General features: G+C 40.4%; 17 protein-coding genes across 34 annotated transcripts; 6 read left to right on the top strand and 11 right to left on the bottom strand.

Annotated features, from left to right (window-relative positions):
- Positions 1-93,796: 93,796 nt before the first annotated feature.
- brd1a (bromodomain containing 1a) lies at positions 93,797-110,338 on the bottom strand. 3 transcript variants are annotated; one of them, XM_086058614.1, is made up of 13 exons: positions 109,373-110,338; positions 106,878-108,285; positions 105,646-105,802; positions 105,373-105,504; positions 105,154-105,282; positions 102,068-102,377; positions 101,641-101,988; positions 100,178-100,726; positions 99,300-99,432; positions 99,079-99,212; positions 98,121-98,230; positions 97,416-97,570; positions 93,797-95,127 (listed from the first exon to the last, which is right to left on the bottom strand). In XM_086058614.1, the coding sequence occupies exons 2-13, from the start codon at positions 108,266-108,268 to the stop codon at positions 94,944-94,946; spliced, it is 3,732 nt and encodes a 1,243-aa protein (XP_085914740.1). In that variant the 5' UTR covers positions 108,269-108,285; positions 109,373-110,338; the 3' UTR covers positions 93,797-94,943. The 3 variants fall into 3 exon arrangements, with proteins under 3 accessions (XP_085914740.1, XP_085914741.1, XP_085914742.1); XM_086058615.1 differs by having other exon boundaries at positions 100,178-100,723; positions 109,373-110,337; XM_086058616.1 differs by lacking the exon at positions 98,121-98,230 and having other exon boundaries at positions 94,965-95,127.
- zbed4 (zinc finger, BED-type containing 4) lies at positions 109,704-116,990 on the top strand. 2 transcript variants are annotated; one of them, XM_086058613.1, is made up of 3 exons: positions 109,704-109,860; positions 110,279-110,439; positions 112,273-116,990. In XM_086058613.1, the coding sequence occupies exon 3, from the start codon at positions 112,454-112,456 to the stop codon at positions 116,195-116,197; it is 3,744 nt and encodes a 1,247-aa protein (XP_085914739.1). In that variant the 5' UTR covers positions 109,704-109,860; positions 110,279-110,439; positions 112,273-112,453; the 3' UTR covers positions 116,198-116,990. The 2 variants fall into 2 exon arrangements, with proteins under 2 accessions (XP_085914739.1, XP_085914738.1); XM_086058612.1 differs by lacking the exon at positions 109,704-109,860 and having other exon boundaries at positions 110,137-110,439.
- A 101-nt stretch (positions 116,991-117,091) lies between these two features.
- On the bottom strand, positions 117,092-120,909 carry alg12 (ALG12 alpha-1,6-mannosyltransferase). 4 transcript variants are annotated; one of them, XM_086058619.1, is made up of 9 exons: positions 120,738-120,909; positions 119,978-120,110; positions 119,738-119,911; positions 118,847-119,041; positions 118,670-118,772; positions 118,367-118,591; positions 118,119-118,288; positions 117,531-117,606; positions 117,092-117,447 (listed from the first exon to the last, which is right to left on the bottom strand). In XM_086058619.1, the coding sequence occupies exons 1-9, from the start codon at positions 120,894-120,896 to the stop codon at positions 117,210-117,212; spliced, it is 1,473 nt and encodes a 490-aa protein (XP_085914745.1). In that variant the 5' UTR covers positions 120,897-120,909; the 3' UTR covers positions 117,092-117,209. The 4 variants fall into 4 exon arrangements, with proteins under 4 accessions (XP_085914745.1, XP_085914746.1, XP_085914747.1 ...); XM_086058620.1 differs by having other exon boundaries at positions 118,119-118,591; positions 119,738-119,775; positions 119,856-119,911; positions 120,738-120,888; XM_086058621.1 differs by having other exon boundaries at positions 118,119-118,591; positions 119,738-119,775; positions 119,856-119,911; positions 120,716-120,858.
- Positions 120,910-121,178: 269 nt separating this feature from the next.
- Positions 121,179-123,796, top strand: creld2 (CRELD disulfide isomerase 2). Its single transcript, XM_086058344.1, has 10 exons — positions 121,179-121,534; positions 121,636-121,718; positions 122,021-122,131; positions 122,201-122,292; positions 122,396-122,572; positions 122,651-122,752; positions 122,833-122,916; positions 122,988-123,083; positions 123,438-123,578; positions 123,656-123,796. Exons 1-10 carry the CDS (start codon positions 121,397-121,399, stop codon positions 123,712-123,714), a joined length of 1,083 nt encoding a protein of 360 aa, XP_085914470.1. The 5' UTR covers positions 121,179-121,396; the 3' UTR covers positions 123,715-123,796.
- Positions 123,797-124,059: 263 nt separating this feature from the next.
- LOC147160220 (dynamin-1-like protein) lies at positions 124,060-131,746 on the bottom strand. Of its 2 annotated transcripts, XM_086058342.1 has the most exons (19): positions 131,530-131,746; positions 130,787-130,928; positions 130,337-130,383; positions 130,192-130,263; positions 129,732-129,818; positions 129,494-129,656; positions 129,286-129,406; positions 128,943-129,074; positions 127,251-127,457; positions 127,039-127,159; positions 126,809-126,964; positions 126,647-126,736; positions 126,454-126,546; positions 125,824-125,877; positions 125,540-125,611; positions 125,098-125,229; positions 124,907-125,016; positions 124,641-124,800; positions 124,060-124,530 (listed from the first exon to the last, which is right to left on the bottom strand). In XM_086058342.1, the coding sequence occupies exons 1-19, from the start codon at positions 131,629-131,631 to the stop codon at positions 124,474-124,476; spliced, it is 2,118 nt and encodes a 705-aa protein (XP_085914468.1). In that variant the 5' UTR covers positions 131,632-131,746; the 3' UTR covers positions 124,060-124,473. The 2 variants fall into 2 exon arrangements, with proteins under 2 accessions (XP_085914468.1, XP_085914469.1); XM_086058343.1 differs by lacking the exon at positions 125,540-125,611.
- A 103-nt stretch (positions 131,747-131,849) lies between these two features.
- stmp1 (short transmembrane mitochondrial protein 1) lies at positions 131,850-132,729 on the top strand. The gene is made up of 3 exons (XM_086059775.1): positions 131,850-132,014; positions 132,214-132,267; positions 132,362-132,729. Exons 1-3 carry the CDS (start codon positions 132,000-132,002, stop codon positions 132,431-132,433), a joined length of 141 nt encoding a protein of 46 aa, XP_085915901.1. The 5' UTR covers positions 131,850-131,999; the 3' UTR covers positions 132,434-132,729.
- Positions 132,634-133,345, bottom strand: smkr1 (small lysine rich protein 1). Its single transcript, XM_086059115.1, has 2 exons — positions 133,265-133,345; positions 132,634-133,068 (listed from the first exon to the last, which is right to left on the bottom strand). The coding sequence occupies exons 1-2, from the start codon at positions 133,343-133,345 to the stop codon at positions 132,817-132,819; spliced, it is 333 nt and encodes a 110-aa protein (XP_085915241.1). The 3' UTR covers positions 132,634-132,816.
- Positions 133,346-133,458: 113 nt separating this feature from the next.
- On the bottom strand, positions 133,459-148,521 carry dhx57 (DEAH (Asp-Glu-Ala-Asp/His) box polypeptide 57). Its single transcript, XM_086058341.1, has 23 exons — positions 147,900-148,521; positions 146,253-146,441; positions 145,917-146,192; positions 145,653-145,847; positions 143,923-144,755; positions 143,004-143,158; positions 142,803-142,924; positions 142,459-142,654; positions 142,211-142,335; positions 141,845-141,978; positions 141,722-141,776; positions 141,435-141,649; positions 141,244-141,360; positions 140,930-141,026; positions 140,355-140,528; positions 140,083-140,283; positions 136,752-137,028; positions 136,513-136,608; positions 136,214-136,435; positions 136,052-136,126; positions 134,488-134,622; positions 134,219-134,419; positions 133,459-134,115 (listed from the first exon to the last, which is right to left on the bottom strand). The coding sequence occupies exons 2-23, from the start codon at positions 146,435-146,437 to the stop codon at positions 133,972-133,974; spliced, it is 4,230 nt and encodes a 1,409-aa protein (XP_085914467.1). The 5' UTR covers positions 146,438-146,441; positions 147,900-148,521; the 3' UTR covers positions 133,459-133,971.
- Positions 148,522-148,923: 402 nt separating this feature from the next.
- strip2 (striatin interacting protein 2) lies at positions 148,924-172,846 on the bottom strand. 6 transcript variants are annotated; one of them, XM_086058466.1, is made up of 22 exons: positions 172,475-172,846; positions 168,901-168,970; positions 168,145-168,219; positions 167,641-167,775; positions 167,337-167,457; positions 167,056-167,124; positions 165,584-165,690; positions 165,372-165,499; positions 164,921-165,109; positions 163,018-163,068; positions 159,151-159,383; positions 157,738-157,803; positions 157,596-157,659; positions 156,285-156,356; positions 156,113-156,226; positions 155,860-155,957; positions 154,510-154,636; positions 153,922-154,022; positions 152,740-152,806; positions 152,529-152,633; positions 151,961-152,125; positions 148,924-151,114 (listed from the first exon to the last, which is right to left on the bottom strand). In XM_086058466.1, the coding sequence occupies exons 1-22, from the start codon at positions 172,814-172,816 to the stop codon at positions 150,782-150,784; spliced, it is 2,832 nt and encodes a 943-aa protein (XP_085914592.1). In that variant the 5' UTR covers positions 172,817-172,846; the 3' UTR covers positions 148,924-150,781. The 6 variants fall into 6 exon arrangements, with proteins under 6 accessions (XP_085914592.1, XP_085914593.1, XP_085914594.1 ...); XM_086058467.1 differs by having other exon boundaries at positions 156,113-156,187; positions 172,475-172,844; XM_086058468.1 differs by having other exon boundaries at positions 151,921-152,125; positions 172,475-172,842.
- Positions 172,847-173,810: 964 nt separating this feature from the next.
- Positions 173,811-199,610, bottom strand: ahcyl2b (adenosylhomocysteinase like 2b). The gene is made up of 17 exons (XM_086058472.1): positions 199,228-199,610; positions 188,049-188,157; positions 185,698-185,841; positions 185,005-185,105; positions 183,025-183,127; positions 182,840-182,934; positions 182,547-182,653; positions 182,232-182,348; positions 182,085-182,148; positions 181,922-182,010; positions 181,768-181,838; positions 178,803-178,897; positions 178,410-178,508; positions 177,606-177,674; positions 177,454-177,532; positions 176,247-176,367; positions 173,811-175,462 (listed from the first exon to the last, which is right to left on the bottom strand). The coding sequence occupies exons 1-17, from the start codon at positions 199,552-199,554 to the stop codon at positions 175,456-175,458; spliced, it is 1,797 nt and encodes a 598-aa protein (XP_085914598.1). The 5' UTR covers positions 199,555-199,610; the 3' UTR covers positions 173,811-175,455.
- Positions 199,611-200,180: 570 nt separating this feature from the next.
- On the bottom strand, positions 200,181-206,071 carry tmem209 (transmembrane protein 209). The gene is made up of 15 exons (XM_086058140.1): positions 205,982-206,071; positions 205,601-205,740; positions 205,407-205,465; positions 205,001-205,132; positions 204,687-204,910; positions 204,406-204,610; positions 204,016-204,191; positions 203,875-203,946; positions 203,691-203,787; positions 202,767-202,892; positions 202,602-202,699; positions 201,473-201,587; positions 201,297-201,394; positions 200,987-201,060; positions 200,181-200,849 (listed from the first exon to the last, which is right to left on the bottom strand). The coding sequence occupies exons 1-15, from the start codon at positions 206,003-206,005 to the stop codon at positions 200,795-200,797; spliced, it is 1,695 nt and encodes a 564-aa protein (XP_085914266.1). The 5' UTR covers positions 206,006-206,071; the 3' UTR covers positions 200,181-200,794.
- A 512-nt stretch (positions 206,072-206,583) lies between these two features.
- On the bottom strand, positions 206,584-212,131 carry prdm4 (PR domain containing 4). The gene is made up of 12 exons (XM_086060346.1): positions 212,088-212,131; positions 211,743-211,803; positions 211,563-211,678; positions 211,307-211,495; positions 210,084-210,812; positions 209,864-210,013; positions 209,664-209,782; positions 209,461-209,546; positions 209,203-209,330; positions 207,573-208,064; positions 207,224-207,392; positions 206,584-207,144 (listed from the first exon to the last, which is right to left on the bottom strand). The coding sequence occupies exons 3-12, from the start codon at positions 211,675-211,677 to the stop codon at positions 206,790-206,792; spliced, it is 2,532 nt and encodes an 843-aa protein (XP_085916472.1). The 5' UTR covers position 211,678; positions 211,743-211,803; positions 212,088-212,131; the 3' UTR covers positions 206,584-206,789.
- LOC147160211 (suppressor APC domain-containing protein 2) lies at positions 211,754-218,503 on the bottom strand. Its single transcript, XM_086060347.1, has 6 exons — positions 218,355-218,503; positions 218,020-218,156; positions 216,131-216,298; positions 215,815-215,958; positions 215,600-215,688; positions 211,754-211,803 (listed from the first exon to the last, which is right to left on the bottom strand). The coding sequence occupies exons 2-5, from the start codon at positions 218,116-218,118 to the stop codon at positions 215,608-215,610; spliced, it is 492 nt and encodes a 163-aa protein (XP_085916473.1). The 5' UTR covers positions 218,119-218,156; positions 218,355-218,503; the 3' UTR covers positions 211,754-211,803; positions 215,600-215,607.
- Positions 212,754-213,936, top strand: LOC147160212 (achaete-scute homolog 4-like). Its single transcript, XM_086059989.1, has 2 exons — positions 212,754-212,840; positions 212,913-213,936. The coding sequence occupies exon 2, from the start codon at positions 212,923-212,925 to the stop codon at positions 213,382-213,384; it is 462 nt and encodes a 153-aa protein (XP_085916115.1). The 5' UTR covers positions 212,754-212,840; positions 212,913-212,922; the 3' UTR covers positions 213,385-213,936.
- Positions 218,504-226,031: 7,528 nt separating the features above from the next.
- On the top strand, positions 226,032-230,731 carry cdkn1d (cyclin-dependent kinase inhibitor 1D). Of its 2 annotated transcripts, none has more exons than XM_086059887.1 (3): positions 226,032-226,202; positions 228,543-229,009; positions 229,090-230,731. In XM_086059887.1, exons 1-3 carry the CDS (start codon positions 226,192-226,194, stop codon positions 229,146-229,148), a joined length of 537 nt encoding a protein of 178 aa, XP_085916013.1. In that variant the 5' UTR covers positions 226,032-226,191; the 3' UTR covers positions 229,149-230,731. The 2 variants fall into 2 exon arrangements, with proteins under 2 accessions (XP_085916013.1, XP_085916014.1); XM_086059888.1 differs by lacking the exon at positions 226,032-226,202 and adding an exon at positions 226,411-226,676.
- A 536-nt stretch (positions 230,732-231,267) lies between these two features.
- slc37a3 (solute carrier family 37 member 3) lies at positions 231,268-240,674 on the bottom strand. Its single transcript, XM_086059886.1, has 14 exons — positions 240,579-240,674; positions 239,387-239,606; positions 237,329-237,443; positions 237,174-237,266; positions 237,007-237,090; positions 235,774-235,919; positions 235,439-235,535; positions 234,561-234,645; positions 234,274-234,467; positions 234,059-234,200; positions 233,872-233,973; positions 232,183-232,382; positions 232,040-232,105; positions 231,268-231,903 (listed from the first exon to the last, which is right to left on the bottom strand). The coding sequence occupies exons 2-14, from the start codon at positions 239,461-239,463 to the stop codon at positions 231,811-231,813; spliced, it is 1,494 nt and encodes a 497-aa protein (XP_085916012.1). The 5' UTR covers positions 239,464-239,606; positions 240,579-240,674; the 3' UTR covers positions 231,268-231,810.
- Positions 240,675-241,667: 993 nt separating this feature from the next.
- LOC147160208 (DENN domain-containing protein 2A-like) lies at positions 241,668-253,102 on the top strand. 5 transcript variants are annotated; one of them, XM_086060087.1, is made up of 21 exons: positions 241,668-241,893; positions 243,780-244,017; positions 244,102-244,561; positions 244,811-244,887; positions 245,008-245,099; positions 245,315-245,512; positions 245,582-245,675; positions 245,956-246,006; positions 246,074-246,279; positions 246,347-246,456; positions 247,543-247,612; positions 248,820-248,897; positions 248,966-249,106; positions 249,288-249,436; positions 249,594-249,771; positions 249,843-249,884; positions 249,946-250,033; positions 250,101-250,358; positions 250,507-250,593; positions 252,117-252,188; positions 252,948-253,102. In XM_086060087.1, the coding sequence occupies exons 2-21, from the start codon at positions 243,852-243,854 to the stop codon at positions 253,001-253,003; spliced, it is 2,673 nt and encodes an 890-aa protein (XP_085916213.1). In that variant the 5' UTR covers positions 241,668-241,893; positions 243,780-243,851; the 3' UTR covers positions 253,004-253,102. The 5 variants fall into 5 exon arrangements, 4 of the variants coding, with proteins under 4 accessions (XP_085916213.1, XP_085916211.1, XP_085916212.1 ...); XR_015090574.1 differs by having other exon boundaries at positions 243,780-244,561; positions 252,117-252,260; positions 252,948-253,068; XM_086060085.1 differs by having other exon boundaries at positions 243,780-244,561.
- The last annotated feature ends 33,478 nt before the right edge of the window (positions 253,103-286,580 follow it).

The following is a 286,580-nucleotide window of genomic DNA, read 5'->3' as shown; positions in this document are numbered from 1 at the left end:
CCACAGAAGGGACTTCGAAAAAACTTTAGGTTTATCCAGGTACTCTCTGGCAAAATTGAGATGGGCATCTTTAATCTTTTTTTGTGAGCAGAGGCTTCTACCGAGCAAGCCTTCTATGAAAGCCTTGTCGATTGACTTTTCTTCTGATTGTTGAAGCATGCACGTGTGTCCCAGATGCAGCAACAGAGGTCTGTAAATCCCTCGATTTGATGCACAGGTTGGCTTTCACCTGAATTATCATTTGTCTTGTGGGTCTTGCTGATATTTTAGAAGGTCGTCCACTTCTATGCAGGATTGTAGTAATTTTCAGTGTTCTCTAGTTGCAGATGATCTCCTTCACAGTGGAATAATGAAGCTCAATTTCTTTTTAGATGACTTTATAGCTTTCCCCAGACAGATGTGCTGTCACTACCCATTTCCCTGAGGTCCCCTGAGATTTCTCTTTCTCTCAGCATGACTGACCTGTATGGGTTCACCTGGGTAAGACTAAAGTGACGTGGTTTTGTCTCTGTTTAAGTCAGTGATGCACAATTTCTTCGCTAAACCTCTCATTTCATTGGTCGATTTCAGTGTTTAGTTTAGCTACCAATTTGTCCTACCTGATCCTACTTGAATGCTTGTTTTAAGCAATGCAGCTCAGGGTTCACTTACTTTTGCACCTATATGAATTGACCAAAAACTCTTTTTAATTTAGTTTTGACTACACAATTGATTAAAAAAAAAAAGAAAAAAAGAGCAATGCATTGAAATGCTAAACCTACACCTGTTATTTCATATAAAATGTAATGGTTCAGACTGAACAACAAAATCAGGTTGAAACAATTGAAAAATCCAAATAGCTTAAGAGGTTTAAAAACTCTGTGTTTTCAGTTCAAAAGGACTTTTTGAGTTTCCCTCCAGCAGGAACTGGATTTCGTTTTTACAACCCCCAGGAAACACATACCACAACTCCTACAGACTGTGAAAACCTGAAGCAAGCAAACTAGAGATAACTCTGATAAGCAGTCCCCAGACCATCTTTTATGGTCTGGTCTATCCACAGGAATTAGCCATGTGTTTTTTTGGAAACAATGCCCCTTGGAAGTGTCCTCCAGCGGTCACTATCGGTTATCCTCAAGAATCCTGCCACTCCTAATTAATCTGCAGTCTAAATAATTCGGGACATACACGGACTCTATGTACTGGACTGACATCAAGTGACTCCTGTTGTTTATTTTTGTACACAACCTGTATGTCTATCTCAAATGAATGATGTGTGTAATTTCTTTAGCCACCTAAGTTTAGCTAATTAGTAAGCTTAGCGGATTCAATAACTTTATGATCGCGGGAATGTTTGAAATGTGTTCAGAATGATAAATGAAGCATCTGGCTTGTCAACTCTGATAAAAAAAAATTATCAAATACTATCCCAAAAGCTTGGTCTCAGTCAACCAAGTCTGCTTCAAGTTGCACGGAAGGGGCTGGACTACACAGTTTTAAAAACCAGCGCGCGAAGGAACTTCTTTTTTTTCCTGCAACTCTTCCCCTCTCCTTCGCCCTATGAACTGCTCAAGGACTCTCTCTTCCCTGCAACTCTTCCGCCCTCTCTCCACCTCCTCAAGGCGAGAGTGTCTGTTCCAGCCGTGGGTCCGAGGCGCCCCGCAGCACTCACACAAGGACCTGCCGCGATATCCACGCCGCATGCGTGCATCACCGACCAGCAGCCAGAGACTCCCGGGCAGCATTCCAGCTGGACGTGCGCCAGCCAAGGACCGGCCGCGGCCTCCACGCCGCGCGTGCACCTCCTCACCAACTGGAGACCTGGTGCAGCATTCCAGCATTCAACCGAGGATCGACGCTCGAGTCTCTCTCTCTCTCTCTCTCTCTCTCTCTCTCTCTCTCTCTCTCTCTCTCTCTCTCTCTCTCTCTCTTTCTCTCTCTCTCCCTTGCGACTGAACCAGTCCGTAAATTGCGCCTGCATTGCAATCTGACCATATACTACTGGTGCAACGCTTTTATTCAAACATAAAGAATTGATAGGTCAAACGCTTCCATCTTTATCCCCCATCTACGTTTTTCATCTAGCTTTTTTTATCTTAGTTAGTTAGGTTGCAAGTTTTCTTTTTATCTTTGATTCACATCTTTATTCTGTTTCATTAATAGGTTAGGCTGTGACTGATATATGTGTGTTTACTAAATACATTTGTTGTCTAGAAATTCCATTTCTTGTTTACTGAGTGGATTAGTAATTCTCTTATGAAAGCAAATAACTCCATGATTAACTAAAGTAGCAACTTCAGATTATGAATACTTGATAATAGGATTTTTATTGTTTATTTTGCTCCTACAAACAAGCCAAGTCAACGTGGTGCCCCAGAGGTTGCTGAAGAAATTACAACTCCCCTCAGTACCATCTAAATTTCTCATAACCTATTACGGCAACCCAAATAATCGCTACATATATATATATATATATATATATATATATATATATATATATATATATATATATAAGTAATAAAACCCTTACATCAGCTTTTTTTTATGCACACTTGCTCCTACAGTGCTAATTAAAATAGAGCTATTTTAAATCTAGTCATGATCATGGTGGCAGGAGTACTAAATATTTATGGGATGATATTTAGTGCAACTTCAGATTGACAAGACTTGGTTCTGTGGCAAAGTTGTGTGACGAAGGTCCGTCAACCGGCCAATTGTCTCATCATGGAGCTAAATTGATGCTCCAAGATCTTTCATCAAGACCCTGCAGGATGTGCCATCAGGAAAACAGTATGACATTCTCATTCCTGCCCCAATTAAAAGGCGAGGATGTGGGATAAATTGCCTGCTAATCAGGCAGGTGGGCTGCGAGGACCCGGGGTGTCAGAAGGCTTCAGATCATTCCATTTATTACCAAGTTGATTTAATCAGCACTGCCCACTGATTTGATGAATTGCTCTAATAAGCCGCTTGGTGAAATGTTAATCTTAGGGGTGAGTGAGGCACAGTGTTGAAATAGTCTTGTTGGGAAGCAACTAAGAAAAATAAAGCCGTGATTTCAATACGAACTCAAGCAGATATTACGCTGATAAAAGGCGAGCTTGAGGAATAAATCTTGGAGAGAAGAGAAACTTCATTCATTCCATTTGCAACGCCATGCGTCACAAGTCAAGGTAAGATCCAACCAAATATTAAAGAACATAGGAGGAAAAATAGCCAAAGCCAACTTACATTGACAACTAATGAAATAATACTAAAATTGAAATAATATAAAACATAAAACATTTTTTTTAAATGGAAGACTACATTTTACATTTAAAAAAAATTATTACAACTAATTAGTTATAGTGAAAATGCCCCTTTTTTTGTCAATTTCATTAATGGGCTTTAGGGGTTATAAATAAAAACTAAACCAAAGCATTTCCAAAAGATAAAAACAAATAAAACAAACAAACAAATAAAAACTAAATCTTAAGGACCGTTGGTCATATTTCTGGCCTTATTACTATTATAGGCCTTATTACTATTTAAATGATCTCTGTTTTTTTTTGTTTTTTGTTTTTTTTGGGGGGGGGGCATTTTACTTATCAAAAGTATTAGTGGTAGCGGTACTTGGTATCGGTGACTACTCAAGGGTTGAGTACTCATATTGGTATTGCTCTCGAACAACCCTATTAAAAACCTGCTCTAAAAATGAATAAATAACATCAAAATGAAATTTAAAAAACTAAGTAAAATAAAAAATCCAGTAACGGATTGAAGTTGGTTTGAAACAATTTTCTTACAAGCTACAAAACTGCTACGTCAAAACTGCGAATGATGGCAATTAATTCTGATCAATAGCAAACATGTAACCTCAGCGTTGAGTGAGCGCTGGTGACATTTAAATTTGAGTGGGGCTCTTCTGTCCAGAAGCAGACAGAAGCTCGTTAACTTCCCTCCATCATCCAATTTATGACCACAGGACGCACTTAGGACCACTTTTTATGCTCCAAATACTCTCTTTTCATGCCTAATTTACACATGCAGATGATTAATGAAAGAGTAGTTGTTTGGCGCTGTGTGGACGTGAGACGCTCTGGCATTAAAACATGCCGCAGATTGTGGCGAGAAGTCATGCAGAGAGAAAGCAGTGTAGGTTGGTGGAGGTCCGTCCCATCTGTCTCCCTCAAGCACGCCGCCGCCATACACACACTTGAATTTCATTCAAAACCAAAAGCGGCCCAAAAATTTTATTTGATCATGTTTTTTGAAGCGTATTTAATTGGAGTCACAGCCTCTATTTACGGCCATCATTTTGTAAGCGTCCTCCGTCCCTTTGATAACAATCCATTTATATCTATGTTGGACTTGTCTCCGTTTGGTCCTCGCATGTGGGACTTTGCAGGGTTGTTGCTTTCAACTAAAGCCACACTGCGCTCACGCTTATTTTGGTTTGGACACCATTACTTCATTCCACTTAGTGACACATGCGGGGAAAACATCTTTAAAATAATCCTTTTTAAGTTGCATCCTGACATACAAAACAAAAAACGGAGGAAAAAAAATTATGCTGTGACTATCGCGAGACCTGCAGCGAGACCAAGAATACCCAACATGGCGGCGCCCTGCTGCTAAGATAGAACTAGCTCATATTAATCGGTTGGGCCCTTGTATGTTATTCATACAAAAACAGTTCTCGCTATTTTATCTTTTAACGTACTCAGCTCATCAGCTAAACAGCTGCACCCTAGCATGCTGTCACGCAAACATAAAAGCACAAGATCATGACTACCCCCTAGTGGAGGCTACTGGTTACATGAAGGAAATCATCGATCAAAAGTACACACAAATAAAAAATATTCCAAAATGCAGCTTGAATGCACATTAGACTGTTATTTTGCAGTGTGTGTGACAAAGCTGCAAAGGCTCTTGACCCGCACTAACAGGAGAGCTCATATCACGCCGATCTTGAAGTCACTGCATTGGCTCTCTGTTGCTTTCAGAATACGTTTTAAAATCCTGGTCTTGACTTTCAGAGCTCTGCATGAACAGGCTCCATGTTACATTACTGGCCTAATCCAGCCATACACATCTGTACGGAGCCTGAGGTCTGCAAACCAGAACCTCCCCCTCTGCGTTCCCTGGATTGTGTAGAGACTTAAAAAAACAAACATTTAAACACTTTCTTTTTTAATCAGGTTTTCTAGAACTAATATATTTTTATTGCATTTTACTAAATTGTATTTTATTTTATTGTGTTGGGGGGGGGGGGGGCTCACTGCTCTTATTATATTTACATCATTACAATGTTTACCCTCAGTGCTTTCAAATAATTACAACCTCCCAAATTGTCTGTTAGTTCTTTATTTTTGTTACAACAGACTGCTGTTTGATTCTTAATTAAAACTTACACAATGTCATATTTCAGGGAAAATAAACACAGGGCGTTATCATTTTATTTCATCAATAAAAGAGGTCAGTATTTTTTTTGGTGTGTCCATTAACTGGAAAAGCAGGGCTTACATTTCTTTTTTTAATTGGCCTCCTACATCAACACTGCCGCCTCGCTATTCATAAAAAGCCGGCAAATTCACAGTGGAGTCACTCGTCATTTTACAGTACGCTGCACACAGTCCTTTACTCAAGCCATCGCTGCTGGCTTGTTCTTGCATCTTTGCCGCGGCCTAATTTCATCACCGCCCAGAAAAAGAACAAAACAAACACACAAACAAATGTCATGAACATCAACTGTGCTCAAAATTGACTTTATTTCCAAATGCCACGTGGAGATAAGTAATGTAAACACTGTCAGTGTGTGCACATTTGTTGGGGAGACGACGACCCGAGCTAACGGTCCTAATGACTGCGGCAGGCGCTTGAGTGAGCACGCCGACGACAACACTCGCTCTGTTACAGATTTTGCTTTTGTTCTTTAAACAGAAGGGGGGAAACGTGTGGATTAGCATATTAAATGTTAATCTTTTGCTGCTCAAAATATTCAGGAAAGTGATAAAAGTGGCTTTTCTGTCAATTGTGACTTACATTTAAAATGAACTAGTTTTAACTGAAAATTGACTGATAAAAACAACAAAAAAGATGCTATTGATGATATTTAAATAGAGTTGTTTACGTGTGTAGTTACAGTGCCAACTAGTGGCAACAATAACAGTGGTTCTTTGTAGTTTTTCATGTCAAGAGAAAATAGCTAGCTCGCTGGGCTGGGTGAATTGTATTGATCAATTTTGATTTATTTTCCAAGAGTCGTTTTCATGTATATATTTTTAGCACCTTCTGTAGCTCAAATTAAAGTCAGTGTTGCTAATTTACCAATTTGGTCGCTATATTTAGCAACTTTTCCAACCACTTGCACGACTCTTTTAAAAAAGTGACTAGTGACTAATTCTGTTGTATCATTTAGTGCCTTCTAGTGGTGATCTAATAGAATGCAACAATTTTGAAACGCTCACCAATTATTATTAGGAGCTAGCATGAGCGGCGAGCAAGAGCAGCTAGCAAGAACTCGCTGTGGCAGCTAACAAGAGTGGCTAACAGGAGAAGCTAGAAAACGAGAGTAAAGGTGCAAGCAGCGGTTTGTGAAGTTCTTCTCCTTCGTGTTTCTTTAGGAAAAAGATGGCAGCGAAAATGTCAGCCGCCCGAATGCGTGATGTAACCTATTTAATAATTAGCGATTACTAGACCTACAATTATATAAAGAAATATGTACGTAGATATGATCGAACATATTTTTGGGGATATTATTGAAATGGTGGGTTTTTATAATGAATTAATTATTAGTTCACTACTAGATGGTGTTTAGAAAAAACAAACAGCAGTAGCTCTTTTTCAATGTGATTGATAGGAGCAGGGTAGGGCGCTACATACCAGCACCCCACAAGTAAACTCATGAGAAATGTGGCCATGATGCATCACACAACACCAGCTCACATTTTCTTGTACACGAGCGCACCCCCGCCGTGTGAGGTGAAGGGGGAGGGTCATGTTCTCACCATCAGCCTCTTGTTTAACCTCCCGCAATGCACACAAGCAAAGACGCTTCTTTGCTTTCTTGAGGGTGTTTGAAAAGCAATTAGTCCACCGCCGCCACCCGGGTCTGACTGGACCGCAGACCCAGAGGGAGGGCACATTCGCAGGTATAATGATGCAGAGCGAAGGGAGGGGAAGGGTCAGCCTGTGACTTTGGTCAAGTCTCGCTTAACACATTCTCCGTTTATTCAAATGCAGGCCGACGCTTTCTATTCATGTCTAATTGACTCAACACTTCCTGCTGGCTGTGTCCACTCCACTGGCCCGTATTATTTGGCCACAATCGAGCCTTGAGCTTGCACATACGCGTCTGCTCGTGTCTATTACATTAAAACACTACAAGTTGGCGCTTTTACGGAACTAATTGGATGGTATGAAATGACCTTGAAATTAATGCTCCTACATTTAGTCAGATTTATTTAGTAGCTGATTGCTAAACAAAGCCCTGAATGCACAAATGTGAGGGGCAGTTGTTTGCCACTTTTTACTAGCTATTAAACATTTACTTAATAATTTATCCATGGAAAATAATGAGGTTGGCTTTAGGCACAAAACACACTATTTGTTTTTATTTTATTTTTGGGGGGTCTGTATGGCTCCCTCAGCACTTATGAAGCGTAATAGTCTTATTTTGCGAATGCTGGGAAGCATCACAAACTTTTATTTTTATTCACCTTGTTTATTGCCCTTACTTTGCAAGTTATTAAAAAAAATAAGTGCAGCTGTTTTGTGTTGCATTAACTGCAGACAAGAACCAGAGAGCTCAAAATGGAGAATGACAGTGTGATGTTATTCTCTTGAGTATACAGTCCGAATCCTGTGCTGCTCAACTGCACTGTAATGTTCTTGAGCACAAAACTGACTGTACTCAATGTATTGTCGTTCTTTGAGGAATGCTTTTTTTTTTTTTTTAACAGGTTTGTTCAGTCAACACAGTTTGTCACTACAGCAACAAATGCAAGTTAAAACTCTCCCTTGCAAGACAAAAGTCAACATCACCGAAAAACGGTGCCGGCTTCTCTGAACCTGAGGACTGCTGTGGTCTGATGAGTCCACATTGTATTCTGTTTTGATGTTTTACAGTACACAACATGGCAACTTCATAGGAATGTAATTAGATAGAATAACAATTCATTATTTAATACTACATTAAGTGAATAATTTTCCATTAAGCTTGTTGTAAAGTTTAATGTGTGCCACAGTGCCAGTGAGCCAGAGTATTTCCCAACTGGCATTGGGCAAGAGGTGAGACCGTGGGGTACACCCTGGACTTGTCACCAGGCAATCGCAGATGTTCTACTTATTAAAATGTTGAACAACAAATCCAAAGAAGCCAAGCTGATAAAGATTTTTGTTTTTTAATTTTTAGAATGGCGGAGGAGTCCACCACGCCCTCGCTATCTCACTTTACGCGTCCATAAACCTGAACAACACATATTTCAAATTGATTCATTATCACTAATTAATGAGCTGAGGCTGAATTATCGAATCGATTAAACAAAACATCAATCACACATCTAACGAGATTGAGGCTTTAATTATATCTTAATATGATTGATGCGACAACGGAGACCGGTGGGTTTGCTCACGGGAGCCCCCAAAGAATTGTAAAAAAAAATGATACACTTTTCATGACAGTTTATTTGCTCTCGCGCCACCTGAGGAAAGCCGTTGAGCTTCAAATGTTTTTTAGAGAACAATTTACATCCTAATTGAAGCAGTGTTTGAAATTTGGTTCAGACGCAGTATGCGACAGCCGCATCGCAGCGTTACAGGAAGTTGGAGGCAAGCGGATCAGCGGTCTTCCCCCTAGTGGCAGATTACATACAATACACATAACCGCAGACAGAAAGATGGCAGCGGCTCACTTTTGCCTCCCCTAATTATCAGACACCATATTGGCCCTCATCGGGATGAGGCGAGATAATTTTGTTGCCGAGTCCTTTTGGGAAATTAATTCATTTTACTGATGTGACTCAGTAATTACAGTGACATCAAGGTTAATTGGCAAATCTGTATTGCTTGGGCGCCGTCAAGGAAATATGTTCTCTAAACACTCATCGCTAGACAACATAGGTAAACACGCATGGATCACGCGAACACTGCGGTGTTTAACGAGCTCATTCAACAAAGCATAAGAAGAATGCAAAAATATTTTACATTACGAGTGACATTATGAGTGATTTTCCTCAGCAGAGAAAGGCCATAAATTCGAGTGGAAAAGTTTATTACAAAGCGAGGCAAAGTCATCTGGGCCAAACCTCAGAAATCATTATTACAAAATTGAACTCATTTGTTCTCGGAGGACCAAATCAACAAGCGAATCCTCATTAACGGACCGCGACCAGGGTGCCAAAAGCGGCCAGTCGTTAAGAGGAATTGAAAGTTGCGTGTGTTCTCTTCCACAAATATAAGTGCTGATTTGCAATCTTCCATCCTTTTATCCTCAAATAATTTGACTTGAATTATTTTAGCTAATGTTGGTGCATCCTCATCAACGTTCACTTTGATGTCTTCTTTAATTTGAGTTTTTTTTTGTTGTTGTTATCCTCGTTTAGGATGAGCTGGCCGAGCAGATTCCTCCAGACAATAATTGCTTTTTCTGTCGTCAGTGCATTTATCGCCACTGCAAGAAAAACACACACTTTTTTTGCTAATATGTGATCTGTCATAGTGCATTCTGAGAAAGTGCCGACAGCGTCAAACGCAATTAAAGCTAATCAAACAAAGCCTGGCAACTTAACAAGCCTGCTGAGGCATCCTGACATTTCATTGCACTTTAATCACCTTGATTTTGGATTATTTTGTTTGCGCTCTTCTGGTCTGAATGGACAGCGAGACACCAAGAAAATATGTCACAAAGACAATGCTGTACAAACATCACTTTCGGATTAAACTCAATAAGCCGGTGTCAACTCATAAAAACCATAATGCATAATTACATTATACAATACAGTGTTCCCTCACTTTCCATTGGTGATCTGTTCCAAGCCCCCCAGCATCAAGTGAATTTCGGCAAAGTGGAGGTTGACTTTTTTCATTTATTTCTTTTTCATTTTTATTTTATTTGGGGGGGGGGGGGTTAAGCCCCTCCACACTGCTCCCACCCTTCTAAACACTTAAAATGAAATTGAACTTTTAGCATGCAAAATGTACAATAAATACAGATCTGCTGATGACGTTTTTTTTTGTTTTGTTTTTATCTTTAAATGGCTTTCTTTAACCACACACCGGGTTACAAATGTCACAAGATGGTCACAAATGAAAATCCGCGATATAGGGGATCCGCAATAACTGGACCATGAAATAGCGAGGGATCACTGTAGTCAAATTCCAGCTAACTGCACCATTTTTTAAATATTCCAAAAATAAATTGTGGATAAATAAAAATTTAATCGAAGTATTTTATACAAGAGCGCATCTTTCATTTAGCAATCTCTGACAGCGTCCGAGTCCCAAAGTCTATTCCGCCTGTTCATATGACAATGCAATCCAGTCCAATTTAACTTCCTATTTATTATCTCGTTAGTCTCTCCCACCTGAGCAATCTTGGTGGCAGCTTTTGGGAAGTGTTTTTAATTCTCCATTTTGATTCTCATCAAGGAGTGAGCCCCATTTTGTAATCAACAGAGCAATTACATTGCCCTAGTGGGGGGTTAATGAAAGAATATTTTAATCAGTTAATATTGCGACGTCAAAACATTCTTAATTATACTACGAATATGGTTATTCCATGTTGAGTAAAAATTGGATGACAAGAATATGTATATAAATGCATTTATGAATGTCATTTTACCCCATATATATATATATATATATATATATATATATATACACACAGATTTTAAATCTACTTGGGTGGGTGGACTCCAGCGGGCTGGGTGGAAGAGGGGGTGGATGGGGGGTGGGTCTCAGTCCTGTTACTACATCTTCTCTAGCCTCACAATCCACAAAGTGACGGCAAACTAGCATTACATGCGGTATATCTGGCTGTTTTTTTTTCTTTTCTTTTTTAAATATATTTTTAACAAATTTTCTTGAAAACTGAAAAATGTTTTTTTTTTACTTCGAGCGGGGATCGTACCCATCACCTCCGGTGCGGCAGCTCATTACTCAGCTAAAGTTAAGCCACCGACAGCCAGTCGGCGGTCTGCCAGCCACTGTCAACTTTGCAGTGCACTCTGCCTCCCATTTGCCGCACAACGAAAAACTGACAATTTCAAACCCGCCCGGACGCCCGGAAAAAATGTAATAAAGTGAATATCTCCCTGTAAAACAGCCTAATTCCTCACAAAATCAAGCTAGCAATAGCAATGCCAAACAGCATGTAAAGTGAAACAGCCAGTTAATCGAAGCACATCCACAAAGCCAATCTTTCCTTTTGCACCATTCTTTGTGAAAAGAACAAAAAATGAACTGTTCCTTACTTTGCTGAAGATCCGGTAGCTAAGGCGTTGGTCTCCCATCTTTCAAAAGATGGTGTTTTTCCTCAAAAGAAAGGCGTGAAATATAGTTTTATATTCTCCAGAGTGGCGTCATCTTACCACTTTGCTGTGCAGTGTGCACTAAGTGTATTTTGAATTCACAAATGCACTGTGCGAACGTACGTTCGCATAGGAATAATACAGCGACGTAAAAAGGTTGCATAGCGATCTGCCTATTTGCGTAAAGGACTTTTTTACTGGGTAACTGACTACGCATGCGCGAACACACATCGCTACGCGGACAGGGCGGGGAAAAGCACAGTAGCGGTGTGCCTTCAGGAGGATAATTTTTGCTGCATTTTTGCCTGCAGGCCAGACGAAGTAATGTCATTTTTAATTGAGGTATGAAAATCACCAAATGTTTTCACTTTTAAACCTATAGGTAGTGTAGGCTTTCTGAAATGAAAGAAATAATTCAAATAAATAGAAAAAGCCAAACGGTTTCAACTTTCATTTCAGCCTGGGGCAGGCAGTGCCTACCTTGCCTATACTGGCCGCACGTCACTATACATGAATATGTGTATATGTTAATCAATGGAGAAGTGTCTATGCTCAGCCTCCAATGGTCAGGTGCTGGTGGGCAGCAGGAGCTCGGAGCTTGGGTATGACAACCAGAAAAAAGAATCCGCCGCACACTGACAGAATTTCACTCAATGAGTTTATTTGAGGGAAACAACAAAAATTTGAGGGGAACCTGATGACGCTTTACACGAAACGCGTTGTTTCCGTCAAATAAACTCATTGAGTGAAGTTCTGTCAGTGTGCAGGGGATACTTTTTTTCTGGTCATGTGTATATGTTATTTTAGCTTGATGTGAAGGCTGCCACGTTACGTTTCAACTGGCTCCCGATTTAGGATGTGGCCTGTAGGGCGGTACTCCAGTAGCTAATGTGTTTCGTGTCTGCAGATTCATCACAAGCTACATTCATCACAAGTTTCTTTTTGTGTTTGTTTTTTTAACCAGTAACGCAAAAGAAAAATGCCTTAGAAATACCCTATTTAATTTGCCTTGTTAGGCCTACTGGTCAACTGCTCCAAATTCATAAATGCACAATCACTACCCTGGCGTATAATGTAAGTGTACAATATGAAAAAATAAACTGTTGATTAAAAAATTTAATTTTAAGTACTTTAGTTACTCTGTATCCAAGCAAAAATATATTTAATCCGAGTACTTCAGTACTCTGTAGAATTTTCAGTCGAGTATTCAAATACTAAAATAATAATAGTTGCAGCCTTACTGAATTCCTTAAAAGTAAGTTGTACAACCACATATTTTGATTGGGACTTTTTTTTCCTGTCCACTGGATTATTTGTTTTATTTTATTTATCTATTTTTTTTAATCCATACACAAAATGACTTTTATGAGCAAATTGAAAGAATATAATTGCCATAATTGCCATTGTAAAGCAATTTTAAGGAAATTTGCTATAAATGGGATATATGGGTCTTTTTTTTATCTGTCAGTTTTTTTGTGTGTGGAAATTGTATGTATCAAAAGTACTAATTGTATCGGCACTTGGTATCGGTATCAATGAGTACTGAAGATTTGAGTATCAGTATCGGTCTAAAAAATGGTGGTACATCCCTAATATATATATATATAGATAGATAGATAGATAGATAGATAGATAGATAGATAGATAGATAGATAGATAGATAGATAGATAGATAGATAGATAGATAGATAGATAGATAGATAGGGGTGTGTGTGTGTGGGTGGGGGTGTGTATGTGCGTGCGTGCGTGTGAGTGTATGCGTGTCAGATATTTTTTTTTATATTGGGTTGTGATATGTTTACAGTTCAAATTAATTAGAAATATAGGAAATTATAAACATTTTGGGGTGTTGATTACTTTCAGCTTTTCCATATTTGCAGCATTTGCATCACTGGATTGTCTTCTCTCTTTTTTGCCTCAATACAACATTATTGTGTTGCTTTGCCAAAATGGGCTTCTGCCAACCCTAAAAAGAAAAGATGGACATTATTATTGTAAAGATAATGTGACCCCATCTCTTCATTTCTCTTCATTGCATCCAAATTCCCAATGTGCCAAGTTAGCGTTTAGCACTAATAAACTGATTCATGTGAGTTTTCTCAATGAGTAATTAGTTGCTCCTAGCCGTGTAAGCAAGCAGCCCATGTGAATCCTCCCAACCAATCAGAGAGCAGCTCAAGGCCAGTTGATCCTTGATCAATAATGGGTGTTGATTTGCTCATCAGGGCCCAGATGTGAGTTGTAATTAGGCTCACCAGTCACAATTGGTGTTTCCAACACACACACACACACCCCTACACACACACAGCCCCAACCCGCCCCCTCCCAACCCGGCCACCACCAGACAACACTTGCTTCCCGAATGATCAATGTCTCTGTCATCCTGGGCCGTGTCCGGGGCGCCAGGCAGGGCCGGTGAGCCGCCACGGCCAGGCTCGGGGCTGACATTAGCGGACGCCGGCTGAGTGATGTCAGCCTCTTACTCCCATGGGGGGGAGGGGCACGCGGGAGGAAGCAAGGGATACGGCTGAGCCCCAAGCAGTGGGCTCGGGGAAAGGTCACTGCTCAGCCTGGTGTGATTAATAAGACAAGAAGCTGAGCGTCCCCAATGCCATTATCAATATCCGCGGCCACCAGCTGTCCCAACTGCATATGCATCAGGAATCAGACACGCACAGCCAAGGCAGTTTACATGCAAGGAGGGCGAAAAGGATGATGCGGATGCATACACAAACAGTTAAGTCGCGTCTCCGCCCGTGTTTGGGTCCCAATTACTAGTTAATGTGAGAGGTCAGCTATCAATTAGATCATATTTATTCACAACTGCGGTTCTGACTCGAGCGGTTTCCGCTAAATGAGTCACGGCGAAACAAATCCGAGAGGTGAAAGTCTGGGACGGAAATGTCAGTGCAGCCTCGGCGACAAACATGACATTTAAACAGACATCTGTTCCCCCCATCACCAACTAAAAATATTTATCCTTGCCACTGCTATCACATGTAAATCAGGAGAAGATAGACACCCAAAATGCATCCCTCTTGCATTAAGACCGCAAGCCATTAAAAAAATAAAATAAAAAATAAAAAAAAGCCAGCTCATTTCCATGCAGCACACTTCTACCCGAGCTAGGCAAAGTCGATAAACTGATTTGAACTTGTGACAAAAAAGTTTAGTGGAAGTCACGTTTTGCAGCTTCCTGCTACAGGGGCTTTCGCTTGAGCAAGAACTTGAAATCATGTGGAGTGGAACAATAAATAGAAGCAGTCACAAAAAATAAATCGTGTAAGTAGATTTTTCAGGTACCTGCAATCTACTTGAGTATTTATTTTTCTGACAGCTTTTCACTTTTATGCCCTAGATGTGAAAACAAATATCTGTAATATTAGTCAGGCACAACATTAGCAAAATACATTTTCTCTTATTACTAAATTAGATTGTGTTTTACTTTCATAAGGAATTACCACCAACGTTTTAAAGTGTACATGTGGTGCTCAGAAATAGAAATAGAAATGGGTTATCAAGAAAAACTGCACCCAGACGTATTTTTTGTCACACTGGTTGTATTCAAGCAAGCTTGTAATAGCTTCCTGGAACGTATTTGCTTTTAGCTTGAAATCAGCACTATCGCACGACCTGTCCAAGGTAAGCACGCATTAAGTCAAAGTAAAGTTATTTTAACGCCTTGACCTCTGTCTAGCTTCGCTTTTGCATGCAGATGTCCTGTGATGAGCAACTCATATCGGAAACTACAATAAAAAAATGCTACCTATCTAGCTAAACCACAAAAAGTTGTGTAGCGTCCCTGTACATACAAATTTGGTGAACACAATAAAATTGTATGTGTCTTTTGTTTTGGCTTGTTATGTACAAGTCAAACAAGCAACAGTAAATGAGGAAAACCAAAACATCACAGACATCAGTCGTCATCTCAATAAACATGTCCTTTCAAATTCACATAGCAGCATGTGTAGTCATTATTCATCTGGATTTTTATTGGATGATGATGCCTCAAGTCGAATCACACGACAGTTGGACACAACGTGACGAGCGAGCGGTGCTTTTGCCAGCGGTCCAATAAAAACATCGGGAGCTCTCCATCACTGCGAGGGATGCTTTATGTTTTCCTTCGTCATCAGCGACAGTAGCAGGCCTCAGATTTAGAGTGGGCTACACAACAATGACTTTTATTGCTGATGTAAATATAAATGATGCTGCGAGAGGAGGAGCAAGATTCACAGCTAAAGAAGACACGTGATGTTGACTAATGATGACGTCGCTGTGCTTTTGGCAAAGCCACCTTTAGCTTTGCTTTATGCTTTCGGAAAAATGGCTGCTATGTCTATGTATGATGGTGGTACAAAAAAAAGATGAGGGTCTGGCTCGTAATTGGCAGGAAATAAACATCTGGTAACGGCTAGATGTTCAACTTAAGGTATTTTAAGTTGTCAAAATGCAGAGTTAAAGACACAGACACAGCAGTTTGGAATCAATAACTCAGCGATTTGGATTAAATTATATACAGTTATTTTCTGAAAAACATATTCACTGCTTTAGTGCTCACGCCAAAGCCATGTCTAATATAAATATATATATATATATATATATATATATATATATATATATATATATATATATATATATATATATATATATATATATGTGTGTGGGTGTGGGTGGGTGTGTGTGTGTGAGCCTTTGTCTTTGCTACATTGTGGCCCATTTTGATGGTCCCCACAAGTTCAGACCTCTTTTTGAGGGTCAAGATTTTAGATTTTAGGTTTGAATTGGATTACGGTTGAGGTTAGGGGAAGGAATTTGGGTAGGCAATCATTTTTTATGGTTGGGGTTAGGGGAAGCTGCTAGGAAATGCATTATGTCAATGAGATGCCCACACGATGATACAAAGACAAGTGTGTGTCTGTGTGTGTATATATATATATATATATATATAATTGCATAACAATTTTAATGAAGTACTATATTTATAACTGCATATAAAGTATTGCAAGACCTGTTGACTTCCACTGCCTATTAGCACTCACCAAAACACAAATTTAACTTTAAGACTGGTCTGATCTAGTTTGTAAGCTTGTTAAACAAGCCACAGGAGAATCCTTCACCTGAGGACAAAGTTAACTGCACTTTACTGAGGGCTATGTAGATTGCTAATTAGCTAATGAGCTGCAGCATGCAAATTTATCAGCAAATGTCACTTCGGTCCCGCAAGATAGCGTGTGTGTGGGCAGCTGGCCAATGGAGGCCACCCTACCGTCAAGCAAAAAATAAATAATACATTTAATTTTGCCGATAAATATGGATGCAAAAATACAAGTTCATTACATTTTAATAAAGCAGGAATTTCTCATGGTTAGTGGTCACTAACTACCTAGCATCTACGCTTCAAGAATTCCTGGCCATGGAGGTCAAGAAGAATGTCCCAAATGACATCCTTAAGAGGGTCCCAGCCGCTCATTGCCTGTCCAACCTCCACAGTTGCAACTAATAAAGTGCCACCATTCAGCAGTCTGACTACATGGCTCATTGGCATGGAAGATGATGGTTATTGCATGTTGTAGGCGAAGAGGAGGAATCCAATGAGGGAAATTGGGAGGAACAAAGGCGACAGATGGATAATAGTGGTAGAACAGATGTTTTTTTGTTTTTTTCCCCCCCAACCTCCCAGTGATGCAAATTTTGAATAAAAGAATGGGGGAAATTACCTCTGAAATTATAACAAAGGACAAAGGTGAACTGTGTTAACATTTCCAACGTCCCCTTATTAGGGTAAAGACATGTTTGGAGATAATGTCCTGTAATGCTTCGGAATGATGATTCTTGACTATGGTGTAACATTTATGAGAAATATTTCTGCAAGCCTACAATTTTCCTTGACTGTAAATTTCCTCTTGAGGAAATGTCTGTTGCTTCAGTCAATGACTGCTAGTGTAAATGTTGAAGCTAAAAATGTACAATATGTTGGTCGCTATCAATTCAGGACAACCAAGTGTCAGCACATGGGCAGGCGTCGTATGGATTCCCTGGTAAATCACTTTTATTGACAGGGTATAAAAACAGCGCTTGTATCTGTCAAGTGTGCACGGAGAGGTAACTTATCAACCGGCACTGCGCTGATGGACACGACAAGATGTTATTGCGCACGTTCAGCACAGTCGCGGTGGCTGCAGGCACTTTGAGACGCCAGGAGAGCTTGGCTGTGTTTCAGCATACTGATGGTTTATATGGTGCAATGTTTAGAAATTGAACAAAGTATTACAATGTCTGAGATCAAATGTAGAAAGAAAACAAAAACCGGGAACGACGTATTTTCAATGTGCGATGAACAACTAATGCCTGATCATAGATGACCACAACAAATCTCAATATGCATCAATATGAATCTAGATCCAAATGCTCCTAATTTGCAACAAAATGCACAAAGCCAGGACAGTGGTTGGTAATGTCACATTATAAACGAAAATATGACTTTTGCCCATGAATTGTTTTTCCATAAAACTAAATGATTATGAACTGGTTTAATTTTTGTCTGCAGATAAGAACCATGCAGACTTATGTGATATTTCCATGCTCCAATACTTGTCATGATGAAATGTCCTCCAGTGTCAGGTCAAAACAAATGCGATCACAGAAGTAGGTCACTGCGACAGCTCAATGAAGAAAACGGAAAGGCCACACCAGCTGAGAGAAGGACTTCAAGTGTCACAGACCTTTTGAACACGTTTTCTTCTTGTTCAACTTTGCCCTAGTTCACCTTGAGTGCGAGCAGGGCTCGGTCCCTCGATTAGTTTCACATTTTATGCAGTTTGAAAGAGATCTGTACGTGTGTTTACATTTTCATCTTGACCTTGATATATCAGCTCCGACAGCCACCCACCCCAAGTGTATTAATTAAGACAAATAATCCCATTCCAGTAAAAGTTCCATGAAAGACGTTGGAGCAGGGCAGCGGTTTACTCTCCATTTCCAAGCTTATTCTGAAATGTAATTGGGGATAATGAGCTGTAATCTAATTAAAGCCTGAGTGCACTTCTTTAAAAAAAAATAAAAAATATTATGTTTGCAGAGATTGGACCCTGACTGGTGCTGAACAGGTTTGAAAGTGTGTAACAAAGGATTCAAAGTGATTCTGCTGAAAAGGGAGGATTATCAACCAGGGAAGGTGCTGGGATTAAGAGTGACAACAGAGTCCTTTTGTTCATAGATATGCAATTGCAAAAGACAGTACCGGGGTCTCCTGCTAGACTGTAGTTCACTTTCTTTTTTGGTTCGACATGGTTAGTATGACAGATTATAATAATAAAGAAATCCCCACAAGTCGACTACTGAGCACACCAAATTCCCTGCAGCACAGATAGGCCAAGGGTGTGTGTGTCTTGACCTCCGCCAAATCCTTGCGACTGACTCACCGAACCCTGGGATTCAATCAATCCCAGTTTAAGAACCACTGGTTTTGAGATTGCCCCATGACCCTACAATGGGAACCTGTGGTGGTAACACAAATTACAGACAGTTTGAAGCTCCCATAAACCACTTGGATTAAAAAAAAAAAAAAAAAAAAACTATCACCAGCAATTAAGAAAGGGTTCACTGTAGTCCTACATGTATGGCGTATATACCAAAGTGCTTCAATGCTGTATGTGAATTGGCTTAATGCAAGGCTGCAATGACCTTAATGTTGACAACAAGGACAGCAGCAATGGATTACTTGTCAATTGGACTGCATAACAGAATCACGGAGTTGGGAGATGAATGACTCCGCAAAGCAAGCGAGACAAGTGGGGTGTGTGTTCATTTAAACCCGATTTATGTATTTAACGGCTTACGGCGCGGCGTACGTGACAGAGTGCCAGCGGTCGCCTTAATGCAGATGTATTACAGCCAACGTGCCGTAGTCGTGACTGACAGCCAAAGCATAACGCTTAGAAACAATTATTCAAAAGTCGGCGCGAGGTGCCCGCTCGGTTTTGATGATAAACGCTTTGGTTTTGGTTCAGATTGATTCACCCCATCAGCATCCGGCGACATCTACTTGGAAATGTGCGCGGCGCGGCGGGGAGATTGGCGGCGACGTTGATAAGTGCCCGCAGCGTTATCATCATTGTTGTCAACAACATGGCCGCCGCTCTTGATTTAATCACGTGTCTGTCAATGCGTCTGCGCTGTTGGAAGCTTTGTATTCCATGTTGGTCGTTATGAGTTGTCCGCAAAACTCACGATCAATATGTCAGCAACAATGAGACACTTGCAGCGACGAAGAACACAAAGTTCGTTGAGAATTATGTGTATTCAACCACACAACTTTGTCTTACAAAAATCCACTAGTTTAACACTAATACATGAGGCTAAACCCATAGACAAGCTAAATAAACTAGCATTGATGTTTTAGTGCTTATAACATTTAACTATTATAACTATGCTAACAGACCTATATTCTTTATTCTATGACAAACAACTACAAAGTAATATTGTTTATTTTTGATAACACAATTTTTCAGACCGATACCAGTATAAGTACTGATACGCTTTTTTGATACGTTTTTTCCAAGAAACAATAACAGATCTATTTAAAGGTCCATGTCGCAAGATACAGAGTTTTTGCAGATTTGCGACCCCTACTTTGTGGGGGGGGGGGGGGGGGTTCAGTTGTGATGAATTGGGACTTTCGATTTTTTACTTTTACTCATGAACAGAAGCTGAATCAGTAGTCTTTTTTATTTTTATTTTTTATCTGTACTTGTACTACAGTGAGTACTTTTGCCATCTCTGCAGACTTGTCCCTCTGAAAAATCGGCAAACGTTTAGGCGAGTCTGTCAGTAAGGAATGTTGCTCCTATTTGGAGTTTTGGGATAATTCCACGCATGGTTTTGCATCACGCATTTTCCACATGGCTTCTTATCCGTTTGATATGCTCCACTCCCCTACGCCCCAGCCTCCGTCGTGCTGCAGCACGGCCCGTCGCTTCGTTCCCCGAGCATGCGCCGCCGCCTTGTTATCTGATATCCTCTTCACACCCCATCTTCTGGAAGCTTCATCAAGTGAGCGAGGACAAGAAAGGCGCAAACAAAAACAACATTATTAAACGCAGAAATTCTCTCGGATTCATTCGAGCATTCAGGCGCCGCGTATCGCATCCATTTAGAGGCGGCAAATTGATTCAATTTGCCGTGTTTGCATCACTTAATTTGAGCGGCTGTCGGTGAGCTGTAAAACATGCATTGTCAGGGAGATGCTTTTGTTTTCGATTCCCTCCCCCCCCTTACTTTAATCGTAGATATGCCTTCTGATGAATTCTCATTTATTAATCTAACTTTGCAAAGGAAGGCGACAAACAACAATGTAGATTAGATTGTCAAGACAATGAATCAGATATGCAAATAGTTTGGGGCGTTTCATATCAGAAATTCTGAAAGTTCCATTAAATAAGCAGGACATGGATCTGGTGATTAAAGTGTGGCATCTGGACAATCCGCTTATAATGAAGACGATATCCATTCTGTGTGGTGCTAATGTGCTTTTTCCCATAGTAGCTGTAGGGGAAGCCTGGCAGCAAAAGGACAATTATTCTTTGCTCGCACTTTGAAGACTTTGCACAGAAAGATGAAAGAAATCCCCAGGCTTGACCCCAGCGTGCAGACCCATGCACTCATTAATAACATTAACAATGGCTTGCTGTAAAACCAGAACCAGCACTGCTCATGCAGTTCCAGTCAACCATTTTGTTCAACAGACTATGGACACATATTGTATTAGTAGTGCCTTTGGAAAATAAAGTGAAAACGTTGGTAAAAAATGCAATTTCCAAAAATTGATCAGGAATATTTTGATATTTTTGGTTACGAGCATTGCGAGCCAGAATTATGCAAATAGCACACAAACACAAAGTGGGAGCATTTGTAAGGCGAAAGCAAGAATATCATGTAATTGCACATCCACTGCAGTAGGTGGCAGTGTTGCTCTTTATTTTTACATTTCAGGCAAATTGATGCACTTCAAATCTTGTTAACAAAGTTATTCTTTGTTCTTTCTTTTCTGTCTCCTTTAATGCTAATAAGGATGCAATGTTCTGCAGAGATGTACAATAAACAATTTCATAGGCAAATGATATTACTCTTCCGTGAGCTGGCACTTTACCGTGGTGGAGGAGTTTGTGTGTCCCAATGATCCTAGGAGCTATGTTGTCTGGGGCTTTATGCCCCTGGCAGGGTCACCCATGGCAAACAGGTCCTAGGTAAGGGGCCAGACAAAGCATGGCTCAAAGACCCCTAATGATGAATACAATAAATGGTCTTACGTTTACCTTGCCTGGATGCAGGTCACTGGGGCCCCCCTCTGGAGCCAGGCCCGGAGGTGGGGCTCGTTGGCGAGCGCCTGGTTGCACCCAGCCCAAAGAGGCAACGTGGGTCCCCCTTCCCATGGGCTCAGCACCGGTGGGAGGGGCCAAAGGGATCGGGTGCATAGTGGGCTGGGCGGCAGCCAAGGGCGGGGACCTTGGGGGTCCAATCACTTTTATTTTTTTATTTTTTTCGGGATATTTTTTTTTTCTTGTTTTTATTTCCATTTATATAATTTTTTTGTATTTAATTTTTGAATGATATTTTTGATATTCGTTTTTATTTTCACTTTTAGTCATTTATTTATTTATTTAGTCATTTATTTTTATTTTGGCAGTTTTGGTCCTCCAGACCTAAGGAGCATTCTTGTACATACTTGTCAACGACAAAAATGTGTCCTCCATGAAGCATCAAACAAGGGAACGTGTATTAGTATTCACAGTCTAACACAGGCAGTCAGAATGGTCTTGTGGTGTGCAACAACACGACTGCAGCTTTTCAAGGCCTGTACACAGTTTGAGAGCAAATTATTCACAGCACTGATAAAAACTCAATGCTAATTTTAGCACCAACCACGGATTGAAGAACAGAATCTGGGAGACTGCAAGAACCCGTTTTACATTCACGAGTATAACTGATGTTTCTTCAGTGGTTCTTGTCTCAAAAAAACATTCTCAGACATACTGTTTTATTGGCAATAAATTGTTTTCACTCTGCAATTCAGCTTGATATGACGAGCCAAAGCTGAGCAAAACAGCGGATATTAAAATTCTAATTCAAGTCTTTATGATACTCGCAATAGAAGAGACGGGCTTCATGTGAGAAACGGATTGGTATTATTAATTGGAATTTCAATTGTGGAACTTGAATCTTGGCACGAACTGATGAAAACAAAACAAAAGTATACGTGCGATGACTCAACATAGGAAGCAAAAGACAAAAAAAAAGCCTCCCTCTCCAAGAGTCCAAGCCCAGATAAACAGGCCAATCACAAAGAGCAAAGATGAAAAGAGGACACGTGTCAAAACAAAATCATGTTTCCCGCTTTGGATGTGCAATGCGCAGTGTAAAAACGGATTAGGGACCCCTCGGAAGCAATTACTGCCACAAGTCCCACTGTGAAAAACACGTGTCAAAAGATACAAACCCCAGGGGTCACATCCATCTTATCCTATTGTTAAAGGCAGCTGTCAGCCAAGTATGAAAGAGAAAAATGTTTAAAAATGTCATTTGTATTTGTTGGGTGGAAGTACTGACAGTGACAGGAAAAACACAACAGATTGCTTGAGCAGTATCAAATAGTTATAAATTGCTTTACTGATCACCTTCAGACATCATTTCCATTATGTCTGATGCTTTTTTCCCCAGCAGTTTCCACACTATCTTAATTCAATATTATGAAATGAAAACTGATTCTGAACTGCTCCAGGTGATAAACAGAAGACACTTTGCATTTGGCACGGTTGAGCATTGGCATATTTGCCTATTGCTGAGTTATTAGCAGAAACAAATTTATCAATCCACTATGTCTAATATAAAAAATATTGTTTTGGTGCCATTTTGTTGACAAGGAACTCATATGTTAAAGTGTGGAGATCAACATCATTTAGTCAGGCCATAGGCTTGTCTAAGAGGGAAAAAAAGGCTTTGCTGCCCTTTTGTGGTATCGAGAGGTAAATTACAAACCTTGGTGGGTACGTTTTTTTTTGCCATTAGGCCTATTATTATTACTATTATTTTGTATATATAGTTTTATAAATAGCCTACTCACAGATTGCCCCCCCCCCCCCCATACGTTATTAAACATTCAAAAAAGTGTATTTTTTCCTCATTCTTCAAAAAACAAATGCTGACGAACATTTAATACACAGTACATTTTTCATGAAAAAAATGGGGTGGGAGGTTCCAGAGAAACTGGGGTGCGGTGGAAAACAAAAAATCGTCACTTTTATCCATGGGTGCTGAAATGCCAGTATGTGGGGGTCAACTGTAGTTCTCAGTTGTAACATCACCATTTACCACTAGATGGCAGACATGGTTTAAGTAGCTAACACTAGTTCTTATACCGTCCTACTAAAACATGAGTCGGCCTAATAGTGTTTTGCAAATTTGGAATAATATTTAAATTAGTGAAAGTGAGTTACAATGTGTTCTTGCACTAAATGTAGGTTTGCTGTTGTTGTTCCTCTTCGTTGTACTTTTATAAATGCATTGAAAATTTTAATATATAAAGAGCACCGTTGTATGCACGTATTTCATCCATATTTAAAATAGCATTTTTGTCATATAAGAAAGTTAGAAAGTTTGTGCTCACAAGTAGAACTGATGGATAATTGTGGGCCCTTCCAACATTTCAGAGGCCCATCCATGCAGTGTTTATTATTGAGATGACAGTTGTGGCATTAGGAGATGGATTAAGTCCAGTCCTTCTCACATAGAGATGTGGGATTATTATTTTTTTGCCATACTAGAATAAAGTGTAATTGCACATTTATTACAGTAAGTGGCAGTAGCACTCGTGTTTGAGTACAGAAGGAGTGTTAGCTCCTCTACAAAGGTGTACTTACACCAAAGACAAATAATACTATTTATATTGCTGTATAGTCATGGTGCAGAGATGGGGAGGGTACAAAAGATTTTTGTCTTTTTGGGGGGAGGGGAGTCTAACAAAAAATAATTGAGAAGCACTGACTAAGTCCCAAGGTGAGGCCGAAGTACAAAAAAAAAGGAGTACGCACAAGCATCCAAGTTAGGGCAATGCAGCCTTTGGAAAAGGTCATTACTAATGCAAGCTGATCCATCAAGATGCTGTACATACAATGCACAACAAGGCAGTTTGTCATTAGACAGTGCGGATGGGCTTGCAGCACTAATGAATGCATAGGACGGCTTTTCATTTCACCGTTTGATTGCTTGGTGCCACATATGTTGGTGTTTCATGCGCTGGATGTGGTATCAAGGTCATTTCACATCAAACAAGTAAGTTCAATCCATCCCTATACTGATGGCAAAGACATAAATACGCTTGGCTGACGAGCGCATGTAACCAAGGAGGAAAAATTGTTGCACCTCTTAATGGAGCCGTCAACAATCATTTTCCAGCAGAAAAGATGGAGTCACGAGGCAGCTTTGTGGTCCAAAGGCATCATTACCATAGAACAACATTACAGGCGACCACGGACGTCCGAGCCATCAAAAACCATCATGGCATAAATCCCATACAGCGCATAATAGGCCTGTCACTCTTCAAGTCTGAAGGGAAAAGAACGCCTGCGGCCGGCCGATCGTTATCTTTCCACAAGTGCTTCTGTTGATTACCACAAAATAGGATTCAAGCGTGTTTAGCTAATAGACAGCGCTGATGCACACCAACATTGTGGCGGCTTCTATTTTCGCCACCGCTGTCTGATTCCATATGTCCCGTTCAATCTCTCGTGTGTTGAAATAAAAAGGCATCATTTGATGAGCAATTACAGCAAGTTGCCACGTTTTGACCAACGTGGAACTGCAGCCGAAAAGTCATCACTGGACAGCACGCACGGGCAGCGAATAACACACTTGAATTTAGAGTGGCTAAATAAAACCCACATGCCTTAGGTAGACAAAACTCTCCTTGAATTAGAGATCAAATCAAGTGGAGACTTTGGTTTTGTTTGCGCAGGAAGGTGGCAACAGACAAGCAGTTCCCCAACCCCCCGTCTTGTTAATGACATGCTTAAGCTCTGCTAAGGTTTAACACATTCAAAGGCCTGCATGGCTAATTGGGACACGAGTGATGCTGCAGACTGGACTTCATCTCCTCGGTGAACTCCCCCGAACACACAAGCGCGCCGGCACATTTAATTTGCAAGTCGTTGTTCATTTGCATTTTCAAAGGGACACCCTGTTGCAGCCATTTAGCCAGAAATAAGCATTTCCAATTGTGCGCTTACATGCAGGCAATAACCCTTTCAAAACCCAAATATTGGCAATATTCGGGTTTTGTAAGGCCATGTGAACAAGCGCAATTGAAAAAACTCCTTTCATAACCGGAATAACGCGTTCGGAATACCACGATTGAATGGCGCATTGTTTTTTGCTGTGCGCATGCTCGCTATTTTCTTCTTCGTCTTCCTTTCTTTTTCTTCGCTTATTTGATTCGCAAGGAATCTTGATCTATTTAGTCACGACTTGTAAGCGCAGCACCGTGCTACTTGCTTAAGGAGCGTCCCTGGAATACATTGATGTCTCCACTGTGTTTTCACATTATTTTGTGTCTCTCCGGCGAAAACGCCAGTTTGTGCCTATATACACATACAGTATATACAAGTGTATAAGTTCGTTCTTCTGGCATGTAACCCACCGGAATTACTCAAGCCGTTGTCAACAAACATGACGCTTGCAGCAAAGAAGCACACTTCTGGAGCGAGAAGGAAACCCGACTACTTTATTTAGCAAGGTGATGACATTATAATGTATTTTATTGAACGTATAGTAAGTTGAAAGCAGGAATTACGTTATTTACGTAATTACGTTGTCCGTGTATCGCAGTCCGAAGGGTTTATTCCAATCGAACACAAATGAGCATGTAAACAGGAGTAACTCTTTCCGCCACGGATGTAAACGTGTTACCTCGATTGTTTCAGAAATCGGAATTCTGACCTTAACCCGAATATTGACTGCATGTAAACGTAGTCTGTGAGTAAAACAGTTTCAACACAAAGCTAGATGTTCACATATTTAGGATACTACTGTATTTACGTTCCATGACTATACATGTTCCACATGATCAAATTTCCTTCAAAAGGGAATGTTGAATGTTTAGCGACATTAAATGATTTTAATGGGAAAAATAGTACTCTACAGTATTGTAGTGTACATAAAACTATATGGAAAAAATTAAACTTTCTTGGAAGCCTTTTTAGTTATTTTGCCTCATTTTCACCAAACTTAAAGGTAGTCAGTCTTAAAATATTAAATTTATTCTTAAAATGTTAAAACAATTTGTATAACCTGAAAATAAAACATTATGTTTTCTTGGTGGGATTATTGAAGTCCAGTTAGCAACAAAAGTGAAAGATAATGGATAGCCCTCCAGGTGATTTTCTATGCTAACAGCTGCATCACTGGTCCTGGAAAACCAGCGCCAAAGTTTTCGTCTGGTAAATTGATCATCTCTCATGTAGATTTTTAATTGATCATACATTCCACACAGAACACAAACCGGTAACATTTCATGTTTGGCATTGTTTTGTTGAAGAAGAAGTGAGGCTAGATTCAACTCTTGCCAGCAGCTTGAAGATCGTGTGCGGCATCTTTTTCCTTAAATCTTCACTATTTTTTACCTTTTATTTTTGCCACGCTTTCTGCAATTTCATCGAAAGAAAGTTTCAATAAAAACCTGCCCAGGTAGGTCAGTTTGTTCTTCCCTTCCAGAAGGTTCTGCAAATTAGATTAGGCTACCCAAAAAAATATATAATAATAATAATAAGTCAAAACACCTGTAGGAAAACAAAATGGGAAAAGCAAGCACAAGGCTGTGAAATAAATAACCAACGTGAAATAAACCATTATTACAATTGTGTGAATGTGCACTTTGGTGCACTTTGGTGGTCTGTTGAAATATTAAGACCAGGAAGGCAGCAACGGGTGGCTTCGAACCTGCTCCAGTATGTAGACTCGAACACTAGACTAACGAGCAACAAAGTAGCTTTTGTGGATCATTTAAGTGTTACATTAGAAATGTGCCGTGAGTTACTTTAAGCGAGCTTTTAAAACTTGCGTTTCTTCATTTCTTGTTCTTCACTTGAAGTCCAAGACAGAGACGAATGCACTTTGCTCGTGTAAATGGAGCAGAAAGCATTCCGTGAAGGAAGACAAATCCGGCACAGTTGGGAACCCACTTTTACCCGACAGTCCATAGAAATAGCTCCTTCTCGTCCCTCTCTCGGGCCGGCTGAGAGATGGTGATGTTTTCAAAGGTCATTTCAACCATTTGTCTTATCTGGGACTTTCTTCAACGAGACGGCCAGCGCAACACAGAAACTTTGCCTCAGGCTTCCACTTTGTGCACTTCAAAATCAAGCCCGGCAAGAGGAATCTCCCTGGAATGATGATATTACTTTTACTGTTTGCTAATGATGACACATTTAATATGGCATCACATCCGTTTCCCTTAACGAGCAAAGCAGTACATGTAGCGTCGTGTGAATAATAACCAGAGCCCCCCTGGTGGTTGATTTATGCCGCGTGTGCTTTGCTGCCTCGACTTGCCCTTTTCTTTTCCACTTAATAAAAATTAGTGAAAGATTATCGGGGGGCACTGCCGCCGCCAGAGTCCCGCTGACAAGACAACCCAGTCACACTGGAGTATTTACCCGCTATTGCCACAAATGAGCACTGATGATTACCTAGAGTGCAGTGGGATAAGTCGTTGCGGCAAACTTTATCTTTGTGGCGTCATATTTGAAATGCGTTATCAGTCAGTTGAAGTAAAACATTCTGTACAAGATTCAAATCAGCAGCACACATCTTTAAATGAAAAAGTGAGCTTTTATTATCAGGTTTGGTTAAAATTTCATTAATCATCATTAAAATGCAGCAGCATAGCAAGCCAAAGTGTTCATAAAAGTGGAATGAAAATGTACCGAAAATTAAACCGTTTTTTAAGATTAAATGCAAATATAATGTTTAATAAAACTGAACTGTACTGACAGTGACTCTTTTGCACACCATTAGAGAACGTTTGCATCTCGCTCATGGTACGCATAGCAGAACTTGACAAACACTGTGCCGATGTGTTTCCGACTCCCGCACTCACTGTGCTGCACTGCAATCATTTTGGCATGAAGCGACATTTTTAGCACGTGCATATGTTTGAAAATGAAAATGCGATCAGATTTCAAGACAGGTCAATCCCTTTTTCCGCCAACTATCTGGGTGGAACAGGCCACCGTGGCGAGCGCTGCCTTTAATTAACCTGCTGCACTCGGGCCAATGACATTTAGGCGGAGACATGACCTGAATCACAAAGTAGCTTCCCCTCTGAGCTCCGAATGGCTTTCGCTCTTAATTGCTCCACCAACAAAAAGAAAACCGAGGGAGGGGGAAAGGTAAAGGGAGCTCAGGCACAAAAAGAGACTTTTATTAGATGTGAACGATGTACAGTACATAATGGCCACAACATTAGGTACACCTGAACAATTTCTTGTATACCGGAATATTGTCCATCGCAAAGTCCTATTCTGCACAATCCAATGGAACATCAATTTAACTGATAATTGAGGAAAAGGGGTCATCTGTTCCAGCATTGTAGGAATCTTCAATTTAACATTCACATCTGAAGAAGTGACATCATTGTTTTCAGCGCAATGAGACTGGCGTGTCCGGATTTAAGAGACTTGGACCTTGAACCTCACAGCTGTATGGCAGACATGCTAGACTCTTGAATTCGCGAGGCCGCCATATTGCTCCTCCTAAGAAACATTTCTCAGCATACGATCCTATAAATTTACAGTATCGAAATTGGAGAACATTTGAGACAGTACTTCGTAAAAGCAGCATGATTTATGATGTTTTTAATTTATTAAACATAGACAAGAGGACTTAAGACATTTTACAACTTGCCTTAAATACATGTATAAATTATATGCTTAATGATGTCTACAGGAGGAAACTTGCATTTTTTTTTTTATTAAAGATTTATAACTGTAATTCAACAAAAGATGCCTTTGCCAAATCTAATATTGGGGTCTAAGGAACTGAGCGATAAAAGAAAATTCAAAGCAGCACATACCGTCCACTTGTTATTTTATTTTATTTTTACTTGTTAAAAACAGTGACCACCCTGCCACAAACCCCCGGCCCTATACTAACCGCTATATCGTATAATTTATGGAGTAGTCTGCTCGCGAGATGGGAGGAGCAAGATGGCCACCCTGTGGCTTCAACGACTTGCACGTACGTGTATGGGCTATCGGCTATCCAGTCATATATTTAGATCAGTGCCACTAATTCACTATGCTGCCTTGCTATATATATATTTTTTGATAATACGATAATAGAATACAGACTTAGCAATGGCTGTCTTGTAAGACATTAACTCGTGTAGATTATACTTCAATGCTTAAGAATGCTCTAAGAGCTATTTCTAATATTTTTAATGATTAATTTAGCCACCTAACAAAATTCAGATCCTACACTAGTGATTGTTGTGCACGTGTACTTGATAGTGTTTCAGGCGGCCCTCATCCAAAGTCGCTCCAAAGCTGGAATTTCCATTCTCTTAATTAAATTAATGCAGCAAATGATTCATTTTGATTCCATTCCACGGTTGTGTGGCGTTGTAGAAGCGTGATATGCACACAGCTCACATTGCAAACTGAGTTGGCCCTCATTGATTTTGGCTGCTAGTGCCACCAAGTGGTTGATTCCCAGAGAGGAACACCACATTTCTCAAACCTGCATCCTGGTCAGCTTGATCATAGACTGAGAAGAGCCTTTTTTATTTTTTTATTTTTTTTTATTTTTAAAGTCCCATCACTTTAGTCTGCTAAAATTTGTATCACAAGAAGTGAACTATACGTGTATCAATTGGTGCAGAACAGCTTTTAGGTGTAGGGGGGTGATAGACATGTTGATTGTGGAGTGGATTGAGGCGCACTCTTTCAGGGACGACAAAGCGGGCGAGAGGCGTGAGTGATGTACGAGCATGAGAAGGCGCTGCCACCTCCTGTCAAGAGCGGGGTGAGAGGTTACATACATTGAAATGTCATTTCCTTCACTCCGCCACTTTCTCACCAGCGCCGATAAGGAATGTGCCTAATGAAAAATGGCTCCCGTTACGGCTTGACCTCAGACCGCCTTTGCTGCTGAACTCTGCGCTGCAGTGTTGCAACTTTTTCACCCTGTGTGCGCGCTCACAAACTTGCATGCACATGCGTAGTCTAGCAGAGACCATCCGGCAAACCGCCAATAGAAGCACATCTGTAGTACCAGGATTGCCAAGCAGAATGGGTGAGAATATAAAAATAGATATGTAGACTAAATTAAACATATTACACTCTAAAAACAGTTGAGAGGGTGATATGGCCTAAAAATTATATCACAATATTTCAAATATTTTTGACTATATTGGTAAGAGTTACTGAACAATAGATTTGTGATTGGTGCTTTGGAATACTAGCACTTTTATTGCAGCACAATATTTAATTTAATGTTTAAGCCACCTTTTTTGTATGTAAATGTAAACAAATATCAAATATAGCAACCGTAATGGAATGCCCCTGCGAGGTCTAATTGTAACATAACTGCTTAAAGCACATAAAGCACATTTACTTAGCAAATACAAAGAAAACACAAACCTTCAGAAGTTAATGGCAAATAATACGGTAGGGACCAGTTTGTGGCGTCATGCTTTGTACATAGCAGGCAAGTGTATTGTTGAAAAATGTTTTTCCGCTGCAATTGTTTAGGTAGTGATTATTTTTGCCATAACCGTCAACCCTCCTGCGAGCGTTATTTTGCCGTGAATGTCTATGATTGATCAATCAGAGACGCAAGAAATTGCCACGATTGCTTGTAGACATGACTTGCGGGTATGAATAACACAAATGTGCACGTTTAGGCCACTGAGCGATAGCAACGTCCACGCCGTCTTGTCAAGAGCATGTTAGCTTCGCGGCCGGTTAGCATCACAAAGTCACGTCGACTAGGTGGCGTGTTACCAATCACGGTAAAATAACCACCGCCGATTTTTTATCTTGGCCAAACAATATGCAACTGCTTCAGTAGTATCCAGTCACCGTCTGCTTTTTTATTTTTTTCATAAGGAGTGTGTCTAATGAAGAGCACTCCAGCAATGATTTTTGTTCACTTTTACGCCGAACAACACGAGCTGTTTCCACGTCCTCCTTGCATCTCGTCCTCGCCTTCAGCCTGCGCATCCTTTTAACTTTAACGGCAACAGCTTTCTTGCACCATTTGCAAACAATTGTATTTTTTGCATCATATCATCATCATGTCCAAATGAACACAAAGACGTATGATGTTACAGATTACGTCATCGCGTCAATTTCGCAAAATATTAAAAAAATTTAGCACCCAAAGAAATACACCGGTAATATTGTAGAAGGTATGATATGGAAAAGTAGTAGTAAAAAGTAACCCAATTATGGATCAAAAATGGACCGATCCACTTTATGGGTCAATTTGACCCAACTTTCTGGGTTGATTTGTACAAAATTATCAATTTTTTTTAACTCAAGTAAAGGATTTGACCAATATTTATGAGTTGCTTTACACTAAAAGACCCATTTCTTGAATTAAAGTTGTGTCAAACTGACCCAAGTAGAGGATCGGTTCATTTTTGGCCCATAGTTGGGTTATTTTTGACCCAACTGTTTTTAGAGTGTACAATCGCACAAAATTTTGCCACAATTCTTCCCTAACAATATATATTGGCACTGAGTTAAATTGTCAGACGATAAAGGAAGCAAACAAGGGGAGTTGAAATGTTTGTTTGCTATCAATGTGTGTGTTATATGAGAGGCTGTTTGGGAATGCCACAGGATGTTGTGCTGGCACCACACGAGTTTTCTTTCGATCTGCACTGATATTCAAATGAGTTTGACGCAGCGCTAGAAGCATATCGCTAGCCAGGATGTCTGTATCCAGAGGCTAGGTGATTGTTCCTGTCTTTTGTTATGGTATAGAGGTGTACCGAATACAAATATGTGCACCAAGACACCAGAATAATCTTTCATTTTTCTTTTTTTTTAACAACAACAAAACGCAAGTCTGGCATTGAATTTATACATAAGCTAGCATCACTAATGTATGCTATGGGCAGTCATAATGTCATAGATAGCTAAACTAAATATGTATATGAAAAAATACTTTTAGCACATAAATATAAAACAATGAAAAACAGTAAATATGTTGGAAAGTTTTTTTGTTTTGTTTTTACAAACACTAAGATACACGTTTGAGCATTTGAGCATTATCCATTACACATAAGAACTTCTAACAACAATCACGACCATAAAGTGCAATTACACCTTCAGCATGAACCTCCAAAGCTCATTTGTAACATTACATTAAATTGCCAATTGGAATCCAGCAACTAATATACACCATTTGACAAATTTATTAGCAACATTTTTGCCATCCAACCTGACCCGCTGGCTTCCACAGTGTGTAGCCGCGCACACTTTGCATGGGGATTTTTAACTTTCAACTCCCAGATGAGACGAGCTTGCAAAATCTGGCATGAGCTCTTAATATCATCATCATCATCATCGTCCGCCCACTGACAGCTAGGAAAAGCTTTTCTTTCTTGCTCACATTACAGAAAACCAGAAGAGAAGTGACAGTACTGAAAAACGCATGATACAAAAACAACAAAAATGTTTACTGTCAATAACTAAAGCAGACATAATGATTAGCTTTAGCGGAAATGTTCTTAGCATGCAGTTTAGAGAATGGACCCTTTATTATTTTAGTGATGATTATGGTTGAAAACAACAATAAGGAATCATTTTGTTACAAGTTGCTTAAAAAGTGTGACTGATTTTACGATGGGTGGTTAACACAAACCAACACAACAGAATTAAAGAAATGATAATAATTCAATGCTACATGTTGTTGCTCCAACACTCCATCATCGTATAGTAGCCCTGAGGGGCCAAAAATGTAAGAAAACGACTCCAATCACATCTGTTTTAGTCACAAGCATTGGGGGGTCTGAGACCTACAAAATAAAGGGCGATTTTTATTCAGCCTTTCAACTGTTAAAGCTGCCGTTGTGTCATTGAATTCACATACAGGCCCACGTTTTAATGTTCGAGCACCAAGCTAAGTATCACATTCACATGAATGACTTGAGTTTTAATCAAATCATCATCAGACTCACTTATACGTCTGTAAAATGACTACAAAATGAATCCTCAAGCAAACGCAAGAATAACACATCTGAGGGATCATTATAGTGCCTTCTATAAATATGTTAGGTTAACATAAGGCTGGCACTAGAATTGAACAATCTCCTCTGCAAAGCCAGCATCTGTTTTCTTCTCTCCAAGCGCCACAACCTGCATCTTGCCTTTCTTTGTACACAAGTCCATTAAATCCCCAGCCCCCAAGCAAGTTGACCTGCGACTAACACCCCTCTTGTCTCGTGCTGTTCCTTGTTATCGCGGACGTCTTCGTCCGTCCCAAACGCCCTTCCCACCGCCCGTCCTTTTATGGGCTTTTTAATACGCCACCTGCTTTCAAATGCCCACCTGGAATCTCATTAGAGTTTTAGCAAGCGCCAGCAGGCTTGCGCTCCTCTGTGGGTATACTGCCGCATAATCATTCAACAATTCAGTTGATTCTTGTTTGGAATGCTTGCCAAAGAATGTGCTTGAAGTGACACAAGTTGACCGAACGGAATAATGAAGGCTTGTGCAGGGATTCCCAACAAAAGTGTCACAAAATTAGCCACTTCCGATTAATTAGTCTGAAAAGATTATTTCACAGGACTGAATCGAACCAAATCATTCAAATGAATCAATCATATGGCACCCCGTGGATGAGGATTCAGCGCTTCGGAAAATGGATGGATGTTTTAGTAAAACTCCTAATGGTTGCAGTTTGGCATACACAAATTCACCTCGTCACAGGTTTTTTTCGGTTATGGGAATCCGATATTTGTTAAAACACCTCGCCATTTGACTGTTTTTGTGCCCAAGCCAAAGACATGTCTAACATGAAATAAATAACATGCTTTGGCGCCATCTGGTGGCATTTCACTGCCATTGAATTGAGGGGAGGGGCTTAATTCATTTAGGCCAGAAATAAATAAATTATGGTGTGTCAGGCAATAAAAATCATAATTAATCACATGACTTCAATAGTTAACTCACAATTAATGATAAATGTTATATCTGTTCTAAATCTACAATAAAACGTACAGTAAAATATTAGTTCTGAGTTTTCATACTCTTGTTAACATAAAACTGGAGAGAAAAATAGTTAAACTACTAGAAATATGGCTGCATCTTATAGTCATTGATACAGTAAATTAATAATAATTCATAGAATTGAGTTAAAATTACTGTATAGTGTTCCCTCGTTTTGTGCTGGGGTTAGGTTCCGAAAAGTACCCGCAATAATTGAAATCCGCAAAGTAGTTAGCTTAATGTTTTACATTTATTATAAATGTTTTAAGGCACTAAAACCCCTCACCACACAGTTTATAACACTTTTCTCATTGAATCATTTACATTTTCCCACATTTCTCTCTTAAACATTCTCAATGTTCAAACCTTCAAAAATTTTATAAGATAGGTACATTATTTATTAATTTTTTAAATACTTGCAAAAAATGCACTAAAACAAATCCACGAAACAGCGAGGCCACAAAGAGTGAACCACATTATAGCGGGGGAACACTGTACTGTAAAAAAAAACAAAAAAACAAGTGTGATATTGATTTATGTTGGTCATTCTTCTGCCACCAGATAGCATAATTGCATTTGTAAGACGTTGATGACAGCTCAGTGCATTTTGTTTCCTATTTACTCATTTGCTCCCAAAACGTATACATGCGTTCTATTTTAAATGTTTTAAGTGTCCCAAAGACGTACTGGCTGCAAAGAGTAGTTAAAGAAATGGTAGTTATTACACAAACGGCCAGCTGGTGGCAAAAGAGCAAAATAGATCAACCAGGGCAATGTTGAAAAAAGCTCTTTTACTCACATTTCTAAATAGATTAGTGAATAATTATGAAACTTAGCTATACTCTAATACTAATTGCTGCAAAACTGAAACTTTTTGTTTCCCTGATTAGAGAAGAGACTCTAATCTTTCTTTTGGTAGGTTCCATGTTTTTATATGAATAAAACACAATATTCTGTGGGCCTTGCAAAATCAGTCAAAATCCAGTAAAACAAAGGGGATTGCTTCAGTGAAAATGGCTGTGAGTCAATGAGTTAAGCGCTATCTAATCTTTAACATGAAGTAACTTGTGAAATTCTGCACATTTTTTAAATTGTAAAATATAACTTGACCCCATTCTCCACAAATGTATGCATTATTATTACATTTATTACTGCTAAATTTTGACGTGGATGTGTCTGCTGCGTTGCAACTGGAGTTCCCCCAGTACGGGCTTTGCAAGTAAGGGGCGGTCATTAATTGTGCATTAAAAAGTTAGTGGCAATTAACTCAAAATTAACACACTAATTTTGACACCCCTAAAATAAATAAATAAAAAGTGCATTGCCGCCATCTTGTGCCATCTGACAGCAATCACAGATTGTTGGTGGGCGTCAATTACTGATGTATTTTCACTAGTCGCGGCAGGGGTTGGTCCCTATCCCCTTATCATGTTATCTGTTTACTGCCTCAAAGATAAGGCACAAGTGTGTCAAAGAGAGGAAGGAATCTCAAGATCGCTTCTTCAGAGCGGAAAAGGTATAAATATTCAAATTTCACGCTGCTCATTAGAGATGACAGCTTCTTCCTTTGGGGTGGGAAGCTGTGCTTGTGTTTATTTCTTGTCAGAATTATTTGTATGATGGTGGGGGGAAAGATGGCGAGATGACAGTCAGGCCTGAGGGCTGTTGAGGTGGGCACACTCGGCTTTATTCCATGCAACCATCAAAAGTGCATGCCATCACGTCATGGGTGCTAAAACCTCTATCCATTTATAATGTTGTTGTGTGCGTGCGTGCGTGCGTGCGTGCGTTCGTGTTTCCATCACATCATTGAATTGGGTTTCGGTCGGGTTTAGGGTAAGGGTTAGGGTAAGGCAGTCAGTTGTGATGGTTAAGATTCGGGTAAGGGTAGCACACAAATAATTTATTCATAACAACACTGCAGCGACTAAGACATTTCAACGCTCATTTCACATTCTAGAGGTGGGTATTAAAGATGAGCTGGGGCCAGTCGGGTCAATGGCTGGTTGACGACGACATGTTGGAGACGGCGACACCTCGATTTTAGCGGGTTCAACAGAGCGAGGCGGCGGACGACATGCTTAAACACCCCTCCGAGTTAGATCTGAGAAACCCCATAACTCTCACGGTATCAAATCCAAAATTGAATTTTCTGCTCTGCCAGCCGATGCTTGTTGAGATGGAAACGGGGCAAGCGAGGGAAGGAAAGGAGGTGGGGGCGTGGGGGGGCGTTGTTCTTTGAATCTCTTAACCTTTACGGCTTGTTGCGGTATCAAGCCCGGCGGACAAGATCGGACTCTGACACGTTTGTCGAGGGATGACAAATTAGCTGTCCTTCTCGATGCCTGATTGCCTGACCTTTATTCACTAAGTGGTGTTGCTGATGAGGGCTGCTGGGTGACAGCGCTAAATGGTGCCTATATCAATGAAGGTCTGCATGGGGATGCACATTTTACTAATCAGTCAATACATGATATTGTACAGTAATGACTTTGGAGAGAAATGGAAACTTCTCTTTCATCAATCTTGTATAATACTAACTTTCCATTATACTTTGTTTCACAAGTTTGGCGTAAAATCCGCAGAGTCACGCTAGATTCGGCTTTAAAAGTAAGCAAAACCGCTAACCTTGACATTTGATTATTCTTCGATGCAAGTTGCATCGCCACATTAGCTCTTTATTGCATGTTAAGCAGTTCTACGCAGAGTAAACTTTATCCAAGAGCATCTTCTGCTAACTAATTGAGTTAGAGGATGCCATCTCCTCAGAGTGCAGGACATTTAAGCACCTCTCCCTCGCAGGGATGGTGTGGAAAGTAAATCACTTTTAATTAGAATAAACCTTAAGATTAGATCTGGCCTCTCTCTCTCGGTCATTTGCATAGCTCCTTTCGATACCATCCTGCAGGGATAAGTGAGATTTGGGAGATGTGAGAAACGGAAAGTTGAAACCGCTCAACAGGTGATTTGAAAAGGCTCAGGCCCAACTGCTTTTATGCTACCAACGGACAAAACAAGGTTTATTACTTTTTAATCCACCAAACACTTGATATGTTCAATGGCTTTTGGACTGTTGTCCAAATTTAGAGTGTCAGTTAATCCAATAATCCAAGTATGCTTGCTTCAAAAGGAAATTCATTTCAAGTTTGAGACGAGAAAAGACGATATTCCTCCTTCCAACACTAAAACCCACACATGCCACACAGACACGGTCAAATGGATCTGCTGGGGATAAGAATCGGTTCAAGAGGTGATTTAAAAGACTTTTAGTGTGGCGTACTTGTTGTTGCCAGACCAGCTGAGTGTGATGCTTCTCAGGGCGCAAAGTCCTACACTGACAGTTAAGGTCAAGGAAAAATAATTACAACTGTTTCCATGATTTTTCAAAAACCCAAATTGTAGGCTTCAAGATCTGCATCAAGATCTCATCATAGTACCAGACACAGTGCAATCTGCATATTTATTGTTACTATGCAATATGATTGAACAGCTCAAAAAGGCGTTCTTCTTCACCTCTGCACAAACATTTTGTGAAACTTGTCAATGTTTTTTATGCACACCAGCTATCTAACAAACCATCCAACAAAGAACCCCGTTTCCAAGCCAGTCATGCAAAATCCTGTTTAGCTCTCCCAAGAACACACTTGTCACGCTGATAGAAACGACCCCCCCTTGCCTCATTTCATTAATTACAAGAGTAAAGATCGACAAGTTACTGTCAGTGCTGACACCAAAAATGACAGATGGCAGGTGCAGGGATTCAAGCTGTAACCTTTTGAGTATGCGGGAGACCCTCCAACCAGGCTGAGGGGGAGAGAGAACAGGAAAAGGGAAGCAAGTACGGCGAGGGAACATAAAGGGAACCCATTCTGAGCCAAACGCAGTGGAGTGCAGTGACTGAGGAAGATGTGAAGGGACGTATCCCAATCTCCTCTCATTCAGAGGTGACAGTCCATCTGTCACCTCCTTGGAAGTCCGCATGGGGATCAATGTCTGCTGAGACGGCCAAAGCCAAAGCTATCTGCATCCCTATTAGTATTCCTCCCTGCTAGAGCACCGGCGTCTCCTACACCACCGCAACCACCAGCAGCGTAGGTGCCACGTCAATAGATTGATAAGACAAGCTTGACGTGACCCTGGAAATCCCGTGACGCCACAAGTGATTTAACACCCTCGGGTATCGACTTTAGCCATGCATAACACATTGGGCGAATGCATCCTCCAAGTGGCTTTTGCTGATGGTTGCAATATTTCAGTAGGACACTCAGTGAGATGGTTTTGGTGTGACGTGAGATGTAACGAGACGCAGGCAGGACACGGAAAATAGGAAACAATATACAAAAATGTATGGATTCAGATGGCCAGAAGAAATTTAACGGAGAAAACGGACTAAGAACCGGCTGGATGCATGAAAGCAACCTCGAACACATGGAAGAACATTTTAAATGGAAAGAGAGCTTGCGTGGAAGAGTAGAGATAAGAAACCTCGACATACTGACTGTGACAGTATCACTCAGTAAGTCCTGCTAGGGCAAAACACAATTATATATGACAGATTAAAGGCCTATATGACAAAATAAGAGTGACTATACAAAATAAAACTGACTAATACAGGACCATAGCAACTGCATAGCAACTGACATCATCATCATTATCAGGGGCATAGCAACTACAAATAAGTGTGAGACTATAAGAAGACCACTCATTTTACAACTCAGATTGTGAGGTCTACCTTGACTGCATAGAGCACATGACTTACTCGTCATTGTTAATTCATTTAGCACAGTCAGGGATTTGTGAACTAAAGTGCACATCGTATCAACAGAACCTTGCCCAACACACTCATAATCAAGCAGGACCAAGATCCATCTGCACCACGGAATCACACGCATGAAAATCTTCAGCAGCAGCACCACGTAGCTCTGCCCCTGCTTGGAATGTTGTTTTTATCCAGCAAAACACTGAAGCTTGGAGGTACAGTGAACCCCATTTGTAGTATGTATGGAAATCTATGATCTGGACCTCCACCAAGGCCAAACGATCCATGTTTGGATCACATGTACTTTTTTCTCAGTACTGTTATGCATTGGATTTTCTGGAGCAACTCTGTCACACCTGTTCATAAAATGTTTTTTTTAAAGCAAGCACTCCATTTTATTTGTGCCGATAACCTATACAGTACTGCAGGGATTAAAAGCCACCAATTAGCACTAAAGAGGTGGCATGCCACGGAGAGAGAACCATCCCATCAGCAACACCAATCAACAGAGGTCGTGTTAGTATGAAGACGAAAATGTTGCGCCGAGGACACAGCCTCGTTTATAGAAACTCAATAAATATGCACAAAATGCAGACTTTCTTATAACTAATTTTCTGGCAGCCATTTTCACCGAAGCAACCCCCTTCGCTCCCGGCTGTTTTACTGGATTTTGACTGATTTTGCAAGGCCCACAGAATATTGTGTTCTATTGTGGACAACATGGAACAGACCAAAAGAAAGTTTAGAGTCTCTTCTGTCATCAGGGAAAAAAAGTATATTTATATCTGTTTCTGTTTAGCAGCAATTAGCATTAGAAAATAGCTAAGTTTCATCATTATTCACAAACCTGTTGAAAACACTGGGGAAAAGAGCTTGTTGGAACATGGTCCTGACTGATCTCTTATACTCTGCTGCCACCTGCTGGTCGTTTTTTGTCATAACTACCATTGTTTTAAGCGATTTCTTCAGGTCAGAGGCTGCATCAAAGCCGTCTGTATGCTCGAGCATTTTTTATTTTTTTTTAAACAACGTATAAATACATTTTTGGGAGCATGGTAATATTTAAAATAGAACATATTTATACGTTTTTGTGAGCAAAAAAGTTGAACAGGCTAAAACTACTACAAAAACACATACGCACAAAAATATGTTTTTCAAGATGCTTGAGATATACTGTCAAGTGCAGCATGTTTTAAAAATGAAAAGTGCCAGCAAGCACTCTATAAGGATTATGCCCCAGTAAGCACACTAACAATGTGGCCAAGGGCAGGCATAATAATGAATTGATTGTCCTCTGAGAGTGTCATAATGAATGTGAATCAGACTGTGCGCCGTGTTTTGAGCAATCAATATGGGTATGAATTACCACCAGCATGCAAGTGATTGATTATATCCATTCCTATTTAGGCATAATTCAGGCTTTGATCAATTATGAATATCTTTTATAGTCTCTTTAGTAGTCATAAAAAAGGCCCAATGTGAAGTCAACGCCTAAAAACAGCCATTAAGCCTTCACTGCTTGTAAATGAGAAGAAGAGGCGAATAAAAACAGAAATGAATTCTTAGACATTTGTCAATAGTCCTGAAGTGCGGCACATGCAGCGCCATCCTATGGCGCTGCATTAAGCTTTCATGAAAGGGAAAGTTAATTAGATATGATGACTGAACTCCCGGGATTGTAATTAGCCAAACTGCGTGACTGCTCTCCTGTAATTAAATGTCATTTTCCCTCAGTTCACTGAGCCTGAAAAAAGGGGGAAAGATGAGCAAGAGCAAGGAGGAGTGTGGTGTGGCCACATCCAGATTGCTTCAGAGGACAAGTGCTGCTGGTCTCTTTTAACAGCTCCGTGTGACATTTCCAGATAGTGTTTGGGCATAGCAAGTTCACAGAGGAGTGTAAAACACTCAAGGTGAAGGTGGGATGATGGCAGAGATTGTGCCTGCAGACCAGCGAGAAAATGTCAGATTACACTCTGGCATATGTGGATAACCCCGGGAAGAGAGAGAAGCGGGCCTGTCCGACAGGGAGCGCATGGCATGCTGTCGTGCCAGAGAGTCAAACCTGCAGGAGACAAACTATTGACTGACATCAGAGGACGCACGGGAGGACGCACGGGAGGACGCACGGGAGGACGCACGGGAGGACGCACGGGAGGACGCACGGGAGGACGCACGGGAGGACAAAGTGACGACAACTATTACAGCTTCTGCTGTGTAGGATTTCATTGCAATGATTTGATAAATATACGGGATAAATCTCAACTGTATACTATATGGGTTGTTCAATTAAGCCATAACAAAGTCATTCAACAATTCAGTTGATTCTTGTTTGGAATGCTTGCCAAAGAATGTGCACTTGTATGGTTGAGTGTAATTGACGTCACGGGCAATTGTTTTGTTGAAAACACTACTTCACTTTTATATTTTTATGTAGGATCGTGAGTGATCGGCGGCAACAATGACTACACAGAGATTGATATACTGTGCTAGAATAATTGTGCCTTTTATTCCCCGCAAACAGCAATCAACACACTTTACTGTGCTAGAATAATTATGCCTTTTATTCCCCGCAAACAGCAATCAACACACTTCAACGCTAAGCAGTATAATATAATCCAATCAGCGCTTACCTTGATACTAGACCGGAGAGCCGGCGGTCCGAGTAGAACGAGCTGCTTAACGGCTGGGCGATCGTACGTATCCCTCAGCTGACTCTACCCAAACCGTGTGCCGCTCCGTCTTTTATTCGTTAACAAAAAGGGGTGAGCATGAGAAACAAGGCATACAACCTGAGAATTCCCAGGCACCCTCGAAAACATGTTTAGGACTATAGTATAAACAAGGCATACAACCTGAGAATTCCCAGGCACCCTCGAAAACATGTTTAGGATAAACAAGGCATACAACCTGGGAACTCCAAGGCACCCTCGAAAACATGTTTAGGACTATAGTATAAAAAAGGCATACAACCTGAGAGTTCCCAGATTGTTGGGCACCTTGACTGTACAACAGTTCAGAACAACAACATATGCTTATATAAGAGGTTACATGAGGACATATCAAACCATGGTTATTTTCCATTCAACAATATACAGAAGGCCAAATCCAGGCACAAGAATGCACTCAAACAGAACAAACAATGTGCCAATAAACAACATGGAAGTCAGTGGACAATTCAGCCCGCAACTCAAAGTAGCTAGAAAACCCATATAGCATAGGTGTCACACTGCGGTCCTCGAGGGCCGCAGTCCTGCAGGTTTTGGAGGTTTTCCCTCTTCCAACTGATTCCAATCAGCAGGATCGTTATCAGGCTTATGCAGAGCTTGCTGATGAGCTGATCATATATCAGCTGTGTTGGAGAAGGGAAACATCCAAAACCTGCAGGACTACGGCCCTCCAGGACCGCAGTTTGACACCTATGCCATATAGGCACTTACATAGTGTAGTGTTTACCTTGAACCATTCGTTAACCTGACTGCATCTTCAATCTCCACACTTGCGTTCCAATAATTTAATTCTGCGGTATATTTTTAAGTGAGATGAATCTCGGTGGACGCATTGAACTAATGTATGAACGCACACATGGTGGGTGTCACTGATAGGAACACCCACAAGCTGCGTAATCACTCATTTTACCGTGGTTATATTGCACGTCGTCACCTAGGAGGCGGCAAGAGAGATGAGCTAATTACCTCTGCCCAATGGACAGAAAATGATCATTGTTAATGGAATAAGGCTATAACTTGCTTGCTCGACAAAACGACTGCGGGATGCCCCGCTGTGTTTTGGGATTAGGATAACGACAGGCTCAAAACCCACCTGTGTCTCTGACTCAATCGCTAAGGCGGAGGCAGCGCCACCGAAGGCCAATCCGAAATGATTCCTTTCATTTGATTGCGTTCATTATCCTTACGAGAAAGGTTACGATGGACATTTGAAATGAAATGATAAAACACGTTTAGGAGTTTTGACTTCTTAAAACTTTTAATCTCTTAATTTCTGCTAAAACTATGACCACGCAGCATCCATGCTAATCTCACCAGGGGCCAACATCGTTTTAAATCTTGTAGTACCACTTTTACGACTACAGCTGCCGCCTTTATCTCCTCAACGAACAATCAATCAATATTTGTGATTGTATTTCCCAAGCAAAGAAAGTTAGGAAATTGAAAACACTAAAAATAAAAAATAAACAACAACAACAAATAGAAGCCCCAGCAGAGCGAAGGAGAAGGCACTAAAAAATCCATCATGCGAAAATGATCCCCGAGGGAGCGTTTTATGTTTGCTTTAAATCGGCTGATTTTACGACTGCAGCAGGCTATGTAATGTAATCACATCAAACTGCCCAAAAGAGCCTCTTCAATTCTCCTTATGTTCGCCCGATCGCTTATCAGCACAGACCTGTAATGGGAAACAAACCGCTATGATTTTTCTGGGCGAATCCTTGTCGACGGCAAAGTCATGGCGCTCGCATTTCACCGACCGTCACCCAACACACTCCAAATTGAATTGCCATTGTACAACGGCCGTCCGAGTTGACCTCTGCTTTCAAACAAACGTCCGTCTCTGGAACGTTACATCCTGCTGCGCCTATCTTACATCCTGAGGGCACTTAAGGTGTCTACGTCTAATTCCACCTGAGCCCTTAATTACCTCATTAATTTGGGCTGACAGGGGAGGTTAAAACCCCTCTGTGATCCCCACACTCTGGTATTAGCCACTGAACGGGAGGCCGTAACCCGCTCGCTTCCCTTTTATGGAGACCACGAGGTGTTTATTTAACAAATTTACATCTAATCTGCAGCTTTATCTTCATGGATCTAGGCATATTTATTTTTAAAAAGAAGCTTAATTACCGGTTTAGAGTTGAACCAACAGCATATTTGTGTTGAAAAGTCTGGCCTAAAAGAGGCTTAAGGGACATTTCACAGTGCCAAGTATGAAAGCGAAGCCCCGTTTATGAAACCATCTGGTGAGGATTTCCACTTTTGGCTTTCCTTTAAGGTATGTCTTATCCAGACACACTTTCTAAAAGACGCCCACTGAGGGACAGAGAGTGCGAGAAACACAATGAAGATTCTTGAAGATGCTATCTCGACAGAGGAGTAATAAAGCGCTGGCCGAGACGAGACGAGGGTTATATTGGTCTAGCCGGACAGCCGTCACATGTCCAACCTTGACTGAAGTCAGGATTAGAAAGGGTGGTGGGCGGACGAGACGGACGGACAGAGGGAGATAGAGCACAGACGGAGGAAATGATAGTGAAGGGGAGCAGGAGAGGGCAAATAAGGGAATGACAGCAAGGAAGATTGATGGCTGACTCCTCCTGGCTGTCTGATTTTTGCCCATCTCGCCAGTCAAAACTCGCCGAGCGAAGGTGCACCCGCGCCTCTGCTCTGGAGGAGAGTTGGTAAAAGATAAAATCACATAGAAAAGAAATAGAAACAGTGAGATGGTCGGTGATAATGACGATGATTCTAAGAGTCAATTGTGTGGGAAACGTTGAACAAACAGAAATTTCCTGGTCCAATATTGGGTAAACAAAAAATGATTACCAAGGGGGAGAAAAATGGAAAAGTTTTCTTTTACTTAAACCTTAAAACTTAAACTGTTTGTTTCCCATTCACAAATAAGATATTCTCAGTTAATTTTGACCTGAGCGAGAATATTATAATTAAATGTCAAATTATATATTATATAAACAACTTATCTTGTGAAAATGTATGAACAGCCTTTTAATGGAGATTGCATATTTTAAAGTAAGATTTACACCGCTCTTTTTGTTTGGATTAAAACATCTCTACCATCAATCGTTTTATCATTCTTATGTTTTAATGTAAGTGTGTCAATTTGTCCATGACCCTTCAAAGACCAACAGGTCTTTAGGAACCACTTCAAATGTAATGGAAGGGAACACAAACAGTTCTCTGATCTATTTCAAGATCTCCCTCACAGGTTCAAGGTTATTTAAAACACACTAGTTAATCTCAAATAAATTTTAGTAGACACGGGTCTAATTTGACTTAATGCAGCATCAGTGTACACAAGAATTTTCTTTCTTTTTTTTTTTCTGTATTTTCGATCAATTTAGGAAAGGTGAATGACATTTAGTTGTTGTTGTTTTTTTAACCTGGATAGTATGTAACAGCTAAAGTAAATTAATTATAAAGTTACTATGCCAATGAATGCAAGTGAGGTTTGCACTTTGAAAACATACAAATGCTCCACAATTTATGGACTGACATGAATGTTCCTGCACCAAATGGCATTGAAGCTTCTCAAGGCTGTTAAAAGGCACTTGTTAGACGGATGCGCCGTATGGAACGCTCATAACGACACTGCTGAATGCCTTTTTGAGCTTTGGAAAGCAGCGATTGTGATCATGCATAAGTGCGGCCTCAGGCTGGAAGTGTAGCATTATAGATTAGCATGGCCAACGTACCGTAAACCATGTATGACGAATGACGTGAGCTTGATTTTGCTCAGCTCTGGTGTGCAATTCTGTAAATTACACGGTACATACCATCATGTCAGATCGTGCAAAATGTGAAAGGTCTTTCTCTTTCAATGTTGAACTGAAAATAAAACACAGTGGGGCCCATAAAAAACAACTCGCAAAAAGGCAACTTAGTGAAAGGTAACTGTGTACCTTCATACCTGATACCTTTAATTGATCTTGAATAAACAATACTCCATTTACAGGTGAAAGGAGTCAAGAAGGTTAGCGCAATAGAGTGGATCGCAGAGCCATTACATTTGTGCTACTACTAAAATGTGGCAGGCCTGTGAAAAAAACAAGTTCATCATATTCAGCAAAGGCAAGGAGGCCGAGAAGACGCGACGTGTTGAGGCTATGTCCTTCCTGATAAGTGAGATTTCGCTTGGCTTCGACCCCCCCTCCCCACCGTAATAAGAGTTGACACCTATTTGTGACATATGACTGTATCTGGGATTGCCTGGGGCGTGATAGCATCCCGACACGCGCTCAGCCGCCAATAGAGGGATGGTGAAAGTGAGCGATGAAGAAATCGAGGGCGTTTGTGGCTCAAACGTGTCGGCTGCCGCGATATTCTCTATCGGCCGGCAGATACGGAGGATGCGTGTGTGTCTGCCGTCAGGCCTAATGGTGAGATTGGGGATGCGGGGTGGCAGGGGAAAAATTGGAATGTGTGCAGCTTATGTGCTGCTTGCTTTAAGATGTGTTGCTTGGCGTGAGGGAATAGATGGATGATATTATTGGACACCCCGGGGAATCCATTTATTCACATCTGTATTCGCTGTTGGCCTGTATCACAGGGCAGAGTAGACATGGTTCCGCGGGGCAACTTCCGTCCACTGTGGGTCACAAAACAATTCAGTTCAGCTAAAGGTTGGCACACCCATTATATATCAGCAGAACTTTCCCTTGTAAAAGCATTCAAAGATACTTGATATCTTGGTATGATTAACAGAAAAATCTGTGATTTAGCGAGAACACAATAGGGGAAGCGCAATATAGCGGGGGATGACTGTCCAGTCAGTAAAGGTTTTATTATGGCAACAGTTTGACTTGACTACCTGTCTACTGTTTTCCATTTTCACTGATCCAGACCAGAGAGGTTACAAAGGAAAAAAGTGTCTCTCTCTAATGCAATGAACAAACTTCCAACAAGTCTTGATTAAACGTTCTGGACACAATTGCATTATTTTCGATTTCACATCCAATGAAGTGCACATTGTTGTGACCTACCGTTCCCTCAAAACGCAATACAGATGAACATTATACAATGTCGCGTGAGCATTACACTGGAAAAAGCATCCCTGCACTTTGTGGTGGGAATTCAATGATGACAACTTTACTGTCTTGACAATTGCATGCACCTCTAAAGTACGTAGAAGAATAGAATTATTAAATTGTCAATCCAAGTAACATGTCAAGTAGCACCTTAATAAATTACTTTCCAAAAGTACCACCATCATGACCGACATTAGAATTCAGTAATACTATATTAATTGTTATCTTGTACTAAATACATGTTTAAAAACAGTTCAGTTTTCAAGATTGAAGTGTGACGTCTAGAAATGTACATTTTAGAGTTGTACTTAGTTAATATTTTTACTAGCTATCCTCTAACTAAATTCAAAGCTATTGCTGATCTTTGTAAACATTCTTTGAATAACAGGCCTATCAGTAGACTTGTGCCAGCAAATACGCTACTAGGATTGTCTCAATTTGAGCTCAGGCAATGGTAAACATGTATAGAGGCTACTATAGGTTGCTGATACTCAGATAATTAAATCTCTGTGTTTCTTGGTCTTGCAAAGCTTCAGAGAGCAGGATTGATGGTCAGAGTGTCTGGTGTGTAAGTGGGTACTTTTGCAGATTTGTTAAGAAGTAACATTATCTATCCTTAAGTCTTTAAGTTGGCAGGCAAGCAGAAAAAAAAAAACAGGTTTGGCTTTGGCTTTCCTGACAACATCCGGAATTGTCATCTCAAAGAAATTCACTTCAGTTTACAAATAAATTGTAATTGTTTGTCTTATCCACAAATTCCTGTCATGCATTTTCAAGGCAGACTATCTCTAAAAGTTTCATGTTGGAAAAAAGCCCAATTGTGGCCTTGCTGTGCTTTACCGCCAAAAGCAACATCTTGAGGTGGAGGAAATGCACTTCAGTCCACCTTGAGTCACCGTTAATAGCAAGTTAGCGACTGCTTGCCTGCCAGCGTCACAACCTCTGTAGTGGTTTAAAATTAAAGGTTGCGATAATAAATCTCCAGACTGTTGAAATTGTAATGGTCCTTATCGAGATTCATCTAAGGACTCTCAATTAAGAGACATCGCTGACACCACGAGAGCTTTTTGGTCTAATGAAGTACTTCCCATTATTGTCGTGCTGGTAAATTATTCAAGGAGACTCCTGATGGGAGGGTTGGGTGACGCCAACCAGGGAGAGAAAATAAAAATGAGAGAAGTCTTCTCATCATTTCCAATTCATCACCTTTCTCCCATATTGCCCTCCAGATCACAGAGAATATTCACCTAATCAGATTTATGATTTATCCCATTTAAATTCAGTAGACTTTCTCAAACGCTGCAGGGAGGTGGGCGGAAGAAGAGGTGCCAGGCAAGACAGACAGAGAGAAGCAATTTATAATCCAGAACACACAAAAAAGACACCTAGTGTGGGTGACCTCTATTTGAATGAATAATGATTGGCTCCTCATATATTCCAATAGTGTGCCATTTCTAATGAGCTACAATGATTATTTGCTGGTGTCTAAGGGCAGATTCTCCTGATCTGACTTATTATAGTCTGAAAATATGCATTTCCCAGCTGCCAAGCTATTATGAGAACGTTCTTTTTTTCATTTACCGCTTATAAGCATCCCATCAAAGTCTAGCAATTAGGATGTATGCATTTGGACAGCACTGGATAGAGGCAAGATCGCATATGATTTACTCATTTTCTCATGAATATAGAATTAGCGCGTGACTGTCAGAGTCAATGCATCCCGTCAAATCACCAAAGGAATTTCAATTAATTCATTCCCACGTAGTCCAATATCGCCTTTCGAGTGTCTTAACAAGCGCTTGCACTCCATAGAAATGTGCTTTTGTTCATTTTTGAAAATTTTACTCATTAATCATTATTAGTTCGACCTGACCGGCGTGATTGATATGGTTTAATTAGCTATTAATTGCAGCTTTTGTAATTCATTATCAGCCCCCGGCTTTGTGTTGGCTGTGGCGGCGCTTGCTGCTTTGCAAAGATCATTTAACTCATGAAATTAACATTAAAACACTTGAAGAAACGGCATGCAAGATTTACATGCTACTATCGAAGTTATCAATTGACATTGTTTTTAGAGAAGCAAATAAAATACATTAGTCGGTTGACACGTGGGCAAGGAAAGAAAACTTCAACCATGCATGGTTTTTTTTTCATCATTAATGACATTTATGACATAGAAAAAAAAAAGTAAGATAGGCTATTAAATACTAAATAAATGAAAACCTTTCACATTTTACACTTCAGAATTTTGAGTCCAATGCTGGCATTCATTTATCACAATAAAGTGATACCTTGAGATACAACTATGCAAAATCACCTTTCTCTGTTGAAATAAATAGAAATTGTCACGTGAGGTGCAGAATTTGGACCCAAACGCAGGCAAAACGGTAGATTGGGGCAAACTGAATACAGGGAGTCCTCAAGTTACGGCAGAGTTCCGTTCCTACGCTGGCGGTGTAATCCTAACTTTGACGTAAATCGGATTTCCCCATTAAAGTAAATTTTTACATCAAAATACTTTGTACAGTAATTTAAAAAAACATGTTTGCGCGACCCGGAATAGCCGTTACTAATATTCCGTGTTTATTTACGGACATTCATTGCTGACGGACGGCATGTGGACTTCACGGACAGTCAAAAAACATAGTTTCCTGAGACCGTTACACCCAATACGTAATGCCTTCAGCAGCCTCACATGAAGTCAAATCAATAAATCCGCCACCATTAATGTACAGCAAGCATATTTATTTTGTTTTTATTGCATTGTACCGTGTAAAAAATTTATGTACTGTGAGGATAAATGGTTCAGATAATGGATGATGTCATTTAATGTGTTTTCTAAATGTTATTTATGTACAGTATAGAAAGTATATATAATATATACTTCGCCTTCGTTATATATATATATAGTTTCATTTGTAAAAAAAATTTAAACACTTTTTTGTGATAAAATGTAATTTTGAAACAAAAAATTTTGTGATTTGATTTACAAACAAGTTCGACTTACAACAAACCTCTCAGAACCCATTGTGTTTGTAAGTTGAGGACTACCTGTATTATTATTATTTGACTAACATGTATTTTCCTTTATCACCAGATTTAATTATGCTTTGTCATTTAACAGCAAAAATTGGCACAAAATCTCACCTTTCTGCCATCTGATTTCTTTGCTATCGACCCGCTAGTCTCCGATGTCAACAGGATAGACTGTCATTGATTCATCTATTCACTTGGCAAACACATTCAAAGGTCTGAGCAGCTCAAGCAGGCCAGAAGTGATGATAATTTGACCCGCCAGCGGGTTATTTCTGTAAATCTCTTAACGGCTCGACGTAACCTCTCGCCCCACTTTGCCTTTCATCAGGAAGCACAATCGAAGATGATTGAATAGTCCTCCAATCTTTACTGAGTGGGATCTTGAGTACACAAATGCACTCAACACTTAAGTAGGGATTACAAGGAAAGATTTCAAGCTTTCAAATTAACGTACATTTTCCCAGTTAGCGCAGAGAGAGTTTGTTTTTCAAACATGACATAAATCTATTTCGCAGTTCCAAATTGGATTAGCGAAACATTCTCCCTACTGAGTGTGGGCGAGTGGAAAATATTCTCACTCAGACAAATCATCCAGGCAACTGGAATGCCGCTCAGATGGCTTAATGTCGGCTTTCGCGGAAATATGAGAAGTTCCAAGAATTGCGACTGCAACACATGCAGAGCATAAACAACATGTTCACAAAGTCACACACAAAGAGAATCATTCTGCAGCGAAATGAGTCCATGCTTGTTGCACTGCGGGAAAGCTTTTAACGAAAATGCAGTGCCTGGACACAGAGCACCTGCTGCCATTACTTACAGTAAATGCATATTTGAATCTATATATGCAGGGAGCCAGGATGTTCTTGCTATGCGCACGGTTGTATGAAGACACTGAAACATCATAAAGTATTTGGCGATAAACTCAAGCAGTGGACAAAAGGAGATCTTGACCTGATGGTATAGAGCGTTTGATGAAATGTAAGGGGAGGGAGGGACGAAATTATTCGGAGACACGCTGCGGGGAACGTGACTGTCTAATGTAATGGCAAGTCCATTCAACAGCTGTCACAACAGTTTACTGGAGAAATGACGACCTCAGAGCAGGAGCGCTTGAGGAAAAGGCAAATGGTCACCAAAGTCATTAAGTCCACTGCAAACTGTGACTATGCTCCTATTTGGCTTGAAAAAGAATGATATGAAAGAATACTTCGCGTTTGATATACTGCATCAGTGCATGATAAATTGCATTTATGATCAATTTGCTGGTGGGCAAAATAATAGGAGATGTCTGATTTTATTGGTAGGGACCAACGTAATTCCACCATTTCAAATTGTTGCTGAAATGTTACATCTGTACCCCCAAAACTGCCACAGCCACACATAGCAATTCTGTTCAGACCCACAAAACTCTCAAGAACTCATATGGTTTGGTTTGAAGCAGCCATTTTAGCCTCATTTTGGACATTTGTATCTCAAAACTTGTTGTACAGACTTGGTCCAATCCAACATTTACCTTATTTTATATATTACCTATATACTATACAACCAATAAATAATAATAATAAATATAATACATATATAAATACTGTATATAAAACCATTGATTTGTTTTAATGTTGTAATTAATTAATTATACTTTTATTTTTTTACGTTTTAATTTAAAGTATTTTATTGTTATTTTTATTTGGCACTGATTGTGTATATACAACCAGTAAAGCCTACAGACCGACTGAAATGAAGCAGAGTTTGCTTGCTTGATGTATCCCAATTGCAGCCTTTGCAATTTGAAAATTGCGTATTCCTACATCACAATGTCAATTTGAAATCGATTCATTGTTCAGCTCTAGCGATAGCCCTATTGTGATGTCACAATTTAACGTTGAAGAGGTTCAGTGTTGGCAATAGACTTGAACTATTGTATTTCTGCCTCTGTCCATTACTTGACTGTAACAGCATTCTAATAAATATACCACAAAAAGCCCTGAAGATCACACATTTTTATTCAATTAGCCAAGCTTGTGCTGCAATATCTTTAGACACCATCCAAACGCTCTGCCTGCCTCACTCTATTAAAGTGCAGACTTCGCAGTGTATGTGTGGCTCACCTCCAGTGATGGCTTTGAGGTTGGAGGTTAATCTAAGGTTGGTACAGTTCATCAGATTGGTGAGTGATGCGAGGAGCTGGCAGGAGAAAAAACACACAGAAGCATGGATAAAAAAATAATAATTTTAAAGCACAGAAAGCTGTCCTCACTTTGTTGACGGAAGAAAAGGTCAACATATAGTTAACATGGTGTAATTTTGATGATCAAACTTTTGTACGGATTCATGTACAGTTTATGTGACCCAAAGTGGGGAAATCAGATTGCATAGTCATCAACAGAAATATATATATATATAAATATATATATATATATACTGGATGAGAACATGTCCTGGGTTTAACGAAAGAGGAAGTGTGATTTAATGGTGACTCTCCTTTGAGTGCAATGTCAAATGTCAACGATGTGCCAGTATTTAAACCACTCAGGAGACTTGACGCCATATATTTGAAAGTGACGGCCATTGCTGTCACTATAAGAAATGATGCCTAGGAAATGGATCAGGCCCGTACCAAGGAGAAAGCAATCAGGATTATTAGTCCAACAATAAAGTGCAAGGATACGGTTTGCAAAATGTTCCGCACGCAAAAGAGGAGAGCGACGCTCGTCTCCCTCCACCTCCTCATACTTAATAAAAGCACTTCAATAGAAAGTCCGTTTGCATTTTCTTTTTCAATTTTCTGATAAGTCTGTTCAAATTTGGGCTGCACTAGAATGGAAACTCAATATTTGGCCAAGTCTCAGGCATGAGAAAGCATCAGAAATGTACTTTTACTTTTTGCTGGGTATTACAAGGTAAAGCAGTAAAACTCAGCTTTGTGTTGCATCGGTGGGGTCAATGTGACGGTGGCAAGTGATTCACATCCACATCTTCCAAAATAACAGAAATGGGATTACAGAGGGGAAATGCTATCCCTCAAAATGAAAACATGCAGTACACCTCTTAACAAGTCGCATTTGTGAGCTAAATGAAAGAATAATTAGGAACAGGTAGACATGTCGCGCTGTTGTCATGGCAATTCATACGATAAACCAATTTCAAAGGAATGTCAAACTCCTTCCTATACTGGAACTGCAACTACTTCCTGCTTCCATGTCTAAGAATCATGGGTAACCAAACCATGTGACACCAAACGTGAGCTGAACATTCATGGCGTCGCATTTCTGTGTTGTTTCCATCTGCGTTGGCTTCTTTGGTGCGATTGCATTGTCAACCAAGATAGCATTTAGCATGAGCTAAATTGATAACACAACCATTGGTCTACATTTGTTCAAAATAGTGAGAATTTATTGAAGATGGGATTTTCAGCGATTAGTGTAGTGTCCCGGTTTTAATTCAGAAAATGTAGTCATCCTATCAAAAATGCTTGGAGGATATCCAAAACAAACAAACGATGAGCAGCTGCTATAGCTGTTATCATACAGTTGGAACATGACATCGGCCCATGCAGACATTTTGCTCTAAAATACCTTGATCATCTGGATATTTCCTATACACCCTGCACAAAATCAGGAAAATATGTGTTACATCAACAGATAATTGCAATCATTTGTTAAACAAGGATGATTTTTCTTCATTTTTTTCTAAGCCTTGGGTGGAATTCACACAGTTTGGTTCAATTTAGGTGTGTTGAACAAGACAACTCAATCATATTGAGTACACAGCGAGTTTAAAGAAGAAAAAGAAAAAGAAAACGTGAAATAATGTGTTGGGTTGGTGCTGTGTGGCAGACATTTTTGGGATTTACAGCACTGAAAAATGGGTTTATACTTTGTTTACCATTTGCACCTTGAAAAGCACATTTACAAGTACATTTTCCATCACAAATTGTGATTGTAAATGGGAGGTACATGAAATTGAAAAGTGTAATACAACTGAATAAAACTGAGTGGAAATAAAGTGTGGACTTGACTCCTATGCATAATAAAAAAAAGCTTTATAAAATCAACTAACAGGAAAATGTTTGAGAATGTACCGGTAATTAATTGCTCCAAATATAAATTCATGCCCGTTGAATAGAAGTCTTGTACATTGCCTGGCTGTGTAATTGTTAAAGAACATAAGTGCATTTGACCCAATATGAATACCACTTACAGTATTTTTTCTGCTTCAAAGCAAAGAGCCTCTGAAAAGAACAGGAAGTGCACTTCAAGACTGCTGCACTTACATGATGAGCAACACGCACGACTCCCGACTCGTGACAAATCTGATTCCGAATGCAAAGTGAATCGGCACAAAAGTGGAGGAGTTTACGTCGGCGAGTAGAGCAAATGCGGCATAAGCACAATTCTAGTAATAATGACACTATCCTTGGCAAAACAATCAGCTTGTAATCCTAAAGCTGAATTAGAAGGTCAATCGTGGCATGATTCTCAAAACAAACAGAAGTGTAACGAACTACATTTACTCCATTACATTTACTTGAGTAACTTTTTGAAAAAAAAACTTCTATGTGTAGTTTTACCATACTATACTTTTTACTTTGACTTGAGTAGATGTGTGAAAAATAAATGCTACTCTGACTCAGCTATATTGGGCTACACTAGAGTCATTACCCCCACTTCATACATTAGATTTACTGTATTTTTATGGCCATAAGGCGCACTTAAAAGTCTTACATTTTCTCAAAAAAGGGATGTGCTTTTGTGTGCACCGAATTCTAAAATCTGTAAATGTTGTGCAACTTCAATAAGCGCTCCGCTTGATTTACTATGTGGTATCTTTTCCGCGGAAACATTGCTTTGATACAAGAAATGCGGCCCTGGTTGAAGACTGGCAGGCATGATGAGAACCAGAAAGAGTCAACTGAAAGATAACGTCTTGCTTTCGCTCAAGAAACTGCCTCCTGTGGTGATTAGACTGGAAGGCATCGCCGAGCAAGTTACGCCACAATTTGTGAATGAATTGTGCATGCTTGGGCTAACGTGTTTGCTTGCACTGTTGTTCAAGCTCAAAAAGTAATTTATTTTTTAATTTTATGATTTGAAGATGCCAGAATTTGCACATCATTTCATGTTTTTAAAAATAAATCAGACTTCATGTTCAAGCAGTTACTCAGTACTTGAGTATTCTTTTCAGTGAATACTTTTTTACTAGTACTTGAGTGACTTTTTTTTATGACTACTTTGTACTTTTACTTAAGTAATATTTTGAAGTAACGTTACTCTTATGTTTGGCTAATCTACCTAATGAATGAAAATGAATGAATAAAACATTTGAAAATATATTCGATTTGACTTAAAATCATACTTGGCAGAACCACGATACAGAAAATCTGACTTTAGCAACCTTTTAAGACCAGGGTTATAATATTTTGGGATTTTTCATAAAGTTTTTTATTTCGTTTGACTTCAGTTTTTTTTTTATTATGTTAGTTTTAATTAGTTGGTTATTATTTTTTGAATATGCTTCGGCATTTAGTTTCTATTTAGTTTTAGTTTTTTTTATATATATGGAGTAGTTGTTGATTTTAAAATAAAAACAAATGTCGCTAAGTGTAAAAAAAATTAAATAAAGTCTACAATTTAAAAAAAAATAGTTTGACCTTCCTTCTTCTATATTGACACACAGCAACAGTCAAATAAAATACTTTTTAAATGAACACTGAAAGTATGATATTAATTGACAAAGATAAAAACAAGGACATGTAATTATAGTTATTTTTGTAGATGTAAGATGCCATTTTTTTTATGAACAAAAATGTTAGTTTGTTACTATAATAACCAAATCAGATATTTATAACATCACAGGTGTTCTTTTTTTCAATGATCATAAAATGTGTGATAGTTTAGAGGGTGAGCCATATTTTGTGTCAGTTTCAACACTAAATGGAAATAAACATCAATTCTGTCTAAGACTTAAGATAAACATCAAGGGTGACTTTGTCTCTCTATGTTATCAAAAAAATATCCCTCAATGTTTGAAATATGTCTTAAAGATATCGTCTGAACATGAACAAGGACCAAGAACCTAACGTGCTGACTTATTTTTTATTTATTTATTTAGTCGGGACAATGCATGTTAACAAACATAGGCTAATCCATCCATTTAAATCAACAGGTTTCTTGCTTTAGCATGAAGCTAATTCAAATTGTGTCAGACAGAGTTGCAAAAATGAGCATGTCCTGTTTGTTTGTTGTTGTTTTGGAGGGGTGGGGGGGTTCTTCTTTTTCCGAGAGCATGTCTTGTTTTGACGTCTGGCCTCAACTTGATGCCGAGCATATAAAAAAAAAAAGCTCTGGCTTTAACACAGGAAAATAGGTTACAATTATCACAGAAACTTGGAGATATCTGACATTCTCAGCATCACAAGTCAACAAAATGAAAGGCACAAGAGGTACGAGCATGAGCGCACACTGCAAAATACATCTCCACCTCCGCAATCTGCCCCTTTTCCCTTTTCTCACGTCCGGCCTCTTCCACACGTACGGTTGTTCCTTTTATATTCCTCTCACACTGCCACACTGCCTCCATCTGTTTCGCCTTTCCCCTGCTTGCCGGAGTGCTTTGCTCCTACCTTTCCCCTCCCGGTAGGCCTTGTGTGACTGCTGTAATGAATTGTACTTAATTGCCGACTGGGACTCACGGCCTTAAATATAATTCTCAGGACACTTAACCGAGGTCACTGTGAATGATAAACACACCTTAATAAATGGTCTTGAGCTGAGAGCAAAGCGGGAAACCATTTCTCTATTTAGAGCCCGATACGGCAAAAACACAGAATAGAATGAAAATGATCAGGCCAATGATTAGCATCATTGGCTTGAATTACAACTTCCGCTCGTGTACATTAGAACAGAAAAAGAAAAAGATGTGGATACAATAAAATATAACTTACTTTGATATTCAATTCAAAGCAATAATTGTAATTTGTTGCTAACTGGCCTATATCATCATCTGGATATTTTGTTTTTATTTCGCAATATTCCTTTTTTATGTTGTTGGGGGGCTGACGCGAGTCCAAGACAAGATCGTTAAATAAGTTCTGGAGGGAAGGTACGACAGCGGACACTCTGCAGTAGCATAAGGAGTAATGAAAGGCATATTTAATTTTTAAAAAACCATGAAAACATGACAATTTTATTTCGAATGCGGTGAATAATTTGTTTACTGCTGTATTACGCAATTTTACACAAGGCGTGTAACACTGATTTAGTGATGACAAACACTTTGTGCTTGTCTAAAATGACAGGAATCCAAAAGCAATATACTTGCAGCTCTGTAAACAAAACCATTTGTTCTTCTCGCTGTTACGGCAAATGGCGCTCCCACAGATAAACACCATTAACAGACTTTCGTTCCCTGGGGTATTACCTCGAGCGAGCAAGGCACGGAAATCCTCATGCCTGCGCGTGATGTGCCGTGCGCGGACGCGTTTACAGTGCGTTATTAATCACGGGAAGATCATTTGCTCCTCACAGCCATCCAGGAGCTTAATTTCATTTGTTGGCATCGATTTAACGGCCGTTTCAGAAACGGGGCAGGCAGTGCGGCGAGCGCGGGCTCGATACAAGCTATTGATCAGGAACTAAATGACCTTGTGTACACCGTGACCAAAAAAAACACAGATGAGAATACATCATCTAAACGCTTTTGGTCATTTTTCATATCTGGAGGATACGCGCGCAGACCAATGGAACAACATCCAGCAACTGCCCACACATTATCCTGAGTGCAATTTATCTTGCTGTACATATTTATGCAACACTTTTGGCCACTGTCATGACAACCAATCGTACTTTATGTTCCAGGCACTTGCACTTGACAAAGCAAGTCAATTAGCGACACCTTTGGTCCTTCACCACATGAGCAAGTATTCCCAGGTAGTGCCTCACGTTACAGCCATAGTGGGCCTGGGGCTGGGGGTGGTGGACCCCACGCTCTCTCGGCCCACAAACAAATACGCTTTACGTGTATTACATTATACAGGAGATGATGGAGTAGCCAGGCCCTGCATTTGGATGTTTGGCGCATTTGTGTGCGGGCCAGGTTAATAGAGTTATAAGAATTCATTCTGTGAAGCCACCAGGATGATTAACAGGGCGGCAGGTCATTTCAACGTGTTCGCACAACAATTTAGTATGAAATTGTATTCAAAATCCGGTTGGTGCTTACAGTATTTATTTTTGCATCAAATCCTACAAAATTCACATAACAGTCGATTTCTTTCTTTCTTTCTTTCTTTCTTTCTTTCTTTCCGCCTCTGATCGGAACACGCTTCATCAGTTCATGCTCTAAGCTTAGGCGCTGGTGAGGAAATACATAGGCACACCCCAAACCATGAACGCTATCACTCTTTTGGCATGTAAAACAAGTAGTGCTGTGTACGAATTGGGTGATAATTCGGGCATTTGTTCAAGTGGGCGTGGCAAATTAATAATCAAATAATAATTTGTGGAAACGGATCGCATAGTGCGATGTCACTGGGACCGCTCTTGTGGCCTTTTTTCGGTCAGAAACTAAAGGCTGAAATGGTTATTTTGCATTAATTGACCGCCGCAGGGGTTTCAGTAAGAGAGCACATGAGTCTTCAGTTGTACTTAACAATTTAATTCGCTCTGAAGTGCAGACAGATCTTTCTATATTATATAGTATATCGTCATTGACTACTGCACTGCTATGAGATGAAAGACAAACAGAGAATGTTAAACAGGAAACAGAAATACAGAGCAGCCTTCCGGATTAAAAGCATGGATTTCAAAACAAGATATAATTAAACATCACACAATAAACATTGAGGAATTCTTAACATGGTAGATATTACTAAATTACTTGAAGCCCTATTGTTTTGAATTGAGCTCTTTGCACTTCACTGTATTCCTTAAAACAAACATTTAAATTCATTTTATTGTGTGGTTTATGCAAAATGACTTTTATGAGCAAATTGAAAAAATATATAATTGTCATTAAATTCAAGCAATTTTAAGAAAAAATGCTATAATTGGGATATATAGGTCTTTTAAAAAATATATATCTGTCATTGTTTTTGTTTTGTTTTTATTTTATGTATCATAAGTACCAATGATGTCGGTACTTGGTATCGGTGAGTACTGAAGATTTGAGTATTGGTCTAAAAATCGAATATTCCTACTTTTTATGACAGTTACAGATTTAAATTCCAATTATTCCAATCTTAAAAGAGAATGTGTATGGGGTCCATACACATGAAATCGTACCTCATGTTCTTTTGACAATGCTCTGCAAACCTTCTCCGTTAATTTGACGTAAAGGAAACCCGCATGTGCGCAAATTTTCATCAGGACAGCCTGTAGCATTGCGCCTGCAGTACATCAAGTTCCGCACACATACACAGGTAAGTGTACGTGTGTGCTAAGTAGGGGAATGATGGATACATCTGGTTGGCCGCCTTAGCTTATCAGGAGGAGGGCCAGCATGGGTTTCATCAGGAGCTTGATGAAGTTGGAGATACCAGTAAGCCAGGCGAGCTTTGGAGGAAGGCAACAGCTGCACAAAACAAGATTGGCTTGTCCAGCCGGCCAAATAAATGGTGACGCTGGGGCTGAGATAGCCAAAGAAAGGAAAGAGGAGGCTGCTTTTATGTGGGTGCCTGTTTGATAAGGCCCTCGTGGTGTGATTATATAAAGCTTAATGCAACTGATGGAAAACATCGCAAACTTTCTCAAGTTGCATGCCTGGTCATTGGAAGGATCTTCAAAGATCAATGTTGAGTGGAGTTTAAACTGATGGAACAATGATTACAAGAAGAACGTCACCTATAAAGGAACCTGCCACATTCATTTCCTTCATAGACGCAATAAGCCATCTGATATTGTTCCCGTATTATTTATAACAAACCAATCTGCGACAAACGCTGCACTTCCAAACTACATTTTAACCGAATACATGGAGGGAAGAAAGCTACTTTTGCATCGTCAGCTCACTGTAGACTGGATTTATCATCTAGCACAGAGTTCATTTTATTTTTCTTTATCCCCTGAGTGTTTGAACCCCCATAGCGATGGCAGAATTGGGGAACGAATCCAGTGATTTACGACAGACCTTTACATAGCTCTTGACCAGGTGTGGAACTAAGGTTCCAGGTCCCTGTGCATATTTTTAATGCTTAACACAACATATTCTGTCATTTCCATACGCACAATTTAGTGTAGAAGCACAATGGAGGTGATGGAGATTAGCGAGGCAAGGCAAATTGTTTTTTTAGCCTGGTTGTAAGGGACAAAATGTGCTATATAAATGAAGTAGAATTTACCATATTATTATTTGTTATTATGAGTCATGCCTTGAAGTACGAATTGTTCAAAAGAAGAAAAAAAAGCACTCCAGCAATCACAATAAAAGAGACGAGGCAGCAAGTTCATTCGCTGAGACAATGACGGTCTCAGTGCGGCTTACACAACTTGTCCTCATCTTGTCACAGGGATCGAGAGGCCAGGCCTTGGGAATTGGGAAGAGCGGGGGCTGCGAGGGGATCCTCCACCCACAGTGGCTATCACTGTCACTCATGTCTGTCACTTCATCGTATTCTGGTGACATGTAGTGATCCCTTGAGTATGAAATGGTGAAATGGGACTATAGAGACTTTTTTTTTAATTTCTTGGGGGGAAGTTAGCGTCAAGATACTCGTCTATTCCCAAGCGTCTGTTCCTGACTCTGCATGGCCAAACATCTAACTCGCAACTAGAGGTATTCATGGCATCAGATGGATTAGCTCAAAATCTAGCTCATTTTCTACCCCATCAACCACATTCAACAGAGTAACACAGATTTGTTGTGCGCTTACTGATTAATAAGAGATTATGAGAGGAGTCCTTAAACCTTTGTTAACGGTACTCCGCAGCTTTCCAAAAAAAGGAGCAATGTCAACAACCTTCATTCAAGCTCTCCAGTACGTAAAGCACGTGTCAGTTTCCAGCATTTTCATGGACAGCAGGGAGACATTTTCTGCTCTTGCACTCATGAAATCAAGTGGAGGTATTTTCAGATTGGAAGTCACTTTCACAAATTGGAGTCATTTGGGAGACACACAGTGCCTGTGATGTCCGCTTCTATTTTCTTCCGAGAGTCAATTTAGCAATTTTATGGACATTATTCTATAGTAAGTGCCGTTTATAGGGTCTGCAGGCGTTCATGTTCTTTCTAAATAACACTGACCGTGAATGCTTATGAAATCTGCTGTTCAGTAAGAAAATGTCGAAACTGTCTTTAGGACGGCAAACTGTGCTCTTACTTTGGAGGGTCGAGCCGCCATTGCGCTTTGGCTGCAGGCTCCTGTGCACCGTAATTACCTTTGTTCTTTCCTGTCAGCCTGATAGCTTTCCTGTCGGTCTGCTATTAGCACATCTGCAAGCCATGTTGCTGGGTTCCGCTTGGTCAATCAAACACATCCTGGTCGGTACCTTCAGTAGCAACAAGAAAGTCTCTTGCCGTTTTCACCACACAAGCCAAAACAATTTCAAAGGAAATGTTCTTGTCATACAATGTTGTGGTCTGTTCTGTTGTGTCACTGCACATTTTCAAGCTCTATCCCACTAAAATCTTGTGCGGATCAGACAATTAGGCTGAAGCAGCACCCTTGTACTAATGTGCACAATCCTTGGAGCGACTGTGATGTTCATTTGAGTCAACCAGTGGCCCTCAGCCTATTAGAGACCCCCTAGACTAAAGAAAAGCACACCTCAGAGGAAGCGACGCAGTAAGATCACCGAGTGCCCACATACGTAGTCACATTTCCTGCCCCCATTTTCCAATTAACTCGCCATCGATCAGCTCTCCAGCCCGGACGCAGTGTGCCTCTCTCAGACGAGGCTCAAAGACGCATTCTGTCCACGTTCTGTCAAGATTTCACCACGCTGAGGAGGAGGACGAGTATGCTTGCCTGCAAAGCAGTCCAGGAAACCTCTAATGAGATGATTTCATGTTTGTTTTGCCTCTGGACAGTGCCAGGAAAGGGATAAATAAACTTTTTTTTTAAGTCTATGTACAAAATTAGGGCAAAAAATCCTGCTGAATCACTGAAAGTGTGTGCTTGGTGACTAAGGCTGTGCAAAATCCCAAATTTCTCTATTCAATTCAATGCAATGGATGAATTGGAATTTGAACTGACCACCACAGGAAATTTAACTGAATTTGTATTGCAGTAAGTGTAATTGAATTCACTTTAATTCAGAGAAACTCATTCTTATCACATATCACTAGTGTGCTCCAAACTAAATTTCCAAAATGTTTAAAGACTTAGCTGTAAAAACAGTTGGGTCAAAAAACAAAAACAAAAATTGGGTCAATAAGGCACCAACCCCAAATTTTGGGTTATTCATTATTCATTAATTGGGTTAAATGAACCTACAAAACATCCACCAAAATTGTGTTTGTTTATACAAAACAACCCCGAAAAAGTTGGGTTGTTTTGTGATCAATTAATTTGGCCCAACCTTTTGAGCCAATTGTTTTTTAGAGTGAGGAATTCTGGGAAAGGGGGTGCGGTTCTACCTTCATAACGATTTCAAAACTTTTGCAATTTTAATCTGTTTTTTTTCTGAGTCGGCCTTTAATTAACTCTTTGACCGCCATAAACGTTATAAAACGTTTAGTAAAAACCTACGGAGGGGCGTCGAGGACGATAAAAGACGTTCACTATGTTTTAAAGCCTTGGGCAGCTGTGTATCAAGTATCAAGCAGATCTAGTTAGTTTAATGACTCGTTTTGGCCCCTAGATGGCAGCGATGACTCTCTTTGCACAAGGTTGGGTGGGCCGCCCACCGTGGGCGTCAGTAGAAGACATGAGGCGGAGCTAGAGTGTTGAGGAGACAATGGCTGATGATGCAACAATGGCTGATGAAGCAACAATGGTGACCGGTTGCAAGCAGCTCACGCTTGAGCATTTTTTTCAAAGACGGAAAGCATCGATCAACACTAAAAAGCGCATTGATGTCGACGATGATGATGACTCCGAGCTTGACGCCAAAGTTGGAAGCCTTGACGTGACCGTTATGATCACGTAGTAAGGCTCACCGGCTAGCGCTGCTAACGCCGGAAAACGCGCAGCACAACCGACCGGGTACTTCTGCACAAGCGGAGATTCGATCGGGCGATGGAGAGTTGTCGAAAAGCATCGACCAATGCACATTGATGGTGATGATGATGGTGAATCCCGAGGTTGATGCCACAGTTGGACGCGGCCTTTATTCTCACGCCATAAAGCCTCACCGGCTAGCGCTGCTAACGCCGGAGCTGCACAAGCGGACATTCGATCGGACAATGAAGAGTACCCCGAGTCCAATGCATATTCATCGGAGGAGCGGGTACAGTCTGATCACGGAGAAGACACTGGTTCTGGACTACGATGCCACCATGAATGGAGTGGATAAGATGGATCAGAACATCTCTTACCACCCGGTATAGCAACTGAAGGACATGAAGAAGCCAGACGTAACACCACCGTAACGTAACCGTAACATGATCCTGATATTAGACTTTATGGCAACACACACTGCAGTATATACTTGCTATTCCCCGGAAAAAAACTGCCTGCAAGAAAGTGTAGCTTCTGCACGCGAAGAGGCAATCGCAGTGAAACTAATCTGTTGTGCAAATCATGTTGCGTCTCCTTGCATGCAGGGGAGTGTTTCACAAAAAGAAAAACTGTCGTTGAAACATCCACATAATTGTAAATAGCACCACAGTTGCACACATTTGTAAATAGTTTGCCAAATTGTTGTCAAATTGTTACACTGTTGAATGTAAATAAACGTATTTTGCTATCAAAAAACACTTTCTCATTCTTGGTGGTAGTGGAAGTAAAGCACTATTTAGGTGTTTGTGGCATCATTCATGGACAAAAAGAAGTGTAAAATTCACTAGAGTGCATGAAATAATATCGTTTCACTAAAAGCTTGATTTCTCCGTATTTTGGTCCAAAACAAGCGCATTCGGAAAGACTAACCATTTTCTATTGTTGATTACTAAAGAACGGAATAAGGTAGAAACAAACTTTTTTTTTCTAATGAAAGATGAAAGTTCAATCTTTCATTTGGTAGTATGTGTGTTTCCATAGTACAAACAGATAATTTTCTGTGGACCTTGAAAGATCAGTCAAAATGCTTAAATCGGCTGGCACTGACAGCATCCCTTTTCTGAAAACGTTTGGCAGTCTAAGAGTTAATGTTAATTCAAAAAACAAATTCAAAATCAAGCATTGAATTGGAAATTAGTTGTCATTTTCAATTCAATTCAGAATTTTGTACAGCCCTGGTGGGGACATTGACACATATCACACCAACTAATCACACTTGAGCAGTCGGTTTATGATCCAAAGTATTTTGAAGTTGTTGGACAATAACAACCTTGGTCTATGAATACCAAAGACTAGAAATAAGTACTTAACTTTGACCTTAAGCAAGCTGAACTTTAGCTTTATAGCTTTACTTAAGCTTTATAGTGAGCCTGAAGGCAACTACTCCCGTGACACATTCTGGTTGTATATTGAGGTTCAATAGGCTGCCCTAATGAGGGCACCACAGGGGTTTTAGGTCTGATTTATTCGTGGGCTGGACTGGAAATTTTCCCTGCGCAGGCAAACATGCATTTGGAAGTGGTAAATTGAAAGACAACAGCAAACATGCAGTTGGCGCCGTTGTTGTCAGTACATTGAATCAATAGTCTTCACCATTAGTGTGTGTGATGGTCAGACAAACAAAACAGCGTCAAGTCCAATCGATGGTTCCGCTGATACACATATAAGGGAAACATTTATCACACTACATTACATTATGTGTTTTGTGGAAGACGTGATTTGGAGAGAAGAAGTGCAAAGCAAAAGAAGGATCATTGCAGCAACCAAAAGCTAGCGTCAGCTAAAGCGATTGAGCATCCCGAGCAGGCGCTTATCTGAACTCAGCAAAAGTTCCCATCGATTGGCCCACTGATTGTACGTCTGTCAGCCTACCTGTCCAGCCCGCTACCACCGTGACTACCCCCCCCCCCCCCCTTCCCCTCCTACCAAGGCCCCATCGATCAGCCCAGGTCTGGCTCCTATGCGAAGATCGGTCAGCTTGATGCCTTTTGTGTGTGAGTGAAGTGAATAAACTATTGGGCCCATCACGCAGCAAGTGCAGGGCCAAGAAAGGTGATTCTTGGTCAAGATAAAAGATGGCAGGACAACATGAACATACCCAAGAAATGTCCTTGATTGCTGACTTACTTTTAGATGGCCTATTTTTTTAATTGCTCCACAGGGAAAAATCTAAGGAAATCAGATTTTTTTCCATTCACCTAATTAACATTTATTCAGTCCATTTTTTTATATGCGACAGGTTGAAGCACAAAGCAGAAAAAGTGTGCTTGTAATAGTCTTCATCAGTCTCTATTTAAAAAATAAGAGCAATTTTAATGTTACCTTTAAAAAAAAAAAAAAAAAGACTGTTGATTTATTTAATATATAAAACAGCTCAAAACAAAGCTTTATTACAAAATGTATTACGCCTTGATGAAAGCTGAAATGATTCCACATGGTTGCCAACATTCCTAATGAGCAGCAATCAATAAACCTCTTTATCATGTTTATCATGTATCATGAAGAGTACTAAGATGAGTGGGCCTCAGCCACCAAGACCAAAAGAGAGTAACCATCTGCAATCCAAAAAAACTGACGACAAGCTCCTGGCATAAACACTTGGAGCAACATCCAATCCATCATCAGACTGTCAACATTCCCGTTGCTCCTTGACGACCGTGGACATGGAACGATTGCATGCACGAGGCTGCATAAATTAACCCACGCTTGTAGCAAATCCATACGCGAGTGGACGAGGCCTGAGCACGGAGGATCAGCGCCTCTTCAATTTCAGACAAAAAATAAAAGCCTCTAAATCTCACAATTGGCCGGATTGCTTGGAAAAGGTGGAGAAGAGCGATTTTTGTATAACATAAAGGAAGATCAACATTGGTGGTTATCCAAATAGCTTCCAGCCGAAAGCAACTCTGCGTGAATGCAACAATGAGACAATCCGATAGCAAAGCAAGACAATGCAAGTGGACCCACTAAAAATAAAGATCGCTACAGTTTAGAAGTTCAAGTCATGCCTCAAGACAAAGTATTACTGGCTCACACACATGAAAGGTGAAGACATTCACCAACATTCACTGGCTTACTCGCCTTCCCTTCCTCTCCTCCATGTTTTCAGCTTCGCTTCTTAGATTTAAAAAAAGAAGAAGAAAAAAGAGCTTAGACAGATTAGCCCCTTGGCTTGCATGCCATTATCATTAATCAGTGTGTTATTGACTGTTCTGTCCTTTCTTGTTTCAAGTTCAGGCCTCCCTTAATCCACACATTGTGCCCAGAAGACACACAGTCCGCTCGGGCAAGCTGAGGCGCCGCTCGAACCGTGCCCACCCTCGCAGGCGGCCATCGATCGCGAGCCCGCCGCTCCACGAGATGGACAAACATCAGCACGTGCAGGATATGCATCAAAAATGACACGCGCAAAAACGGTAATTCAAAGTCAACGACGGCCAAATGTCACGCAATCCAAACAGGAAGAGATTATTGGAACCATTCTCCACTAACGGCTGATGTTTGTTCCACGTTGATAGTGATGAGACCAAAGAATCGGGATCTGGCTGTTGATTACAGATTTGTACCCAAGATAATGAATTCCATCTACACTAATGAATTCGAATGTGGCCTTCAAGGTGCTCAAATGGCAAAAACATGTTAAAAGTTGTTGAGTGCCAGCCTTACAAAAGCAGAACTTTTGAGGGTACCAACCAATCAAACTGTTGCTCCGGGCCAGGCTTTGCATTTCCAAGTTAAATAAAAACCTGAAAGAAATAGCAGATCAAAAAGTTGAGCTCATCTTTTCATGAGAAAGACGTTTTTTTTTTTTTTTGGTAGATTTCACTTTTCCCCCATCCCACAAAAATGAGAATACATAAATAATCAGCCTTCATTTACAAAACTTTCTACAGTTTCTGTTTTTGCACTTACCTCTCACTTGTCCACTGAATGGCCATACATGAGTGGGACAAGTGCTCCTGCCCTGCAGGGGTCCAAATTTGGGTTCTGCCAAGCGTGGTCAATCTGCCCCTTTAATAATACAAGTACCAGGAGCCCATCTGACTCTTGAAGAAGATGAAAATGACATCTCACTTGACAGAAAAATACTTTTTGGAGTGCGTTGCTGAACTTGTCGCCGTTCACCTGCCGTGAGCTGCTCTGTGGTTCAACCTTTAAAACAAAAACAAAAAATGTAAAACACACAATGGAATTCCAAGATATTTTACGAGGCTGCCGTCCAGTGGGAATTGATGTTGTTTGCGCTGGAGTACAAATCATGCTGTCAGTTTCAATGTGCCTGTCAGAGCGGCGAGACGTCAACATGGGCGCACGGGGACGACAGCGAGCGTAGCGACATCACATCAAGTCTGCGGGGATGCCAAGTAGCCTTGAGCTGGGTTACAAAAAAGGTATGCGTGCATACGTTTGCGGCCCCCCCGCTGAACTGAGAGGGAGCTCAGAGATTGTGTCGGGCCGCGCGCACAGTGAATGTTCAATAACAAAGCCTATATGGAAACGACACATTTTGGTGTATTTACCTCCATCTTCTGTGAACAGCTCTCCAAAATCAACAACTTGTGGGCATTTATTGACTCTTTGTCCACTAAAACAGTCACGCTTGCATCATCATGCTGAAGTTCCACAACATCATTTGCTTTAAACTCTTAGAGAGAACTTTAAAATTACACGTAGCCATAAAAGAGTCGCTAAGATTCAGCAAGTCTCCAGATTTTCGAGGCCGGCTATCACGATTCTAGAAGAGATCTGGATGAAAGCCCAGCACTCAGCTTGACTGCCCACTCTAAAAATGTAAGCGCGCGTTCAAAATGGGAGAACGCTGTCAAGCATGACAGACTGTTTTGCGCCGGTATCCCGCAGGATAGTGATCGGAATTGGCGTTTCACCGTCAAGAGAAACAGAGTCTTCCTTGTGGAACAAATGGTTTCAACTCGTCTACCCTGAAAACGATTGAAGACAGTCTTTTGACATGTGGAACACACGGCATCAAACGAGATGACCCTGCTTGTGGAAATAGAAACACGTAGGTTTCTCACAATCGTGCTTATGTGTGAGCAAAAACGAATTTGCAAGTGACGGCAGCAGCGACGGAAGTTCATTTTTGCTCATTTCGGTATGGCCATTTTTTTCAGGAAGTCCACAATTACTTGTCAAATTTTAGGTCAATCAAAGCAGGGATTTGGGAGCTACAGGCCTACCAAGTTTTGACATTTTCGGCAAAAAAAAATAAACATGTGGTATGGCCACTTTCCTTTGAATCTTCACAAAATAACTATTGTTGGACAGAGAAATCAACTAGGATTCCAAATCTGCAATCAAGTTGTGACCTTTTTCGACTTGAAATAATGCTGTCAAAATTAAAGCGTTAACTAATTAATTAATTACACAAAAATATTGCATTCATCATGTATAGTAAAGTAAAGCGTTTAATAAATGTTTGCGTATGCCATTTAGAATATTTGTTCATGTCAAACTATTGGGGTAATATTTTTTACATTTTAAATTGTAAAAGTAATTAACTGATTAGAAAAAAAGGAGGATGAGAGTGTGCAGTGGATCAAAAAATGTCAAAAGACATTCTCAAAACATTAAATGTCGAAAGAATCAACACATAACAGGTGCTCTTTAAATTTGGCAGGCAAAAAAAAGTTGATGAAAAGCCTTTTTGGTAAAGCGATTTATCGTGATTAATCAAAATTCTAAAATGTGATTCATCTGATTTAAAAAATGTCATCGTTTGACAGCTCTACTTGAAATTGACCTTTTGGATCACATGATCTCAACAAAAATTTTATGGAACGAAATCTCACATTTTCTAAAACATAAATGTTTCAGAGATGTAAAATTTTGTTTTTTTAGCAGCACAAAGGAGTTTAAGTATACATACCCTCAGGTGTTCATTGAAAGTTTTCAATGGACACTATGACTCCTCATTGGAAATGTCCAAATTTGTCGGGCTGAAGCTCCCAAAAGCTCCCAATGACCTTTGAGATTTATTGTTGAGTCATCACTATCAAAAAGTACAGCAAGCTTCTCTGCTTGGTTAAAATGTTCCGATTATTTTTTGGGTGATTTAGCAAAAAAGGACCCAAAACCGAACTTAAACTGGAGCAAAAAGAACCACATCAGCATTTTTACACTTTTCAAATACTTCTATCGTTGCATTTACAAAAAGAAAAATCTGCAACATGAAGTCAATTTAACACAATGTTTGCCCCAGCACAAAAGAACACCTGCCAGACAGGTAGAAACAAAGAAATCAAATTATTCACACTGTGACAAAAAAAAGAAAGCGCGAACAAGCCCCTGTTGTTATTGTTATGACCAACTCAGAAGAACCCATTACAATTTTGCAGTCCAAACAAAAGATTATTTGTTTAACACTTAATGTATAGAGTTCAAGGTAGACATAAAACAAGGCCATAAACTGTCAAGCTAACAATGAAAATCTACTTTCCAATGTTGGCAACATTTTCCAACATTATGTGGACAACATAAATTGATGACAACACAGGATCAATTTGCATTTTTGGTATTAAATCTGCCTGCCTTGTTTTGATAAATGCCTCCTGGACACATTACAGCGTTGAGTGTCTGTCTGCTAAATATGAGCTAAGCCCGATCAATAATCTCAAGCAAAAACAAGCTTAAGATGGTCCCAAATTGACTGTCACCGTCAGAATATATTTCGTCTCCGGCGCCTTGCCGTGCTCGCCCGCTTTATGTGCTTTCGTGTCAGCGTGCACACGCGTGATGAAGGGTTTGCTGGAGGCGTATTAGCGTAACCATGTGTGTGTTTGCTGAGGTTGTGTGTAATGGAGGCTCGCGCTCGCATCCCTTGCCTATTGACTGTAACTTGTTTACCGTGCGCGCTTTACTGGCACATGCAGCCTGGTCAAATAGACAAAGATAATCCATGCAAATGAAACAGGGGGCTCTCGCCGTCAGAAGCCAGTTCGTTGACACTGCTCCCCGCCCAGGAGGGGATGGCATGGCGATACGAGGCTGATTCAAAACATTAGCAAGTAGTTTGTTTAGCAGCGTGCGATTTAACTCATTCACTCCCAGTCATTTTCACAGAAGCAATTCCCTTCACTGCAAGGCCCACAGAATGTTGTGTTCTATTGCTATTAAAAACATGGAACCTACCAAAAGAAAGATTAGAATCTCTTCTTTCATCAGGAAAATAAGTAAATTTCTGTTTCCGTTTTGCAGCAATTAGCATTAGAATATATTTAGAATTGTAAGTAATTGAGGGGTTTTTTTTCAACATGGTCCTGATTAATTTCCTTTGCTCTGCTTCCACCTACTGGCCGTTTGTGTAATAACTACCATTTTTTTAAACTGTTCTTTGCAGTTGAGAAGCTGCAACAAAGCCTTCTGTGTGCTCTAGCATTAAAAAACATTTAAAAAAAAATTATAAATACGTCTTTGGGACACTTAAACCATTTCAAATAGAACTTAATTAAACGTTATTGGGAGCAAATGAGTTAATGTACCCTCTTGTATGTGTTACGAGGAAATTGATTCTTCAACTTTCATTTAAGTGAAATTGGCCACAAAGTTAAGTATACTTGCACATTCTGATCACATCCAATTTAAGCACCGTACATTCTGCATTTACACACCCAGCTAGTATCGGTACTCGTGATAGAAGTCGATCTTGTGGCTATTTTTTGATCAAGAGCTAAAAATTAGAAATTAGAAGAATAGAAGATTGCTGTTAATATCATGCAATTTTATGGGAAAATGCTACATTGGGATGTAAAATACTTTCTTTAAAATGATCTGTCCTTGTTTAGTTTTTCTAAAGTTTAGGGTGTTTGTATAATCTCCAACTCCAAAATGATTGGATGTAAATGGAACAAGCTCCTCTAATGCGCAGTAATATGCAAGTCAGTGGACTATGGTAGATTTTACCCCAAAGACCAATTTGACTCTGTTCATTAAATGCCTATGGCAGCTTTTAAGTCTTTTACAGCGCAAAATCATTTGGCACACATTTTAGGATTGTTTTAAAGACCCCAGAATTCATCTGCAGCAGGGCTGGACTGGCACAAAAAAATCGGCCCTAGCATTTTGACTTAGGCCACGGCTGAGCCTGACTCCTGCTTAACATGTAGTTCTGCCACTGATGTTTACTGATGATGTTTCAGTTTGCTATCTATATTCAAACTGGATTAACTGGTACCTCTAAATTGTAGGCCAGTCTTTTGGGGTAAAATAAAAAGAATCATTAAAAAATACTGTATCTGCCCCAAAAGAGGCCGGCCCACTGGGCATCTGCCCTGAATGCCAGATGGCCAGTCCAGCCCTGATCTGCAGTTACAGTAACGGTCATGACAGTAATACTACAAAATGGATATGTGTAAAATACACACTTTGTGGCTAATTTAAAACGGTACGGTGGCATCACCCGTACTCCATAATGCCCCCCGGCCCCCCTGCCCCACCCCCACCAACTCTGAAATTCCTTGCCCTTCTCGCCTCTTCATCATTGTCATCAGCGCCGCAACAAACTCCAAAGTCTCCTAATTTCAGTCATGCTAATTGGAGCTGACAGACACAGCTAATTACGCGCAGATAATCTGCTGCATCTGACTAATTATAATTCCCATTAGCTGCCGATAATGCTCATTAGATTAACTTTCTCCTGGAGAAATTGGAAATAATAGGCCGGGGCCAAGCATTTTTTTGGTTCTTTTCTTGGTAATGACGAATAGCAGCAGAGCTTGTGTTTGATAAGAATTTGGCATTCCTCGCGGAAATGAATGCACTACCTGATCCAAACACTACGTGGATTGAATGGACAACGACAGGAAGCGGAGGATGGGAAGGTGACTTACAACTGAAAGTGTGTTTTTTGAATAATAAAAAAAAAAAACTTGATGGAAAAACTTTTAGTATTAGTGCTCAAGGTTTGCAGTGCGAGAGAATGCAATATTAGCTAGCACATTCCATAATTCCAAATTGAACAAAACAATCAGGTTCCAGTAATAAGGTCAATGAAAGTGTATTTTAAATGCTATTAATTGTAAAGATAAAATATGTGAATAATGCAAGTAACTGTGTTTCTGTTGGCGATGGGTCCAAAGCCAAGTTCGCACAAGGCCTTAAGAGCAAAAAATGTGATATTGACTGGTCCAAAGGTGGGGCTTGTATAAAGTGGCTCATTTACTCTACAGAGTGTGCTTAACATTTGATTCCCCCCATCCTCTCTCTCACATGCACAAACACACTGCTCAACAGTTTTCCGATGACGACTCATCAAATTGCCTATTGGGAGAAGAAGTGACAGCACATCGGGGTGTTGAAATGAAAAGCCTGTGATGAGATGATATCGCAGAGTGGATGTGCTCTACCTTTCACTGTGACGGGACAAAGAGGGAAGCTCACTTGTATGTATTCATCTTCTTACTGCTTCCCCTGGGGCTGCCGCTTATCCACAGGGTGATGATGACTGTTATGCATGTTGCTGCGTATACGTGTGTGTGTGTATGCCGGCGTCTTGAACAGTCCTGCGTTTTGTCCACCAGCACTTCTGACACACGGCATTTACAGGAATAAAAAAAAAAAAAACATCCACTCTGTTCATAATGGATCATCACTCCAAACAAGACATGTGGGCCAATCGTGAGCTAAAGTACTCTGCTGCGAGTCACTGCCGTGTATTTGAAAAAGGCAAGGCTGAAACCATAGCAACAATGTTTTAGCCATGGGAGAACAGTGGTTTTTAAAGCCTGCCTCTTAAGTTGTCTGACAGATATTATAAATCGAGGCTTTGATGTGTGATTCAAAGAGTTTTATTTTGTATTTTTTTAACTGACCATTTCAGAGCCAAAATTGCCAATGTCAGAACAGAGCAGAATAATTCTGCCAGTTCGCAGAGCTGATTTGAATCAACAGCACCTCTGATGGTCATAGCACTGTATTGCGCTTATCTTAATTCTGCCCCATTTGCTTGATTAATTTCAAGCACACAGTGAAATCAATTCTTAGCAACTAATTCATTGATTATCGTGGCCATCCCTGCAAATCAGTACCGTGACCAACCTGAAAACTTAGTTTACCGACAGAAAAGTTACAATTTGAAATATTTATTTGATGACGTTAGTCCTGGAACGTCTCTGATACACCTTCAATATCAAATGGTTTTTCTCCATTGAAATGAATTGAAAAGACATTACCGGTAATCTGGTCAAGCCCTCAGAAAACTGACACAATGTACATTTCAAATAAAGAAAAACACTGTGTTGTATAAAAAAGAGATTTTAAAGAAATAAGACAGTTTTATCAAATGTAATTACCCTATATACTGCACTGTTCAGGTGCTTGACCTGTGCCTTAAAGGGGTGTGGCCTAGTGAGTCGTCATCTAAGGAGGACATTTTCTAAGTACTAAATTTCACTGACTGTAAATGTGCTGATCACAATAATGGCTGAACAAATGGCACCATGATCAATTTCACCTTTGACCTTTTACATGTAATTAAATCCTAGTGGGTTTTTTATCGATCGCATGGTATCATTTTTGGCTGAAATGTGTATTGATTTCCCTTCAAGTTGGCCCAAATTCACAGAGTTGGAAAATCAAAAATGCTTTGTAAAATATAAATGCAATATTGATGTTAACTGAGATCAAAGTTTCTGCATGCATATCAAAATCAAAAGCGAGCGCGTAATTCGCCAAATGGCTCCAAAAAGTTCTGAAACCAAGTCCAAAGCAGAAATATATTTGATGTTGAAATCTTTGGGTCTACTACCCAGGCCTGAAGTGACACTCTACTCCGGCCACTTTTAATACTTGACTAGGAACACCAAAACTAACTATATTAAACTCTATAGAAAATAACACGTTAAAGAGACTTAACACCACCACAACTATTAGTCATAACGGCAACAAAGCATGCTGGGAAAATCTCCGTAGTCCGTACCGTCAAAAAGCTAGCGTCAGTGTACCAGAAGTAGTGTAAATCGGTTCTAAATAGAGTGCTAACAGAAATGTTGACAACTTAACAGCGTTTAAAAATCTACCTTATTAAATGAAAAATGTCTTCTCCCATTTGTATCTGCACTTGCCTTTTTATCAATTGCAACTAATGTTCTGACGCTTGTTCAAATAAACACTAAATATGGTTCGAGGGAATGATAAGCTATTTTAGGTTGATGCACTAAGGGTATGTGTTCATTAAAATATTGTGAACTCAAGTGGGCGGGTCTCAGCCATAAAAACTCCAGGGCTGAAAACAAGTCCCACTCTGCAACCAGCTGAACTTGAATGGAAAATCTCTCAAGTTATCTGATGACAATAAAGCTACAGCATCCCCTTGTGTGCTAACTGCAACAAAATGCCACATTTACAATACATATTTACAAATAATACAAATACGCACTGGAATCAAAATAATGGAGCTGTCGGAATTTGTTTTGCGGACGCAGATGGATAACGGAGTTGTTTTTAGTTATTATGCAAAAATAAGGTCAGATGAAATTGTTGATCACTTAATACATTTTACTATCATTCAAAAGCCCAACAGACATTTAACACATTTGACAGAAAAACAGCCACATAAGGCCTTTGCCAATTTTTGGGGGGAAAGAAATACCAATCCAGTGTAAATGCAGCATATTAAATATTGAAAGATAAATGAATTGCTCCATGTGTGGCCAGATAGATGGGAATGACATTTGGTTGGAGGATCATCAGGCCCATTTATGCACTACGTCCGCAGCATTTCAAGCCTCCTAACTGCGCAAATGCAGGCCTTTAACGACTGTGTATCTCATTGTGGCCGCTGTTACAAACGACACAGTAACACTTTAAAGTGCAGCTGTCATTTTTATGCCCTCCTCATACGCCGAGTATGAATATGGATTTTATGTGCGGCGCCGTCGGCCCTCATCATTGGTCATCGCGAGGGTGGCTAATGAGGACGTTAGCAAGTCCTTTAGCCGCTGGCTGTCCGTTTATCAGCCAGGAGGGTGGCGAGTAAAGATGTCTGTTCACGCTTGACTCGCAAGGGATGATTATTGCGCTGCCCGCCTGGCGTTGGTGTCTGCCGTGCTGATGAGAGGTGCAATCACCACGTGGAGAGGTGCTTAGCGGCGCTAACGGCCAGGATGTGAAGCAAGACTTTGGGGCGAAGGCCTCTATCCATCAAAACTAAGTGTACCCATGACCCCTTTTTGTTGGGCGGCGGTCCGCACACACAGACGCCATCAGCACTCAACTCACACTCCATCATCAAGTCCACTCTGTCTCCATTTTGTTCTTTCCAAACACACTCTTCACTTTCTGCCTTTTCCATTTCCTCCCTTATCCTCGAGTGAAATCCGACAATAATTGAAGCACAGTGTCCAGTCAATCTGTCAGTTTTTTTCTGCCGCGGCGGCCCCTGTTTGAATTTGGTCTTGCTTTTGACCTTTGACAAACGCTGTGGCAGAAATAAGAGCTCAACTGTCGGCGACGAGCTTGCAGCGAGTGAGGAAAAGGACGACAGTCTTGTATTTGCATGAGCAGACGGAAGGTTAATAACACAAGCCCCGTCCTGACAAAAGAGGTGGGGGGTGGGGAGGCGTAAAAGTAGGTTGTCAGGATGGAAAGTGCTGATCCACCACGTTTGGCTCTTGAGAATCCATCAAAGACACGCGGGAGGAGTGTGGGAAGTAATTAGAGCTGTGGCTATATGATGGGTCTCATGTTTGACTCCGCCCCGTTTCTCCTCTGCAGCTCCTCTTCTACCAAATTGATGGAAGAAATGGGCCAGTGGTACGAGCCATGAGTACGAATCGAGCGCTATCATAAGATGACTGAAACCGAGGTTGTATTGGGTTTGGATATTATTATTATTATTTTTTTATTAGAGTTGGTTTTTATTTGTTGTTTTGTTTTAGTTTTTTAATTCACTTAGATTTAATTAGTATATAGAGTAAGTAGTTTTAATGTTTTTTTAAAGCTTCATTTTATTTAGTTTTTATTAGTTTTAGTATTAGCTTTAGTTATTTTATTTTATTTTTTAATACATGAAGCATTTGTGGAGTGCAAGAATTTTTTTTTTTTAAAGCATTAAGTTTAGTATATATATCTATATATATATATAATATATATATATATATATATATATATATATATATATATATATATTAATTAATTAGTAATATATCTATTAGTATAATGGTATACTATTACTAAGTATATTGTGTAATAAAATAAGGTAGACTACAATTCTGAAACTCGGAACTGTTCAACCTTCTTTCTCCTGTACGGCCAAACAGTAATACCAAAATAAATACATTCAAAATAAATCCCGACATTTTTTATATCCATCCATCCATCCATTTTCTGTACCGCTTGTCCTCACAAGGGTTGCGGGGGTTGCTGGAGCCTATCCCAGCTGGCTTCGGGCAGTAGGCGGGGTACACCCTGAACTGGTTGCCAGCCAATCGCAGGGCACACAGAGACGAACAACCATACTTACAATCACACCTATGGACAATTTGGAGTGTCCAATTCACCTGCCATGCATGTTTTTAGAATGTGGGAGGAAACCGGAGTACCCGGAGAAAACCCACGCAAGCACGGGGAGAACATGCAAACTCCACCCAGGAAGGCCGAAGCCCGGACTTGATCTCACAACCTTTGCACTGGGAGGCGGTCGTGCTAACCAGTCAGCCACCGTGCCGCCATTTTTTATATAATTACAGTTTTTTGTTTTTTTGTTTTTTATAGTTTGGTATATAAATGTAAAATGCAGTTTATGTTATCATGGTTTTTTTCAATTTTAGTTTTAGTATCTTTAGTACTTTTCTTTAATTATATTTACCTAAATATCGCTGGTTTGGTGTCGAAACCTCAAGTCACAATTTGTTAAAAATGTACATATATATTTTTTTAAATCTATACTTTTGGTCAATCCACATATGTGGTGTGGGTGTCATTTTTACATATTGTTGACCAATCTAAAGTGTTGAAAAGGGCCTTCACTCTCTGATGATGGAAAGTTTAGGGTTGAACAAACATGCCGTTTTTGGGGTCTCCTTGAAAAGTGACAATTTACGAGGTACAAGATTGGCCCGATGCCGGCGATATGCACATAGATCAAAACTCCTAATTTATTTAAACGTCTGAAAAATGTGACTTCAAGTTTGTTTAATGACTACTAGTTGACTACTCAAAAATTGCTAGCTAAGTTTAAAAAAAATATATTATAGTGATGAGAGTTTACAGCGTGACAAATGTTATTAATGAGGGTGTGCCTTTTCAGTTTTTACATAAGCGAAAGCTTGTTTTGTGTGTATTACCGAATGAACAATACTGAGCTCTCTCAAAAAGAAAAAAAATTAAGAAAAAAATGAAGAAGAAAAAAAGATTTGTTTTATTTGTTTATTAATGTGTTTAATCATTTTGCATTTTTGGATTTCCAGTACCCAGGAAAATTTTGTTGAATGAATCCCTAAAAAAAATGGCTGCAATGATGTGTTATGTTCCAAAGGGGATTTGCATAAAGTACCTCGTCAAAGGTTTCTCCAAGAAAAATAATTTTTAATGTAAGGTTACAGATTAAATTGTTTTAAATAGACAATCAAAAAGAATAACAATTTCTGGACGAGCGTATATCAAATAAATAGTAACAATTGTATACAAACGCACCTAGAAAGAGGGCGACGACAAACAACATGGGAGCAACTGTTTTACATGACGCCGAAGAAAGTGATAAAAGTGTTTGTGTCGGCTGCAAAACGCATGACAGTCAGGGAGGCACTTTTTGTGTGGGAGGGGAAAGCATCAAACCTCGCTGTTGCTTTTCCGTGAGGATACCAAATGACTTTCTGACAAGAACGCGCTTGTGAGCTGAAAGTCGCTTTCAAAAGACAAGAAAACAAACCAAAAGTGTGTTATCAAGCTGACACCTTGTCTTGCATAAACTAAGCAAACCGCGAGGGCCTTTTTTGGTTGTTTTTCTTAATTCAGGGCAGGAAAGTGTGATTCACAAGTTACCACAAAGCATTGATTATCAGCAGGCGAGGGATGGATGCCATAATGAAGCTCCCTATTTTGGGACTGTTGCAAGTTTTTTTTTTTCTCACTTGTTATTCCGAGACGCTCTCTGGCTTCATATCCTTGGATCATACCAACCCAGTTACGCAAGTCGCGGGAACAGAAATGAGCGCATCGTTCTGTCAAATCAGGAACAAGGTTTATTATTACCTCCACCAAGCAACAACACATTAAAGAGAGAAGTATTGTTTGGATTGTTGCGAGTAGACAACTACAAGGGCTGATCGATTTTTAAAAATAATCTGATTGATATTGTTTTCCTCTCAACACGGCAACAGCTATTTATTATGTGATGATTTTTTTCAAGATCCTTTTCTGATTTTTTTTAAAAACACAAGCAATAAATGTATCTGGATTACAATACACTACCCCTCTCTTGGAAATTTGTTGTTGTCATCAGTGTTGGGAATAACGGCGTTGGGTTTTTTCATAAACGGACTAATCTAACTAATTATTCTCCCCATATTTGAAACGCCGTTATCGTTATTGTATGAGAAATGCGTTACAATTTATTTATTAGATTCAAGGCTCGAAGTAAGCTTACAAGACATTGTGCGGTGACTAGCTCTGAAAATGTCATTTGCGCACAGTTAGAGGCACTGTTGTTGTCGGGCCTTGTCACAATAAAAGTGTCTTGACAGTTGAAATGTATAGTGACTTTTATTTTGGAGGAGCCGCAGGAAACGTGTCACGACGTGACGGACGTGTCGTCCGTGTCGTCCTTCTTCCTTCTGGACCTTAAGGCTTAGCATATTTTAGCATTTTAGCAAAGAGTCCATGTCCTCGCCTGGAACTGGTGTGACAACTTTGACAAGAGTGACAATCGAAAATAACAGTCGAGATTTGCCGAAAAACGGCCGCCATGAGGAGCGATTTGTTGACAATCATGATCCCCCAAGAGCCATATTGCGACTCCACAAGCATCATAACAGCGATAAAGATACCGGTAAGTCATAGCGACACGCTCGCCTAGTGTAATTATTAGCGCCAACAATTGTATTTCACTTATTTCACGAGTGCTAAACATGTGAAAAGTGTTGAAAGAAATATGCTCACACTCATGGAGGCGATGGATATGCCTATTGCCTATTCACATACAAATGTCAATTTGTATGTGAATGATGCATGTTAAGCTTAGAGTTGGGCAGTTTTCTGACGTAAATCAATCATTAAACACGTCTTTATATGTGTAGAATTATAAACTAAAGATATATCCACATACTCTCATATTTGAAAGTGTACAAAAGTATATGTTTTTCAGAGAGATCAAGTGGAAGCTGATGATTCTGAGGAGTAAATATAGTTGGCCAGGATAGCATTAAGCACTGACTATTTTAATAGCATTGGCAATTTATTTGATCTATAATTGATTATTTTAGGCCGCAACAATCATAAAAAAATGCCCGGGAAATCCTGGAAGGACTGGCTCGGACTGTCTACAAAATACCTATAGGTGACATATGTACCACAAATCATCATCTATCCAGTATTTATTTTATTTGTATTATTCTGATTGCTGTAGTAACTGGCAGAGGTAGAACATACATCAACACTCCAAATTTAATTAATTATTATTATTATTATTAACAATAATAATATTGTATGATGTGTCATATTATGGAGTGAGGCCTTTTTGTGACATAAATACACACAAAAAGAAATGAAAACACCCTATATAGCCGTATAGATGTCATTTTAATTCCTTGTATAAAAATATAATAATAATAATTAAAAATCCAAATTGTTTGATATCAAACTTTTTTTTAAGTAGTGAAAATAGTTACTTTGCCTGGTAACGAGTTACTTTTATTATGAAGTAATTCAATTACTAACTCAGTTCCTTTTTCTAAGTAACTATAACTAATTACTTTTTTAAAGTAACGTTCCCAACACTGGTTGTCATTACGTAATTATGTGCAGGTTTCTTTCCCCCCAGGTCCATACTGATTGGGCCTTGTCCTTTTTCCTCCCTCCTTCCTCATGTTTCCTTATTTTTATCATGGGAGAAACTTGGGACGCTAATTAGCGAACCACCAGGCTTAATGTTCCGTGTCAAGCTGTTGGTCATTGTTATTTTTCGTATTTGTTAGACGGGTTGCAGCTGTTATTTGTACATACTTGAGAGGGGATGCGGTGTGGGGGGTTCACAATTAGATTATTTTTCAAAATTGTTCAACCAAGCCTTGGTGGAAGTTTTCGCTCAATTGAACGCCATTCATGACAGCTTTCACCTGCACAATTCAGTGGGAGCCAAATGCTTACATCCCAAGCCAAGGTGATATAAGATTCAAAGAGAGTATATTGAAAGGCGCACACCTATAAATAGAGGAGATCCATGGCAACCTGAGATTTGTTGTTTTGCTGTCAGATGCTGCCGAGAGCCAGCAAGGACTTAAATAACACCGGGAGATTGCTTTGTGCGAGGGGCCAAATCAAAGCAAATGACGCCTTTTCTATCACTTTGGGCCCGCCAGGCAAGCATGCGAAATAGGCTGGCGTCTCGGGGCCGCTGAGCCAATACGGCCTCATCTCAGGAGCTTCCAAACGGGGATGAGGAGCCGATTGGGAATGAGAGGCTTTAGTTTCACGTCGGATCACAGGTGGCGTCTTGACCACCTAGCTGTTTTCACTTGATTCTTTCCCGCTGCTCCACCCCTCGCCTGTCTCTTCCCATCTCTTAGCGGCGGACTGCTATCACGACAAAAGTCGGGAAACAAAAAACAACAAGAAAAAATGGGGGAAACAAAACCCTTTCCTTTTCTTCCTCTACAGGTGGGACTGATCCAAAGTGCTCCCGAATTACAGTGAAATGAAAAGAATATGGAATTCACACCAGGGCCACCCTGCGGGTTTGACCCAATTTCTATCAAATTCACCTTGTTGATTTATCTTATTCTCCAGGCAAACAAGGGGAAAAGAAACGGCTGCTTTTCTGCATTGAAAGTGACCTTCAGTTGACCTTTTCACTTTTCACTCCCCCCTCTAGAATGCAGAACAGCACTCGCGTCTCTCCTGCGCTACCCATTTTTTGCCGTGACATGAGAGAGAAAAGAGGTGATACTTACATCAGACTTTAATTGATTTCACTCTTGTGAGATAAAAATCGCTTGCCGTGCTTTTGGCAGAAATGTTTGTAAGCGCTTTCATGTGCTGTTCATTACTGCGCAGCTACATTGGGTCATACATCAACTAAGTACACACACGCACGCACACACATATTCAATAATGTTTGTGCTCAAGGACGAGGAGCAAGCAAAAGGACAGTTGTCACAATAATGTAGTAGTATTTTGCAACAGCAAAAAAGACAAATATTATTTTTTTTTATGTTTGCCTTTTGGTCCAATTTTGTTTGTATTTTTTCATTCAGAAAAACTGAATTTTACTGCCTGCTACAGTTTTTTTTTCTAGATTGATGGAAGTCTTGGTTGACCCTAATGAATTTGAAATTATGACAAAAGGAGGTTTTCTGTATATTACGCCTGCAAGTTACAGCAGAAGAATTTTTTTTGTACAACTCGCTACTATTTCACAAAAGCTCGCATCTCACTCAGTGCCGATGGCTCGCCAGGGGAGCAAATGTTGGATTGGTCAACTATTTGGAACCTTTTGCCAACTCCTCGAGTAGCAGGTGAATCTTTGGACCCGACCCAAGAGAACATATTGCAAACCTTGATGGCGAGTTTTTAAAATTAAGATCCTGTCGGTTGATACGACTAAGCTCTAAGAAAGTGAAAAACAAATGGCGCTGCAAGGACGATGCCCTCGAACGTGGGCAAGGAGAGCCACAGTCACTGATGCACTTTTTGATCCAATGGGACTAACATTTAAAGCAACAAATAAACTTGATCCACCTCCAGTCCTCACATCACTCACTATGCCCCGCCCTTGAAGGCACACATTCTACTACAGTTCTAATTAACACTTCACAAAAGTGGTTTATATGACTTTACAAATGTGCAAATTTTGAGCCACAAAATGTAAGAAACCCAATCAATGAAAATCTTGGGCTGGCAAGTAAACAATTAAATGTGCATTTAAAATGTTTATCAAAAATCTTCACACGACGCATTGTCAATTTATCCCAAGTGGCGTGTTGTGATGAGGCGTCAACTACACGTGAAGACCCCGTGGTGTTGTTTGTGAGAAATGCTGAGTGAAAAAAAAAAATCCTGTTGTCACAGCTTTGAGGTGTCCAATGCAATCTAATGCTTTTTTTTTTGTGTCAGTTTCCAAATCACAAAGTGAACAATAAAAGCGTGGCTGGCAGTGATGACTTTCACAGGTTGATTGTGACGTCGGGTACATTTGCTACCACGCAGCAGCTGTGTGCTTTGGATTGGAATAAAAAAATTAAACGTTTCATAAACAGAAATGGCAGACTGTTTTTGTGATATTGAAAGTTCCATTTGAGGCGGTCTGATCTTTGTGCAGCTGCTGTGGTCTTCCGCAAAGCACGTGAGCGTTTTTTATTCAGCAATTTTCCTCAGAAAACTTTGTTGAACGTAATGATTTGCAAGCTTTCCCTCAAACAACGATTCATCACTCGAGATTGCAAGCAGAACAGTTAATGATTAGGCCAGTCATGCTCGTTAATATCATCCACTTATTGCTCAATAAATAAAATGGATATGGCAGCTTTAAATAGTTTGTAAATAAACTGAATTTAACATTCACACCTCCATCAAACCACCGTTTGCATTTATACCAGTAATCCAGTTTTGATTTAGTTGGCGGCAGAGTTAAAACAAACATGGTGAAGCCGCATTTAGTGGTTATGCTGCAGGCAAATTGTATAAGCTGTCAGAAGAAGTGAAGTCAGTCCCAAGTGCAAATGCTTTTAAATCCAGATTGAAAACAATTCGTTTTCACATACTTATTATTAAGGTCTGTTTTATTAAGCATTTTTAAATCTTCTTCACTGTACAGTTTTTTCAAGTAATTGTAGTATGCTCCTTTTTTTTTCTGTGCTATTTTTTGTGAACGTTATTAAATCAATCAATCTTTATTTGTAAAAAAAAATGCAACTCAAAGTGCTTTACATAGTTTAAAAACAAATCCCCAGCCCAATACCGACCCCCCCCCCCCCAAAGTAAAAGTAAAGTAAAGTAAAATTACCAGGCTATAATAATTTTTAAGAAGATAAGACTGCTCCGCTTTTCATGATGTGAAGCACATTAAGTTACCTTGTGTATGAAATGCGCTAAAATACAGCTGCCGTGCCTTGACCTTATCTTGGTGCTCACTTTTGTTTGGTGGGCTGGTCTGTTTGATCTCAGGTATGGATTCCAGCACACAGAGGCCGATAGAAAAGGCAATAAAAAATAAAACATGGAGAAATGCTCATTTCAGATAACCCTATTCCTTGCCCTGCATCAGCAGACTTAATGAGCCTCAATCTGAGTATGTGAACGCGATAGAGAAGACAAATTGCTACCCTTTAAAGGGCGCTTCATCCTTTAATACAAACACTTCAAACGCAAATATATGAACATGTGGAATCAAATGGAAATCTCCGACTATAATCAGGACCGTCTCATTAGCTTGGAGTCGCTGGTCCTTCATGTGGCAGCACGAGCAAGCGAGGACCAATTTATGGAGCGAGGAAGATCCTGAAGAGACACCGACAGGTCACCGACGCTTTGATCAGCATCGCTGCAAACGGCGCTTTCCCCAGACTTCATTCAGTCTGTGCGAGTCTTCATGAGCTTTGACCTCCAAAGGAATCAACATTTACTTCCATCATTTTTGGCTACTGAGTGCGTTGTAGTGCTACTTTTACCCAAATAAGGATTTCCTGGCTGAAGCAGTTTACTTCCCATGCAAAAAGGACAAGAGACTTCCTTATTTTCGAGAACTTTTAACTTGTAGAGAAGAGAAGCCCTTAGGCAGGCCTCCACACAAACACACACACACGTACACACACAGTATGCTGATGAAATTGTGGCCGACATTAATGGGAAAACACACCGAAGTAAATAAAGTACATTAAAAAGCTGACATGTTTAATTTAGCTGCTCTTTTTGCCCGAGCGGCTGCGGCTGCGTTTTGAGTTTCGCAGGACAGCGGCTGGTGGGGACTGCAGGTAATTATTCCCAATATACGCTGGGAGGTCAGCCTTGATATTTGTTCGCTGGCGGAAGACACAAGAGGACGCAAGACGCATCTAATTTTAGTCCAGCGCCAAGTTGAAGCTTGCAGGTGTGGAACGTGGCCCTGAATCTGACAAGGTCTGAGTTATGTTTTGGGTCAAGTTCAGGGCGTCTTGTCAGCGCGAGGCTACAGGCGAGAGACTTTGGAAACTTCACTTTTGCAAACTCTTCTTTGGTAAAGGAAGAACTAGATGGGAATATCTCTAGTTTATATTGGATCTCATCAAATTGTGTATCTAATGAAGTGTGTGGCGAGGATAGGTACATACCTCAAGGTAATGCCCTCTTATTCCAAACAACACATATGGTCTGTCCTGGTGTGTGTGTGTGTGGGTGTGTGTGTGCGTGGGTGTGGGTGTGTGTATGTGTATATGCGCACACACACAAACAAGATAGAAAGCCATTGTTTCCCCTGTGGGGCGAAATAGGAATCTATCTTGCATTTGCTTTTCTCGCGGCGAGGGAGAGATAAGACGGGATGGCGCGGTAATGTCAGCCCTCCACCGGATGAATAAGCAGGGACGGCGGACTCTCGGCTTGTTTTAAAGAATGTTCCCGCCGCAGATCTGTACCAGACAAGTCCGCTATCTAAAGGCCAAGGAGAACGGGGCCTCCTTCATACGAGGATGTTAAATGGCGGCGCGGCGACGGCGAGCCGTTGGGTATCTTCACGGCGCTGCCTCAGGAATTGATGGCAGCCCGACTGCGGGAAGCGATCTGTTTATGTAGATGCTGACAACAAATGTCAGCGTTAGCCCAAGCTGCCATTGATCAGTCCTTGACGTAGACGGTGATGCGACCGCACGGCGCAGCGGCTGTGTGGCGGTTCTGACAATCGACTGCAGGCATGTAAGACAACGTATGGGCGGAAGTGTCACTGAATCGATTGATTGATGATTGAGATTTCGGTTGAGCGTGTGGAATTGATTGATTGTGGCTTGAAGCAGGTCCTAGAGAACAAGATGGCGGACTTATTTTTTTTAAAAAATGGACGTTAGTGAAAGACTACTTAAATGTGTGAATACTATTGGGAAATGCTTGATTGAATAAGATATGCTATGTGTCAAGGTTTGTTTATTAATGTTTTTTGATAATAAAGTGAAAAAAAAGACAAGATAGCGTCTCTTTTACAATTCCCAGCATTAACTCATTTGCTCCCAAAAAACGTATAAAAACATTCTATTTTAAATATTGCCATGGTCCCAAAAACATATTTATACGGTGCTGTTGTTTTTTTCCTGCTAGAGCATACAGAAGGCTTTGACGCAGCCTCTGATCTGAAGAGGTTGCTTAAAGCAATGGCAGTTATTACAAAAAACAGCCAACAGGTGGCAGCAGAGTATAAGAGATCAACCAGGGCCATGTTGAAAAAAGCTTTTTTTTTCTCCAGTGTTTTAAACAGGTTTGTGAATAATGATGAAACTTAGCTATATTCTAATGCTAATTACTGCAAAACGGAAACAGATACAAATATACTTTTTTTTTCCTGATGAAAGAAGAGACTCTAATCTTTCTTTTGGTAGGTTCCATGTTTTTATAGCAATAGAACACAATATATTAATAAAGATCCAGTAAGACATCCGGGAGCAAAGGGGGTTGCTTCAGTGAAAATGGCTGCAAGTGAATGAGTTAATTGGCTCGAGAAGATGCTGCTGTTAACCAGATCGTCGTGGAACTTGCTTTGTGATTAAAAAAAATAAAAAATAAGACATGAAAGGGATTATCTGTTGCAGAAATTGAATCTTTGAGCAGAATTTGCTGGGGGTAATTCAAAGAAAGGTTCATACTTTGCTGCAAGGGGAAAAATCTGATGACATGGAGAAGTTGAATTATGGGTGACCGGCAAAGCAAGCCTTGCCATTTGTAAGGAATAGGTACCGAAACCTGTTGCGAAGAGCAAGAAAATGCTTATAAGTAAACTAAATATTCCACCAACTCTGATCCCAAAACACTTGAATATTACTTGAAACTCAAGCTTGAGCTCACAATAGGTTCCCGAAAAAGAGCAAAAACCGAATACTGAACCAGAAATGATCGGGAGCCCACAAAGTACTGCCGACTTAGTTTCCTCGCCAATTTTAAAGCATGAGATGGTTTTAGGCGGCTTATCAATTATTCTGTAAATTCTGCAAGGAAAACTACAGCTTTGTGGAAGCAGGTGCAACCCTCCTCCGCCTCGGGCATCCAAATGTGTGTGTGGCAGAGATGGGAAATTCAGGTCCAGAAAGTAAAAAAACATGCCGCAGTTTGGCTTTAGCCACAGATGCTTCTATTCAACTGGCAGGTAAACAAGCTCGAGTGAGTAGAAGCACCTGTGGGCTGTGGCAACAGCGTTTTTACTTTCTGGACTGTGAGTAGACACAAAAGCCGCCTCACCTGCACATGCCACGAAAAAGCGAACACACACTTGTCAAAGTAAGCAGATGCAGTCAACACCTGCCGCCTTCGCAGCTTCTTTACACAAATCCTCTCCTACACTTGCCCAGGAAAAACACAGGCGGGCCAAGCGCAATCATTCAGCGACACAGATCCGCGCATGATCTCGCCACAATGCAGCAAGCCGGCCGGGCATGCGGGAGCGGCTCCCGAGAAGAGGTAATTCTGTTTCTATTTGTTCGACAGAGAAAGGGAGGGCAACAGATAGGAGCTGCTAGCGGGGGCAAGTGGGAGGAGAGGGGAGGGGGGGCGTAAATCTAACATAGGGGCCTGTGGCAGAGCCCCCAGGATCAAATCCAATTCTGGCAAGATACACATTAAGCCCCGTCAATCACAACAGTGTCCTTGGGATGCGGCAGAATGGTGATGAGAGCCGAGGATGGCGGGGAGTCTCTTTTCCACCAGAGTCGGGATGTGGGAGGCTTTAGTCACTGAGCGTCGGGGGGAGGGAGGGGGGTGCAGTATTCAAATTTGACTCAACAGTGTCTGCAGTTTTTATTGTTTCTTGTCTCACCAAGAAAGAGTGCAAACTGGCAACATTGTTTGGGGTCAATAACCCCAAAAGGGGGGAATATATGGTCAACGAGCCAAATGAAGCAACAGCAGAGCAAAGGTCACGTTGACCTGTTGTGTAATCGTACAAAAAAAAAGTTGACACTGTGAGTTGTGTTTAGGGGATTTATGGGTGCTTATCAATGTCTGTGTTAACCACACACACACAAAAATGTAACCTGTGTGTGTCAATTGTTCAGCCTTGGCCATTTGTTTATCCCAAAAAATGAGGATGAACTCATTTGAGCCCAATTATTTCTCTGCCTAAACGGGCTGTCAGCAAGTCTACATCACAGCAACTGTGGCACCTTCACAGGTGAAATGTGAAGACAACAAACTTTAAATTGAAAGCATCCAGCTCTCTGTTAAAGGGAACCTTGGCTGTAATGACAATTGCTCTATTTTGTTTATTTGGTTGTTACTAACATAACGATGAGATTTGTTTTTCAACAATCATTTCCATTTTAATACATTTTGTAGATACTTTATTCGGACATACGCCGACATTGTTATTAACGTCGCAATTGGTATTGAACAAAATGAATTCTTTGAATGTCGATCCACAATTTAGGACACAGTGTTCAACGTGAAGTTTTATTTACCGACAGCTAATTACCTCGCTGAATTATTTTTCACGTCACATGTACAATGGTCCGACCCTTTCCTAAAAGTCTCCACCAGTTGCAAAACTGTAAGCACATCACAGTAACACGCATTTAGTCTGCTTGATAGCCGAAATGAGGCGCTAATCCGCGTAGATGGAGTTGGCTTCAGATTAGCAGCGAATAAATGACACCTCGGGGGGCAATGGGCTATATTTCACCCCTCCCTCTGTGATTTCAACTGAGCTGAGCTGCTTTCATCTGCCCCATTAGCAGGGCTGCTTCTGATCACAGTCCACGCTGATCAATGAATAATGTAGCCGTCGGCTTGATTGGCGCCCAGAATTGCCTGACGCAATGCGTTCCCATGCACTTTTTGCTTTTTCATTTGCTGCAAAGACAATATAATCAGGTCATCTGGCATCAGGAGGGAGTCTCTCCCTAACAATCGCAATCTCCGCACAAAGCGTGCCACTGCCAGCTTGTGGGGGTAATTTACATGAATTGCATTGAAATTCTTTTGAAGTTGTTTGTTTTGCTCACCTTGGAAACGCACTATTTCTACTTCTCCTCTGTGGTAAGACGTATGCGCACCCCATAAATATTTATCTACCCTGGGCCTGTGCTATTCTGGCCCAGTGTTTTGAACATAGCCACTGGAGATTGGACCTATCAGGGACTTGCACAGAGAGAGAGAGAGAGAGAGAGAGAGAGAGAGAGAGAGAGAGAGAGAGAGAGAGAGAGAGAGAGAGAGAGAGAGAGAGAGAGAGAGAGAGAGAGAGAGAGAGAGAGAGAGAGAGAGAGAGAGAGAAAGAGAGAGAGAGAGAGACAGAGAGACAGAGAGAGAGAGAGAGGAAAAGAAAAAAAACGGGGAAAGGAGCTGGGAGCGAGTGGCGGTGGATAATATTTTTGTGCATGTTCCAAAATGGAAAGTGGATGGTTTTGCGTGATGTTTAATGCAGAAGGAGCAGGCCAAGTTTCAGAGTGCGTTTCCTTCACGAGTCACCCCACACGCCGCCAACTTTCAGGCACAAATGAGCCTCAGCAGTTCATTTTTTTTGCAAGGTTAGAGGCTTTTTCTTCCACTTTAAATTAAAAAGTGAAGACATTTTGCATGAACAAACAGTCGGCGCCAGCCAAAATGGATCCAACGCTGCCGAGAAATGGCTGAAAGTGTATAAGGGTATATTTTTCATGAATAAATCATCTTTTAACTTTGTGCAGTTTATTTTACCGTGGGAGAAAGATGACTGCCATTACATGTTAGTTTCATTTCATCATTACAAGAGTTTCCCTCTTTAAGGATGTGTGCAAGTGAAAAAAAAAAAAAGGTTAATCTGACTACTATGCCAGCCATCAGGTCTCCAGCAGAGGTATTGAAATGGCAAGGTCAATTCCTTTGTTTTTGTCGTATACTGAAGACATTTGTGTCTCAGATCAAAAGATGAATATGAGACAAAAGTTGAGAATTCCAACTTTGACTTGATAGTATCTACATCTAAATGTGTTAAACATCTCAGGACAGACCAGTGGTTTTTGTTTTCTTAACAGCATTATTCACAGGTGAAACCCAAACGCCAAAACGATCTCATGTTAAAGCATCTCAGTCTTTCATCAGTCATCTTTTAATCTTAAACCCATACGTCCTGAGTTTGCAACAAAAACTAAGGAATTGACCTTGCCGTTCCAATACTTTTGGAGGGGACTGTACGTAAATCCACATAATGATACAGTAGTAACTGTCTAAAAAAATCATTATTATCATGAAAAATTGAATACTTAACTCTCTTATAGTGCCCATCCAAACCACACACCACCTTGTAAGCATATAAAATATTGAATACTATATAACCATTGCAAAAACCTCCATAATATCAAATCAAACTTTATTTGTATAGCACCTTTCATACATTAAAATGCAACTCAAAATGCTAAATATTCCTGAATCAATCTGTCAAGAAACATAATTCAGCAGTCTTGATTAACTAAATCAACGACAGTATAAGTTGTCTTTTGGACATAAGCAAGCGACGCAGAAAAAAAAGACACGATAGCGAACGAGGCCATTAGCACCGCAGCAATGTGAGGCTTATGCACACATGCGTTTTTTATTTTGAAGCTTGTAGGCAGAAGGCTTCTTTGTTGGAGTTTGCTGAAAGGTCTGACACCCACTGTGCCATTTTTGGCTGCCCCATAGTGACATGTCAAGACATACTGGGCATATAGTTTGGAATAATCATCCACTGTATGTGCATGTAGGATCACACACACACACACACACACACATTATAAAAAGGTGGCCAAAAGTAGGTATAGTACTGTGAACTAATTTTAAGTTAAGGGGGAGGGAGGGATGGATGGAAGGAAGGTAAGAAGAACGGCATGAAGGAATGATGGAAGAAAGGACGTTAGGAGAAATGGACGTTAGGAACGATTGACGGTAGGAAGGAAGGAAATGAACAAAAGATTGATTGAAAGGGAGGACATGAAGATAAGAAGGTTGACTTGGATGGAAGGAATGGAACTAGGATGGAAGGAAGAATGGAAGGAAAGTAAGGTGACTGGAAGGATGATACAAAATAGGGTGGAAGTAATGGAGGAACAATGGAATGAAGGAAGGTAGAAAGGTAGAAGGAAGGCTGGTGAGTTGGTATGATGGATAAGCGACAGAAAGGAATGCAGAAGGGGAAAATGGAAGGAGGTATGAAAGGAGGGAAGAAGCAAGTAAGTAGGATGCAAGGAAGGAAGGAAGGAGAGAGGGATGGGATGAAGGGCGGAAGTAAGGAAAGGAGGAGAGGAAGGATGAATGATGATTTGGTCGGATAGACAAAATAAATACTGGATAGGAAGGAAGATAAGAATAATATGAAGGAGGGAGAAAGTAAAGAAGGATGAGTTGTATGAAAGGAAGGAAAGAGGAATGATGGAATGAAAGGAGGACGGACAAAGGAAACAAGGACAGAAGGCCGCATCAACACACACACACAAAGCCTCTTCTTTTTTTTTTACACGCAACTTTTAAGTGTAACGTACTTTTTGGCCTATCTTGCCTATTTGGAGTTGAGGTGAGCTCTGCAGACTTTGAGGATGTTTTCGGGACTTGGACCTGCACCCAAATGAGGCACCTCGACTCCAGTCAAAGTCACCTGATGACACTGATGCGGGGAGATTGATATTCACGCTCAACTCTGCTTCCTCACCACTTGACTGCGGTGTTTACCTCCCTGCACAATTAGTCTCCGGTGAAGACAGACAGAGAAGGATAGACGTTGTTGCTATGAGTGTGTATGTGCGTGTGACTTCATTAGCTGCAATTGTTTATAAAGATGGGAGATGTCTTTCAAACGTCTTCAAGGTGGCTCCCTTATAAGTGAAGGGCCATTACTCGCTCGTTTAATCCCCATGATGCTACTTTCCCCTCTCTAAGTGCCTCCGGATAAAAAACAAAAACAAACGCCGGATTGGCCTGAATGGAAAATGAAATGCGTGTTTCATCAATTTAGTCGTATTTGCATCTTGGAAGTGGACACAGACGCGTTTGAAACCTAAAACAAACGCCAAAGGTGAGAAAAACAAGATTAGAAGAACCAACGTCTTTAATTTATTTTTTTAATGCATTCATGCATGTTTACACTAATATGTACACTGTAAATATGAACATACATGCATTTTTATTATATGAATCAAGTTTATTCTACCTGGGAGATGAGCTGATTTAAAGGCCAATTCAGGAGTTTGCTAAGGAAACGACGGTGGACGTAAACGTGCATCTGCATTGAACAAGGCCACAGCGCCCCTCAGTGGCAAGCCTTAGAACTACAATTTTTCCTACTTGAGGTTTGCGCCGATTTGTTTTGTTATTGTTTAAAAAGTGTTTTTTTTTTAAGGAAATAAAATGTAAACATGCATAATGATTTTTATTTGATAAAGGCGCACAAACTGAATTCAACATAGTTTTCAAAATAAATGAGACAGCTTTAACATAAATGCCTTTTTTTTTTTTAAATAGTGGTGAAAATACGGTGTTCAAGGTCTCAAGTAACATTTTAAGGAACGCAATAAGCAATAATACATTTTATTCCAGGTACCTCTTATGTAATTTATATATATATATATATATATATAATACAGAAAGTATATACAGAAAGTACCATCAAGTGATAGGGCAGACATTCGAATGAGACGTCGCCGCCGCGGAGGGCCGGACACACGCACGCACGCACGCACGCACGCACGCACGCACACGCGGTTAAAAGGGTGCGTTTTGAGTGATGTGAATGTGAGGAGAAAGTCTGGATTTCTAATATTCTTCTTCTTGAGGATAAGAAAGACCCCCACAGAGCCTCAGAAGTCCTCATGATTAATAAAATGCCTTCCATCAAGTTTCATGTACTTCTTTTCAAGCTCAGTGGTGCATGAAACACTTGAGAATATTAGAGGTTGGCCAATTTAAATTCAAATGTAAGGTGACAAAATCAGCAAATAATTCTTCGCCCATATTCCTAAACGCTACACGTTGTCTGTGTGTACTTTCTTTACCTGGATTTTTGACAAGTCTGACTCATCCTTCAATATCTCAGCTGCAAAAAAAGCAGGTAAAAAATCTGTTGCGAGCAGGTCACTTTGACTTGTCCATGCAGGCCTACACATTCCCTTGGTCCAGTTCCTCTTGTACGACCTGGTTCTGACACAACCCTGAAACAGACACAAATGTTTTGTGTTTATCAATATGATGGACTCCTCTCTCAAACCCTACCTATACACTGTGCACCCCAGCTTTCAATTTGTCATCAAACAACCAACAAAAAAACTACTCTTGACCCAGACGAGCCAAACAACTCCAGCAAGATCGACACTTGACTGCACCAGCATGTTACAAGCATCAGTTCTCCCAACACAGTCCATACCTGCACTCATTGTAACTAACAAAACACAATCGCCATCGAAAGCTTTCAAAGCGCCATCATATTCTGCCCCCTGCTGGTCACAATTCAGATGCTCCCCTCAGAGTTTTACATGACATTACCAACGTCAAGTCATCTTTGTTGTGCCACTTGGTTCCTAAATTCAGCATTAGTTGTGTACCAACTTTGTGTTTGTAGATTTTACTACCCTCGTGAGTTTGATCTACTGCTGCCTCTGCAGCATAATAACAGCAAACTACATTAAGAGTCACCAAAATTGACAAACCTAGATGACCACAAAAAAGGTATAAACGTTTAACTGAAACAAAAGATTAACTTTTTTTTTTATAGTTGTTTTTTTTAACTCATGTAAATATTGCACAATAGTAAACTCTCCACACACACAAAGGAACATGAATGTAATGTTGCTAACAAATAATGCCACAATTTTAGGATTCCACGTAGACACCACTATTTATGTGAGAAATGTGCACTATTGTATAAACAAAAAAATATATATATAATGTAATGTTCAAATGGCCGAGCAGTCGTACTCACCACCTTACTGAGTGACAGTGCCATGATTCAACAAAATCCACGTAGTCGTGTTCAGAGTTGAATGTTTTATTTTCAATTTTTTTTGTTTTGTTTTTTGTGTTGATTTGACTTGGGAGGGGAAAAAAACACAACTCAAGTTAAATACAAAATGAAACTAGCATAAACAATGTTACCCAGGAGGGGAAAAAAAATCTACAAAAAAGTTAGAACATCATAATTGAAAAGGCAATAATCACAAAATGTGCCACTTGGACAATTTCCACATCATTCCTCAAATGTTAACGTCATGAAAATGCTTTACACTAAGTTAGTGCAGGCACATATCCCTACAACTATAGCAAAATAGTTAAATGTGTTACATAAAACGTATTTATTTTGTACTTTTTGGCAACAAGTCCACACATCCCACTGAAAACCTGAAGAAGAAAAAAAAAAAGGATGGGGAAAAAAATCCAGGTAGCTAAGTTTTTGGTTCATTTGTCCACAAAATCAGACTGCGCTTCAGACACATTACGTTGTATTCAAACCATATAAATATACTATATCGGAACAAAAATAGACAAACTATTTCATACAAAAGGATTAATACCAAATAGAGGCTTGATAATAACGTTCAATAATTTAAAACAGGAAAAAGGACTACTTTCATACACGTCGATTTGGCCCTAACCTGCTTCTAAATAAGGCTTTTTGCTCTTTTTTCTCTCTCTCTCTTCTTGCTCAAAGCATTCACGCCTTAGTGCCACAAATGCATCAAGTATAAATACAAAGTAAAATTATGTAGGACAAAACTACTAAATAAGTTAGTGTCGAGCAACTATACATATTTACAGTTTAAATACAAAGGCAGGTGTTTGTAAATAGAGATGATTTAAAAAATGTAAGCGCGGCCAGGATATAATTTTGCCCTTGCGTAGGCAGAAAAAAATGATGTCACAATAAAAATAAAAATAAAAATAAAGGAAATCGTTACATCACAGCCAAACAAAATAATCTTGAAATGCTCTGAAGGAAAACGTGATGGATGGTGTGGACAGTGGCTAATGTGAGTGTGTGTGTGTGTGTGTGGGGGGGGGAATTCATTCATTCAAGCAGCATGTTAGAGGAGTGTGTACGAGTGGGAAAGGGGCGGCGGCCCAGTAAACATCGGCGTCTCTGAGAGAAGAGGTACGAGTTTGTGAAAGGGGCGGCGGCCGGTCAGTCCACGTCGCTGAGGTCGCTGACCGGCTCGTCCTGCACGATGCTCAGGTGGTTCATGGCGCGGCTGAAGGCCACCTGGACCGCCTTGCGGATGCTGGACGTGCGGCCTTCCATCATCTTGATCTTGTCGATGGTCTTGTCCATGCCCAGCGGAACCATCTTGGATCTAGGAAGCCACTGCCTGTGACAAGAGGCGAGAGGAAGATGGGAAATGGCTCTCAAGTCATATTTCATTGAGCTCAGATTTCATGCAGACAACTGTGAAAAATAATTCATTGCAATTTTCTTTTTCCCCTCAATATTGCGATTTAATATGTGATTCTTTCTTTAACTCATTTGCTCCCAAAAGTGTATAAATAAGTTATATTTTAAATATTACCATGCTCCCAAAGACGTATACGTTTGTTTTTTTTCAATGCTAGAGCATACAGACGGCTCTGATGCAGCTTGCTTGAAGCAATGGTAGTTATTACAAGAACGGCCAGCAGGTGGCAGCAGAGTATAAGAGATCAACCAGGGTCATTTTGCAAAAAAGAAAAGAAAAAAAAGAAGCTATTTTACCCACTGTTTTAAACAGATTTGTGAATAAAGATGAAACTTAGCTATATTCTAATGCTAATTTCTGCAAAACGTTAACAGATAGAAATATACTTTTTTTCCCTGATAAAAGAAAAGACTAATCTTTCTTTTGGTAGGTTCCATGTTTTTTATAGCAATAAAAATATAATATAGCATAAAAATTTACTTGCCAAATTGGCTCGTCATTTTATTTATGACCATCCATCTAAATGAATTTTAACCCGCATTTGGCGGCTTGGCCGGTGTTAATTTACAGCATTGCCAACCCCTCCCAATTTATAAAAGCTAATCAAATGACCGTAAGGTCTACGGGCTGCATTATTAATTGAATTTAAATCAGTGTTGGATGTTAGTAGAATGCAAAGGCTGCAATTAACTCATTGACTCACAGCCATTTTTTACTGAAGCAATCCCCTTCACTCCCGGCTGTTTTACTGGATTTTGACTGATTTTGCAAGACCCAAAAATGTACTTGCCAAATTGGCTAGTAATTTTATTAATGACTATCCATCAAAATGAATTTTAACCCGCTTTTGGCGGGTTGGCCCGTGTTAATTTACAGTCCTGGAAATAGGTCCGATGGCAAGCTGTTTAACGGGAAACTCTACTTATTTAGCAATTTTCAGCATTAAAAAGTTAATAACTTGTCTAAAACATCATTATGTACAATTAAGACCTTTAAAAAGTTTATTCGCCACTTGCTGTCGACTGAAAATAACGTGAAAATGACGACACGTGTTGAGGGTGCAGGTAACAACCAATCACGGCTTTCCTAACATTTACATTACATTAAGTTGAGCCGTGAAGGTGTTAATTATACATGAAAAATACTGACGTTATCAAATTCATGATAGACAAAATATGAACTTTTTACTGCTGAAAATAGCAAAATTAGTAACATATTCCTTGAAATGGCCAGTACTTGAAAGCGCCAGTAGAGGGCATTGGTGCACCATTTTAGATCCCTCTGTTTGCCAACTGTCTTACAGTGGGAGGCAGACAGGTGACAGAGTATGCGGCATATAATGATATTAGCAGAAGCAATGGCGTGTCATAAATGAATAAAGTGCAGTGACGGCGCCGTCCTGGTAAGTTGGCATCACTCTCAGTGCTTGTATTTCACGTAACAGAATATTTATTTTGCATTTAAAAGCATTTCTCAATGTTGAATTTTAAAGAATGAAACCATGTTAGAGTGTCACAGAAGAAAAATATTCAAATAAAGTCATTGTATTTGTCTACATAAAAAGCCATTTTTCTGCGGATTTTGGGCAAAGAGGCTGAATTTCTTCAAACTTACCCATCTGTCTGTTTTCAAAATGAAATGTGACCCTTGGGCACAAAATTTAGGTTACTATTAGACGACTAATGAACCCTCAAGTATTGTTGAGCTAATCCAATGGAAACTTGATGACAAAATGAACTGAACTTTAAACAGCACATCTTGTATGGGATATATGCCACGGAGGAGGCGGGACTTCCGACTTCCTGGTTTTCACACATCAGCTATGTTTCCGTTTCCTGTTTGCGACGTGTGGGCCACATCCCAGTTCTTGCGATTCCGCCTTTGTGCCCCTCGTTGCGCTTTTCTGGCGACGGGTGCGAGAGTGCAGTGTGTCCGTCTCAGTTGTCCAAAGCATTTCTGAGAGCTGAGACGCCCCGCGCGCTCCCACCCGCAGCGATGGGGGTGCGAGTGTTGGAACGTGGCCATCAGTGGCTGGAAACGACGCTGATGTGTGAAACCCGGAAGTCCGTGGCATCGACCCCATCCATCGCGAGGGAAGCGCTATGTGACGTCCGTGGCGAGTTAACGCGTCCGCCGGAGGACAACGATCAGGCGTCGCCCGCTGACAGCTTTCCGCTCTGACGCAAATCGCCAGTGACACTCACCAGCTGCGCTTGGTGTCGAAGAAGAGCACGAGGTAGAGTTTCTCGTCGGCTTTGTACTGCATTTGTTCTCCGATGCGGAGCACGTCCATGGGGGGCATGGGGATGGACACCCCGTTGTGCTGGCAGCCCACACGCGGCATGTGGGGGTCGATGATCTAACGTGGCCGGGGGAGAAGGAAAACGCATGAATAAACATTTGCATGGCATACATTATGTGCACATGCAGCTTTCTGTCAGCTTTTAAGTCCAGCATGCAAAAATCAGGTCAATGGGCAGCTGTTCAAGGCTGCCACCTGGAGGACCAAGTGGTGAAACGCAACTCGATCCGTGTCTCGTGCCATCATTTCAATTGACTGCAAATCGAATGCTGCTCAGTTTCCCAACCTTTACTGAGCCAAGGCACATTTTACATTAGAACTATCTCATAGCACACCACCATACAAATATGTCAACATATTAGTGTCTTTAATTAAGCAATGGTGAATGTTGTTATAATGAAACATTACCTCAGGTTATGAACGTTTTGGATGACATTCAAATTAAATTCATAACACGAGGTTTTACTGTATACAAATGTGCTGTGGCTCAGTGGTTAGGAATCATCTTATTTAAGTTTTTCCGAAAGAACAAAAACAACAACAACAACAAAACTCTAGAAAAATGTATTAAAGTTATTATATGCGTTCTCTCCTACAAAACACTCACCAAGGCAGGGTAGGAAGGGTAGCCACTACATTTGGCCCAAACTAGCTTTAGGGGTTCCAGTGCGACTGTTGCAGCACTAGCGGGCATCCAAATATTGCTGTTGCCAACCTCTACAGAAGCGGAAACACAACACCAAACAGGATACAACAGGTGGATTTAAAAACACAGGAGCGGCACAGCAGGAGCACCGAGACGGTCAGGGGCAGGAAATTCACATTGAACGACACTTATTGCACTTTGTCAGCCAAATTGGAGTTTTTAAATGAGGGGAGGTCCAGATGTCGACTGGTCGGGTGCCACGGCGACAGACACTGATCACTGCCAACTGCCACAACAAGATGGCTGTGGATTGGAAGATTTTGCCAATTTACAACCCTGCGTCTTGTCCTATGTATGTACCAAGAACGCTTTAGATCCAATTGAACTTGAAATTTTCACATAATATTTAAGACGTTTATAAATTTACAGCCTGTAAACATCTGGTATTATGGTCAACAAACCTCAGGAGCATGCTTTATTGTTTCAACAGCACATTTGGTATAAAATCTTTCGATAAATAGTTATGAGTTCAGATTAATGTTGGCAAGTTTTGAGCCAAAACCACAAATACAAAATAATGCGAGTAATGCCTTCCCTAAAAATTATTATAATTGCCAGTAATAATAATAATAAAAAATATAACACAAACTATGATCTTCCAAAAAATGTTGGTTCCTTGACACTATTGTACTACTTTCCTATTTGATGGCTTTGGCGTTTTGTGGCATTTTTGGGTGTTACAGAAAGAGCGCAAACCACAGGAAAGAAAATGTGACCGTGTGAAATTCAAGTATGAATATGCAGGGTTTATTGGACATGTGACAATAGCCTCAGTGCATGCTAATTGTTTTTTTCCGTTGTTGTTTTTTACCAATACACATTAACAGGACGATTTGAACAAACTCCAAATGAAACGTACCTGCGGCGATTCGTGCAGCTTTGGCAAAATTTCCATTTTCTATGCAGGCAATTAATTCATTCTTATCATCCACAGTGTTTCTCCGCAACAAGGCTGGTTTCCCTTTTCCGCACTTTGGAAGACTGAGAATGGTTCTGGAGAAAAGTGGAAGGAAAACCAAAAAATCTATAATTGTCTTTCCTCCTGATTGGTGACACACGAAAGGTGAGAAGGTGGGTTACCCGGGGCCTCCTGGTAGACTACTACATGAGGAAATGGACGACTCGGAGGCGCAGCGTCTTCGGGGCTCCACAGGTCTACTGGGCTGGCCGAGCTCATTCTCCTCTTCCACCTCCAAGAAACTTCCCGACAGTCCTGAGTGGACACAAAATGTACATCAATTCCCAAAGCCATTCAAGGATGTACAGTCAAGTACTTTTTTCTTAAGCCAGGGATGGCAAACTGACACAGGCCACTTTTTTTGTATTGCTTTGGCGCCATCTCGAGCCCAGGAGATGCTGCTAGAAGTTCCATAATAACATGCTATTTTTTTTCTTTTTCTTTTTTAAATGTCTAGACATGACATGCCTTCGACAACTACAATTTTAGGCGACCATCCTTAACTCATTCACTCCCAGTCATTTTCACAGAAGCAATCCCCTTCACTCACTTTTGACTGATTTTGCAAGGCCCACAGAATATTGTGTTCTATTGTTATAAAAACATGGAACCAACCAAATGAAAGATAAAATCTTCTTTCTTCTTCATCAGGGGGAAAAAAGTATATTTCTATCTGTTTCCGTTTTGCAGCAATTAGCATTAGAATATAGCTAAATGTCATCATTATTTACAAATCCATTTAGAATTGTGAGTAATTGAGGCTTTTTTTCAACATGGTCCTGATTCATTTCCTTTGCTCTGCTGCCACCTGCTGGCCGTTTGTGTAATAACTACCATTTCTTCAACCGTTCTTTGCAGTTGAGAGGCTGCAACAAAACCTTCTGTTAGCTCTAGCTTAAAAAAAACCTTTAGAATAAATAAGTATTTGGGACACTTAAACCATTTAAAATAGAACATATTTATACGTTTTTGGGAGCAAATGAGTAAATACACGTCTTACCCATATCAAGTCTTTTAAGAGGAGACTTGCCCTCCTCTTGGTGCTCCTCGTGGATGTCGAGATGCTTCCTCTTTTTGCTGTGAAGTAAAGTTTCCAGCCTGGGAATAACCACCGACAGGAAGGATTTGGAAGCCAGCTGCGTGTTGCCGCCGTCCACGTCCTCGTCGCTCTCTTTCCGTTCGGCCTCGTCATCATCTCTGCCTCTCGCAGCCTTGAGGGGACTGGCGGCTTTCGACTTGCGGAAGAGCACGGCCGTCCGCCGACTGACGGTGCCCCCCGGCTCGGCCAAAGTAGAAGTGGCCACCACGCTAACGTCGCCATCAAATAAAGAAGCCTGGAGGTTATTGTGGGAGTGGCCGTTTAGGTGTGGCGGAGACGACTGGGGGTTTGGAAGGTCCCCATCAAACATGACATTGGTGTGAGTTTTATCGTCACGATCTGGGGTGGCGTCGATGGGTTTGAGTGTTGGGGGCTCGGGGTCCGCTTCTGAGTGGATGTGGGGAGGAATGGCGTCAGAGGGCTCAAGTTTAGGCGGGAGAGACTTGTCTGCTGGGGAGAACAAGAAAAACGTGGTCGCGATCAGGGTTTGAAATTGATGTTGGCCAGATGGCCCTGGCCCAGTAGTGTCGGGCCACAACCTTACGCTTGTTAGTTATGATCATAGTTAGTCAATTTTATCCTGTTTTTATTTAGTCCATTTTTAATCGACTATAAATCTAGCATTTTGGTCTTATTTTAGTCCAAGAAAACATAATTTGATCAATCTAGTTTTAGTCAACAAACACTGTCAACATTTTAGTCAGGACAATCATTTTACCACTGTATATTTTAAAATCAGCAGATTATGTTTAACATTTCGGATCTAAGACTATGTCACATAAAAATTTCTCTCATCTTTTTGATGAAAAACAACTTGACACACAATTACAGTATATCAACAAGTGGCTACTATGGATCCATGCTACGAGCTAGTCAATTAGCCAGCATTATTTAGCGGTCAGATTAACATTATTGTTGGAACGTTATAGCTGTTGGATTAATGTTATAGTATAACTATAATTTACTTATTTTTCAAAAACCTTTCCCTGTGAATCCACCTCGGTCTGTCCCATGTGTTCGCGCATGTTGCACTCGCTAGCTGCAGATCAGAAAGGGGGGGTGTCACGTGACAGTGTCACAGTGACAGATTAGATTTCACAAAAATCAACATTTTTGTCAAATTTTTGTTCATGAACTAAAATGTCCATAGATTTTAGTACCGTCTTCATTAGTCAACCAAAATGCATACAGATTTAGCACCAGTTATTGTTTTATTAATGTGGGTTTTAGTCTAGTCTAGTTTTAGTCCAGTGAAAAATGTGGGTTGACAGAATTATTTTTGTTTAGTTTTCGTTGACGAAATTAACACTATACATCACCTCCCACCCCCAATTGTACGCTACATACATAAACTCCATACATACCCTCGTCATCTGGGAAATGCCCGTTTGGCTTCCATTTCTCCTTTTTTGGCTTAGCAACATCCTTTGCTGATGATGAAGGCGCTACAGAGGATGAGCTGCTGCTGTTGTGGTGATGGTGATGATGATGATGATGATGATGATGATGATGATGATGCGGGGAGGGCTGGACTCTCTTCAAGCTCAAGTCGCTGCGCACGTCATTGATGGTCTTTTTTAGCAGCTTGATGCGTTTGCTGCGGGACGGGCTGGACTTCATGGCGCAGGTGATGTCGAACTTCTCCAGAAGTTGCTGCAGCTGCTTGTCTAGGGCTAAATGGCTGCGATTGGCGGGCACCAGTAAGCGGTCCACTGAGGAAAAGTAAAAGGGAGCATGAGCATCGTTACATATTGCAAATAAATCGACATCTACAGTTTGCTTCAGCTTTACCGTCCTCCCACGAAAAGTATGATGTCTTCAATTTGGGGGCCTCCTCCAGATGCATGCCGCTCACGGCGTCAAAGCCGATTTTCTCCGCGTCCCGCCGCGCCTTCCGAATCACCGCCCCGCCCTGATCTCGGAGGCGAACGGCGGCCCGGTAGAAGTACGTGTCCTTGGAGTTGTACTTCATGCAGTTGTTGACAATGAGGTCAAAGTCCTCCTCAAACTCGTCAAAGTTGTTGTATTTCTGGGCGTCGATGCGCTGCCGCATGGTGGACAAGTCCATCGGGTGCTTGATGTGGTCGAAGTAATCGGGCACCTATGGGGAATACACACAGACACTTGCACTCGTTTTCTGTGTGCGCTCTCACATTTCGGGGTTCCTACAACTTAAGGCAAGTGCATTTTTTCATCAAGTTCCCAATGTCCCAAGTTGCTACAGTCTATAAATAACATGCATCTGCACTTAAGAATCCCGACTAAAACCACATCAATGCTTTGTTGGTTCCGCTATCGCGTGATGTTACCATAACAATCATTCGGTATATTATTTTCTTAAAAATGTTAATTTATTTTGAGATTTGAAACTATTTACTTGGGCTAAACAATTTTGAAAAATAACCGGATAGTAGGGGTGTAAATCTCTCCAATCAAGACTATTCGATATATGGGGTGCGATTCGATACAAGGACAGTTCGGTTTTAAAATGGAACGATACGGTTCGGTTTGATTCAGTAGGATGACGATTCGGTACAACGATTATTTGATTACTTGACAACTAGTCAACTGCCAAATTCATTTATAATTATTTTGATACCCCATTAATCGTTTGAATATCTTGTTTAATTTAAAATGATCTAAATCTCATAATTTGCACATTTGCTTTTATTTTGGAAAACAGTGATCAACATTTTTGCTTATGTAATGCTCTGACATGTTACAGACCAAGTATCACTTGTAAGTATTGATGGGCGAGTACCAATACAGGTATCGGTGCCAATACCAACCTTATTTTAAGCTTCTTTAATGTTTAGGCAATGTTGTTTTTTGAACATTTATTTGAGTATGATTTTCATTCAATAGTTTTCAATACATTCAAATGTAATCATCACACAGTCCACTTTTATTTTCCTACATTCAAGCACAGTGTTGATGTTTGTTGCAGTGGCCTACAATAATAAATCTTAGTTTATTTTAGGAATATATCCTCTACCTCATTTTTCAGAACACTCCGCTCCACTATGTTATTGTATTATGGTGATGGTCCAAATGGTGGTACAGTGACATTTTTAATTTTTTATTTTATTTTTTTTGTGTCTGTATACAGGTAATTACCCCTATATTTTCCTCATGCAATTTTATTATAATACATATAATAACAATAACGTTTTGTCATGATTACTGCATTACAACTGCAGTTGTAATTGTAATACCATTAAGACGACAGTCAATGACAGTTACGTTACGTAAATCAGTGCTGAGTCTATATGGGGAACTATGTGCACTCGACGACACAATAAAATAAAATAAAAAGGGTTCCAAAACAGTTCACGACCACGTATCTGTGGATGTTCTACCTTCGTGTTCGTCATCCCTCCGCGATCCTGGCTGACTTTCCGCTCGTGAAAGCGTCTGATTATCCTTCTTTTACACACTTAAGTGAAAACAAAGTTTGGGCATCCCTCGTTGTGTCAAAGCCAGCGGACGCTGCCGAGCCATTAAGATCTGACAAGGGTGCGCGCGTCCTGGACGGGCTAAATAGTTGTCTGCCATGTCATCCTTCGTTCCCCCCCGCAACTTTCGAGCGAGCCCAGGAGGCAATTCAAAGTTGTTTTATGTGACTCTGGGGCAATATAGTTACGTTTTGGAGCAGAAATCGTCACAATATTCGCATTTTCATCCCTCCTTAGGTCGCGACAGAACAGCTTGTTTGCTAAAACTCGCGAGCAGTAGCATCCCGCGCCGGCAGATATAAACAATGCGTCATTGGCTTGGAAATTGAACTGTAACTACGTGAGTCACTGGCCGCATCGAGGATTGTAGGATTACTGTATGCAAATTGCATATGACCATATCCCCCCACCCCTCGTCATTGGCGACGTGGCGAACACCCTGTTAATTTCAGCAATTCTACCTGCAACATAAAATCAATTTATAATGTTTTGACAGGGCTATCGGCCAGCTCAAGCTATTTTTAGACAGATTCATTAGTCCATGTACCGGTGCACTCGCATCGTTCAAATCAAAAACGGATTTCTGGTTAAAATTGTTTTTTGTTACACCCCTACATAATCCCGGATAGGGATTTTTTCTGTTGTTGTTGCTCTTTTCATCCTCTTGAGATGTATTTTTCAACATAAAGAAGCAATAAAATCATCTGTATTACAATACATCAACAAAAATCGGATTTATTATTAGGCATAACATTTTGGTCTCATAAGGTTAGACTAATGCTAAACTAAAGTAAAATGAACCATGAACTAATATGAAAGATAGTTTTATTTATCTACTTCAACAAGAGTTAACTTATTAAACACTTTGACTTGCAGTCTTAAGTGTCCACTATCGCAACTGAAAAATAATTCTACCAAACAAGTGTGGCGTAAACATAAGTCAGTAAATCATATATCAGAATACAAAAATATGCCCAAAAAAATTAATCTGTGGCTTTAAACCGCTTTATCACGTTTTTCATATTTCATGAAACAATGATATGTAAATAACGTGGACTGCACTTCTTAAGCATTGAACTTATTAGACACTATATAAATACAATATGCATATTTTTAAATATGAAGCCTACCGATCTTCTGAAACGAAGCAGCCCACCGCCCCAAAAATTTTTTTTGCAATCTAATCTACTACATTACGCTGTCGATTTGATTTTGATTAATTGTTCAGCCATGCTATTTACAATCGTAAAATTCTATGTGATAACATTTGTTATGACTTCTGATAGCTGCATTTAAAGGCTTGCTTTTAGAATCATGGATTCCAAACATTTAAGAATGTTTGAAGATTTTGCACGTAACCAGCATTAAAGAAGAAAAAAAAAGGTTAATATTAAAAAAAAATGAGGATGAAAAAATTGGTACCTCATTGATATCGACTGGCTGGGTGAAGATCCTGGCCTGGTCTTTGGACAGTAACTGGTCCAAGACAGCTCTGAGCAGGATGCTAAACGGAGTGAGCTGCATTTCTAGCAGGCTCTCTTGGAACTTTAACTAAAACAAAGACCCAAGAAACATTAATCCGTGATTGTTGTCCTCCACCCCCCGCGCCTTCCATAACCTCCAGAGAACTTTTTCGATTACCTCCTCCCTCTTGAGCTTCTCCCTCTTGCGAATGAGCTCCAGCAGCAGCCGGGCTCTCTCGAGGTCATGCCGGAGGCGGTGCCACTCCTTCAGCTGCTCCTTCAGCGCTCGCGTTTCCTCCTCGTTCGGCTTCTGTGAGGGAAGAGAAGCGGGAAATAGAAATAGCTATATTTCAAAACGCACGACTGGCTGAATTGGTTCGACAAGCAAGCGGGTCCGATGCGAAAAGAAAGGAAGAGCAGAAGCCCTCTAATAATTGACTGACGAACAAACCGGCTGTGCGTTCTTCTGCGATTGCAGGCTTGTCTGCAGACGTCGGATCAATGCGAGCCCATTCCTGGATTGCCGTTTAAGAGTCCAGTAATTTAGGACCAGCTCCACAAACGCTTTCTTTTTCTGGACAGACACTTGGTTCAGAATGGTTTGTAACCTGGCGAGGACATGAAGAAAAAAAAACATTGTAAATTCGCTGTCTAAGAAAGATTGAACAGTTTCAAACAGTGAGAAGACTATAAATTTGCTCACATTAACATCAGTACATAATACATAATACAGTGCAGCACTGCAGCACTATAGGAAATATAATTGGCGACGTGATCGGCAAATTACTTTCCGGTTAACTTCCTGCTTCATTCACAAAAGTGAGAAAAAGAATGGAGAGAAAAACAAGAGCACTACAATTACCAGAAAAAGGATTCAATATAATTTCAGGGACACTAGAGCATAGATGTGTGCCACATTGCACTGGATCGAGTCGTTTTAATATTCATATTAGATGGATTATTTTTTGTTTTTACTTTTTTTGCCGAAGCTATGAAAACGATCTTGTTTGACACCGGCTTTGTTTTCCATCTCGTTGTTGTTAGCTTTTTAATCAATTAATTGTTTTTGTCTGCATTTGAGATGTCCTGTTTTGTTGGCAGTTTTGGAATACACAAGGAAAGTCAAAGTAATATTTTGTGAGACTTCTCCCCAAAACAGCAACTAATAATAGCCCATGTGATCTCCAAACATTTTGCGTGTGAAAACCAAAAAGTTGAGTTTTCTGACAGTTTGTGAAAAGCATAGGTGTGCATTTATGAGGTCACCTAAGTTCGTGCCAGCGTGTGAAGACAGTATCATTGCTAATATTATTGAAGAGCCTCAAGTAAACATGATTAGTTAGTGTTGAATAACTTAACAAAGTACAGCTGTTACAGTGACCATTCTTTACCTTGCCACACTGATCAATTCATATACTGGAGACGTTAAAAAAACACAGTTTTAATGATCCTCTCCATTTTAAGTGATTTACCGCCACCTTGTGGCAACTAAAGGAATTTACTGTACATTCAATCTATTAAACAACTGCTTCTATCAACCTCTATAACGCACTGTACAAATATTAAAACTCGTCTCTCAGCATTCACACAAAAATGCCTGTCTGCGATTGAACACAAGAGTGTGTGACTCTCAGCATTGACACTAGAAATTACATTCATCAGTATCATTACAGGTTGTTGTACCTATGAGCAGGAAATGCAGGCACAGCAGCAGGAGTTGGCGCCTCACTTTCAACATCAGCTTCAGGTTTCGTCATCTTCTTCTTCGGTTTCCCCTTACATTGTGCAGCTCCTCTACCTTTGTCCACTTTACTAAATAGTCCATTCTTGGGTCTGGTCGTGTCGTAAATGGCAAGTTTCCTCCTCACGCAGCCGTTGGGCATGTGAGCGCCGCAGTAGGCGGTCTTTTTCAGCGACAAGGTGGGCTCGCCCGACTCGGTCAGGTCTTTAAAGGGCTCCATCTTCATGAAGAGGCCAGCTTTTTGGGCACAGCTGACGTGGAAGGCGGTGTAGCAGTTGGCTTTGTGGCACTGGATGCATGCCCCGACGCCTTTTTCTTTGCACAGGTAGCAGGTGAGCTTCCAGCGGGCCGGCGGGATGTGGCGCACGCCGTCGATGGGCTCGATTAAGGTAGTGTTAGAGAAGCCCACCTCGGGGACCCACAGGGCGCACACCACGTGGCCCCAGCGGTCGTCGTCTGTCTTTTTCACCGCGCCGCCCTTAGTGGGGCACAGGATGCAGTGAGCGGGCTGCGTGGGCGACTGCAGGCAGTGCCGGCAGAGCCACTGGCCCTCGGGGATGTAGGGGACGCCGTAACACTCCTGGTGCACGGCCACGTTGCACATGTCGCAGAACAGAATGGCGTTGCTGTTGTGACACTCGCCATCCATGCAGATGCAGCATACCGTGTCCTCGTCCACAGACGCTTGCCTTTCGCTGCCTTTATCCAAGCCCTCCAGGTACAACTCTTTTTCAAAGCGGTCAATAAGGAACTCAAAGACGTTGAAAGAGACTTGACTGACGCCTTCACTTCGCCGCTTTTCGTTGACCAAATCAAGCCAGGCGTAATCTTCCTCGTCCATGTCGTACTCAGTTTCCTCATCGAGCTCTTCCTCTGTCTTTTCTTCGTATTTGTAATATGAAGAATGACGTTTAGGAACTGCCGGCAAATTATATTCCACAGTCCGAAATTTAGGCTCTGGAAGTTTTGGACCAGGATTAGCAGTGACGGGATGCCCGCCTCCTCCTTTCTGAGCAGTGATGCCCAGCGCGGCCTTCCTCTTCTCCTGATTGTTTTTTAATCGGACCGACCTCAATAGAACCTGCTGCTGCGGTTTGTCGGCGTTCTCCTTGTTGTTTGCGCACTCCATCAAATCCCGCAACATGGGATCGCCGTCTGAGATCACGTCGAGGCGGTCAAAGACGCTGAGCCGATGGATGCGGCCGTCGAGTTCAAATTCCACAATGCGCTGTGCTTGGGCGTACGTCAGAATCTGTTTGTTAGGCGAGGGCTTGATGGGCGAGGAAGGCCTCTCCGGAGCCGAGACTCGGTGGTTCCGGGCTTTCTTCTTCATCTTGTTGCTCCGTGTTTCTGTAAAAAAGCACATTTACCCACATGAGCATAGACAAGTATTTAATAATAGCAATAGCTTAGATTCATATAGTGCATGTTATGTGGACAAGGATGCTTAATAATAACTCAATTGACAAATTAATATTGATGTCTATGTATTCATGTTACATGATCTATGAATATGAGTGAGAGAAGTCCTACTGAGAACAGATGTGCTGTGGGAATTCATCTACATTCACTAAATTGGTCCGAATACGATTTAATACAAATACTGTATCTATGCTCATCCATGTCAGTGTTGCCCAACCTTTATTGAGCCACGGCACCCGCTTTACATAAGAAAAAGCTCATGTGGGCCATAAAACAAAGCATTCTCTTCATTTATTCACAAATGGACTTAGTGAGTAACGTTGCTGTATCGCAATACAGTATATTTTAATTAATGGTGACAGGAAGAACAATTAAATGGTCTCCCACTAGATGACATAATGTACAATTAACCTGTGTCCCGAATTGTTCCCATTCATACAACAGAATACTGTAGTGTGCAACTTCACGTGTACTGTAACAGCTGTGTGTTCAACTAGAGTCAATTGAGATGTGATCACCTTCTCTATAAAACCTTTTGTGAATGTGTGTCATTTGTATATGTATAAAATGTGCCTTGGCTCATATGGCTGCGACACACTGCACTGCAGTAGGGCCAAATCAGAGCCGTTCACGGCAAAATAACGCTAGTAGGAGAGATGCCGGTCACGGCAAACTAACACTGCCTTAAAAAAAAAAAAAAGTTTGCCAAGTTGGAATGAAGGCATTTGATTGCAGTGGGGGGCGGACACCGTTGGGACTGCACAAGTTTGCACTTGCCAACATTTGACACTGCGACAATAGTCCAGATGATTATTATTATTAGGGATTCAAAAGTAGCCGAGCAGCTAACAATAACACTAGCGAGCTAGTTGGCGTTAGTATGAAGTGCTACATATCCACAAAAAATGTCAAACTAAGTAAAAGCCTTTAGAATAAAACGTTTGGCGAACTTATGGGGTAATGCTACTGTGAAAACGTGTGTTGCTTTGCAGGGAATCGTGTGAAAAGTACATACCTTAGCTTGTCGAACAGTGTTAGCTCGCCAGCAGCCTTACAAAGCGTCAAGGCCTGCTAAGTGGCTCTCTTTCCGTACGCCGAGTTCTCATCCAATTCGGCGCTTTAAATCAATTGCTAACACAGACATTAATATGCTTCGCGTGTAGTTCGGTCCCGGCGATGCATTCCGCGCTAGTTTTCGCTTTGAAAGGGTCATTCATAATATTGAGAATTGCTCGGCGCCGATCGAGCCGGAGTGAATAGCAGCAGGAACGCGAACGGCAGCAACCCGGGCGGCTCTTCCACCCCCCAACACAACAATGCATTTTTACCAGACAACTCCCACCGCACGCATCGCTCGACGCGTGACGCTGGAGGTCATGTTGGTAGCGAGTCGTATTTCACACAAAAGACCCATCTGTCACGCACTTTTGACGACGCTACATACACACAGACAAAAAGCTAAACCCGAAAACAAAGCTCCGAACAGGGGCACTAGCGACCGCGGTGAGTTTACTTCCCATCATGTGCTGGGTCATTTCATTGAACGTCTCTCCCCTGGCTACAAATGTGACATAGCTGACACAGAGGCGTTATTTATTTATTCCCAACCACCTCAGCTCCCTACTCTGGTAACCACTTTTAATTCCCAAACCGACAAAATCGAGAAAAGCAGCCACTTTAATAGCGTCTTTAACGTGAAACATGTGGATATCGAATGCTCTTTCAATGACAGTGAACGCAGCACACGTTGAAGCGAACGAGCGAAAAGCCCTTCCAGTTCTTTTAAATGACGTCAACGCTGAGCATTGTCATGTCCCACATAAAGATTTACAATCAAGTCAAAGTCACGCAAGTGCTTCTTGGGTGAACATCAAAGTGCTGTCGTGCAATGAATGACCATACATCATACCCCCCTTTGCAGTTGTGACATCACGAAAATCTGTTCCTTCCGTCCGACGCTGAGTGGAGCTGCTCCGGCCGAACGTGCAGACAAAAGCAACAAAGTGGAGCCCCCACTTCGGATCACTCAAATGTATCACATTTAACCGTTCATGGGCCGAAACGGTGTAGCAGCACTTCACGGTAAGTCAGCAAGCGGATACGAACACCCGCGGGGATGGCATTTTAATAGCGGATCGGCTCGTCGTTGGGGAGAACTGGTCTGAGCTAGGTTGGGTTCGATTCATGTGTTCTGCCTCGCCAGGTTTAGCTAGTTTGTCCTGTGTATGGCCTAGCTACTGGCTAACTAGATCGCAGTCACGATCATGTGGTACCAGTGCCAAACAGTCGAGCTTCGTTTAGGGAGCCTACAATCACCACTGATGTCAAATGGCAGTTTATTTGTGCGTCATAGCCGGGTCATAGAAGTGTTAAACGCTCCTGCTTGTTTTGGTGAGTGCATTAGCCTCGAGGCTAACCTAGTTAGCACAAGGATAACCACCATGTTTACTGATAAGTGTGCTGTTACTACTCGTTTATTATTTGCACGTTAAATCCCGTCGCTTGTCGCTTTGTGTACTGCTAAGTCCCGTTGCTGTTAATGGTTCGAACTAAAGCTATTTAAACTTGGTAAAGTGATCTTCTATGTTGGCTATATATTCTGTTGTCCTTCCGGACTAGCACTTGAGGCAAACCCGGAAAAGCTTGCTGTCAAATAGCACTTGCGAAATGCCTTGCTTCCCCACCTTTAGTGACGATTAATATGAAACCACCTTTTGGAAACGCAATCAAAATAATGAAACTGGTCATAGTGGTCGCAGTTGCAAAAGTAATAGTTTGGGCAACACACTATGTGTAATAACTGTAGTTTTAACTGTAATATAGTGTTCATGTACTCAGGCCAACATAAACTGGACTCCCACATTATGTCTTTGTTTTGTTTTATCGTACCGTGGTCTGATTATGTTATTGTATGTAAATAAAATACAGTCCATAATAGTCATACTTGGCGCTTGTATATTTTTCCCATCCTAAGTCACCAGATTTCCCCAAAATGAGTATGTCAAAATGCTGTGTGGAATGTCCAATTCAACCTGAGTACAATACAAAAAGGATTTAGAAAATTGGACGATGGGTCTGTTCCAGAGAAAGTGAAGTTTTGTTGTTGTATTTTTGTCAGAAAAAGTGGCCGAGTTGGGGAATGTTTATGTGACATCACCTATTGAAAATCTGTCCAAAAAACACCTCAACCCTTTTGTTTCTTTTTTTTCTTTCAGTTTCTTCTTCTGTTTGGGGAATTCCCTTCTTTGATTGGCTGACAAGTTTCAGTTAAAAATATCCAGTAATTGTGAGTACAGGCTAAAATTCCGAGACATCAACCGGTCAAAATTACAGTAATGTTTCAAACAACAACACTTGTCCCAAAAACCCAATGTGACTATTGCAAATGTAAGATTATTGTTCAGAAGAGCAGGGTGGGCAGTAGAACAGGTCGGCCATGTACTACAGCAGTCAATTTTATATATTTGTTGGGAGGATTTTAGAGGCATTTGAAGTGCTCATTCCATGTGATGGCAACCACTTGTCACGTCGCCATTTATCCAAAGTCAGCTACGATAGGCTGAAGCTCACCCACGACCATAACAACTGAAAATAAATAAGCAGTATTAAAAATACCTGGTAAACACAGTAGGGAAAACCACTGCTCATCATGCATAATGTGTCATGTCCCTCAGCAGTTAAGGATTGAGCAAGAGCACAGGAAGTGAACGAGCGGCTCTCCAACAGCTACTCCAATTTTTCGTGTAGAATCTGAGATTCTTTGGCCCCTAAAATAATCCTCCACAGCCAAAAGTGGTTGCTTGAGTTAATATTATGCAATTAGACATGGAGACAGACTAAATATAATTTGAGCTGCCATTACCTGTTGTCATATATATTAACAGAATGGACTCTGACCTTGTTTCCTCTGTCTAGGTTGTGTGCGGCGAGGTGGAACTATCTGGGTCATAAATGGAGAGGGACAAGCTCGCATCCTGTGACCCGACAAGCCACACAAACATAACACCTGCTTGAGAAGCGCTCAGCTAATGTCTTAAAGTGATTCCATCTGACAAGGCAGACCTGACGACAAGACAGAAACCTTTGGGCTGCCGCCATGGACAGGGAGGAAGACGTGTCTGGCGTGGAGGAGGAGTCCCTCAATGGCTCCATACAAAAGAAACGAGAGGCAAAAGGCACCTGCCTGAAAATCGAGGGTCAGGATGGATACGTGTTTAAATCCTACAGCATGAAGCCGCGCGAGACAAAGGATGCAAAGTCATCTTTTTTGTCCAAAACACTGGATAATGACCTTTTCCAATCAAGCCATCTTTCTTCTCAGGGTGATAAACAGTTGGAGTCTGACACGGAAAAAGAAACGGATCCGGCGTCGCCATCTCTTTCAAGCAAATGGCTCAGCATGCATACAAACGAAAATACGGAGAGTGAAAAATATGAAAATGAGCCCAATCAGCATATCAAAGATGAAAGCCGAGATACAAACGATTTAGAGGACGAAACCCAAGATTTTGAAAGACTTGCATTTGGTAGCTCATTTGGGCCTTTTTTGAGTCGAGATGGGGACGACTACAGTAATTTATTAAGTGGCTATACAAGCACTCTTTATGATGTTGCCATGGATGCTGTCACCCAGAGCCTTTTGGCATCTATGAGAAGTCAAAGCAACCCAAGGAAAAAATCCCCCGCATGGAATCATTTCTGCATATCGCCAAGGGACAATACCAAAGCAATCTGTTTATACTGCATGAAAGAGTTTAGTCGGGGCAAGAATGAAAAAGACCTCAGTACAAGTTGTTTGATGAGGCACGTCCGAAGGGCTCACCCGACTATGCTTTTCCAAGAGGGAGCGGACGCACCAACACCCAACCTGAGTGCGTTGGCCTCCTCCTTGATCCCTCCTTCCCCCAACTCGCCAAAAAACGGAGACATAAGCAGCTTATTGTATTTGGGCTTAAAAAACACTTCACCGTCCACATCCTCGGCTGAAAATTCAGACCTGTCATCCAAAGAAGTGTTGTCCAAAGTCGAACCTAAACTTGAAGCGCTTGCCAACAGTGACTCCATCTACGGTGCGCTTGAATCTTCACATTCCAGTGAAAACAACCTTGAAGAGATCTCCGACGGAGGGCACGAGCGCCTTCCGAGCAACCCAAAAAGCTCGAGTTCCCGTCGGAGATCCGCCGTATGGAAACACTTCTACCTTTCGCCCGTAGACAGTTCCAAAGCGGTCTGCATCCATTGCATGAATGAATTCAGCAGGGGCAAGAATGGCAAAGATCTCGGGACGAGCTGTCTTATTCGTCACATGTGGAGGGCCCACAAAGAGGTTGTCATTGAGGAAAACGGACTGGGCAATCACATTCCTCCGCCCTACTCAAACCCGCCATCACTGTTGTCCCGCACGCTGTTACATGACCCACTGGACATAAAAAAAGAATCGCCTCTTCTTCCGTCTTCACCTGAAATGATGCTGGACGAGTTACCGCAGACGGTGGTGGAAAGCCTGGAAATCAAAGAGGAATGTGACGAGCCGATGCTTCTGACTGAACACGAGTCGTCGCTCAACCTGCCCTTCAGTGCTCACGGGGACGATACGCCCTCAACTTCCTCACCGTGTGATCTCGCTGACCTTCCCGGCCACAACCAGAATCACGTTATTTTCCAGCAAAACAAGAAAATAATGAAACGGGTCAAGTCGGAAGTTTGGCAACATTTCATTGTGTCGCCGGTGGACCAGTTAAAAGCACTGTGCCGCTACTGTCCATGCGTCATCAGTCGAGGCAAACGGGGGGACTTTGGTACAAGCTGTCTCATGCGGCACCTGATGAGGCGCCACCCGGACGTCCTCCAAAACCAAAAAGTTGCCGATGACAAGGAGGCCTCCCCGCCACCCTCCGTTAACAACACACCAGACGCAGTTTCAGCCAAAGAAAGCGAAAGCCCCGCCAGCAAGAAAAAGCCGCAAACTGTTTTCAGTAAGAAGACTTCCAAACTGTGGAACCATTTTTCAATTTCGCCCACCGACCCCACCAAGGTGGTCTGTTTGCACTGTAGCCGCACTATTAGCAGAGGCAAAAAGACTACAAACCTCGGCACGAGCTGCCTCTTCAGGCACATGCAGCGGTTTCATGGACATTTTCTCGAAAGCAACAACGCTATCTCAGGTGATGCACAGTCTGCTGGAATTCAAGTCAAACAGGAGCCCGTGGATATGTCGCTTTACAAAACGCAACAGAACCACGAGAGGTTTGACGAACACCACCCCGTTGCCAAAAGAATTACCAAACTTGTTGCTGAAATGCTTGCACTGGATCTTCAGCCATCAGCTGTGGTGGAGAATGCTGGACTGAGCAGACTACTCGAGTATTTCCAGCCTCAATATTGCCTACCACCCTCTTCCTACTTTACCAGCACCGCAATACCGGAGATGTACGAGAAGGTGCGGGACGTTGTACTGACACATCTGAAAGAGGCAGAGAGCGGAGTCGTCCACTTCACCACGAGTATTTGGGTCAGCAGCCAGACAAAAGAGTACTTGACCCTAACGGCCCACTGGGCCACGTACGATTCGAGCGTCAGACCCCAGGGCCAGGACTTCCACTGTTCAGCTCTTCTCAGTGTGTCTCAAATAGACTGTGACCAAGATATGCACGACATCCCCAAGCAGCTGGAGTATCTGTGGGATTCTTGGATCACGTCAGCGGGTCTGAAGAGGGGTTTCACTGTGACCGACAACGGCAACATAAGAAACAATCTGGAGGAGCGCGGCCATGTCACGGTGCAGTGTTTTGGCCATACCATTGACCTCATTGTTAGCGAAGCCATCAAGAGCCAGAGGATGGTCCAGAACCTTCTGAGCATCGCTCGCAAGATCTGCGAACGTGTGCACCGCTCGGCCAAGGCTAAGGAGAAGCTGGCGGAGCTCCAGAGGGACCACCAGTTACCGGAGAACCAGCTCATTCAGGACATCCCCTCCAAATGGAGGACTTCCTTCCTAATGCTGGAGCGGCTGGTGGAGCAAAAGAAAGCCATTGACGAGTTGTCAATCGAGTGCAATTTCAGGGAAATCATCAGCTGCGACCAGTGGGAGGTGATGCAGTCCGTCTGCAACGCGCTGAAACCTTTCGAGGTCGCCTACCGGGAAATCCGCAACCGCACTGCCACTCTGGGACAAGTGATACCTCTCATCCACATCCTGAACAGGAAGATTGAACTGCTGTTCGACGAGACCGTGGGCATCGACAACATGCTCCGATCTCTCAAAGAAGCCATGGTGAGCAGGACGTCAGCCACGTTAAACGACCCGCGTTTCACCTGGGCGACCATGCTGGATCCTCGATACAAGACTTCATTATTCACAGAGGAAGAGGCACAACGATGTAAGCAAGACCTGATCCGGGAGCTGGACCTGTTCTCTTCTACCTCCACAGAAACGTCTCCACTGCTCAACAACGGCTGCAACGAGACGCCGGTGTCGGACCGCGCGCCAACCAACAAGGACAACATCTGGTCCCTGATGGCGGACTTGAGGCAAAAAGTGAAACACGAGGAAAAAGCCAAGTCCTCGGAGTTGGCAGTGCTGGAGTACCTTGAGGAGGACATACTTGATCAAAGCTGTGACCCGCTCGACTACTGGAACCTGAAAAAGTTCCCGTGGCCCGAGCTCGCCAAAGTAGCCGCCCGTTACGCGGGCTGTCCTCCCAGCACCATCCCGGCCGAGGCGCTGTTCAGCACGGCGAGCGTCAACTGTGTCCTGAACCATCCCAGGCCGGCACTGGAAAACATGGAGGGTCTGCTCTTCCTCAAGGTTAACCTCCCGCTCATTTATTTTCAATACTGATGAAGCATTAACATGAAGAAAGAGGACAAAAAACTTGATTAAGGACCAAGAGACATAGCTGTGAATTGTGTGATGTATAGTATATCCTGTATACACTGATTTTCTTTCAATGCTGCAGCCAGGTTTGGGGGAAGACTTAATTGTACTGTGTGTACTACTGTTTGAATACTTTGAAGAAGTTTTCATGAAAGGTCTCAGTGAGAGGTTTATCAGGGAGGGAGGGGCTTTCTAGCTGTAGGGGTTGCGTGTTTGCTTATTGATAATTGTGTGTGCGTGTTTTTTTTCTCTCGACTCTCTCCTTGTGCCTTATCCAAATCTACTTCAGGTCAAAATGCTGTAAATATTGTGTTGAATCTGCACAATTCACGTCAGGTTTGCTTTTGAATATTCTCAATTACTGATGCAGTTTTCTTGAGGAAAACATGGCCCAAAAATAAATGCTGTGACTGAAAGTTTTTTTTAAGTTAATGTTATTTAATTGTCATTGTGAAATTGTGGCTCATGGTACTGTCGTTTAGAGATTTACTTTTTTTTTCTTTTTTTTTTACTTGAATTGTTTTAATAAGACTAAGATATTGCTGTATTTTCAGAATTGAGAGGTTTGGAATATACAATTTGTTTCGTAAGCACAATTTCGGTTTATGTTAAGGGGATTAATTTATGGGTTTGAATAAAGAAATGTACTGTACATTTTATAAGAAATTCTGAACTTGCTTTGATAAATGTTTAGCAATGAAACTGGAACCACGCAAATGTTGCAGCTGTTTGTAAATAAAGGTTTTCCTTACGTTAAGAGTGTATTCCATTTTGTTTACATCAATTTAGTTCAAGATTTATTTTGACAGTATAAAATATGCATGTCCTAAAGTAAAGCAAAGAATGAAGTAGAAAGGCTGTTTTTATGAATATTTTTTTTGAAGACACCACAACAAAAAGGTTCAAATTCACATACTTGTGTTTCTTTCATGTAAACCTTGATGAGATGAAGTGGGAATGCTGATCAACTGACTCCTTAATGAGACCTCTTGAACGTGGTCCTCTGCATTAGTACCGTTTTCCTTGCCAATGTCACGCTAAAAGGAGGGAAGCGGAAAAAGTGTCGAGCGATGCCGTCATAGCCGCGTATAAACGCCAGCTGCCGATGAGTGTCGTGGAGGAGCTCCATCTTGGTGGCGTTTGCCTCCATCAGGAGGTGCGAGAACATTTGCATGTCAGGACTTGCAGGGTGCAAATCTTCTCGTTTGTCATATCTGTGGAGTGCATTTGTAAAAACAAAAAACAAAAAAAGCCCAATAAATTTTGGCTTTAAAAAGTGAACAATGAATACACTAACCTCCAGTGTTGGTGCTGCTCCAAAAAGCGAGATACTCCCGTTTCAGCAGCGTAGGTGTCAATATGAACAAACACGTCTGAGAAGATATAATACATAGATAAAATGGATGCTATCTTTCAAAGTTATAGATGGTATCTGTCAAGAAGTGCTTGGCAAAATAAGGCACACTCAGTTCTTCGATGTGGCCAACTGCACATTTATGAGATATTGTAGAAGTCTATAGTGCACATAATTGGGCTGCATTTCAAGTTGTTTTTTAAGATCAAAGTGCAATGATTAATAGATATTTAACTGATTATCTAATGAATCAATTATTTTGATAACATTGACAAATGGAGAATTGTTTTCACCAATGTGTGCAGAAATTATTTCAAATTTGTTTCCCCCCTAAATTAAAATGTATTTCTTTTAAATCCATTATAATTCAAAAATGATTGAGATGCATTAGTAAAATAAAGTAACCATTTAATTGATTAATTCAAGTAATTGTTTACCTGATTAACCTTCCTAATCTACAATTGACCTGGCCCATTTGTCTGTTGTAAAAATCACACAGACCAAAGTTTGCCCACCTGTGATCCTTCCTACCTGCCGTGGCCGGCAACAGCCTGTGTAGTTCCTGCATCCCTCGGCCTCCTGGGTAATTGTGATGGGAAACGTATAGGCAAACACCGGAGTATGCCGCGTTCATCACCAACTGGCCCACCACAACAGCCGATCCCAGTTTATACATCCACGATTTCTGGTAGTTGCTTAAACTAAAAAACACAAAAAAATATTCCGTAAAGTTATTAATTTTGATTCTTAGATGATTCCGTGCTGTTTTGTCCACGAACATAAAAGAGCATCCTCTGGCAGCCACCAGAGTGAGCACGGGGAAAGTGTATATGATGAAGCGCAGCTCTTTGTGCGGCAGCAGCGAGTAGACGAGGATGAAGGCGACGGCGGGTAGAAGCAGGAGTCTCATCCGTCGGTCCAGTAGCCCAATGGGGACCAATGGCAGCGTGCAGGCTAGGCCGCGGGGCAAAGCCGAGTAAAAATACCAGAGAAAGGGTGAGGTTTAAAAGAGGAGTCAAGGAGAACCTGGCTGGGGAATTCCTGGAAATACTTTCATCTAACAGCGTCTAGTAAAGGATATTCCCCAGTTAGAACTTTTGTTGAGAATGGTGTTGTACCATAAGACCTGGCCTTCGGGCCACAAAGGCTTCCTCCAAAAGAATGTGTCAATCACCACAGTCAGAGCTGCAAAACATATGAAATCAAAGACCGGCTTCACATTTGGCAAACTAAATGTACACTGTTTGCCTTCCACTAACCTAATGAGAGCAATCCAGCAGGAACGGCGTAATAAAGAAGTTCCAGAAAGCCAAGCTTTCTGCTCAACAGCGATATTAGCAACATGAGACCTAGCAAAATGCAGAGCTCCGAACGGAACACGATGATGACGAAGGCGGAGAGGCTGATGAAGCTGCCGTGTTTGTGAGCCATCCAAGAGGTGAATGCAATAAGGACTGCAAAGACAAAATGAACAGTCTATATTTAAAAAAAAAAAAGAAAAAAAATAGAAGAGTGGTAAATCAGAATCAATACGTCTACAGCTGAGATTATTGGTGTTATCAGGGACAAATCAAAAAGGTATGAGTATGGTATCTTGTAACATTCAACATTTCTATTATTTGTTCAATAAAATGTTTTTAAATACTTAAAAATATTGTACAAATTTAAATGTAAAAAAAAAAAAAGAGTCACATTTTTACTAGTTTTACATTTTTAAAATACAATCTGAATTTTGATCGCATGATATCTTGCAAGATTAAAGTATTGTATTTTTTTTTAATTATGACACTCCCCTTTTTTAATTTAAATTTAAAATTCTAAAGTGTGATGCCTTGAAACATTCACCTTTGCGTACAGTTTGAGTGTTATTTTCCAGATATTGTCTTCTTTCTGCTCCTATCCATTCATCACTGAAGAATATTGTTTTATATCGTCTTTTCTTTCTTTTACAAATGAATGAAATAAATGATTGTAATGAAAAATGAAATATTGGGCACCTGTTAATATTTAATTGTTTTTATTCTCCACACAGGAGAGCCCAGACTGAGATTCAAACCCAGCACCTCTCACCTGGGAGGCAGCCGTACTAACCACTAGTCTATTGTGCTGAAGAGAATACTGTAATTAATTTTCACAGTGGTGCTTCTTACCAATTGGTAGCGCAAACACATTAGGGAGTGTCCTGGTGCTGTAGAACATGAGGTGAAACTGAGACGTGCACATCAAGCAGAAGAGGAGCGCCACTGTGGAGCCAAATTGCCTCCTCACCTCTCGCTGCATATGCCACAACGCAGCGGCCACACACACTCCCAGAGAGCCTCGGACTGAAAATTAAGAAACAACATCATGAGACAGAGTTCTGTCAACTTGGTGATATGTGCGTAATGTACCAATGAGTTGTGAGGAGAATTTTGGCGCGTCCAGCAGAGAAGACAGAAACAATACAGGGGAGCAAAGAATACAGATGAGCAGAGGTCCAATGAAGGTTCGTGGAACCACACCGGGGAACTCATGGTGGTCGTACTGAAAGAAATCATCAGCAGTAATAGGAAACATTAGGGCAGGGAAACATCCACATTTCGCATTCCAACGTCAATTTATTAAGCTCATACAATCCCTAAGCAACTATTTTTATATTCCCCAAATTTCTCCTATTCCACATTTCCCATGAAAAAAAACAACAATCTCTTTAAAATGGTGACATTTTCCAAATTTAACCTCCATATTCATACTTCTTACAAACTTATTAAACCAAATCAGACCAACAGTTTAGCTCATTCAAGACACAGCATTAGAAATAATTTGTCACTGTCATAAAATTCCCGAATTTTTAAATAGTTCACATTGTCCACAAATTGACTAAATCAGGATATATTGGGAGCTACACTTCACATTCCATTTTCTCCAGAATGCCAACCTGTCCAGTGTCCATTTAAAAAGTTTACAGAGTCTATCTAAATGTATTCATCTTTCGGGACATTCATGGAATTCCAAAAAATCCCAACTTGAACATAATTCCATATTTTCGCGTCTTCTAGTTCATGACATGTCCTCATATGATTTAACAACATTTAAAGTGTATTTAGTGACTTCTGTTTACAATATTAGCCTAGCCTGTTAGCTTTCACCTGCTGCTCCGTGACTCCGTACCTTGTCAAATTCAAATGTGTGATACAAGAGGTCGTGGGCCGCTTGCAAATTGAAGCTTTCTTCCACTTTGGTGAACGGACAGATTAACAAGTGTAACAGAACCACGGACGTTAATAAAAACAGGAGCGGGAGCCCCAAAACATTAATTTTTTCAGCCATGACAGCTTCAGGAGGTCGCAACTTCCGGTTTAAACCGGACGTTATCTTTCACACGCGTTCTTATATCTTTGGAACATTATTTTTTATTATTATTATATTAAATGCAATATTTTTTTATTCAATAATGTATTTGGAAAAGGGGATGACTTCCACTATTAAATTTCGCAATTGTTAACGTTCTACGTGGGAAATAAGCTAGATGTCCCGAGCGTGGCGGCAGGTGATTGGCTTTCCATTTAATTGGCAGGCACAAAGAGCCAATCGGCACAATACACAATTCGACCAAGGGGGCTGAAGCGGAAAACTGGAAGTGCATCTTCTCCTCAGCCGGCATGTAAATATTACTTTATCGCGCGTTGTATTTAAACGCTCTCTCTCTCTCTCTTATTTATTCTAAAAGACGGTACAGTTAGTCCGCTGTGTGCAACACTCCGAAAAAAAACATTTAGAGCAAGTTCGTTGTGGGTGGATTTTACTGTGTGTCCTGATGAAACGGTGAAATGCTGCCCACGGGTCCAGAGCTGCGACTTCTCGGGCTTTTGTCCTGTTTTGTTTTACTTTTTCAAGTCACGAATGCCAAGAGGGATTTAAAGAGTGCATGTGTTACCTGCCAGCGGATTACTGATAATTTCCAAAAGGTAAGCGAACATGTAGGAACCACTCCCCTGTTCTAATGAATAAATAAGTTCAAATGTAGATTCCACATACTGCATTTTTAAGGATTTTGGTGTATTTTTAGGGCTATGAGACAACTGCAAATCAAAATTTTGGTGGCGGCAACACAGCCTGGGAGGAAAGGAAACTGTCCAAATATGAGACAAGGTGAGAGACCAAACTCCAGGTCAGCTTGTCACTCTCACAAATATAACATGCTTGCATTAAAACAAACTCGGAACCACATGCAAATAAAATAGTACATATGACATTCCAGAATTTTAGGACGTTTTGTGTCCCCAAAGAAATTTTGAATAATCCATGCCCAATTTACATAACACAGACCTGCTGTGTAAATGATAGTTATCCTGAGACAAAATGTAACAGTAGCTTTAGCAAAATCCTAAATATTACCACATAGCGTTTGTTGTCTTGTGCCAACTTGCATCTCTTAATTCTGCATTTTTCAGTGAGATCCGGCTGATGGAGATCGTTGAGGGGCTGTGCGACAGCAGCAGCTTTGAGTGCAACCAGATGCTAGAAGAACACGAGGAGCTGTTGGAGACCTGGTGGTTTAAAAGGTCCGTGGACTCAAAATGTTGATCAAAACATCTGCTTGACCTGTGTTTGTTTGTTTGTTTGAAATGCAGGAAAACGAAACATCCTGATTTGCGTAAATGGTTCTGCATTGACACCATCAAAGTGTGCTGTCAAAAAGGCACATTTGGACCTGACTGCAATGGTGAGGAAACTATCAGTGGTACTAATGTTGTCCAGAAATATTCCATTTCTGTTACTATAAATCACGCACAGGTTGCAGTAGCGTTTTTGTGTGTGTGTCAAAGCTTGTGTCGGAGGCTCTGAGAAACCATGTCACGGGAACGGCAAGTGTGACGGCGACGGAACCCGAGGAGGGGACGGCAAGTGTACATGTGACGTCGAGTACACGGGAGACTTGTGCCTGGACTGCATTGATGGCTACTTCAATGAAGTGCACAACAATTCCTTCTCCCTATGCACGGGTATGACAGATCTTATATCAAACTTCATAGTTCACCTTAAAATCACTCGCTGAATAATGAGCATCTCCTCTCCGTTAGAATGTCATTCCTCCTGCAAGACCTGCAGCGGCGGGGCAACCAATCAGGATTGCGACGAGTGCAAGGACGGTTGGGAGGAGGATGACCAGGAAGCCTGCCTTGGTATAATAAGCTAATTTCAAGTAATAAATTGAACATTATTACATCTGCAAAGGCATTGACGACATGGGATGTGATTGCAGATGTAGACGAGTGCTCCAAAGACTCACCTCCATGTCTAGAAGATGAATACTGCGTCAACACGGAAGGCTCCTACTCCTGCAAGGGTAAAAAAACGTGTGCATCTTAAATCAGTCTAATTGAGCTTATTTTTTATTTTTTTTGGGGGTTCCCTTAGGTTGTGATAAAGTGTGCACGGGATGCACTGGAGCCGGTGCAGACAAGTGCAAGGCGTGTGCCGGTGGCTACCAGGACATCGAGGGCACCTGCACAGGTTTGCCTGGTTTCTTTTATGGATCCCAAATGGGCATGTTGAAGGAAATAGATGTCGGTTGTCCAAGAGCAATGAAGATTTAGCGTTATACTTTAACAACAGAACTACAGCTTCATCATTTTTTGTGTTACACATTTCATTAGGTAATTAAAGGGCTTTATCCAAATTGTTACTTTTTTTTTTTTTTACATTTATAAATAGATTGTAAGGCTCTACTGCTGTTTGGCCATTTATTGAATCACTTTCTTGCAAACTTATATAAATCAAAGCTAAAATTATTGTTTTACTATTCTACAAATGTTTAGATTTATTTTTAGAAGTAAATGCAATTCACTGGTTTTGTATTTTCATTAGATATTGATGAGTGTTCTCAGGGCGAGTCGATGTGCACTAAGGAGCACCAGCAGTGTGCCAATACCAAAGGCAGCTACAAGTGCGTCTGCTCCGCCGGCTCCAAGGACAACGATGGCGAATGTGTCCAAAAGACACAAGAAGGTTTGTGTCATTCTTTGTCAATGCTCGTAGAAGAAGTTCAAGTCATCTTGACTGAATCTTTCTTTTTGTGTCATCAGACCAAGAGGAGGTGCCAGTGGTAAACAAGACGGACGAGAGTCCTCATGCAGAGCTCTGAGGAATTGGGCACTGACCAGGAATGAAGATTTGATGCTGCTCATTTTAAACACAAATAAAAAGCACTTGCATAAATTTGTAAACAGTGGAGTGGGTGGGGGGGAGAATCAGGGTTTTCTACCTGTGGACCAAGGAGTCATTGAGATTTCATGCTGTTCTTTTTCTCTCCTGTGCTCAATCTAGCATACGTCCTTATTTGATGTTTTAAATTAAATAAAGATTTGATCTAATCTTTGATGCAAACACATTCATTGTCAACTGCTAGGGGGAGGTAGATTTTTGTGGTAGTGATTATAGATGACCAGAAGTGGGCAGTGTAACCATGAAAATGAACTTGCCACTCTGATTCGTTTTTCTCCATTTAATTGAGTAGTCAAAATTAAGCTGAAATACTTTTGTGGTGTTATTGATGACTTGTGGGGACTCCCTCCTCATCCAGACTGTAAATGAACTCACAAAGCCACAGATTTTTGATTGCATTTTCTCTCTTGGAGGCAGCACTTGATCATTTGGTGTAGCGGAGTGGTACATGGCACCGGCAAACATAAATACACATCACATTTTGACAACCTTTTCCAGCCACAATAAATAAAATGTCACAATGTCATCACATTATGTCATGACAGGCCTTCCATGATCACGACATACTATATTTACATTTGCATTATCTTCAAAGTGTACGTGTCTCGAAGGTACATGAGGCCATTTTGGCGTCTACGTTGAGGGGAGGATTCAGTGCATTCTTCTAGTGTCATTCAATTCACCACAGATGAGTTTCTCTGATCTCAGCTATCACCTGGCTGGCTTTCTGCAATGCCTGCATCACCCAAATAAAAAATAAATAATAAAAAGAAACAGACAGCAGAAGGATGGTTAAGGAACTTTCTATTGCTTCTGCAGGGACATGAAGACTTGAGCGGGTTTTACCTGCAGCATGTCGGCCGCTTCCTTGCGTCGCTGGGCCATGTCCTCCGACTCGGTCAGCAGCTCGTTGAGGAGGCCCGACTTGTACAGCTGACCCACCAGTTCGCTCTGGAGGCTGTCCTTTACATGATTGACGAGGAAGTGCATCACCGCCTTGGGCACGCTGACGGCAGTCATTCAAAATGAAATAATACACAATCATGATACATTTACATAAAATTGTTCACGAGGTGCACTGCAACAAAGCGGGTTCTCTGGAAGCCCCTTACCTGTCTTGGATGTTCTTGCGCACAATCAGAAAGTAGGACTTGATGAGGCGTTCGATGACCTCGCAGTCCCGTTGCTCACGAGATGACAGCTTCCTGGCTACTGGTACTGGCTACAAGTTGAAAAACAGATTAGTCGACAAGCAACGCTCCTCTTAACAAATCCGGAGCGTAGGACAAAGAGGACAAGTCACCACATCCAGAAAGTTGACAGCTCCCTTAAGAGGGCTTCCTGGACCCGAGCCTGAGCCGTCCTCCCCTTTCTTGAGCATCCCCCTCCAGGTGCCTGTGCTGTCCTGCTCGCCCTGCGGCCCCGCTGCTGGAGTCTAGGATCAAGAAGTACCACCAGCATGCAAACACATAAGCTAACATAAAAAAAAAAACAGCATTCAACTCTACTGTAGGATCCATTGTCACTTCTGTGAAGTCTGGCACCTCACACAGGCTTTCAGAGTAAAAAGAGTTTGGAAATCAAGGATGATAGATCAAGACTGGGGGAAACACAACATTGTTAGTGCAAGTCCACACAGGCTGGGGCACGAAAAGAGCATGGCATGGGGAAAAAAGATTAGGGTACAAGCCAAGCCATTCATCCATCCACACAGCCGGCCAGGCGCGGGACCAGCAGCTGCCCACCTTGGCACCGTCCGCGTCTGCTCCGGACGCGGGGGGCTCGCCGGAAACCGCAGCCGGGCCTTTGCCAAGAGACTGGCAGCAGGAATGGAGAGAGATCAAATAACAGCAACAGAGTTAGAGAGAGAGAGAAGGGGAGGACCCAATTGAGAGCGAGAGAGAAAGGGGGAGTACAGTACAAAGTCATTTGGTTCCTTCATTAAAGAAATAATAAATTAATAAATTAAGCTGTTGGATGTAATATAACATCTCAAAACCCTTGCTTGAATATCAAAGAGGGAATATACCTTATCCCTGGGCACTGCTGTGGGTAGTTCTCTCATCCGGTTTCTCCTTTGCTCCTATATATACACAAGCATGACAGAGAATAGAATAAACAGAGTTCTCCTACAGAACAGATGACAAAAATAAAACAGTTACTAATTTACTTTTGTGGAGTAAAAAAGTGTAACTTTAACTAACAAGCTAAGACATAGAAATGACAGATGTTCAATAATCAATACCACTTTTTTTTAAGTCTGATAATAGTACAAGTACTCAACTCTTCAGTAGTTACTGATAACACTTAACACGTAAAATTCCTCCAAAAAACAATCACAGATCATTTCAAAAGAAAGACATACATATCCAATATAGCATTTCCCACAAAATGACAGGAAAGGAATGGCAATTTTGCATTCTTCTTATTTCTAGTCCCTGATTATAAAATGTCCATAAGATGGCGGCCAATGCGAATACCAATACCTTCAACTTAAGCCGGGTATCGGCCTAATACTGGTATCAGTACTGCAATCTCTAATAGAATTAGTCAAGTAAAGTGGTGATGGAGTAATTCTAGCGCTGCATCAATGCACTGTATTAACGTTGTAACAAAAAAGTGTTCCCCTAAAAACGTGTTTTTTGGTGTTAGCGCACACCTCGATGTTGTTGTTCATGACCCCGCAGGCGTCTGCAAAGTCTGGATGCTTCGTGTTGATGTAAGCCAGCTCAATGGCAACCAAATTGTGGACCTAATGGAACAGGACAACAAGCCAACAGCTCTTGCTTAATTCAGCATTCAAACACAAATCATCTAAAAAATATTATTGAGCAAGAAAAAAGAAAGCATACCATCTCATTCGTGACGGGCAGCCTCTTTCTCAAGAGGGAAGTGACTACTTCCACGATGGCCTCATGGAGCTTCGGGAATCTCTGTAGCTCCTGGGGGACAATTAGCAATTAGCACAAGCAACGGAATAACGCCCGCCACCCCCTGTATGGAAGCCCGACTACCTGCGTGCTGTAGTTGCTGCAGTGCTGGATGATCCTCTGCATCTCCTCGTGGACCAGCTCCACACAGCGCAGACTGGGCTCCTCCAAGCGCTTCACCTGCTTCTTCACCAGCAGCTCAAAGGAGATCTCGGGCACGAACAGAGAGGGGCGAGGGCCCTGATGCAGGACGGGAAAGGTGAAAGGTCATCCATGCGTAACTTTGAGAAATCATCAAGTAAGGCGGTACTCACGGTTGCGTTCCTTATCGCTGTTAGGATGTCGATGGTGCTGAGGCCTCCCAGGGGATCCACGCACTCCAAAGTTCGGCCAAAAGTCTCGTGGAATATGTAACAGATTCGGGCTCCACCACACCTAACATGGAGCAGTGAGGGAGCATTAGATGTGATTGACTTCACACGATAAAAGGCCTTTTGCGCATGATTTTGATGGCACCAACACTCACAGCTCTGCCGTCTCGATGTACTTGGCCGTGCCCTCGATGGTGTTGCAGTATTCGGTGGCGAACTTGGTGATGAGCTGGAGCAAGGTGGCGCTTTGGTCCTCCACGGGCTCGCCGTAGCTGCCGAGCAGCGACTGGTACTGGGCAGCCAGCACGTTGATCCGTGTCTTCAGGTCCGGCAGACAGTCGCGGATGTGATGCATCAAAAGTCTGACATGACGACAAGGAAGGCTTCAGGCAAGCTTCACGAGTGTCGACATTGCCTGACTGTAAACCAAGGTAACTTAATATAGTTGACAAAAACTAATGAAACAACTGAAAACAAAATGTCAAAAAAATAATCTGTGAACAAAATAAAATAAAAACAGGAGTGTTGTCATACAAATGATAACTAATTGAAACAACATTCCTGCCCTTTGTTTCCATCATCGCCAATTGATTTTGAATGAGATTCCATGGTTTATTTAAATGCATTATTTTGGTATAAGAAGGACGGTCAAACAGTTAATTGGGAATTGTAGTTCATTGTAGTTTATTACACAGTACTTTTTTTAAAATCTTGAATTTGACAAATACTCCACATAGAAAAAACGAACATTAATACTAAAACTAATAAAAAACACAACAAAATCAAAGCTTTTTAAAGCTACTGAACGCAGCAAACGTAATCGTGAATTGCTACTGCCACCTGTGGTCAAAAAATTTAACCGCACGTACCCTTCTTCACATACACAATGCCCACAATATCACATCGGCAGAAAGGGACCTGGAAATTCGAACCCGAATCCAGTCTAAAAACTATTGTCAAGGAATGTCAACAGCTAATGCGTTAATCTACTAATTGGAAGATGTTCCAGTCATAAATGGTCAAATTAAAAGGCTATTGTAAAGATAATTTGGGGAAATTGTTACAAAGAGCAGCTTTAAATAAAAATACAAACGAATACAAACTTATAAAGCCAGCCTTAAAATTAAATACAAGTTACTGAATTTTTTAAATTAAAGTTAATCATAATGAAAAACACAAAACTATTATAATCCTGTTGTAAATACAATTAACTCCAAGATTATTTCTAATGTTGCAGAAAGCAAACATGAGGCTTTGCTCTTCAAATGGTTCAACACACAGGAGCAAAATGTGTTTAAATATAACAAAATATCTGTAAATCATGTTAAAATTGATTCTTTTTCATCAACTTTGTTTTTTCATTCCTTGATACCTTTTATTTGATAATGTAGAAACATAGCTCTGCTGCAAATATGCAAGAAATTTATTTGAGGCATATGCCACACGATGGTGGCAAAGCACTTTTTCCAATTAGACAAAGCTTATGGCATGACTAAATGAAGCTCCTTCCCTCACTTCGGTATTGTTCCCTTTCACTGGACGTGGCAAAATAAATATTTTTATATTAGACATGGCTTGGGCCTGAGCTCAAAATAGTGAGAATTACTACTTGACTGTATATTTATTTGTATTTTATCTATATTATTCATATTAATGTCATTTAAGAAATAAACTGTTCTGTTTTGTATTTCTTGATCAAACAGGCAGTCACAATGCTATATTTTTTGTTATATTTCTATTGGCTGATATTTCTAGCATTTTAAGTCAACTCTTCGTACATTGAAAATGCAACAATGCAATTGTTGAAAACAAATTCATTCAATGTTAATAATCAAGATGGTACTGACCTATTAAGGGTCCTGGCCAGGTATTTGGTCCCATTGCGATTAGCAAGCGAGGGATACTTCTTCTGCAGGAAGGCGTGTTCGTCACGAATGGCGTCAGCTACAGACTTTTTATTGTTGATGTCCAGCTGGCTCCTGTGTACGTCAGAGAATCTACAGTGTTATATTCCACATATACAGTACATCAATGCTACTTTGAGGGAGATTCATTATTAATATTTAATGTTGAATACAAAAGCCATGCTTTAATTACACTAATGGGTCATAAATAAACAATACATATTGACTCATATGTCAGAGGATTTCTCTCCAGACTCATGTTGAATATGTGCAGGGTGGTGCTAACCTGTTGACCACGCCGATGAGTCCCAGTTTGACAGGAATGACTCGACCCATCAACACATCCATAGCATCGGTACCAGCGTCCATCAGGTCCAGCTTGGTCACCACAGCCAATGTCCTCCTGCCTGGAGGGTCAATTTTAGACATTTTTGTTATTTTGCATATCACACTTTGAAAATCACTGTTGTAAGGGAATTGCTTTTGGACTTTACCGTCAGGGTCCACCTCGCGGGCCACCTTGAGGGCCTCTGACGTCGCCATGTCAGTGTTGGCGGCGGAGACAGCTAATATGATGGAGTTGGGGTTGGAGATGTGCTTCAGGATGAGATCTCTGATCTGGATCTCAATGTCTTTGGGCTGATCTCCCACAGGCAACTGAGACAAAATGGCGGTTGTTCATGTTAATAATAAGGCGACACGCGTACATTCGGTTTAGGCGTGCCGTGTTACCTTGGTGATGCCAGGCAGGTCCACCAGGGTGAGGTTGACAACGTGGGGGGAAAATATTTTCAGGTGGATGGGCTCATCACTGATGCCCTGCACAGTTAAATTGGGTTTACAAAATGAAATCTTACAGCAAAGTAGATGATTAAGTATGATGAATAAGTAGATGATGATGAATTTAAATCCAATTAAATGGTATGAAAAATACATTAAATGGGAACTCAAGGCAAATATTTCCCTTACAATAATATGTTCTACCTGCCCCAAAAATGATTTTGCCGATTTATATTGCATTTGTGGAATAGAAATTAAGCAGATGATTCCATTTGTTTTGATCAATGAGACGGTGCAGCCATCTTGTACTCTGCTGTTGACCATAATTAACATCAAAGTGCCTTCGGGCTCGTATTGTGAACGTCACGGCTCACCTGTTTTTTGGTAGCAGCGATGGCGTAAACATTCTCACCTTATTATTTCCTGACACTCGCTCGGTTTCAGCTTCTATTTCTTGCCTAATTTCTTCAAAATCAGTGTAGATCTGCCCCCCAAAAAAACAATAAATAACATTTAATTGATTACTATGTAATGCTTGAAACCACACTACTTGTTACCTTATTCTTGGTGTGCAGAAACTTCCCCCACTCTTCGCCTTCTCTGCCTGTACAACACAAAGGCACAGTTTAGGGCATGGCCGCTTAGATTAAGACACTAAAAAGACTGGCAACTATTGAGGACAGGATGCTAGGCCACGAGAGGCAGGGTGGCAACAGGGCTCCACTTAAAAGCTAGGGATCAAAGCAGTGTATGATGGGTGAAGGAAGAGCCATAAGTGAGTTAAAATATGATTCACATGACTACAATGCACCTTTATGGAGCTTTTTCACACCCTGGAATCTGCAAGTAATTAAACAGCAACAGAAAAAAAGAGCACTTTATTGTCAAGAGACTCAAGACACCAAAATGTGTGGCGGAAAACATTGAGAACACTATGAAAGGATGGGAAGGAACAGAAAAACGGTTTCCTCTGGAAGGGGATGGGAGAATCATAAGTTGGTGCCTACCGATGTCGTCATTTTTGCGGCCATCTCCCGGATCGACGTGGACCAGCTGGAGGATGAGAGGCCGCCTGGTAACGATACCGGTCCCGCGGGGGAGCAGGTCACGGCCCACCAGGCTCTCCAGGACGGAACTCTTGCCGCTGCTCTGGAGATGCAACAAAAACAGATTTATGTGTTTTTTGTCTGAACGAAGCGCCCTAGCTCACTTTAACTCCTTGGGGCCAAAATGCCACAAGATGGCACTAAAGGAATAGCCGAGTACAAAAAGAGTAACTGGGCAAGTTTCTCAGTGAAAAAGAGATGATGGGAATCATGGGATCCAAGAAAAAATGCAAATAGGCAAATTCATGAAAGCCAAACCGAGGAGTCACTGTAAATGTATTTTTAAAAATAGGTTTGCATTGCCGTGTCAAAAACCTACTAAAATGTCTAAAAGGAAAGTAGTAACTGGTATTTTGACAGGTTGGTGGTGATGATGATGGTGACTGGTTTGAATGAAGGTAAAAAACACATGTAGGCACCTGTCATTTAGTACAGTAGTGGCCTAATTTGGCAGGATTCTTAAATTAGCACTAGATAAAGGTTATCAGTCTTTCCAGTAAAGATTTTAATGCACTCCAGCTAAATATGTACGTACGTGTCATAAACGTCTAATATAGTCCACTTAAATTCAAAACTAATATAAATCAATTTGACCAACTCATCCTCGGGTGCATTTAATGACAGTTATCGTAGCCTTACTGTACCTGGGTCCCTACTACAGCTATTTGAGGCAGCTGAATAATATCCGCGCCCACAGTGTTGAACACATCCTGGAGCTTGTTAATGACGGGAATAAGGGCCTCCATGTCTTCGGTTCCGCGACAAAACGACGAATTCGCCGGCTATTTTTTGTGATGGAGCCAAAGTCATTCAATGTCTCGGCATCGCCACCATTGCGACGAGAGCAGCTGCGCTTGAGTATTCGCAGCTATGGGAATTGTAGTTCTCGCACAACACTCAACTGTGGCCCATGCTGAGAAGAGGACCACAAAGAGAACAACGCGAGAATGCACAATTGGCTCCAACTCTCGCGCATGCGTACTGCACACAATACACATTGTTGACAGCCTAGCTTTGACCAACGTAGTTTGTGTGTGTAGCCTCAAAGCTTGAACGTAATTAACTATATTTGTTTTTCTTCAAGTGAAATAAGTCTGCCATCTTATATTGCACTATGTTACAGTTCTTGGTGAGTCAAATCTACTTTTGTAATTATTTGACAATTTACGTGAGTTAAAACGATGGCTAGCATATACTGTTACCTTCAGCTCAGCAGTGTTACTTGGTCAGTAGTACAGTACTTAACTTTTAAAATCTTCGAAAATCTAGCATGAATATGAGCCCGAATGCTGCTGGACGCCTTTAAAATTGATGTGGCAATCTTTCAGGCTGGATTCACCTTGGGTAATGTGGTGGGGATATACCTGGCGCAGACCTACGACGTAAGTTGACACGTATTACCTCCACCAAGTCCACAATGCAATTTTCATTGTGTTGGCTATTTTGATTAGCGTTGCGCTGGGTTTTGTCTTCAAGGTACCAAACATAGCCAAAAAAATCGAAGCGTTCAAGAAAGACGTGGAGGCCAAGAAGAAGCCACCTGAGTGACCAACGTGTGTTTCCACCAAGACTATGCACTCTGCAGAACATCTATTTATTTCACAGGGTTGTGCAACAAGGTTACATTTGATATAATTCAAATGCATGTACGGGGAATAATGACAGTGCCTGAAACATTTGTTTCACAGAAATGTTACATTATATTTCTACTAGATGATTGGATTTAAAATGTACTCATTTTGGTTTTGTTATTGCAGTGTGTTACACGTTTGGCACATATATTCTAATTGACATGAATTTGAACATACTCAGCTTCCAATAAAGTGGCTGATCATTACTTTAAATTGTCTTGTGATTTAACAAAATGTATATATACATCAATACATGCACAAATACTTGACTGGATTATAATCAGTTCCATCGAAAGGAAATTACTTGATCTTTTTTTCCCGTTTCGCCGTCTTATTTCTCTTGTCCTTGGACCAGCCATACCCTCTTAACTCCAAGCAGTTGGCCGCATTGTGTGCAATGTAGTACACGTTCTGCATGGCTGCCGCACTGAGAATGTCTGCATCTTCTTTGGCTGCTTTGTCCCCATTGGACCTCCTCTTGGCTGCATTTGGAGGGCCAGTCTTTTTGGTGGGTTTGGAGCTGTGTGATCTTGATTTTGTGGTCTTGATGGCCTTGGGAAAATTAGTGTCACCATTTGAGATGAGTGATTTTTTAATTTATTTTTTAAGCCTTACCATAAGAGCGAGATGAGGTCCACAATCAGCCCATCTGTTAAATTATTCATACAAATCAGCTTTGAAATTTTCACAAAAATCCAAATCTTTACAAAAAACATCTTAATTTCTCATGAAAGCAGAGAAATGTTACAAAATACAGCTTACCAGTTCTTAGCGGTTGATAAGCCAACAAAGGATTTCGACTGGCTCCTTGTTTATGTCCTGCTGACATGGTAACAGAACACCCTGAAGTGTTCAATGAAAAGGTAGACCTTTCCCACAACCCATAGAAAAGACTCGGCGCCAAAATGTCACAAAAGAATTGAAGATGTAAATGAAAGCCAGCAAGGTACCTAGCTTGTTTATTTCAAATCTTTTAAGACAAATTCTTTGGTAACTCCCCGATTCAAGAAGCCCTTGGAGTCACACTGTGAGCAAGCAAATACAATCAAGATCATGTCAAATATGTGAAAAGCATGCAGACAATTGGAGCTCCCTATCAAATACATCAACGTAAGTGCAGAGTCACTTTGGGTACAAGGCATCCAATATGGAGCCAAGAGAGATTCCTAAAAACAGCCACAGCATGCATAGCAAAAGTGGAGGTTACCGTGGTAACACGGCAGCATGGTGATGTGCCCTTCAAGGATTTGCCATGGAATTACATTTAAATAATGCAGCGCAATGTGAATTTCTCTATCCAGAAACACATACTGTTGTCAGGACACAAGGCTTTTGTTTGTAAACAATAGTTTGTGCATACATTTTTTTTCCATACCCATGAGTGCACAGACGGCTATTGAAACAATGAAAGAATGAGCTCATGATGCATAAGAGTCAGAAGCACTTTGGCGAAGGCTACTGAGTGGACACGAGGTTGACGATCATGCGGATGATGCGGGAGCCACGGGGGCAGCTGCACAGGTCCATGCTGGGATTGCGGATTTTGTCTTCCAGCAGGCGGTCCAGCTCCCAGCGCAGCTCCTTAACCAGCTCAGCCACCTGTAGTGAGTTTTTTTATTTTTATTACCTTGAGTACATACAACCTAATATTAAATGAGCTGAGCTTTACTGTTGGTGCAAGTAAACCTCCTTGGGTGCTGACCTGGTGAGAATCAGCAGCGAATCTAATCCATCCGTCGTCGAGGGAAATGACAAACTGGCCCTGGTGCACGTCCACGTTGACCTCGCCGCCTCCAAAGAGCACCAAAGCGTAAACGGATACCATGCTGCAGTCCCGGATGAAGATCCGACTGGTTTTCACCTTCTCCAGGTACACCAGGTAGGGGCTGGAGTACTTGCGGACCTTTAGCGCAGAGGAGAACACGCTGGGTCGGTGCGTACAATCCTTTTTCAGTTCATCGTCCTACTCACGTTGTAGTTGACGGACGAGGGGTGAACGTGGACGCAGCCATCGGTCTTTGTCAGGAAACGCAGCTCGTTGGCCTTGGGGAGCATCTTCACGGCTCCTTTGACGCTCATCTTGTATACACCCTGAGGGGCTTGGACCTGAAGACCAAACGGAGGTTGTCAAGTGTTACAACCATTTCAAATGGTTTCATTGCAGTTTGTCTGTAAACTCGTCTTCATACACATCTGAACTTTTTTTTAACCTCATCTAAAAATTATCTGGCTTATGTGTCTATTCCCTTTGCCCACCTGTCCATTAAAGTACAGTGGTACCTCGGAGTTTGAACATAATTGGTTCCCAAATTGTTCAACCTCCGAAACATTTTTTCCCATAGGAAATAATGTAAATGCAATTAATTTGTTCCCAAGCTCCAAAAACAGAAAATTCCTATTTATGTTTTTTTACATGTGCACCCTGTACAGTATTTAAACAATAAAAAAAATACCTTACCTTTTTTGTTGTGGTGTGACGGCATCAGTGGATGATAAATGCTATGTTAATGCTAGCTTTCAGTGCTGAGTTTGTGTATTTTACATTAGGCATATTGTTAGACTACTAAGCGGTCCTTGCGTGCGTTGTTTAATGTCAGGCACGTTGTTGAACAGCTAAGGGGGGTCCTCGTGCCAGTATTTACAGAAGTAGTCACGGTAGTTACAACGGCGTGATAATTCCTAATTCCACTGTGGTACGTAGTAGTGATGGCAAAATGAAGCTTCATGAAGCACTTGTAATATTTTTTGACTCCCCTAGATGGTGTTCTTGATTTAAATATAAAGGCTAGTGCAAAGGAAATTGATTACATTTCCACTGCATCTTTCAACCAAGAGTGGCATCTAGAGGAGTCAAAAAATATTACAAGTGCTTCATGAAGCTTCATTTTGCCATCACTAGTACGTAGCACTGTATGTTTTTCCTTGCTGCCACTGGCACTGTTGTCTTTCTTTGGGCCAATGGCGAAGAAAATTGTCGTGGAAAAATCAAAATGCACTCCCGAGTATGGAGCACTTTCTGTAATATTCACAATCTGACTGGAAATGAGCAGTGCATCGTCTCAACTACCGCAACGTGAGCAGTCGATATTGCTCAGCTTCACCCAGCTACCCGTTTTCAAGGTACGTTCGGTTTAGCTTGCTTTGTTTGGGTGTTCAAACTCCGAGGCATTTTTTACTCCGATTTTTTGGTTGAAGTTTGTACGAGTTCCGAGACGTTCAAACTCCGAGGTTCACTGTAACACTAAATACGTTTTAAACCTTTAATTCATATTTTCATAATTCTGCTGAGGAAACATTGATTGAAAGCTAGATGGATGAAACCTTTGTCACGGCCTGAATAATTTTTACTTGCACTAAATTTATTTCAATCCAACTCTAGACTACCGTGAGATGACACTGCACTGGTGGTCTTCATTCAAGGCAAAACACTACCGCTTTTGTCCATATGGTGCCGCTATAATCAACGAAAACTGAATGCTGCTAAGCCTTGCTTTCAAGGATTTTTTTTCATTTTTGTGAATGAGGAACCAAGTACCTGCACCACATTAGGATAGAGGGCAGCACACAGCATGGCAGACATGAGATGGATGTTGTCCGCATTCAGGTTTGCCTAGAACAGAGCAAATTATTTTTTTGCTTTAATTAAAAAACTCAGCCTTAAAAAGTGTGGATGTAAACATATTGGTAAATGTGATACCTCGGGGCCAGTAGCCTCAAGAATCCCATCAGAGCCTCTGGAGCCAAGTCGCTCAATCACCCTTGACCTTAGTCCCTCTTTGATGAAACCGATGTCAGACAGCAGCTCGGCAAACTGCCGCTTGAGACAAGCGATTTCCTGCAGAACTCGCACCGACAGGAAGTTCTCCCGGCAATATCGGGGGCCGGATTGGTTGGCTGCCTTTTCAGCGCTGCACCAACCCTAAAAGCAAAAGAACAAAAATAGAAGACTACATCTAAAATCCAAGTCAGCACCGATTCTACTCTGTGGATTTCCACCTTGTATGCCTGGAGCAGGGCCAGATGGTCACTACTGACTACCGCAAAGGCCAGTTTCTTCTCGTTGGCCTCCTCACGCTTGTCCCATGGAGACACCTTGAGGACAGACAGCAAAGCAAGCATTACATGCATGGCAGTGACCCTCAAATCAACATTCATGACGTCACCTAGTTGCACATTTATCCGTAGAATAAACCATCCACACACATTTTTCCATGTGCCTTCTAAACACTTCTTACAAAAGGCGATTTGAAGGCGAGACTGGCAGCGATGGTGAGCGCTGGGTCCAGGCAGCGGAAGATGGCGCCAAACAGCATGAGTTTGCCGACGCGCACGTCGACGGGCAGGGAGGCCAGATGGTAGCCCAACGGGGTGAGCTTCTCCTCGGCCGTCAGGGCTCCCAGGTTCTGCAGGCGCTGCTGGGCCGCGTCCAAGCTGCCCGTGGCTGGTGGCTCGATGAGGCGGCAGAAGACTGACTCCAGCGTTTGCTCGGCAAACACGTCCAGGATCTTGATGCTGTCAGAAGCATCAAAAATATAAATATTCAAAATATTTAGGAAAACACATTTAAGCAAAATTATAGATGTGGACATATTTGTTGCTATCCTTCTGTTAATGAAAGAAAAGCCCTCAGTGGTCATAGAAATAACTTGAATGAGTCTCAGTCTTTATCTTGAACCTGCTTGTCTATAATTTTCTTTCTACCCGCTCCTTTGCTTCATCTGGTCCATGTACAGTGTAGTAACCACCATGTCACCAAACAGCACAGTGACGATAATACATTGGATACAATTGGATGAAAATTTACCAATGAAAATCAAATTGTGCTTTTGGAATGTGGTGCAAGATGATTATTTTAAAAACCAAAACTCATGAAGCAGGCCTTGACAAAAAATGATGGCATTGAAAATAATTTGACATGTTCAACCGTGATGTGCCCTCAACAATCAGCATCACTTTACCTTCAAAAATGTAATTAGTCAGTCAGCCCATTTAAAGTGTGACAAGTTGTCACTGTGGTGTTTGGTGTCATGGTGTGTACCACACTAAACATGGACCAGAGGAAGTGAAGGAGAGTTGTCTCACGAGTTTAGAAAGACAATTATAGACAAGCGTGTTAAATATAAAGGCTCTGTGGGTATCTGACAATAACACTGGAAATTTGAAAATATTTCTTTACTTAGCTATTCTCAAAAAATCTCTAGTGGGTGTTGTCAAGTATTGTCATGTTTGTATTTCTGTGTTGGACTGTTTGCCATTCAATTATTGATTAAAAGTTAACCATGGCTATAAAGTACCTTCATTGCACCTAATTTGTATTTTCGGCTGTTTCTTCAGATTTTATGGTGGGCCTGGAGCGCGTGACTGCGCTTCTCCCTTTAAACCCAGGAGAGCGGATATGTCATTTTAGCAATTCTTCGTCTCTTAGCCGATTAAATGAATCAGAATATGCACGAGAGGGTGACGTGGGCCTCGTCGCATGTCCTGGAATTTTATTCGAGCGTTTATGGTTGATGCAGATTCGCGGGAGTAATGAAATAAATGACGCGATTGACGACGCCGCGGGAGGAATTCGAATCAGTGTAAGGAGTCGACAGTGACATATTGTTAAGAAATGTTTGTTGACAATGAGGATGTTGAAAATTTTGACGGTTTTGTAACGGAATGGACGACGAATAATTACCACTCGATCCCGAGGTTATTACGACTGTGTTCCAGTTTTTAAGGTAAATATATTTGGAGTTATATACATGCGACATTGATTTGTTAATTAAAATATATATATATATATATATATATATATATATATATATATATATATATATATATATATTGAAGGTTTATAATAATAAACTCGGGTTTGTGTGAACACCACAGGTGTAAGCTCTGAAATGTTTTGGGGAATTATGTTTCTATCTAGTTCAGGAGATGAGATATCAATTATTTTTAATATTGTTAAATTGCCAGGAAAACTTCAGGTTTTCGGTGGGGTGACCTTAGGTTTTAGAGGCATGTTTTGCCAGGAGCTTTAGGCCCTAATGGGTTAAAGTGTGATGCTTGTCCCATAGTATGAAAATGCACTTTAGTGGGGTTATCTATCAATAATGTGCATCCCCGGCCTGTCTACAATCCAACCAGGTATGAAAAAAGTCCGTCCGCGACTTCTTTAGCTTTCTCCTCCTTTCTAAAATGTGTGCTTCAAACGGGCAGATTACATTTCTGTGACTTAGTGACGTCAAAAAGACACGGAAGTGCACTCGACCCAGCCCCCTCGGGTTAGTGGCACCACCTCTGGTAAAGGTTTGTCATGCCCACTGAAATTCGAGAAGCTGGCTGCTCCTGCTCGCAAATACTCCGTGGAGAGGGGAAACAATGATCAGGAAAAATTGGTTGCTTCCTTCGTCCCAAGTCTTTGAGAAGACAGTGGATTAATTTTATTTTTGAAGGACGTGTACCGACATCATTTCTCAAAGGACTGTTTTGTTAGTGAAAGCCTGTTCAGAGCTGGTTTTGCAATACGTTTAAACATAATGGATCGGTCCCAACAGTGTGACACGACTGCAAACGGGAAAGATGTAATTTTAACATTTTTGATTTAGTCTTCCTTCCTATCCTTTCTAATAAGAGATGTGCACCTTCTACCATATTACTGGTGTATTTTTAGTGCCTAAAGTGGGAGCTACATTTGTCGTGTGGAGGTTGTTTGGTTACAAGAGGTCAGAGATGATAAAGCAGACGGTGGTTGGATAATATGAAGCGGTTGCGTATTGTTTTGTCAAGATACAATCCGCGGTGGTTAATTTGCCGTGACTGGCAACTCGCCACCTAGTTGACATTGACTTTGTGATGCTAACCGGCCGCTAAGTGGTCTCGACGAGACGGCTTGCACATTGTTGTTATTTATAACTGCTTGTAAATGTCTGGAAGCATTCACGGCAAATCGGACACATTCACGGCAAAATAACGTTCGTGGGAGATTTGTTGGTTGCGGAAAAATAACCATTGCCTAAACAATCACAAACTAACGCTACAACGTAGTCTCTGTAGTAACGTAATGCTACTTTTTCTTATGGTAAAACGTTATGCCACTTTTCCACATATTAAAATAGCTCTCAAATGTGTAAAAGACATGTCTGTATTTTTATTTTATTTTGTTCCCATGGCCAGTCGTTTCCATTCACAACATTAGCACATGGCTACCATGACCAAAATCACTGCCTCTTCAAAAGAGAAGGGTATGGGCCTAGGCGTGGCCTGGTGCAGCTATTTACATAAAAATGACACACCCCTAAAACAGGCTGTTTTGAACGAAGCGTTTTTTGGCTCATTTAGGGACAGCAAAAATATTAGATCCAAAGTCAATTTTGACGAATGCATATCGCAGACATGTCTTTTACACATTTGAGAACTATTTTAGTATGTTGAAAAGTTGAATAATATGAGACCTTTAAGGATGCTTGGAAATCTATTGGCAGACAAGGAATAGGTATATTTTGCCTTGGTTTGACATTTCATTTTGGTCAGACAGTGTACTTCTGGTACACATCAGAGTGAAACAGATCGATATACCGGAGGCAAAGCTGCTCCAGAGGAACTCTCTGGATCTCAGGAAGCTGTTGCTCAGCCAGCTGGTGTTGGAAGCAGTGGCTGGTGAAGAGGTGGAAGCACACCCCAGAGGCCACGCGGCCTGCCCTGCCCTTTCTCTGAACCGCATTGGCCCGTGACACCCACGAATCTTCCAGGCTCTCCATACTTTTGGACGCGTCGTACCTGAAAAGGGCACCGGCACCATTACAACATCACTGGCCTCTGGCGTTTAACTTTGAAAGGGAAAAAGTCACCTTTTCTCCTTCATCTTGCCGCAGTCGATAACGTACACCACGTCGTCGATGGTGACAGAGGTCTCTGCGATGTTGGTGGAGATGATGATCTTTGTTACACCTTCTGGCGGGCGACTGAAGACGGCCTGCTGCTCCTCATTGGACAGAGTTGAGTGGAGCGGGTACACCACACATCTGATGGTGGTCACACACTAGGTTCTCATTAATGATCACAAGTCTTTTTGACTTGCTGCTTCTCCAAGTGGAGGACATTTGAAGTCAAAATTTCACCCACACCTTTCAAACTAATTAAATGCAACCACCCCTGTTTGTCTAGCAGTGAAAAGTCGCACTATCAAGACAATGATTTCTTTCAAATTGTTTAAGCCTTAAAACTCACCAAAACACATTCAATCTTTTTATATTTTGTATGTTTAACAGAAAAATCTACAGTATAGCGGAACGGCAGAAGGCGAACCATGACATAGTGTGTGATTATTTTGTTAGCTGTAGACTATAACCATCAACACTATAAAATACAAATAAATAATCCTGGTCTGTGTGAAAATATGACATTGCCCTTTTGTGACTCTCACCTGTCTTTGCGCCTGTTGTTGAACTTCCTGTTTGACTGCAGTTGCTCAAACAGCATCTTGATCTCAGCAAGGCCGGGAAGAAACACAAGCACTGCACCTGAACCATCAAAAGGAAATATATATTTCCTGTGTTAAGTGTTCAAACCATAATTATTCCACAAACTATCCTAAAATAGTTTGATTTCATTTTGAACTTATCTTGCAACATTACCGTTTATCTATCCAGATAAATGCACTTGTCAGTGTGCATGTACAGTATATGCAACAAAGACTGTTGTAAATATTTACAACTTGTCAAACAAAGGGAATCTTGCCTGGGGGGTAACTGTGATTTCCATCCACAATCCACTCCAACAGACTTTCTATGAGGTCCATGTTGATCTTGTCCAGGTCCATCGCAGCAATGGTTTTCAGCACAGATGCTTTGCAATCTGCACGGGCAGCAAAACAATTAGTTGGGCCGTGTCGTCGTTTCAATATCAATGACGCTTGTTCCTCAGTGCACCTTTGAATCGAACCGTGAGCTCCTGCAGGCTGAGCTGCTGATCGGGCACAGAGTCCTTGACAAAGTCTTTCTTAGTGAAAGACATGAAGTTCCACATGTCGTCCCCCAATGTGTCGACAATGTCCTTTGGCTCTCCTCTTCCTCCATGCCTTCTGACAGAGGAGGAGTTATCTCTCCGCGAACGCATGTAAGGGCTCCCGTCCTCTATTACGTAGCTGAAACACCAACCGAGATTTTTGCAAGATTTCAACTTTCAAATATTTAAAATTATTTTATGAGGCACTAACCGGGTTAAAGAGATGGCATCCTCAAGGAAAAACTGAGTCACAGGGAAAGTGCGACCTGGACAAATTTATAGACATTTCAGAGGAAACCATACAAAGACAGTATTTTGTTTTTGTTTGTTTTACCGGGTATGTGTACAGTTGTACAGTTGTAGAAATATTCAGAGAAAAGGTTGGCATTCAGTGTGGCGCTCATGAGGATAATCTTCAAGTCATGTCTCTGAAGAATCAGGTCTTTCAGGACCAAAAGGAGGAAGTCGCTGGTAAGAGCAGAACCTTTTTTCAGTAACAAATATTAAATGCTATAAAAAGTAGATTTTTTTCTAGAAGTGAAGAGCATTAAAAAGCACCAAAAATCACGATCTTCCTCTTTCTTTTCTTTCTTTCTTTCCTTTACTTTACTTTACTTTACTTACCATTTCATTTACACACACACATCACCCTGCCCTAAGTGAGCGTCTGTTTTCAGGGCAATCCCAAGAAGGAACTGACCTCTCCTCCGTGCGCTCGTGCACCTCATCCACAATGACGTGGGTGACATCTTCAAGGTCCACGTCGCCCTCCAGTCTTCTCAGCAACACTCCTGTAGTGCAGTAAAGCAGCCTGGTGGCAGATGACTAAAAGCAGTGGGGTGGGGGGGGACAAGGAAGGGTTTAAATAATCGTGAAATAATACAAGCTGGACATTTTTTTCCCTTTCTGCCTGGAGGGTATGCTTCAAATATGTCTGTGTCTACGCACCCTGACACTCTCCAGGCGGATCTGGTAGCCCACGGAGTTGCCAAGACTCTCTGCGCGCTCCTGCGCCACTCGCTGAGCCACTGAGATGGCAGAGATGCGGCGCGGCTGAGTGCAGATGATGTTGGCCACCTTGTTTGCCGGACCACTCAGAGAAGCATCCAGAATGAACTGGGGGATCTGAGTTGTCTTACCGCACCTTAAGGGAAGATGAAAATACTTTAATTATGGCTCTACTGACGAGTCTAATTTAGAGGTGGGCAACATGTGGGCTTGAAAAGTAGCATGTGGCCACCAGGCTAAATTTTAGCCACTTCTGCTTTAAGTGGATAAATTGAGTTCCTCACCCAGTCATACCGCTGACAACCAACACTTGACATCCGTCCAACAGATCCAAAATGTTTTCTCTTTCGTTCCAAGCCGGCAGCTTTGTCCTCTGCTCCAGCATTGACCTGAAGCGTCTGGAGGACTATAGAGTAATAGAAAGAGTCATTAACGTACAAACGCAGTTGAATGTTTTTTGTTTTTTTTGGTCCTCATCTCGATACCTGTTTCCTGTCAAAGTCTCTGCACAGTTTGCCGTTCTCCTGCAGTAAATTGGAATTACTTGTCAACCTCTTCTTCAGGTTGACAGAGCTGATGTTCTCGACGGGGACGGCGGAGACCTCTTCGTCGTCTTCCGGCCCCTCTGCCTCTCCAGTCCCTTTACACAAAAATACCAAAGACATGGTGGAATTTGGGTATTAATTTACTGTGGTGATGTCCATACCGAGGTTATTATAATGAACAAAAACTAAAAAAATAACTAAAAGTAATTGACATTTTTGTTCACAAAATAAATAAATGCATACAAGTTTAAAAAAATATATAACTATATATATTTTACATTTATAAAACTAATACAAACTTATAATTATCGCAAAAATTTCCTTTGTTTTCGTCTAATATCATACATAAGTTGTCAGGGTTCGCTTTAAAGTTGTATTTATTTCAATATTGCTGTACATCCGTACAGCAGAAGAAACGTAAAATAGTAATTTGAAAATTGCAGGTTACTTTCTAACAATATGTTGTGGCTTTATTTATTTTTTTCTTGCACTCAACAAACAGTCTATATATTAAAACCAATAAAACCTAAAAGTACAAAACTGTATTATTTTTGTCCACCTCGTGTTCTCCAGTTCTGTATGACAGTGAATGACAGCATAGAGTTGGCTGGCTGCTAAACGATGGATGAGCTGATGATGGTTAGCATGTTGAGTGGTGGATGGATTAACAATTATTTTAAATAGTGGTGGTAGGCTATAATTAAATTAACTCACAGTAACACTATTCTACAGATTCATTCATCACTATAGTCAATTCCTCCCAAATCTCTCAAATCATTTATATTTTTTTCTTAAGTAAAAAGTCATCAAATCAATGTGAAGTCTAATTAAGTGACTCCAGATAGAATAGTGTCCTCACGTTCTACTGGAGGTGTGGTCCTTCTGCTGGGACAGATGCTTTCCTCCAAAGCCTTGCTGGTCCCAATCTTGCGCTTTGCTGAAGCAGCCGAGGCCGGAGGAACCACAACGGGCGGCGGCTTGCTGTATTTGTGATGCGTGACATCCAGCAGCTCCTTTATGGTGGTCTCGTCCTCGCACATGTTGACCAGAGTGTAAACCACGGGTTCTTTGTTGCGGGCGGCCTTCAGTGCCTCCCCGAACAGCCTTTCGGTCACGCTGAGCCTCCCGGCGGCGCCGACCGACTCGTCGTTGGTGCTGAAGGCCACAACCGGCGCTTGAGAAGGGTAGCGGTTTCCTTTGGCGAAACGGATTTCCAGTTCATACTCCAGAGGAGAATAGCTGCTGATCCCAGCCTGAGCTGGCCCCTGTTGGTCTGATAAACCTTTATCAGGAGCTTGGTGCTTGAACTTGCATTTGCTGCCATACCTGCAGCCGCTCCCTTTTAAGTAGAACTGGCAGAGTCTTTTTGAAGACTTGACAGCGTTGTGATTTGCGCTGTACTTTTTCTCGATGTTGTCGGTGAGGAATAGCGCATCCAAGGTTATTACCCACACAGAATTGGTGATGCGCTCCTGGAAGCGGTCGCCGTAAATGGCAGCCAGCGCCAGGGCTTCCTCCTGCCTCTGGGTCAGGCACTCGTCCATGGGCATGAGGGAGAGGTCCGCGCTGGATACATCTTCCTGTCTAAAGCGCTCGCTGTAAACCTGGTGAAGAAGCTGCTCCAGTGTTGCGCCAAATTCTCCTCCACTGGACTCCAATGCCTGCTTGCTGCGCTCCCGGTCAAAGCCATACCTAGACCAAACAAAAAGGTTAAAGGGTAAACATACAGTTTACCCTGGGGGATATGTTCCAGAACCACCAGCGCAAAGTTAGTATAGTTAACGAAAACTAACCGAATGGCTAAAACTAGAATTGAAAAAAACATTTCCGTCAATGAAATAAAATGCAGTATAATTAGTGACTTTAAAAAATAATAATAATCTTGCATTCAACAAGCATTCCATATATTAAAAAAAATAATAATAATAATATACTGTCTAATACAAATAAAATCTAAAAAAATATATGTTTTTGAATAAAATAACAAATTTGCTCTAAAACTAATTAAAAGTAACTGAAAAAAAAAAGTCAAAATTAAATTAAAATGCACGATGATGAAAAGTCCCACACAAAATAAAACAAAAACAAATGATAATTTAAAATCCCACTATAAAGTGCTGGACAATTAATCAGACTCAAATCGACATCGCAAAGGAGTAGTAGGCAATTTTCAACTCGCTAAAGCTACAATAAAAAATAAAAATAAAATAAAAAATAAATAAATAAAAACTCTTCTTTATGCCAGTCGGACGTTTTTATTTTTTATATGTATGTACCGGTATAGTTTATCTAATGGTGCAATTATTAATCAATTAATTGTAATAGATTTTCAAATGAGCTGACAATTATTTTCACATTACAATAATCATTTGGAGAGCTTGTTTTTTTATAAACAGTAAATATTCTCAGATTTCGTTGTCTTCTATGAAACCAGATTTTTGTGTTTTTTCACAGAAAGACATTAGCAAACATCTGCTTTTACTTTGGAAAGCAATGTTCAACATATTTGCCTATTTTCTGACAGATTTTAAGGTCCAAACCAGTAACTGCATCATAATCAACATTTGTCAATTTTCTAATCAGTCTCACCTGCAGAGTTTGCCGATAGCGAACAAGGAGATGGCAGGTTCAACTGGGGGACGTTCGTTGTCAGACTCATATTCTCTCGGGCTCTCTGCTCTCTCCGCGGGCTCGTCGGTGGTGGTCCAAAACTGGTCTTCCTCACGGTGATCCAGCTCATCGTGTTCCTCTTCTACCTCGTTTAGGTCATCGAAACCGTTGTCACTAAGGACATAAAGATCAATGGATTTCAAGTGTTTTAGAGCTTCTGGTTTTGTTAACCATTTGTCTTACTCGTCATGCTCGTCCAAGTCGCGCGTCCGCAGATCCCACAGCAGCTCCTTGAGGAGTTCTTGGTTCTTGTCGGTCATTAAAATCTTCTGCAAAGGCATGCTGCTCACGACGGGCCTGCCGCTGTCACTCGCCTTGGTGTGGGTCGGCTTCTTCGCCAGGGATTTCGGGAGAACAAAGTCACTTCGGTTGTATCTGTCTTGAGAGCTACCTCCACGTCCGGGATTGCCACACCTGCCACTGCTGACATGGCTGCCGACTCTTTGTGCTTTGGAGAGTCTGGAGGGGAAATCCAGATTTAGCACAGAATAAATCTATTTTCACACTGAAGGTTTGTACCTGCTGGATGGGCGGGGTTGAAAATCAAGGGTGAAATCATCATCGTCATCATCCCAGTGTAATTTTCCTCCTTTTTTACATCCTCCTGCTCCTCCCCCACCTCCACCTCCACCTCCACCTCCTCTTGGCTTGTTAAATTTCCCTCCTCCTCTGTTGGGCTTCCCACCTCTTCTCCTTGCACTCATTTTTCTGTCGACAAAACCAGCAACAAGTTCAACTCGCAGCACAAAATATTAAGAATACCTTTACAGCCTTTCACCCTGAAACAGAATGACTTTTCTTAGTAACCTTAACAAAAATGGTGTACAATGAAACTGTGCCATGTCAAATTTGAGATTTGAATTTGAGATTTATCAATGTGTGTGTTGTTACATCAGCCAAACTCGGGTCAATTAGTGGAGCCCAGGTTTCAACGCCTTTAGCTGTAATGCTGCTCACCAACAGACGTCAGCCCCAAGTATAAATGCTTTTAAATGAAGGTTAAAAATGCCACCTTTTCCCCACAGTACTTTTAATTACAGCCTTTAAAGGATTTTTAAAATCAATTGCACTATATTGTCTTTTAGTTGATTTATTTCCTTTGCTTAAATGTCTTTCAAGCTTTAGTTTGTAAATGTGTTAAAGTGTTGTTGATGCATGTTCTCTTAGTAATTTTAATAAGGTACATTTGCTCTCTGCTTAGCGATTATCTTCAGTTGTTCTGTTTTTAAATGCTTGTAGGTGTTGTGCTTTGGTTGTGTGAAGCATAACGAGTTGCTTTGTGTATGAAATGTTATATAAAGTTACACTGCCTTTCCAAAATCAAGGTAAACAGTGGTAATATTGGGTGGGAAAATGGGAATCCTGAAAATTTACATGCCTTGAATATGTGCTTTCTTTAAATTGAACAGTGAATATTAGTTTCATTTCTAGTTAAAAACAAAACATTATTTACACTTAAAATTGGATAAATCACCTAAAAAGAAATGGTCCTTGTTTGTAGAAATTTTTCATTTGTTTCAAACCTATTTTCCAAGTGAATATTCTATTTTTATTTTAGGCGGAGACTTGTTTTCACAAGTAAGACGAGTTTGACAAAAAAAATTATCTTTAACCTGGTTTACTGTTAGCATTCAGCAGCACATTTTGCTTCCTTTTTGGCCTTACTCTTCCCATATCAATTAAAAAAATCTGCCAATGTGCATGCTAAAATTCATTTTAACCTATTTTCTGAAATTGTTAAAATAGGAATTAAGATATGCTATCATAATTTGATATGGACAATTATTATGAGGATATTTTGAGCCTCTTTGTTGCAGTCCACCTCTAAATATCGCTGTTTCATGAAAAATGTATGTGATAAAGACACATATTTGATTGCATTGTTATTGTCATTTGATGATCACGCCACACTTAAGATTATTGTGAAGTTAACGTAGCGAATATTTGAAAGACTACAAAGTAACGTGTTTAGTAACAACTCTTACCAAGTCGATACCATAAAAATATTTATCTTTGTTAATTTGACCAAAACATTTATGGATAATAAAACTGCTATTGTTTGTCGTAACACAAATTAATTTATTGCTTGTGTTTGTTAAAACAGAACAAAACGAATGCATTGTTGTCACAGTAAAGTCAAATCGTTTAAGTTTCGTTTTCACTTACCTTCAATCGAAATTCCGTAATCAGATGGTAGATATCCAGTAACGTGAGTAGCGACAAAGGCAAATTGTGTACATGCAGTAGCAGCATCTAGTGCGGAGTGGCACATAGCTGTGGGCCGCCGTGTTGTGCCACTTGGGTTCGGTGCGCGACAGTGCGAGCGATGAGATGGTGGCCACTGACACACTGCCTTCCCCAAGGCGAAAATTATGCAACTGAACGTGCGACGCAACTACCCAACCCGGGCGATGTGACCACTTATGTACACGCCTGGCTGACTATCAATGTGATGTGTTGTGGAGCTCTCGGGGACACACAAAAGCAAACAAACAAGCAAAACAACTTATGACGCGTCACATAACGCAGCTGTGTATTATTTATTTACGACGATAGAGCGCCTACTAACGTTAGCTAAAATGCTAACCGGCCGGCTCTTAAAGAAATGAGAGCCTTTCTCGCTACTTTGTTACTGGGAAAAGTTGAGGAGATTTGGGTTTGGTCTACGCCTTGAAACCTTAAGCATCGTGTCAAAACTAAATTTAAATGTTATGACAAAAAAAAAAACTTCTAACGGAAAAACGAAATACCACCGTGTGCGGTATCAACCAGGTGTTTGCGGACCGCTGATTGGTCGAAAATCAGAGTTCAAAGTTTTCACTTCCGGTGACGCTTTCGAATCGATAAAAATAAATAAAACGTCAAAAATACACGAGGAAGTAACGATATTGATATCCCATATCTATAAAATAACGTTAAAGTATGATTATAGTAACCTTTAAGAAGATGAGTCATTATGTTGGCGTAACTAAGGAAACTGTTAATGGCATCACACACGAGACAAAACAGTGACCACATTACTTGTCGGGACCATTAGTGATTGATTTTCTGTCCTGTGTCCTGTGCATCACATTCATTAGAGAACGCCATAAGGAAAGAAGAAATCAAGCCTTCAAAGTGCTTATGTTGTATTTCCCCCTTGATTAGCCAGTACACCCCACACATCTCAAAAATCAGGCACAGACGCAAATGTTTTTCTTTCTTTTTATACATTGTTTAATATGGAACTTTCATATTGTGTATTTATATCTTGAATAAAGCCTCTGCTGATCTGTCATTGCACATACCCCCGAAATACACCTCAGGTGTACGTCATGGAAATAAAAAACCGTAACACCTTTGGAATATTCTACTAGATACAACGAATGTCTAATTTCATACAGACTGTATAGCTTTGAAGTAGAAAATAAATAACATTTGACATTTAAAAAAAGCATAACGGCGGCATGAGTGAGAAAGCAAAAACTCCACTCATATTTTGGCACAACTGTAACAAAGTGAGAGATAAGTTCAGGACAAGAATGTGCAAGTGTACCAGAGCTAAGAGTGATAAAACCTTTGCAAAATAGTACCATGTAAACCTGAGATTCTACAAGTATGTTATTATTCGGAGACATTTGCCTTCTTGTGTTAAAATAAAAACAATGAAAAAAACAGTGGCCATCCACATTTGCTCAAGGAAACACAGAAGTGAACGTCAAGAGAATACACATTGTGACAATTCTGTTTGTGCTCTGTGCTTGCGTGTGTGTGCTTCATTGGAGCCCACAATTGCCCTGAAGCTTACGTAGTTGGCAGGTCAGGTAGAGAGAGAGAAAAAAAAGATTAGTGGTGACAATGTTCTTGTGAAGGCACCCGCAAGCTCGGGAGGTGTTTTGTTTTGTTTTTTATTGTGCAGGTGTCGGGTGGATTGAGGTGAACCCACCTAATTAGAAAATTACTGTGACAACACTGTATTCCGACATTTAACATAAATTAAAGTACATCTGTAAGTAAATTGAGACAAGCTTGTCATTTCAGTATACATCTTACATTTTTTGGGGGGTGGTTAGGGTGGGAAACACTACGCTATGCTAATCTACAAAACTATTTCAAATGTTTTCAGACACCCTGGATATTTTTTTGATTTTCAAAATCCCATCCCCCTTAAAAAACACATTAAAAAGAAAACGATCAAAATACTAAATAGACAACTGAACGCGATTTGTGAAGACAAATGTGTGAGAACGTAAAGCTTTAGACTACAAAGTTCACCACACACTTATAGAAACAAGTACGGGGTCCAACCAGCACCCTTGTTTTCAAAATGGCGACATAAAAACAGGACTAACTAGTAACAAGAATTTGGAGATGTGCATAAGAGTGGGAGCCGTAAAAGTGTTTGCTACCAGATGTTGCGAAGGCAGGGGTTCTCAAACTTTGTTGGGTCAGTGGGAAAAAAAATTCAAAGGACCCCTTTCATACATATTCGCGGGGGAAAAGGATCGGTTGGGAATAGCGAACATTTTTTAATTTTTTTTTTTTTTAGCTCAAAAACATTTTGTTATGAGAATATTAAAGTCATATATGAAAAAAAAGTTCTTTACAAGGACACATTTTAACGTGATAAAATGTCGCATCTTACGAGCATAAAGTGGGAGTTTTCAAAGTCGCAACCTTACGATATTAAAGGCAAACTTTACCGACATAATAAAGTCAAATTTTAACAGGTGAATCTGTACATACACCATTATAATAAAAAAATAGGACTATATTTTTGAAAAAAACATTGTCATAGGGTTTCATTCTTGTAATAATACGACTTTTTTTTTATTTTATTTTTTTTGTTTAGTTTATTGATAATGCATCCCAATCATTTCAAGGGATGAAGGACTAGTTGGTTTATTATGCTTGTTCATTTGGCGCACTGGTCCCCATATGTAGATCAGCTCTTTTTTTTTTTTTTTAATGAATGTCATAATAATTTCATGCTAATTATTTTATGAACCAACCCCAAAGCTACTGCTGGCAAGATCCAAGTTGGAGAACCCCCCCCTCTAACTAAGGAACTACCTCAGTTCTTGGTCACCTTGTCTGTGTGTGTTCGCAGTCGTCGTAGGCACGTCTGTCACGCTCCCCACTCCCCCCCCGTCACTGGTCCACCAGGAGGCCCTCCCACTCGATGGGCTGCGAGAACACCTCCCTCTCCAGCCACATCTCGTAGCTGTAGTGGAAGTCGTCGGGCAGGTCCACGCGCTGGCCCAGCACGCTCTGCAGGCAGTTGTCCACGGGCGCAAAGTCACTGTTGCGGTTCTTGTCATAGCGCCGATTGTTGAACTTCTCGATGCTTTCTCGAAGGGCGCACTCCTCCGCCTGGAAGTCCCAAGGCCGTGCGTCGATGTCTGGAGGACGGAGACCGCTATTACTAGTGTAAAATACAATTATGTGTTCCTCTACTACAGAGGTGGGCAAAGTATGACCACTACGGCCCACTCCATTCTATTTGTTTGCATATTGTCACCTCCGACTGATGAATTAAAATACAGAAATTCATTGATCTAGTATTGAATAATTTAGTTAATTGATTTGTTGTATCTAATAAAATGCAAAATAGTATCAGAATGCATTTTTTAAAGTTTTTTTAATTACAATAAAATATATTGTAAAAAAGAAAAATTTCACATTTATTTTATTAAATAATTGTTGATCTATTGTTAAAAATAAATAAATAAATAATCCTGAAAGAAACACTTTTTGAATTAAATCATTGTTTGATCATAATTACAATAATGATAATAACATCTAAAAATGAATATGTGTTTTTTTCGATATTAAGATTCTTTTTAACAAAATAAGCAATCTTGCTTTTTTAAATAATTGGCTACTTAATTCATTAATTAAAAAAGCAATACAGTTTAAAAAAAAGTACGTGTTATTTTATTAAAAATGAACTACTTTACACAAAATATTTATAAAATAAACAGTTTTCTTTCAATTAAAAAATCCAATTACTAGATGCAAATAATGAAGTTTACAAAATAGAATTAATTATTATATATCATTAAAATAAACAATAAATAAATAAATAAAGTATTCTAAGTAATATTACAAAATGAGTGTCATTTTATTTTCAACGTATTTCTAAAAAAGAAAAACAAATATTAACGGAGATACTGCTGTTTTCTTTCTTTCTTTTCCTTTTTTTTACCATTCCCGTAGGCCCAGTCGTCATTGAGCCGGTGGCGGACCTTCTGGTAAATGGCTGACATGGTCTTCATGTTGCTCTTCCTCCACTGGCGGCCCAAGTACTTGGTCTGGATTTTGAGCAGCTTGAGCACGTACAGTTGCATCATGGCCTGCTTGACCTTGAGGGCTCTCTTCAGGATGGGGGCTGACTTGAAGACCACCAACATCTGACCGGGAACCAACAGAGCATGGAGACGGTGGTTGAACCTTGTGTTTTCTAACTTTTATTGCGCCAAGATGCATATTTTACATTGGAAAATTTAATATCCCACATGCACAGTATATGAGTGAGGCGTATGTGTAGTCGACTTCCCATTCGGTACACTCTAAACAGTTGGGTCAAAAATAACCCAATATGGGTAAAAAATAACCCAATATGGGTCAAAAATGGGACCGACACAACTTTTTGGATATATAATCCACATTGTTGGGTCATATGAAAAATAATAATTTTGTACAGTTTTTTTAAAACTCATATTGGGCTATTTTTGACCCAATGGACCCAAAACTCATCAAAATGGCTGCTAGTTGGGATTACCCAGATGCATATATTGCATTGCATGATCTAACCATGGTCCGAGAGTGTTTCCACTTGGTCAACTTGTTGAGGATTCTCAGCAGGTTGATGCAAGAGAACAGATTCCTCCAACAGAACTGGTTGTTGTCTCCAGCCTCCTGATAGATAACACAACAAGCACCCACAACAGAGTGACCTTTTTTTATTTTAAATTCTTTTTTACGAGCGTCACACAGTCAGGCTCAGGCAGGCGTTTGGACTCACCAGGCTCTCGGCGGTGAGCTCGGGCATTTCATGGACGGCGCAGTGTGGAAAGTCCAACAGACATATACTGCATAAAAAAACACAACATGTGATATGGCTTTGAATTCAAATCCGATTTCTGATTTGAATGGTTGCTTGAGGGGTCGGAGAAGTTGCAAAATGTAGCGACTGGGGGTGTTTCATAGCACTTTTTTTTTCAGACCGACAGCAGTACGAGTATTAAATCTGTCAAAGTTAAAGCGTTAACTCATTGATTAATCACTGAAAATTATTACATTAATCATGTATTAAGGAAGTTTAATCGCACTACACTTTTGACCGCAGATGATCCTTTAGCTTGACAGCTGATGGTTACGTTAAAGCAACACTAAGGAACTTTCAGTTTACGTTGATTATGGCGACGCCATATGGACAAAAGCGGTAATGTTATGCCTGAAGGAAGACCACATTTCCCATGAGGACAAGCACATTGCATTGTTTTTGAGCTCACGCCAGCGAGACAAAGCCAGGCCAATGTTGATCCTTGACTCTGCTTTTATCCGGGTAGCTTCCCTTTTTATTTTTGTCCCTTCAGACAAAACATTTCAGTTGTTTTGCAGCTTCTGCCAGGAAAGCAGTAATCGTGCGTCGACATTCAAATTGACTTCTGTCTTTGTAACGAATGGGTAAAGGTGGAAGTGACGTATTTCATAAAGCAGTCGGCACATTTGTATTTTTTTGTGTGGCACTGTTCCCATCATCCTCTTCAAAGTTGCTTAGTGCCACTAAAAATGATACAGACCGCCTCAGGCCACGGCAAAGGTACCAGTCAACTAGTTTTAAGTCGATGTTTCATCAGAAAAGTTATGAAAATATTTTATTGAGGTTGAAAAGTTCCTTAGTGCTACTTTAAAGGTAGCACAGGTTGTATTTGAGCAATAAACATAATTAAATGCATTAAAGTAAAGCATTTAATAAATGTTTGCGTATGACATTCAGAATAGTTGTTCACGTCAAACTACTGGGGTAATTTTTTCCCGCCCATTTTAAATTATGCAAGTAATTAACTAATTAGAAAAAGAGACGAATGAAAGTGTGCAGTGGATCACAAAATGTTGAAGACGTCCTCTTTACATTAAATGTTGAAATAATTAACACATAACAGGTGCTCCTCAAATTTGAAATCAAAAATTGATGTCCTACCTGTTTTTGGCACTGATATAAGACATGATGTTTTGGTTGAAGAACTTGAGGATGAGTGGGATGCAGTTGGCAAACACCAGATGCTGGGAGACAATCTCAAACTGCAGGAGGAAAAAAGTCATTTTGTAAGTTTTGCGTCACGTTTCTCAACTTTAAAATGAATACACGACGGAACATTTGGCCTATTTAAACAGCTGCAGTGGCTGTGCAGTCTCGACCTGGCAGCAGAGGGCACTATTACTTCAAAGCCTGTTCAGAATATGGTAGAGAAATGTTTACTCCTAGCAACAAAATTGCCGCATGCTTCCAGAAGTGACATGGTCCAATAAGATGAGAGAAAGCTACTTTATCAGTTGGGGCAATAAATCTTATTGGACAAAGAGCAAACAGGGTGCTGATGCAGATGCTGCAGCGAATATAATATTGCATTCTGCGGACGTAGCAGGCAGGCTGAGGCAGGGGATCGGGCGAGTTAGAACGGGGGTCCAGGAAAGAGAGGATGAAAGTAACTGCAGGTTTGACCGTGTAATCGCAGCAAATGGAGTGGATGAAAGAGAGTCTGGAAGAGGTGCGAGTGTGTCACCACACCTGGTATACGTGGTTGAGTTTCAAGTGTTTGAGGAGGAGCAGCAGCAGGGCCGAGATGGCCTTGACGATGATTTCTTTGTGCCGGTTGACATCAATGCCCAGCTTCATACTCTGCAAGACCGTGATGCTGCAGCCAAACACAAACGCAAACACGTCACGGCGTTCAGGCAAGCACACATACACATGCTGTATGTGTCCATTGCGATATCACAATTAGAAGACGAGCATTTACGTCATCAAGTTGAATTCATCATTGATCTATTGTAAATAGTAATGAAAAATATTAGTAAAATTGTTAATTTCACATGCACTGTACATTTCCTTTGTGCAGTTCATGAATCATTGGTTGATTATCGCTATGTTCATTTCAAATAATGAAACAAAACAATTATAATAGTTTGCTAGGTTATTATCGAAATACTTTACATGCACATTTGACCTTTTTGTCTCAAATGTGTCAATTAAATGTATTTATGTGTTAATATCTCATTTTGAAAATGGTTAATTGATTTAGTGTAATTAAAATGAAAAACAATATTAGAAAAAATATATTTTTCACACAGACTTTCAAATATCTTAGTTTATTAAATAACTGGTTGATTAAATTGTTTATGACAATGAATAAAAAAAAGAATGAATTATGATTTAATTATTAAAATGAAGTACTTTACATACGCATTTTAGCCAATTTTTTGGTAAAAATTTCTAAAATTATATATTTTCTTTGATATTGATTTTCAAAAGAATTCATAAAAAAATAGGTTAACTGATTTATTGTAAAATATCAAATTTACATTTACGTTTTATTCATTTAACTTTTTGAAAAATATTGTAACAAATAATTGGTTTAATTGATTTGCTTGGACTAATACCATTAAAATGTACAAGTAAAAAATATACAATTTTACATAACACATTTTATTTTATTATTTTTTATTGATTTAATAATTTGCTGAGTACTCAACTCTTGAGTAGTCACCAATACCAATGCCATGTACTGATAACATTAGCACTTTTGATACATAAAATCTCACCCAAAAAAAGACCTAAAATATATATATATATATTTTTAAAGACCTATATATTCCAATATCGCATCCTTAAAATTGCATAAAATTAATGGCAATCTTCTCATTTCTAGTTTCTGATCGTTAATTAATTAAATTATAATTAAATTATAAATAATAACATTAAAAATGAAAATTATTATTTGCTCGTCAAAATATACTATTTGACACATGTTTATGTTTTCAACCCACTTCTTTCTTCTTCTTCTCCTAATGATGTTGCCCATCTGTGCCAGTTGTGGCCTCTTTAATATAAAGAATCAAAGTCTGCTGCCACACTTACGGCATCTCCTCAGGCAGCACGTCGGCGAGGATGTTAATGGAGTCCGTTTTGGCTTTGGAGGTCGGTGCGGCGGCCAATAGCAGCTTCAGGAGTGCGATCTAACACAAAAGCAAACGTACTTTCACCGTCCCAGCCATCCGTTTTCTCCACACGATGGAACCCCAAACCTCAGAACATGCTAACCCACCACTCCATCACCAAGCTGCCCTACTGCCACCATTTGGACCACTTGATGCCTTTGAACAAAACTCACCACATACTGGGAGAGGTTTGGAAGCATGCCCAGGTAAAGCGTCTCTGCAGGAGTCTCTTCAACCTCCTCCTCACCCTGCGTTGTGGTAAGTGTAATACGGCAGGGACAAAAATACTACATGACAATTTAGGAGAGCATAATGAGAAGTAGAGAACATTTATGAGAAACTCACCAAGCTTATTGGACACTGTTGTAGCTCCTCCTCGCGTTTCATCTGCACTTCGGCGATGGACACGTATTTGTGCTGCACGAAACAGTGACAAGCATGACCAAAAACGTTCAGTTGCATAGAACTTTAAGTATACTTATTAATTAATTAATCAATTAATTAATTAATTAACTAAAGTATATTATCTGGCAAAATATTGTTACTTAAAATAAAATTGTCAAAAAAGATCATTCTGCTTATTTTAACCCTGGAGAACCCACGGGGTCAAATTTGGCCCCTATAAATTCTGCTACTCAAATAACAAAGACCTTTTTTTCTTTTTTTTTTACAAATTTAACTTCAAAAGTCCAGAGTGCCACTTCTGACCCCTGCATGGGGTCATCTAGTGGATGAATATTGCACTTACATGAGCCAGAGTGGTGGTGACAAGATGGCTGGCAACATGCCAATTTTGTTGAGCTGGAAATCAATCCAAACAAAACCATCTTCTCAGCAAACCATCAGATGGTAAAATTGTGTTTTTTTTTGTTAATCTATTTCATATGTTGCAGAATGCCTAGGAGTATGTTTTATATATACATTTTGATAAATTAGCAACTCTGAGCTAGTTAAAAAAAAAGGGTTAAAATTGAAAAAACACATATTTTGGTGTTCAGTGAATTTATAGCAGTCATTTAATGTATAATTCATAATTTTCCAAAGAAGAAAAGGGTTCTTGGGTTCTCCAGGGTTAAGATACTTATTACTTTTACAATTATCTCATTTGATCAACCAGTCTTGGCATTGAGTGTTAAAAGCCAGTTTTAAGTACTCTGAGGCTCAAACCATTTTCCACATTTTAAGATGACTAACCAACATCTAAGGCCCAGAACTGGGGTTTCTTAAATTGAATTTGCATAATCTAGTAAGAAGATAAATGGTGGGGGGGGGGGGTGTTGAATACAAGTCTGAAAACAATCAGACAAAAGTCAATATAGTTCTTTATTGTAAGCATTTTTCTTGTAAAAAATCAGTTTGTTATATTTACGAAGCTCATTTAATTCATTTTTCAATAAAATGCACTACCAGCTCAGTGGTCTAGTTTTCAAAATCTTACAGATAAATTTAGGTAAAAAAATTATTGTTCTGTTGGCAGATAATTTTTCTTATTTGAAGTAATAATTTTCTTATTTTACTATATTTTTTCTTAAATTTCCTACTGTCCTTTTTAGAGTGTAAAACATTTGTATATTTGCATAGGCAGGAAGTGTTTTTTGTATTGGTCGTAAACGTTGGAGAACCACTGCATTCAAAAGACAAGAGTCCCTCCGTCACCTGTTTAAGAGTCTTTACGCTCTCGTGGATGGGTCGAGGTAGGCCTACGAGGGTCTCCGTGTCACTGCAACACATTTCACAGCCAACCTTAGATCGACTACTGGCATAGCAATCAATCAATTGTGGGTGACGGAATACTGACTTTCCGAGGGTAAAGCCAATGAACTTGTTCCGACTGGTCTCCAGGAAGTACTCAATGTCCTTCTCCCTGCAAGTACGCGGGACACAGTCATGATACATTTTGTGAGCACAGTGCAGTGTTGCCACAAATAGCAAAAACCCGCAATAAATGAAAGACACTCAAAAACAGTTGCAATTTCCAGTTGATACCACAAGATGGCAGCAAAGCACTTTTTTTCCTATTCAACAAGGCAATGGTCTGACAATATGAAGTTCCTCCTCTAACTTCAACATAGTTGCCAAGATGCCATGATGATGCCAAAGCAATACTTTTTTGTATTAGACATGGGTTTGGCCTAAGCACAACAACAGAAAATCTGCTAATGCCAAACTTTGAATATGTGGGGATTCACACTAACTTCTACGGCAAACTTTCTGGACTGAAATTTTATTTACAGCGTAAATTAGGTTAAAAAAAAAAAAGTGAAAATGCATAAAATATTTTTATTCAAATATTTTTTATTATTTTATTTTTTATGAAAATAAAATTGTAATCGTAAAATAAATAAAAATAAAACAAAATAAACTTGTAATAAACATTTTTACACTTGGATTTATATATTTTCTGGAAAAAAAAAGGTTAACTAATAATATTAAAATGAGATAATTTTAGTAATTATCATATTTATTTTACAATTATGTAACTATTCTTTAATGAATTGTTCCAAGTATATTCCAGTTTTACTATTTTTTTCATTTACAAAAAAGTTACACGTATTTAATGCGATAAATTAATAAACAAATTATTAAAAAGTGAAGAAATACATTTTTACTTTGAATTATTTTGATATATTTATTCATTATTAACAAATAATTATTAAACAAATTGCTTCAAAACAGTATATTTAAAATTGTATACTTTACAATTGTTTTTCTGTGATACATGAAGAAATACATTTACAGCAATGACCTACTTTTATCAGTTAGCCAATTTTTTTCAGAAATTATAGACTGTAAATCTTTACGTTATATGAATGTAATGTATATGTAAAAATGCCCTTTTTTTTAAATCAATGAACCAGATTAATAAAAAATTTATTTTAAAAATAAATCTGTTTTAATAACTAATTAATACGGTATTAATGTAACAAATATTACATTAGACTTTCTACGAGCATAAGCAGGCCTGATTAAAGTGTGATCTCGAGTATTATTTATTTGTAAATAAAACTAGAAGGGGGGAGACAGGAGAATCATGATACACAGATAGAGAGCATATTGGTGGAGATGAAGCTGAGAGGATTTAAAAACAATACAAAAAAAATCTTCACACATGCAGATTTCAGGCGTGAAAGTGTCAGCCAAATGTAGCTCAATTCAAGCTGTGTGGGTGGGAAGCATTCGTTTTCAAAGCAATAGAATGTCTTCATCAAACCTGACTTTTGGGGCCCAGGGGAGGCCCTTGGGGAAGTTGACCCTCTCCGTGGGAGGCCGAAGAGGAGGCGGCGGAGGCGGCGGCTGGATGATGACGTCGCGGTCCAACGGGTCCACCTCGCCCTCGATGCCGCTGTCACCGTCCTCTGGGTCCTCGTCGTCGTCGCGGACGTCGTCGTTCTTGAAGGGGTCCCGCTCGTTGTACGTGTCCAGGCTGTCCTGTTTGACCAGTGGCTGAAGGCGGGCAGGGGGAGGGAAAACAAGCACTTTGGTTTGTCATGCAAATACTTCATGCACAAGCATAGCCATGAGAGAATCAGTATTTTCAACCTTTATGCTCCCCGAAGCAATATTTCATAGATAGCATTCTAATATTAAACAGGAAGTCAAGTCAAAAATGTTCAGGGTTTAGCTTGCTAATGTCACATGACCAAACCCAGGAAACTGGTGAGCTGTGATTGGTCGCAATCTGACCACTTGGGCACTGTGATGTCATTTTCAGTCGACAGCAAGTGGCAAAATGTCTTAGACAGGGGGAAAAACGGGTTTCATTCATATTTCATAACGACAATATAAATCAGAATGCCGTGTTTAGACTAGTGGGGGCGCATCGAACAAATTACTGTAAATATAATTTTTGACTTGGCATCCCCTATAATGTTTAACAAGGTCAACTGTAGGGAAATTTGTATTTAATACATTTTGGAATAACAAATTGTGGAATAACAAATTCCAAGAAGCATGATATGTACATGTTTTTTTCCCCCCATTTCTTAAAAAAATTACAAAAATGAATAAAATAAAATAAAAACGTTTTTATGTTGATATGGTGTGCTGCAGTTTGTATAGAAATGCATTAAATCCAATCCATTTTGGAATAAGCCAGTAAGATAAAAAGTGTTGTGTTTTGGATGTAGTCTTCTCTATGTAAATGTGTTTCTTTAATTTACAGTCAAACACCACTATTGGCGGGGCATTTGACCTAAAATTGACAGAAATGCGGGGAATAAAAATTAAAACTCAAAAATTCTTCACGTCACTGATAAGTGTATGATTTCTATGAAAATTGGAAAAATACATATTTAAAAATATATATAACATGTATGGGTCAACTGCAATCTAAAAACAATGTTTTGCATGTCATCAATATGGAGTGTTATGTGTAAAATGTTGAGGGGGAAAAATGAATGAAATCCCTTTTGGAATAAAGTTGTAACATAAAATGTGGAAAAACAGTAGAACAGTACATGTAATATCTTTGTCTATGTTACATATATATATATATATACAGTGCTGCTCAAACGTTTGTGAACCCTGCAGGCATTAAAATAACCTTATTAAATGTTTAGTCATACCCAAATCTACAATGTTGACATTGAAAATAATGGACTTGAACAAAAAGAATGATAATATTGTCATTCATTATTGAGCAAAAGTTGTTGATTTTATATATATATATATATCTATATATATATATATATATAATGTAGAATTGTGACAGCTAAAAAAAAAAAAGAAGAGAAGGGAGAGGAAGAGAAGAGCTTGACTTTTCGAATGTAAAGAATTTCCAAACGGGGAATGGGCAAAACAGACCAAATATAGGTCAAATGTCATGTTAATTTTTTTGTGGCGGGAGTTGTAAGTAGCAATGTATCAAAACAAAATAAACAAACACACAAAAAAAAAAGAAGAAAAAAGCAACATACAGTTACTATGAACTATTTCATTCAGTCCTTCAACTTACCATCAATCTGCATTAAAACTGCAAACAAAACTCATTGTAAATGCACTTCAAAAGCGGACTTCCACATAAATACTATTGGAAACGTGAGATACTGTAAACAAACACACACACACATTTGGGGTGGATGTAGTGTGCTCTAATGAATGAGTGTGGCAGTAGTGCAAGCAATCAGGCATGAGTCAGCGCTGTAGCCGTTAGTGGAGCCGGTGCGGTGGATGGTGTGCAACTGGTGGGACTCACTGAAGAGGGTGCACTAGTAGACCACAACATTCTCTATGAAGAAGCCATTCCTGCTATATGGGGAGGATGTTTGGGGGTTTTTTTCAGTAGAGACAACTGCATTCACTGGCACCCATCAAGAAGGCAAACTGTCATCCAAACATAACAAGCTTGAAATCATCAGCTCATCTTTTTGATGAATGCATTTCAATGCCCATTCCCCAACCCCCGATTCAGTGTCTACAGTGCATGATTGTGTTGGAGATAGCAATGTGATGGACACTGCATAGTGCCGTAGGTGGGAGGGGGATGCTACAACTTTCTTCATGGGGCGGTGGCACCAGCGCCAAAGACAATAAGCCAGCAAGGCAGCCCCGCATCTCAAAATTCTGCACCGAGCAGGTGGAAGAAGAAGAGAGATCAAAAGAGGAACACAATTTGGAAAATGAAAATGCAGAATAGAGAGGGAGGAAGAAAGACAGATTGGAAGGAAGTAAGATTTAAATGAGAAGACCACCAAGATTTGTGTTGTGAAATAATTTTGTTTCATTTTCGGCAGGTGCTTTCTTTTTATAGATGACCTTTGAAATTCTGTCCAGGAACTATAGATGGAAAATAACCTTTTGGCTAACTCTGGCCCATTTATCGTACATTGATTAGCATTGTAATGCACGTTGTCCCTGTTTAATAAATGAAAGATTAAATTTTCAATTTGATTGGTTTTGATGAGCATAGGTAAGTATTATCTTCAGAATTTAAGATGAGAAACCACACTTCTTTTTCTTTTTTTCAACAAAATGTGAAATAATTTTAACAAACATTTAGAAATCCTCTTGTGTCTTTACTCTAATTTGACACATTTAATGAATTATTAAATTGATTTAAAATGTGATTTGAAAAAGGCTCAATTACAATTAATAAATCAAAAAAAAAAATTATGTGCAATTTTACTAATTCTATATTATTTCATCTAATGTATTTACTAGTGCTGTCAAAGTTAAAGCGTTAACTGATTAATTAATCACCAAAAATTATTGCATTAATCATGAATTAATGCAGATTAATCGCACTATTAATTTTGACCATAGATTATCTTTTAGCGTGACAGCAGATGGCTACGTTTAAGGTAGTACAGGTTGTGTTTTAGCAATAAACATAATTACGTGCATTAAAGTAAAGCATTTAATAAATGTTTGTGTATGACATTCTGAATATTTATTCATGTCAAACTATTGGGATCATTTTTTTCCATTTTAAATTATGCACATACGTAATTAACTGATTAGAAAAAGAGCAGGATGAGCGTGAGCAGTGGGTCAAAAAAGGTTGAAGACGTCCTCATAACTTTAAATGTCAAAATAATTAACATATAACCGGTGCTCTTAAAATTTGGCGGGAAAAAAAATTGTGATAAAAAAAGCCCTTTTTTATTAAACGATTAATCGTGATTAATCAAAATTCTAAGATGTGATTAATCTGATTAAAAAATGTAATAGTTTGACAGCTCTAGTATTTACTTATATTATTTTTTTAAACAGAACAATTACAAAATAATTCATCTGAAATTTGAACCATTTCAATGATAATTGTATTTCAAACCAATTAATTAATCCATTTGAAATGTAATTTTTTATAGAATGAATCAAATAATTGAATGATTAACTAATTTTGCTTCTCCAATCTATGAATGTAGAATTCTGGGTTTGTCAGAACTGTGTGGAAACACGACTTAAATAAAGAGAAAAAAAGGCAAATTGATGTCAGTGTTGGTGCATCCCGGCGTGATTGCTTGTGGTTAAACCACAGGAGGACAAAGGGAGGATGAGGAGGAAGGCAAAAGGAGGTGAGGGGAAGGAGTGCAAAACAAAAAAGCAAAACAAAAAGAGTGAATTTGCGGGTAAAGACCTGCTTCTTGGGAAAGGGACTGTCTCCTTCCAAGCTATCAACAAAGGCACTCTGTGGGGACACAAGGAATGAGACACCATGAGGGCAATTAGAGGGCCAGCCCGTTTGCGAGCCTCATTTGGGCTCAATTATTGTGGGATGAGTTAGAGAAGGATCGCGTTCGTGGAATGAAAAATCAACTGTTAGTCTCTGTTAAGTGTGTATGATGTGTTAGCACTAACAATGTTGCTTAGGCTGTTAGTTAAAATGGGTCACAGTCTCTTGTACCCGGTGTCCTGTGCAATAATCTCTCACATATTTGTAGTTCACCACTCATGAATTCACCCATTTGTGGGGGGGTATTTCTGTGGAGCCGATCCCCAGTCATTTGCTGAAAAACTTGTGTGTTTTTTTTGGTGTCCTTTCTGAAATGCCCCAAGATATCTCTGTCTAAATGGAAATGGGAAAGCAGTGCAGTAATTGGTGTCAAGGAAGTACATTGGCACGTTACGGATTTGTTTTCATGGGTGAGTTTCAAATAGTATTCAAGGGTTTTGGGTGTATAGTTCCTGGTATTTTATGGCTTAATATATTAATAAAGGCGATTTTATGACCATGTATTACTTGAATTTTCTCTTTACCACAGTTTCACATATGCTGTACTATTTCCAAACGCACCCACCCACAATGAGGGAACGGTGGTTCTGAGGGTGCGACCTTGAAGTATGACAGTGAATTTCAAAACGCAACACTTATAAGTCAGGTTTGCATCCAATTGTTTTCGAATTTTTTAAGCGAATTTTCTGTGCAAAACGGACATGCGACTTATGCCCGTTTCCATCTGTCCTTTTGCGAATATTGAGAGGGGACTCGGCCACTGTAGGTGGCGGTATACACCATAGAGATGTGATCCACCAGTAATTTAAAAGAAGACCAGGAAGCGACTGCGCCGTGCGATGATGTCGTATGAGTTTTCTCTTGTAATTCTTGATAAACCGTAGCGTTTCTTTGCTGTTTTCCATCAAAAATTGCATTAATATTCGCTTCTTCAAAAAGATTTCTGTTTCGTCGTCCCTCCAAACATACCTTACTTTATTGTCCGCCATTGCTTTGTGACTACAAACGTACGTGTGATGTAATCCGGTCAAAACGTGTGTCGTGTATCCGGTCTTGTCCGTGTTTATTCGCAAAACCTGTTTCTGTAGCCAAAATTCTTATTTTTTTCCCGATACGCTTCAAAATCCACCCCCTCTAAGGGTAAAAACTTTTTTTGCGAATTTTCGGCTCTTTTTCGAATTTTTTGTGTTTCTATTCAGTTTTATTTTCGCATTTCTTGAAAATTCAAATAAAAATGGGTGAATGGAAAGCCAACTATATTTTTTGTTTTTTTCTGCTTATTCATTCAAATAAAGCAATCATACGTGGGGAGAAGGCAAGAACTGTGACCTGTGACAAAGATTAAATTTAATGAAAATGAAAAAAATTTACGGAAGAACAATACTTCTTTTCATTTAATTTATTATGTCGCTATTGTATGCTGTTACTATTTAAACCATTATTTTTTCCGGCATGTTTTTGGGAAAGGCTGGAACACATCAATGGCATTCCCATTCATTTCAATGGAGAAAGTTGATTTGAGATACAAGCATGATAACAGAACAAATTATCTTTTTAAATCAAGGTACCACTCTACTTCCTTGACACCAATTACTACTTTACTTTTTAGACAGGGCTTTGGTGGCATCGTCGTGGTGCAGATAGACTGAAAAGTAAATAATTGGGAATGGAGGCCCAACAGGGAAAAAAACATGAATAAGTGAATCCATGAATAAGAAACAGCAAACAAATAAAAGTTCCCTTCACTCTAAGTGTGTGTGTGTGTGTGTGAGTGTGTTTCCAGCGTGGCGTGTTGTTGTTTGTGTACCCTGCGACTGCGCCGCCCTCTCTTTTGCTGCTGCTGCTGCTCGATGAGCTCCATGGCGGAGGCGGGCGGCGAAGCGGCTCTCATGGCCCGCACCACCTTGATGCTGTCCTCGGGGAGCGGCGGCAGGTTGAGACGCTGGCGACCACGCACCTTCATCTCCTGCAGATCCTCGAAGCCCCCCAAGGTGAGCTGGCAAAGCAGGAAGGAATTTTGTCAAGCGACTGCAAGTCCAAGTTTTCACAAAGTTTAAAATTTGAACTGATATGAAGTCATGGTTTATTTGTCTTGATTTTAGCATGTTGTAATTGATTGTGATACAGATTAATGTGCTTCTTCAAAAGTACATGGGAAGAGGACCTTGAAAAAAAATATTGAATCGCAGTATTGTCGCTGGGGTAATTTCAAGATTAAATTTCAAAATCATTCAGCCTTACTCATGCGTCTTACTAACCAAAATAGTCTTCCATAAGAGAAGCAGCACTTTCTTCATGGGGAAATGCGGCGCGTTCATGCTGCAGAACTTGGTCACCATGGAGAAGAGAAGCAGGGCAAAAGGCTCGCCATTGTACAGAGGTGCACCTGAGTGACAGCAATATGGTGAGATGAAAGGCGGACTTCACCCTGGACTGGTCGCCAGTCAACAGAGACCAACATTCTACCCACCGAGTTCATTCTTGAAGGAATCCCTGGCCGCTGTCCACTCCGGTCTGTCGTCCTCCATTTGAACACGAATGGTCTCCACCATCAAGTACATGATGCTGAGCAACACTCTTGAGAGAAAAACAAAGCTTTTAAAATGGGAAGCAATTAACAAGGGGTGCAATCATGGAAGTGTTAGCACTTGGTTCACTCAGCTCACTCGGCAAAAATAAGCATTATGTTGCATATTGTCGCTGCTATGTGAAAAACACCTTTGTCCATTTTTTTTTCTTTTATGTTTTGGGATATCTGTACTCAGTTTCATCCCAAAAACGTAATAATAATAATAAGAAGAAGAATTTGTCACTGCTATGTGAAAAACACTTATGTCAATTTTTTTTCTTAAATGTTTTTGGGATGTCTACTCAGTTTCATCCCAAAAACGTAAAAATAGTTTTTTATTTTTTTGTATTCACCGCTGCTATGTGAAAAACACTTATGCCCATTTCTTTTAAAAATGTTTGAGGGATATCTGTACTCAGTTTCATCCCAAAATTTTAATAATAATAATAATGATTTGTCGCTGCTATGTGAAAAACACTTATGTCCATTTTTTTTCTTTAATGTTTTTGGAATGTCTACTCAGTTTCATCCCAAAAACGTAAAAAGAAATAATAAAAAATAAAAATCGTCGCCGCTATGTGAAAAACACTTATGCCCCCCCCCCCCTGTTTTTGGGATATCTGTACTCAGTTTCATCCCAAAAACATAATAATAATTATATTAATAATTTGTCGCTGCTATGTGAAAAACACTTATGTCCATTTTTTTCTTTAATGTTTTTGGGATGTCTGTACTCAGTTTCATCAAAAAACGTAAAAATAAAAAAATGAAAAAAATGTTGCTATGTGAAAAACACTGATGTCCATTTTTTTCATTTCTTTATGTGAAAAACACTTATGCCCATTAAAAAATTTTTTTTAGGGATATCTGTACTCAGTTCCATCCCAAAAACATAATAATAATTATATTAATAATTTGTCGCTGCTATGTGAAAAACACTAATGTCCATTTTTTTCTTTAATGTTTTTGGGATGTCTGTACTCAGTTTCATCCCAAAAAGCAGCAACGATATGCTGCACGTGGCAACCAAGAAATTGTGTGTATAATATAATATAATATAATATAATATCATATATGTTTTTTGTGCAATGTAAAATGATTTGACATGATTTTATTTCTGAGAATTAGCAATTTACAAAAAAAACAACTAAATAAATCATAATACTGCATAGAAACAGGGAATTTTTTTTTAAAATTTAGCAATTAGGTTGGAATTTGATGCGTTAAATGAATCTGTATGAGTTCCATTTTTTGGCTTGACCTGCTGTGATAAATGAACTTTTGTCGAACATTTTAATGTAATGAGATACATCTTTCTATGCAAGTGTGTGAGTGTGGATGTATAAAATGCAAGTTGTGTCAATAATCCTCACCGGAGTTCTGTGCTGTCTGCAAGGGAGATGGCGGGCTTTCTCACTGCACTGCTGCATGCTTGACTGTTACTGCAACAAGCATACAATGCATTTTTGCATAATTATCTCATATGTCCCATTGAGTAGTCTGCATCATGCATCAATACAAATCAACAGATCTCAGAACCTACAACCAATTTTCCTTCTCCTCACTGCTGTCACCAGACATCCTATATATTATTACGCAGCATCCGTCTCTAGTTTGTGCGTCTCTTTTAATGACATTAAGGTTTCCTACTCACTCTATCTCCATGGTGAGAAGCTCCAGTAGGGCTGTGAAGATGCCCATGTCGTACAAGAGGAAGACGTTGCGCCTGGACCAACGAAGCACGTCCACCTCAGCGTCACATTCATCGAACACTCCTGTGACACCAAACAGTCACATTACAGCGTGCATGTACTCTAAGCAGAGGTGGGAAAACAAAAAGATATATATATATAAAAAAAAGTAAAAAACTCTGATACCTGACACATCTATTTACCGGTAAGTAGAAAAATAAAGTATTTGTATTTCCCAGCATTGCATGCATGCTCTGACTTACGTACCCTGAGCTAGGTAGAGGATGGCCCGAGCCACCTTCAGTCGCTTGTCCCGGTCGGTCACCTCCAACGCATCCAGTAATCTCATCACGTACGTGCGCCGGTCCTCCGCGCTCAGATCAATCCACCGCTGGCCTCGAGCTGTGAGGCGGAAGATGCAGTCAAGGTTATTTTCAAGGACACTTCCTCCACATATCAGTGAGTTATCAGTCCATGGCACTTTTGAAAGGTACTATGCAAATATTGTATATAGACACTACAGTGGATTTAAAAAGTCTACACACCCCTGTTGAAATAAAATTGTCAGAATAATTTACACATCTGATACCAAAAGAGTAAATATTGATGAATAAAAGGGCACTATAGGGAACCTACATCAGAGATATTATTTTCCCCACCTTCAACAGCTTAAAAAACAGCTGCGCTTTGCTTTGATGTGTCGAGTCTCATCATCTTACAAGGGCTTAAGAGGGCAACATGCTTGCAAGATTTTTACCAAACACACAGTACCATGGCTTCTGAAGTCTTCCTCAAAGTAGTCTCTGTTCAGGGCAAACTCGGGCTCCTCCGTGTAGCTATAAAGCTCTGGAAAGGACAACAATCAACATGGGAGCGGAGTCTGCAGTCAAAACGCAAGTGGATGCTTGCTGTCACTCGGTACGCAGACCACTGGTGAATAACACTTGTCAGTGACAGAAAGTTAACATGCTTATTTTTTATGTTAATGCTCTTTTGGGCGGGCGTGGGGGTTTGAAAGCTGCTATAGGTAATGTCATGGCCAGTACAGCACTACTGTCTACAAATTGTTTATTTATAGGCTTGTCAAAAGCATTCAGAAAAATTCTAACACATTGTATTTTTTAAAATGGGCTGATTTGCTGTCATTTGAAGATAAGTTTAAAAAAAAGTGTACACGTTATTCAATTAAAATAACTTTAATGATTTAAAAAATTTAAACAATGAACATATGTTTGTCATTTCTTAAAATAAATCAATTACATAACTACATCTTTTAATTAAAAAAAAAAAAAAAAAAGGAAAGTACAGGCGGCTGTGGATGCCCACCTTTGCACGCCACTGTACAAACATGGAAAATCGTATGTTGCTTTATTTATCTCGATTATTTTTTATTTAAAAAAATTAAAGTACTAAATTATATATAAGATTAATGCTAACATATATTTAATCAATTATGGAGTAAATAAATAAATACAATACTTCAGAACTTTGCTCGTCCCTTTTAAAAAGAATTGTCCAAATTGGTACCTGAGAGTTCGACCATGAGCGCGTCCGAGTCGCCGTATTCAAATTCCAGGTTGGGAGATTCCATGGAGCTCTGTCAAGGGAAGTAAATGTGAGCACACAACACGATAGGTGGCACAGCAGCTTATCACATTTTACAACACCTACCACGCTCGCACGCAACAAATTCCGCCTTTACAACGAAGTTAAAGTGTAAAAACAGTGACACTAAAATGCTTCTTATGCAGTCTAAAGGAAAAGAGAGGAGAGAGCGTAAAGCCGGTGCAACAGGAAGCAACCATCTGCTCCGGGCAATGCAAACGAGTTCCAGTAAAGGGTTGACTGTATGCAAATTTAAATGTGCAAATATACAGACTATGCATACGGTTCACTCCGTACATCATTAGAACATTAATAGTAGAAAATAACGAGGACGGGAGTATTAATATTGTGTTTGTGGATTAAGAATGAAACTAACTAATCAATTTTCATCCAGGTAGCTACTCTTTTGGGCAATATTGCCCTCTGTTGTCGATCGAAATGAACGTAACAACCGCTATCTCACTTGCGAACGTCACGTGACCAAACCAGGAAAGCAGATTTCCCCCCAATCAAAAAAACGTACTTGTTTGAAGTAAAAAAAGAAGCAGCATATAACATATTAGAAACATTAAATATATAGCAGTATTTAGTGTACAACAGGGGGGGGGGGGGGGGGGGTGACAATGCCAGGGGGGTTCACATGCATTCAAATACATTAGGGATACTTGACTAATTAAATGTAGCCATTTCCAGCCCCCCAAAAAATACAATTTTGTCTATAATTATTTTTGATAACTTCATAATTTTCCATGTACAATTAATACCTTTAAAAATACATTTTGCCATTTGCTGTCGACTGAAAACGACGTGTGCGCAGGACTTATCGACCAAGCATGGCTCAGTTTGCGAACATCACATGACCAAACCCAGAAAACAGGTGAGCCGTGATTGGTCGTTACCTGAGCTCTTAACGCCTGTGATGTCATTTTCAGCCCACAGCAGGGAGCATAATTGTGTTAGGCGCTAATTGTACAAGAAAAATAATGACGTTATCAAATTAATGATAGACAAAATATTAACTTTTTGTCTAAAAATGGCTAAATTAAGCATGTATCCGTTTTGCAAATATTTTAGTTTACACAGCCTTTAGGTTAGCGGTAAGTATAACTAAACTTACGTAATGTCATCAACCGTTTTGAATATTAAAATATTGTGTTGCTGTGATGACTCCATACAAGCACAGATGTTCAACTCTAGCACATCTGAACATACAGTCAAGACACACACACTCTCGCCTGTGGTCATATGTCACACAGACAACACATGACAGCAGAAAGGCACTTGAATGAATGAGCCGTGAGCATTGTATAGGTTCGAATGCTGCTGAGGCCAGACAGTATCAGCATCAACACAGGGCTTTGGTACTAAGTGCTTTGGCGACCTCCTCCTTCCAAAAAAACCCCTGAGCCATGGTCTACACAGGCCTGGGAGACGAATATGCTCCAGTTCCCTCAAATGGGTGATGCTTGATGATGTACAGGCTTTCACAGCATCCATGGTCCTCGAGTGCATTTAATTTGTTTATTTATTTTGAGGGGAAAAACAATAATGTTTTGTTATAGAGAGCATGCTACTTGCCAGAGCAATAAAAGGACACGGCATCACGCCAAAGATGTAGAATTTAATCAAACAGGATTTGGATCCAAGCAAAAAGTAGCCTACTTGGAAGTGCATGGAAAACGTTTTTTTTTTAACGCACCTTTTCTTAAATGGATCGATATCTCTGGTGCTTTTGATATATAAAATTTCATTAAATACAACGGTAAAAATAATGTGTGGACACAGTACAGTTTCAACTACTACCTGAAGTATTGAAGGCTGGTTTCAGCAGCCTTCATGAGTACCAGATATGTAAAATAATGCCAGTATCGACACTCGCTCATTTCTAGTTTTTTATTAAAATATCACTTCATTACATAGTAACGAGAAGTTTTTAACATTACCGCAACATTTTAAATTGAACAAAATACATGAATTTTACTAAAACAATCAAACTATTAATTTTTTTAATCCAATTAATTACCTAGACACAAAAGACACTTTTGAAAATGTAACATTTTTAATATGAAGATAAAAATGTACTAAAACAATGCATTCGATTGCAAAAATAAATAAATATATAAAATAAACAGCCAAGACACCAGATCATTAGAGGATAGAGGTACTAGAATTATTTAATTTAGCCTCATTTAAAACAAAAAACAATGTTGAGTAGACTTAAATAAATTATATATATATATATATATATATATATATATATATATATATATATATATATATATTAGGGGTGTGAATTGCCTAGTACACCTGGTGATTTGATTCGTATCACGATTCATAAGTCACCATTCGATTCGATACCGATTAATCCCGATACGAATCTATAAATTGATAATTGCGATTCATTTATTTTTTCTCAAATTTAGAAAATACTAATCACTAACCTTGTACATGTACACTGTAAGATTTGTATGAAAATGTATTTCTCTGAAAATTCAGGCTTATATCTGAGCCACTGCATTTAACAAACAGGTTTCAGTCTGTTTCATGTTTGAACAGCACTGAAATAAAATATTAAGGCTTAATGTTCCATTAATATAACATTCTTCCATGCTTAATGTGTGAATCCTAACCCTAAGTAAGACGTTTTGTTGAATATTCCCATAAAAAATGTTGTTTAAAAATCAATTCGGCCACATATCGAATCGATTCAAGAATATAATATAATGTAAAATCGTGATATATTGCCGAATCGATTATTTCTAACACCCCTAATATATATATATATATATATATATATATATATATATATATATATATATATATATATAAAAGAGAGTTTTTACCAAAAGACTGCCTGATAGGAACTTGAAGAGTCAACAAATGCACAAATTTGATTAAATGTTTTTTTTTAACCATTAGCTTTATTAAATCTAAAAACGATGTAAAATTAATAAAATAATAAATTACAAAAGGTAAATTAAATGTAATAAGATACGTACATTTGTACAGACATTAGAATCTATTTAAAAAAAATTGACGTCAATGCAGGATTAGCCATTCTTGACAATGGATGCCTTTCAAAACAATCAATCGTGTGACCTTTGCGGTGTACAAACTAGTTCAAAAACTTAATTGAAAAAGGTAGCATTACACACACATAGCACAATGATATTAATAAGATTCATGCAAAATTATAGAGAATCCACAGATGTAAATATTACATGGTATCCATACAGCACGCAGCCACATTTCACCACCTGCAGTCTCTCCCCACGTTGAGCAACACTGCAGGATTACGAGCGAGGTTATTTTTAGGAGCCGGTCGCCAAATAACCTCTCAAGTGTGCCTGTCTGCATGCATGCTTTCGAGACAGCCGTGGAAATGGGCGTGCAGCTGTCCCGAAAAAGCTCCCCAGCAACAAGCACGCCACGGGAGATGGACAAAAAAAGCTACCGTTTTCGACGAACGCGAACGCCTCTCCAGGTTTTTACCTACCTCGGACTCCTTCTGCTGCTCCATGAACGCGTCTTTCCCTTTCGACCTCAGCCTGTCGCCGTTGTCATTGAGGTTATTGAGCAAAGGGACCTCCATGTCCTCTGCCTGCATCTTGCTGGGGGGGCGACGCGGGCTCACGCGCCAGTCTGGGAGGACAAGCAGGGACGAAAGACGGCGCTTCGCCAGCGAGAGGACAAGTTGGGAGCTTCTCCTTCCTCGTTTTCGCGACCCCCGCCTCCGCGTTAAAACGTGTGTTGGATTTGTCGTCCCCGCACGCCTCAAGAGGGCGGGGGCTAGACGGGGATCACAACAGAAAGCCGCTAACCGGCTGAGTAAACCCATCAATTCGACACATAAAAGCTCTACAACAAACCACTCGTGTCTTATAATCAATAACATTGATTACAAATTGAACTTTAGACGTCATTTGTGGTTAACATTTACAACTAATATTGGCACCTGTGATTAAGCTGCTTGAATACCAAAAATGGAGTCGTACACTTGGGTGGAAAATTAACATTTTATTTCACCTACAGACTAAGTGTAGATAAATGGTGGGCCACAATTAGGTACGTAGTACATTTCAACTTTAAGGATGTCCAGGAGGGAGAGCGGATGGAAGGAAGAGAACACAGATGATAAGAAAGGGAGAGGGATGAAGGAAGGGTGATATTAAAGCGAGAAATGTCAAAAGCATGGGAGGAATTAAGGAAAGGATGGATGGTACTAGGAAGGTTGGATAGAATGAAGGAAACTGGTAAGTATGAAAGGAAGATGTAAGAGGGAAGCGAGAAAAAGCAGAAAAGATGAATGAAGTATTGAGAGGAATTAAGGTAAAAAAAAAAAAAAGGAACACAGGAGATTGAAGAAAGACGGAAGGTAAAATGAAGGAGGGAAATATCAAAAGGAAGGAACTATGAAAAGGAGTAAAGAGGTATAGAAAGGAAGGACAGGAGGCGGGCGGATCACAATTTGATTATTTTCCAAAATTGTTCATCTAGATGTATGGTGAAGAAGCACCACATACATTCTGCATTGTAAGAAGAAAAAAAGCCCACATACGGAGACATGCTCGGGTGTTACAAAGGCGATGTCTCAATTCTACTATCATTCAAATCAGTTTGGCGAGGGAATAAACAAAGGCTGACAGTCATCTGAGCTTGGTGCTGATGTCAGAGGTGAGTCAGTCAGATCAGCGCTGGCTCGGATGAGGTCAGGGAGGTCTTGACAGACCTCGGCAGCTGCATGGACAAACGCGCGCACAAGACCGACCATCCCCCCAAACCTCAAATGCATTTAACGCATCACAAAAATATGAAAGCAAAGAGCGGCAAACTTGCAATTTTTGACATCTTTATTAGAGATTATAGATTATTGCTCGTCAACTACCGTCCTCACTTTGCGTCCTCTCTTTATTGAACAAAACATGTTTGGAAATAATCACCACTTTTTTTTTCTTTAAAGGATTTACAACAATAAATACAGGAGATGATTTTCCTTCCTACAATTTTTAAAGGTTGTCATATCAGTATACAGAATGTGTGTATTCTAGATATAATACATACACGATGCTGGTGTCACCACTGACCACCCACCCATGGGTCGATGGTCAGTTTGAAGCTGACAAAGAACGGAAATTCTCCCACCCTCAAACGCGCAGGCTAGGATCCTGAGGCAGCTGTTTATGAAGTACATGTACACAAATATAGACACACACACGCGTTACAATCACCATTCTCTCTCAAAGGCACACATTCGCGCAAATCACACTAACTAGGGTAAAGATCCAGGACAGCACAAATGACACCAAAGCACAAATGTCATCAGGTTGGGATTGAGTGTTTCGTCAAACTACGGTAGTTGGGCTATCTGAAGATGGTTCCCGTTTTATTAACGGCATAGCTGCAGTGAGTAAAATCTGCATTGCACGTGCCAATTCGGAAGTGAAGCATAAGAATGCAAAAGCAGGAAAGAAAAGCTGCTTCAAAGAAGATTTTCAATAAAGTCAAATTAGGATCTTTTTTGTTTCCAAGCCAACTTTCATGATCTTTTGGTATATTTGTTAATATAATCACAGTATTCATTCATATAGGTACATTTATTACACATATAATTAGAATATTTAATTGCTTATCTCAATGACATTTGATCTAAGAGGGAGAAAAATGTAGAAAATTTGTCATTTCTATATAAATATGTAAATATACAGTGTGTAATGATTTGACAGCATTTTGAAAACATTATGGTCACTTTTTATGAAGAATTAAAAAAAAATAATCTCCCAAATGCTGAATACTTTTGATTTTTTCTTTAGCCACACTTAAGCATCTGGAAGCCGAGAGACAGTTTGGGTGATGGCTGGAAGAGCCAATCACTCAGTGTCCTGTCTGGCTTTTTTTTAAGGGGGGGGGGGGCAGCGTGTAAAGAAATACTTTTTAAAAATGAAACAAATCGATATGAATGAACCATGAGATCCTGGCAAATCCCCCCGAATAAAACACAAGAATAAAACAAAGTATAAAAGAATAATGGCAACAAGAACGGGTGGGGGGAAAGTACTAAATCTTCAACAAGTCTTCATTCTTTCTTCTTTTTCAAATCACGTTTTTTTTTCTTACATATTTTGGTTGAAACAATAAAAAGGCATGACGACGGGAGGAGAGGATGGAGACGCACAAGTGAAAGCAAAAAGGGGAACGGAAAAGTCGTCCAGGGGAAGACGTTGCTTCGTGGGGAGCAAGCTGGTGGCAAATGACAGAAGGAGCCCCCACCTCGGGGATTTCTTTAATATTATTAATTGGGAATAAATTAAAAACGACTGCCCCCTCAGGCCCGGCCTGAGCCCCTGCCCTCCTCCCCGCTTCTATTCTAAAGGATGTGTGTTGACTTTCCTGTCCTGTCATCCTCCACCTCGGCGGCCTCTTCGAGTCTGTGCCCCTTTGGAGTACTGCGCTCTCCTCTTGTCCAACCTTGAAACTGCTTTAATACCTTGAGGAAAAGACAACAAAATAGGATCAGGTCAAAAGGAAACAAAAGGAAGCTTGTCCTCAACCCCATGCTGTGTTATATTGAGAGAAAAAAACTGCAATATTTTCATAGCCTTTTATTTTGAAGTTGGCCTGCGTAACGGCGTCATGATTGCTAGCTTGACTTGTCGCTAACATTTCGGCTTGTCTTATCGCAGTTTTTATTGCCATTTCGTTGCTAGCAACATAAACACAGACGCCATCCCAAAATCATTTAGATCCGATGTGTGAGTTTTCTGTTCAATTAGGCTAAATTTTATAGGCTATGATGCATCATTTTACAATATGAAGTAGGATATGGAGTTTGGAGGCCGATGTCCATTCCCATAGTTTGTAGAATAAAATTCAGACTGATTAATGAAAATAAAAAAAACACACATAATGGAATTGAAAACTTATTTTATGGTCCTACAAAAAATAAAGTACAAACATTTTGGTGCCAATTTTGTGTTTTTTTGGTGTTGGGTGAAAAAGGCACATTTTTCGTCTGCCCGATTAATTACCGGTAATCAATTGGGCCCTTTCTCCTTTGTTAGGCCCTCTGAAGACTTTATAATAGAAATTAAAAAAACACCCCTGCTAGTAATGAGGCCAAAAAAAAGAAGGCCATTTTGGCCAATCATTAGCCCGAAGAATGTAATTTCCTGAAAAGTAACAACAACAAAATATTTTCCTAAATCAGCTAATATTAGGAAACCTTTGTGTCAAACAACACACATTTGAAACCACCTTCAAATTTTTCATACCTATAGTAGTTTGGCTTAAAGGGTCCGTTCTTGTTCAAACCCAGATACTTGGCCTGCTCGTCACTCAGCTCTGTGAGGTGCGCGTCGAACGTAGGCAGATGTAGGCTGGCCACATACTCATCTGCGCACACACACACAGGAGGGTGGCATTAATTAATGATTCAGATGGCAAAGAGAGGAGAGAGCAGGCAGGTTTGATCTTTTTTCCTTCCTCTCATTCTTTTTGTCATTTTAGCTGAAGCGTTTCGGTGTGCACAGCAGTCGAAATGACCTACATTTGGCTTGCTGTCGTCTTTTATCGTTTGGCTCCTCTGGACTGTGAATGATGGTTTGTCATGGGAGATGACGAGTCATGTGGATTCAAACAGATGCAGCCCACCTCACAGTGCCCACACGACGGGTGAGGGAGGCTAGAAATTGAATGTGCCCGTTGGCAAAATAGAGACTTATCCTGAATTGCTCCACTTTAGAATCCTTTAGTCACATATAAGCCACTCCATTCTTTTAATCTTAAAACTTCTGCATTTGTTGCATTCTTTATTTTTAACTAGTGTAAGGTTTTATTTTTTAAATAATTGGTTTATTTTATTGTAAATAAAATACAATAACAGTGTTTCCCACACAATGTTAATACGTGGGCGGGCCACCCAAGTTAACTGGCCACCACCCAAGTAGATTTCAAGAAAATTGAATAAAAATATATAAAAACAAAAAGATATACTGCATGTTACAGAGACCAGTGTGAAGTAAACGACCTCAAGAGTTCCTGTCTTTTTTTCTTTCTTTTTTTGCTTGAAAGCCATACAGCATGATGCTATAATGTTCTTTTGTGATGAGCAGTCAATCAACAAACAACAAAGAGTTGAATGTTATTTTGTGGCTGGTCTAATTTTGTTTTGATATGATCAATTATTCGATATTATATTTCTGAAAAAGCATTTTCGCAACAGTTAGGCATCATGTTGTCATTTAATAGACAAATTCCCAACCACCAATATCAATTAGTTGCCAGTGCTGTATGAGGACAGGTAGACCAATTAAATGCCCTATATGGCAGAAAGAATATATCGTAATCAGTGTTTTTGTTCATCTTTGTTTGGTGGTCTTTTCCGTGAAATGTGTCCTTGGCTGCACAAAAGTTGGGACACAACAAACAAAAAATATTGCCAGCAAAAAACTAAATAAAAACAAATTCAAAACGTCTTACCCATCTTCTTGGGCAGAAGGTAAACGTCTTGCTTGTAGCGTCCGTCTGGAGCATTGTACAACTCTATCAGAGCCAAAGCCTGGCCAAACAAACACACACATCGTCACACTTCCTGCTGGGCCAAAAGAGGCTTCACAATCGCACTGCTGTACCTGGGTGGTGGCTGTGATAGAAAGCACAAACGTGGGAACGGTGGAACAGCTGAGGTTCAGAAGACGACCCTGCAAAGCAGACCAAAAAATGAAAATAAATTAATAAATAAAATTGGCATCTATTTGACGTGACAGCGAGTGTGATAACAGAATCGGAGGGGAGGTGATGAAGAGGATGACTGGAAGGTTGTCTGCTTGGATCCATTACCACTGCTCTGGTTCTGTCACATATTGGTCTTATATTTTACACATGTAGGAAGTGAAAAGTGCAAGAATCCAGATGAAAAGTCTAACTGAGGTTTTATAGTGTACCCTCGTTAGATCGTTTCACTGTTTGTCCCCTGTACAGATTTCTTTTTTTAATCAATGTTCTTTTGTTGGTTGACTTACACATTATTTTTCCGTGACAAAGATCTACTTCACTAAATTTACACAGATATCAAATCAATTTTCCCCTATTGAAATTAACTGAAAATTTCAGTAATTTCAGAAATGTCATTAATTTGATCTGGGCAGCTCCCAAAACTCACCTTTTTTTTTTATAAATAAAAATAGCAATAGTACTGGCAAAATATACAAATACAAACATAATACAACATAGTAAAAGAGAATGTAAAGAAATAAACTGATCTTATGATTTGCAATTAAGCTGAAAGTTACACATACAGTAAAGTACTGGAGTATAGGCTGACATTTTTACACAGTGTTTTAGTAAGTGTGTTGAAAGCAGGGCGGAAGTGTAAAAACTAACATTTTTCATATAATTTTTATAACGCATATTTTCCACCTATTAATGTCCAGTACCTCAGCCAACAAGACTATCCTCTTGCCGTCGGGCCAGATGACGTGGTCCACTTGCGAGCGCACTCTCTCCCAGGTCAGCTCAGGCGTCCGCAGACTTGCCTGCAAATTCACAATAAACATCATTCAAACTTTCCATTTTTCAGCTCGGGATGAGATTTATTCCATTGAACAACTATAATGCCACATGAAATACATTAAGGCAGATCCTCGGATAAAAGCGGGCAGTTACTATGACAACCATCATACGACTAATCTGTCCTTATTCAATCATGTCTCACTCAGCTGCTTTGCATTATTTTTTTGTTAAATACGGGCTTTTAAGATGATTACTATTATGTCACAGGAAAAGATTGACCAAATATTAATATTAAAAATAAGGAGCTTGAGACTGACCACGTCGATCTCGGTGTTTGAGTGGCCCATGTTGCAGACGATGCAGCTGTTCTTCATGCGGTCTAGGTTCTCTCGTACCACCACGTTCTTGTTACCTGACGGAATGACAGAAAATCAGACCAGAGAAAATATGGCCACAAGAGAACTGTGCCGGTTAATTAAACATAAATCTTTAATTAATGACTTCTCAGTACATCACAGTTAATTAGTTTGACATTAATAGTTGCGGTATACAGATAAGAACGCATGTCTAGCCCTGTCAGAGAAAATTTTGTGGAAATACCATAAAGAGTTTGCTCTGCACACTTTAATGACTTCCAACCACTGTACTGTGAGAATACAATTTCAATAAATTGTCCTGGAATTATTAGGTATTTACTACAACTAATGTGTATTTGTTCATCTATCAGCCATTCCCACACCATGTTAATACTTGGGCGGGCCGCCCAAGAATTGTTTTTTTTAGAAAATGTATTGTGTTTTCAAGACTATACGGCACACTTAAAAGTCTTTAAATTGTTTTATGTGTGCACAGAGTATCTGAGACGTGTTCCTTCAAGACAACCCTCGTGGCAAATTTTGCTCTGCCAACGCGCGTTTCTGATTGGTGGGCTGGTTCACGCTTGTTGCTAGTTGGCTGCTGGCTTGCATTACGGTACAGCGGCGGATGAAGGGGAGAAGGCAGAGGAGAGTTGCAGCTGTATCTACTCGAATGTGGAGATGGAACGAGAAAGTGGATAAAAAGAGAAAATAAAACGCCAAATGTGACCTCCTGTCTCCTGTACTTCATTTCGTCTACCCCGTTTGGACCCCACCTTTTTGGAGATGTGCAGCCGCCGGGCGCGTTCCGCAGAGACGATCCGAACACCGGCCGAGACCGAGCAGGAACGGATAACAAAATACTGCCGGTATTTGCATTGTGCAAAACAACATCGGTTTGGCTAAGAAACTCCACAAAATGGCATCAGCTAAGAGACATGTTTACGAGGCACAATTTAAACTGCAAGCTATCAGTTAGGCGGTTGTACATGGGAATAGAGCAGTCGCGAGATAATTCCACATCAATGAATCCATGGTTCGGAAGGGGAAGAAGCAATAAAACAAAGTTGGGGCTTGCCATCATTCCGGGAGGATTAACAAAGGAACTCCAACTGGTCATTGAAACTGGGCTTTGAAAGTAAAGTTGCGAGGCGCATGGGAGCGATCAATGAGAGAAGGTGAACACACTCCACCAAAACAAACTGGGAGGCAGCGCCGGCTGGACAAGGTACGCCACGATATGTGAATGGATTGTGGACGTCTGGGTTAAAGTGTCTGAAGAGCTGAGCGGCAACGAATATCGTGAGTACATTGTTAAATAGTTCAATTATAAAGTACAACCGAAATCACCGTTTTGCTCCAGTTGCCTTTTAAAAAAAGACATTGTAGAATGTTTGCTACCGTTTGATTTTAGCACACATGCGCCCAATATGGTGCGCTCGTTTCAGAGCTGTAGTTACCTACAGTTAGCTAGCCACCAGTAGCTGTGTGCGCGTGTGAGTAGTCTGCAGGAGTCCAGGGGAGCTGACATAACTAGCCATATTTGAAACGGAATTATTTTATGTATCATATGACATATTGCATGCTAAGTGTATTGGAAAAAACAAGGCAAACTGTCTAGCTAGCCAACTGTGCTGATGCTTTTCAGGTCAAAACTGACCTGCGGAATCGCCTGGAGGGGGAGCAGCACCACAGGACTTCCCCTACTAGGAGGCTTTGGAACTTTTCTTTAAAAAACCCTCGAAAGACTCATTGTGCAAATAGGCTGTGCAGTCTCTGTAAATAAGACCAGTTACTAGGCATCACTGTTGCTCTATCTAGTATTCTCTGTAAAGCATCAGTCTCTCCCTGTTCTGAGTAACATTCTGTGCAGCCAGCCATTTTTTCATTGTTTTGCTTTCTTCTCTGTAAGGTAAGCATTATTAATGTCGGCCAGAATTATCCCATAATATTTTCTCTTTAACCACCGCAAAGCACTTTGTGCACTTCATGCTCGCAGTTTGTGCTTTGCCCAATCCCATAATCCGATATGACAGCCTTATTTTATATGTATTATTGTTTAAATATAAAATAAGTGCAAAAAATATGGAGTAACTGAGTAATGTTACAACAACATTTTTACTATAAAAATTCACTAGAATGCACGATATGACGTGCAAAATGGCACAATTACCCCATAAACCAACCAACGCATATCCACCACCCCCACACCCCACTTTACACACCGTCTATGACAACGCCCTGTAGTGACATGCAAAATAACTAAATGTTCTTCTGCAAGATGGCAGAAGGTACAATTAACCGTTATATCTTCCTGTTGCTATTCTGATCATGTTAACATTCTGTTCAACTTTAACAGGCCCAGATTGAACATGAATAAGTTCATTAGTGAGACGAGATTATCAGGATATGGTTTGTGACATTATGGTTTTCTAATGTCAATAATGTGCCTTGGCTCAATAAAGGCTGTGAAGCACTGTTGAAAAGTATAATATGATGTGTAATTGTTAGCTGCTCGGATGATTCAAGTTGCCCTTTAGTTATGAATTGATTACACATCATTATTATTCCCCTGGGAAGAGATACTCCTTATGAATGCAATAATAAGGGAGCAAAGAAGGACCACCATCTTAGTATATTAATATCTTAAGAGTCATTAAGTGTATCAGTAGATATTATTTATTCCACCAGCTTATTGCAGTTTGGGCTGCAAGCAGCACTAAAGCAGTCACATAATTCTCTGCTGTAAATATTACTTCCACAAGCGGATGTTCTTCATTGTGTGGTAGCTGCGTTTCACTATTAAAAGCAAATAATTTTTTTTATTAAGCAATTTATGTCCCCAACAGAATAATGGATAAGAATCCCTATTAAAGGTCATCAATCCAGTGATGATGCTGTAGAAACGGAGAAGAAGTGATCGTACCCGTGCAGGTGATGACAATGTCCACTTGTCTGATGATCTCATTGAGCTTCACCAGCCTGAAGCCGTCCATGCTGACATTGGAAAAAAAATACAAGGGTGAGGCTGAAATGTCAATAGTGGCGCTGAGAAAGTCACCAGACGGGTTGAGGCGTACCAAGCCTGCAAGGCACAAATGGGGTCGATCTCCGTGACGTAAACGATGGAGCCCATTGCTTTGAGAGCGGCGCAGCAACCTTTTCCCACCTGTGGCAAACATCAAGCATTCAATTGTGTATCATTAATCATGTGAGAGGACTGCCTGTGGGGCTGAGTCGTACCTCTCCATAGCCACACACCACCGCTTGTTTGCCTCCAAACATGACATCAGTCGTCCTCTTCAAACTAGAAACAAGCGTCAGAAGCGTTTAGCTTATTGAAAGTAGAATTTCATTGTCATTGTAACACGTCCAAATAAGGCTTCATACCCGTCTAAGATGGACTCCCTGCAGCAGTAGAGGTTGTCAAACTTCTGCTTGGTCACAGAGTCGTTGACGTTCATGGCGGGGACGCACAGCTTGCCGGCCTTGGACAGCTGGTAAAGCCTGACAGTCGAAGCATGCACAACAATCAAACTAAGTGTTGCTTTCAATAATCAAATATGATTACTTCTTCTAGAATGATGCGTACTGCAATGCTGCAATTACATAAGCACGGAACAATGCAGTGATCACCACTAGATGGGGCTGTGGCTACACAAACGGAGTTAGATGACTTGATCTTGTTGAGTTTGGTCCTCCTACCTGTGCACACCAGTCACACTCTCCTCCACAATGCCCTTGATCTTCTTGAACATGTTGGGGTACTTTTTGTAGATCCAGTGGGTCAGGTCGCCACCATCGTCCAAAATCTGGAGACAACAAATGACAGAGAGGCAAAAGAGAATCGCTCATAATCGACAAAAAAAAATGCATTATTGAGGGTACAAAGTGAAGATACTTTAGAGTTACACACTATTCGTGCAAGTAAGGATCAAGACTTAGTCAAGTCTTTCTTAAGTTTCAGTTAGTTAAAATTAGCAAGGAAAATGTGCTACCATATTAGGCTGCCAGCCTTCCACGTTGACACAGCGATCGATACACCACCAGAAATCGTCCTCGGACTCACCCTTCCATGCAAACACGCTGAAACCTGGACACAGAGCAGGTATACTGTATATAGAACAAGAACAGGAAGTGCACCAGAGGAAAGAGAAGAAGCAAAGGCAAGAGAGTGTCTCACCTCCTTCTGCCAGAGCAGCTGCCACCTCGTTTTGGGTGGAGTAGATGTTGCAGGCCGCCCACCTGCACTGAGCACCCAAAGCTGACAGAGTCTCCATCAGCACCTGAAGAGAACGGACGTCCAAAAACTTTAGATTCATTCCCTCACAGACTGTAAGAGACGACCAATATCAAATTGTTCAGCTCCAAAGACCCTTTACAGGGGAGAAATTCATTCCTAATTTTAATTCATCATAACTACCATGTGTACCACAAAAAGATGTGGGAACCGCAAAGTTGCCAAGTTTTGGGCGACAAAAAATTATTGATTAATCAACATTTATTTTCATAATCTATTAATCGTTCTGAAACATGAATTTAAGAGTTGTCCAAATTGTTGGAATTTAAGACCTCTCCACAGTAAATATTCTCAGATTTCTGAAGTACTCCATAGCAGACTGAAATCATATTGTATTTTTAAGTAAGAGGGTTGAATTTTTTTCAGTCAATTAACTTAAACAAATGATTGACAGATGAATCAATTAAAACAATCATTCATTGCAGTCCAAGTTATTATAAATTAATGGAATGTTATGAGAATAAAATCAGAAAGAAAAAAAAACGTGTAATATTTACATTAAAAATGGGATAAAAATTCATAATCCTGCATGAATAAAGTTGGAATATTTTATTAAATTCAAATACAATGTGGGGATAGTCATATTTTAACAAGTTAATTTAAAAAAATACTTTATTCTCGCTATATAATGACTTTTATTGAGAAACATGCCTTTATTCTAGAGCTGTCAAATAATTTAAATTTTTTTTATCAGATAATCACATCTCATTACATTACAGTAATTTCTGGACTATAAAGCGCACCCGACTATAAACCGCGCCAGCTAAATTTGGGGAATACTCAAGTTTGTTACACGTATAAGCCACACCTGACTGTAAACCGCAGGTGTTTTAATGTTACCGCAATGGTGGTTCCCGCTACTTTCTTTTCCATAATGAGGGCGTAAATTGTCTCACTCTCGCTCTGTCTCTGTCTCTCCTACTGTATTTGGGCTCACTTGGTTTGTTTTGCTCTGCCTGATGCGCTCCCTTGTGATCTGATAGATAGGCCGCACCTTTGTATTAGCCGCAGGGTCGAATGCAAGTGAAAAAAGCAGCGGTTTATAGTAAATATAGAAATTACTGTAATCAAGATTAATCACGTAATTAAAAAGCTTTTTTATCAAAATTCTTTGCCAGCCACATTTGAAGAGCACCTGTTATGAGTTAATTCTTTCGACATTTAATGTTTTGAGGATGTCTTTTGACATTTTTTGATCCACTGCACGCTCATCCTCCTCTTTTTCTAATCTGTTACATAATTTAAAATGGAAAAAAATGATCCCAATAGTTTGACATGAATAAATATTCAGAATGTCATACACAAACATTTATTAAATGCTTTACTTTAATGAATGTAATTGTGTTTATTGCTCAAACACAACCTGTGCTACCTTTAATGTAACCATCTGCTGTTAGCTAAAAGATCATCTGCGGTCAAAATTAATAGTGTGATTAATCTGTGTTAATACATGATTAATGCAATACTTTTTGTGATTAATCAATGAGTTAACGCTTTAACTTTGACAGCACTGACTCTAAATAATGAGACTATGTGGTGAAGAGATATGCCTTTTGTTAGGTAGAATAAACCTTTAATTTTTTCATTGATACATTTTCCGAATAGCTCATTTAAAAAAATAAAAATAAAATTCTCATACACGAACGTCTGATTTGTGATGATACGTCCTAAAGCAGGGAGGAGTAATTGGTTTATTATTTTACTGACACACGGTCCACATTTGCCGGTATGCACTTTTTAAAATGTTACATTGCAAATTATTTTGCGGACCCCTAAGTAATTCAGAGTACCCCATTTTGAGAAGCAATACTGTAGGGCAACGAATTGTTGATTTATTGTTGTGGATTTAAAAGCACAACTCACAGCAGTCTGTGCAGTAATGTGGGTGCAGCCCACCACCTTGGCGCCGGCGAGGGGCTTCTCGCCCTGGGCTCGCTTCCTCAGAGCCATGAGGGCCGGCATCTCTGGAGGGAGAAAAGCAGCCGTCAAACGTCTGAGTGGATAGAAGCAGCGTTGCATGAAGGAATTCATTTTATGATCATTTAATCCCTTTAATACTTCAACGCTAAGCTGATCAACTCACTCGGCTGAAGCAGATACCGACGCTAAAAGGCGTGCGCATATGCGTGTGCGTGCGTGCGTGCGTGCGTTTGGCTCGCAGGGTTCAACTGAGGCTTCATTTCCAACACATCATATAGACCAGGGGTGCTCAAGTTCGGTCCTCGAGAGCCCCTATCCAGCCTGTTTTCCATGTTTCCTCCCTGCAGCACAGCTGAATCTAATGATCAGCTAATCAGCAAGCTTTGCAGAAGCCTGATAACGATCCTGATCATTATTCAGGTGTGTACGTGAAGAGAAACATGGAAATCAGGCTGGATAGGGGCTCTCGAGGACCGAACTTGAGCACCCCTGATATAGACAGTGCTAGAGTGCTACTTTTAGAGTGAACCTTTGCCGTTTCGCAAAATCGCGCTGTAGAGCAATGCTAAAACTATTCACTGAAAAAAGTTAGTTTTTGTGCTCTTTTTGTAACACCAAGGTCAAGAAAGGACACACCTTGCTCCGCAATCTCGATCTCTCGTCGTCCGAAGTCGGCCTGCTTGATGTTTTTGATGCAGAAGTCGCCGTTGCCCTTTGAGTTCTTCTGCTGCTTGTCCCGAGGAGACGTCTCATCGTCAGAGCTGTCCGTGTACGACGCCGCTGGAAAATGAACACATTGGTTTTGTTTGCGACTAATACTAGATTTTATTTGAAAAGAGTGGTAAACAAATACATTTTATTAAATAGGATACTCCTCTAGCATGTGGGCAAGGAAATACATATTTTTTGAAAGAGGATGTCCCCTAATGACAAAAGAAAAGGTTATCCTAAATTTCCAGTTAATAATTCCCAAGGAAAGTTTGACATTTTCTGTTTCCAAAATTCTGCATCTTAACTTTCCATGGGAACTTATCAGAAAATGTTCACCCCTTTGCAGCCCTAATCATGAGAACTTGAGTGTCTAGGCAAGTTCCTCATTAATAAATGATAAAGACATTTATCTCAAGATAATTGCACTGAATCAGTAGACACCCAGTAGCTAAGTGAGAAGAAAAAGAAGAAGGAAAAAAAAGGGAGTATAGAAGGCAACAAGTGTGGTGAGAGTCCGTGTCTGGCACCATGCGACATGTGCGAGTCTGATTCACCACACAACCTAATATACATCACAACAACATTTCATTCCCTGCCAGCGCTTTCTAACAAGTTGGCAAATCGGCGCCAGGTAGAAGCGGCCACCATTTAACAGCACTGGAAAACTGCTCAAGTAAAAAGAACACGATGTGCTGTGCCAAGAAGAAAGAACAAGGGAGCGGGGATAATTCCAAGATATGACAACCCCTCTGGACTCTGGTGCAACAATGACAAAGGGATCTTAAGAGTCCTGAGGATGAATTTACTATAGGACAAATGCCATGGGAGAAAGAACAAACCCAAGAAATATTTTTAGACAGTCCAAAGCGGCATTTCATAGATGATTACACCAGGAAGCCTCTAATTGTAACGCTGCATAAATACTTTTGGGCCATAAAAAATGTCTAACTCTAATGAACAAAATGGACTTTAGAGGCCCGACCGATATGCATTTTTTTAGGCCGATGCCCATACAGATTTTTGGCAGATAAAAATAAAATAAAAAAAGATTACCGATTAATCTACCAATTATTTAAAAATATATATATAATGCATAAAATGCCCCCCCCCCCAATTCCTTTTGAATGGGTGTCACTTACGCACAAACTTTCGCTATTAAGATTCTCTGCTTTGAATGACAAGTCCTTAGTATGTACTTATCAACAAATTTTATGAACTATACAAGGTTATTGTATAGATTTATGCTTACGTGTTCCCATAACATTTGTGTGTGGGTATTTGTTATTTGAAAGAAAAACACTCACAAGTTGATGCTAACATTTGAATGGGATCCTCCCTTCGCTTTTAGCATTAGTGCTAAGCTAGCAATGTTTTAAAAACGAAGCATGTTTTGTATTTCAATATACAGTGAATGTAATTCTTAACGCTGTGTGTTCAATTTTACAGTTAACGCCAACTGCGGTGTCAATAAACAGCTTAAAGGACGCCTAGGGACAACAGAATAACATTCGCTAATCGCTACACACTTGCTAGTTGCTGATGCTATGCAAGCAAAAGGGTGCATTCAGGGTACTTTCACAGCGTCGGAAACTTCGGGTTTCTTCAATAACGTTTTAAGGGGAAAATAATCTGCCATCTGGCCCACTTGGTGCGAGTAATAAATGTTAACAAAAATGCAATAGTGAGATTAGGAACTCAAAACGCTGATGTCAGCAAACTGCAAAGTTAAAGCAATGACTTTTTTCCCCAACTGAGATGAACACATTTGCCTCCTAATAATACGTAGGTCATTATAGTCAGTTACTGAGGCACTTGCAGCACAAGGGCACGGTTGAATAGTGGCTAGGACATCTGTCTCACAGTTAACTTTTGAGGTACTGGGTTGGACTCTCAGCTCGTGTTTTCTCAAGGTTCTGCCTCCCACACTGGAAAAACAAGCAGTTTCGGTTACCTGATAACTCTGAAATGTGAGCGTGAATGTTTGACTGGCAACCACTTTATCATGTGCCCAACGTTAACTGGGACAGGCTCCAGCTCACACCTAATGAGTGGCGTAGAAAATGGATGACATTCTTCTGGTAAATACTCAGAACGAGAAGGTTTTGCATTAGAACTAATGCGCTGCTCTTCGAAATACTTAGAAAGATTAAATACCTGACTTGAGTGTTCTTGGGGAAAGTAATAGCAATGGGAACCATCAGAGGAACGACTCATGCGAGGCGATTGTGAGAGAATACGATGAATCGGCAAGAGGAGGGAGGGCTACGTTGCCTTACCCGAGCTGTAGCTGTCTGTGGACGACTGAGAAATGGAGCGCGACAAAGAGCGACGGCCGATCTTGGAGGGCCGCTTGTTGAACTCCTGTTTCTGATCTGCGAACTGGATCTGTTGGTCAAAAGTGAGACGAGATCAGAATTTGTGCTTTTGAAACAGTAATCACCAAAATATTCATTTTTCCAACAGTCAAGTGTACAGAGAAGGTCAGAGAGTTTGGAGGTATGGAAAGTTACTGGTTCAAATCATGCCATTAATCTTTCCACAGTTGCTTTAATCTGTATTTACTTATTATTAATATTAATGGTTGACGTATTCCCATCATAAATCCAGTGTCACCGGGGGAAGATGTGCAGATATAGTGGTAAGCCGCTGTCAAAGAGCTTAAAAATCAGACAAATTCTTGTCGTCGTGGTTCTTTATGGTCAGTGCTTTCTTCTTGCAATCCGGCCAAAACTGGTCCGACAGCGCCGGCAGACACAATGCAATTAATTGTTTCTCTTCCTTTTTCATTTTGGCTCCCCTTAGCTCTCTTTTTGTTACTGTTTCGATCCAAAGGCTATCATGCGCACTTGGTATTTGGTCTGATTAATTAAAAACCGAACGATACAAATGAACAAGAAAGCGATTTGGACTAATTAGGCTTAAAATACAATTCACAGACAATCTCTCGGCACATAAAGCAGCTACACTGCAGCATTTTAGCAAGGAGCAGATAAATAACTAGATATAGATAAATAAGTGAGGCAGCCATTAAAAGAGTATAATGCAGCTTTTGGTCTGTTGAGGTTTACCCGATTGAGGTTAGACGATGGGCTTTAAGAGCACAGAGTTGAGAGATTTGGGGTTTTAGGAGCACTTTTTAGCTGTAGTCCCAGAACACAAATGACAAGTATAATACAAACAAACAAAGGCAGGTGAGCGCATGATTCAAGCTCAAACTCCTTCGGAGGCAAGAGCTTTGTCAGCATATGTAGAAAATCCTGCATTAATCCGTTTTATAATGAGCTGCGATCAGATTTGAAGATCAAATTTCACGCTGCGACTGAGCTGATGTTCTAATCGGCCAAGTGTGAGTCGACCATTCCAGCAGCTTATCACTCACAACTAAGCTGTCCACCAGCTCAGCCAATTAATAATAAATTAGCACCTCTCACACAAGAGCATATTGTGCTCGGTTTATGTAAATGTGCCCCAATTGATTAGTGGCTATATTATAGAATGCAGTGTAAAAGTTGATCTACGATTAAAAGGGCACCAGGGGACACGCTCAAAATAATATTTTCTCACCATGTTCAGCCAAAATAGAAAGAATAGCTTGATTTAGAATTACTGAAAGTAAAGACGTGTTGTTGGATTTGGGTAGAAAATGTAGTCTTAAGCTCAGTAGTTTATCTCTTTGTGAGAATCCTTAAAGTGACACTAAGTCAAGATCACATTTTTTTGGTGCTCCATATACTTATGATGCTATGCAGTGATAAAAACAAATTCTCTACGGACTAAGGAGACTGCGTTCCAGGCACTGGTGTGCTAACAACTATCTTGCTCAGATCTGGTGGCCTTTAAAAGCAACGGCGTTGCCGACCACCACAAGCTGCGACGGTACCATCAATGTACGGTTTACATCGGACTTCACAGCTTGAGAAATAAATGTTGACTGTGAACTGTGAATTTGCAGTCGTTCGCAGTCAAGCTATGTCCCTAACCCCCGTGAATAGTGAGGTCCACTGTACAGCGGTGCCTAAATTTATGGGTGCAACAAGTGCGTTTTCTGAGTTACAAGATATAGCACTGTCAATTTTTTTCCAAGTCAAAATTTACGTGTGAGCAAGCTTCAGATACACAACGCCGCATCTGATTAGCGTCCCGTGTCTCACTCACAATTTGAAGAACAATCAAACTAAATGACATGCTCAGTCATGGCGTGAATTAAACCTGCAAGTCAAGGTAACACTGAATTTGCAAGATAATCTAGGGTGCAGCGACTTTGGCCAAATGTTACAAGTAAATGAAACTGGAATCTCAAGTATGTGAAGGACCGCTAACACGGCAGATAAGGCCTCAGGATTGACCACTACTGGGATATTTATAATAGATAAACAAGAGGGAAATCTGTAACCAGGTGTTTAAGGATTAACACACACACGGTCTTCTATTAATGTAGTTACCATTTTCCCAGCAATGAGAGAAAATTGAAGGCCATGTGAATGAAAGTTTGCATAGGTGCCTCGCCATAGAAGACAACTGTATCAACAAAGTAATGATGCCTTCGTCTGAATCAGTTCAACAGTTCAGACTCGATATGCAGTCAGCTGTGGCTGCGCCTTGATTCATACAGCTTTGTTGTCTGCGGGGTTTTCGACATTTGTCCCAATTCAAAACCTCCTTCGGGATCATCTGCAGTAACATGACTTGCTTCCCACACGGAGAGGACTGAGGACTTAATTCTCTGTGGGTTTCTAGTCCCACAGAGACAGGAACCTAATTTAAATCAAACACAGTTGGTCACAGAAGCAGGGAGCCTTCTGGAAATACAACCTCTGACCAAGCAGTTGGGCCACCAAGAGAATCCTTGATTTTCTATTCTCAAAAAAAAACGCATCGACAACAGAAGAATGGGGGCGGTCGGTGATTTTCACTCTGCCTTCATGATGGAGAGACTGTAAATTCATTTTCATCAGACCTGGAGTAAACAGTTATGCAACTTGATGGGCCAAAGTTGGGCGTTTGCATGACAATATGAGTAAAAAGGCAGGGGATCCCTCTAGTGTCATAGGAGACTGATTCTCAAGCTTTGCCATCTGTTACGCAATGACATTACATAAACGGCCGCCTATTTCAAGATATTTTGTATGCCGTGTCATGCTTTTAACAGCACCGGCGGATTTTGGAGCAATCACACGGCATGGACTGTGTAAGTGAATTGGGGACAAGGATAGACAAATGGATGAGGGAAAAGTTGAATGTGACGTAGGAACGCAATCAAACATCTACTGCCCTTCAAAACATCCACCCAAGTTTCCTTTATCTGGCAAGAGACGCCGACACATCACTACAACCAGTGAACCTCCAAACAACATCCGCAACCAAAGAGCAATTGTCCACAGAAGCTGCCATCACTGAGGAAGGGATACCAAGACTTCTCAGCATGTGCCCTGAAATGGGGCCTTGCGGGATTGTTGTGTTTTTGTGAATGACAAAACCAGAGCAGCTGTGATTTGTCACATTCCAGCAGGCAAGCCGAGCATTTGAACTCGAGCCGGCCACCCAAGATGACACCTGACTGAATAGATGCACTTACGCAACCTGGTATGCTTCAGTTTGGTTTGGGAACACTATGCAGTCATCAAGTTATTGTGACATGATCAATCAATCAACCAGCCAATCCTCTAAATTGTGAATTTCTCCAGCCTGTACTTGTCTAACAAGACCAAGAAAAAAGCAGCATGGACACAGAGGAAATGGGAAAAAAAGGAATTACCAGTAAACAGCCCACTTGTACATACTTCTGTAGTGCATACGACACCTTCATTGTTCTGGGGAGCCAGCACCAGACGGGAAATCCCATTACACCGGACAGACAACAACGTCTGTATAAGTGATTGCTGTATGATTGTGTTGACATCAAATAGCTTAGTCAGCCACGCCATGTGCTTTTTCCTCCAAATACATCTCATGTATGTTGTAGCAAACAGTGTGCGAAAGCCTCAAAAGGCCATTAATGGACCGGGAGTAGCAATCCACCCCTGCAATCCACCCACCCAAGTAGATTTAAAATATGTAAGAAACACTGCATAAGCTTTCCTTTTGAGCAGTGATTCACACGTCTGTTGAATGAAGTCTAGCCAGAGTCTGGAAAAAGTGAAGTGCATCATGAGAACGAGTCATGTTTATGGTGTTAACACAATCACGTTATCCTGGGTGGGAGCCATCTTCTTCATCTTATATCTGGGCTTTTTTCCCCAAACCAAAACTGCACGTAAGACAGAAAAGTAAATTGTCCTAATTCATTGGCAGAATCAAGGAAAACACACAAAAACTGTTATTCCATCATCTTACCTTCACTCACTGTTCTTTTGGGATCAAAATGCGTCACTAGTGTACTGGACAAAGCAACAGATGTAGTCTTTTTCAGCTCTCCCACACACAGGATGAGGTGCCCTCATTCATGCGCTCCTTTTACTCCTGTCCTGCCCCCCAGAATATGAGTCTAAGAGTAGAACAAAACTGAAAATGCAGTACAGACCGCAGTTTATTTTGTGACAAACGCAGCGGATGGCACTTGGAAGGAGCTGCTGTTCCCACATTACGGGAAGAAGAAAGCACGAAAATAAGATGGAGGCAGACAGCGAGGGGCCACGTGTTTTTCCCTCCATACACTCCCTTGAAACCTGATCAAACACAATCTCAGCTGGTCCGAGATACAATGTCCTCGGTTTCAACTTGCATTAGACAGGATGAAAATAAATTCATTGTCGTAAAAGAAATAAATAAAATATGCTGCCATAGATGATAAGTTAAAATACTGTCTGCTATAGGTGCCATAAGATTGAAAGCAAAAGCATCCGCATGCATTTTACCTTTTGCTAAATAAGCCCTTCTGGAGCACATTTCGCGGCCTCACCAACTCACTAATTTTTTTGATGGAACATAATTAAAAGTGTTTGTTGAAAAACGCACCTCTTAGCGCATTTTTACGATGCCGCGCAAATGCCCTGTGGAATAGCTAACGTGGGCCACAAACTGTTATCCGGCCGGCTTCAAAAAATGTCCTTACGATGCTTCTGATCCGATAACCAAACACGTGCAACCAACAGCTGGAGAAAGGAGGAGGAGGCATGTAGCGTGAGGTGGTCCTCCATGCGCACGCTGCCCCGAGGTTGGCTGTGATGTAAGAGCGCTTCCTGCTGATTTATGAGCACAGACAAGCGCTGGCGTCAACAACGGGGCGCATACATGCACGCCAAGCATACAGCTACCAGTGGCCTCACATGTGCATCACCAGAGGCTTCATGTCAAGCGGGCGTTTTCTATACAGTACCATCCAGGAGGAAGTTTTCCTCCAGTCATTTACACCACAGGTTCTCAAACTGGGGGCTGGGTAACCCACAAGCCCAGAAAAGAATGACGTATGATGGTTAAAAAAAAATAAAAATAAAGTGCAAACCTACAATAGAAAGGTTTTATTAAACAAAAACAACATGTGTGTTTTCGTCTTTTGTCGGTTTGCCCCAGGGTGCCTCACATTTGAACGGCGGTCAACTGACCTTGACAAAGTCACCGCTGCGGATAATCTGTTGCTCAGTGTTGTGATGTTTGACTAAACGGCCAGAGTGGAAACTTGATGGAGAATCGCATCAACACTATCACAGCTTTTACGTTATTGAGCTGTAACAAATATGAGCGTATGTTTACTCACGTAAATTTCCATCGGTGCGTGCTGTACATCCTGTTACCTTTCGGCCACTCTGGCCACTAATGGCTCAATAAAGCCTTTCAGTGGACGGAAATGCTAAATTGATTGGTAATGTTGGTAATTCTACTCGCTGGCACAATTAACCCCGCCAAACATAGGAAAAGCACTGGATGTGCTCCATTTCTGCCAATATTTGTTTTGTTTTCATCTTCCTCCGACTTAGCCAAAAACAGAACTTGATCCCTAAGGGCTGACTATTATTACATCAAACAGCACCAAGCAGAGGCAGCGCTGCTCTATTTTTGAATGAAACACAACAGGTCAATGAGTTTCATTAAGAGTATGCAAGCAGTTGTCTGGGGTTTTACTTCATCCTGCAGACTATTTGTAGTCGTAGCGTGAGGACTTGTGGAGATGCGCAGAATCTTAAGAAAAACAAGGCAAAGACTGTGACATTTCAATTTCCACAAGCATAGTGATGCATTTTTTAATTGTTCTTTCCCGTGGTTGCATTTACCGTCACGCTACAAATCAGAGTTGACGTCCACTCCACACATTTCCACGATTCTCACACAGACACACACTTATTTGTCAGTGATGAAACCGAGAGGGTTCAACATTTCACACTAAGACACGAGTTCCTGGAAACACGTGAACATTCCATTACCCTTCAGTCACTTACAATTGGGCAATGTTGTATTGACATTGACCTCTAATTAATTGAAAATAAAAAAATTTAGAAGAATTGAGTGACAAGACGAGTAATTCCCTTCCATATTGCATTGCATATTACAGATTTTTCTGTTCAACAAATCTAACATGTTCAAATATGTTTACAAATTCAGTGTGAGTTGAAGTAGCCATTGATTGAAGGTTTAGCATTACTGCAACAGCTATGCTAACTTTGGTTAGCCTGTCTCTGATGCTCTGCATTAGATGTTAGCATTAAGCTATGTAACTAGATAATTATTAAGCTAATGTAACTAAATGAAGCAGACGGGGTTTTTTCTCTCTAAATTGAATCTTTTTGCGATTTGAAAAGTTGAATTTGATGAATTGTTGAGCCCTAATGAATGTGTGATCATTGTACTCAACACAAAAGAATGGCAAGAAGAATCCATCTGCGCAGTGATAAGGCGACGTGTCAAAGTGTGACGACAGCTATTCAAAGTGGTGTAAAGCACCAACAGTCCATTTCCTGAGTCTGCATCAAAGAACGGGAAGGGAACTTACAAGGGCGTGAACAGGCGCGCACTTTAATTTGACAGCAACGCTGACATTTTTGTACTGTGAGAGGGCAGACGGAGGCCGCGACGAGCAGGGCGTGAATGAGGCCATGAGTTGCGGCAATCCACTTTATGGTAGCAACAAAGCATGATGAGCTCGATGAGAGCGAGGCGATGAAGCAGAAAAAGCGAGCGGTCTGACATTAAAAGCTCGGCAAAAGCACTGGAAGTGGCCGCAGTGGGTTTCACTGATAGCTCATTAAATCTGCAATAAATCACCTGACAGCACAGCCGGCATTGAGCTGAGCCATTTTACAATTATCACCAGATGAAGACTGATTAATCTTTAACAGACACAAATACAGTACAAATGTGTAACCTCTGCTCTGACAATAATCAACATTATCCAAGATGGCTCAATAAGCAATTAGTCTTGTTAGGACAATTAGTTGAACACAAGGTTTTTATTCTGTTGTACGAATGGCAACAGGTTAATTGTACCTTCCAAATAGTCATCAGGTTTATTACTATGCAGTCCATTTCCACTGGAAAAGGAAGAAGCCATTTGAGGAGCTTTGATTCTTTCCTTTTCCTGACACTGCAGTGCAACATTCGCTTGTGTGTTGCACGTCGTAAGGACGTGTGCCAGAGCCTTTGGGTTTGTTCACACTTGCCGTACGTAAATGTGATCAGCTGCACACCGTGACTGGCTGGCGATCCAACTGAAACAAGACACTTGACAACATAGTGTCAGATTCAACCTTTATTGTGCCAAGGGATATATTTGACAATTAAGGGGTAGTTGCAATCTAGTACAAGAGCATTTATTGTTCTGTAGTAAAAAAAATAAAAATAAAATACAATCTTGGATGTCATGTGGCACACTGGTTGGGAATATCTAGGATAATTAACGCGACCGTACAGTTTTCACCGCTGATTCATAGCCTTTAAGACACTAGCGCCATTTTTTTTTTTTAAATACATAATCTATTTGTCCGTCCATCCACTCCACTTCTCATGTAGGCCAGCCACAGGTCACAATGTAAGCCTGTTAGCCGGCAAGTAATACCAGGAAGACCAGCTTAGCGCATGTGACATAACGTTACATGAAAGCGGGATGATCAGGAATCTGACGCTAAATTTGCCGTGTTTTTGTTTTTGGGGGACACCTGGTGAATGTCGAGAAAAAAAAGGGACAGTGGAGAATGATTTAACACACGGTTTGTTGCGGGAAACCATCTGGGATGTTTGCCTTGGGGGGGGAAAACATGTCTAGGAAAAAAATTGAAAAGTGGTCGGATGAGCTGATGTAGTTTTTTTATTTTTTAATAACTCAAAAAGGAGGAAACATTTTCTTTCAAGAAATGGACCTAATGCAAAAAGCTGCACAGAATGCATGTATCCCAATACAAATCTAAAAGTGAATAAGCATTCTCAAATTATCTTCATTGGACAACTGCTTGACTTGCCGGAAACTGGAATATATTAGCACCAAGCTGTCTGCGCACAACAGGTTACAATAAAAGTACTAATCACTCGTTGAAAACAGCTCACATCTGGGCTGCGGTTACACCACTGAGCTGGCGTTTTAATCCTCTCATGAGGGGACACGATGGAGATTAAAAGCGTTAACCAGTTGTCAACGCCGCCCCCCCGCCACACCAACCCCTTCCACTTTCTACTCGGCTGGATGACTCAAACAGATGCATGCGGCCCGGCTGTGGTCATATATGTCGAACGCCGTTTGCCATAGGGACCCTGCATAGCTGGCGACCTATAAATAGACAACCTTCTGTCCTGACGGATACAAGAGGGAATTAATATTGCTTCTAAACAATTCCCTGTGGATCGCCACGCATCATCTAAATTGAACTGTTAACTAAAGATAAGTACCGCTCCCTTGCAGGAAAATTTGGAAATAACCCAGATGTGACTGTTGCTCGCCAGGAAGTCCCGTTCTTTGCATCCTGATGAATTATTTTCAAACAGAATGCTTGCTGGATGGATTACAGGGTCAGGATCCAGTTAGACTGCACAGTTGGCCGTCCAACCCATCATTTGCTTTTCAACTAACATGTAGGCCTATGTCATTAATGGTTTTATGGGAAAACCATTCCTGAACAAGCAATTCCAGAAAAAAAAGGGATCAATGCATATCTCTGCGAGAAATCAATGTCAAGTCGCTTGTCAAACGAAGTACATACACAGCAGCCTCCTTATCCAAGCTTTCCATGAACATTGCCCTTCCCGAACACTTCTATTTCAACAAGTGAGGAGACACACATAAGCAGGATACAAGACAATTGACCTAAGGAAAGTGTGTTTGTTACTTGTCATGTTCACAGTGACAGATGTCAATCAATCACAAATGAATATTTGACGCATATTTTAAGTGGTGACGGCAACTATTTTAAGCTCCAACGACAGGTTAAGGCAGTGACAATACTTATTGCTCAGTACGACCACATTACTGGACACAGTCACTATTTGTTTTAAATTGTATGACTCAGCATTTTATGGACAACTGTCACTCTATCAGTATTACCGCACTACTGGACACATTATATTGCTTAATAACTCTACGTTCCTTTGTATTTTGTTATGGTGGCTTGTTTGCTCCAGCTGTTGGAGACAATTTTGCACATAATGCACCTAATGTGGAATATCTTAGTACCTACTACTTAGTAGTAGAAGTACCATACGCCACACACTGAACCAAAAACAGGGCTTCATGGGCGAAGACCATTCCTGAGACAGACATAAAAAAAGAATGACTAACTTTTACCAAGGAGTACCTAGACAAACCACAATTATTTTCAGAAAATGTTCTGTGGACGGACTAAACAAAAATAGAGCTTTTCGGCAATGCACGCCAACAGTTTGTTTACAGACAGCGCAATGAAGCTACCAAGCAAAAGAACACCCACCCTACAGTTAAACATGGTGGAGAATCAATAATTATGTGGGGATGCTTTGCTGCATCTGGTACTGGAGGCCTTGATCGTATCACAGGAATCATAAAATCAGAGAATTATCAAGACATTCTAGGGCAGAGGTGGACAATCTCGGTCCTCGAGGGTCGGAGTCCTACAGGTTTTGGAGGTTTCTCACTTCCAACAAGCTGATTCCAATCAACAGGATCGTTATCAGGCTTATGTAGAGCTTGCTGATGAGCTGATCATATATCAGCTGTGTTGGAGAAGGCCAACATGCAAAACCTGCAGCACTCCGGCCCTCGATGCCCACCTCTGTTCTAAGGGGACATGTCCTACCAAGTGTTAGACAACTTGATCCGAGTCGAAGGTCATTGGTCCTCCAGCAAGACAAAGACCCAAAGCGCACATCCAAACACACACAGGAATGGTTAAAAAGGAAAAAAATACTGTTTTAGAATGACCAGCAATGTTTTCTGATCTCAATCAGATTGAAAATATTTGATATGAGCTGAAATGTGCCATTGAGAAAAGAAACCTGCAAACATTCAAGAGCTTGAACAATTTGCAAAGGAAAAGTGGGGGGAAATACCAGCGGAGAAGTTGCAAGAAGCTTAGAGAAGGCTACAAGAAACCCTTGGAACCTGTCATCATTGCCAAAGGGTGTGCAACCAAATATCAAAGAGAGGTGCCATTATTGCTGTGCTTTTGATTTCTTCTTTGGAATTACATTATGCAAGTTGAAAAACAATTTCCTTTGTTGAATTATTTTGGACAGCCAATTAAAAGGTCCTGATTATAGAAATTTTGTACATTTCCATTTGTTTCTGAAGATATTGTCGAGATCATGCAAAAAATTAAGGAGTCCCAATAACCGTGAGCAGGACTGTATATCACTTGGGGTCAGGCTGAATCCCTGAGTGACAATTTGGTAAATTTCATATGAATGTCAAAATTGGTCAATTGACACGTGTGGGTGGCATTTTTATTTTTACAAATAATTGACCAATTTAACGTGTTACAAATGGCTTGCTCTCTGATGATGCAAGGTTAATGGTTGAACAAACGTGACGTTTTGGGGTCGCTTGAAAAGTGACGATTTTGGAGGTACGCCAGTGATACTTGGCCAATAAAGATTATTGATTATTCTTATTATAAATAATAAACCCTTGTACATATCTATACCCGCGACGTATAGTGATAGTGATAGACGGGACTACTAAATGCTCCACTACACATAATTTTTGTTTGGTGCCGTTAGGTGTTTATGTAAAATATGCGGCTTGGCTTGGCTCCACTCCCAACATTGGGTTAGTTGAGGAAAATGTAAATGTATAACTTGGCAGCAGTTTGACGGCTCACCAAATAATCATTAAAAAGTACCCAAAAAAAGTTAAACAGCGTTGAGCCTTTGTTGGACTGTATTCAATAATATTTAATATTCTGATGCATTATTGTTATCTGATGCGTGGTAAGTCACGCTGCTGAATCAGCCTGGTTTTCCAATGTCCGTTAGCATTGTTAGCTTCGCCACAAATTACACAGCGTGCGCTCCGGGGAAAAGAAAGCAAAAAGGGAGAAGAAAAAAAAGACAGGTTCCACTCGCCTTTTTCATTCGCGGCGCCTCGGCCACGGTGCCGTCCCGGTTGACGAACGCCTCGCCGCCGTTCTGCTGCGGGTCCGGCCGCTTCATAGCCGACGCCTGCGGCATCTTAGTGGCGTTGGGGGCGAGCAAGCCCGGGCTTCCTTCCCCGGCTTTGGCGGAGGGCTCCGCGGTCGGGGACGTTGCGGTGGAGGAACCGGCCTCGCGCGGGTAGTTTCTGGCAATAATTCCTTCCGACGTCGGGGTAATCGGGGAGTCAGCGGGTAATTCTTTCCCGACGTCTTTGAGTTCGACCTCTGCCATTTTCGCTGCCACAACCTGCACTGACATCGTTACAGTTTTCACTAAGTCCCTTTTCTATGGAGGCGAGCGGATGTGAGTGAAGGAAGCTCATGTGCGAAATGCATTCTGGTTCTAGTAGTTTTTTCACCGTATTTGGACTACAGCAGCTCCAGCCGCACTTGCTAACAATGTTAATTACACTACCGAGGCTTTACAACTTTTTTTTAACGTGTTAAAAAAGCGATCAATTTACATTTCAATTAAATGTGATAGACCCAATTGCCCTATCAATTTGATTTGCAATTGGGGTACAAAAAGCACAAGCGAGGGTTACGTTGTGGGAAATAGTGTTCGGTTTGAAAGGCACAGCAACTATTAAACAAGGCGATTTTTGCCACTGACTCCGTCTGAGGTTCAATTAAAAACAAACAAAATAAGTTTATTCTTAATAAGGTTCGAACACATTTTCAGAAAAGCACAATATTAACAATTTATCATCTTCGTGTTAAACATGCCATTTTTGCCATCAGTTACATTACTTCTTACCAGCTCTATTGGATTTGAGGCACCACAATGAATCACCTCACGCTGTGCATCTGCACTGCATCAAACGATAGCAAGGTTAAAAAAAGAAAAAGTATGTGAACAGTGACATCAAGCGGTCACAAAAAACGTTGAGTGAATTTTTTTTTATTCGTTTACAAGTCCCAGGTATAAAATATCAGCATTAATTCATACATTGCTAAAATTCCTATAAAAAAAATAACAGCCACACAATGGTAATCGCATTCAAAGTTCATTTGAAAAGAGTGATGTTACATTCAGTTAACTTGGACTTCCAAGTGGTTTTCATTTGTTCATGCTGCGGGTTTTTTAAAGAAACAACAGAATGCCATTGGAGCTGAAGAAAATAAAAAACATACCATTTGCTGAATATGTGCTCTCCTTTACTGTAAGCTATCAAACACACCACACTGACACCCCAGAGAACCACAAGCATACCTTTGCATTACATTTACATTCAACCAAATGAGGATTGAGCCCTTAAACACTCTAGAGCCTAATTTGAAGTTCATTTAGTACTTTCTCAAAATGAGAAATTATCTTTTTTGTTTGTTGTGTTTTTAACAGTTTGACATGTTCTCCATGCTAATACAATGACGTCTTCTATGCGTGTCTGAGTTCTGTTTTTCAGCTGCTGCAATAAAAAAGTCCTGAAAAATACGACTTGATGGGAGGATGAAGAAAGAAATCCACTCGAAAATTGTCGATTGTGAACCTTGATAAGTCAGACTTCAAAAATCCACAGAATGTTCACGCCGGAGAGGCCGAGGTTTACACGCCTGGATAGGGATCACACAGCACTTGGTCAATAAAAGGTCAATTTGCACCTTCCTTAGTGTTTTTTTCTTGTTGTGAAAAAGGACACAAATTTTTCAGATATCTCTACGTAAACAATAAATCAAATAAAAAGACTCACCCCAGCATTCCTGACTCCTTGGTCTTAATGACGTAGAGGAACATGAGAATTGTATGGAACAAGTTGTTCCTGCCCTGTAACAGAACTATAAGTGAGTTTCTTTACATTTCATTGTATTATGTTACTATTGTATGTTTTATACAGCACAATACTATAAAGTCCTGGTTTTGTTATTTAAAATACACGGATTTTTTTTGATAGCTGGAATGGATCACTGGCATTTCCATTTGAGATGCAAAAACTGGAGTTTGTGGATGGAACAAATTTCATGCATTATTTTGAAAATCAGCTGCTGTTTGTGTTGCGTCACCTTGGGCAGACTGAAGATGTGTCCCTGATAGATAAGCTGGTAGTGAGGTGGTGTGGTGCAATTCTGGTGGATGCAGAAGAGGTTCTCCTTGGTCACATCTGGACGAGGACAAAAGAGAAACACTCTTTGGAGATGCTTTGTTTGATGTATATGTGTGCTTGTGCGTGTGCACTCACCAGGTTTGTCCGGGTTGTGGCTGAAGTGCTGCGAGGTGAACGTCTTCCCGTCTGGATATTTGGGGTGAGGAGGAAGTCTGGAGTCCAGGTAAGTGCAAAATATGTGCATGAGGATCTAGAGTGGGCAAGACCGAGTGGTTAAAACGGAAATGGGCAAACCTTTGGCTTTGAATTTCAGAAATGGACAGATGGGTCACGGGAAAAAAAACAATAAATGTATAATAAGTAGTTTATGATAATAGAATAAGAAAAATCATTTAAATTATCATAACAAATATTACAGGAGGACTTTTGCTATTTTAAATTTGTGTGGACCAAGGTAAAGAACACAACAGTATGGTGGTCATTCGGGGGCCATTCGTGGAACAATATCCCTTTGTCAGTGGCCCACGGCATATACTAAAAAAATGATATTTGACACAAGATAAGAGAAAGCAGGGTGTCAGAAAAATAAGTGCCATGAATACTAACAAATTGGTTTATATACTGCAAAGCTTTCATAAATATGTGAAGATAAAAATAAACTATTTATGCGACTAGTAACTAATTTGCCTTTAAAAACATATAAAAACGTTCTATTTCAAATAGTGCCATGGTCCCAAAAACGTAATTATACGTTTTTATGGGGGGGGGGGGGTGTTACTAGAAAGGCTTTAAAGAAGCCTCTGACCTGAAGAGGTCGTTTAAAGCATTGGTAGTTAATAGTTATTACAAAAAACGTCCAGCAGGTGGCAGCAGAATAAGAGATCATACAGGGCCATGTTGCAACAAGCTCTTTGTCCCAGTGTTTTCAACAGATTTGTGAATAATGATGAAACTTAGCTTGCTAATTGCTGCAAAACGGAAACAGATATAAATATTTTTTTTCCTGATGAAAGAAGAGACTCTAATCTTTCTTTTAGTAGGTTCCATGTTTTATAGAAAAAGAACACACTATAGGCCTTGCAAAATCAGTCAAAATCCAGTAAAACCGCCGGGAGAGAATGGGGTTGCTTCAATGAAAATGGCTGCGAGTTAATGAGTTAATGACTAAAATAAAACAATTTCTCCCACACTAGGCTTTATTTTGGCTAGCCCTGCTTTCAGCGGTGTGTGTGTGTGTGTGTGTTTGTGTCTAGATTGTACTCACAGCACAATCTGTGGGGAGGTCCGTGTCCCACTTGCGGTTCTTCAGATCACCCCCTCGATTCCACCGGTAGGAGCTCATGCAGCCACTGTGTGCCAGCTCTGCCGATTCCAAAGCACAAGAAAACGTTGGTTCATATCAGGGATCATTTTCCACATACAAACTGACCTTTTATGCGATCCACCAGATATTCCTGATTGGGAGTGATGTCGAGGTACTGGACCATGGAGTTCAAAGAAGGAATAGATGTTGCTTTCATCACGGCGGCCTGTTTAAGGCTGCTAATGCTGGCCTCTGGTGGAAGGAAAGAGGAAAATTTGGTCCATTGAGCTCTTGTGGTGGATATAATGAGGTTACGATTCTTGAATTCGGCCCACCAAGCATTTACATTATCTGTTGGCCTAAGATAGAATCAGAATCAACATTGGTTAAGTATGTAACACCACACAAGGAATTCATCTCGGGTTTGAGCCACTCACGTATTGGAGGAACAAACTACGACAAAAAACAACATTTAGGACGTTTATATACATGTAATCACAACATTTATACAAATATTTTGTAAGTGCTTCGTGACAGCTGCGGCTGTTTGAAAGCGTTACAAATAAATAAAGATGACGTGAAACATTTCAAGCCAAGTCATCTTTATTTATATAACGCTTTCAAACAGCCGCAGCTATCACAAAGTAAACATGTACTCCCCACCCATTTATTTCATTTAAAAATTGTGTAATTGATTCATTGTGAATAATAACATTTAAAAAATAGTACAACATTAACAATTTCACTTATTGGACTTTTTCAAAATTATAAATATCAGTTGAAATTAGAGTGAACTATTATTTTGGATTTTATTTACACTTTTACTGTATCTCTGAATGACATAGCCGTTGTCAGTTCTAAAAATAAAAATTTGCCCACCCTGACTTTAACCTGTTTATATTAGCTGACATGTGGGACTTTGCCTTTATAAGTAGAATCTAAAAAAAATAATTGGCTAATTTTATGAATTTATTAAATGTATGAGGTGGCGACAACAGAGGCCATGTCGATTCGATGTAATATTTCATATGACTTTCCCGGCATGTTTACCTCCTATCTGGAGCTCAGGGCAGCCCATCCTCCTGAGCTGAGTGTTGACCGAGTCCATTTCTTTGACCAGGGGGACCAAGATGGTGTCACTAATCCACTGTGAAAGCACAAATAACATATTGCTTGTTTTAACACAGAGTCAAAATTTTGTTAATTTATTTGTTGTGACGAGTTCGACAATCACATTTCGAAGTTTTGCTGTCCAGCCGTCGATGCGGTCCACAACAGGGCGGCTGGATGTGATCCTCGCCCACACCTACGAGAAATGAAATCAACGTGTTATTTTTAATGCCACAGACATACAAATCATACACATCTTATTGACCTCCTCAGCAGCCTGTTTGGAACCCGGGTCCATTTCATCCTTGTGGGCAGATGGCGCCTGGGAGCGGCAGGCGGGCTGATACAGGAACTTCCTCAGGCTCTGCGCGTAGTCCCCCACTGAGCGGTTGTAGTTCCAAAATGTCGGACTGTGACTTGGGGAGACAGATTCTGGACTCCCTAATGGGGAGAAATTAAGAATTAGAACAGTGAGTGTGTATACATACACACCTGGAACTGTTTGGCTAAACAGCGCACATGGCACATGATCGTTGTGTTATGTCGTAATTAGTTCATGTGTTTAAAATAAATAAGTTGGGCCAAAAAAATCATCAAATTTTTCATTTATTTTTTTAAAGAATGAAATTTAAAATTTTTTTTTATTGAATTGCACCAAATTGACTGCGGTGGCTCTTCTCCTCCTCCGTACGCAGAAATCGCTCGAGGCTTTTCAGATCCTCCATGTAATCCTCCTCACTTCCGGGTGAGTTAAACACAGAGGGCGACGTACGGTAACGAGCCCTCAAGACGGAGCTTTCCGGCGTCCCAAAGCTGCTCGGGTACGGTGGGGAACCAGAGGATGGACTGTAGCCCATCACCTGAAAAAGAAAAAACAAACAAACTGTGAATATCAGTAGTAAATACGGTCAATTTTATATGATGTTAGGAATGTACCTTCCCAAAGACCACCGAGGGCGAATAAGGGCCACTACTTGGAGTGGTTGTGTTACTAAGAGATGGGCTGTAGCCTGCCACACAGCTCGGAGAGAACTTAGGGCTGGCGGTGGAAGACCGAGACGGGCTGAAACTCAGTACGCTCTGGCCCTGCAAGGGGGATGACTCCATCGGAACGGGGGTTTCCTTTTTGTCTGGCTTCTGGGGAGGAGAAGCCTGAATACCTGCAAGAGGATAGACAATGTAACAGGTTCAGTTCAAGCCAGTACAGTATTCTTTATCTTTAAGAAGAGTCAAGCTAATTCAAGACTCACTTGTGTTTCTCAGCCCCAGGAGCTGATGCTGTTGTGGGGATACAGCGATGGTGGATGGAGCCATAGTGTACTTAAAATATTTCCAGAAATCAAAAAGAGCATTGAGGCTGAAAAGCGAGGCCAGCGCCAGTTCTGCGATGTGAAGAGAAGAACATTTTTGTCAGCACATGTCAACTCAAGTCAAGTCTTTGCAGCGCTTTTAAACAGCTGCAGCCGCTTACAGAACACATAACATTAAACATTAACAGTAATACAGTCATAACTATCCAACAAAACTTTTTTTTCCATTCCTAGAAGAGACTGAATCTCACCTGAGACGTCATGATCACAGTATGCATGACATCACACTCGTCTGCTACAAGCTAAGTTTGAAAGTAAACAAGTAGCTGAAGCAGAAGATACTCACCAATGTACCAAATAGGCCAGTAGGTGATGTTGTAGTATCGGCTTAACAATTTTGCAGACCTAAATTAGAAGTTGTATTATTACTACATATAATCATTATTAGTGTCTGTCCAGTGAGTGTTTATCTCACATACAATGAGTGATGGAAAAATAATCCAATCTAAGTGATCTAAAAGTGTGGTGAAATAAACTTACATTTCAGTGTAAATCATGCCAGCCAAGGACACGTTGAGAACAGCCCAGGCGAGGACCACCTGACGAGCGTGTTCCTCCCTCCTTATCCTCAGCGCCTTGTCAATCATGCTGGGCATCCCCTCTTTCGGTGGGGTAAACATCTTCATCAAATTGAGGCAACCAAAAAAGAGGTTTTGTCCTTTACACAGTAATTGTAAAAATAAAAATAAAGCGCGACATAATATCAGGGCTCGTGTTCTAATGCTAGCAGAGCTGCTAACGTAGCTTAAGTTGGCCCGGTGACAAACAATGAATTCGCAAACATAAACAGGTTTAACGTGAGGTGTTAAGTTACGTTATTTTACAATTGTTAAACACAAAAAAAAAGGTTTGCAAAAATACCGTATAGCGCATATCAGCATTCATAGTACGCTGACGTTACGAACTGCTTGCGGGTCACTTGAATCGCTTCATGTTGGTATGGTATTTTTGTATTCCCACCCGGAAGCAGAACTATACTCTTCCGGGTTTCTCGAACGCCACTTTTTTTCTTGTGGCGTCCAAGTATGCCGGATATAAATAAATAAATAAATAATATCCTCATCTACTACCAAGAAACTTTTATTGCCACTAGAAACCTATACAGTACAATTAAAAGCATCGACTGTTTTTCCCAATATTTATTTTAACCTAAATCTTATTCTTTGCCTCTGTCATTTGTCTTCTCTCCAGATCCATTGTTGACGTCCTATTGATTCTTCTTGTCTGCAGTAATGACACTTTGCGGGATTATGCTTCCCTAGTCATAAAATATATTGTTTTGATTCGACAATGCATAAGTTGTGCCCAAAGTGTTCCACTTAAAAATGCTGGACATACTTTTTAATTAAGTATTTTTTTTAATAAATACAGACCATTACTGTTACACATTTTAATAATAAGAATAATATATTTTTTTAAAGAAATAAAATAAATTAATACTAACAAACTGAAATGAGTCAAAGGCAGATAAAGAATGATAGCTTTTATGCATCTAAACCAAAACTAGACAAGTCAAAAGTTACAAGTCTTTTAGCAGCGCTGATATGTTTGTGATATTCAATATGAATGTAAAATAAGAAAATTTGGTTTAGAAACGTTTGAAAAATGAGAGGTAAACAGTGTAATGTATGGCAGTAAATAAATTAATATGACTAAAGATACACTGCAGTCAATGAGGCGGTGACAGTGACTTTTCAGAGTTATATCCTCCAATGTCTTCACTCCTGCCCGAGTCCAAAAGTCTCTCTCCTCCTCTTCCCCCGCTATCCTCTGCTTCCTCCTCCTCCTCTTCATCCTCCTCCTCCTCCTCCTCATCCATGTGTCGCTCCTTCCGGGACGAGCGCTCCGCCTTGGGCCCCTTGCATATCTTGAGGTGACGCGTGAGGTGGTACTTGGTGAGGAAGGCCTTGTGGCACTTCTCGCATACAAAGTCCCGGCGGCCCTCGTGGGAGTTCATGTGTTTCTTCAGGTGGTTGGGCTTCAGGAAGTGCTTGTTGCATTTGGGACACTGAATCCGACGCTCACTGCAAAGTAAATACAAAGTGATAAATACAAGGAAAAAATCAGATTCAGTGGTTATAAAATGGAAAATACCAGACGTACTGCGTGTGAGAGAACATGTGCTGATTCAGGTCATGCTTTCGGATGAACATCCGCTCGCACAGGTCGCACTTGAGTTTCTCGGCGCCCGTGTGGATGAGCATGTGAGACGCCACGTGGGACTTTTGCGTGAACGACTTCTCGCAAACGGTGCACCGATAGTTCTTCTGACCTGTTTATGGCGGACGGGAAGAACAGCCAGTGACTAAAACATATGTAATAAAAATATCTCATTATATTTTTAATATTTTCAGAGTGCCACTTTCAAGGGAGTTTCGCTTGAACTGTGATTCGAACCCAGAACCACAGAACTGTGAGGCACACATGATGTGATGAATGAAGTTGTCTGTACCTGTGTGTATTTTGAGGTGCATCCTGAGGTTGCTGGGATCACTGAAGGCCTTGCTGCAGTATTCACACTTGTGTGGCTTCATGCCAACGTGCCCCATGAAGTGCACGTTGAGCTTGGTGGACGTGATAAATGCCCTGGAGCACATGCTGCACTTGAATTTCTTTTCCCGCGGGTGCCTGGGACCTTTCGAGTTTGTTCTAGAGGTGCCGGTGCTTGAGTTCTGATTGGCGTTCAGGTTGTCCCCGTTGGCCTGCCCTGCCGCTTGGGGCCACGGAGAGGACGAAGAGCTCGACGTCCCGTTGGTGAGCTTCTCATCCGGTTGTGGAAGCGGCTGCAGCTGCTCTTGCTGAAGCGGGTGGTCCTGCTGTGGCGGGCTGTGGCTGTGAGGAGGTTGGCTGGGGTCAGGGTTGCTCATGTGAGGCTTGAGGTCCGAAAAAGACGAGCAGTCTTTGCCACACTGGCAGAGTTGGGACTTGGGTAAAGGAGGAACACCTGGACACGAGGCAGAGGCAGCACAGTAAGTAAAGGGAGTAGGTCGGTAAGTAGGTAGTTAGTAAGGAATAGGGCCTGACCGTTTGATATAATATTAGCTCATTCAGCCATTTTCAGCATTAAAAAGATAATATTTTGTCTAGAATTAATTTGATAACTTTATTATTTTCCATGTACAATTAATGCCTTTTAAAACACATTTTGCCACTTGCTATTGACTGAAAATGACGTGTGCGCTCAGAGTTGGTACTGACCAATCATGGCTCAGTTTGCTAACATCACATGACCAAACACAGAAAACAGGAAAGCCGCGATTGGTCGTTAGCTGTTTCTTGAGCACCTGTGATGTCATTTTCAGTCGGCAGCACCTTTTTAAATGTATTAATTGTACATGAAAAATAATTTAGCTATCACATTAATTCTAGACAAAGTATGAACATTTTACTGCTGAAAGTGAATAAATGAGTCAAGCATCCCTTTAAAATTGACAACAATTTATTTTCGGCGCTACCCCCCTACTAACGTTACAACACACGACAGACATAATGACATTCAAACATCCCCCCACAAACGGCAAAAAAATAAATAAATACAAAATTGGCCGATTCTTCTCTCTGTTGTAAACTTAAATAGAAAAGGACAACATACTGTAAAACAGGCAAATGCTCTACCTGTAATTCATATCTTTATTATTGTTAAGCGACCAAACAAGAAGTAATTGTATTATTTATTTTAATTAATCAGTTATTGGAATTTTATTCTGCAAAGTTTTGGAATTGGCATCGGCTTCAAAATATCCATTCAGTTGGGCACTAGAAAATAAGCAATAAAGAAAGAAAAGAATAAATAAGAAAGGGAAAGGAATACAAGACATAGAAAAAAAAAAGTGAAAGTGAAAGAAAAAATGCAAGAGAAAGATAAAAACAATAAAGGGAAGAGAACAAGATAGTGTTCAAGCATGAGCACAAGATGGCACCAAAGCAATATTTTTCCATTTGTCATGGCTCAAACTTGAGCACAAAAACAGCAAATACCAGAATGTACATTCTGCCGCAAAAAAAAATTAGCGTATAGGTGAATTTGCGAATGCCGAACTGCAAATATACAGGGCTCAACTGTATATAAATAGATTTCTGACCCATGAGTCTGCAGTAGTCTCGGCTGTAGTAGAAGCGCAGCTCCTCGTCGGGGTGGATCTCCATGGTGGTGCAGAAGAACAGCTTCCCATTGGCAGAGTATGCAACCAAGTTTTGCTCTTCGCGGCTCCTACAAGCATAAAAAGATTAGAATAAAAATAAAACATTTACATTTTATCGGGAAAAAAAATACATGAAAAACTTTTTCTTTCTTTTGGGGGTAATTTTATGATGAAATAGTTGAGAGTGCATGTTCATACCTTGCCTTGTGAACAAACATCATCCAGTTGCATTCGTTCTCATCTGCTGTCACAATGTTGAACTCCAGCACGTTGTTGTGGTACATCTGGCAAAATCAAGTGTTCTTTCTTACATACGGTTTATTTTCCATGCACACACAGTATGTTCCGAGTCAATTTGACCCAAGCCATGAATGTCCTCGGAATAATTGCAGGTAACTAACCTTCCAAATCTGAGGCGTGTCTTTTTCCGGCCAATCGGAGAGATCCACGTTGCTACAGTGCTGTCCAACCATCGGTCCAAAGCAGGTCCTCGCTGGGATGATGTCCCGTGCAAAAACACCTGACGTAAACAACAAGAAAAGTCAGATTGTCACAACGCCAGTGCAGTGCAAGTCTGCTGGCGTCCATTCAGTACTATTACCAAGCGGCTCATCTGCCACGGAGATGCGAAGGCAAAGCGGACGCGGGATGGAGAGGCGAGCCCGGCTTTGGATTGGCGCGTCTGGGATGAACGTCACCGGGCCGTGCTCGGGACAGTCTGAGGTATACGAGCGCTCGCACAGAGTGCACCCTGACATTTAACATGTTTCAATTATTTTTATTTTTTAATCTCTTTTTAAATAAATTGCAAAGACACTTACAAATCGTGTAAGCAGCAACCATGCTCTCCTTGTTGGGGCTTGAATCCTCCAGTTGCAGACTGGAGTTGACTAGCACCAGGTTGTTTTCCGGACCCAGCGATACCTCCGTGGTGATGGGGGAGACATTCACTGAGTCTAGTCCCATCCCAGAGTGCCCGTGGAGGGACACAGGCCCCAGCTGGCCCTGCCCGGCCATGGAGTTGGTGAGCACCACGCTAACAACTCCGGGATTCAGCTCCCCATTCGGGTGGAGCTGGTCCCCGAGTCCTCCTGCTCCTGCTCCATCCGCATTGCCTACGCGGCCCCCCATGTGATCCGGTTCCATCAGTTCCAGCACAGGGGGTCCATGCAGGGGCATGACCCCGCCTGAAGAGTCCACCCCAGTGAGGGGCTGGCTCCCGCCGTCGGACACCGGGACCACCCCGACTCCGTCCATGGAGGCCAGCTCCTCTCCCATCCTGTCCGGGGACATGGGGCTGCTGTTGCGAGACTCCATCGCTAATCCTGTCGAGTCCAAATCATGGGCGCCGGTCTGGTGGAGGTCTCCTTGGCCGCCGACTTGTCTCGAGTCCATGGGCACCAGGCCCTGCTCCAGTGGGCCGCCCGCTCCGCTGTAAGGGTCGAGACCCGAGGGGTTGTTGCTGGCCACGGAGAGGGTCCCGTCCATGTTAAGGCTGCTAGGATGGATGTACTGAGGTGGGGGGCGGTCAGCCAAGTAGGACAAAATACCTATAACAACACAAACATTATATGACTAGATATTTTTGATTAACTGTCTGTCGACGTTTGTATTTGTCAAAAGCCAACGAGCATATTCATCAAGTACATTTTTTAACTGGTTTGCTTTTTGGTGAAACCAACCAACGTTTTATTTCTGATTACATAAAATACAAAACAAAGTTTTTTTTCTGGCTAATGGAGTCTTCTGTCCTTTTGTAGGTTTAGAGCTTACGTTGATGAACTTTGAAAATTGCCTTTGTGTGGAAATAGCTAATGAACTAATACTGAAAAGGCATATGTATCGTGGCTTAGTGAAAAAAAAGTGCAAACTTGGCAGAACGACATGTTTAAGAACGGAAGAAATCCATCACATATGTCAATTCATGCATGGCACAAGAAATTTGGATAAAGGCAGCAACTTCAATATATACTCCTCATTATGTATTCATTCCTAGGTGTCTATTCATTTATGTCTCCTTTAAATGGGAAGAATGATTATTTACCTGGTAGTATATGTCGGAAGTAGCTGCTCTCCAAGTGTGGGTAAGGAGGAGGTGGCAGGGAATAATTCCTATCCGGAAGGCCACACATGACTCCTCTATCCCCAAGAGGGCCCATGGGCAGCATGAGGGACAGAGCGGAGGGAAGTGAACCTAAGGAAGGACCCAGGCTGGGGATGGCCACTGGCATGCCTGCAACACAATACACAGAGTAATTTAAAAAATATATATTCAAAAGTGGGGTTAATTGTTAGGCTACCTGGGGTGGGGATGGTGTTATGTGGCGGTGAGGTGGCCAGACCCAAGTGGCTCGCACTCACTGAAGGCACACTCAGCTGGTCCATGCCCACTGGACTCAGGTTCATGTCATTCATCCTAGAAGATTGGTACTTATGACACATAACTTGCATTTCCCACCTAGCTAACAATATTAGCTTACCTGAAATCAACAATTTCTTTCCATCAGTAAACCAGGCAAGGGCGCGCTTACATGTCTGAACCTGTAAAGTAAGAAAAAATACTATCTCCACCTCCATTATGACTATTTTACAAATCAAAGCATACTGAAACTAGCGAGTGTAGTTTATTACACTGCTAGTGAGCGTTAGCCTAGTTCTCGATGGATAGCCACCTATGTCTCGAAAATTGGTCATTGTATTACGGTTCAAAGAATGAATAGATAAATATCACGAGCAAATGTGAGCCCCTAGTTTGAAAAAATAAAAAGAGCGGAATCTTGAGGAAAAAGTCGCAAAAACACACAAACAAACCAGCACTACAATACCTTCCGCCTGAAAGGGGCCATAGCAGTAGACTCTTCTACTGCGCATGCGCAGTGATGAAAACCAGTACTTGTGTGTAGTTAAACCGAGTCAGATCCACTTGCGTGTGCGCAGAATTTAGGTTTTTATTTGATTTCATTTATTTGCATTTTTTTTTCAATGTTACTAGACTACATTATATTAATTTACTTCCACGCATATGTAAAGCAGGCCATGTTAATTTCTCTTCCCACGTCCAGTGACCTCTTAACCGTGGTACAGAGACTGAACAGGCATTTTCTCGTTGTTTTAGCACAAACTTTATTTTTCCCTTTCAACCAACCTATACAGTGAGCCGCTGGGCGCCAGCTCCGCTGCTGCCATTTACTCTCTGGACCTACACCGCCGCCCCGTGCCAAAGTGCGGCACTGCAACACTCTATCCCACATTATACTGTTCTTAACAACTGAAGGGCCAGGCTTGCCTTTTAAAGCATAATACGACATAAACTACAAACAAAGTGTTACCTTTTTTAACAATTCAATAACAGTAAAATATAGTAATGGTGAGATGTGCCTGGCAGTTTCAAGAGACAGAAGACAGCGTTATCGCGGTTGCAGATCTCCTCACAAATCACACCCACCGCACAGCGGCATGAAAAAGCGCCAACATTTTGTCACACAGACTCAAGCCATCATCGAGAAGAGGCTTTTGTACAGTTTTCTTCAATTATTTTTAAAATAAACTTGGAATGAGTTTAAAGCGTGACAAAAAGGGTAAGTTGCTTCGACTTAATGATAACAATGACACATTTGCAATTGTTATGGTCTCATCACAATTATTTTCAGGGAGAAAAAAATGTCTTATCGTAATGACATGATGGAGCATATTCCATATATCCCCCAACTGGCGCTCCACTGCTTCTCCGTGGACATCACGGGTGCGCATCACCACGTCGGTCTGCCCTCCTTCCACCTGGAGCCGGCTTACCTGGAGCGTGTCCAGCGCAGCCCCAAGTTCCCATACGGAGGACTGCACTATTACCCGTGTCCCGGCCCGGTGAGCGTGTGTGAATACGCGATGGAGCCCGCGTCCATCCGCAAGAGGAACGAGAGGGAGCGTCACAGGGTGCGCTGTGTCAACGAGGGTTACGCGCGCCTACGGGAGCGCCTGCCGAGGGAGTTTGACGACAAAAGGCTCAGTAAGGTGGAGACACTCCGGGCCGCCATCGACTATATCAAACATCTGCAGGGCCTTTTGGACGTGAACGTAGCCGGGATGTCGCTGGAGAATGGACACAAAAGGCCTAAATGCCAATAAAGACATTGGAAACTTCTATATTGAGGACATGAAACACTAGTTTTTCCATCTGTATTGGGCCAAACGTATAGGTGCAAAACTTTTTTGGGGACATTTATGAACAATGGGGAAATAATTTGAGTCGAGAACAAATATTCTAAATCATATTGAACAGGTAAGGAAGGAAGTGTTAAATCTGGCCTGCGGGAAGGAAGGAAGCCAGGTAGCCTATATATGCAAGCCAAATAAAAATACATGCACACATTTAAGTATAATTTGATCCACCCTTGTATATGCTAAACATAAAACTTCACATATACAACATTACTTAAAAAAAAAAAAAGAGAGAGCATTATCACATTTGGAAACAATTCAGTTGTGCTTAATGAAGAGTCCAGTCATTGTATACATTGCAAGCATTTGAAAGAAGAACCCGAAAAATAATCCATCAAGTGCTCAATATTGCTACTATTGTTAGTACATGAGTTGAATAACTCAACTTTTAGACACAAATGTGAGTTATGTGTCAATGCAAAGGCAATAGTTTTGCATTTCTGACACTCTTGAACAGAGGTGGGCAATCGGAGTCCTGCAGGTTTTGGAGGTTTCTCAATTCCAACACAAGTTGATTCCAATCAACAGGATCGTTATCAGGCTTCTGCAGAGCTTGCTGATGATGGAGAAGGGCAACATGCAAAACCTGCAGGACTCCGGCCCTCGATGCCCACCTCTGCTCTTGAATCACAGCATGCTGCCAGTGTGTAACATACAGCACAACCACGACAGGAAGTTTTCCTCTCGACGCATTTATCAGGGACCCCTAGCTCTTCCCAGCGCCGCAGACCTGCACGGAAGCGACTTCAAATTTTCACAAAATTGGAAGGAAAACAAAACATTGACATTGTACGTACAGGATTTGGACATGCCCGTATTGAGTGTATTTTAGCTGAACCGTGAGGCGTGAAATTATCCAAAATAAAATTGCTTGGCATGTGAATTGGACCCAGTAAATCATCAAGTGCTGGTACCCTGCATGGACTTGATGGTTCAGTTGCGACGTGAAGGAAAGAGCATGAAGCTACTTAAATGAAAGCCTCCTCCATAATGGATGTTTTCTTTTTAGACGCGCACAGGCTGATTTTAATCGGATTCCTTGCAGAAAGTGTGCAAAAGTGTTCACTAGAGCATGACAGAGAGGTGAGATATGTATTTCCTTTAACACTTTAGCAACAAATGAAATAATGTTTTAGAAATCATCCACTCATGTCAGAAAACCAACACAAGAGAGTGCAGTCACTCATTCTATTGTCACCTTTTGCAAGTGACAACGTTTGAGTTCAAATTAAATGTTAAAGACAACATAACATATTGTTTTCAGATTGACTTCAAGAGTATTCTTGGCTCTTCTGTGGCCGAGTGGGGGGAAAAAAAGGAGGTGAGAGGAGGGGCCAAAAATTCCCGTAAACTTGCGTGATGGCTGACTTAGATAAAGCTTATCAGCACAACTAAGATCAGTTCGGGACCACCGGGACGGGTCGGCGTGTCGAGGCAGAGAGCCCACATGCGCGCAACGGAAACGGAAGATCATGGACTCAAGGGGATGATGCTATTTAATACTCTTCATGAGTGCAACCCAATGCTGGACATTATTTTTGTTTGATTCTGTCATTTACAATTTTATCTCAAACTATATCAATAATTCAGTATGCTATACTGTTTGTATAAAATTTAAACATTTGGCTATCATGGCTGTTTCTGGCCAACTGGTTCAGGTGATGGATGGAAGAAACCCATGAAAGTGTTTTCTTTTTTTTCTTTGTAATGGCGGTCAAACAATTTAGTAAACATTTCAATATGCTGCCGGTCAAAATATTAAAAACATATTTAAATAAAAACATTAAATCAGTGAATCTCTTAGTAGTTACATTTCTAAAAATAAAAAAAAAAATAAAAAAAAGGAAAGAAAGAAAAAAAGAACAAGATTTAAAAAAATACAGCAATATAAAAATCTAATCAAGGCTGAAACGTGAAGTTTTGAAAATAAATAATTGTATACTACTGACAGGAACTGATGTTGGCTACAAACTTTATGCAAGAAAAGTAGCCATTGCATTACCTTTAATAGCAGTATCACCAAATTCCTTATCCAACAGACTCACAATGTGTCGAACAAGCCACGACAAATTATGTTGCATTTAATAACTTAAATACTATTTACAAATGAGGAGACGTGCACCTGACAGCTTAAACTTCATACAGTTGCTTGAGGAGAGCGTCGTTTTCCATCTCTAGCATGGAGATCAGGCGATTCTTGTGACTCACCGCCTATGAAAAGAGACACCTGATTTTAACACTGTACACACTCACACGTGATATTGGATGTTCATTTTGTGGTTTTGCAAGCAGAATTTCTGAAAGGCTGGTCCTCTCATGTAGCAAGTTGGACCTGACCTGTGTGAGTAAAGTGTGCTGCCACCGGAGGGCGCTGTTTTCTGCAGCATCCCCGCTGGCGCTTGTGCCGTTGGGCTCAGCCATGACAGAAGCCAGAGATGTCTTTACCCGCTGCATGCGTGACCTCAGCAAGAAGGAATGGGCCTGTGGGGACACCAAGCTTGGTCAAATTGGTAGCTATATACCAGAGATGGGCGATGAGAGTCACATGACTTGACTCAAGCCAGACTTAATTTAATTTTAATTTTCAAGACATGACTAAACTGAAAAACTTGACTCGTTTGATTTTTGTCACAGCAACTTGAGACTTTGGTACCTTTGCAACACCTTGGCAGGAGTTGACCCAACTGTTGGTGTCGGCCTTATCCTTCTGGGTCCTGTTTTTTTCTAGCCGATGGTGGTACCAGAGTCCGGCCTGCTCCAGAATTTCCACACCGCAGTTGAGAATGTCTTTTTCTTTTTCTAGATCCTTCAGATGCTTAATCTGAAAAGCAGAGCAAAAGCAGGCTCGTTAGCATTCAAAGCATTTTACACAGCTCAAATGTAACAATAAAGTGCTACAACTTTGTGTTAATGTCCATATTTAGGAGTAAAGTCTGTATTTATTTGAAGTTGACTGCAGGGACATTATTTGTAGCTAGTTGACAGTATGTTTCTACTCAGTTGTTATTCTGAGCCTTGAGCAGGAAGCTGACGCTGTCACACTAAGATGGTGGTCAACTCAAAGCCATGCTACTTCCACCAGAACACGTGAGCCAAGATGGAAAATTGACTGACGTTTGTTGTCCACATCACAGTACAATAAATAGCAACTTGCAGATGAAGTGATTCAACAAAAGCAGAAAGTTTCAATCAAAATGCCATTCAGGGACCATCATTTACTGTACTACCACTACCAATAATAATAATAATAGTGCTAGTAATAAGACCAATAATAACAAAATCCACTTGCTTTATTTTGCTGGTTCCAAAATAAAAATAAATACATTAATTAATTGAACAATATATGCAGTATTTAAATTGAGAAAAACATTTGTGGTAAAAACAAATATATTGGGGAAAATATAATCATGAATTATAAAACAAAACTTAGTTACAAAGAATAAAATCGTTCAAATTTGTTCAAACGGGTCTAGTTCTGTTAAAGGCTTTTTTTTTTAATTATAATTTAGAAGTGATTTTAAAAAATCTAATAAAATCAATATACTAAGATGAAAAAAAATCAAATTCAATCAAAAATAGAACACAAAATAAAATGAATATGATCTCTTTAACCGATTTCTCCAATTTAAAGAACTCTTTCTATTTCTGTTATGACATTTTTTTTTTCAATGATCTAAAAACAATATACTGCTATGTTGGTTCCAATACAAATTTAAAGTGATCTTTCAAATTCTGTTAAGGATTTTTAAAGATATAAAAAAAAAGAAAGAATGAAAGAATGAAAGAAAGAAAGAAAAGAACGTATTTTTATACGATAATAAAAAAATAAATAAATAAATAAATACACATATATATATATATATATATATATATATATATATATATATAAACATAATGACATCTCCAAATAAAAAGGTCTGTCCAATTCTGTAAAGTCTTTTCCACCCTCATGAGAAAATGATAAGAGAAATAAAAATAAATATGAGAAATTTAGCAGCCATATTGTAAATTTTTGGAGCATTATGACTTATACCATCCAAACTTTTAAAAGCAGATTCCCAATCTAGCAGTTTGTGCTAAAACAAATTGCAAGTCAGTACTGTACTGTCTGCCCTGTATAAGACATCACATGACGTACCCAATACGTTAAGCCAGAACGAGATATATCTAAGTAGAAAAACAAATAGGTGTGGTGCAAAGTCCTTTTGTCATTACTGAATGCAGACCACACCCCCTTTCGCTATATTGTGTCAGCGCTTAACGGCTTTCTTGCAGGCCTGCACTTGTTTGCACTGTCAGTGAGGAGTTGGACGTATACATACTTTATAGTAAAGTATGTAGACAAAAAGTTTTGCTTGAAATTCCGTTTTGATTTAAACTGTCCAATAGGGATTCACTAAACAGTAACTTTATTGTTGTTAAGCATTGTGCTGAATAACGTGGCTTTTGCCTCGTCATTTACTGACATCTAGCTGATATTTACAATAGAGATTAAAACAAATAAATCAATCAATATTTTGTTGATCTGTATACAACACTCACCCACAAGTAGAAGCGAAGTGCGTCCGAGCTGCAGAGGCTGTTCCTGAGCGGGATAAGGACCACGGTGTAGGAGCAAGAGGCGGCAGGAGGACAGGCCATGGACAGCAACAGAGTGATCAGCTGCAAAAAACTCCTGGCTGAAAGAAAACAACACACACACACAAATAGTGCGAGAGATGTAAGGGATGGGTAAAAACAAAAAGAGAAAAAAGAGAGGAAGAAACAGCAGCAGGCAGGCAGGCAGGCAGGCAGGCAGGCACAGGCAGCATGCTGCCCCTGGGGCGAGGCAATGAAAAATTCCACATGTCTCTGCCATGACTGCTAAAAGGACTTACTGGAACAGGAGAATTGAAACTATTGTCACATGTTCACATTCACGAGATTATGAAATGATGCACATAATATATATATAATGTATATATATACTGGCGAACTCTACCCCTACACCGTGAATGTGACCCCACCCAGTGTATATACAAGTGTGTGTGTGTGGTGCATTCAAATTGGGAGCAGGTGAGCCGGAGCAGAGGGAAATGATATCCCCACGCTCCGATCCACCTGCTCCCAGTCAATCCAAGTCAGGATTTTAACTGGGCACATCCAGAACATGAATCTTGTTGTTCTTCAGACATTCCTTGGTTGTAGTGCTGGAATGCTTTGGATTATTGTCATGTTGCATGATCCATCGTCTACCAGGCTTCACTTTACAAAGGACGGCTTCAGGTTATGATCCAGGTTTTCACAATATTCCTCTGAATTCAAAATTCCCTGGATTATGTAGAGTTGTCCAGGTCCTGAGGATGAAAAGCCAGCCCAGAATTTAACATTCTCACCCCCATGCTTCACTCGAGGGTGAAGGTTCTTTTGCTGGTATGCAGTGTTGACTTTTCACCAAACATGACTGTTTTAGTTGTGACCAAACAGTTACATTTTGGACTCATCTGTGCACAGAAGGGACTTCCAAAAAGCTTCAGGTTTGTCCAGGTACTGGCAAAGTTGAGATGGGCAGCTTTGATCTTTTTTTGTAAGCAGAGGTCTACCTAGCAAGCCTTGTCGATTGACTTTTCTTCTGATTCTTGAAGCATGCACGTGTCCCAGATGCAGCAAAAGTGGTCTGCAAATCTCTTGATGTGAAGTTCGAGTTAGCTTTTGACCTGAATTATCATTTTTTCTGTGGTTCTTGCTGATATTTTTAGAAGGTCGTCCACTTCTAGGCAGGATTGTAGTAATTTTTAGTGTTCTCTAGTTGCAGATGATCTGCTTCAAAGTGGAATGATGAAGCTCAATTTTTTTTAGATGACTTTCCAGCTTTCCGCAGACAGATGTGCTGTCACTACCCACTTTCTGAGGTCCCCTGAGATTTCTCTTCCTCTCAGCATGACTGACCTGTATGGGTTCACCCGGGTAAGACTAAAGTGACGTGGTTTTGTCTTTGTTCCAGTCAGGAATGCACAATTTATTTGCTAAACCTCTCATTCCATTGGTCCATTTCAGTGGTTAGTTTAGCTACCAACTTGTCCTACCTGATCCTACTTGAATGCTTGTTTTAAGCAATGCAGCTCAGGGTTCACTTACTTTTGCACCTACATGAATTGACCAGAAACTCTTTTTAATTAAGTTTTGACTACACAATTGATAAAAAATATATATATATATATATATATAACTATGCATTGAATTGATAGACCTACACCTGTTATTTCATATAAAATGTAATGGTTCAGATTGAACAACAAAATCAGGTTAAAACAATTGAAAAGTCCAAATTGCTCAAGAGGTTTACAAACTTTTGAGCAGCACTGTAAAGATATATATCTATATATCTATATATATCTATATCGATATATATCTATATATCTATATATATCTATATCTATATATACATATATATCTTTATATAGATATATATCTATAGAGAGAGAGAAAGAGAGACAGAGAGACAGACAGACATCATGTATGTCTTTTTTTTTTTGGTGGGGCCACGTGTATTTACTACCAAATAGGCTGGAAAATGTGGAAGTGTTTTATATTTATAAGCGGACATTCCCAATTTTCACCAGTAGAGGATGCTGTAGTCATAAAGAGTACAGTTGCAGTACATGTATTTTCATAGCAGACATTTTAAGATGACACATTTGTCAGAGTGACGCTAGGACTTTATCGAACACTAGGTGGTGCTACAGCAAAAGGCTAAAGTTAAGAGACAGGGATGTTTTGACAGCAAGCATCATACCCTAAATGTCATCATGCTTTCGTACAGATACTGCAAAGCTTGTGTACAGAAAGGCTCTCATTTGACCCGTGTATAGGAAATAGATTTTAGGTTTAGCAGTGTGTGTTAAAGGCGGAATCTTGAAACGGTAAAATAATCCATGTCGTGTGTATTTTTATGGGGGATAAGGAGTTGTATATTTTAAAGATTAAAGTAATAATCTTTAGAGAATAAAGTACCTTTTCAAGACTATAAGTCACATATTTTCAAGATATTTGAGGAAAAAGAAGCAATAGTGTTTTCAAGATAAGTAAAACAATTTCAGACTAAAGGTGGATATTTTATTTTGTGCTTTACAGCGTAGTACAAATATTCATTTTCTCAGCCGCCACCTATATATATATATATATATATATATATATATATATATATATATATACACGTTTGGGGGAAAATAATTCATTATATTATTTCTTGGTTGAAATTATCAAAAAGGTATTAATTTATAAATTTTTTATCAATGTGACTGTCGTTAAATGTGCTGCATCAAGTGTTTTGAAAGTACCTACGTGAAATGGGATAAAATATTAAAAACACATGCATAAAATTCTAATTGAAAGTAAAATGAATGTCTCCATTGTCTTTGTATTGGGTCCTCCTCAATATTACGGGTGTACCTAATGTTATGTCCTGGCTTTTAGTATATCAAACAAATTACTAATTTTGAGGAAAAAAAAGAAAGGCCACAAAAGAGATAACGAGAAGATAGTAAAACATTTTTTAGGGAAGTTTATGATTCCCCTTCCGTTGGCCTCTTTCTCGCTTCACGTATAGATTGATGATTTTCCACAGTGGGCCCCACTGAAAGGGGAAGCCACACGTTGTAAATTTTCCCCTAAAAGCTAATTTTATTTTAATTCTCAAAACAGCTTTTAGAAATACACACTGGTGTTCCCTTTTACATCATTTTACAGACTCTCTTGGCTAACTAGTGCAACTTTGCGTCTAAGAAAGGACCCCTGTCTGGCACTCACGCACACGTGGTTACACGCAAACACTCCCACCACACTCGCACTTTCCAAAAACACCGACGTTTTCTAGGAACTGTGACATGAGAAGGCGGCGGGAAGGAGCCGGGGCACGCCCTCGTTCAGTTCAGTCCTCCGTGAGCCTCATTCCAGCTCATAGGAATCTGCTTCAAAAATGTCGGCCACAGTAAACAAGCTCCTTAGTGCAGTCAAGCACATAACCGGTTCATGGCATTAGTTTGTCGAAATGCTTTGGACCCGCTAGTTGGTGGTTATTAAAAAGTGAAGTGGTGGATCGTGACATGCCCTCAAATACCAAAGTTTATTAAAAGTTCCAAGGGTCTGTGGAAAACTTCCCTAATGGAAACATTTGGGAATACAGTATCAATGAGCTCAGAGCGTCCTTTCACCAGGAAAAATGATGCATTCATGTAAAGTGGGAAATCGGACTTATCCCACTCAAATTGTGTCAGTTTCGACCTCAAAGCGTTCGAGGCAAATGCAAATACACGACATATGTTCACATAAAACAACAAACAGTTTATCGAATCCACGATCTTCGTTTACATTTACCTTTAAGCACTTTGAGGGCGGAATTGGGACACTCTGATTGGAATAAATCAGACTGCAAACGCTCCTTGAATGCAGCACAAGAACGCCGTTTTGACTTGTGACGTAACCTCGAAATTGTCAATGGTCGACATTATTGGTGGGCATAATTTTTTGGCCTTTCAAAATAAAAATAATAAAATATGTTCAAGTGTTTATGTAAAATGCATAGAATATAATTTTTCATACCAGAACATTTTGAGTCCTAAACTCATACTTACGAAAACTGTACTCACCATTCAACTCACACACACACACACAACGCACACATACAGTATATATTATCATGCTTGTGCACATGCCAGTACTTAGTACAGTATGCAGCTGGGCCTAGATGTGAACCAGATGACGATAAGGGCAAAAATACATCAGCTGAAACACACCGCATACAGTCTGTTATTTAATCTTAGAAAGTATTCTATATTCATACTAGTAGTGAGGTTTTGAAGCGGCAAGTGTCAAATGATGGCACTCTAACAATCTACTTTGCTATTTTTCCACTAATGCATATATGTTTAGGAGGTTTGGACACACACACACACACATCTCATTTTCTTTATTTTCATGACTATTTACATTGTAGATTCTCCCTGAAGGCATCACAACTAAGAATGAACATGTGGAGTTATGCACATAACAAAAAAGGTCAAACAACTGAAAACATGTTTTAGATCGTACTTTCTTCAAAATAGCCACATTTTGCTCTGATGACTGCACATCTTGGCATTCTCACCTCTGGGAACTCCTTCAATACGGTTGGAAAAAACATTTCAAGTGACTACTCTTGAAGCTCATCCAGGGAATGTGAAAAGAAAAAAAACAGAGCAAAGAGTGACTATTTTTGAAGACTCTAGAATATAAAACATGTTTTCAATTATTTCACTTTTTTTTTTGTTAAGTACGTAACTCCACATCTACAATGTAAATAGTCATGAAAATAAAGAAAATGCATTGCATGAGAGAAGGTGTGTCCAAACTTTTGGCCTGTATTGTAGGAGTGAGACCAAAACAAGCCTCTCTCAGTAACTTATGCTGGGACAAAAACAAAGGATCAATTTACACCCTTTAACCCCTTTCTTAGCCCCTAATCTGTCACACCCAAACACCCCCCCCCCCCCACACACACACACACACACACACAGACCCGCACACGCACTCACACGCACACACACAATCTATCCAACAACAACTAAAAACCGTGCTGGTCCCACAGCACAGCAGCTGATGCTTTAAAAGTGCAAATTAATGCAATAAATACCTGCACAGGTTAAAACCTCTCAGTGGAAGTTAACCTGGGAAGCCCAAAACAAACACTTAGGATATCCTTGGGCATATTTCAACTAGGATTTACCCTGACACGCTGACACGCTGGATACCTCATCACGGACTTCCACAGCTGCCCCTCACAAAGTTACGGGCTTTTCATTTCTCTGTAAGCCACACCCACTCTGAGAGCTGCTTTGTATGAGACTTTATGTTACATATTCGTAGGGCTCGGCGTATAAGGCCTTCAAATGCAATCAGATTGCACATCATCAGGGACGTGCTTTGAACTGTAGAGGCGAAAAAATACAAACAAATCCCTAAAACTGTCCTGTTCTGTTCAACCCGGATTACCCAATAAAATCGATTAATCTCAAAACAATGTGATAATGATTCAAATTCTAAAGTTATGTCGTCCTTATTTGTCAGCACTTTGTTCCTAATTTCTGGCGGCGACAAAAGGAAAAAGTCAATCGATTGTCTGTGGTGTACCGCTTCTCTGTTTTGGTTCTGCAATTGAGAAACAAAAAGGATGTGGAAAGCCCCAAACGGCACCGGTGAGGCAACAAATTCCTCTCAATCGTTATTATTCCTTCACTCATGTAAGATAAGTTTCTGGTTTTTTTCTTTTTATAGAAACTGCTTGTTTCTAAAATAGTCTTCAATCAAAATATATATGAACTAAAACAAATGTTATAATGCCCTATGACAGTTTAATGCTTTGCTATTTTTTTTTCCGGGGCGATGAATGACATTCATTATGAATGAAAAGGTATTTTGTGTGTTAAAAGTACCAGATGCACTATGGGAAACTGTGCAATTTCATAATAATTGGTCTAAAAATTATCATTCGTTTACGTGAAATCATGTGCATGTGTCTATCTTTGCCACAGATTATTCCAATGTAAAATTTGTGCCTTGACTATATAAAAAGGGATCAACTTTACTAGCTGCTCGATCACAGTCAAAAAAAGAAAGCAGGGTGTGTTTTTGAGAACATTTTATACAAACCATAAACCCCACCCACTCCATTTTAACATCCCAAACTCACGGTTGCATGTCAAGCCACATCCTTTTGTCGTTCTCGTCTCTCGCAACACCTTAATGACGACATAATGTGTGGGACGACACACGTGGGGTCCCTGTTACATCCACTGCAAATCTCATCCCACTGTGACACTTGAATGGTAAAAAAACAAAAACAACAACCAGATTAAGTACTTTTTTTCACATTCACATTGTTGAAAGGGATTTTTTTTTTCCCCGGACAAGCTAATTTATTCAAGGGGCAAGGACTGCAGAGGAAAAACAATGGTTTTAAATACTGCATAGCCAAGTGTAACACATACAGGCCTGGATTAGGAGGCGTGCAGGGGTGGGAAGGGGGCCAAAGACAACAAGAAGAGGATTAGGATTTGAATGTGGTGCAGTAACATGACTGTATATATCAGGTCAGAGTGCTGACAAACATATTTTGTGGGCTAATACTACTCAAGGCCTCATTTTCCAGCGATGGCCCCTTAAATATGATGGTGGGCGTATAAAGGGCCACTTGACACACAGATTAGTGGGCTGTTAGGGAATTGGGTCAGCATCACTAACTAACCATTATGTATCAGCATGAGAGAGCTCAAATGGCACAGGTCTCAGGTTCTGGAACAGTTGCTTCTTTAGGAGACTGTAGGGAAATTATTGTTTTCTTCCACCATAAAATGGAACATGGCAAACATGTGAAAAACCTTTAATGGATTCCACCCCCCCCCCCCCCCCTCTGTGCGAACCAAAGTCCCTTCAAAATACAAGTTGACATGCTCCAACTAATGCATTTTAATTGCATTGAGCTGTCAAGTGAGCCACCTTGAACTTCAAACCTTCCCCTCCCCTTTTTAGCCCATCAACATGTGAATACTGTTTTTCAACAAAGACACATTCCAGAGGAGTTACATAAGTACTCCTATAGCTATAGCTGTCACATGGAGACAGGGCTTCAGCCTCAGCTCTTATTTTTGGTAAAATAAAGATTTCAAGCCCTTTCAGCCATAAATCAGACCACACAAGACCCTCTGAGTGATGGTTTGTGTTAAAATAGTAAACTGCTGTTAAAGTAAAAAGCGGTGGCATTTCAAAATTGACTTCTCAACTTGTAAGCAAACACCTGTCTTATACAGGATAAGAGGCTCACACTTATTGTAGCGTAACAGTAACAGACAGGAGGTGTCATAATTGGCAGGTCAAGTGATGCTATGGCGAAAGAAAAATCTCAATTCTCACGTAACTCCTGCAATAACTGAAAGATTAAATATTAAAAAGTACAAATACACTGAATCAAATTTCACAAGTGCGTGTAGTCTGATGATTTTTTTTCTATTTTCTGAGTCCCAACCATCCAAAACTCACTGTGGCAAAAAAGTGCCCAAAAAATTGCCCCAGTTCGTCACCCAAAAGTCACTTGATCGTCATAGAATTTGGTGGACATGTCTATCATAACCAAAGCCCCCCCCCCCCCCCCCCCGTTTTTACATATCATTTAAGCGCGTTTGATCATCATTATGAATTGCACTAAAAAGAGGTGTTTCGTTGCTGTTTGCATCTTTAAATTTTTACTATGTTTGGGCAATAAAGAAAATCTGTTTTTTCCATAAGGTTACATGCATTAGACACAAGTCACTTGGTGAGGTAAAAAAACTGACTTTTTAGTGTTGCATCGTGTACAGTTTACCAATGCACCCTTGTTTATTTTCCCTGACATACTTCCACGTTCTTTCCATACGTAAAAAAGGATATAGAGTCGTGGCTATACATTTGCAAGAGGGGTGAAAAAAAGTCTGCTCACGCTGCAATGCAACGTGACTGGGGTGGTGGGCGCGGCTCCAGAAAAAAACCTGATGCAAGGCCAACACAAGAATGTGTGTCACATTTTGCGGGAGAATGGAAATGGCAACCCCTACCAAGTTTCTTTGACCTCCTTTCCGAGCAGCGCTCAATGCAGCACAGAGGAGGCACAGTGAACACAGAGCAACACGTCTGGAGCGACACGCGCTAAAACCATCGTTTTGAAACATGTCAACAGGGTAAGTAACCTTAGAACATGTTTATACTTATTTTTCGTAAATATTTCTAGTTGTGGTTGTGAATTTGCACGTTTTTTTCCTTTAAAGTTTTTCGACTTTTTTTCCGCCTACATAGTCGTCTTTGCTGCGTTTAAATGCATTACGGTCAGTTTAGCGTTGTTTAACGTAAAAAGCGCACAATGTATGTTTTGGATGGAATCACGTGACTGACATCTCGCATGTGACGGCCCCAACCACACCGACAGCCCTTCCATCCCGTCCTAGTCCCAGTCCATAACAAACAAGTGGTAGAGATAAGAAGACGGGAGCAAGCCTTCTGCGTGGGTTGTACAGTCGGACTTCCAACGTGACACTCTTTTCTCCGAGGTTGTCACTAAGACATAACATTCCTCTCACTGTGTATTTTTTGTGGGTGCTTCGCTTGTAAATAACACCGTCGGAAATTTTGACAACGTACTGTCTCAGACTCCAATGGTAAGTTTTTGTTCTAATAAACTTGCTTTTGATAATTTCCTGCCATAATGTCACACATAATGTAATTTTGGTTCGACGTAGTCGTGTGTTTCACGTTGTTGCGTGCGGTGGGAGCTTTTGACGAGTTGCGGTTGTTTGTGTGTCGCATCTCATTGACCCACATCCTCTTGCCAAATAAACTACGTCATCGACTACTATACGAGTACAGCCGAACCTCGTTTTGTGGTACTTTGTAACGTTTAATGTAAGTTTTCAGCTGTGCTTTATGCGATTTTATTTTGCGAAATGTAACAATTTGGGCTAGTGCGAAGCGTACGTGCTGTACTGTAAACTGATGTGCATGACGCGCCCGCTTCATTTTCTGACGCAAACAACAACTTTCTCTGACGCAGTCAACTCATGCACAAAGCGAATCGAAACATATATTTTGGATATTTATTTAGCTATATTAATCGTGAAAAGCAAAAGTCAAGTGGTTATATTTGTTGAAATGTGAAGTTTGCAGCATTTGTTCGCTCAGTAGGTGCAATTTCAGTCTGGCATATTTAAAGTGCATTTGCTTACTGTACTTTCTGAGTTGCACCATGCTTCTCCCTGATTTCAATTTTTTCATAGCGCTGCTTTCATGACTAACCACATTCAATTATTCCAGAATCAATACTATCAGGATCTATTTTTGGCATCATTTTAATGACGTTGCAAAAACAGTTTTGTGTTACCTCTATTTGTAGGTTAAAAGATGATTAAGCAGACCAACTGTTGCTCTGTTATTCTTTAATATGCAGGCAGACAGGCCTAATTAAGACACCACGGGAGTCATGAATAATCTGATGAACCCCTCCCCCTACCAACCCCCAATTAATCTGAGACGACTACATTAGATGCAAATTTAATTTAGGATTATGCAGCAATTAGTGGTTGTGACAGATTATCTCACAATACAAGGAGTCAGCGTCTTTTGTGTCCTCATGGACAGGGAATATGGAATGGAATGGATCCCATTACAAGGAAAATGTATATTCTGTTTGCCATACTTTGCCCACCTTTGGTTTAGACATTGCATGTGTACGGTACCTAATTAAGTGTGGCCACTGTATAGATAACATAATCGGCTCAAGCATACATTTGAAGGACTCCTGATTGTCTGTCAAATTACTACTTTTCGAGGTTGTATGTAAAATTTAAGACGAGATCTCTGAACCCAACAGCAGTGCGCTAATTAATTTCATCAGATAGTAGCAGTGGAATACTGTGAAGCATTCCTCATGAGTATACCATATGTGCAACCCCTCACCTTTAATGCTGCCCTTTGGCCCTCAAACACCAGAGCAGGTTGGTGCTAGTGAATAGATTTATGTGGTGTTCGTATACTTACCCGTTGCTGTTGTAATTACGCCACTCATATAAACTGCAAAGTGGTCCTAGCAGGCTGACACAGGTGTTATGTGGGGGACCTGATAGGTTAAACACAACCACTAAAATTGTGGGTCTCAAATTGGGGTCCTTGGACCACTAGGGGAAGTCTGTAGCTTCTGCAAAATAATTTGAAAAAAAGAAGAAAAGTTGTGTCTCATTTTGAAAATTGACTTTTTATTTCCTATGGGATTTGTCGGTACATTTATTTGACATGTTTAATTGCTGTTAGGATTGTGAGAGGTCCTTGGAATAATTTGTCCCCTGGACCAAGGTTATTAGAGTTAATAAAAACTAATAAGCAACTAAAACTAAAATTGAAAAACATATTTAACGAAATAATAACAATAGTGCTGTCAATATAACTAGCTGAAACTACATTTTACGTTTATAAAACTAACTAAAAGTAACAAATGTCACAAGTGAAACCGAGCTCTCACCTTTGTTCAACAGGGATATGGCGATGGAGGTGCCATCAACGTCAACAAGTGAGTCCGAAATCTCGCGCCTGGGTGGCGTTGAGGCCCTGAGGTTGAAGGCGGGTCCGGTGCGGAGAAACCTCTTCGGTCCCGTGGACCACCAGCAGCTGCGCGAAGACTTCCAGCGGCTGCTGTGCACGAGCATAGAGGCGGCCAACAAGCGCTGGAACTACGACTTCCGTAGAGACGTGCCGGGCACTGGCACTAACGTCCAGTGGGAGGAGGTCCGGGGCCAGGACGTGCCGCTCTTCTACCGCGGTGGCGCCGTGAGGCCGGTGGCGCGATCGGGCAAGCCTATCCGCCGGAGTTCCACCTTGTCGGGCGAGGAATCCCCTGCGTCCAGCTGCTGTTCCGAATCTGGGGATGAGTACTTGGAGGTGACCACCAGGGGGTACTACCGGCTGCAACGGTCAGAAAAACATAGACAAGCTTCCATTATGGGTAAATCCACAAATCACAACAACAAAAAATACTAATACTGTAACAGATTCACCAACCTCTGCATTGTTGTCTCACTCCAGATTTCTTCAAGGTGAAGAGGAGGCGGCTTCTACATTACAAGGGCTCATCCCGGCAGTAGGACCACCTCACATAGATATCTTGCATATCATATGTATATATGTAGCAATTTCAAAATATGATAGATATTTTCTAAATACTGTTTTATTCAGCTTTTTCGCTATACTGTGAAATTATATTATGTGCACTCTTACAGACAACAAAAAGGCCCAGGTGGTATTTGTCAGCGGTGAGCTCACCTCACCTGTCTTAAAAGTTTGGATTTAAATGAGTTACTATTCCTGGCCCCCGTGCCACATGTTGTTGTCATCGTTGTCGTCGTCGTCTTATCCACCCCCCGCCCCATTTTCTTAGCAACTCGTCAAAAGGTGGCGGCAGCTGAGGCCAGTTTGTAAACTTTGTTATTACGTTATGTGGGCAAAAGTGTTGGGACACTTGAAAATGTTTGTGGTGTCTCAAACATTTGTGTTCATATGATGTACGTTTAGTTATATTGGAGGGACCTATGGGGTAAAAAAAGAAAGATAATTTGTTTTTTAATTTAATATATTTTACCCCCCAAACTACATGATTCAGATTTATGGTTTAAAAAGCCATAATTTGGATAAACCCCTTACTACCTCATTCAATAAAATTGGTCAAATACAGTGTAAAAAATGCAGCTCAGGTTAGTTTGAATCTGTTGAGTCAGTAAAGAGAAAATGAGAGACTGAAAGCTTCTGTTGTTGTTCTGGGGTCAAAGTCGTAGACTCAGTTTCACATCGGGTAGAAGAGTCAGCGAGGGGCTCTGAGGGGTCCACACTGCTTTTGTTGTCACTCGCTTGGCCTTTGAGTTGCTTTGACAGGGAAGTGGGGGAGGGGATGCAAGTTTGTCTGAGAAAACGCTTTAGACCCCTTTTGAAGCAAGGCATGTTTTTGATTTTTTTTTTATTATGACAGTTGTCATCATTAATTACCTCCCTCCCCCTTTTTAAGTCTCTCAATCTCTCTTTGCTGAGCCAACCACCTCAGTCACTACAAGAACCATTGTCATGGTTTTAAAAGAGTATATTTCAGAAAACTATTATTTTAGTAGTGTTTACCTTTATATGTGTGTGACAAACATTTACAAGCTTCTGTTAACTTATTTGGAGTTTATATTGTGTGTTTGTTGAATAATGAAAATCTATTTTTTGTTATTGCTATTACTAATTGTGTTATTTCTGAGATCTTTGCACTACTTAAGCATTGTTGACAAAGAGCTATTTTTATATGGTAATCTTTAAAAATAATATTTAAAAAATTACAAATCTTTTGAGTTTTTTCAGTTTTTCACTTTCCCACTTGACGCAATTTCCTCATTAAGTCCATTGGGAAATATTCAAGATGGCCTTCATGCAATCTTTGCTTTTCTAATTGATCTGTATCAGTGTCTTTTTTGTATTGTGCATCAATGTGTGATCATCATTGTATACCATTTGTAACATGTCATACTGGCGTGTGTGTGAGTATCCTGTAACAGTCTGGAGTGAAACAGAATCATATATTTGTATGGAATTGTTGAAGAGATTCTGAATATTGCTGGGCTGTTGCTGCACTGCTAGTTTTGTCATGATTTCATACACGTGCGCAAATTAATAAAATGCTTTTGATTTAGGAGTTCAAGCACGTGAGGTTTCTTCTCCTCTCTAAAGCACCACCTAGCAGCTAGAAAGCAACAGTACACATTGGCCTAATTAGGGGAATTATTCAGTTGTTCAGTTCTATGATGATAAATACAAAATATTTGTAGTTTTAATGGCATCAACATATGTCACTTGATCTAAACTATAGCAAAAGGAGTCACATCAATTGCTTGTAGATTCATTTTACTTTTCACTTGGATTAGTGCTTTAACAGTTTACAAGTGTCTTGATACACTCATGATTTGTTGGTGCTTCATAAAGCTACTCATTCATCTTGCAACCCCCATTGATTTAAAACAAAAAGGCTCTTTCACACATGAGAACGTGCTTAAATGTACATTATAAATAGAGATAAAATAGACATGAAAAGCAAATGTTGCGGGAGTTCCACATTCCATACCTGTTTGAGTTCTGAGGTATGGCTGCTCGTTTTGAGTTGTATCGCCTCCAGGCTCCATAACAAAGTGTTTATGTAGTATGTGGCATGATGGATGGTGACCGCAACCAGTGCGCATATAATGAGCACCTAATGGTTATTTATTCCCGGCCGACTGACAGTAAACAAAATCATTTAAGACTTAAATCACAAGAGCGTTAGTGTTGCAGTCATACGAGGAATGATAGGAAAACCAACTAAGGACCAAAAAACCCTTCCAACAAAAGGACACTTTTAACCTGATAAGAAGAAAGTGAAAAGGCAGAAGTTGCCCACTAATCCCAAGCCTTAAATATAGTGCATTATCTACATGATAATCGATTTCTGCATGTGCAACCCCGAACTGCATTATGTCTTCACGTAACACCACAGTGCACAAGTATTTACAACCATTTGAAAATGTACATTGTGAAATGAAGTCTGCTTTCGCAGCTCCAGACAGTCAAATTGTAAATGGTACGATAGTCCGCAAGAAGATGCGAGTGTTCATGCCAGTCTTTTAGAGAGGACGCGATCCTCTGGTCTTTCTCCAATTTCCACCGTGGTTGGAGGGAGGAAAGAAAACTCACCTACAAAGCCATTTTTTAAAAGTAGCGTTGAGGAGTTAAAAGGAGCAGATTGTCTCAGAGCTGGTGATGCCGCGTCTGGCGCTCCGTCCACAAGGCACACACATCCACCACGATCAGGGGAGAGATGAAAACAATGCTGCCCCCTGTCTGTAATGTAAAAAACGTCCTGTAATCGCTGCAGAATGCTGCTTGAGCCCCAACCATAAAAACTGCAATGTTGTGGCACTTGTAAGTAAACCATATACCACTCCATCTACTTGAACTATATTATCAACTGTCTTACCATGATGACGAAGAAGTAGAACACAGATATCCAACCCAATTTGCTCTCAATGAGGGACACCAGGTACTGGAAAGTAAAATTCCTTAATTAATCTCATTTCCTCTTGATTCCAAGATACACAGTCATGAAATGCCAAGACATACTTGTCCTCCTGCAGCTCCTATACTTCCTGTGCCATCCACGATGCCAGTGACAGTGGCGAGAGCTTCCCGACTGTCCCTAATGGCGTCCTGTCTCCCCAGGTCGGCGGATATGGCCGAGCTGATCATGTTGGACGGACCGCCGATGAGGAAGCCCGTGATGGCCAGCAGGACAGCGTTGGTTGTCTTGTCGTTTGGCGAGTCTGAAATACGTTCACGTTTGGGACTCAATTCAGGAAGAACAGGTGGTCGGCACTCGGTACTTGACAACATTTGAGGTTATGTTGATGTTATGAATGCCGGCTGAAGAACAAGTCGTGCGGCATAAACTAAAACAAACTAAAACTAAACTTAGACTAAGCATTTTTGAAACAACTAAAACTAATAAAAACTGACAGTGCTGCCCTGAAACTAATTAAAACTAACTACATTAAAAAAAACTACAGTAATTTTTGGACTACAAGGTGCACCTGATTATAAGCCACGCTAGCTAAATTTGGGGAATACTCAAGTTTGTTACACACATAAGCCGCACCTGTCTGTAAGCCGCAGGTATTTTAATGTTACCGCACCGGCTTCCCGCTACTTTCTTTTCCATATTCAGGGCGCAAATTGTCTCGCTCTCGTTCTGTCTCCCCTACTGTATTTGGGCTCACTTGGTTTGTTTTGCAAGATGAATTCTCTGTATTTGTGAGTTCACAAACTCCAGGGAAAACATCTTGTACCGCTCACGCTGATACATTTGCAGCCGATCTTTTTCCGATTGGACCAATCAGGCGTTGTTTAGGCAGGACGAAACCAATAAGCGACAATGGCGGGGGGAAACAAACAAACCTAACAGACGAATTGATGCTGCAATTAATTATGTTCTCACATAATTACTCAGTATCCTTGTTGAATATGAACAGCGAGAGGAATTTCGTGCATATTTATCTGGTAAAGATGTTGATGTTCATGCCCCATTCCCCCCCTAAGACAAGACAGAAGATGAGATTTCATCCGTTGCCTTGATTGGTCAAAACAAAATGTGCAAAGAAGCCGCATTGTCCTATCAGCTCGGAGTATTGTAAAGCAAGCCCCGCCTTTTCCGAATGGGTCTGCCTAGTGAAGTACCAGATTGATAATGTGAAGAACTCCCTCGAAGGAATCACAATTATCAATCTGGTTGGTGAGGTTATTGTTTTGCTGACACTCTTGCACTTCCTTTGTAGTGCGCCCCCTTGTGATCTGATGGATAAGCCGCACCTTTGTATTAGCCGCAAGGTCGAATGCAAATGAAAAAAGTAGCGGCTTGTAGTCCAGAAATGACCGTAACCATAATGAAAATCCTAAAATGATAATAACCCTTCATGAACCTCTTGTAGCCATTTTACCATCAGGAAATAGAAATGTGAAATTAGAAAATAGAAAATTGCCATTAATTTCATGCAATATTAAGGATTTTTTTTCTTAATGATCTCATTATTTTTTTGGTGAAATTTTATGTATCATAAGTACTAGTGGTATCAGTACTTGGACATAATTTAGGACATCATGTCTTAAGAGTATGTACATATGAGTTATTGCATTATTAATTACAATTAATTAGTATTAATTCTTATGGATTGGCCAAAACTAGTTTTTCCCATTTTGTTATTAAGGTATATGATGTGCAGGATATTGAGGGTGAAAAAGAAGTGACTTAGTACTCACGGCTGTATCCCACCAGAGAAGCCATGGCAAGTGTAAGACTTAAGGCCAATACTGGCGATCGCTTGCCCATGAAGTCCGTTACCAAACCTTGAACGGTTCCGCCTGACAGAAGAAAAGGGGGAAAAAAATAAGAAGTTTTGTGTTGTTAAAACTCAAACTTTATTTAACTCTCTGGTGCACAACTCACCGATAATTCCTCCAACGTCATACCACATGGACAGCCGGTCGGCCTCGGCTTCCTTCCAGCCGTAGTTGTTGCTCAAGTAGAAAGGAAGCCAGAAGAAGAAGGAATAGTTCACCAGCTTCAGACACGCGTACGCCAAAGAATACTAAAGCGAGCACACACAAACGGGTTAAAGTTCATGTCAGGAAATCATTAGTCAGGATGTGCTGGAAGCTTACCGGCAGAACTCCGGGCAGACAGAAAGCTTGGAAGAAACCCACGGCTTTGGTGGAGCTTTGCCGAGGTTCATCCTGACGCTGCACTGAGTGGTAGTCACTGTTGTACACATCCCCCTCGTCCTCGTCACTCATCAGAGGCCTGTGGGTGTCTGCGTCAACTGGGCTGAATTCTGCCTGACAATCCATATTCAGACCTGACACGCGCAAATTTGATGTCAGTTGTTGTCCTTTGTTGCCGTTTCCATTGGGAAAGAACACCAAAGAGGTTTTCAAACCATGTTCCTTACCCACTTCATTTGGGGAGGTGAGCAGGCCAAAGAAGAGCACAACCCCGCCAGCAAACTGCATCACAGACGTCACCAGGAAGGCATACTTGCAAGGGAGGATACACACACAACTGACTCGTGGGTGGACAAATATTTGTGCTCAAGAGCCAAATTTGTTAATTGACAGTTTACAATTTTAAATTGTACAAATCCTTGGAATTTTTGTCTCGCAAGAGTAAATGTAGTTCTCAACTAAAACAGACTGATTATATTTGTGTTTTTCCAAAATAAGACATTTTCAACAATCTTCTTTTACATTGGAACACAATGCTGAACATTTTTGCCAATTTTCAGACATGTTATGGACCAAACCAGGCAATTTTCTGTACTGTCGATTTGAAATAATGCCCTGTTTTTGCACAAAGGCATGGAAAATAAAATATATTTTATTTTCTTTTTCTTTTTTTATCCGATTCATAGATTAATTGAGAAAACAGACAGATTAATTGATTATTAAAACAATAGTTAGTTGGAGCCCTAATTGAGATGAATGAATAAAAACGACATAAAAATTAACAAATATATGAATGTTTAAATAAAAGACGAAATGTCTAAAAGCTTACGACCAACAATGCAGTCATTTTCATTTTTATTATAATAAAACAGTAATTGACTACAACTTATTTATTAAAATAAATTGAAAACATTTAAATGTACTGTGAGTTGACTGTGACTGTGATTCAACCAATGATTTAATGAGGTGAAATCCATTTTATTTGACCGATTTTAGGTTAAATAACAAATATTAAGAGAGTCTTGACATTTTCAGTGAGCCAGATTAAAAAAAAAAGCACAAAATAACACACACAAAAGCATGTAATGTAATGTGCTTTCCTTACCTCATAGCCGTACTTGAGCACGCTGGATGCCAAGAAGGCACCCAAGATGTTGCCCACCGATGCGCAAGCGCTCCATAGGCCAAACACGAAGCCGCGCCTGGACACCGTCACAAAAGACGACTTCTTCATTTTGAGCACCACCCTCTCAAAACAAATACATTTATTCCAGCAAATCATCTTTACAAGTCCTGTTGCTAAGCCTCAATGGCATCTATGTTGGAGGTGATGAATGGCTGCCTTTGTGCGTGTTGATCCCTCTATATGTGTGTCTGTGTAGCTAAATGGGACTCGAAACTGGCATAGTGTGTGATGAAAGCACACCCAAACACACGCACCCTGTCTTGCCGAACCAGTTGGCCATGACTGCGACCACGCAGGGCCAGACGGTGGACTGCAGTAGGCCGTTCAGCACCCACAGGCTACAGTAGACGTAGACGTTGTAGATGTGGAGCCACTCGGTCAACGTGCCAAACACAAAGTCCTGCAAACACACAGACATTCCAGAGTGAACAAAAGAACGCCGTGCATCCATCGATGATTGCATCCATGTTCTTTTGACCTAATGAGGGACGGTGAGTTGGAGCCGGTCTCAGCTGAACTTGGGGGACCTCAATGTACCTAACATGCTTGTTTTTGGAATGTAGGAGAAAGCTGAGTATCTAGCGGAAACATGTAATAATGAATAATTATATTATATAATTAATTCAATAAATACCAGAACCTCTCGACTGTGAGGCTGACGTAAAAATGATTAGCAGGCCAAAATGCCAGACTGTAACGTAGCTATAAACAGACTTTCCCTATAGTCCCCCAGTTCTCATTTTGTACTTCATGTGAGTATAATGGCCAGTTGACTCGATATTTGGACACCAATTTATAGGCTTGCATGATGGAAAGAAGAGCCACAGCTCATTTTTCAGACATTTATTGAGAGTCGGGAGAACAGTAAAGCCCATAAACAAAACAAGTACACTTAACTCATTTGCTCCCAAAACACGTAAAAATAAGTTCTGGTTTAAACATTATCATGCTCCCAAAGACGTATTTATACGTTTTTTGTTTTTAAAATGCTAGAGCATACAGAAGGCTTTGTTGTAACAAGCTCTTCCCCCATTGTTTTAAACAGATTTGTGAATAATGATGAAACTTAGCTATATTCTAATGCTAATTGCTGCGAAACGGAAACAGATACAAATATACTTTTTTTTCCTGATGAAAGAAGAGACTCGAATCTTTCTTTTGGTAGGTTCCATGTTTTTATAGCAATAGAACACAATATTCTGTGGGCCTTGCAAAATAAGTCAAAACCCAGTAAAACAGCCGGTAGCGAAGGGGGTTGCTTCAGTGAAAATGGCTGTGAGTCAATAAGTTAAGCAGGCACTGCTGTCAGCCACAGTAAATACATTTACTATTGCATATTTTCCAATATTGCAGGTGGGCTCAATGTACTCAATGTCAAACAGGATCGAGGCAAAAATACTGTAGCGTAAAATGACACCAAGGAAAATGTATAGCTTGATACTAATAAAAGCATAAGCTGTAAGGAAATGGTATACGTGCCCACTCACCACAACAGCAGAGCCACACAGACCGAAGCAGAGCACATAGCGCAGGTTCACTCTGTCACCAATCACGCCACTCAGATACAGACCCTGTGTAGAAAGAAAACAAATGTTTAATGATGATGTGTGACTATACATTTATTGGTTACCAAGTAGATTTGAATCCACCTCACCACAGCATAGGAGAAGAGGAAAATAGAGTCCAGAGCTCCCAAGAAGAGAGTCGCCTGCTCTTTGTTGTCAAACAGACGGTTTTTCTCCCATGTCTAAGACAAATGGATGTGCAGGTTAGAAAACGAAAAGATCAATTAGCAGCAAAAAACTGTACCTCGCCAGGCGAGAAAGCGGGAGCGCTGCCATTTTGAGGGGAAGGCGTCCACTGGGCGGAGATGCTCACTTTCACATTACTGAACGTCTTCCTGGATGCATGCAGGAAAACATAGCTGGGATAGGAAGAGAAAAAGGATTACAATATATATATGCAATTTCTGAAAAAATTGCATGTGAATGTTGAAAGCTGGATGCTAATATTTGAATGCATGTTGAATGTTGTGGAATGCTTTACTATAATGCTGATTTGAAAGAGTTGGACAATGATTATTACATAAAATTGAACTTGGACTCAAATCTGCTACAACCGGAATTCGAACCATGGTTTCCTACATACTAGTCAATTGCTTTAAATAATGTAGTATAATACTGAGAGCTGTATGGGGTAGTGGTTTCATCATAAGATAAATCATAACACAATTTCCAATATGATAGTCAGTAGGTATTGTGCATATCACTTAATGCAGTGCCCATGGATATATTTGCAGAGGTGGAATTGGAACCTCCAACCTCCTATTTACTGGACAATGCACTTAACCAAGTGTGCCACCTATCACTGTCAGTATCAAACACCTGCGAATGATGATGGCTGCAATGTAAGCAAGTGGCATTGAAAATGAATGGGAGAATTTAGATTTTAAACGTTTAAATGCACAAAAACTAAATTTGTTGAATGAGAAAAATATGAGCCTGGGTAGTGTGAATTTTTGGAGCAAGTTGAAACTGGAACGGCGTATATCGGATGTTGTATGTAGGAGTTGAATGAGGACCAAAAAGTAAGGAGATGAAAAATAGGAATAAATAATCAGAAATTAACATAAATATGAAGTTGAGGCTGTGCGATCAAACGTACTTTATACATTTATTTGACTTGATTTATCAGGATGGTTTTACTTATGAAGACCCTGTTCAAAGCATGAGTCCGCTGATGTGCACTTATGACAAAGCTGCAAACAGATCTAGTTTATAAGAGGACAGTGAGTCAGGGTTGGCAAATTTGTCACTTTATCACTATATTTACTGACATTACCAAACCAGATAGCAATTCTTTTTTATTTATTTCCAAATGTGAAGAGCCAGGCAACATGACCAGTTGCCATAAGCTAAAGGAAAAATGTATTAAAGTCACATTTTTGGTGACAAATTAAGGGATTTCATTTTAAGGCCAATTCACCCAGTTTGAGCTGAATAGCACGCTTCTATTTCCTTTTTTCTTTCATGTGAATTGCTGATAACAGGGCACCAGAGTGAGAGTCTAAAAACAGGAAACGGTGCAGGAAACCAATTCATCCTTTCTTGCTGAGCTTCGCTCCGACTAACCAGCACATGTAATTAAATATTAACGCAACCTCTAAGCTTTAAACAAAGAAAGGTGCAGCATGTCTATACTTAACCAATAAGGGTGGGGGCAAGATACCAGGTATCGTATCGGGCCAATACCGACCTTATTTTAAGTTATTGAGGACTCATGGAGGTTGCTGATACCAGCCATCAATAGTTAAGGCAAATAAACAACAACAAAAAACTCCCGGGCAGTAGTTGAGGCTATACTGCGGCAGACAGAAAGAAAGGTCTGTGTTCACAATTTTTGGACAGTGTGTTCAATGAAATTTTATATATCAAAAGTACTACAGGTTCAGTATATATCATGAGTACTCAACGAGTTAAAACTCATACTGATATCGGTCTTAAAAAAAAAAAGTGGCGGGGGTATCGAGCATCCCTATTAATCAGTTTAATTTCCATTGTTCAAAAATTCACATTTGCACGAGACAAAAAAATTAAACACCACTTTTCTGCTGTGCCCATTGGAAATCACTGCATCGTTCACACAGTCACACTACCCTGACAACATGTGCACCAAAGACTTTTTGACCCCTGTGAATACCGTACATGGATTCACACCTTGCTTCTAAACTGCATTCCAGAGATTTCCTTCCAGATTTGAAAACAAAAACACTAACAAAAATAACACCAGGAACCTGCCTGACAGTAAGACACCAAATGCATCCAACAGGTTTTGTTCTTAAAAACGCAATTCAAATTCACAAATTACCTAAAGAAGGTGAGGAGGAACGCAACCAGGTGATGATGGGTGTACTGTGACAGGTAGCCACAGCATGAGGGAGGCATCACAGGGGTGACCAGAGGAAGGGGGAGAATTTGGACGTTGGTTCTGGGAGGTGGGGATCTTCGGGGGCGAGAAAGGATGGGAAAGGAGTTGAGCTAAAAGGCCGGGTGGGACAAGCACATCACAGGGGCGAATGACACAGTGCCTAAAAAGAGGGAAGTCAACGTTAAATCTTGCTTAGTAACATTTGCTTTCAATTTTTTCTACTGTCTGGGTCCAAATTCCATTTACTTGTGATAAAATGCCAATTTATTCACAATTCCAAACTTTCGTCACAAGTCAAAATAGTGGTGAAATGACACTCTCTGCTCATTAAAAAGCATTGGATTTTGGATCGTTATAACTTCATTTATGAGGATTATTTTGATTTCAAGATGGGATGAAATGTTGTTTAACCACTATAACAATCTGACTGGTTTGTATGCAAAAGCAATATACAATACGCCGTTTGTTTTCACCTTGTAAAGGAAGCATTTGCATTGGAAATATCAGAAATTTCCAAATGTTCGGAATTGTCAATACTTGCTCACTTTGTACGGAAAGTGAAAGCAATAAAAAGAAAAAGAAAAAAGAATGGCGTGACCGCAGCTACAATTACAGTAAATTGTATCTAATTATCAGTTTTAGTTGTATTATTGTGTGATCCTGTATCATTTACTTCCAGGATGCAAGGATGAAAACCCTTCTGCTCAATCTCGCCGTGTACAGGAAATGACAGCAATAAAATGTAATTGGATGTACCTTGAACGCAGCAAAGCTCACATTGAACTGTAGGAAATTCTCAATGTTTAATCGACACTCTTTGTATGAATTTGCGTTTTAAACAGAATGGCAAGCTCTCGTGGTTAATTTAAAAGTATATTACCTTACCACCTAACACGAATATATTGGAAGTTTTTGTTTGTTTTCCTAGTGAGCGAGAAAGAGGAGATACACGTCGAACAGTTATCATGTGCCTCCTCATTGGTGACCAACTGAGGCTTTTAAATGTTGCGACAGGGCCTCTCTTGACACCAGCATCCCTTTCCTTGGGAAACAGAGACAACCCACAGCAAAAGAAGGACGAAAAAAACACTTTCATTTGATGAATGGCAAAGAAAACAGCGACGGTTCTTACCTTCCTGTTCGTGTTAGGGAGAAGCTAGCAACCCGCTTTGGCCGCAAACATCTGTTTACAGTGGAGCAACGTCATTGTGACATCACTGCGGGGCGGACGCGTGGCCGGGGAGCTACCGCCGCCAGCAGGCTAGGGGTTGTATTACAGCCCAAAGGCATAATTATTTCTACTTTTACTGTAGAGCTGGCAAAAGTATAGAGGACAAAAAAATGACATGAATAAATGAATAAATAAATAAATGAAATTGAAAATAAAAACGGGCATAAAAATATATAATTCAAATAAAAGTATAAATACAAAATAATTTCATTTCAATACATTTATGTAAGTAAAAGTACAAAATGTACTTTGGTACTGTAACAACTGACTACCAAAATGAAATAGTTAAGAGCATGCAAATAGTTTACTATCATCATTGTCATATTGAGAATGAAAAAAAGGCTTTTATGCAATTAAGACAATGTGTTTCCATAGCTTTTCTTTTGTTATGATTTGACTAACAAAAAATGCTCCAGTAAATTAGCTGCTGAACTAACAGAATTTTTTTTTTTTTTACCTCAGTGCCCCCCCCAAATAAACAGGACAATTTGAGTTTAGAGGCTGGTACTGGACACAGCGCATTCATCACAAAGACTTTTTGGAGCTGACAACATCAGCTCTTTATTCAGTTAAATAAAGCCATTGACGGAGAATAATTTGCTACTCAGATTCTATGATGTTATCATCTTTGAAGCTCATGTTTAAACTGATTTATCGTGGCATAATTTTTTAAATCACAAGAAAAAAATGGTATTGGAACAGGTGTGTGTAGACTTTTTTTATCTAGTGTGTAAGATGTCTGCATTCAATTAAGAAAGTTTTGTTGGGGAAAACTTGGACTACTGATGAATAGGCTATGGGATGTTTAAGGAATGTGGAAATGTTTGAAAATAAATGCCTAAAAACGGGTGCAAAAAATACATATGTGGCCTATGAAATGAAATTAAATATATTAACGAAATGAAACAATGAAAAGGCTTGAATGGGAAAAGTGCATCTGATATTGCTTTAACTGATGTCGCCTGTGAGGTGTACATCCTCAAGAGAGAGAGAGAGAGAGAGAGAGAGAGAGAGAGAGACAGAGACAGAGACAGAGACAGAGACAGAGACACTAAGGGCTATGTTTGTAAAAGTGAGTGAGAGTCGATGGATGTAGTGGACCAAATGAATGGAGCTAGATAGAAAATTCCTCTCGGAATGCAAGTGTTGGATTCTTTTAATGTGGCATCCATTGCGTCGAGTCCTCTTGCATGAGGAAAGTGTATTACACCAGCAGGTAAGTTGAATAAGTATTCGTTTTATTTGAATTTGATAATAGAGTGTTAAATATTGATTTTGTGTTTGCCTTAAAATATTCTTTAGTGAAGCCTGCAATCAGAATGAGGAGAGTGTGTGATCATGTAGTTCCTCACCCTTGACAGTTTGCACTTTTATCTGTGTAAAATTCCAGTAGAACATGAAACAATGATGATAAGAAAAACTTTTTGCATTAGGACCACTAAAACAAATAGTGCCAGGCAGCGATTATAGAGCTGGTAAATGAGCTGCATCTGGGAACGTCACATTAACCTCTTGAGAGAGGACTGAAGAAGGGAGCCGGGCTCTGACGTCCCTCTGAGGATCTATGGCTGAACCTTAGTGATGAAAGCAGCAGAAAAAGGATCTTATAAAAATATGCATCTATCCAGCTGGCTCACAAATACAAACTTGAAAACGGATCTTAATCTCACATTGTTTCCTAAAAAACAGAAATATCTACAGCTCCCATGGTAGTCAAAGCATAGATGACATACTCAAGTCATACTGTAATGTCTAAGGTGCAAAGTCATCAGAGTGGCTATGAATAGAATTAGAAAGGACAGAAAAGTAGAAGTGGACATTTCTCGATCCAGTACTTGGGAAATGAAAGCCACATTTGCCTTGCGGTTTCCACCACATCCATCCAGGAACAAAATGTTTCTCCTATTAGGGCTTCCTATTTCCCCTAGTTTATTTATTAAAACATAATAGTTTGCTGAAACTGGGCGCAGTCCAACTATGTGTTTATTTTGCAAAGGCCGATGAGGGGAAGACGTTCGGGGTTCATCGGCCTCTCCGGCTCAATTTTCCCACTGTTGCTGGATAGGGACCATCTCAAGTGACTCATTGCGGAGTTCAGGACACTCTTAAAAGTCTGTTCAGCTCTTTATCTGTCAGATTTATTTATAGTTCCGGATCATAACGGTTTGTTCTATTTAGGCTGGGATTTTTCAAACTTTTGCGCCCAGGGGCAACATTTGATGTTTAAAATGGACAGACGCACCTGGGCATTCCTCAAAAATAAATACATAAACCAATAAAATGTGTATTTAAAATCTTTAATAGTTTATTATGAAGAAAAAGAAAAAATAAACAATTCACTTTATTTGTCTTAAATTTTTTATTAAACATAACTAACCAATTGTATTATCAAAAAAATGTTGAATGCATATATAAAATTGTGTATTTTTCCTAATATTTTCTTATTTTCAATAAATCAATTAACCAATTATTTATTCATAGAAATAGCAGTTGAGCTAGGTTTGATTTAATTAGGGGTGTATAATAATTACAGATAATTTTAAAGAATCATCCATAGATTCCTAATACTCTATAGCCTTTCACCTAAAAATTGCATACAAGGAATGCAATTTTCTATTCTTCTATTTGCTAATCTCTAGTTTGTGATCGTAAAACGGTCACAAGAGGAGTCGCGAGTACCAAAAGGCTGGAATCACAAAGAAGACACTGATACCTGGCATAGGTATTCGCCCAGCCCTAGATTTCATTATAATTAACCAATGAGCTACTCAAAAGTGAAATCATGTTTCAGTTATTTTATCATTTACAATAATGTAATCAACAAATTATTTGTAGTTCTCAATATTTTCAAGTACCACCTACTTTTTTTTTTAAATTATCTGTATACTAAATGCAAACCAAGCTGAACACAACAAATGCACTATACTTGATTAAAAAAATAAAACCCCCACTGCAACATTATGCACAGTTTGAACATTTAATTAAGTAATTCTTTCACGTACTAATAGAGGGCCCCCACGTACCATAAGCAGTACTACTGCCACACTTTGATGGTCATTGCTTTACATGATCAAAATAGCTCTTGTTTCCTAATCTGTTTAGAGCAAAGCAGGATTGTCACTGCAGTGACAGAACTGCTGTCAACAAAAAAGCTTTGAGTCACATTGAAGCACAATGGCTGATCAGAAACTCAGTTCAAACCATCGAAGCGATGAGAATGGACCCCTGGTGGGCAACAAGCTCACCGTATCCGGCGCCGGAGGCAACATCAAGGCCAAGATCTCTCTTTGGGAAGGAAAAGAACCTTTAAAGTCCTCCTCTGCAGGATTGACGAGCGCAGGTGAGAAGAGTGAGATAGAAAAAGCAAAAAAAGTACAAGTTAAGAAAATGTTCTATGATAAAGACAACGTTTGGAAACGTTCAGAATCGAGGCCACCAGTTGAGAAACAGCAAACAGGATCAGAGAACAATATCACCTATGAAGAACAGAAAGAGAATGTGGAAACAATTGATTCAATACCTTGTTCGTCTCCTCTGAAGAACCAGCTAAAGACATTAACAACAACAACAACATTAGAACAAAGCAACCAAGATAAGAGAGCGGTATTCACTCTATTTAAAAAACTGGATGATATGGGTCTCAATCACGGGAAGACTCCCCCGGAGCTTGGGAGCTACTTCAGCCCATCGAGCAAGGACAAACAAGCTGAAGGGAAGAGGAAAGACAACATGGACACCGAGTCGAGGTCTCCCCCTGTCAACCCGCTCCCCAAACCCATGCGCACCTTCCAGCATCCTGCTACTAAAGGGCAGCGCAACCTTCCTCCGCTGCCCTCTAGACCTTTGCCTGGTGCAAACAGGGGACGGCAAAACCACCACAACAGGTAAAACCAACATAAAATATGTCATGCAACATTACATTTGAAAAATCACCAAACAAAAAGGTGACCAAAAGCACACATCCAACACACGGATACTACAGTATGTACACTTACACTTTATGAACCAGTTTATATCGTTACATTTCTTTTATTAAACTGCTGTCGTACAATACTATTGTTCTTTGTATTTAAGAAATACTTACGTGCATTTCATTTACCAATAAAAATTAGCAAATGCTTTTATTTTGGCAGGAAAACTCTTGTGTGTGAAGACATCCTGGCTTCAAAGTGCTCACTGACTCTGGAGCATCACTATGAAGACATACTGGGTAACTACAACGGCATCCACCAAACTAACCATGCACACCTAAATACAATAAGTACTATAGGGAATGTCAAATTCTTCAATACCAAGAGTGAGTTGAACTCCATATTCGGTCTTCTTCCAGACAAAGAGAACCTGTATGAGGACATAGAATTGGAGAGTCAATGCTCCCAGCAGTCTTCTTTGCCCTCCTCTCCTGGTGCTGACACAAGCAAGGTTCTGATCTCAGATCTCATGACTGTCTTGCATCTAAATCAGTGCGGGTTTGTCTTGTCATGGATTGATGGTTTCTATAATTGCAATGTGGTAGTGTTGTTTGTAAGAGGTGGGTCGGGCAAGTTCCCACTGAAGGCCCAGGTACCAAATGCACGGCCTGCCACTGATCGAGACAGACTTAAATCCACATCATTCTGAGTCGTCTCTCTCCCCAGCCTTCAAGGCCAGGTTTCTTCAGACAGAATTCCGGCAGAGGTTTTAAGCTACCAGACGTGCGACGGGGTAACCAGCAGAACCACAGCGGCAGCAGCGGTGTTGCTTCCCCGTCCCAACTCAGCCCCCCGTCAAGCCCGACTGATACCCCACGGTCATCCTCGGACCTCTACACCCGCACTTACCGCAGGATACCAACGGTACAGTATGTATGTTTGGTGCAGTAATTGCCTTCATTCTATTAGAATTCTACAACTTGTTTTTTCAAGGTGGTCCTGAGGATCAACAGCATCTTTGAGGCTCGGATCGGGAAGAAACACCTAAGGAGGATTTATCATTATGCTGAGACCAGCTCAGGGAAAGGTGATTACTTTTGGACTGCCCAGTTGTATTGAACTTTGACTGAAATTGACGTCAAAGTGCCCTCTGGCTCGCCTTGCGAAGGCCACGTGATCAAACCTAGAAAACACGAGTCATGACGGTCGCAAAGACCTCAAGAGCACTTTGATGGAAATTTCAGTCAACAGCAGGGGGAGGTGCTGGATAAAAGGTCGGCATGATTATTTTCTTAATTCTTATTCTACAAAGGCAATTTAATCAGAATACTGTACCGAATTTTTTACTTTTCCGGATTTGTTTACAGTAACGGACGAAAACAGCGATTCCGAGAGTGAATTTGAAGAGCGAGCCAAAGGTACGGATCAGCACATCTCTGAAGAGCTTTGCAAGTTTTCCTTCGTTGACTCTTTCTTTTGTCACAGCCCACCAACAAAGGCTGGTCTCGGTGCAGTCCATACTGAGCCCCCCGAGCCTCACAGGGGTCCAGTGCAACAGTACCAAAGCCAGAAGCTTGGATAATCATCACCACCGGCAGCTCTTTGAGTACTTCCTGGTTGTGTCGCTACAGAAGGCCAAAACGACTGCTGGCCATTACGTTCCTGAAGTCACACAGCAGTTCCCCCCAAAGGTCAGAAATGGTTTGTTCCATATTTGGTTTCACCCTGTCATCTCATTTTGTTGTTGTTGTGTTGCAGCTGGAACAAAACTTCAAATTCTTGAGGGAGACAGAGCATCAGCTCAAGATCATTCCCAAATTTTGTTTCCCAGATACTAAAGACTGGGAGCCGGCACACAGCTACCCGAGGTGAGGCCACGTCACGAAATATTTGTCATGGGCAAACTTTTGTGTCCCCAAGGGCCACATTTGGACCGGGACATCCATGGCGGATATAAAAAATAAAATAAAAAATGAAATTATAAAATACTGTTTATATAAAATATACAAATTTGTATATTTTAACATGAATTAATTGTCATATTTATTAATTTATAAATTAGGTAACTATAATTGATTCATTAATTATGTAATAAAATACTTTAAAACTTTTTTATTAGGTGATATTATTCTACCAATACATTTTGAATTTGAATATTTATCAGTCAACTAATGATTGAATGATTTTTTTAAATCAATGAATACATTTTAATTTACAAATTTTGGGTAAAACAGCAAAGACAAAAACACAAATCTATGGTTTTCTACAAGGTTGTATCATTGCCCCCCTAAAGTTCTCTAAAAAGTAATACTTATAGTATATAGAACATCTACTATTATTTGTTATATTTACTTAAATGTTGTTTTTAAACAAAGTTTAGATTATGTGGTGTCCCACAAGGTTGCAGCCTTGGACCCTTCAAGTTCTCTGCATATAATATTTATGACATTGACAAAAGGACGTTCACTTACATTACATTGAATTTATTGTCAACAGTTGACCAAGAGTGTGCAAACCTTTGAGCTCATGGGCCACATTTGATTTTAAAGATGGCCAGGTCATTAGTTGATGAGGTGAAATACATGAAATAAATGGACATTGTTAAATGCTGACATGCAATTGTTAATTTTATGAACACTTTTTAATTGATAATTTACAATAAATCAATCAAAATAGCTAATAGCTAACATAGATAAACGAGTTAGAAGAATAAACCCAATTTTAAATGAACCAATTTTAGGGGGGGGGGGGGGTAATTAGTGCTCACATTTTAGAGTGTTGGTGATTATGTATATTCTCAGTGTGCCGGAATAAAGTATGTGGCCCGTGGACCATACTTTACCCACACTTGGTTTATATAGTCATTAGCAGTGTCTTTTTTTTTTACACTGCGAAGTCATAACATGCCAATCATGGCTATATTTGTGTATTGAATGTGACTCATCCCTCCTTAGTGAGATGTTCTCTTTCGTATTGACCGGAGAGAATGGGAGCAGGAGATTTGGATACTGCCGCCGTTTACTGGTAAATACTAATAACTTGAAAAAATAAATAAGAGCTGACAGGGAACAGGAAGTGGCCAAATAATGGCGATCATGGCTGAATAAATAACTGTGCCAAAAATGTTGGCATGTCTGTGGGAAAACAGGAAATGTGTGTCTGGGAAAGTGTGCATGCAGTGTGTGTGTAAGTATACACTATGTGTGTGTTTGCATTGTGTCCACTAGAGCAGACATTCCCAACCATTAAGCATGTGTGGGAAATGATCCAATTTCACTTAATTAGACAGAAAATCATTATTTGTTTATCATAAAATGTAGCATCTTTCTTCAACTGTTTAAGACTTTGATCTACAGCAGGGGTGGCCAAGTCCAGTCCTCGAGAGCCACTATCCAGCCTGTTTTCCATGTTTCTCTCCACTAACACACCGGATTCATGATCAGGATTGTTATCAGGCTTCTGCGAAGCTTGCTGATGAGCTGATCATTAGATTCAGCTGCGCTGAAGGGGGGAGACATAGAAAACAGGCTGGATAGTAGCTCTTGAGGACCAAACTTGGCCACCCCTGATCTACAGTGACAGGCAGGAAAAAAAAGAAGTTTCCACCAGATGGCAGAAGGTCCAATGAATGTCTTTCATGAGTGGACAATCTGATTAATCCAGGTGTGCCTGACTTCAGTAACCATGACGATAATGGCCAGACACACCTGGATTAATCAGTTTGTCCAATAATTAAAGACAGGAAACAAAAGTGTGGTGTTAAGTTCAGGAAGTAGTCGAGCTGTGCAAGGAGCCCATTACCAGTGATTCGGAAACATCGGTACAAGGCTCCCTCTAGTGGTATGAGAAAGAATCACTGCAAGTACAGTTCAATTGTTTTCAACTTTGAAATACAATAATATACATTTTATCCTTAAAATGACTAAAGTACAACTTTCATTTAACTTCTACCATTTATAACTTTTTAGACATTTTAATTGAATAATTTTTCAAGATGCATACTGCTAAAGTATTTTACAATAATATTGCATTAAAACCCCTGCCTGTTTTTTTGATGAACAGTTGAGCAGACTATGATTACCTGGAGTACATTGTAGGGGGCACTTGGTGTAATATGCGGAAGCTATTATGTAGCTAGAAGCAAAAATGAGCATTATTGCAAGAGCAGAGACAATAAAAAAAACACAATATTGTAATTCATCATCCCCCCTTTTAAATGTGTTGCTTTCAGCCTAATGGTCGAGGAAAACGTCTGCCGGAGGTCTACTGCATTGTCAGCCACCTTGGCTGCTTCAAACTGTTTTCCAAGGTAACAAACGCAAAATCATTCCCCCCATGCACCTGTATAATGAATATGGTGACGCCGCATGTGTGTAGGTGTTGGATGAGGTGGAGAGGCGGAGGGCTCTGTCTCCCGCTCTGGTGCAGCCGTTCATGAGAGCCATCATGGAGGCCCAGTTTCCGGCTCCGGGCAGGACCATCACCGTCAAGACTTTCCTGCCTGGTTCGGGTACAGAGGTACACTGTGTCTGCTGGCAAAAAGCATCATAATATGTATTTTTGTGGTGTGTGTATGGATATTGTATGTTTGTGTGCAATGGTGTGTATGAACATAATTATTATTATTTTTTAACAAATAATAACTGGTTCCAGTACAGCTGAGCAACGGAGTTCATAGCTGTGTTTCCTTCCTTGGTAGGTGATGGAGTTGTGTCGACCGTCCGACTCGCATTTAGAGCACGTGGACTTGGAGTGTCTTCTCTCCTGCCTGAGTCCCAGGCTGCTCCTCAGGGTGTTTGCTTCTCTCCTTCTGGAGCGCAGGGTCATCTTGACTGCGGACAAACTCAGGTTAGGACATGTTTCATGAAGAATATACTAATTCACCGCTAGATGGCAGAAGATACAATTGAATAAGTATCAATCATTATGTTCGCATTCAAAGTCATGTACTGTAGGAAACAGCTGTGATGAGATCCATCCCAAACTTTTTTTTCCCTCCATGCAGTATCCTGTCCCAATGCTGCCATGCAGTGGTAGCTCTTTTGTACCCGTTCGTTTGGCAGCATACCTACATCCCCGTGCTCCCCTCAAGCATGCTGGACATCGTGTGTACGCCGACACCTTTCCTCATGGGCCTGCTGTCCAGCTCCTTGCCTCAGCTGAGCGAGCTGCCCCTGGAAGAGGTCAGCCACATTTAGACACACCAAGACAAGACGTGAAGTCTCTCAATGATGCTGATTTGTCACTTGCGCAGGTTCTGCTTGTGGATTTGGGGAAAAGTCGATGCCTAAAACAGGTGGGTTCTTCATAAAAGCCTGCATATGGAGACACTAGAGTATTTTTGGCCTCTTTTAAAGATGGATGACGAAGACTCCATCCTGCCTTCTAAGCTTCAGTCTGCTCTGGAGAATGTTTTGGAAAGGAGACGAGAGCTTGCTGGCGGAGGTGACATGGTAACACAAGTGCATACGGCATCCACATGAGTGAATGACTGATCTTATCTCCTCTTTAGACCACCTCAATACTGTTGTGTCCGAGGCCTTTGTTCGCTTCTTCGTGGAGCTGGTAGGCCACTATCCTCTCTTCTTCTTCAGCGAACGGGAGGATGACGTCTCCCCGGCGTCGTCCGTTCCTTGCTCCTTCCAGCGGGAGGCCTTCCGGAAGGCCGTCCCCTCCAAGACGACGAGGCACTTCCTGGAGGTCTTCATGCAGACGCAGATGTTCGGCTGCTTCATCGAGGAGAGGGAGCTACATGGGCCTAGTCTGAGAGGTAAGGATACCGTGTTTCCACGCTCTATCAGCAATTTTGAAGCATTTTTTTTCATGTTTTTTGTAGGATTCAGTACGATGGAACGATTACCTGTAGTTTCAAATGTAACTTCAAAATGCAATGTGTTTTTTTTCCAATGCCTCCTCAGGGCTTTTTGAAATGAGGGTACACGAATATCTAGACACCATCCACGAGAGTGAACACCGGAGGGTTAATCGCTTTCTCAAAGGTTTAGGTGAGGATATTTGTCGGGACTGTATTTAGACACAGACATGTTCATTTTTGTTGTGTTGATGCTGCAGCCAACTCATCCCAGACTAACTTGGTTTATTTGTCTTTTTCTATAGGGAACAGAATGAAATTTTTGTCCAAGAAGTAATGACCTAGAAAGGACACTGACTTTTTCCTGGATTTTTTTTAAACATTTATTTATTTTTGACAAAGAAACAACAATGAAAATAAATAAACAGTCCCTCCTTAAATTATCTGATTAATGTAACATAATTGAAGAGTAATGCATTAAAATAAAAGCAGTGTCTAAATCTGACAGTGCCTTAATCGTTGAAAGCACTTCAAAATAATAATACATGTGACTGATTTGTCATGATGTCCACCAGAATCCACTAGGAGGCAGTAAAATGTTTTTTTTATATGGTCAGGTGATAGCACAGTTTAATGCCAACACTGGTCAAAAAATTAGGTACACCTGAACAAACGGAGATCCGAACACAAAATTATGTAACATTAATATTACATAACTGCATCTTTTTTTTAATGATTATTTTGTAATATTTTTTTTTGCTAGTGTTATAGTTTGCAGTGGTGTAGAACTGCATAATAGCATCCAGTCTAGCTAACATTTTAGTTTACAATTCTAGCCTATGCTGGTATGCAGTGTTTTTCACAAGAATTGTCAATTAGATCCAGTTTTAACTATCAAAAAGTGTCAGAAATGAGAAAAGTAATACCAATAAACATTGTTTGTGTCATTACTATATCTCCTGATACCTGTTTCCCATAAATAGCAATAAAGTTCCTGGGTCAATTTGACCCACATCACATTTACTTATCCAAATATGCCAGATGGAGAAGAAAAAAAATACATTAAACACTGTTTCAAATTTGGATGTGATGATTAAGCCTGCTCCTGATACAGTATGTTCATTCTCATGCGCAGCAATAATGTTCCTGGGTCAATTTAACCTACATTCGATGACTTATCTCAAAGTGTCAGAAACTACAAATACAAAATAAATTAATAATAATAATCCAAAACAAACAGTGTGAGTCAATATTAACCCAGGTGATACGTTTAAATTCTCAGGACCAGCTATAATGTTTCTGGGTCATTTTGACCCACCGTGAAATGTACTTGTCCAAAAGTGGAAACTTAGAATTTTTGTTTCCCTCTAATGATTGTTAATATGTCATTATTAACTCAATTACTCACTCAATTGACCCGCAATGTTCAATCAAACGAGAGGGTTAACTAAACTTGCAACTAAGGTAACTAGACTTTTTATTTTTTAATTTTTTAATTTTTTTTATAATTAAACATGTTGATTATACTTGAAGCCAAGCACATTGCGTTTCTTTTTCTTTGAAATGTTTGGGTTTGCCTGGCAACATAACAGGGGGTTTAAAAGGCAGCATGAAAACGCTGTGCTCATTCAGTCATTCACGTGCCAATTGTACCCAATGACTGGTCCACATGCCACACATTCACTAACCACACAACTGCTGTGTTTGTGTGTTTAGAGTCACTGAGGCCTCGTCCTTACAAAGAGATTTTCGGTTCAGTGTCGTGGCGGCGAACACTATTTTCGGGATGTGAGTCATGGAAATAAAGCCGCTCACAAAGAGGAAAAGCACATCTTTTGTCGCCATGAAAGCACAACACAGGTGTGCAGAAGAGAATATATAGCATATTGTCTTTCGGCCTGAGAACCGCCGCATCGAACCGTCGCCCTGATGGACACATGTTGATGCATAAACACGAATGTGCTGCAGGCTGAGTGCACATGCAGATTGTAGACATGACAATGAATCATGAAATAAAGACATTATTTGAAGGTGGCATCATACCATACATATGGCTCCAGGCCATTTGTACACACACCAGCATATTTAGACCTGATTAAGGCAAACCACTCATGTATACAGTAAATAGCATTTTCCGTCTATGTTAACACAAATGAAATATGGCATGCGTAAGCAATGGATGAAGACATGGAGTTCTGAACAGCATTATTGCAACTAACTTGCCATTTGTGTTGTAAATGTGAACATTTGTGAATATTGTACTGTAGTTATACAGACTAAAGAACACGAGTGGGCCAAGGATACAACCTTGAGGCACACTGCACTAAGATTCTGTTGAAAAACAGTAAACATAGCCAAAAATAGAGAATATTCTATTTGTGAATACTGATTGTAAATGTACTTGGAGAACAAGAGGGGACCAATAGCAAAACCTTGCGGAACACCACTTTTAATTTGTTAAAACATTTTGTGTACAACTCATTAGAAATAGAGTAAATCTGTCAGTGGTTAACAAATCAAAAGTCATGGCTCCATGTGCTCCCCCAGGTAGTAAAGCGGTGACGTCATGGGCCGATCTCATCAAGATCGGGCGACCTCATTGAGCATGCAGAAAGAAAAATGTACGCCAAGAGAGAGAGACGAGAACTGACAGCTGCTGACAGATTGCTCGCTTGCGTTCAGGTGGGGAGGTTCGTGGCGGCGATGAGGTGAGGTGGGGTGTGTGTGGGTGTGGGGGGTGGGGGTTGTGTGTGAGGACACTTGGCCAGATGCCACAAACTCAAAAACGGTCCCGGGCTGCTTTTCTACGATACACCTGGGCTTCAGCTCTAACTGACGGGCGCGTTATTGCGGAGGTAATTATGGTTTAAATCAATTCCAGTCAGCGAGGGTTGACCCCCGGAGATTTCCAACTTCTCTGTGGAATCTCTCTCCCCACACGTGTCACACGTTTTTGCTCACTAAGCAGGAGAATTCTTATATTCCGCTTGAAAAAAACATTAAACTTTGGTATGCTTTACATACAGTGCGGTGAAAGAGTATTTGCCCACTCCCTGATTTCTGATGTTTAAAAAAAAAAAGTCGTCCCGGCCCTGAAATAGCAGGACAAGACCATCCCAATGCCTCCATCATGTTTGTGTAAATGCATGACGTTGCTTTTATGAAATACTGAGACATCAAAATTAGCTTGATGATCCACAATGTTTTCAAATCCATATAAAATAAATTCTGGCCACTCTTTAAACTGACAGTACTGCTTGTTTGTATTGGTTTGAATGTGACAAAAATCAGGAAAGGCGCAAACATTTCTACGGCACTGTATGTAAAACATTGCACAAACTTCACGGTTAAATGCAAACCACTGACTTGACGTGACTTCTCTCTGGAGATTTATTGACCTCATTTTAAAGTTTGCCAGCCACATTTGAGACTCCCCCGAGGTGGCCTTGTACTAATGACATGATTTATGGAGTAATGCGTGCTTTAGGGAAGGTGCGGTAACCGAGCGTCACTCGTCATCAGTCAACGGAAAGTCAATGTCATTTTCCTTCATATTTTTGAAACCTTCCGCCACACCCATCAATCATACAACCTGCCATGGACATTTTCTCCTATTACTCCAATATCCCTTGTGCATTATGATATTTTGTACATATTATTACTAGGTTACCTTGGAGTATTTTCATTAAACTACATTTTCTCCCTTTAACAGAATCATTGAGTTAGATTTACTGTAAAACTGAAAGTGAAGAGTGGAAGGGGGGTGGATACATGCAAACAATACGTGTCCAAAAAGTTGCACCCGACAACTTGTTGTCCTGGCTGCAGGTGCAACGTCCAGCTGCGAGCTCCACCACGCATGCCAGCGGCCTGAATCATTTCCGCTGGCCAGATGGGGAACCATCAAAGGCCATTTGGGAACACTGGCAATTGCAATTCCCACAGAAATTGCCCGTGAAGGAAGAACTGAAGTGAAAACGGTCAAGTCCAGAATTCCAGTTCGTGTCTCGGTGCGATTCCATTCAAGGACGGTAGATTCTTAATTTGAACGATTCAATTCATTTTTAACATGATGCACTCACGTCTTTTAAATGCAGAACGATTTTACGATTCAAATCTGTTTTCATGACACCCTTAATGACTAATATTACAGGATTTTATTGAGTTTCAATTCACTATTAAAAGTAGAGGAAAGAAGATATAAGAGGTGTGTGAGAATCACCCCCCCCCCCCTCCATCACAACAAATTTGTGGGTCATGCCGCAGTGCTTGACCCTCTTTTCAGGTCTATGTTTGTCCACCTTTCATAGTAAAAAAAAAAGAGACGGCAAGCAAGAGTTCACGAAGGAGGCTGAGGAGTCCGGCTCGGGCCACACACATGGATTTCGCAGGCCTGATGAGGGTGCGTCACTCTGGACTCCCGACTGTCTCCTCGTAGTCTGCAGCTGCATGCGTGCATGTGTATCCACATCGCTATTAGTCACGCTATCGGAGGCTTGCAATATTGCAACCTCCCCTTTCCTCTCTCAGTTTATTTTGGTCAGGTTGATGAAAATGTCACACCTCCGGATTTCTAACATAGGCGATTAGAAAATGAGTGCACTATTGTTATGCCAAATAGGTGGACATTCTAAAACTGTAATTTTCAAAAAAGAAAAAAAAGATAGAAGAGTTTGAATCAGGGTTCTTATACAACAAATTTGGGTTCAAGGACTGAAAACCAAGAGTTTTTTTTTTGGGGGGGGGGCAGCTGAACCTCCTGTATGTAAAAAGCAAACGGGTGAACAATTGTCATGCCAAACTGCTAAATAAGAATGAAATAGTCAACCTTATAAGAATGGTTTGCGTTGAGATATACTCACACTAGGAATTTGGTCGAACTGAAAACCAGGAACCATTTTTGGTCCTAGCCCTTTGGTTTGGCTGCAATTACCACAACATTAACAACTTTTTGGCACTAACACAATATGCAATAATGAACAGCCTTTTTTTTAATTGCTTTTTTTTTAGGAACTGCTTTTGGGGTCCAAAAAAACCCACAACAACTGCTCTAAACACAACATGCATAAAGAACACCGGCAAACACTTCTTATGCCAAACTCCTAAATAAGTGGGGGAAACCAGCTAAAAAAGGAAGCACTCTATTACTTTAAATTAGGGGTTATTGGCCAAGGACTGATAACCAGGAACCATTGTAGGTCCCATCCCTACATTTTTCCTGGGACAACCACTACATTTACGCAATTACTGCTCTAAAAACAATAGGAAAGCATGTGAACAATTGTTAAACCAAACTGTTAAATCAGTTCCTTAAGCACTTAAAAAAAGTCACAATTTCCAACATTCTCCCTGCATCCCACTTTGAGGAGAGAAAGAGAGAGAGAAAGTGTGTGTGTGTGTGTGTGTGTGTTTGCACGCGCGTGTGTAGCCTCTGGAGTGGACACGCACTCTTGCACTCCAAGTTGTGGGGAGTCTTTGTCAGTGCAGTTGCAGGGTGGTCCGCGCCATTGGTACATAAACTCATCTCTCCCCATCCTGTGCTTTGTGTGTGTTCTGCATGTTCCTTTGAACACATTTAAATGCTTTGTATTGCTTTTATTGAGCTCTTCTCATTAGGCCCAACAATCCTAATTTGGATTAATTATGCACCTTCATTGGATCCTTTCTTATACCAAATGCCACAAATTTGTCATTTAATTGTATTTCAATGATGTTGACGATATCTATGATACCTAATATATAGTGCCCTCATTCTGTTTGGCGATTGGGACAGCCAGCTCACGACTTTCTCCTCGTCGCATATCACATGACCACCGTACCTGTTACGACGCACCGGCGCATAAATCTCCGACTATTCATTGTGAATGAAAATGTTTTAAAACTGTACTTTAGTTCCTTTGTTGTACATATTTTCAACTCAAACGAATTATTTCCATAGTACATATTTAATGCTTCGCTTTGATGCTCGCGCTTGCGCTGTCTATATCAACCCGGTTGAGTGCATTGTGGGTAATTTTCGCTCCCTGGTCAGTTGGACACCCCTACAAAATGGCATTAGGGCACTATATAGGTAGTAGGGTGCACATTCGGACACAGCCAGTAAACTGTGAAAACAAAACAGGTGAACAATTGTTATGCCAAACTAAAATACACCCTAGGAAATGAGAATTTGGCTTTGTTTTAACCATCTGTGTCTACTTTTATAACACATCCACAACTTTCTATTATAGATGCCTTAAACATTTTGCTTTATTGACGCAATTAGTGCAAAATGGTGGTAGTGTGAGAGGGGAAAATGAAGCTTCATGAACCACTCGCAATATATATATTTTTACTACTCCAGATGGCGCTCTTGGTTTAAAGATAAAAGTTTTTAAAAAATCGCAAGTGGTTCATGAAGCTTCATTTTGCCATCATTAGTGCAAAATCACCACTAGCTAACGTATTCATATCATGCCCCAGTTTTCCGTAATATGTTCCATTTAAACGTTTTTAAATTAGTAGTAGTGACACAATACAAACACATGGAGGATGTGGATATCAATGACACTTTGATTGTTTTTTCTGGGCTAAAAATCAGTAATTGAAATGTATTTCTACCCACAAGTTAAACAAAAAGGCAGTGAATCACCTTCCCTCGTGAACTATTAATGTCTCAGCAAAAGTGAGCCTCCAGTAGTTAAATTACGAGTCGGATGACATTTCATTCCGCGCGAGCATGACTTGATTCAATTCAATGCTTGAGTGCAGGCACATTTACAACTTTTTCTCCTTCCTCTTTCTTTGCCGAGTGGCTCGCTCGCCAACGTCAACACGGCCACTGCCAGTCAGTCGACAACAATTTGCTTGCTTTTTTCTCTCGACACTCCCCATCATCTGCAAAAATCAAATTCTGCCTGCAAATGTCAGCCAGTCATACCTGCGATGGATGAAAAGTCAATAGACTCAAAAGTGGCGATGATTTAAAAACGTATTTGGACAATTGAACAGCAGTAAGTGTTTTTTGTTGTTGTTTCTTTTTTTTTAACAAGGCTTACATCTACCGATGACTGTTTTATTGCAGAGCTGTCACAAAGGCACTTTTAGCTGCTTTCGCTTTGTGCGTCTTCAATGGTTTACATTTCATAAGTGTGTGTGTGAGTGTGCGTGTGTGTGAGACCGGTTATTGTATTTGCACAGGCTGTGTATGCCTTCTTGCGATTAAGCTGCTGTCAAATCGTAAGCACCTAAATGTGTTCATTTTATATAGAGTAGTTGTCGCCTAAATCCTTTATAATAATACAGCATGTTAAAATGTTTTTTGTTTTGGTGATGATCAAGATTGTTATGATGATTCATTTTTCAATTGAACTTTCACCATTGTTGTCAAATTTGGGGTTGTTGAAGCCAAAACTAACAAGTTGGGAGCAGTATTATAGTTTGAAAACACACACACATTAAATATACAGTATAAGCTTTCAGGGTTTATTTTAAATATCTACCGGTATATTTAATTCAGTATATACTAAAGTGTGTGTGTGTGTGTGTGTGTGTATATATATATACATCCATCCATTTTCTTAACCACTTTTCCTCACAAGCGTCGCGGGGGGCGCTGGAGCCTATCCCAGCTGGCTTCGGGCAGTAGGCGGGCTACACTCTGAACTGGTTACCAGCCAATCGCAGGGCACATAGAGACGAACACCCATCCACACTCACAATCACACCTATTGACAATTTGGAGTGTTCAATTAACCTGCCATGCATGTCTTTGGAATGTGGGAGGAAACCGGAGGAAACCCACGCAAGCACGGTGAGAACATGCAAACTACGATTTGACAGCAACTTAATCGCAAGAAGGCATACACACACACACATATATATATGGATTTTTTTTAAGTATTTAATTTGTTTTCTTAAAAAAAAAAAAAAAAAAAAAAAAAAAAAAAAATAAAAAAAAAAAAAAAAAAAAAAAGTATTTAATTTGTTTTATTATCAGTTATCTATGTGGTCCACTTGCTTCGGGGTCGATTGGGGCAGTGGAAAACCTGGTCCGACAGGATTTAGTTGCCCTCCTTCAACTCGAGCCTAAAATTGTTATGCCTTGGTGTAGCCTACTGCGATCTTTGTTATTCCGATTTGTGCGTTAATGCTTATGTAAAAACGACTCAATCAAGAACCAAACGTTTTGACAAACGGGTGAGTGTGACGCCACAATTTGCCATGTTTTTTGGAGCACTCGTCATTTTCCATTTGGCCCGTGTCACTATGATTTGTGCTCCTCCATGTTAGAACCGCCATCAGACTGGAAAGTTCAACTTTTTCCAAAGGAAGCGATTGCAGATGGCAGCGAGTCCGTTTTGAGTGCCACCGCGCCGTCACATAAGCGTGCCAAATCCATCAGAGAAAATGTGTGTGATTACGGTTAAGGACATTTCCAGATCTCAGCGTGATCAAGAAAACCGGTGCGCATGCCAAAACTGCGGCAGCCATCAACTATAAATAGACATCATATGACACCACTTTTTTGCGAGATACTTGGCCTGTTTCGACTGCTTAACACGGTCCTGTTAGTTTTATATGAGGACACGACATCATCATGTGCATCATTGTTGACTCACACGTTCACATGAGGTAACACAAGAGTGATGATATGGGAAAGGAGGAAGTGGGCGACCTCGTGTTATCTGTGCGCTGACTGTGTCCGAAAAGTGACAAGCACAAGTGCGTGTGTGTCTGTCTGTGTGTGTATGCGTGTGTGTGATAGCTGGCAAGCGGTTGCAGTGCATCTATATTCTCCCCACGGCATTACGATACAAAACTCAACCGAGAAGTGACAAGGAACAGCACTCAGTGTGTAACGGAAATGTTAATACAGAGAGCTAATGACATCAGTTGTTTTGTTGATCTGTTAAATAAGTCGACACTTCAACCTTCAAAACACTTCAAAGTCAATTATTAATTAATTGTTAATGTCACAGTTTGGAATTTGGTTTTAGGACTGAATCTACATTGACCATTGTTTTGCTCTGACAAGAACATTCATAGAGAACCAAAGTGAACAATTGTTATGCCAAACTGTTAAAAAACTGAAGTACTCACAGTCAAAGATTCTCACTCTCAGATTTTGTTATGAGGATAAGAAAAACGCTTGCCAGTTTGGTTCCTACCCTATGTTTTGGTGACAGAAAGTAAGACATTGACATTGGTGTGCTCTAAACACAACGTAAAGACAATGTGTAAAAAGAAAAAGAAAAAAGAAGATTGTCATGCCATACTTTAATAAGTGAACAAAACACTCAAAATGTTCAATTTATTATTTTTTGTAAGGATAGTATTCTTTATTTTAAATTTTATTATGCAGATAGAAGACAGGCGATCAATTGTTATGCCAAACTTCAATCAATGAATACAATCCTCAAAATGTGAATTTTTTTTTTTTTTTACAATACAACATCAACAACAGTATGCATGAAGAATACAGATGAGCAATTGTTATGCTATAAGTAAACAAAAACATAAAAATTGTGGGGGGCGAATGCTATTTTCTCAGGAGAAAGTACACTCGGAATTTGGTTGTAGGACTGAAAACTAAGGTTTGTTTTTGGTACTATGCGTAAAGTTTTGGCTGCAACAAATACAATATCAATAAAGAAAATGGATCAACAGTGGTCATGCTAAAGCACAATTATTTTTATTTTTTTTAAGTACACTGTCAAGTCATTTTTTTGTTTTTGTTTAATGGTTCTAGCACTTGAAACCATTAACTTTTTTTAATCCCAATGCTAAGTTTGAGTATTTAATGGCCACTCTGTGTATTTCTAACATCAATGTACCTTAAACTCATACTGTTCTGCAGCTGCGTAGGTCAAAACTCCCTTGTTTTCAACAGTGGCTGTCAGGCTGGTTTATGGAGTGTGGCCTCATTTGAACCGTCACTATCCAAAAGGCCTGCTCGGTGGCTGGCGCAAGATCCACTACGCTCACTCGCAAAACCGCAGCAGGTGGCCCGTATTTGAGTTATCCGCAAGCATAGTGTCGCATTACCCTCTCGTACACATGTTGTCAATTTGTGTAGATCCCCGCTCGGCTTGCTCATCCACTCTTTTCACGTCCAAAGAACAAAAGATGTGTTACGAGAAAGTCGGTAAGGGCCAATTCGCGCGCACACACACACAGCCACGCACACCCCCCCGCCCGCACACACACACACCCACACACACACACACACAAATGTTTATAATCATTAAGGCTGTTCAAATAAACTCGAGTGTATAAAATGTAACTGCTGCATGCCTTTGTTAAAAAAAAAACACACGCTGCAAGGCAATACAAAGACCCCTGGAGCAGAGCAGCCATACACGAGAATTCCTGGGAAGTGAGGCAGGCGTCTGTGGAATCCGACTGGACCCTTCTGAGAAGGAAAAAAAAAAGTTGCAATTCCGAAAATCATCCATCACTCGGGCTGATTGAGAACTGGTCGGTCCTGTACAAGACGCTTAAACAAAACACAGACTTTGTCCTCGGCTCCCGGTGGCTCGCTGAGGTTACCTCCAAGTAAACATCTGGCCTTCCCGTCAATACGGATTACGACTCGGAACATCCAGACCTGACCCAGCACAACAGGTTGGACTTGAGCGCAGGTTCGTTTCAGCGGGATGTCGAATGAATGAAGGAAGTTTTCTTACCGTTTAAGTGATTATAATGTATGATTTCATGAACTGGAGAGAGCCAGCAGGTTGACAGTCTTATCCAAAATGTTAAGAAAAGTAAAAGTATGTTTTGGAGGACAAACCTAATTACAGTCCAAATAAAGTTTTAACAGAAACAACAACCACACTCCACGAAGAGTGAAATTAATTCAATTGGATATACCAAGGACCACAAATTACAGACTTGAAGCCCCCCCCCCCCCCCAAAAAACCGAAAAAATAATAATCCAGGAGCCAGTTTTAATTTTTGCTAACAATTGTTTTGGGGTGGATGGGGGCGGGGGGTCGTGGCGGGGGGTGGGTGTTGGGGGCCGGTGGGGTGCCTGGTGGGCCTGCAGTGCCCCGTCCTGCTGCGTTGGGCCGGGGGCGCGGGCCGTGTTGGGGCGGGGGGCGCTCCTGCTCCTGGGTTTGCTCTCCGGCCGGTGGCCCTGGTGGGGCCCGGGGGTCGTCCTTTGGCGCTGCCGCGGCCTGGGGGGCCCTGAGGTGTTGCGCTTGCTCTGTTCCGGCGGGGGTCGACGGCTCCCCTCTTTGGTGGAGATTTTCATGCATGCCAGATCCACCACACCAGCATCTACCGAAACTCAGACACAATCTGTTTCCTCCTCAGGTTATTGAATCGGTGGAGGCTGGTGTCTCGGATCTCACGCGGCTTCGTCTGTCCTTCCTTCCTTTTCTCGGTCTATCCGTTGGTCTCTTGAGGCCTCCCTGATTTTATGTTTTTTGGATTTGTTGGGGTCTGGATGTTTCTTGGGCTGGGGAGGAGTTCTGGTGGGGGGTGTCTGGTCGGTGCTGGATTTCACCTTCCTTGGTTTTCTTCGGTCCCCTCGGGTCTCCTGGTGTTCGATTTAGGTGAACGGTATGAGATTTTTTTTCTAATAGGTTTTCTGGTGAGCTAACAAATACACACACGCACGCACGCACGCACGCACGCACGCACGCACGCACGCACATACACATACTCACCCACACACACAAAAAAATAATAATATATGTATGTATGTATGTATATATGTATGTATATATGTGTATATATATATATATATATATATTTAAAAAAAAAAAAAAAAAAAAAAAAAAAAGAGCAATGATGATGACATTTCCGAATGAACAATACTGAGCTCTTAATAAAAAGAAAAGAAAAAAAAAAAAAAAAAAAAAAGGAAACAACAACCACACTCCACGAAGAGTGAAATTAATTCAATTGGATATACCAAGGACCACAAATTACAGACTTGAAGCCCCCCCCCCCCCCCAAAAAAACGAAAAAAAAATAATCCAGGAGCCAGTTTTAATTTTTGCTAACAATTGTTTTGCTCTGAACACAATAACCATTAAGAATACAGGTAAACAATTGTTATAGGCTACCAATGTGCTCAATATATTTAGGCTTTTTCATTTTGCTTCCAGGACTGAACCCCAGCAACCATCTTTGGTCTTTACCTTAGTTTTGGCCGCAACTAAAAATATGGACTTTTTTTTCTTTTGCTCTAAACGCAATATGAGTAAAGAAACCGGGTGAACAATTGTCATGCCAAAACAATCTCACTGCAAGACAATAAAAAGTAATTTGATCAGAAATGTGTTCAAATCAAGGTCTCTCACAAAAGTAATTGATAGTTAAAAACCAGCAACACTTTTTGTTCTAACGGAAAAAACAGGTGAACAATTGTCATGCCAAACTGAAAAGAAGTGAGATAATCCTGAGAGTACTTTATTGTTTCCTCACATGAGAAACTTTGTTTAAAAGTAAGACCACAGATCTGCAGCACATGTTCAGGAGGCAATCTGGACAAATGAAGCCACCCCATCAAGAGTAAATTGTTGAAGCAGGTGTTTGGGAGGAAATGCTTGAGGCCTCACATTTCCTGTAGGCTGTTCAATCAAGTCATCTCATTTCACAACAAGGCCATCAAGATCATTTCAGGTGGAATAGACTCAAATATTCGAAAATGAAAACAGACTGGCTTTATTCTACTGCATAGTTTTGACTTTCTTGTAATTTATATTAATGCTTGTGTATGCCAGTAAGTATTTTTCAATGAGACCAAGGAAGATAGGGTAGATTGTGTAGCCGCATACCACGCATGCCAGCCTTTTTTTGGAGCAATCAGCACCTTGGCCTTAAAACCGAGACATTCCTGCAAGAAGACGGGGGTGAAATATGAAGGATGCCGCCAACGGCTGACATTCTGGACTCCAGCCTGGAGCAGCACTCCTCCTCATGTGTCATGTTCCCGTCCAGCTTTGGACTTAACTGCAGAACTCGCGCTACACCGGGTTATGCACTCCAAATTCTTTAGCTATGAAGAAGAACGTGTAATGCTGGGATTATATATATATATATATATATATATATATATATATATATATATATATATATATATATATATATTATTGAACAAACAGGAGCGATCCACTTTATGGGTTAATTTGACCAAACTTTCTGGGTTGTTTTATACAAAATGACCCAATTGTTTGACCCAAGTAAAGGATCTGACCTATTTATGAGTTATTTCACACAATAAGACCCATTTCTTGACTCAAAGTTGGGTCAAATTGACCCAATTAGAGGATCGGTCCATTTTTGACCCAAATGTTTTTAGAGTGTTCTTTTTTTTTATGCAGATGAATGACTTTGGATCAACAAGTACAATTGTGATAAGAAGGTTCTATATTATCCATGGTTTGAACGGATTGAATACGAAGTTCCAGTCGTGCTGTTCCAAACGGTTTTATTTTCCACAGAAGTGTGTGCTCTAACCCTCAGTCACATTTTTCCTTTCTGCAGCGCTTAAGTAGAAACTCTTCAGGTTAAAGGATCCCAAAAGCAAATGATTGGAAGCATATGAATGAAAGATTCATACACTTTTTTCCTTCTTTTTTTTTGCAGCTGTGTTGCCTGATTCAAAACATTTAAGAGAGTGATTAAAAACAAGAGCGCAAGGGGCGGGGGTTGTCCTTAGACTCCTCCAGGTTGAAACCCTAAACCGTTTTGTTCCCAGGCTGCAGAATGTAATAAACAGAAAAAGGGCTGGAACAGGGCTACTCGGACAAATATTGTCTTTGGCCTGTGGCCAGATTATTGTACTGGTGACTGCGCCAGAGGCAAAAGCTCATCCAAGTGCTCTGGAGAGGGCCCGAGTGTTGTTTTGGACGTGGAGGCACAAGAGGATTGGCCAATGCTTCTCCTTCCAGACGCGGTGTGAGAAGCCACTCAAGCTGCAACTCAAGACTGAATAGCAATCAAACGAACCTGACGATTTTCAATTCCTTTTCAACCTATTGTTGTTGTTGTTGTTTTTTTTTACAACTATTCACTCATTCAGAATTTCATGGATGCCTGTAACACATTCCTACAACAGTGTATTTTGTGTTTCATAATGCACCCCACATTTTCAATGGGAGGCAGCTCTGGACTGCTGGCAGGCCAGTCTAGTTCTCGGACTCTTTTTTACAATGAAGCTACGCTATTGTAAAGTGCAGAATGTGGCTTGGCATTGTCTTGCTGAAAAATATGCTGCTTGGATGGCAGTACATGTTGATCCCAATCCTGTTTGTACCTTTCAGCATGAATGGCGCTTTCACGGACGTGCAAGTTATGTGCCATGGGCACTAACAAAACCCTCAGACTGATGCTGGCTTTTCAAAAAAAAAAAAAAAAAAAAAAAGAGCAAGAAAAAAAAAACAATTTAAAAAAACAACGCGGATGGTCCATGATTTCTCCAAACTATTTTAAATGTGGACTCATCAGACCACGGCACACTTCATTGGAATTGGCATTTATAATTCTTCAATGGTGTAATGTTTTTGCATCTATCATTGTAAAGACACAGTATCATTTTATCCACCAATGATTTTTGTTAGTTATTTTGCAGATAAAAACATACCTATTAAAGGGATACTTGACTCAGTGAGCCATTTTCAGCAGTAAAAAGTTAACATTTTGTCCAGAATTAATTTGTTAACTTCATTATTTGTCATGGACAATTAATACCTTTAAAAAAAACATTTTTCCTCTTGCTTTTGACTGAAGATGACATCACCAGTTTTAAAGGTATTCATTGTTCATGAAAATTAATGAAGTTATCGCATTAATTATACACAAAATATTATCTTCTTACTGTTGAAAATGGGTCAATGAGTCAAGTATCCCTTTAATCAACTTTCTCCTTAATGCTCGCCATTTGGCTATTTTAAGTATATAACAAAAGTGTGATTGTTTTTATTTTATTTTATTTTATTTTTTGTGATTGTTTTTAATCTCCACATGAGTCATGTCACCAGCAAACCTAAAAATGTTTACTCTCTAAAATGGTTGCCAACTATTATTTAATTTCTGATATCGTTGTGATGCATGAAGAGTTCCAGTACATCCAATTTAAATGTAATATGCACAAAAAAACTTCAAACCTGGTTAGAAAACATTTAAATTAAAGGTTTAGTTGGGTTGGATGTTATCATGCGCATGTACAAATAGCAGCATAAAAATGAATGGAATAAAGCGGGAAGCGCTGCTGATGAGCAAAAAAGAAATGTTGCATTTTGATTCCTAACGTGCTCCCTGGAGCCTTCGCTTAAGTGCATAAGTAGTCAATCAGCGCCGCAAAACATCTGGACTATTGTTGCTCTCCGCGCTTCTGGAGCAAAAACCATTCACACTTTGGCACAGAGCGAGGCCTCGTGCCAACGGACTCATCCCCGGCCTTCCATCTGGACTGAAATGAAACGAGCATGAAGGCCTTAAAGATGCGGAATTAGGGTCGGAGAGCTCCGGTCTTGACTGCGATACAAGTAGAAAGAGTTGAAATGAAAGCAAAACAGGAACTCCAGGTAAGAGGGGCTTTATCGTGGGCCAACATAAGACCAAATGAAGACGCATGGTATCAGAATAGTATCCTGGATTTCCCCACGCTGTCTGCAGTTGATGGCCTCAGGTCTGGTCCCTCCCCCTTACCTAAACTGGGCTAAAATGCCATTTACAGGTTGTTTATTGCTAGTGACGGGACGTTACTTGAGTATTTAAGTTTCTGACAACTTTTTATTTTTATATTTGAAAACGTATCTGTACATTGACCCCTTTCTCATAAGAATTGCGATTCTCATTTAGTAAGATTCGGAATCGATTTTAAATGTCCTAAAATCGATTTTTATTGAAATTATTTTATACTGTCTTACCTTTGTTTGTGTGTGCCTTTATTGGGAGCGCTGTTCATGTTGTACCCGATTTGGCCACTTAGGGGCAGTGTGGTTCCACGCGGTCTGATACACTGTTAAGTTGTAGCCACATTAGAGAGTAGAAGGAAAAAGTCACGATCAAGTTATTGCAAAAAAAGTTGTTTTTTTTGCAGAGTGGAGCCATTCTTTTGAGTGATAAAAGTGCCGCGAGTAGAGCACTAATTAGCATTAGCGAGTCAGACTGGAGTTGATCATTACGATTCCTTGAACATCTATAAATTAAAGCAAAAATCATTGTCAATCAAATCATTTTGAATCAAAAATCGTTCTGAATCGAAAATCGATTCTGAATCGAATCGCGCACCCAAAAATCGGAATCAAATAAAATCGTGGGACATTAAAAGATTCCCACCGCTAAATAAATACACCGTAAATAGAGAGGAAGAAATTGTAAATTGATTGTTTGCAATCTGGGGATTATGGATTTTGCTGTAAAATATGACTACAAAAATATCAGAAAACACCTAGAACATCTAGACTTAATTTGGAGTTACTCAGGGGCACTTTAAATTAAAATTAAAATTAAATTTAGCAATTTTGAAAAAATTATGTAATTGAGGGTTTTTTCCCAATTTATTTAATATGCAATTATTTTTTTCAAGTCCATCTCTTTTATTACAATAAAAAAAATCTGATGCATTATTTAGACATATATTGAAACAGTCTAATAAAACATGAATTAATAATAGGACAGTTTATGTATTTCATCCGATTGGAATTGTCAACTTACTAAACACTTTGATTGCAGTCTTTTAAGTAACTTCACAAAACTACCAAATGTGTTTGTCGTAAACATGAGTCTGTAAATCCTTAATCAGATTAAAAGCATTCAACGTCATTTCTCATGAAACGATGTATAAACACACGGACAGCACTTTTTAAGCACTCAACTTATCTAGACACTATCCATAAATAAATAAATATACAAATTGCATTTCGAAAATTGCTTTCTAGATTTACTTCCATAGGTCCTCCTTTAAATGGAGGCAGCAAAATGTATAATTCCCCATATTTCTTTACATTTTGTTGTAGATTTGAGGTCATATTAATGATGATTTAAAATGATTTATCTTGTGTTGCTTTTTTGTATGAACAAACTCATTTGAATAGGGGTGTGTCAACTTTTTGTATCCACTGTATTTGACAGTTAAAAAACAACAACAACGATTCCACAAGGGCCCTTTACAAGAGCAATCGAGACAGTCGGCCTGTAATCGGTGAAGACGTTTTTTTTTAAGTGGGATGGTGGGATTGTAGACAGTGGGAGACGTTCCACTCGACAAGGGTGCGGTTGATTCGATGGGAGAATGACATATTTTATGGATGTTTACCCGAGAGAAACTTCCTCAAAGTGTTTTTGAATGGAATTGCAGAAGCCAAAACTTTTATGACTAAAAAAAAGAGCAGCCTGCAGTATTGAGAGCGTTTTTAATCAATATGAATGGCCCAGCAATGATGAGGCCTGACGTTTACGATTTTCCACAAGGCGGCATATGATTGAAAAGAATCGCAGCATGTGATATTAAAGTAAGCAGTGGCACTCTATAGGATGGAGCCAGCAGGGTACACCTGAGCCAAGATTCGAACCCCGAGCCTCAGAACATTTAGGACGGAAAATCATCTTTCGTCACGCTGAAGAAGAGCAGCCGTTTGTGAATGTCGACCCATTTGCATTGAATTCCGAAGAGGTTGACTGATGCGCTGTCTTCTGGTTTGTCTGGCTCGTTAACAGACTTCCACATTGTGCGGATCTGTCACAAGGCTGCCTACTTGTAGCTATATTAGTAGCTTGTTTTGAAGAGGAAAACATTTAACGGTCAGGAAATGTGTTTTGTAATGTGTCCTTCTTGAAGAGCTTCCAACAGGGAGCAGTGTTCTCCAAACGGTCTGCAACAGCAACAAAACATTTTGCACATGCCGATCAAGCATAATTTGGATTGCGGTCTTTCATTTCTTCCACTCGCATTTGTTTGTTGTCTTTGCTAATGGTGTGCAATTTGAACGCTCTATTTAGCTGACAGGAATCAGATTGGAGCTGAACTGAACATTTACAGTCTAATTGTTTTTGCACACGGGAGCCCTGATCTGACTTAACCTCTGTGGGGCAACAGAAAGAGAAAAATGGGGCTAAAATATACAAATATTTATATTATCAATATTCTTTTGGCACACAAACAGATTTGATTTTTTTTTTGTTTTTATTGACCTGGCCTTCTGTCGCAATTGCAATTATGACTCCTACGAGTGTTTGTCTTATCAATTGTGACCTCTTTCAGGGGGAAAGGCAACTAAATTATATTAGGTGTAAATAATGTGGCTGCTTATCAGAGATCTCACGAGGTAAACCAGGCATAATCCCCCCTCAGGTCAAATCGCTTCCTTAAATCTGATCAAATCCCCTACAAGGAAATGAGGCTGGCAATGTGTGGGGGTGGGGGGTGGGGGGTGGGGGTGGTTCTCCTTCTATTCCTGCCCGAGGTGTGACATCAATAACTTCCACTTTATCTCCAAGGCATCTCAGTCAGGAGGAAATGACGTGTCTCTTCTGACAGGGTCGTAAAGTTTAGTAAGAACAGTAGTAATATTGTTTGATCTCATAGAATGAACACAAATTGTTTTGTCACATAATTGTAGGTTGTCAATTTGGGGTTTTGCCTTTTCTATTTGACACCTGCCATGTTTGTAGGGCTTTCTGGCATGCACTTCAGCATGAATTTTGCACAAGCCGTGTATGACATTTGCATACTGTACCCGCAGTGAAATCCCAAAGAAAGGTCACCGTGGCTGCCGAAACCACCTCGTTTGAATTGTAAAAATCGTTAGTATTTGCAAGGAAAAAACTGTAAGATGTCAGCTTGTTTGTTTTAGATTGTATAGTCAACAAGTTATTCTTCCAGACTTTTGGTTTTTGTGGCTGATGCACATTTGAGTTTTCCTCTGATTGGTCAAATTCAGATTAAAGTATACAATTCCATATGTAACTTATTGCATGTCTTTCCGATATTGCGATATCGATATTTTTCAACATATTTCCCAGCCCTAATATAGATAGACAGACAGACAGACAGAAGGAAGTTTGGCTGGTTGATCTCTATTTATGTATCAAGTGGTCGTTATGTGCTGCTTTAAACACCCCCTTTTTTCTTTTATTGCTCAGTTCCTTAGACCCCAGTACCATATTTTGTTAAATTGCAGGTATAATTCTTTAACAAAAAAAATATACACGTTTCCTCATGTAATCATCATTATTATTATTATTTTTTTTTTTTACATTTATTTTAGGCAAGTTGTAAACTGTCTGAAATTCTATTGTTTATGTTTAACAAATTTCAAACATAATAATGTTCATCATAATTCATGCTGTTTCTACTAAGTACTGTCTCAAATGTTCTCCAAATGTATAGGATCGTATGTTGAGAAACGTATCGTGGGAGGAGTAATATGGTGGCCTCAAAATTCTTGGCCTATCGACTATCCAGTAATATACACAGTGGTTTGTGGGCGTTGCCATCACATAACCCGCAATTCCTGACTTATTAACCCTGCATGCTCATATCCGCAACGCCGCAACATTTTCATTCTTGCCGTCGAGGTTCCTCTCCAACAGCATGCGGCGATCAGTATGAGGCCTAAAAAAAAGTAAGACAATATGTTAACAAGTACGCCGCAAGCGGGCCGTTTGCAGCGGACGCTTAAAGTGCACGCAGCCTGCTGAGATGATGGCTCACAGACGCAGCAGAATTTTGGTTTTCATCTTCGTCGCCTTGGCTAGTGGGGCCAATGTGGCAAATTTCATAAGCGGCCCACTTTGAGTCAGACCGTTGGTGTGTGGTAAGGCAAAAAGGAGGCGGAGGGGTGGAGGAGGAGGAGGAGGAGGAGGAGGAGGAGGAGGAGGAGGAGGAGTGATTCTGTGGTAAAGTGGAGCATGGAGGAACCCATTGACCTTGACATCCTTCTTCTTCTTCTTTCCCTTCCTCAATGCTGCATGGCTTTCAACACATGTCTATCATACACCCACTTTTAATAAAAAGCTTGAACATGTGAGAGTGCACAGTCACGTGAAAGTGTGTGCGTGTGCATGTGTGTGTGTGTGTCTCTCTGACAAGGTTGGTCAAGACAAGAGAGTGCTCCAGACTTCTGCCCCACTAATCTCACTATTCAACTCAACGGGCCATCCGCATGGTGGAGTGATTCCTAAATGCCCCCACTCGATTCACTTCTGAAATACAATTTTTCCTGTAGTGGAGCAGTTCTAAATTGTAATAACAGTGTTCACCACTAGATGGCAGACATAGCTTAAAAATGCCTCAGACCCCAAGACTGGACTTTCCAACAAAGAAGCAAGCGCGTCTGGCAAGGAACCAGGACCAAATTACCATAGGTCAATAAAATGGTGTCTAATATGTTCACCAAATATAAACACAAACCTATCATCCTTGATGACACAGCATTTTTTTTTTTTTACATGAACCGTTGACAGTTCATTGGAAGTTACTACATTTGTGTCCTCCAAAAACACGTCAATATTCAACACAAGTGTTATAAAGGCATGTTCATTGGACAAGCGGCTGTTGTGATGGATTACCAGAAGGTTGCTAGGACACACCATGACAGACCATAACGTGCCATAATCTTACCGTACTGATGAGCTGAGAGGAGCTGCAACGTCTCAATGAACACTTGTACAAATGAGAACAAATGAATGAGCACATAACTAGGGTGACCAAATGTCCTCATTTGTGAGGACAGGCCATTTTCTTATGTCCTGTTCGGGTGTCCGGGGTACACTGTGTAACTGCGACTGGTACCACAATTTCAAGGCCGAGGCAAATGCACTCTTTTTTTTGTGTGTGTGTGTGGCGGGGGGGATAGGATATGGTCACCCTACACATAATCAAATGCTATCTTCCTTAATAAAAACAAATTTGGGGGTTTTTTGGAAGGAGGGAGACTGGCATGGACTTTTGTTTGCTGATATTTATCAGGCTAAATATGTGCTGTAGCCTGGCCGGATTGTTTTGTGTGTGTGTGTGTTTGTGTGGCCGTGACAGTTATAGTTCCTGATTATTCCGACCTCAACAGTGGTTTGACAGCCCCCTGTGCGGTTTGCTGCAGCAGACAGCGGTTATCGAGCGTCTATCTCCGTCGTTGCCACGGCCCTCCCCGCTCGGTATGCAAAAGTGCTAGCATGGCGGCGGGCGAAGCGAAGCCTCACATGCGGCGCATGTGTTCACATCGCTCATTCATTTGTTTATGGAAATGACGAGCCGGTTTTTCCACACAGATGTTTTGCCAGGGAAATTAACAGCAGGGAACTAAAACAACATGAATGTATGTCCCCGTAAGAGCGTGCGGAGAGCCATCATATACTATAGTTACCGTGTGCGCCATGCTACATCCTGTCAGAAATGATATGTTATCTGTTTTGTCATAGCAAGTGTCTTTTTATTGTTCACGGTTCTATTTTTTTATATCATGAAATCAGAACTTGATTAACAGCCGTAACAAAAAAAGAGAGAAAAAGTTTAGTATTAAAAAGACTAACTAGTAACTACTGGAGAACTTCAGAAATGTAGCTTGCTTGCTAGCTGCTGTAGCATTTTAGCATTACTAATTTTCTTTCAAATGAATGTATTATTATTATTATTATTATTATTATTTTCATTTTTAGGCCTTTTATATGAATGGTTTAGAGGCGAAGGGCTCAGTTACTGGCCAATCACTGTTCACTTGTTTGTTAGGTTTGGTCATGTGACGATCATAAGCTGTGATGTCATTTTCAGTTGAAAGCAGGTGCCAAAATGGCTGCCCCCTTAGATGGATAAAAATGCCGCTTATTTTATATTCCACAAAGGGAATATTAATCAGAATACCGTGTTTAGTAGGGCAACAAACTATTGCAAAGAACATTTTTGACTTGACTTTTGAAATTTGTCATTATAAAAAAATATTTTCCACACTCAATAATTCAAATAATAAACTGGCATTTAAAGGGTTAAAAATGCTAGCAAATTAGTAATATTCAGCAGTTTTGAACAAATTGTGATTTATAAAAAAATATGAAAAATAATTATTGTATGATAATTAGCCAATTTAGGCCATGAAAGTGTTCACAGTGTGCAAACAAAATAAAAAGAAGAGAAAAAAAGGCCCAATGAGGATTAAATAAAGGAACATGTTTGTCATTACAGACCTAAGGTCAAGGGGTCACAAGTTGGCGAATGCGTACTGACGACAGCAGCGAGAGCACTCAAATGTCCCGCCGGCCTGGCAGCGTTTAAACGTCAGAGAGGAGAGGTTGCGGGGCCTGGCCGGCGGGGTCAGAGGTCAAACTTGATCACATTACAGACATCTGAACCCGCTGGCACGTCGGCGTGTGATGAAAGGCCCGTCGCTGACTCAGTGGCGAAGCTTATTTATTTGTCAGTGTCTGGCGCTTTCAAATGAGAACAAAGAATGACGAGGGAGGACATGAGAGGGGCTCGGCTGCGCTACTGAGTCATTGGAGGAATTGTGGAAAGAGTCTCATCTACTTCTTCATACATTTTATGACGCATTATTTCCACTAGGGAAGTCGAAATGCATTGGCGGCAGACGACCGCAAGGGGACATCTGGATTTCTCATCTGAATTCATCATGAAGAAATGACTTTTTGTGGCCCTCCATTAGTTTCCGTTTCACTTTCATCGGCACTCTTGAGATATTCCTCTCATTCCAACAGATCCTGCCATTGTGTCCTCACACTGGTTGTCATGTACAAACCGCCGGAGCCCCTGAACTTTGCCCCCCTCACCGCCATTCCCCTTAATCGTTTTAAAAGGGGCACACTGCCGACACATTCATGGATGATTGTCTTGTATTCTTAAGTTGATACTTAAGTGTTTAAGGGGGCTGACAGCGAGTCATGCTCACAAGGAATGTGAAAGAATTTCCCCGCTTGCTATCTGATGACATCATGTCCTCAAACCAGACAAAAAAGACCTTTAGAATTCCTAAAATACAGAGCACATTTCTTAGCAGTGATCAATATGAAGACACAGAAACACTTGGATGAACTTGACTGTACTCATATCATACGACTTTTGGTGAACAAGAAAAAACAAAAAATATGCTTAAATTTCACGCGTTTGCTAAATCTTGACACAATTACACAATGAAGTGGGGGGGGGGCACAATTTTTCATCAATGCTACTGGAGGGCAACACAGGACAACAGACTTCCTAACCAGATATATCACCCCAAAAAATACATGCAGAATATGTGCTTTTAATACATTTCATAATATGTATTCAAAAACAAAGGGTTTGAAGCAAACGGCAAAATAATCACATACTGCATTTTTTTTCCAGTGTAAAGGGCTCTCGCTTAAAAATTACCCTTCAAGGATGCTGAACAGTAAAAAAAAGGGAAAAAAAAGAAAGACATTTTTTTTAAAAAGAAAACAGCTTTCCCATAAATATCAATTCACTTAAAATTATAATACAGTATTATTGAGGTAACATGCTTACGCTGCATGTCATTCCAAATAAGCAAATAATAATAATAATAATAATAATAACAATAATAATAATAATAATAATAATGCAACTTAAAACATATACAAAACAACCAAAACATTTGTTTACTGCAAAAATATATATATATATATATATATTTGGAGGCCATTGTAGTGGAGGAAACATGCTTGTAATCTAAAAAAATAATAATTTAAATATATATATATATATATATATATATATATATATATATTTATTTATTTATTGGGGGGGGGGGGGGGTAATTAATCAAAGAGCCACTCAGATTGTGGTGGGTTTTTTTAAAAAGTGGTGTTTTTTAAAAAAAAGTGGCAAATGGACATTTGGCTTCTACTTTTGGTACATTATATGTACAGTCTGATTTCAGAGAGACAAAAATTACGGAGTCTAGGTGTGTTACAATTAAAAATGGCACATTGTGTCTCCTTAAAAGCAAGCAGTGCTCAGCGCTCGGGTACAGCAGCTGGCGGGTTGCCGTGTGTTTTTTTGTCCCAGACACGATACGCCTGGTCGGCCACTCGCGGCTCCCCTCGTCCCAGCCCCCAAGGCGGGAGTCTTGGCGCGGCGTTGCCAGAGGACGGCCTGGAGGCCCAGACAGGGCGGTGTCATCCTCCAGCCCACGCAGACTGAGCAGAGGACGGGAAGCTCACGTGAGGCCTGTTAAATCATAGCCAACAAGCAGGAAAAGGAGGGCAGTAGCGAAGCGGAAAAGGGAGCAGCGAGGCAGGAAACACACGACTAGCACACATTATGATCTTGACATTTCCACTCATCAGCTGCTCGGCACACTTTGAAACCTGTGAACAATCACGGACTTTTTGAGTTTATTGTGAGGGTTTGTCCTGGGATCACATCATCCAAGATAAAACACCTTTCTTGAAGGAACAGAAAACTGGCATTGGCGCAAGATGCTTTATGAGGTGCTTTGAGAGCCGTCCAAAGGAAATGTTCACCCGAGCACTTTAAACCATCCTGACTAAATTTAAAGAAAGTTCCATTTTATTAACTTAAACAAAAAGGTCTCTTTTAAAATGGATGACGTCACACATGAAACTGTATCAACCATTTGAAAGGCACCCTTTTTAATATTGTATTCAAAATGTTAACCTCAGTGCTTTTCACGACTGAAAAGGAAAACTTTTTATATTTTTTATTTTTATACTGTATATATTCAATATTTTTGCAATGAAATTCAACCCCCCAAAAAAACTCAATTAAAATCGATCTATGGTATTTTCTAATGCCAATTTTTTACAGCTTTGAAAAAGGCCAAATTGACACCAAAATGACCACTTCAAACCAAAATGGTTGACTTCCCGTGGAATTTTAATGAGGGGTTCTTGGGACTTTTTGGTGGGTGTACTCATGATAGGGTATTACATTTTATGTTGATAAGTGAAACTGGCTTTGGGGGCTGAATTTTCTTTGAAGGACCCCTGGAAATGTCCAAAATGACCACTTCAAACAAAAATTGCTGACTTCCTGTGTATTTTTAATGAGCGGTTCTTGGGACTTTTTGCCGAGTCTGAAACTTAAGCAGCCAATTCAAATTTTTATTTTTTTTGAGGGACTACTAAAAAAGACAAAAAAACATTCTACACTTCCTAGATGTTTTTGGACATTGTCTCTTGAGACTTTTTGGTGGGTCTACGCATGATTGAGTACAACCGGCTCTGGGGAGTGAATTTTCTTTGAAGGACCCCGATAATTGAAGTATGACCCTTGAACTGTAGCTCCAAACTAAAAGGGCTGACTTCCCGTGTCTTTTTAAACAGCTTGGGGACTTTTTTTGTGGGTCAATCCAGGGTGTATTTTCTACAAGCAATGTTTACAGCATGAAAATGACAGTGATGAAAAAGTTAATTTTGTCATTTTAATGCTCCCTCAAAAATATGTGACAGAAAGTACCATAAAGCATACAAATATTGCAGTCACAGAGGTTTTGGAAGTTATTAGTTTTGTTCGTTTTGCTTTGTTTCAAAAGCCACAACAAAACACATCAGTCCAGTCAGCATGAATCAGCACTAATCTTTTTTATTTTTATTTACAGTTTTTGTTTATTTAATCAGCTCAGATTTCCTCCAGACCTTCCCAAAAGTGAATTTATTCAAACCCTGGGTGGTAAACTGCAGCCCAAAAAAGGAACGCATCACATGAAACAACTCAGATGAGCAAACATTCTTACAGAGCTGAAAGCTCAAAACAAACGAAGGAGGCACAAAATGTTCATTTTCCTCGCAAAACGCCATTTGCCAAGTTCCACATGGTTGTTCTGAGTCAGGATCAGCGTGCGCGTCCTGGCCGGATCAAATGTGAAGTTTCTGCACAGCAGCTTGCCCCTGTTTTCTTTACTCTGCGTTTTTTGGTGGGCCTCCAACAAAAGCACAGGTCCGTTCTCACTCTCTGCCTCCGCATCACGTCGCTGTTTGATTTCACCAGGTCAGAATGTGGCCACAAAGATCCAAACCAACGGAGGGCAAAAGTTGAAAATCACAAATGTGTAAACGTATTTGACGAGACAAATAGATGATGTCATGTCTTAATAAAGCAGATGAGCTGGTCCTGTGTGTTTCTGGCATGACTTCACTCACTTTGAAGGGCTCCCAGAAGCAACATGGGGAGGCGAGAAGAAGTGGATTTCTTTGGCCTCGTGTGACCCAAAAGCTCCCGCTTTTGATGGCTTTTCCGTGTTTTAATGAAAAGATCGCTCACAGCTCGCGAAGGTACACACACTGAACCCGTTTCCCCTTCACCTTGCATTTTATTCCACACCCTTGGCGGCTTGGCTTGATGTAGGCCTTCCCAATATTTACATTTGCAATAAAACTACTAAAATGTACGTGAGAGTTTAATCATTTCTTTGTGCCAAAACATACCTGACAATATTTTTACAGTGGTTCATTAGATTTCAGTATCAGTTAATAATTTAAGACTACATGTTTGGGAAAGATTGGGCTAATATGCGGTTACAAATATACAGCGAAGCTGCCATAAAGGCTCATTTGTAGTGCACGTTAATACAAACACAAATGTAATGGTGGGAAAAGTACAGTCATAAATGAAAAATGATTGCATGAGGGCCAAAATGACCCTGAAATGCCAGCTTCAAAACAAAATGTTGGCTTCCTGTTTTTTTGTTTCTGATAAGTGAAAATGGCATTGTGGGGGTGAATTTGATTGGAAAGACTCCTGGAAATGGCTGAATTAACTTGAAAATGGCTGCTTTAGAGCAAAATAAGTCACTTCCTGTGTCTTTTGGGGCGTGGCTTCCTGAGACTTTTTTTTGTAGGTCTGCTCCTGTTCGACATGGCTATTACATTTTATGTTGCTAACTGAAGCTGGCTTGGGGGCTGAATTTTCTTTGAAAGGTGAACCTAAAATGGCCACTCCAAAATAAAATGGCTGACTGGTTCTTTTTAGATATGAATTTTTGAGACTTTTCTCTCCATCTACTCATAGTTAACCAAATTTCATGATTCAAAATAAAACTGACATCAACTAGTCGTAGTGGTAGTAGCTATAGTTTGCTTTGAGTACATTTGGTGTTAGCCTAGCAAATGTTTTTGACAAACTGATGATCTAGTAGCGACAAGCAAACTGGTCATCTGCAAGCACATGGATGTTGGTTTCTTGTGCCGTTTGACCCTCACCTGTTGCTCATTTTCAGACACATGACACATCTTCGCCACGTTCAACAAGCGCTACGCTTCTCTGACCGCAGACATAACACACGTTTCATATCTCACACTGAGATTAAATCAATCCCGCAGATTGCTAACGTGTCAAACACTCCGGGAATTAATCAACTTCAGCTTCATTCCGTCAGTCGTTTTTCTTTTCGGGTATAATTGTATGTGAAAAGTGAATGTTGTAAATTGTTTCTATGATTGTCCGAAAGGAAAAATGAACAAATAAAACAAAACAAACAAAACTCCAGATTGTCATACTTTGAATAGATGCAAACACACATTATACCGGGATCTTATCAAATGTTATCCCAAGTCAGCCCAAGCAAGGCAACCTTTTTTTCCCCCACTGTAAGAAAAAAGCCTGTGCGGAATTCTATGAAGCACCTGTTGCTGATCCCAAGGCATTAATGGACGAGTGGAAGTCGCGTGTGCTGCCTGCTGCTCCATAAAGAAACATGGCCTCCCCCATTGCTCCGGGCGGGCACTCAAATTCAGACACATCTCATCAAGATGGAGAGAAAGGAGGGAGTGCGTGGAGGTAGAAAATAGCTTTCAAAATCATTATTATTAACCATTAGGGTTAGTAAGTACATATTCCGCATTGACATAGCTGCACTAGTTGGATTTAGACAGGATGTTGCACAAGAAGTAGCATGATTAGCTACAACTTGATGATTGAAAAATACAAATACAGCTGTTATACTCCGGTATCAATGCCATCATTTTGGCACAATATTCGTATGCTTTTGTTTTTCTCAAAAGTACTCCAAGTACTCAGCTGAGCAGCACTGCAGGCTACACATTTGTGACTTGGGCCATTGTACGAGTGCGAACAAAAAACCTTTGGCTCAAGGTTTCTACACTTATTTATTTTCATAAGCATTTAATGAATGCATTATGATTATGATTATGATTACATATTTTTCTTTTTTATATTTAGAATTATATGTATATAAAAACTTTGTATAAACATTTTATATTATATATCAATAGTAGTGATGACATTTCCAAAAATGTTCCCCTACATTATTTGAATAATATTTATTTTACTTTACAGATGCCATGATGCATATTTTTTGTAGTTATTTTAAATCATTTAAAAAACATAAATTGGTGCGTAGTGTACATATCTAGAGGTTGCTTTTGATCCCCCTGGCGTTGTACTGCCAAATATTATTTTCCCACCCTAATTATAGCCTCAAGCACAGTGACGGAAAACAAACAGAGCACACAAAATGTGTAGAATTTCCTCTTTTTGTTGACGTTCACTTTGCACAGCAGGTGGCTGCAGAATCAAGACGCACAAGTGTCAATTTGGCCCTCCTGGGAAAAGGTTGTAGCATATTTGTGGCGTGACGTTCAATGTGTGTGTGTGTGTGTGTGTGTGTGTGTGTGTGTGTGTGTGTGTGTGTGTGTGTGTGTGTGTGTGTGTGTGTGTGTGTGTGTGTGTGTGTGTGTGTGTGTGTGTGTGTGTGTGTGCCTGCCCAGTCTGTCAGCAGTGTTCACGCGTGATTGAGTACATAAGCCTGCTCGCACGCCACAGCTCAACAAAAGGTCTCATGTATGCATGTGTAAGTGTGTGCGACGCCATTTATTGTGACGGACTTAAGTGGCGAAGAGCAAATAAAGTGTAACCCCCCCCCCCCCCACACACTAACAACATGTCATTGAACTCACCCTCATCTCCTCTTTTACTCACACCCAAATGGCGGCACGTATGTACACAAAACGGGGGATGTCATGCACGTGTGCATGTATGCCGCACTGCCGTGACCTCATCTACGAGATCTTTGTGACCTATGGAGGCCTGCTATTATATACACTCTTGTTTCTAATTGGCTGACTTTAGCAGCCATGACAGCGTGCTTGTTTATTTTTACACATCGCCATAAACAGTCCCCCCAGACATAGGTATAAATGAAATCCCTTCCTCTGTTTTTTGTGGTAATATTTATTTTTAGCCCAGTGAAAACACAGTGTGGTTTGTATTCAAGAAGAGGTCGAGTCTCAGGATGTTCCGGGAATATAAAAAAAGAAAACAACCTGTGATGATCATGTTTTTAACCCAAATGAGGCCTCGCTTTCACAGTATGATGATCGAGCGTCCACATGACATGAACGTTTAATTTAAGGTCAAATGATGACAGTTTTGCTTCAACAGTGTAATAAACGTATTCATTTTGAATCTAAATGGCATTCAAAGTAATTAACAAGAGGACATGATCGAGCTCCACCCTGCTTATTTGTACGCGAGCCATCTAGTTACACGAGGACAAAGAATCTTGGAAATAAAAATAACAGTTGATCTATTATGCTAAATAAAATGTTGATCGTTTGGTTTTCTAATTGCCTGCCATAGCATCAGATACACGCACACACAAGATAAACAAAATTGTACTGTACAGTCACGCAATTTGTTCATGAAATATTCTCGACCGAGCGCCCACCGCAGACAATAACGTCACCAGACCAATATCAAGTCAATATGAAATCTTTGTGCACCTGATGTCATTGTAGTTGTGATGCACCACAGGGCTCCTTTCTAGGACGATTGTCTTTGTAACAATCATGCCATAGTGTCTCTCATATTGCATATGGTAAAATGCTGGCTTTTGTTAAATGATTTTTTTAAATTTACGTTTTCAAAACAGAAAGTGAAGGTGGGGAATTTTATGTGACTAATGAAGTCTTACTGTGGAAAAGAAACTGCTAAGTCTTTTTCCGAGGGTGTGCACTGTCAGCTGACAAGGGCATGGCTACAAAAACAAACAAACAAAACGATAAATCATGAAGGCAATATTTCACCACGCCCTTGCCCACGTATGAAAATGCTTTTCAATGACACTCACCATGCAGGGCCTGTCATGTTACTCCGGCCACTTACCGGTAAATGTTTGAATGTATTTCCCCTCCTTAACCATCTTTCTCTGTCTTCATCTTGGAAATTCCCTTGAAAATAATCGGATAATAATTTAGCATTGATGACTTTGTCTTGTTTTTTCAACAAGTGCGCCTGCGAGATGTCACTTCCGTCATGCAACTGTTTTTGGCGAGTGTCATCGGCGCAAGAATGTGGCAGTTTGTCGCCTGGGTGTCGTTTGTGTGTGACAAATGTCACCGTCGTCACATTGCAAACGCTTCGTCTCAATCAAAAAAAAATTACAATTACAGATGCATTACAATTCAATAAAAAACCCTATTGATGACATTATTATTAACTTATTTTTTATTTTTATTTTTATTTTTACAGCTATGGGGCACTTTCTGCCACTGAAAAACACACAAAGTGACTTTATGGAGTCAAATAATTAACCATATGGGTGTTTATGTAATTAAAAGTGATGTGTTTATCTCACTATCTATATGCATGTATGTGATTAAAGACTCACTTTACATCATCACACGCCTCTCTACACATGTTACACACACATGCAACTGGAAAGCCCATTACTTTACGTTTTTTTTTTTAAATGGGCCAAACATCGTTGTGTGCTGTGGTCTGAGGTTTTTTGGCATCTATTTTCCCTCAGAAACTGGAAAAGAAAAAAAAAAGAAGTACAGAGCGGGCTAAAAATGTCTCTGACTTCAACCGCCAATGGCTGAAAATAGCCTCCGAAGGGTATTATCATTAATGAGTTAGGAGCCGTCAAGATTTGAGCCTTTTTTTTTTTTCTTGACTGGATGTTGATTTAAACTCACTGATTCACATTTTGCTGAGTTCGGAACTAGTCGGCCACATGTTTTTTTGCACGCATGCGAGACCATTATATGAAATTCAGACATGATGCATCACAAAATGTGCCAGCCACAAAAGTGTGTTTATTGTCGTGCAGACATGTTTACGCTGTTCTGTCTGCGAGCACACACCTATTTAAAAAAAAAAAAAGAAAAAAGTCATATGGTGGAAGTGAACACACCCATATAGACACGCCCACACTTATGTGCATCATGTGAGCCTATGTTGAAAAGGACCTTTGTGCGTCAGTGTGTGAAATGGACAAATGGGGAAAAAAGTGAGAATTCCATTTTCCAGGCTTGGGAAAGTTTTGCTTGAAATGTGCTCAGCTGCACCTGCGTCTGCCCATCTGCTTTATTTTTCTTTTTGAGGGAAGAACAGTTACGCTGCTGCTGAATGGCTGGTTGGACCAGTTTGGTGGAAAAATCAGTTCCTAAAATGTGTTTTGCATATGTGCATGTTGAGCCCCAAATAGGGAACAGGGTCAAAAATCAACAAGCTTTTGTTTGTGTCCCAATATAGAGTGAAAGCAGCAAACCTGACACAAGTTTGTATTTGAACCACACATGATGCAACCTTTGTAAACCGCAGTGGACTTGTTCACATTCATTATTATGCAATAAATCAGGAGGCAATTTTGTTTGCTTCGGTACAAAAGAGTAGCCGTCCTGTTGCGTTTGTGACTCGTTCTAATGTTTCATCATCAAAAAATATCACATAACGCAATGCAATGTTTTTAATATTTAAAAAATGAAAATTAATGAAGGCAAAGTTGAAGTTATGTTTTGTTTTGTTTTCTAGATTTTCCAAACGGGTCACTTTGACCTGCAATATAACAGGAGGGTTTTAACTAACCAGTTACTTAATAAGATAAATGAATGCATCATTTATTTGTTTATTTTTACACATAGCCATAAACAGTCCCCCAGACTTTCTCTATTTTTGGTGGTAATATTTATTTTTAGCCCAGTGAAAATAAAGTGTGGTTTGTATTCAAGAAGAGGTCGAGTCTCAAGATGTTCCGAGAATATAAAAAAAGAAAGAACAACCTGTGATGATCATGTTTTGAACCCAAATGAGGCCTCGCTTTCACAGTGTGATGATCGAGCGTCCACATGACATGAACGTTTAATTTAAGGTCAAATGTTGACAGTTTTGCTTCAACAGTGTGAGAAACGTACAAAAGAGTAGCCGTCCTGTTGTGTTTGTTTCTTAACAACGTGACTCGTTCTAATGTTTCATCATCAAAAATACCACATAACACAATGCAATGTTTTTAATATTTAAAAAAAAAAGAAGAGAAAATTAATGGACACAAAGTTGAACCTAAGTTATTTTTTTTCTTCTAGATTTTCCAAACGGGTCAATTTGACCTGTAATATAACAGGAGGGTTTTAATTTATCAGATACTTAATAAGATAAATGAATACGTAATTTATTATATATATAAGGAATAAGGTATAGTATAGTAACCCAATTATGGATAAAAAATGGACCAATCCACTTTATGGGTCAATTGGACCCAACCTTCTGGGTTGTTTTATACAAAATGACCTTTTTTTTCTTTTTCTTTTTTACCCAAGTAAAGGATCTGACCAATATTTATGAGTTGTTTTACACTAAAAGGCCCATTTCTTAACTCAAAGTTGAGTCAAATTGACCCAAGTAGAGGATCAGTCCATTTTTTACCAATAGTTGGGTTATTTTTGACCCAACTCTTTTTAGAGTGTAGGATTTGGCTGGTTGTTACCCTGCTAAATGTTAGCCATTCAGGTATTCCGTGATGACGTCAATTGAGGTGATCAGCAGGCCATCTTTTGCGGCCGTTTGTTAAATGAAGTGATGGAAAGAGCACAAGTAGTTGTGTGGATATTCGCTGCCTTCCAACCACCTGTGGAGGGATAACAATTTGTCCCAACGAGCAGCAGCAGGCTATTTAGAATTAGCTAACATTTTTTTACTTTACCTAAGACGTACAGTTGTTTAACTCAAGCCTAGTGTGCTTTACATTTCAGACTTTGGACATGATCTGTCTTCAAAGCGCTATTTCCGGGGCTGATTTTCTCAAATGGCCGAAAAGAAAAGAAAATCCTAAATTTTTGTAGCAAAATTTCAGTTTCATGCCACAAGGACGACTCGGTCTACAAACTGTCAGATGCTCTTTTTTTTTTTTTTTTTTTTTTTCGCACAAGACCATATCTCACTTAGATTTATGTGAAATGTTTTGGAACGCGCTGAGGACGGCTCATACGTATCGGCCACATATGGTGGCTACGTGTGGAAAACATTCCTTTCTTTATATATATATTTGGCAGGAAAAAATGAGAATGAACTGTATGATCGAAATCAGCTGGCTGTCCTTATCTGCACCGAGCTGACCTTAAATAGCTTTATGGAGCTGCAATCTTGTCCGTGTTTCTTATAACAGCTGTCAAATAGCACGCAGGAGGTGACAAAAGAAAGCACGTAGAACCCGCAGTCGTTCTGGAAACTGGACCCGAGCCAAACCGCAGTGCCCTCGTTTCACATTGACTCTTGAGCAAAGTTTGGCAACTTTTACGATCAATACAGAGCAGAAGCAATTTGTGAGTTCACCTTGGTGTGTTTCTGTCTGCTTTTCTGTTTGCTGGTTAAATATGACACTTTGGGCCTCATTGGTATGACTTTGTCCTGTGAATCTGCTTAGTAACAAGCGATGTGGGGAAATGACATAATCGGTAAACATTTGTATGTTTGTATGAGAAAGTGTTCATAAGATAATAAGATATGTACGACGTAAGATAATAAATATAATTCTTACGTTAAACTTATGTGTTAAAGATAAGCGTCCAATCCCATTTTTTGTTTGCTGGTTCACAATGACATTTTTGTGCTTAAGGAGCAGATCTGCCTAGCAACAAGTAAAGCAAGAAAACCTGAACAACATTGAGAGCAAACATTTCATTTCAATTGTATAGTGAATGCCAACGGTTTTTGTTTTTTTTCAAATTATTATTTACGTTTGCACTCTCTATCATGTTGCCAAGCTCGTTATTTGTTTTGGAGTATGTTTTGGTTTTGTGGTGGGAAGATTAGCAGGCGCTGGAGTGTTGAAGGGCACGACCGCTGCGTGTGCGTGAGACAGTGAAAATGATCATGACGGCCGTCTGGTTTTATGGCTGACGTCTGCACAGATTGAGACGGCAGTACGCGCACGCACGCACACATAAACACGAGGTTGAAATCCATTTCATGGCTTCCTCGCCGACTCAGGTTGTAGTTTCCAATGAGACCGCAAGTGACACTTATTAAAGTGTTTGTTTGAAATGACCTTGAAACGAACTTGATGACGTTCAACCCTGCACAGCTCTTCCACTCCATCTGTCATGCCAATTGAAAAAAAGTTAATAATCGACTCACACACTTTACAACATGATACTGCTTATCACAGTATCATAATGATCGGCCATCATAAAATGAAGTCACGCTTTTAGACGGATCTGAGGGCAATCTTGATGTTAGCTTACTTTTTATTTTTTCTGTTTAATCTGCCATACCTAACTGCAAAACAACATAGAGGTGCTCATTCTCACAGTCTTGGCAACAACAACAAAAGATTACTGCTTCACTCGGCATTGGTGGCGTAACATTTTGTTTCAAATCTATGAAGGTGCAACTGGACAAGTTGGTGTACAATGAGCAGTAATAAATCACCCCAAAGCAAATGTGAGTGCTTCTCATGTGAGAAGCGACACCGTGGGCGATAGTGCGGCCGTGCTGGGGGATTTACCACTTTGTGAACAAACACTTCACGTGTTTGTGTGTAGGACGAGAGAGCGAGAGAGCGAGAGAGCGAAAAGAAAAACAAGACGTGCGCCATCCTCAAAATCCGGCTTCAAATTCAGCTCTCATCGCAATCACATGGCTCCTCCTCACATTTCAATAAGTGACAACATCAACAATTACCATCAAGAAATACAATTATGTGGGGAAAAATAGTCAGATATTAGAAAAGTAAACAAATACAAAAGTAAAATATCCTGACTCATCCGTCCCCGCTCACGCCCGCGTCAATCAAACGTATTGGAACACTTTGCTATGACCAGGCTGCGACCCCACCGCCAACGCCGATACTTCCTGTCGACACACGTCTGCCCTCGGGTCAAACATTTGTCACGGGATCTTAAGCCCGCTAACTTGAGAGGGGGAGGGGGGGGAGGATTGAGTGAAGTGAGGGGGGGTCAACTGTTCAAAGTTTAGCCCATTCCAAAACCTTTTTTTTAGTTGGTTAATATGTTGTTGAGGTGACACACTGCCACGCGTATCCCGGCGACGAGTGCAAACACGCGTTTGGGGAAAAGTCGTGGCCTCGGGTTATTAGTGTGAGCAGCGCTTGATCGGTGTCTCTTCTTAAATCGTCGGCTCGCCAGGCCTAATGAAAAACATAAACTACAGTCTGGAGGAGAGAAGCAGAGGAAACGTAAAGCCGCAATTGGGCCATTTTCCGAGGCAGCAAAAGTCCGACGGTCACGTCTCGAAAAGATGATCCTAACGATTATCTTGTGGTGTGATTTTTCTTTCAATTAACCAGCCGATGAATCGGTTATCACCATTTTATCACGCTAAATATCAGCCTTTCATATTGCTCAGACCCTAGTGTGGGCTGTTGAGTGGGTTTTTTTTCTATTCTAATTTCCACCCTTTAAGATCTGCTTTAAAAATGGTAGCGTCAACAGTCGTACAGTAAATATTTAGCATGTGAAATATTCCCAATAGCAAATCTTCAGGTGTTTGCAGGTCAACACTAAGTTAGGCCAAGACCCAGACAATCGACAATCGGGCCGAACTTGAACATTTCCCCCCCACTTCTGATCACATTCACCACGATTGTTGGCTGCTTCTGAAATATGATGCTGAATGATGATCTGATTATCCAATGGTGTGGGGTGTACCAAGTACGAAAGCAATTCTTATGTGTGTGGTGTCTGAGGGTGTATTCGGACCAGAAAAGTCATTTAGTCCGTTTGTTTGGTACGGACCAAAAGCCGACTTTATTTTTTTCATTTGGTGCGGTTCATATTCACGCTTTTTGCAAGTGGACTATAATGCGCAATTACGTCGACCCTCATGATAATCTGTGCTCCCATTGGACAAAAACGACGAGTGCTGAACGCATAACCAAACCCGGAAATAGAGGAAAACATGAAATTCCGACGTGTTGCATATGCCCTGCATATTTGTGGCGTTATTAGATGCATGATATTTGCGAGCGTCAATGGCAGCTCCTTCAACAGAGGTTTCGCAACGCTGTTTCT

Source organism: Leptonotus elevatus, chromosome 17, assembly GCF_054856555.1.
Source record: "Leptonotus elevatus isolate MCC_2025b chromosome 17, RoL_Lele_1.0, whole genome shotgun sequence".
Classification (NCBI taxonomy): Eukaryota; Metazoa; Chordata; class Actinopteri; order Syngnathiformes; family Syngnathidae; genus Leptonotus; species Leptonotus elevatus.
Note: the sequence above shows the minus strand (reverse complement) of the source record. Positions and strands in the feature narration are given on the sequence as shown.

Coding starts and splice junctions, on each gene's coding strand:
- brd1a (XM_086058614.1), bottom strand. CDS start 108,268: ATGAAGAAGAAAGCCCGGAACCACCGAGTCTCGGCTCCGGAGAGGCCT. Junction 102,378..105,153: donor AGCCAGTCGATATCAATGAG/GTACCAATTTTT, acceptor TATTCCCCATAG/GTGCCCGATTACTTCGACCA. Junction 100,727..101,640: donor GCATTTCCCAGATGACGAGG/GTATGTATGGAG, acceptor TGTTCTCCCCAG/CAGACAAGTCTCTCCCGCCT.
- zbed4 (XM_086058613.1), top strand. CDS start 112,454: ATGGACAGGGAGGAAGACGTGTCTGGCGTGGAGGAGGAGTCCCTCAAT.
- alg12 (XM_086058617.1), bottom strand. CDS start 120,896: ATGGCTGAAAAAATTAATGTTTTGGGGCTCCCGCTCCTGTTTTTATTA. Junction 119,912..119,977: donor ATTCTCCTCACAACTCATTG/GTACATTACGCA, acceptor CTTAATTTTCAG/TCCGAGGCTCTCTGGGAGTG. Junction 118,773..118,846: donor TGCTGGATTGCTCTCATTAG/GTTAGTGGAAGG, acceptor TATGTTTTGCAG/CTCTGACTGTGGTGATTGAC.
- creld2 (XM_086058344.1), top strand. CDS start 121,397: ATGCTGCCCACGGGTCCAGAGCTGCGACTTCTCGGGCTTTTGTCCTGT. Junction 122,293..122,395: donor ATTTGGACCTGACTGCAATG/GTGAGGAAACTA, acceptor TGTGTGTCAAAG/CTTGTGTCGGAGGCTCTGAG. Junction 123,084..123,437: donor CATCGAGGGCACCTGCACAG/GTTTGCCTGGTT, acceptor TATTTTCATTAG/ATATTGATGAGTGTTCTCAG.
- LOC147160220 (XM_086058342.1), bottom strand. CDS start 131,631: ATGGAGGCCCTTATTCCCGTCATTAACAAGCTCCAGGATGTGTTCAAC. Junction 130,384..130,786: donor CCGCAAAAATGACGACATCG/GTAGGCACCAAC, acceptor TGTGTTGTACAG/GCAGAGAAGGCGAAGAGTGG. Junction 125,612..125,823: donor CAGCAGTGCCCAGGGATAAG/GTATATTCCCTC, acceptor TCCTGCTGCCAG/TCTCTTGGCAAAGGCCCGGC.
- stmp1 (XM_086059775.1), top strand. Junction 132,268..132,361: donor ACCTGGCGCAGACCTACGAC/GTAAGTTGACAC, acceptor TTTGTCTTCAAG/GTACCAAACATAGCCAAAAA.
- smkr1 (XM_086059115.1), bottom strand. CDS start 133,345: ATGTCAGCAGGACATAAACAAGGAGCCAGTCGAAATCCTTTGTTGGCT. Junction 133,069..133,264: donor GAACTGGTAAGCTGTATTTT/GTAACATTTCTC, acceptor AATTTTCCCAAG/GCCATCAAGACCACAAAATC.
- dhx57 (XM_086058341.1), bottom strand. CDS start 146,437: ATGAGTGCAAGGAGAAGAGGTGGGAAGCCCAACAGAGGAGGAGGGAAA. Junction 141,027..141,243: donor AAATCACAGTTACCCCCCAG/GCAAGATTCCCT, acceptor TTGATGGTTCAG/GTGCAGTGCTTGTGTTTCTT. Junction 136,127..136,213: donor TTGAGGCTACTGGCCCCGAG/GTATCACATTTA, acceptor GCTCTGTTCTAG/GCAAACCTGAATGCGGACAA.
- strip2 (XM_086058466.1), bottom strand. CDS start 172,816: ATGGGTTTACTCAGCCGGTTAGCGGCTTTCTGTTGTGATCCCCGTCTA. Junction 156,357..157,595: donor GCGTAAAGACTCTTAAACAG/GTGACGGAGGGA, acceptor TGTTTCGTGCAG/CACAAATACGTGTCCATCGC. Junction 151,115..151,960: donor TGTCAGCCATTTACCAGAAG/GTCCGCCACCGG, acceptor TCCGTCCTCCAG/ACATCGACGCACGGCCTTGG.
- ahcyl2b (XM_086058472.1), bottom strand. CDS start 199,554: ATGTCAGTGCAGGTTGTGGCAGCGAAAATGGCAGAGGTCGAACTCAAA. Junction 182,935..183,024: donor AGCTGCTCTGGCAGAAGGAG/GTGAGACACTCT, acceptor CTCTGTGTCCAG/GTTTCAGCGTGTTTGCATGG. Junction 177,675..178,409: donor GGATAGTCTTGTTGGCTGAG/GTACTGGACATT, acceptor TCTGCTTTGCAG/GGTCGTCTTCTGAACCTCAG.
- tmem209 (XM_086058140.1), bottom strand. CDS start 206,005: ATGAATGCTGATATGCGCTATACG. Junction 205,133..205,406: donor CTGGCCTATTTGGTACATTG/GTGAGTATCTTC, acceptor TTCACATCGCAG/AACTGGCGCTGGCCTCGCTT. Junction 203,788..203,874: donor GGACAGCAAAACTTCGAAAT/GTGATTGTCGAA, acceptor GTGCTTTCACAG/TGGATTAGTGACACCATCTT.
- prdm4 (XM_086060346.1), bottom strand. CDS start 211,677: ATGAATGACATGAACCTGAGTCCAGTGGGCATGGACCAGCTGAGTGTG. Junction 209,783..209,863: donor CGTGGCAGATGAGCCGCTTG/GTAATAGTACTG, acceptor TGTTTACGTCAG/GTGTTTTTGCACGGGACATC. Junction 207,393..207,572: donor GCACCTCAAAATACACACAG/GTACAGACAACT, acceptor CGCCATAAACAG/GTCAGAAGAACTATCGGTGC.
- LOC147160212 (XM_086059989.1), top strand. CDS start 212,923: ATGTCTTATCGTAATGACATGATGGAGCATATTCCATATATCCCCCAA.
- LOC147160211 (XM_086060347.1), bottom strand. CDS start 218,118: ATGGCCTGTCCTCCTGCCGCCTCTTGCTCCTACACCGTGGTCCTTATC. Junction 216,299..218,019: donor CACTTCGCTTCTACTTGTGG/GTGAGTGTTGTA, acceptor TCTGCTTTTCAG/ATTAAGCATCTGAAGGATCT. Junction 215,959..216,130: donor CCTGCCAAGGTGTTGCAAAG/GTACCAAAGTCT, acceptor GTGTCCCCACAG/GCCCATTCCTTCTTGCTGAG.
- cdkn1d (XM_086059887.1), top strand. Junction 229,010..229,089: donor TAGACAAGCTTCCATTATGG/GTAAATCCACAA, acceptor GTCTCACTCCAG/ATTTCTTCAAGGTGAAGAGG.
- slc37a3 (XM_086059886.1), bottom strand. CDS start 239,463: ATGCCTCCCTCATGCTGTGGCTACCTGTCACAGTACACCCATCATCAC. Junction 235,536..235,773: donor AACTGGTTCGGCAAGACAGG/GTGCGTGTGTTT, acceptor GACGGTGTCCAG/GCGCGGCTTCGTGTTTGGCC. Junction 234,468..234,560: donor CACCTCCCCAAATGAAGTGG/GTAAGGAACATG, acceptor TGCGCGTGTCAG/GTCTGAATATGGATTGTCAG.
- LOC147160208 (XM_086060085.1), top strand. CDS start 243,852: ATGGCTGATCAGAAACTCAGTTCAAACCATCGAAGCGATGAGAATGGA. Junction 249,107..249,287: donor TGCCTGGTTCGGGTACAGAG/GTACACTGTGTC, acceptor CTTCCTTGGTAG/GTGATGGAGTTGTGTCGACC. Junction 252,189..252,947: donor GCGAACACTATTTTCGGGAT/GTGAGTCATGGA, acceptor GTGCTCCCCCAG/GTAGTAAAGCGGTGACGTCA.